General features: G+C 41.5%; 4 protein-coding genes and 4 long non-coding RNA genes across 20 annotated transcripts in view; 4 read left to right on the top strand and 4 right to left on the bottom strand.

The window, feature by feature from the left end:
* Positions 1–34,954: 34,954 nt before the first annotated feature.
* On the bottom strand, positions 34,955–35,531 carry LOC145552452 (uncharacterized). The gene is made up of 2 exons (XR_014088513.1): positions 35,443–35,531; positions 34,955–35,372 (listed from the first exon to the last, which is right to left on the bottom strand). It is a non-coding gene; the product is annotated as an uncharacterized LOC145552452 (long non-coding RNA).
* Positions 35,532–41,021: 5,490 nt separating this feature from the next.
* LOC103468132 (actin-related protein 2/3 complex subunit 1A-A) lies at positions 41,022–56,964 on the top strand. 5 transcript variants are annotated; one of them, XM_008414994.3, is made up of 10 exons: positions 41,022–41,163; positions 41,738–41,856; positions 42,975–43,079; positions 45,984–46,128; positions 47,796–47,903; positions 48,103–48,309; positions 48,401–48,476; positions 48,707–48,897; positions 51,027–51,117; positions 56,782–56,964. In XM_008414994.3, the coding sequence occupies exons 2-10, from the start codon at positions 41,793–41,795 to the stop codon at positions 56,785–56,787; spliced, it is 993 nt and encodes a 330-aa protein (XP_008413216.1). In that variant the 5' UTR covers positions 41,022–41,163; positions 41,738–41,792; the 3' UTR covers positions 56,788–56,964. The 5 variants fall into 5 exon arrangements, with proteins under 5 accessions (XP_008413216.1, XP_008413214.1, XP_081465779.1 ...); XM_008414992.3 differs by having other exon boundaries at positions 45,906–46,128; XM_008414993.3 differs by having other exon boundaries at positions 41,026–41,163; positions 41,741–41,856; positions 45,906–46,128.
* A 22,666-nt stretch (positions 56,965–79,630) lies between these two features.
* On the bottom strand, positions 79,631–125,310 carry cyb561 (cytochrome b561). Its single transcript, XM_008414991.3, has 6 exons — positions 125,151–125,310; positions 118,833–119,040; positions 92,670–92,768; positions 92,470–92,573; positions 82,273–82,430; positions 79,631–80,150 (listed from the first exon to the last, which is right to left on the bottom strand). Exons 2-6 carry the CDS (start codon positions 119,035–119,037, stop codon positions 79,958–79,960), a joined length of 759 nt encoding a protein of 252 aa, XP_008413213.2. The 5' UTR covers positions 119,038–119,040; positions 125,151–125,310; the 3' UTR covers positions 79,631–79,957.
* Positions 107,681–118,826, bottom strand: LOC145552451 (uncharacterized). The gene is made up of 2 exons (XR_014088512.1): positions 114,732–118,826; positions 107,681–113,846 (listed from the first exon to the last, which is right to left on the bottom strand). It is a non-coding gene; the product is annotated as an uncharacterized LOC145552451 (long non-coding RNA).
* Positions 125,311–130,225: 4,915 nt separating the features above from the next.
* Positions 130,226–252,884, top strand: hdac5 (histone deacetylase 5). 6 transcript variants are annotated; one of them, XM_008414989.3, is made up of 30 exons: positions 130,226–130,523; positions 131,357–131,447; positions 155,071–155,215; positions 180,557–180,646; positions 182,767–183,014; positions 183,118–183,262; positions 183,366–183,468; positions 189,792–189,925; positions 201,559–201,690; positions 201,789–201,898; positions 206,891–207,007; positions 207,283–207,394; positions 208,504–208,614; positions 208,701–208,894; positions 208,966–209,081; positions 209,181–209,376; positions 214,099–214,213; positions 219,509–219,642; positions 219,805–219,925; positions 220,768–220,817; positions 220,894–221,001; positions 221,082–221,137; positions 221,238–221,325; positions 235,020–235,139; positions 235,373–235,470; positions 237,747–237,865; positions 237,964–238,097; positions 238,213–238,294; positions 238,383–238,563; positions 245,744–252,884. In XM_008414989.3, the coding sequence occupies exons 3-30, from the start codon at positions 155,164–155,166 to the stop codon at positions 245,781–245,783; spliced, it is 3,306 nt and encodes a 1,101-aa protein (XP_008413211.2). In that variant the 5' UTR covers positions 130,226–130,523; positions 131,357–131,447; positions 155,071–155,163; the 3' UTR covers positions 245,784–252,884. The 6 variants fall into 6 exon arrangements, with proteins under 6 accessions (XP_008413211.2, XP_008413212.2, XP_081465778.1 ...); XM_008414990.3 differs by lacking the exon at positions 131,357–131,447; XM_081609652.1 differs by lacking the exons at positions 130,226–130,523; positions 131,357–131,447; positions 155,071–155,215 and adding an exon at positions 159,854–160,703.
* A 1,272-nt stretch (positions 252,885–254,156) lies between these two features.
* Positions 254,157–273,624, top strand: LOC145552450 (uncharacterized). Its single transcript, XR_014088511.1, has 3 exons — positions 254,157–254,385; positions 271,032–271,172; positions 271,445–273,624. It is a non-coding gene; the product is annotated as an uncharacterized LOC145552450 (long non-coding RNA).
* Positions 263,421–264,313, bottom strand: LOC108166491 (uncharacterized). Its single transcript, XR_014088510.1, has 2 exons — positions 264,041–264,313; positions 263,421–263,957 (listed from the first exon to the last, which is right to left on the bottom strand). It is a non-coding gene; the product is annotated as an uncharacterized LOC108166491 (long non-coding RNA).
* Positions 273,625–280,627: 7,003 nt separating the features above from the next.
* Positions 280,628–287,084, top strand: part of LOC103468128 (oxysterol-binding protein-related protein 6-like) — a 19,695-nt gene continuing 13,238 nt past the window's right edge. The window contains exons 1-11 of one of the 4 annotated variants that reach the window (XM_017306193.2): positions 280,628–280,774; positions 280,896–280,975; positions 281,118–281,200; positions 281,846–282,043; positions 282,898–283,026; positions 283,893–283,946; positions 284,063–284,176; positions 284,304–284,471; positions 284,966–285,104; positions 285,217–285,335; positions 286,300–286,386. In XM_017306193.2, the coding sequence (XP_017161682.1) occupies positions 281,915–282,043; positions 282,898–283,026; positions 283,893–283,946; positions 284,063–284,176; positions 284,304–284,471; positions 284,966–285,104; positions 285,217–285,335; positions 286,300–286,386 (939 nt within the window). In that variant the 5' untranslated portion in view covers positions 280,628–280,774; positions 280,896–280,975; positions 281,118–281,200; positions 281,846–281,914. The other 3 variants (XM_017306195.2, XM_008414980.2, XM_017306194.2) reach the window with 3 other exon arrangements.

The raw sequence follows: 287,084 nt of genomic DNA, 5'->3' as shown, positions 1-287,084 counted from the left end.
GAAACTAGCGATCAGGCTAAAATCTGACCTGAACCTTTTTTCCCTTTGATGTGGAGCATAGCACTAAATTAATATTACCTACATTTCCAAGTTTCACCGAGTTAACGGAATTGTTCTGCCACGGCCGCGCGGCTATGGATGACATGTAAAAGAATAATCTGTTTGCCTCCATTTGCAAAATTTCCGTTTGTAAACAATAACATGCAGGGGGGCTATATTTGTAAATCTGATTATGATTAAGTCAGTGCCTCACCAGCTACAGTATTGACCACACAGCATGTCACCGCATTTTATATTGAACTTTTCAAATAATCATTTGATATGATTGTTCCTAATCCAGCCTCCAATAGGAAGCATGACCTAATTCTTCAAGACTACTTGTTGCAAATTGGTGTTATATAAATACATTGAATTGAATGGAAAAAGGCTAGCAGGATACTGCACCCTGACAACAAGCTCAAATCATATTAAACTAGTTACTTTAACAAGTTCACTGGCCTCCACAGTACAGTTGTTATCATGACTAATCTTATCAACATCTCTGAGGAATTTTTATGCAATCATGTTCAAGCTATGCTCTGAAGAATTTAATTCAAATACAGTTCAAAAATATTGTTGATCCCAAAGGACATCTGCCAAAGTCTAACTGATACAGTGGCTGGAGAGTAAATGTTGCCCATTTGTATAGTTACAAAAAGAAAGGCTTGTCTCTGTGGCAATATTGTGAAGACTCCTTGTAAAAGGTTATCTTTGTGCTGATTTGTGCTGAAACTATGAATCCACCATGTCCAAACTTCTCTGATTTGTAGAATACCAAAAAAATCATTATGTTATAGATGGCATAAATCTGATAGCTATATTGATTCCCTTTGGGATCAGCATAGCTATCAATGTATGCCTTTAACTTGATAACTAGAGGCATACATAGCCAGTTTTTTTAGTGGCAGGAAAGGGAGGTGGCTCAGGAATTGTTTTTCTTGTTGTTGAGGTTAAACTTGCACTTTAGAACTGCAAATCCAACATGCAATAATTCCAATCTCCAGGGGTGGATCTAGAAAAATATCAATGCGGTGGCAAGAGGGGGGCAATAATTTTTTCAGGTGTGGCAGCATATAAAAATAAAAAAAATTCCCTTCTCTCCCACCGCGAGTGGTTTCTTACATCCTCTGAGCTCGGGTCCTCTACCAGAGGCCTGGGAGCTTGTCGGTTCTCCTCCAGTATCTTGGCTGTGCCTAGAACTGCACATTTCTGGACTGAGATGTCTGATGTTGTTCCTGGGATCTGTTTGAGCCACTGCTCCAGTTTGGGGGTGACTGCCCCGAGGGCCCCGATGACCACAGGCACCACTGTGGTCTTCACCTTCCAGGTCTTTTCCAGTTCCTCCCTGAGGTCCTGGTATTTCTCCAGTTTCTCCTGCTCCTTTTTCCTGATGTTGTAGTCACTTGGTATTGCTACATCCACCACAACGGCTTTCCTCTGTTCTTTATCCACCACCGCAATGTCCGGTTGGTTCTCCATTACCATCTTGTCTGTCTGGATCTGGAATCCCACAGGATCTTAGCTCGGTCATTCTCCACCACTTTTGGGGGTTTTTCCCCATTTTGATCTCGGGGCTTCCAGTCCATATTCTGCACAGATGTTCCTGTACACTATGCCCGCCACTTGGTTATGTCGTTCCATGTACGCTTTCCCTGCCAGCATCTTGCACCCTGCTGTTACGTGCTGGACTGTCTCAGGGGCCTCCTTGCACAACCTACACCTTGGGTCTTGTCTGGTGTGGTATATCTGAGCCTCTATTGCTCTGGTGTTTAGGGCCTGTTCCTGGGCAGCCAGGAGGAGAGCCTCTGTGCTGTCCTTGAGTCCAGCTTTCTCCAGCCATTGGTAGGATTTCCTGATAGCCACTTCAGTTATTTGTCGGTGGTACATCCCATGTAGGGGCTTGTCCTCCCATGATGGTACCTCCAGCACCTTGTCCTCTGTTCCCCATTATCTGAGAAATTCGCTGAGCACATCGTCCGTTGAGGCTTTGTCCTTGATGTATTTATGGATCTTGGATGTTTCATCCTGGACAGTGGCTATCACACTCACTAGTCCTCTGCCTCCTTCCTTACGGCTCGTGTACAGTCTCAGGGTGCTGGATTTGGGGTGGAACCCTCCATGCATGGTTAGTAGCTTCCTAGTCTTAACATCCGTGGCCTTCATCTCTTCCATTGGCCAGCTAATTATTCCTGCAGGGTATCTGATTACTGGTAAGGCATAGCTGTTTATTGCACGGATCTTGTTCTTGCCATTGAGTTCGCTTCACAGGACTTGCCTTATTCGTTGGAGGTATTTGGCTGTGGCTCCTTTCCTTGTGACCTCATCGAGGTTGCCATTTGCTTGTGGTATTCCCAGGTACTTGTAGCTGTGCTCTATGTCTGCTATTGTTCCTTCTGGGAGTGAGACCCCTTCTGTGTGGACGACCTTCCCTCTCTTTGTAACCATCCGACCACACTTCTCTAGTCCGAATGACATCCCAATGTCAGTGCTGTAGATTCTGGTGGTGTGGATCAGTGAGTCGATGTCTCGCTCGCTCTTGGCGTACAGCTTGACGTCATCCATGTAGAGGAGGTGACTGATCGTGGCCCCATTCTTGAGTCGGTATCCGTAGCCAGTCTTGTTGATGATTTGGCTGAGAGGGTTCAGGCCTATGCAGAACAGCAGTGGGGACAGAGCATCTCCTTGGTATATGCCACATTTGATGGACACTTGTGCAAGTGGTTTGCAGTTGGCTTCAAGGGTGGTTTTCCACAGCCCCATCGAGTTTGCAATGAAGGCTCTTAGAGTCCTGTTGATGTTGTACATCTCTAAGCATTCAATGATCCAAGTGTGTGGCATTGAGTCATAGGCTTTCTTGTAATCAATCCAAGCCATGCACAGGTTGGTGTGTCGGGTTTTGCAGTCTCGGGCGACTGTGTGGTCTACAAGGAGTTGGTGTTTGGCTCCTCTGCTATTTATGCCTATGCCCTTCTGTGCCTTGCTCATGTATTTATCCATGTGCCCGCTTATCTTAGCCGCTATGATGCCTGACATGAGCTTCCATGTTGTAGAGAGACAGGTTATTGGCCGATAGTTGGATGGGACTGAACCCTTTGAGGGATCCTTCTGGATCAGGATTGTACGCCCTTCAGTTAACCATTCAGGGTGAGTCCCATTTTGTAGCAGCTGGTTCAGTTGAGCTGCCAGTCGCTCATGGAGGGCAGTGAGTTTCTTAAGCCAGTAGGCATGGATCATGTCAGGTCCTGGTGCTGTCCAGTTTTTCATACCCGAGACTCTGTCTTGGACATCTGCCACAGTGATGGTTACCGGGGCTTGTTCAGGGAGGTTGCTGTGGTCCTCTCGTAGAGAGGTTAGCCACTGTGCATTGCTGTTGTGGGACGCCTCCCTTTCCCATATGCCTTTCCAGTATTGTTCAGTCTCCAGCCTGGGTGGGTCTGCTCTGTTGTTATTACCCTGCCATTGAGAGTACACTTTAGCTGGTTGGGTGGCAAAGAGCCGGTTAATCCTCCTGGCTTCATTCTCTCTCGTTCTCTTTAGGCGGCTGGCCAAGGCTTGGAGCCTTTGTTTGGCAGTTTTGAGTGCTTCAGGTATGGGCATCTGGCTGTACTTCTTGGGTACTGATCTTTTCATTGCACCCCTTTGGAGCTCTGACAGTTGACTCACTTCCCTCCTTGTTATCTTGATCTTAGCCTCTAACCGTCTTTTCCATGGTGGGTATTGGGTCTCATGGTTGCTCTTATAACCAAGCATCTCAAGGATCACTGATGCTGAGTTGTATATCAGCTCATTGGTTTCTGTTATGGTGTTGGTAGGGATCGTTCTCAAAGCTGCATTCACATCTTCAATGATACTTTCTGATGGTACTTCACTCAGCCGTTGTAGTTGGTGTCGGGGTCGTCTGGTGTTCATTCGGACCATGATTCTGTCTCTCAGGTCACTTGCTGCCTCATTCAGCTTTGACGGTACGTTCATTACTGGGGCTACATACCCAGTCTCTGGGAGGGTAGTTGTAGTTAAGTCCCCTCTGACCTGGCGTCCTGGCTCCTCCCCCTTGTTGCAACATTTGTGTCGTACCTCCTCAATCTCCAGTTGTGACAGCAGTTGCCGTTTGCAGATGTTGGAACACTGAGCTACTAGTTGTTTGGCAGTTAGTGTTGACTGGGGATGTCGAGCTAACCATTCCTCCCACAGTCTTTGCATATAACCCGTCTGACTAGGGTTACTTGAGTAGTAGGATTCCAACAGATCCATGTTTTCATCTCTCATCAGCATATATATATATATATATATATATATATATATATATATATATATATAGTCTCATTCTCACATTTAGCGTACATAGACCCAACATTGAACTTAATTTACTTGATGATTTACTTGTTGCAAAAATATTTTAAACTTGCATTGTTTCAAAATGAGCTTCATGTAGCACTGAGGATTAAATACCATTTCTTAATATAGTATAGTTAATTATTTTTATGTCTTTCATACTCCTGCTAATTGATATGTATTACTGGATTGGACAGCACCTATTAGTCACTATGTGATTCTTTGAGTTATGTCCAGAAAATCATTCAATTCCAATGCAGGACGAGCAGAAATCTTTCACAAAAATATTAGTAGCGCCATCATTTATTAAAATAAAGCTGAGAAAATTGATGTTTGCTGCATAAATTCTCTCTGAAACAAAAATATAAACACGTTGGTTTCTGTTAGTTCTGTCAAGATGCAAGAAATGGCAAATTTCTCTTATATTGGTAATTTGTTTTATTTTAAATATGTTATAGGAGCTGTAGTGTTGTAAATATCACCACGTTTTATGAACAGAGGGAATTAGTTAAGTTTTTGTCGCTAGTTTAACTTTTAGGAATTGCAGCGGCTGCAGTGTGCCACAATAAAGGTACAATAAAGCTGATAAACAGGTGAAGAACAAAGCTAGATAAAACCACTTCTACTGTATTCTGCTTTTTCTTGCTCTGGGCTTTACCCTACACGCGGACCCGTTGCCATGGAAACGGACAGACAACAGCTCAACGAGCAGATGGAGCAGAGATTACTGATCAGGGGAATCAACACCAAAAAACAAACATTTCCCACACAAAAAAGTAGCAAAAACACTAAAACAGAACATCCAGTCTGTTCCATTATGCTGTCAGGCTTAATGTCTATATTGTGATTATTAATAAGTTTTCATCTGAGCACAGCGGCGGTTGATTAGCTGATTTATACAGCTGCTCTGCTGATGATGTGGTGGCGGGTTGACCTGTTTTAATGCCAACGGAACCAAAACACACCGAACTGCGCAGCACATGCTAAGGTTATCAAAGTGGTATCAGGTCTACTTATGTTATAGGAAAGTATTGCAATATTCAAACCTGCAATTTAGCAGGATATGTAAATCAGAGCTAGACCAGACATATTTTGTCTGGTGGTCAAATGACAATATTACACAGAATTACACTATTAAAATATAAACAAGGGCTCAATGCAACCTTTTAGTGACTGTAATCTATAAAACAAAGAGCTTCCTGTTTGCTACACTTGCAGTGGAGATGAAGACGGTCCATTCAGGAAAGCAGAGCTGCAGCAAACTTTAACGTGGAACTGCAGAAAAAAGACAAAAGCAAAAATTGAATTATTAATGAATGTCACCATGAGAAAAGACTACTGAGTTTAGCTTAAAAAAACTTTTAAAAAAAATTTAAATCACACATGAAGTTAACTTTCTTTTTTGCAAAACAAACTTATTTGCGCTTGTCATAAATCTTTTCTTGCTATTCTAAGTTTTTGTTTGTGACTCAAAGTTTTGCTTGTGATTCTCACATGACGTTTTGAACAGGGTCTAAAATCACAACAAAATATTTCTGATGTGTGCAAATAAATGTTTATGTTTGGTAAAAATGAGTTAATAAAAACAAAAGTATTTTAAGCAAAGCTTTTTTTTAAGGAATCATTACAATTCTAAAAGTTTTGATTACAATTTTATTTTACTTAACTGAGGTTCGTTTTTTTTTCTCCATTGAATAATTGGGAAACAAATTGAACTTCATACTCTGTGAACCAGAAACTAAACTTAAAGTCTGGGTTGAGTTTTTCCCTTCATTAATGTCACTTTTATTACATTCATTATATCTATCATGGTAATGGTAATTTTAATTACATCATATAATTGCTTCTTTTGGGCATTATAAAACTGGTTTAACAAAACCCACTGTTGCGCATGGCATTAGTGTTGACATTTCAAATGACACTATACAATTTCAAAATCAAAGCCTCAATAATCCTCTCAGGTAACTGCACAGCGGTAGACTGTGCAATTATATTAACTTTTATTATCTTATTCTCTTGAGTTAGTGCACCACCATAGGCGGTGAAATAATATTAGCATTTATTAGCAGCTAATCTACCACAGCAATTATTTATTAATAAAACATTAAGCCTAAAATGTACTACAACAGCAGACTAAATGTTCTGTTCTGTGTGCAAAATTATTGAATGTTTTTCTGTTTTGAGTATTATATAACTGATTTAACCCAATTACTATTACACATGGGATTAGTGTGGCCATTTCAAATGAAGCTTAATGAAATATCAAAATAAAAGCCTCAATAATCCTTTCAGGTAAGTGATAATATTAGCTTTTATTATCTTTTCCCCTCGAGTTAGTTATAATATTAGATTAGAAGATAATATAAGCTATAATATTAAAATGTTTTCAAAATGTTGCTAGGGCTTATGGTTTTTTGTCAGGGTCCTTCAGACCGACGCCGAGTGTCTCAAACCAAACTGTCTGACCGAGAGAGCCAGCCCAGGTCCAGATAATTAATTACCATAGCAACGGGTCCCAGAGAGGCAGTGAGTAGTCTCACAAACGGGCTCAGAGAGAGGTCTCACAATGCATTGTGGGAAGAATAAATATTTCCTGTGATTATTCATATTTTGCTTACATAAATTTAGTATTTCTCTGAATTTTTGAATGTGAATTAAAATCCTTAGTATGAAGCTTGGAAATTTTCGAGAAATTAAGAATTACAGACTGTCTTTATTTTTTTTTTATTTCAGACCGTGAGTGAGAACATTGGGTTCAGCTGTTGTACTGTTGCAGTGAATCAGATCAGTCATAGAAATATGGTGATGAATCTGGCAAGAGCTTCAGTCATTGGACATGGTGATGAACAGTGTAAAACCCATCAGTATTTACTTGCAATAGACAGTTAATGTGAGTGAGTTACTGCACTGCCATAGGTGGGGAGATAATATTAGCATTTTATCACAGAGTTTAGAACTGACTTGTAGAATCCAGATCATTAGCATTTTTGGACTACAATTTAGCTCAGCTTAGCATTGATGCTAATATTTAACATCTGAACACTTTTCTTACTTTTAGCAACATTTTGTATAGTGAATGGAGTAAGTAATGACAGACAACATGCTAGTGATGCTACAAATTCTACTGATAGCATTCATGCTATTATTAGCATTTTGGCTCATTTTAGCTTATGCAACATACTAAATGGTACAAGTACAGCTTAGTGAACATGCTTCTGACTCCCCACAGGTTATTGACTACATTGCAGCTTTCTTTAGCAGTACTGCTCATTTTTGGCATCAGAACGCTATATTAAAAATCTGTCGGGCACACTTTGGCAGGCCCCTTTAAAATTTCTGCAGGAATTTTCTAGTTCTAAATTAATATCGTAGTTGGACAATTATTTAAGTGTTATTCTCCTTCAAGATACATTTACCTAATGCCGGAATAAATTAAATGTACATTATGCAGCAAAAGAAATGAGAAGATCTGACATATATCCATTATGGAGATGATCGGTTTTGGACGGGCGATGTTCCCTTATTGCATAAGCGATACTAAAGAATGACTGAAATCATTAAAGATACAGGGGAGAAGCTTTTTAGTTCCAGTACAGGAAACAGAAGCAAGATTAACTGAGGAAACGTGCTACCTGCTATGCTTCTTGATATAACCAAGGCGGTTAGGACATGAATTTAGACAACTGTTTGGGAGGGGAAAGCTACTCTCAGTTTGACTAATTAAGAATAATTATTGCACTGTCAATAATGACTTCTAATAGATGTTCTTAGTTGCCAAAGGAACACAGTAACACCTTCATGAGCTCAGAGGTTCAAACTGATAAATAACAAAGATGGATGATCTCTGCTAAAATATTTCTTGCCGTCTTTCATGTTCTTTCAGCAAACAGTTGAGATAGAGTTGGTTTTGGTTTCGCAACTTTTTACCTGCTCTTATACAGGAGGTAAAAGATAGATTGTCTTTTAAAAAGACAGAAATCTTTTTAAAAGATTGATTGAATTGAATTGAGTTAAAACTCAAGTTAGAATGTTAAGTTTTAACATTTTAACTCAACAACCTCTACCTAACTAGACACTGGATGAAAAGTGGAATTTTCGACAGCTATTGACACCTAGTTCTGCCGTGCGCATGGAGGTTGAGGGCTATCGGCAAGAGGTTTTTGTCAGAGTGGAAAATTGTAGGGTACTGCCAAGAATGGTCAAAAACGCTGTGTGTCCATGTTCCCCTATCACCCCCCTCCCCTTGTGCCTAGCAGAGGTTTTCGTATGTAAATGAAGTTGCTGGGAGCCAAGCAAATGCAAATCAACTGTTGAGCACCGCCTTTTGACTCTCATTCCTGTTGTAGCTAACCCATTTTACCTTTTGTTCACCTGTTTACTAGACCCAGGACCTGGACAAAACCCCTCTGTGTTATTAATTGAGAAATAATGAGATTTAAGTATGAAACAGGCTTTAATGCTGAAAATGTTCTAATGTTACAAAGTCACACAAATGGAACAAATTTAGTGTGATATTCACCATCCAGCACTGAACACACTTAGCTCAACTTAGGGATGTAACCTTAACGCTTAAGTCTGCATATCAAAGTACAATTTTCAGGCTAAATCTGATGCTACATTGTCAACATTGCATGTCTGTCAAGCTCATCCAAGATTGTGTGATGGAAAGCAGACAGAGCCACCGCTGTACACAATTCCAGAAGTGTTTCTGCAACGTGAAAACACTGAGCTTTACATAAAGCATCAGTTGTGTCATCATGACAAAATCATTTGCACATGTAAAGTTTTGGTCATTATAGTATCACAGGCAGATATTCATGGCATACTAAGTTGATGTTGACTCTTCTGAAATTGTCTCCTAATCTGGATTTAGTGATTAAACATTCTCAGTATTTAATCACAAATACTGAAATACTGTCTCAAAAAAGCCTGTATTCCAACATGAACTCCTTCAAATGGAAATGTTGGTGTTGCAGTGCAATGGGCCAAACAGTTTAACACATTTTGAGACGTCTGAAGGTATTGCTCAGTTATCGAAGCTCAAAGACAGACAGCTCAAAGTAGAATTGAGTAAATAAACATCTATACATTTAAAAATATTTGAGCAATTAATTATAATAAAAAAATAACATATATTGTCACATAACTTTTGAAAAAATAACTTTTTAGAATGTATTTTTTCTGTCAACTTTCATTTAACACTCCAGTCCAGTTGATGGCAGTAATGCGCTTTCATAGTTGGTCAAGCAGCGATATATTTGCTACAATATTTTTTTAATTTTACATTTATTTCCACAGACTCCACAGAATGAGAGTCACATTTGTGTCAATCAGACTCTTCAGGAACGTTCTGATGTCCGTGATGAGGACAGAGATGCAACTGAGTGTGAGTATCTACTATTTTAGGATGTTGATATTTTATGCTTCAATATTGTTTATGTACATAATGTAATTATGCTATGTATTGACAATGCACAAAAATGTTTTCCAGCTTCATCAAGGACCTACTGCCAGTCATCCAGATGTTGGTCAAGAAAGAAGCAGGTAAGATTTATTACTAGTCTAGAGATGTCACAATTCCTTGAATGATTGAAGTACTGTGATTTATTAAAATCCATCCATCCATCCATCCATTTTCTTCCGCTTATCCGGGGTTGGGTCGCGGGGGCAGCAGCTTCAGAACGGAGGCCCAGACTTCCTTCTCCCCAACCACATCCTCCAGCTCCTCCGGGGGAACCCCAAGGCGTTCCCAGGCCAGCTGAGAGACATAGTCCCTCCAGCGTGTCCTGGGTCTTCCCCGAGGCCTCCTCCCGGTGGGACGTTCCCGGAACACCTCACCAGGGAGGCGTCCAGGAGGCATCCTGACCAGATGCCCGAGCCTCAACTGGCTCCTCTCGACGTGGAGGAGCAGCGGCTCTACTCTGAGTCCCTCCCGGATGACCAAGCTTCTCACCCTATCTCTAAGGGAGAGCCCAGCCACCCTGCGGAGGAAACCCATTTCGGCCGCTTGTACCCGTGATCTCGTTCTTTCGGTCATGACCCAAAGCTCATGACCATAGATGAGGGTGGGAACGTAGATCGACCGGTAAATCGAGAGCTTCGCTTTTTGGCTCAGCTCTCTCTTCACCACGATGGACCGGTACAGCGCCCGCTTCACAGTAGACGCTGCCCCAATCCGCCTGTTGGATCTCCCGCTCCCCTCTTCCCTCATTCCTGAATAAGATCCCCAGATCTTGAAGCAGCCCGAACTTGAGGCAGCAACTCCTCCACTTGAGGCAGGACGACCCCCCTGACCCGGAGAAGGCACTCTACCCTTTTCCGGCTCAAGACCATGGCCTCGGATTTGGAGGCACTGAGCCTCACTCCCGGCCGCTTCACACTCGGCCGCGAACTGCCCCAGCGAGAGCTGCAGATCATGACCTGATGAAGCCAACAGGACCACATCATCCGCAAAAGGCAGAGATGTGATCCTAAGGCCACCAAAATGGATCCCCTCAACACCTCGGCTGCGCCTAGAAATTCTGTCCATAAAAGTAATGAACAGAATGACAAAGGGCAGCCTTGGCGGAGTCCAACTCTCACCAGATATGAGCCCGACTTACTGCCGGCCACCAGACTCTGACACAGGGACCTGACAACCCGTATCAAAGGGCCTGGTACCCCATACTCCCGGAGAACCCCCCACAAAGCCCCCCTGGGGACACGGTCGAACGCCTTCTCCAAGTCCACAAAACACATGTAGACTGGTTGGGCGAACTCCCATTCACCCTCCAGGACCCTGCTGAGGGTGTAGAGCTGGTCCAGTGTTCCATGACCAGGACGAAAACCGCACTGCTCTTCCTGAATCCGAGGTTCGACTATCCGACAGACCCTCCTCTCCAGGACCCCCGAATAGACCTTACCAGGGAGGCTTAAGAGTGTGACCCCTGTGTAATTGGAGCACACCCTCCGGTCCCCCTTTGTGAACAGGGGGATCACCACCCCAGTCTGCCAATCCAGGGGAACTGCCCCCAATGTCCATGCGATATTGCAGAGTTGCGTGAGCCAGCACAACCCTGCAACATCCAGAGCCTTAAGGAACTCCGGGCGGATCTCATCCACCCCCGGGGCCCTGCCACCGAGGAGCTTTTTGACCACCTCGGCAACCTCATCCCCAGAGATTGGAGAGCCCAACCCAGAGTCCCCAGGCTCAGCTTCCTCAACAGAAGGCATGTTTGTGGGATTGAGGAGGTCTTCGAAGTATTCCGCCCACCGGCCCACAATGTCCCGAGTTGAGGTCAGTAGCACACCATCCCCACTATAAACAGTTTTGGTGCTGTACTGCTTCCCCCTCCTGAGACGCCGGATGGTGGACCAGAATCGCCTCAAAGTCGTACAGAAGTCTTTCTCCATGGCCTCTCCAAACTCCTCCCACGCCCGAGTTTTTGCCTCAGTGACCACCCGAGCCGCATGCCGTTTCGCCCGCCAGTACCTATCAGCTGCGTCTGGAGTCCCACAGGCCAAAAAGGCCCGATAAGACTCCTTCTTCAGCTTGACAGCATCCCTCACCGAAGGTGTCCACCAACGGGTTCAAGGGTTGCCGCCGCGACAGGCACCAACAACCTTGCGGCCGCAGCTCCAATAAGCCACCTCGGCAATGGAGGTACGGAACATGGTCCACTCAGACTCAATGTCCCCCACTTCCCCCGGAATGTGTTCGAAGTTCTGCCGGAGATGGGAGTTAAAGCTCCGTCTCACAGCGGATTCTGCCAGACGTTCCTAGCAGACCCTCACTACACGTTTGGGCCTGCCAGGTCTGACCGGCTTCCTCCCCCACCACCAGAGCCAACTCACCACCAGGTAGTGGTCAGTGGACAGCTCCGCACCTCTCTTCACCCGAGTGTCCAAGACATACGGCCGCATATCAGATGAAACAATGACAAAATCGATCATCGAACTGCGGCCTAGGGTGTCCTGGTGCCAAGTGCACATATGGACACCCTTATGCTTGAACATGGTGTTCATGATGGACAATCCATGATGAGCACAGAAGTCCAACAACAGAACACTACTCGAGTTCAGATCGGAGGGGCCGTTCCTCCCAACCACTCCCCTCCAGATCTCACTGTGCCCACGTGAGCGTTGAAGTCCCCCAGTAGAACAAGGGAGTCCCCAGGAGGGGCACTCTCCAGTACCCCCTCTAAGGACTCCAGGATGTGTGGGTAATCTGAACTGCTGTTCGGCCCGTAGGCGGAGGGAGGCTACCCTCTCGTTCACCGGGGTAAACCCCAAAGTACAGGCGCCAAGACGGGGGGCAACAAGTATGCCCACTCCAGCCTGGCGCCTCTCACCATGGGCAACTCCAGAGTGGAAGTACGTCCAGCCACTCTCAAGGAGACTAGTTCCAGAACCAGAGCCATGCGTCGAGGTGAGACCGACTATTTCTAGCCGGAACCTCTCAGCCTCGCACACTAGCTCCGGTTCCTTCCCCACCAGAGAGGTGACATTCCATGTCCCAAGAGCCAGCTTCTGCAGCCGAGGATCAGACCGCCAGGGTCCCCTCCCTCGGCTTCCACCCGTAACACAATGCACTCGACCCCTTTGGCCCCTCCGACAGGTGGTGAGCCCATTGGAAGGGGGACCCATGTCTCCTCTTTGGGCTGAGCCCGGCCAGGCTCCGTGGGTAAAAGCCCGGCCACCTCCAGGCCTGGCTCCAGAGTGGGGCCCCGGTGACCCGCGTCCGGGCGAGGGAGCGAAAGATCCAAAGTTTGTCTCCATCATAAGAGGTCTTCGGGCTGCGCTTTGTCTGGTTCCTCACCTAGGACCTGTCTGCCTTGGGTGACCCAACCAGGGGCATAAAGCCCCAGACAACATAGCTCCTAGGATCATTGAGACACTCAAACCCCTCCACCACGATAAGGTGGCAGCCCAAGGAGGAGTTCATTAAAATCCATCAAAGCAAATTATTTGCCTCAAAGTTTGTTGAATTATGTTTTACTATTTATTACTAACTTCTTTTAATTATTTTTTCTTCCAATTGTTTCCAAGTGTTTTTTCTTTTCCATTAAAGTTTTTATTTTCTGTAAGAATGTACAGTATTAATATAATGTGTTTTGTTTTTTAGTTTTAATGTCTTATGTGTGCATAATAAGCTGGAAGTTGCCAAACAATTTCACTATAGTTTCATAATGACTAAAAGATGCCTGTAGCTCATAATGATTGTCTGTTCTGTGTTAACAGCTGATGGAGGAAGGCAGAGAGTACTGGCAGTATTGAAGAATTGAAAGGTGGCTTACCCTTAAATGCATAAGTAAGGAAAATAATACACAGAGACGTAGTTCTTGCTGCTAGGCCATAGACGAGCTGGAGATTTATTACACTCCACGGAACTATAGTTTCGTCAGTTCAATACACAAAATCTCCCATAGTCTCGACAAAAAAAATCTCCTCTCGAAGTCTCACAACAGCTACCTAAGTACTCCCAAGTCTCCAGCAGTGTGTATTGGAAAGTTTCAACCAATGGAGAAAAGGCGCTGTTTTTGCCAACAGATCCCTAGCTTGCTTTTCACTCAGTGTATGTTCGGTGACCTTTAATACACTTTTTTGGAAATCCAAACAAGGACATAAGACCTCATGATTTCAACAGACCTAATCATCTGCTCCTTCTCAGAACTACCAAACACACCAATTTGTTCATGCCATCTGTCGAGACCGCATTCCTTCCGAGTCCGTTTGTGAACTTTGTACGCAAATGGGGGGAAGGGAGTCAGGTCAGTTTGAACCAGAGAACTGCCGAGAATCCTTTCGCAAAAAACAACTCCTTAGATGGTATTTCGGCTCCGACAGCAGCAGAGGAGGTGGCATTCTGGGAGAATGGCAGCTATGAGGGGGTGTCAGAATGTTCCCCCAACCAGGAGCTCAGTGACTTCGGGCCTACACGAGAGACGTCGGGTCTACACGACAGGAAAGACGTTGGGCCTGTCCTGAACACAACATAATGTTGGATCATGTTTGGACAAAAAAACACTGCCAGATGGTCCATCATTTATGTCTTATTTTGTGTGCATACCGTAAAAGAAATACAATGAAATAAATAACAAAAAAAACTTCTGTGCCTCTTTTATGTCCCACACATGTTGGATATAAACAATATCAAATGAATATATTTTAATACAGCATTTATTTTTTATATAGATTTTTTAAAAATACAGCATTAAAAATATTAATGATTGGGGCTGAGTTTATTTATAAAGACAAGTGCTATCTAATAGGCACACATCAACCAACCAATCACATGTCAATGAACTGTGATGTCATTGTTTTTCATCCAATGACTGAGAATCCACGTGGGTCTGCTGAAGCGCCTTTGCATATGCTAGGCTATTCGTATGCTAAGTAGAGTCGTTAACACCTTCTGCCCGCCCGCTCCCGCACACCTCCACTCCCCACTCCTGGGATTCCGCAATTGACAGATTTCGACTCCGGTGAGTCGTGAGACACTGAAAATGCAGACTGTCAATTGCTGTCGATATCTGTCGCTCATGAGCTGCGTTAGTGTCAGAATACAGGGTCAAAAATCCCACTGTACACAACCTCAAGCTGGATAACCTCAATGTCTTCTTAAAAGAAAAAGTTTCTGAGAACAATTCTAAAAGATATAGCCAGTGTTTTCAGCAAAGTTGAGCTGACTGTCCAGGAATGACACAAGGAATTTAAAATTTGCCACAATTTCAACAAGTTGGCCATTAAGTAAAACTGGAATCACTTTCAGTTCTTGTTTATCTTCCTTAATTAGCTCTACTTCCTTAAGAAAATGAAAAGGCATGTTCTTTTGTGAGGGAATTTATCTTTTACTGTTCCATTAATGCCAAATTAATAATAACTAATAAAGACTTTGTGGTATTCTGGTTTAGTAATGTAATTAGATTAGTTGTGTTACCACCTGTCGTGAAACCTGGTGTGAGCATGTGAGATCTGTCCAGGTACACGCAGAAAACGGAATAAAGGCCTGAGAAATAACAGTAAACCTTGTATAATGATTTAATGATGATTATGGTTTGTAACAGTTTTAAAATAATAATACACATGCCAATGAAGGAATGTCTGTAATGTATAATCAAAAATATATGTTCTGTACTTTTAATCAGCTGAATGTTATAATGTTATAATGGAAATTGAGGTTTGAACAACTTGATTGTTGTATAATAATCATTGATTATTAAAGATTAAAGATAATGAGTGAGGAAGAAACATACTGAAGTAAAATGTCGACAAAGTAAAACATTGATTATGTTTTGTAAGACAAAAATGACTTAGAAGGAGAAACAGTGAGGAATGAGTCATTCCTGAGCGTGGGGGGTGCGGCAGAATCAGAAACAGATGGTCAACGGAAAACAAGGAAAGTACCGGCGATGTTGTAATGAGGTATGAATGAGTCATAAGAGAGTTGGGGAAAGTTGGGACTTTCCACAGACAGAGAGACGCAGTGGGAAGGTTCTAAAGTAACGCAGCCCTGCCCCGTAGACCGCCCTGAGTTGAAAGGGCTTAAAAACTGGAGCACAGGGGAGGAAAGGGGTTCTTCGTCCGCGGCGCAGAAGAGGAGCCAACAAGAGGAAGCAGGCTAAAGACCAGCAGAGGACTAAACCCCGGGACCAAGGGAAGCTCAAAGACTTCACGCCGCCAAGAAGGGACTAGTTCCACCAGCCACCGACCCTGGTTCCAGATCCGACCAACTCCTCTGCCTCTACCCAACGCTCTCAACTCTGTTGCAGCCGACTTGGAGAAGAGACGGAGGTTATTAAATGACAAAGATTCTGCACGTTAGAAGGACAACGCACAGTTTTGCTCCGCATCTCTTCAGAAAAGAGGACTTTGCTCCGGCTGGACAGAGACTCTGACCAAGGACATCTAAAGATTACAGCTGCTGAGACCAAGAACCATTGGGTATGAGTTGACCTGCTTCCCCCAAAGCCTCGCTCAGTGAACTTAGTGACACAGGTTAGGGATAAGAATAAGGATAGAATGTGATTGATTTTAAATTGATTTTATTATATTCTTACCCATTTCATAACCTTTGGAAAATTAACCTGCTTGTCATATGCCCCTGCTAAAGCTTGCTTAATAAAATTATATTCTAAAATTTCAATGAGAATTGTGAACAGTGAGTTTAATTGTGTCAGTCTTAATTATTGTTGGTTCTCCTAAATATGCTAAAGTTAACATACATGATTGTAGAGATAGGGTGGCTTTGTGGTTTTCTCTGGTGAGTGTTAAAATAATGACCCTGGGACTTAAATCTAAGTCACTGAACTTATTCTAGCCGTTAACAAGTGCCGTTATGTTAGGAGAGGAGCTACCGTTAACAGGAGTGGTTGTAGGGGTTATGCAGCTGTGAGGGCTACTCAGCTGATTGTTCCTCAACTGTGAAGGGTCATAACTTCTGGATTGAAGGTAGTCAGGGCTAGACGAGTCCTTTCCGACCCCAGTTTAAACAGATAATTCTCCACAAACTATCTCTAGGGTAAGACCCAAGTTTTGGGGATTTTCCGGACCTGTTAGACAGAGAACTGGGCAGTAGTGAGTCCAAAGAGTTGTGAGGCGTAGGCGGGACTTACTATTGGGTAGTAACAAACATGGCGTCCCTGGGTGGGCCCCACCCTAATGAGTATTAGGGCCCTACTTTGACCAAGTCAGTAAAAACAGACGGGAGGGTCTGAATAGCTCACTTGGGAGACTAACTCTTAGGGAATAGAGTTAGCGCGACTGATGAGGCCATCAGTCGCAACCCTTGCAGTAACTGTACAGAGTGCAGGCGAGGGAAAGCTTCCACTGAGGATGAACAGCTGTATCCAGAAGGGAAGCCTACTGTCTAGGCTAGGTTGGCTACTGCCAACCTAGCCTAGACCCATCCCTGCTCTGCGGGACCCTGAGAGGCTTTGGGGGATAGGCGACTCGGAGACAAAGACAATCATGGATAATGAGGACAAAGCATCAGGGCTCCGGCCAGCGTCGGAGACGGAGCAGGAGACCAGCGCCGCCAGGCTTGAGAGGGAGGCACAGCCCCTCCACTCCCAAACTATGTTACAGCGACTTCCAGTAAAGCTAATGCCGTTAGGCGACAGGATCGACTCCTGGACGACACCATCCAAGCAGATGCTCTACCAGGCCCGTCGTAGTAAGGACCCAAAGGTGTCGCGGGACCTGATGGAAACAACGGTGAGGCTTCAACAGAGCTACAACTGCCCCCAGCTCAAGGACGGTCACCGGCTGGTGATCGGCGGGTGCCCGGTGAAGGTCACCAAAAGGACAGAAGTCAAAGAATGGTTGGAGTGGTTCGCCAACCTCCTGGAAACATGGCCTGACGGCCAATTACGGATAATCTACAGCCCGTCCGAAAAGTATGACAGCATAGTGAAGACGGCGTCGGAGGCTGCCGGAGTAGACGGGATCCTGGTGGACCCTCAAGCCCGAAGAGCGCCCCACTACACCGAGTGCAGCAAAGTGTTGCAGAAACTCAAACTGTACAAGGAACTCAAAGAGAAAGGCCAGGCGTCGGATCCTGCGGACTCGAAGGTGTCGGAAGCTCCGTCCCGGCACGCCAGCCGAGGCCCATCGCCCCAATCGAGACGAGACCTGATAGACCTGGAGGAGGATGACAACGAGGAGGTCCTGGATGGACCCATTGGGCCACCAGGTCAGGGAGTCCAGAGCGGAGTGCCGGCTGGGGGTCTTGATGAAGAGCAGTGGAAGGCGGCGTCAAAGGAATGGTCCCCTCGGAGTGACCTGAAAGGCGAGCTCCGGCCATGGGCCCACAGCACGGAGAGAAAGGCACCAGCTTCTCCGCAGCGGTCATCGGGGGACAGCTCGGACAATGAGGCGAGCGACACGGACGTGGACAGGAGGGGGACTTATAGTCCCAAGAAAAGAATTCAGAAATCGAGCACCCGGAAAATGCCCCGAGAGCTACCCCCGCTGCCTACTGAAACTATCGGTATCGGACTGCAGTACGGGCTCAAAGTGCATCGGCTCTTCGGAGAACCTTGGGACATCGAAGGCGATGGGTTGATCGTATTCACCAATAAGAGATATAAAGTCCACAACCGAAAGTTCAGGTCAGAGCTTAAACTCCAGGCTGGGGAAAAATACCAGAAAGAAAGACCTGCACCTACTGAAAGCCACGGGCAGTAAAGTAACTAAGGGGGAGGTAGTCACAGTGAATGGCTACAACCTGACCTATGGGGTGATCCTAGTTCCGATTGATGCTTACAAGAAAAAAGATAACCTCGAAGATTACCGGAGGAAGATGTGGCACGGGCTGGAGCGAGGACTTGTAGCCGCCCACAACCAACACATGAGAAGGGTTGTGGTGAGCGTGCAAGGGCTGAGGTCACCGGATCTACGAGGGGACACCGCTCAGTCGGTTGCGGAAAGAGGGGTAGTGTCCATAGCCAAAACTAATAGCCACCTCTTCACACTTCGCGAGGTGGTGTTAGTAGTTGACCCCCACCTGCACCAACTCCAGACCGAGCAAGGTGTGCGGAAAGCGGCGGAAACAGAGAGACAGTACCGCGCCGAACGCCAACCTCCAGAAGCCAACGACTACCCCCTGGTGACCCAGGGGGGTGACCTCCCAGACAACACTCCGATTGACCCAGCCAAAGTCACAAAGCCGGCAAAAGTAAGATTGAGAACGTGTTCAGTCGAGCTGGGGAGCCGGGTAGCAGAGTACATCAAGAAGCTCACGATTGAGTCGGAAGATGAAGAACAGCAAAACCATGATGTGGACAGACCGAAGAAGGAACCGCAGGTGAACGTTGGAGAGGGATCTTTGAGACCAGCCAAGATTCAGCCGTTGAACGCCCCCTGGGGTACACCCCTTCGACAGCCACAGTACAGCGACGTCAGCGACTCGGGAGAAGAGCAAGAACAACAGGGGGACAAAGACAGTGCAGAGGAGGGGGAAGAAAGCGATCATGAGAGCGCCTTCTCTGACCCAAAACTCCCCCTGACTAACTACAAACCACTCTGAACGGGTCAACACCGGGGAAAGAAAAAGGAAGCGGAGGCTTATGACATCGAAAGAACCTCTGAAAGACTGGCGAGAGACGTAACCTGGGGCCCGGTTCAAGCCAAAGATGGGAGACAGGCGTATGTACCGGAGGTCGGCCAAACCAACTACCAGATACCATCGGAATGGTCCAGCCGACTAGAAGACCGAGTTACACTTGGGGTCGAGGCAACCGTCGGTGAGTGGGCCAATATCCTGATGGCGCCCTCCCGTTCTACGCTGACGGCGTATCAACCCCTAACTTCCAATTTTAGGACGAACTACATTGGAATCATGCACGACGTAATGTTGAGACGTCTAAAGAAGGCCGCCTTTAAGCACTCCCGAGAGACTCAGCAGAAGCTGGATGAGGTGTCTGCCCATGAGGAAGAGCCACCAGAAGCACCAGCAGGGTCAACACAACGAAGCCCTATGGCTCCTCGGAGAGGGCCGGCTCCACAGATTGTCCCTGGTGCCGGCCAGGACGCTTATGCTGAGCTCAAGAACCTCAGATTGGTGATTAGGAGTAAGAACGGGGACGAGAGCAACGAAGAATATTTGAAGGATGTCTGGCTGACGGTATTATCTACCACAACCCACGAGGGAGCTAAGAAGCTGTGGTTGACTAGTGTGACTGCGGATCCGATGGTTGGATCAGAATCCGCCCAGAGTAACTATGAGCGGTTGGTGCTGGAGGATGCGGATGACGAAGACTCTCAAGTTAAGAGAGCCAAGGGACGGCTCGACAAAGGGAGTCGGTTGGAGCCCCTCTGGCACACACTCAAGCAAACCGTCCCTCCGGCAAGGTACGTGAAAGTGCTGCGTGAGGTGACGAAAGGACGGAGGGGAGAGATAGCGTTTGTAAAAATGCCAGTTAAGGGCACCACGATCGCCCAGATGGATGTGGCAGTGAAAGGATTTGACCTAGAGCAGCAGGACTATGAGGAGAGGCGGAAAAAGGAGTCGAGTCAGCCAGTAAAACCGACTAACAAAGCCAATGTGAGACCACCATCCAACTTCCAGGGCAGGCCGCCATCCAACTTCCAGGGCAGACCACCACCCAATTTCCAGAGCGGACCGCCACCCAATTACCAGGGCAGGCCACCACCCAACTTCCAGAACAGGGCGTTTCAACCGAGGGCACCAGGACCGCAGGGGAGATGAAGCAGCCAGCCAGCACCCCCGCATCAGCCGAGAGGAGACCCCTACCTCACAGATGAAGAATACAGAAAATTGAGCCCTGAGCAGAAAACGGCTCTCCGTGTGTCCCATGGGAAAGGGACCGGAGGGCCGCCACAGTAATGAGGTCCAGGTCGCAGGTCACGCTAGAGAATGCCTACTGGGAGGGAGATGAGATCTACGTGAAGGTGGAAGGAGTACCCTACCTAGTAGACACCGGAGCTGAGGTGTCGATGACCCGCAAAGACCTAGAGACAACAGGACACCTAAAAGTTCAATTTCCCAACGGAAAGATAGAGAAAATGCCATATGGGACCTGGAAAGGAGTGGTATGGATCAAAGGTCCATACAACCTCCTCACCGTCAAAGACTTGGAAGAATTAAGTAAGAAGAAGTGCAATCATCGTGCTCTTGAACGACGGTTGAGAAGTCTAAAAGCCAGATTGGTGAGGGTTGGTCCGACGCACACGGGACCAGAGACACAAGGCTGGTACAAACCAGTGGATATACCGGCAGTGACAGAGCAGAAAGTCGAAGAGAGTGACTTCTCCCCGGCTGGGAAAGAGAAGTTGCGTGAAATCATCGCCTCGGCGGAGGTGGCCAGATTCAAGCACGATTGTGGAGATTTGGGCCAAAGGTTCGTGCACCAGATTGAAGGTGGGGTGCACCCTCCAGTTCGACAGTACCCCTTGAACCTGGGAGCAGTTGGAGAAATGGACAAAATAGTGAAGGAGCTGAGTTCCCTGGGGATCATCAGAGAGGAACTCAACCCAATCACAAACAGCCCCATCCAAGCGGTAAAGAAACCCGAATCGTCAGGAGGGGGTTGGAGGCCAGTTATTAACTTTAAGGCTCTGAATCGGAGAACGGTAGCAAATAGAGCCAGCCTGATCAACCCACAAGGCACACTAAAGACACTGCGTGTCAAAAAGTTCAAGTCCTGCATCGATCTGGCTAATGGATTTTTCTCTCTCCGCCTCGCAAGGCAGTCCCAGGGTAAGACAGCATTTACTCACAAAGGCAAGAGTTACGTCTGGCAGAGATTACCCCAAGGCTATAAAAATTCACCGAACGTTTTTCAGTCAGCCGTGATGGAAGTACTGGGAGACGTGGGGGCAACTGTGTACATAGATGATGTTTTTATTGCCGATGACACAGAAGAAGAACACTTGGTGAGGTTACGAACAGTGGTCGAAAACCTCACCAAGGCAGGCCTAAAACTGAATCTCAAGAAGTGCCAGTTCGGACAATTCCAAGTGAATTACTTGGGGTTCCAAGTCACGTCAGACTTGGGACTCTCGGACGGGTATAAGGACAAATTGATGGACATTCAGCCCCCTCAGTCAGAGAATGATCTGCAGAAGATATTGGGACTGTGTAACTATGTCAGAGACCACGTACCCAACTACCAGAAGTATGCCAGACCATTGTATAACTGCCTGAGGAAAAAGGTGGAGAACGAAGAAACAGGGCAGAAACAATGGGTTTGGACAGCGGCTAACCAACAAGATCTGGAGGAATTAATAAAAGCAATCCAAGCCGCCGTGAGGCTGGAACCGAGGAGTTTGTCAGAACGAATGGTGGCAGAAATCAGCTGTGAAAACGACGATGCTATGATCAAAGTGAGTAATGAAAACGGAGGCCTGGTTACTCTGTGGAGTTATACCCTGACTTCTGTTGAGAAAAAGTACCCACAGGAAGAGAAGGAACTAGCGGTACTAGCTCGATACTGGAGTGTGCTAAAAGACCTAGCACAGGGGCAACCGATCGAAGTCATCACACAGAGCCAAGTCCACAAATACCTACGGAAAGGCACCGTCGAAAGTACTAAAGCAACAAACACACGATGGGGAAGATGGGAAGACATCTTGCTGGACCCAGAGCTTGAAATCGGGCCAGCACAGCCCCCGAACAAAACACGACTGCAAGAGGCGCCTGAGACGTTGGGGCAGCCAGAGTGGACACTCTACACCGATGGATCGAGGAAAGGATCTGATCACATGGCCTACTGGGGGTTCATCCTGAAACAAGATGGTACAGAGAGATACAGACAGAAAGGGAAAGCCCCCGGCAGCGCCCAAGTCGGAGAAGTGACCGCGGTGTTGGAAGGATTACTGGAGTTGGCCAAAAGAAAAATCAAGAGTGCCAGGTTAGTGACGGACAGTTACTACTGTGCTCAGGCCCTGAGAAAGGACCTAGCCATTTGGGAAGAATTGGTTTTGAGACAGCTAAGGGCAAGCCGGTGGCGCATAAAGACTTGTGGAAGAAGATTGCTGAGTTAAAGATGCAACTGGAGCTCCAAGTGGAGCACCCTCTGAGCACGCCCTCTGACCCTGACACCACCCGCCTGGTTCAGCTGTCAGTGCGGATGCTCACAATCCCATATAAAGGAGTCTATTCGGTGGGAGCGACAGTTACGGTGGTGCCCGATGATAAAGTGTACCCCACCGTGTCCTACACTGAACCGGAAAAGCCAAAGAGGAGGTCCAGAACCGGCGCCTGGCGGTCGCTCTCCTCCACGTTCGCACGGAAGAAGAAAAGTCAGAATTAATGGATACACCGGAAGAGGGGGGTCAGGTCGTCAAGTTTAAAGATCAGCGAAAAGATAGATATCGGAATGGGAAGAGATATTTTATGAGCAAATTATTTAAAGTGGGCACAGAAGTCTGGTTCGGGCTCTCTGAAAAAGGGCCCTTTTTGAAGCTCCCGAACAGTTCCATCTTGCTGGACACATCTCGAGAGGACTTTACCGTGTCCTACCCACTCTCAGAGGCCTATTTCCTCAACCACTTCATCTATATTCGACCCGCGGACTTACAGGAGGCGAAGGAAGTACGAGGAAGCGAGGAGGCAACGCCACGGCCGTGGCGTGATCCGTTTTATTTTCTCCCCTTGGAATTCCCGATTTGGAAAGGGAAGATGTCGCCAGAGGCAATCAGTCATACTGGGGGTACGCCGACCTGCCAACAACGACTCCCATGGATCTTTAATACAGTGTACCTGGCCCTGGGAGGGAAGGAGCTACGGATTCGATGGGGGCCCCATTATCTGGAACCTCTACAAGGTCAGTATTGTGAGATATCAGTAAGAGACATAGTCATTTGGACTACATCACCGGGTATGACCAGAACAGTAGTAAAAATGGAGGCAAACCCCGATGCTTACATTTTCAATAACGCCAGACTCCCACTGAAATTGGAATTGGACCGAGTCTATCCCAACCCACCACACCAGAGGATCTTTGTTCCACCACCCTGGGGATATCGCACACGACTGACACTACATGGACAGTCGTTGTGTACGTACATTACAGTACCAGCGCCTATAGGCTACACGCATGAAGCCTGGCGAGATCAATCGCTGAGAGAGGGTTCGGCCCAAGGCCCATTTCCTCGACCGGATTACTGGAGGGTATTCCTCTGGAAGTGGGTGTGGAGGAGGTTGGAACCTAAGTTGCCCTACCCTTCTCCAGTATATAGTTCGCTACTACGAGGGCGAGCCATCAGACGGGCTGCTACAACCACGGTTCCTCAGCGGCACCCCAAAGTCTTGGCAAAGATCGGCGCCAGACCAAATGCAGCAGATCCCAGAGTACCATTGACCTACGCTTTAACCTGTTAAGCCCGACGGACCCTCCGAGGGTTCCAGCTGCCATGTGACCTCGACTCGCTCTGTAAACAAAGGCTCCGTGTGCCTTTAAATTTTTTTTTTTATTATTATCCGCTAAAAGAGGCTTTAATCTTTCAAAACTATTCCATTTTGCCCAAATGTTAAGATTTAGAGCTATTTAAAAACAGCTGATGAGATTTAAAGGTCCTCGGGCGATGACGCAACTGCCTGGAAACACCCGATCAGCTGATCATCACGGCCATTTATGCTCACGGAGAGTGGAAGACCTCAGAGTATGGCACAGATGTCGGCTACGCAAAATCATAACGTATTTCCGGAACCCCATCTAAATGAATGCGTAATTCTTGCGCTCTCCAAGCGTTCTCCGTGCGTAAGCATGTGTGGTATACGGGAGTCTGAGCACGTGGAGTTATCTCGGTTCCGTGAGTTCAGTTTTGATTTATTTATGATAAATCGATCATAGCAGCAGAAACTTGACGATTTAGAGGCTTTTGAAGGCTTTTGAACAACAACGGTTTTTCGATTTGCTAGGAGTGGAGCTAAATCTTGGAAAAATTCTCTCAATGGCGCGGAGGAAAATGTCCGATGTGGAGGCGCTGGAAGAACTATTTCGGAGCGATTTTGAGCTGGAAGATTCTTCTGATAGCTGGTGGGATTCGGACGAGGAGGAAGAGGAAGAGCAGGACACAGCAGACAGACTTGATCTCGGTGTTGTGTAAGTTTTCCGCCGCAATTTCACACAATATATTTGATGTTTTGGTTCTATTTATTTATTTATTTCAGTGATTATATGCTTGTAATAACGGCAGGAAGTAAAACCATGTGGTTATTTGTTTATTTATGTTTTACTAAAATATGTTTTATTTTACTAGTAAGGATTTCATGTTTACTTTGGTTCATTACTTTGTAATAAACCTCTAATTCTTCAAATACTTTATTTTTATTTATAGTCGAGTGGAAGCCGAACCATCAAGCTCAGGTGACGCTGAACCTCCCCCCACCTCTCATGATTCTTCACCTTCTTTGAGGTAAGATGTCCATTTTTTGGTGGTGATGGTGGTGGTGGATTTTCAAAATTGTTTATTTGCTCTTTTAAATTATTCAAAAAGTATTTTTGACTGTTTTATCTTGTTTCAATAAAAGTTTTCTATTTGGAGTCAAAGAAAGAGCTTTCAGGTCATCATTATTATACATATTACACTGTGCACAATGGTACATTTTGCATATAAATGGGGTAAATGTCATGACCAATGGTTATATTATATGTAGAAAGTGTCATTAGGTGGTAATAAGCTATTTAATTTTAACAAACCCCCAGTATTGATGTAAAAAACACATTTGGCACAGTTTGGTGACATTTTGGATAAATGTGCCAAAATGGCCTCTCCGCCTAAGAAATTTCTCACTAATACCATTCTAAAATAAATATGATTCATCTGATTGAGTCCAAATTTGGTATACTTTTACACAACATTTAGATTTAAAAGTCTGTACTACTTTTTTGTGTTACAAATACTATTTTGGTAGTGTTTTCAATGTTTATTTCAAAGAAAATTTTGGCGAGGTTCAAAAAATGCAAAATATTTTGTATTTTGTCCCTAATATTTCAGGCAGGGTCAAAGCTACAATGGTGCTGACACCAGAAAACCATTCTATGACATCTTACCTTTACAGAGGTACCAAAAGTTTCTTATTAAATCTAATAGCTGTGAGGCTATAAGTGATTTACTTTTGTGTGTTTTTGTCAGGCGGAAATTTATTTATACCCCCTTAGGGGGTAAGAGGTTAAGAAACCCAAAATGGAAGAAACCCGCCTAAGGCGTGTGGTAACAAGAGCGGACTCGCTGGATGATTCTACAGATTCGGACGACACCACAGACGACGAACCGGACACCCCTGAATGACCCTTGCTACGGAAAACGACTACGAGAAAGGATATGTCGCTTTGCACCAAAGCCCTGCTTACGCTTTTCGCTCTGCTATCTGCTACTACTATTCTCATCACCATCCTATACTTCGTAGGAGTAGGGCCATGGCATCTCACGCATTCAAGAGTTACCTATGGTCGCTCCAAGTACTTTACCTTCAATTGTTGGAATACCACTACCACCTCTATTTTTGTGCCATGGGACGACGAGTCTTCTGTTCAGAACCAAAGTCGATTATTCGAGAAAGAGAATGGAAAGAAGTATGTGGAAAGCAGAGCCTACAAGTTGAATGATTCCACGGTTGATGACATCCTAAACCGCACCTGGGAAATCTACAGTTACAGTCCCCTCAAAGATGGAGTAATCTGCTGGATACGGATCATGCATCAGAAAGAGCGACAGACGGCCCGATGCAACTGGATCCATCCAGACCACGGCATGCCAGAGTGGCATTGTAACAAGGCCTGCCGACCCCTAGCGCTGTCACCATCCCAAGGATACTGGGACACCGAGGTGATTTATTCAGCCCCACATAGGTCCTCAGGCTGCAGGACTTGGCTCCCATGAGGAGAGTTCTGGGGAGATTATCACCTAAATTGCGAAGAAGAGGAAATTGACCCTGCGACCCTGTATCAGAACCGAACTGCTGATAACAGCACTCGGATACAACCGACAGGGCGACCCGGACAACCCGTCTGGCAAAACATTACAGCCTTCTTGATTAAACAAGGACCCAGACAGTTCATGTATCAGAACGAGCAACAAGAATGTTATAGAAATCAGTTTACTATCCTAAATGTGTGCCTGTGGAACAAATATGTCAGTTGCACTGGACAAAATCACATAGTTTTGGCTCTGAAAGAAGATTGGTCATTTTCATGGGTCCGTGCAAGTGCGGTGCAAACTTGACCCCAGTTTAAACAGATAATTCTCCACAAACTATCTCTAGGGTAAGACCCACGTTTTGGGGATTTTCCGGACCTGTTAGGCAGAGAACTGGGCAGTAGTGAGTCCGAAGAGTTGTGAGGCGTAGGCGGGACTTACTATTGGGTAGTAACAGACACACCCAACGCTACTACAGTAGATGTGACTAAGGAGCAGATTTAGAAGTACACTGAAAGCTACAGAATTTGTTAAAAACTGTGAGCTGCGCCTAAGTATATAAAAGAGAGAAGTTCAAATACATTCTGAGAGAGACACTCCTTCCTAAAGGTGAAAATATATCACAGATTTCAAAAGAAAATAAAAACGGAATTATAGGAAATAGCGCCCACTTCACTTCCGGAGTGCAGTGGTCCCATTTCCAAATAAGGTAAGAGACTGACAGTGGTCCGTCCCGCCCCTTTCTGTTTGCTGTAGCGAGGTCGTTCTCTTCTAGTTAGGTAGAGGTTGAGTTAAACTGTTAAAACTTAACATTTTAACTTGAGTTTTAACTCAACTCACGTTAAAACAACATTTTAACTCAAGTTTTAATTTTTCATTTTCTCAGCTGGTTTGGTCACATGAGCTGCAGACTAACAGACAATCTTCTAAGAATACTTTGAATGGCAGATATAACAGCAGGTAAATGGTGGTGAAACCAAAAACATCTCTGTCTCAACTGTTTGCTGAAAGAACATGGAAGATGGCAAGAAATACTTTAGCAGAGATCATCCATCCTAATTTTTTGTCAGTTTGACCCTTTGAGCTCCTGAAGGCGTTACTGTTTCCTCTGATAACTAAGAACATCTATTACAAGTCATTTATTGACAGTGCAATAATTATTCTTAACCAAATTAAATAATATTTACCTATAGCGTCCAAAGTGTTTTGCTCTATTCACAAATTGTAGATAATCAATCATATCTTTATTCCAGACACAAAAAGGTCCATAGAAAAAAGGTAAAAACAAGCAAAATAAAATAAAAATAAAAATAAACATGACATATTATTCACTGAGTCACAAATAAATGATGACCCCAATGATTCCATAATCTTGAAGAGAGTCTCACAGTACTAAAAGCAAGATTTACTAAAATGAAATTATATTATTGCATGACACATATAATCTACACATGCATTTATACACATGATCCTGAGCCCAGCTGCACATGTGGGAACAGCATTATGTACAAACACATGGCCAGCACTGCTCCATCTAGGTACTTTGAGTAGGAGCCTCATGCCATCATTGTAGGACACATAAAGTTTCTGCAGGATACTTTTTTTTTGTATCGCCGCCACAGATGGGCCGTGTAATAATGTGATTCATGAATACGATTTATCGTTTTAGAGTCATAGAAAAATGTCCTCGTTGATAGATTAAATAGTTTCATCTTATTTTTTTTATATATAAGATTCTACAACAAAAAGTCTCAACAATGTACATGGCACTGTAAAAACAAAAAAAATGAATTTTTGCTTATATCTGTTTAACAACCTGGGTTGTTATTCTTCTGTACTTAATTCATTTGTTTGTTATTGACTTTTGCTAAATTAAATTTCATACATATACATTGCAAATTGTATTTTTATTATAGTTGATCATGTTGTTTTTCATGGGCTGCACAGTGGCACAGTTGGTAGAGCTGTTGCCTTGCAGCACGAAGGTTCTGGGTTCAATTCCCGGCCCTGGTCTTTCTGCATGGAGTCTCCATGTTCTACCTGTGCATGGTGGGTTTTCTCCAGGTACTCTGGTTTCCTCCCACAGTCCAAAAACATGACTGTCAGGTTAATTGGTCTCTCCAAATTGCCCCTAGGTGTGTGTGTGTGTGTGTGTGTGTGTGTGTGTGTGTGCATGGTTGTTTGTCCTGTGTGTCTCTGTGTTGCCCTGCGACAGACTGGCGACCTGTCCAGGGTGACCCGGCCTCTCGCCCGGAACGTTAGCTGGAGATGGGCACCAGCACCTCCTGACCCCACTGAGGGACAAGGGTGAAAGAAAATGGATGGATGTTGTTTTTCATGTCTCCTTATTTCTTTTGTTCCTCCTATAATTGATGGAGATATATAGATATTATTTATAATGTATGAAAGTATTGTTTGTCATTTAATTAGCTCTACATCCTAAAGAAAATGAAAAAATATGTTGTTTTATAATGCCAGAATTAATAGTAAATAATAAAGACGTTGAGGTATTCTGATTTAGTAATGCAATTAGATTAGTTGTGTTACCACCCCACGCCAGTAGAGGCAGTCGAAGGCCCGAAAAGGTGCCACTAGGAGTAGATTTAGAAGTACACCGAAAGCTACAGAATTTGCTAAAACTGTGAGCTGCGCTTAAGTAAATAAAAGAGAGAAGTTCTGAGAGTGAAAATCCTTCCTAAAGGTGAAAATATATCACAGATTTAAAAAGAAAATAAAAACGAAAGTATAGGAAATAGCGCCCCTTCACTTCCGGATCGCAATGGTCCCATTTCCAAATAAGGTAAGACATAGACATAATATAATTATGTCTTATTATTATATTATTCCATATTATTACATAATATAACATAATTATATTATGTCTATGAGGTAAGAGACTGACAGTGGTCCGTCCCCGCCCCATTCTGTTTGCTGCAGCGAGGTGTACTTGGACAAAAATCCCTGCACTACTGTGTCCCCGGTAGGACAAACATGTCAGAATTGCCATGATACCAACAGCACCCTCTTTTGGAACACTTATGTACTGCTTTACATGTTTAATCCAGGTCATGCTAGTTCTGCTATTGTATCGTTTTTGTCGTGTTTTAGGAGTGTTTAGTGCGTGAGAAAGTGTGGTGGGAATTTCCCACGCGGTAACATTATGGCTCCTTCTTGCAGGAGCTTGTTTTATGCTAGAGACTGACCTTATCTCGATGCCCATTGTGTGAAATGCAGGGATGTTTTACCAAATCTCATGTAGCAGATGGTTAACATAAGGCTGAGTTTTATATAAACAGCTTTATATAAAGATATGGTTCATTTTTGTTTCTGCATTGTTTCAAGATGCAAGTTTATATAAACTAAAATATAAAAATGGCTTCCAGTAAATAAAATGTCAGTATTTTATTTTATTTTTCAGAGCATTTTAATTAATTGCTTTCCTTTCTTTGAAAAAGACACTCACTGGTCGTTCCTTTATTGTAAACAAAATCCACTATGCTATCACTGTAATTTTAAATGATTTCATTGTGGTTACTGTATTATGGGTAATCCTCAGAGCCATGAGGATCACTGATGAGGAGTTTGTTTTATGCCTGAGCCTGACCTTACCTCGATGCCCCTTGTTTGAAATGCAGATGGAGAATTAAAGAAAAACAACTGATGCCAACTTGAGCTGCTCCTTGTCGTTCATTACCACACCAAGAGAAGCCACCAGAACCACATAGGCCACACTTGCCACAGGTGATTGGTATCAGCGTCTGTTAGCTCCCATCTTTAACGGTTCCCACATTTTCTGCTACCGTGGCTAAGCATGGAGTGGAACATTGTAAAACTACGTCGGTCCACCGGTTTTTGCGCAAGCGCACCTTAGACACCGCTAAGTTAGCGATAGCGAAAGAGGAGTTTGCAAACATGGAGCGTCTTGGCATTGTACGGCACTCCAAAAGTCCATGGGCGTCTCCGTTGCACATGGTTCCCAAAGCAGAGGTGGGTTGGCGATCCTGTGGGGATTTTCAGTGCCTTAACAACGCAACCAGTAATGACAGGTACCCAATTCCTCACAATCAGGGCTTTTCTGCGAGCCTGGCTGGAGCAACCGTGTTCTCTCAGGTGGACTTGGTGCGAGGCTACCATCAGATTCCAGTCCGTCCCTTAGATGTACCCAGGGTTGAAAGTAGACGGGTACGGCAGGGTACTGTGTACCCCTAAAAGATTTAGCAGGGGTACACAGTACCTGCAAGAGAGAGAGGCTGTCTGTTGTAAAAAAAATTAGTGGGTTCACTGTGCAGCTGTGAGTTCACCCACTAATCAGCCGTGACTCATTAGTTTTTCAAGAACAATTTAAAACACGACTTAATCAGTTAATAAGTAACTTTTTTCCCCATTTCATATTGTTTCTGAATTGTTCTTTACTAGAGCAGGGGGGCCATATGTCAATCGTGGAAGGTTTTGAGTCGATCTCAGCATTAGGTGACAAACTGAACGTCGCCAGGACGATGAGATCAGCACTTCCTCCTCTGACTCCTTATCAAAACGTTCGTAACTTTATTAAAGAACAACAACAAAAAAATCAACAAAACATGTTCAAATTAATGACCCAACAACAATAATAATCTCGGTGATTATTGTTTCAACAAGGTGTTGCGCAATCCTGTGCGTTTCGGTTCCATTACCAAAATAACGAGCAGAGCAGGAGTTTAAAATGAACTAATCAACCACCTCTGTTCATGAGAGGCTTATTAATGATCGCAAAATAAATATCAAGACTGCAAACCTGATTTCTTAACGGACTGAATGTTATGTTTTTAACGTAATCTCTGCTCGGCTTGTGGAGCGGAGGAGGTTGCAATGGGGGGTGCTTAAATGTCAGGGAGACGGAGAGTAAAAAGGTGCGAGTGCTTTAGAGTTGATCACCTGTTCAAGTTGTTTTACCTTTGCTGTGGCTCATCACAGCCGCTGTAGTTTCTGAACATTCAATAAACGACAAACTTGGACTAATTACCTCGTTCTTTGTGACTATACGTCATTTACAACAAACATCAAACACGGTAAAAATGTTTCATTAAGTATTTAACAAACAAATGGTGTCTACTGCGATAATTATGTGAAATTAAATTAATTGTCTAATTTTTTTTAAAAATTGTTTGGTGCTTTGAGTTCAGAGTCTGAGAGGCTTTTCCTTTATCAAACAAATTTTTTTGCCTCTTATTTCGTGGAAATATTGATGTTGATGAGATTTTCTCCAAAATAATAACCTTTTTCAACCTTTATAGCTCCACTGTTGAAAATGAGGTTCTAACATTCACAAATGATAGTGAAATAAAATCCAGTCCAAAATCTGGTTTGAGGCGATGTCTCGACTGGCAAACCTCGGCCTTTGGTCCCTACTAGTTGGCGTCGGCGGGTTTTTGACGCAGTTCATTCCTTTTCAAGCGTTAAAGTTTGTGTGGCCGGGACTCCATAAAGATGTACGGACATGGGTGGCTTCCTGTCTGGCTTCCTGTCTGGCTTGCCAGCGTCCCAAGGGCACCTTCCAAAGGTTTTACCTATCAAAAGATAGGTCAGACAGAAGTACTCAGTGACCGGAGGCAGTTCCGCTGTCATCAACCACTTCGGTTGATGTGGCTCGAGCATTTATCTCCTCCTGGGTGTCTCGGTTTGGTGTGCTATTGGTCCAACAGAGGTCCCCAGTTCACTTCAGAGTTGTGGACTGCAGTTGCAGAGAGCCATGGAGTTAAACTCCACCATACTGCTGCCTACCATCCACGGCCAATGGTCTTTGTGAGAGGTTCCACCGCACAATGAAGGCTGCATTGCGGGCCTCATTGGTGGATAATAGTTGGATAGATCGCCTGTCTTGGGTTTTGTTGGGCTCCAAAAGAGGACCTGCTGTTTTCTTCAGCTGAGTTGGTCCTGGGTCAGCCCTTGAGGGTGCCAGGGGAATTTCTTCCGGGTCCAGTGGGTTTGGTTGATTCCCAGGGGAGTAGGAACGATTCTAAATGGGGAATCTAGATCTTTTGCCCCGTTGGCAGCACATCACTGCCTTCCACAGGTGTTTGTGCCAAAGGACCTAATGTCTGGCTAGTATGTATTTATCTGCTCACCACTTCACCTGCCTTACGATGGTCCATTCTGAGTTTTGGAGAGGGGACCTAAGGATTTTTTGGTGGAGTTGGGGGGTAATCAGGAGAGTATTTTGGTGGACTGTTTGAAGCCAGCTCGTGTTTCCAGGGGACCCAGTTGAGTTGGCTCATCCACCTCGCTGTGGTCATCCCCCAGTTTCTTTACCCACTCTTCCGGGTCCATCAGACGGCACTTATGAGTCTGATTTGGACCTGAAATTCAAGAACCTGGTGCTGAGATGTTATTGCTGCTGACATTGTTGACGTTTGAAGGTAGTGTAAGTAGACACACTCTAACAACAAAAAATACATCAAGACAAAATACAGTTATTAGTCATTCTTAAACTGAAGTCTTTTAAGTTTCACAACTGAGAAAAGAGAAAGATAGAATATGGCTCTGAAAAATCTGTGGACACCATCATCGTCTAAAAAATGACCAGGAAATTAAAGGAGTTGATCTGAAGTCATATACTTAGAAAAAAACTATGCTTCAAGAAAACTACCACTGTAGACAGAATGTAACTTAAATTAATTAAATATACATGAACTGATGATGGATTGGGGCTGCACAGTAAGTAGAGCTGTTTGTTGCCTTGCAGCAAGAAGGTTCTGGGTTCAATTGCCGGCCTGGGGTCTTTCTGCATGGAGTTTGCATGTTCTCCCTGTGCATGGTGGGTTTTCTCCGGGTACTCTGGTTTCCTCCCACAGTCCAAAAACATGACTGTCAGGTTAATTGGCCTGTCCAAATTGCCCCTAGGTGTGAGTATGTGTGTCTCTGTGTTGCCCTGCGACAGACTGGCGACCCGCCTCTCGCCCGGAACGCTAGCTGGAGATAGGGACCAGCACCCTCCCGACCCCACTAAGGGACAAGGGTGTGAAGAAAATGGATGGATTGTGTATTGGAATTACTTCATTTAGTAGGAGGCTGTCCTGTGACAACAAAATTCATGTTTCTTTTACAATATGATCAATATTTAGCTTTATAATTTTATCTCTGCTCTATAACATTAAATTAGGCAGTAAGCATGATGTGGGACATTTTTGAGCTCACCATGTGTCGTCATGACTGACCATGGCACAGTATGCAGAAAACAGGGTTGTGTTCTCAGGACACCAGAATGGAGACTTTGCTGTGGTTGAAAAATTTAAATGAAATCAAGACTGAGTAATGACAGCAGCAGATTCTGCTGTCGTGTTTAGTGTTTGTTGAGTGGATCCAAAAGCAGCAGGTATGTAGAGTTGCATTCCTCTTGTGAATTTTAATGAAAAGATTAACAAACTTACAATAGGACCATCTGAACCCAGGCTTCGAGGGGTGTGCCGGGTGAAAAGGGGGCGTGTCAGATGCCTCGAAGCGTGCCCCGCTTCGAGTCCTGTGTCGTCTTGCTGAAAACCACGTGGCCGGCAACAAATGATGCCTCACATCATAGACATAATATAAGAGTAGACCCCGCATTGGCTGCTCCGGCGCAGGAAATATGGCGGCCATCTTGGAGAGGTCGTCCCTCCTACTTTGCTCAACCAAACAGCAGAAGATGCCTCAGCACTGAGGGTTATTGTTGTTCTGATCGATGGACTATTGATGTGAGGCTCCATAGACAACATTTCACAAGTAAGAAATGTGTATATATTGTGATTAGAATATTACTTTACTGTATTTATGTCCACCGGCGAGATACCAGCTAATATTAGCCACAGTGCTTGGTGTAATACGGGTTCAGCCGCTATGAAGGATAACTGAGATTCTGTAAATCTAAAAAATTTATTATTCTCTAACATTGACTTAGATTATCTGATACAAGAACCTATATTAGAAATGAAACAATATAACACATATTATAAAACTTATATTATGTGTTATAACATTCACCAGCAAAGTTTACACAGGTGGTAAAGACTATTATTTATGTGTAATTCTCTCACTCTGTCAAAAGTAAGATACATCCCAAATCTTCCGTTTTTGTTTTGAAGGTTACCTAAAGACACGATGTGAGGAAGAAGAGGGAGAATCTATAAAGAGAGACGGATTCACTGCAGCACGTGTAACCAGCAGGTGGAGATCTTTTTAAAAGTGATAAGATGCACCCGAACACAGATTTAACAGTGCATAATATTTTATTAAACAATTCTTCTTTGAAACAGTTTTAAAAACGAGGCTTCAGGCCTACTACTCGGTCCCTGGAACAAAAGGATCACAAAAGGAAAAAGGACAGACAAGTTCAATTATTCCAAAAGAAATAAAACATGCAATGCAAAAGAAATTAGTAAAGCAAACAAAAAGAAAACAAATTAGTAACTTCAATCACAAAACCATAAAAGAAAACAATTCAAACAATGGAACAAATTGTTGTCATCTGCTTCCAAATGCCCTTCTATGGGGCCAGAGAAGTCACGCCCCGCCCACACTGCCGGCCCAATCCACAGCAGGTTTAGTTGAGAGCGGCCCAAACAAACAACGGCAAGACAAGACAGCAGAGCGTCCAAAGCGCTGTAGCTCCAAACACAATCAGTTGCCTGAAACAGAAAACCCATTAACAGTGGATCCAGATAAAAGAAATCAAAAGTTAAATAGCAGGTAGCTTACCCAGGGGTGGAAATACAGCCTAACCCGGGAGGAAGCGGGTCAGCAGGTGAGGACCAGACGGAAGCTGTATGCCACAGCAACACCCAGCTGCAGCCGGCAACGCCATCGGAGCAACACTGCAGAAACGCACGATAGGTGTAGCACCCAAAAACCAACCATGATCTCAGCTACGGATAGCAAAACTGGGACTTACGATTGCAGACGAGTCAACCAAACCCACAAGCCGACATGTAGCCGCCGACCAGTGGTGGAGAAAGTACTCAAAATATTTACTTAAGTAAAATTACAAATACACAGACAAAAATGTACTCAAGTAAAAGTAAAACTACCACATTAACATTTGTACTTAAGTAAAAGTAAAAAAAGTACTGGCTTTTAAAAATACTTAAGTATTGAAAGTAAAAGTACTTGCTGAATGGATTACCTAATCGCTAATATCAAGTGAACCGATTGTATTTCATTTTAATACATTAGAAATGTGCCATTTTAATGAACAATGCCACAGATAAAACATGTTTTTATTGTGTTTACTCTGTAACATAGTTTAGACTTAGATATATGATTCTATGCATCATAATTTCAGGGATGGAAACATTTTGTCTCCTGTCCTAACATAACATGAACTTCACTTTTTTTGCCACTAGTGGCATTTATTTTGAAAGAAATCCAACAGAAAGGGGATGGAAAGAAGGTGGGTGGGAGAGGACAGGCAGCCAAGGAGCCAGTAGCTGAGTTGTAGTCAAGACCACCTACCCAAGACCAAGTCAAGACCAGCACCCCGCGCTACGTGACACAAAAAAAATTTACTTTTACCTATCAAAATTGCTTCTCAAATTGATCTGAAAGATCCACATTCCCATAAAAAAAATGGTAAACTGACAATGACTGACAAAGGCTAACACTTAAATGCTGTTTTATTAAAGTTGATACCGAAAGTGAACCTCTAAACGTCACACCACTGACAATCAGCGGCGTATACATGTTCCCAAATGTGGTTAAAGCTGCTGCTAGCTGGTTTACTCTCCGATCAGAGGCTGTTTATTTTATACACAGTCAGAGAATGGTGGATTGACAATGAGTAATGATGGTTATCTCACACTTTAATGCTGTTATTATTAACTTTATGTCAGGGTCTGTTTGTCCTCCCCTTTTCCTAGTTTCTTAGTTTGTTTTCCTTTAGTTAGTTTTATTTCCACCTGTCCCTGGAACCACCACTTCTCAAGACATCCAGCAGATGTCACCCATGCTCCACCCCTGAGAAGTGTCCTGGTTCAACCCGGACACACACCTGCAGCTGGTTTAGAGGGCGTGGACCTGCGATATAAGCAGCAGCTACACTCCGTCTCACCGCCTGAGTGTTTGCCTACCACGGTAACCAGCGTTCCAGAAAGAGGCCTTCTGTGACTACTCTCGTCTAACCCTTGTTGTCTCCCTCGCCAGATTATCCCGCCGTCTTCTAGTTGTTTCCCGGAAACCAGCTGCCCCCGCATTCGTGTAAGTCTGTCTCCCCGCTGTGGATCACCTCCCTCCTGTGTGATTTCCCGACGCTGCCGGTGTTGCCGGTCAGACGCCACTCCCTGTGTGTGTGTGCGTGGTCTCCCCTCGTCGATCCCTCCCCGGGATTTCCCCTTCGGGACGCTACGGGCCAGGAGGCCCACGCCCGAACTTCCCGGAGGACCGCCTGGACGGATCAGGCTCCAGGCCGTGCCCGACATCAGAGCTAAGCATCGCTCGTCAACGGACACTTGGCTCGCGCTCCGCTTCGCCCCTAATACCTCCACCCCAAGTAAGCTCACCTCAGTCATTTCCTGGAGAAACTCCGCTGAGTTCTCGCTAACCCTGCTTTTTCCCGTTGGCAGTAGAAGAACCGGTCTGCCGATTCGGCTTCGCCACCAGCTCCCTGATCCTTCAATAAACATTATTGTTTCTGACTCGCTCTGTCTGACTGTGTTCTTGCATGTGGGTTCGCAACCTTAAAACCAACATGACACTTTACCTTTTATTATATCCTTAAGATAATGAGTAAGATTGTTTCCCGAGGCAAAATCACACCGGAAGTAAAGATACACCGTTTCGAGTTATGGCGGCCATTGTCTGACGTCACTGTGAAAAGGGTCTATTGCTTGGATTTTACGGCGCCATCTTAAGTCCCTGAACTTCACATTTTAACGGAAAAAAAGCAACGTGACTTGGATGTAACGAGTAACGTGACAGCTTTGTAGAAATGTAGTGAAGTAGAAAGTACAGATACTTACTGTAAAATGTAGTGGAGTAAAAGTAGAAAGTATCCATTATTAAATCTACTTAAGTAAAGTACAGATACACGAAAATTGTATTTAAGTACAGTAACGAAGTACAAGTACTTCGTTACTTCCCACCACTGCCGCCGACCATAGCAACAGTGGGAGAAACAAAGATGCACGCACCCTGCAGCAGCCCGCACAACTATAAAGGAATTCGCCCGGCCCACCAATCAACGCCGGGCACAGCTGTGCACTGGGCACTCTGTGCCACACACGGATGAATCCCACATCAGATTTTGGACTCAAACTCAGCTGCGGAATCACTCTGAAGCTAGAACTCGTCGGCTGGAAAACGTATATCTATATATATGTATGTATATACATACATAGTTCCGGGCGAGAGGCGGGGTCACCCTGGACAGGTCGCCAATCTGTCGCAGGGCAACACAGAAACAGGACAAACAACCGTGCACACACACACACACACACACACGTAATGGCAATTTAGACGGACCAATTAACCTGAAAGTCATGTTTTTGGACTGTGGGAAGAAACCAGAGTACCCGGAGAAAACCCACCATGCACATGGAGAACATGGAGACTCCATGCAGAAAGACCGGGGCCGGGAATCGAACCCAGAACCATATTATTCAGTATTAATCATTATTTATTTGTGTTTGTTTGTATATTTATATAAATATGTATTGATATTTCTAAATAATTTATTAAATAAATTCTGAATGACTGTGTGCTTTATAATATGCTCATCATTCCTCAATATCAGAATATTCCATTCCTATTCTATTGTCATAGCCACTAAGCATATTTAAATATGCTGAACTATGTATTAAAAACATACTTAAAAATACCATTGTTTATAAATGTAGCTTTGATAGATGTTTGAATATGGTTTCCAGTAACAAAAAAGTGTGTTATGATCGATTAAATGCATTGATACTTCATTGTGCTGCTAAACACATTAGGCTGAGCGGAGTGGTGGGCCACTCCAAGATGGCCGCCCTAAATCTCTTCAACGACAATAGGCGAGAGCGGCCATGAGGGTCTATCCTTATATTATGTCAATGCCTCACATTGCATGGGTCACGCGACTGCTTCATTTTGCGTGCCGGTTTTCAAAATAAAAGTGCGATGAGCCGTGCTGCATCATGGGTTGTTGTCCTTTTGGTCTCGCATCAGAGGAGAATATTTGTCTTCAGTGGCCAAAATAAAATTAACAATAACTAACATATTTGATGTGTATTGATGATGGCACTCATCAAAATTTTATGTTTGTTATTGGTTTTCTCAATTGTGGATTATGTTGGGGTTTTTTATGACTTTATATTTTTGTGATTTTATGATGTAAATGTCTTCGAACTGCATTGTTGCTGAAATGTGCTACACAAGTAAACTTGATTGATTGTCTGAAATGAAGCCAGCAAGAGGAAGATCTCTTGACATCTGGAAAAACTTTGAGATTATTGCTCACAATAAAATTCTTCTTAAATAACAATAATTAACCCTCCACCTCCCAATTTGTCACCTTCTGGAATGTTCCACTATTATTTGTAGTCTGATTGGCAAAGATATATCAGTCTTTCACAGCAGAAATAGATTTAATGGTGTTGAAAGAAGGGAGCGGGAGATCGACAGGCGGATTGGGGCAGCGTCTACTGTGAAGCGGGCGCTGTACCAGTCCGTCGTGGTGAAGAGAGAGCTGAGCCAAAAAGCGAAGCTCTCGATTTACCGGTCGATCTACGTTCCCACCCTCATCTATGGTCATGAGCTTTGGGTCATGACCGAAAGAACGAGATCATGGATACAAGCGGCCGAAATGGGTTTCCTCCGCAGGGTGGCTGGGCTCTCCCTTAGAGATAGGGTGAGAAGCTCGGTCATCCGGGAGGGACTCAGAGTAGAGCCGCTGCTCCTCCACGTCGAGAGGAGCCAGTTGAGGTGGCTCAGGCATCTGGTCAGGATGCCTCCTGGACGCCTCCCTGGTGAGGTGTTCCGGGCACGTCCCACCGGGAGGAGGCCTCGGGGAAGACCCAGGACACGCTGGAGGGATTACGTCTCTCGGCTGGCCTGGGAACGCCTTGGGATTCCCCCGGAGGAACTGGAAGAAGTGGCTGGAGAGGGAAGTCTGGGCCTCCCTTCTGAAGCTGCTGCCCCCGCGACCCGACCCCGGATAAGCGGAAGAAAATGGATGGATGGATGGATGGATGGATGGATGGATGGATGGATGGATGGATGGATGGATGGTGTTGAAAGACTACAATTCTGCATGGAGCCAAATATAAGGGATCAGAGCCAATTAGAAATCCAAGAAAATGTGAATGTCCCAACATGCACTGAACTCCCAAGACACTAAAACATCAAATGTCTTTATTGTCAAATCAGTCTGACATAAAAGAAAACCCAACACAACCACTGACGTTCAACATAAACCAGGATTAGACTAATCATTTTAATAATTAAAACAGTTAAATATGGTTTCATTGATTCTCTTGTTACTAAACATAAGTTTGATAAAAAAAAACTTTGTGACAATATTGCATTTTCTAATTTTTGGAAGAATGATCCACCTGAGTGACAAGGCTGTTACAGTTTCACCAGCAGGTGTCACTAGTGAGCAATGAATGAAGCATCTAGTAATGAACCTTTTTGCAAAGCAAAGGGCTGGAAAGCTTCATTGCTTCATGAGGCTGCATTTGCCCATCACTAACTTACAGCACAATCCAAAAGGGTAACAAGGAACAGAACCATGAAACCTGGTGGCGAGGGGGACGATAACAGGAACTGACGAAAAAGGTGACGAGAGGATCAAGCGAGTAGTGGGTGAGAAAGAAAAGCTTATTTACTGAGAGGTAGACCACTGAGACAAAGGACCTAGGATGATGAGAGTGATGGAAGCAGGAGGCTGACTGACAATAGGAAAAGAGAAAGTGGCACACGGAGTGAGGAAGAGTACAAAAGAGAAGAAAAAAATGTAATAGCTACACTAACAACAAAAAAATCAGAGCAACAAAGAATAACTATAACTAATAAACAAAACAAGAAACACCCAGAAGAATGAACTAAAGGAAAAGAGGAACAAGACAGACGTCACTAAAATAGGAAAGTCACACAAAATGCTAAAACAACTCAACAACCTGTAATCCCGACAGAGACAAGAACATTTAAAAATAACAAACGCATGTATTAGGAAAAAGAAAAACAAAATGTTTTTCTGCTTTTATTTTTAATAATGACAGTTTTGGCCCTCCATAACAAAGCTGTATCCTTCACAGATGAGGTGCTTGCTCAACTGCTATTAGCAAACACACCCACCCTTATTCCACTCCTTCCAGTTACATCACAGCTATTTCCTTCACTGCAGCCAGACTGCTTCGTTCGTGTAGACTGTCCAGAGTCCACGAATACCGCTCAGCTTTTCTTCACTCTCACCACTAATTCAAGTGACAACCTTACGCACTAAAGGTAAACAAAGTATTACTTTTCATTGTTTTAAGCAGGAATACCAGGAGACCTTTTGTTTTATGCTTTCCATTTACTGAATATTGCTAAATTAAAGTATAATTCCATCTGAAACCTATTAGGAGTATTCTGACACAATAACATTGTTGGCTTAGGTTATGAAAAACCTAGCAAAAGGGTTCTTGGACTAGATATTTAGTATCTTCCAAAACATAGAACATTTCAGGCTGTCAGATAACATCGTAAACATTATTGCAAACATGTAGAATTTATCTCTGTGATTTAACAGTTTTTACCACTTGAACTACAGTATTGAGCAACAGACGCATTTACATCACATTTCTCTTTGTATGAACACTATGTGATAAAGATAAGCTTATCTTAAGGCCATAGGTGAAGAAGTCTGCCAGTGAAATCAACAAAATAAAGAGCACTTGGATGTTGGACTAAAAGATGGGATATATCTTTTGTGCAATAAAGTGTTTTGCGTCTTGAGTCATGTTCTTCCACATAAAGAGGCTTTTTGTTTGTTTTAAAAATATTTTTCTTAAACTGAACAGTATTTTTTTTTCTTCAGCAGCACATCTGCAAAACAGCCACATTCCAACAGCCCCTCCTGGTCCTGCTCAGACATGTCGCTCCATAGCTTTGGGCTTGAGCCACTCTCCTGCCACGCCTGGAACAAAGATAGGACTCGTACGTGAAACTGCATTCATACCAACATTTAACCATTTCTTTTTTGATCAAATGTCGCCACCCTTGATATTTTTTTCACTACACATTGTTGGTTTATTTAAAAGAAAAAAGGCCAGTTCATTTCCTGTTCCAGGATGGTTGCTACCATTCTTCCTGTCCTTATTGTGGTAATGTTACCAGGACAACCACATAGAATCCAATTATCAATACAGGAAATGAAGTGAAAGAGCTTTAATGCAGACATGTAGCTGCAATTAAGCTGCGGGATATTATTACAAATGGTTCCAGTATATAATGCATACAGCTCACCCCTGTTAGTTGGAATAACATAAAATTGCTATTTCTGATTGCTGTTACATTTATTGATATTGACAAAAACTGTAAGTATGTAAATTTGTTTGAAATTCATGTTCTAGTCTTTCTAGGTTTTAAAAGTATATTTCAGCAATGGACTATTTGTAACTGCATGCTTAATAGCAGAATGCTCACAGAGAACATATTTTTCATGTTTGCTATCTATATTCAGTTTAACATTTTAATAATGGGCAATTGGACTTTATCACATACAACAGGTTATAAATAATGTATTCATAAAGAACAGCCATTATTTAAGCATTAGCTGTAAGGTATTGTGTCAGCTCACTTTTTAGGCTCTGTTTATGATAACTGGGTAATTTTTTAAACAATACTTTATATGTTTACTGCCTCATCAATGCAATGAGAAACAGTGAGGATCTACAGTAAAAAAAGAGATTCATTACAGGCCTGGTTACTCTGGTTGTGGAACAAGCTATTAATAGTTTCAAGAAGAACAAACTAAATTATAACATAAAATATTTAATAATTTTCCTTTGGTTTAAATAGAAGTATTTTTGAATAGAATTTAACATAAAGTAATGCAGTACAAACTCCAAAAGCACACATCTGCCAACCAGAAATAGTAAAATAAATGAAATAAAATAAAAATCTAAACAATGTCACCAGTAAGCAGAATGAGGTGAAGTGAAGAATACTGTGGTTTCACCACAGCTGACTATGGTTTCCTCTGCAATACATTTCACAGTGGATTTCTTGTGTCATTATATTAATATTACATGTTTGAACATACATTCTTGCAGAAATTGCTGTGAGTCCTAACAACAATGTGGTGAACATTTATGAGAAGAAAGGCAAAGATTGGCATAAGATTCACGAGCTGACTGAGCACAGTGGACGCATCACAGGTAGTTACCAACAGGGCTGAAAGTAGTTTTAAATTCTTGGGGTACTATGACAAAAGTATAAAGTAGGGTTAGGGTTAGGGTACCTAAATTCTGAACATCATGGCATGGAGAGCATCCCAGTTTTCCATGTCTGGCATGTAACCATTCATTGTATCTTTTAAACTGGTTCTATTGGTCCTGTGTCCAGACAGAGGGATAATCAGTAGCCCAGCATCATGACCTGTTTGTTCTGAAGATCCTGCAGCTTCCACTTCTCTTCCTAACATGGCGCCTCCTCACCCTGACTCTCATACTGACAGGAGGAACCACAGAGCTCTGTTAGGTTAAAGCTCATCTTCTGAAGTTGGGATATTTTTCCTCCAACAGATTCCAGAGGAATCACCTCAAACCAGATGTTGGACTGGATTTTATTTCAATGTCATTTGTGAATGTTAGAACCTCATTTTCAACATCCATCCATCCATCCATCCATCCATCCATCCATCCATCCATCCATCCATCCATCCATCCATCCATCCATCCATCCATCCATCCATCCATCCATCCATCCATCCATCCATCCATCCATCCATCCATCCATCCATCCATCCATCCATCCATTTTCTTCCGCTTATCCGGGGTCGGGTCGCGGGGGCAGCAGCTTCAGAAGGGAGGCCCAGACTTCCCTCTCCCCAGCCACTTCTTCCAGCTCCTCTGGAGGAATCCCAAGGCGTTCCCAGGCCAGCCGAGAGACGTAATCCCTCCAGCGTGTCCTGGGTCTTCCCCGAGGCCTCCTCCCGGTGGGACGTGCCCGGAACACCTCACCAGGGAGGCGTCCAGGAGGCATCCTGACCAGATGCCCGAGCCTCAACTGGCTCCTCTCGACATGGAGGAGCAGCGGCTCTACTCTGAGTCCCTCCTGGATGACCGAGCTTCTCACCCTATCTCTAAGGGAGAGCCCAGCCACCCTGCGGAGGAAACCCATTTCGACCGCTTGTACCCGTGATCTCGTTCTTTCGGTCATGACCCAAAGCTCATGACCATAGATGAGGGTGGGAACGTAGATCGACCAGTAAATCGAGAGCTTCGCTTTTTGGCTCAGCTCTCTCTTCACCACGACGGACCGGTACAGCGCCCGCTTCACGGCAGACGCTGCCCCAATCCACCTGTCGATCTCCAGCTCCCTTCTTTCCTCATTCGTGAACAAGATCCCCAGATACTTAAACTCCTCCACTTGAGGCAGGACGACCCCCCTGACCCGGAGAAGGCACTCTACCCTTTTCCGGCTCAAGACCATGGCCTCGGATTTGGAGGCACTGAGCCTCATCCCGGCCGCTTCACACTCGGCCGCGAACCGCTCCAGTGAGAGCTGCAGATCACGTTCCGATGAAGCCAACAGGACCACGTCATCCGCAAAAAGCAGAGATGCGATCCCAAGGCCACCAAAACGGATCCCCTCAACACCTCGGCTGCGCCTAGAAATTCTGTCCATAAAAGTAATGAGCAGAATCGGTGACAAAGGGCAGCCTTGGCCCTATTATTTTTAAATTAATTAAGCTGTTGCCTTGCAGCAAGAAGGTTCTGGGTTCGATTCCCGGTCTTTCTGCATGGAGTTTGCATGTTCTCCCTGTGCATGCATGGGTTTTCTCCAGGTACTCCGGTTTCCTCCCACAGTCCAAAAACATGACTGTCAGGGTAATTGGCCTCTTCAAACTGCCCCTAGGTGTGAGTGTGTGTGTGTGTGTGCATGGTTGTGTGTCCTGCCTGTCTCTCTGTGTTGCCCTGCGACAGACTGGCGACCTGTCCAGGGTGACCCCGCCTCTCGCCCGAAACATTAGCTGGAGATGGGCACCAGCAACCCTCCCGACCCCACTGAGGGACAAGGGTGTAAAGAAAATGGATGGATGGATGAATTTCACATAATTATTGCGGTAGAAGCCATTTGTTTGTTAAATACTTAATGAAACACATTTGTTTGTTGTGAATGACGTATAGTGACAAAGAATGAGGTAATTAGTCCAAGTTTGTCGTTTATTGAACGTTCAGAAATTACAGCAGCTGTGATGAGCCAAGACAGACATCTGGTTTGAGGTGATTCCTCTGAACCTGTTGGAGGAAAAATATCCCAACTTCAGAAGACGAGCTTTGTGGTTCCTCCTATCAGTATGAGAGTCAGGGTGAGGAGGCGCCATGTTAGGAAGAGAAGTGGAAGCTGCAGGATCTTCAGAACAAACAGGTCATGATGCTGGGCTACTGATTATCCCTCTGTCTGGACACAGGACCAATAGAACCAGTTTAAAAGATAAAATGAATGGTTACATGCCAGACATGGAAAACTGGGATGCACTTCATGCCATGATGTTCAGGATTTAGGTCTCATGGCATCTCAAGGTGTCAACATTGCAGCCAGTGGGCTGAAGGAAATACAGGTCAATTCTGTAGCAATTCAAGAGCTACCAGCTTTTATCGCTTCGCGAAATAATCAGCACAGAAACTCCAAAGCACACAAAGAAGCAACTGTGTGTATATATATATATATATATATATATACACACACATATACACACACACATTTTTGTCATAGTACCCCCAAGAATTTAAAACTAATTTCAAATTTCCCCCCTGGTTATCACTCCTGAGGAGGACTGCATTTCACTGGTTTACACATGTTGTACTATAAGATGTGGACCCTATTGTGTATGTATATACAACAATGAATACCTTATTAGAACTTCTATTCAAGGAAAAGTTTGATGAAGGACATTACATAGTTTTTCCTCCAGATAACTGGCAATTTAAGACTTAAAGTGAAGTGTTTTTGCTAACAGGAGGATCTGCTGTCCACAGGTGTTGATTGGGCACCTGTGTCCAACCGTATTGTGACCTGTGCCTCTGATCGTAATGCCTATGTGTGGACTCTGAAAGATGGTGTGTGGAAGCCCACTCTTGTCCTGGTACGCATCAACCGTGCTGCCACCTGTGTGAAATGGTCCCCGCTGGAGAACAAGTTTGCTTTGGGCAGTGGAGCTCGGCTCATCTCTGTCTGCTACTTTGAAAAGGAGAATGACTGGTGAGCATGGTTAGGATGATTATGATGACCCCAAGCAGAGGTTACGCTAGACTTTTTGTTGTCTAACGTTTTTGACGCCGTCAGTCAAAATGACTGACAGTGTCAAAAATAATTCCATCATATTCTATTTATACATACCAATTTAAAAAAAATAGTAAATGGCGCTGTATCAAGTTCATACGACACCAAAGTGCTTTGCACTACATTCAGATAAGCCAAAAATCATAGACCATGGAGGTTTGAAACTTGGGACCTGGGCACATCCAAGAAAAAGAAAAAGAGTTTCTTGGAGGTATGTCTTAAAATGCACAGAGAAGCAACTATTTTGGGGAACAGGGCACATTTTTGCCAATTTTCACGTTTACAAACCTTAAACTTTATCAAACTCCTCCTTGGGATGTTGAGGTATTGGTTTAATTCTTGTTCAGTATGCAATTAAGGAGGGGGAGTAAAAGTCAGCAAAATCTTTAGTTTTTGAGAATGTTTAAGGGGCATGGCCAAGAGGAAAATGTATGGTGTGGATTTAGGTTTATGTGTTTTTTGTTAATTTAGTCCTTGTGTTGTGTCTACTCATTAATTGTTCCCAGCTGTTCCTCGTTACCCTGATTAGTCCCCTGTGTATGTTACCCCATCTGTGTCACCTGTTCTCTGTTGGGTCCTCAATGGACTATTAAAGAATATTATGATACATTGACTCAACCCTGCTCTCTCCAGAGACTACTCGAGGTAGCCTCAAAATGTATCGTCAGTCTGCAGGACTGGTCACCTCTAATTCCTACAATGGACTTGACGTTGCTAATGGAGGAGGTTGAATGGCAATGCCAGGCAATGTTTGCAGTGATGATCAGCGAGCCACTTATGCCAGACATTCTGGCCTTCTGCTCTCCATCCTCCTCCACAGCTCCAGTCCTTTCTCTGTCATGAACCAGTTTGCAGCATCAGCCCTAGTAAGTGGGCCTCCCAGTGCTCTGTGCAGAGCTAAGCTAGCCTTCCCAAACCTGAACCAGCTAGACTCCCCAGGCCGCCCTCCACAGCCTCTTTATGGCAGCCTTTTCTTTCTCTCCTCAATAAAAAACTGCCTACTCCTCTATTTAGCCCATGTATTAATATAACATAGAATTCTTGTTTAGTTTCCTCTGTTCTGCATGTCAACCCTAAGCTTGTTTAACATGCCAAAGAAGTCTAAATTTTGGATCAGGGTTGGGCTATTGATTTCAACATTAATCTGCACTCTGCTGCCACACTGGAGATTGGAATTAAAAGAACTGTTTTAGCCAAACTTTAAATGTGCTTTGGAACCAGACATGCTCCAAAGCGTACTGCCCATAAGTCTTCCATATGTTATCAGCAAGATGCATTTAATTCACAGTGTGAAAAGTTGAAAAGTAAACTAATTAAATACGTACAGTGGAAAATGGAAAAACTTTATGTTACAGTATTACTATTGGAAACACTAAGCACTAATTTGTGCCACAAAGTGTAATCAAATACTTTGGGAAAGACCTTTTTCATGCAATATTTGCACATTGAACTTATAAAATTATTTCTATGTTTTTGCCAGTCTTGGCAGGATTTGTACTCCATAATAATATAAATGTGGAGCATTATTTGATAAGCAGATTGTTAGGATTTTCAGCAGATCAGACACAGAGTTTTGTCTATCTCAGGTGGCTGAGCAAGCACATTAAGAAGTCCATCCGTTCAACAGTTCTCAGTCTGGACTGGCATCCCAACAACATTCTACTGGCAGCTGGGTCTGCAGATCTTCACTGCAGGTAAGACCAGAGTCCTGCCTTTATACATCAGCTAAGAAACAAAAACATTCACATTTTTTGTGACAGTTTTAAACCCTTTCTGACTTATTTTTAAAAGTTAATGTTGCTATCTGAAAATGTTCTTTCAGCTTAGATCAGTGTAGCTGTTAAAGCTGCTGCGAAACCAGCAGATGCTATAGCAGCTCTCTGTACTTCTCAGGATTTTCTCAACCTACATCAAGGACATCGAGGACAAACCAGGTCCCACAGCTTGGGGGACCAAGATGCCTTTCGGGGAGTTGCTGCTGGAGCATAAAGACTGTGGTGGGTGGGTGCACAGTGTCTCCTTCTCCGCTAGTGGAGACCAATTGGCCTGGGTGGCTCACAACAGCAGCCTCACTGTGGCTGATGCAGCACAGGGGAAGGAGTGAGTATAGATATTCTTCATCTGAAAAACCAATGAGTGCTAAATAATGCAGTCCATATCGTATTACAGCCTTTCTCATCCTTGTACTCAGGGTAACCCAGCTAGCCACAGACCTTCTGCCACTTCTGAGTGTCCTTTATGTCAACCCTACAGATATTGTTGCTGCGGTAAATTATACCTGCTCACTGCTTGTATGTATTGTGTGATACAGAAACATTTCAGTGTTTGACATATTCAAACACTGGAGAAAACCAAAAAACCTTAAGAACCTGGGATTCTGATAACTCCCAGTAATTTTCCCCTGACTTTAAAATTTTTAAAATGCATTATGAAGACAAACATATTTTCATTGGTGGCTTTGACTTTGACTTGATTTATTCTCCTCTGTCTATTTCAGGGCCACGATTGTTGCCCTTACCTGTTTACCTACACAGGTCCACATGCCCTGGAGTGTGTGAAGAAGCTGGATATCCCAAAGCAGACATCAAAAGGCAGTTTGTCAGCCATGCAGCACTTCCGTAACCTGGACAAGAAGGCCACTGAGGAGGATAACAATGAGCTGGAAACTCTTCATCAGAACAGCATCATGTAGGAGACACTGCCTCTCTCTCTCTCTCTCTCTCTCTCTCTCTCTCTCTCTCTCTCTCTCTCCCTCCTCATCCTACTATCATCATCAAATTTTAGTTAAACCCCTTTTATTTATATAGATTAAATTCCATTTATCTACCTAGCCTATATTCAAAATATATATCCTCTAAAGGCACTTTGCAAAAAAGGTTAATTCAATCCAATCATACAGACAGATTCAGAGTTAATTTAGATGGCAAAACATGAGTGAATCAATGTTGAAATGTTAAACAGAAACAGTGAATCCACATTGAAGCCTGACATTGAAACAATATTGAAAGTGGTTGGTGACATGACTGACACCATATCAATGTTGATTCAACCATCATCTGAATGTGGATCTATATGCACATTTTAGTTTTACATTAAAACAATGTTAGGACTCAATGCTGATTCAGCCTTCACCTATTCCATCTGCATGCATATTTGTATTGATTTTATACTGAATCAAGAATATGGGATCAATATTGATTCATGTATATTTTTGGTATGATAAGCCTACATCATAACATACCATTAAAAGTTTCTGCCCTGATGTTAAATGCACAATTTTATTGGCAAATGTTGGGCATTATGTCATTCAAAATTCTTTACCATATTTCCAAAAATGTGTGTATACAAACTAAAAACAACATGGCATTAATATTACATTTTATTTAAGATAACAGGCACAGATCTGAAAATATATTTCATTCCTTTTTGACTGTCAAAACAACAATCTATTGACCATAGAATAACAGAATCCATGAGGTGAAGCTTTGTACTGTATGAACCAAGGAAACAGTATGAGTTGGGGTAACTCGGCTCTGGGTGAGTACAACCAGAGCTGGTTGGCATCACTTTGGATGATGCCAACCAAATTGGATTGTTGCACGGCAAACCTCCTGCTCTGGTGCATAGTGAAGCCACTTCTTGACAGTTTTCCTGTAGTCCTGGTCAGTCAGCTTTGGGTCAAACGGCCGAGCAGCAGCTGAAAAATACAAAAATAAGAGTGAGGAAGACAAAAATGTGAAAAATTTTGAAACATGGTTATTGGTCTGAGAACAAACATAGAGACTGTACAGTTCCACTTGAACACTAACTGTTAAATGAATAAGAACACACTAATGAATATTCATGAATATGTATCTTAGACTTAGGTTACTTGATATATATGATCACATTTACCTATTGGACTGCAGCATAGGCACAAAACAATGTAGTTTTTGTTTTCAGTAAACACAGTTAAGATGAGAGTAAAATTCCAAACTTGCAATATTGCAAAAGTGCTCAGAGTAGAATTCAATTCAGAACCAGTTTGCAAACAAGCCAGCAGCAAAAGGGCTGTATGTTTAGGACATAACACTAGTATAAAAAAGGGGGAGGCAGACTGCTCCACTGCTTGTAGTGACTTGTAGACATTTTTATGTCAACACATTGTGCACAGCCAGTAATAATATTTAAAGACAAGAAAATGTACAAAAAAGGAATCACAACTGACTGTTGTCAACGTAGAGTGCTTAATTTAAGACGTGATGAATCCCCGCCTCATAATAATAAAGTTCTCCCACCCAGAGCACAAGGAGGAGGAGGGAAGGGGAAGCATTGCGACAAACATCATACATTAATTCAACACTGATTACCAGTTCTTCCCAACCATGGTCATCAAGGTGCACTGACTACATATTTTTTATGTTCCCCTCTTTCAACACACGCCATTCAGATGATTGCAATTCAGCAAAATCAATTGAAGCAGGGGAATGCCTAAAACCTGCAAATAAAGTGTGCCCTGAGGACGAAGATGAAAAACGCTGGATTAGACGCTGGCTTTTTAATTAGAATTAAAATAGAATTAATAATTAGAATTAAAATGCCAACAACATTGAGCCAATGACATCTTTTCAACGTTGGTTAATTAGATAGAATTTGACGATTGATTGTTGATCCACCGTCAATCGTCGACCTCAACCAAAAAGCAACCTTTTTGTCCATAATTTAACATTGAGTTATTGCTTGCTATCAGCTTTCAACATTTGGTCACTGTTTGGGAGGTACAACTAGTTTGACTTTTGAAAGCATTTCTCACAACTGTAATATGTTTTGACCTGCAGGCAGCTGTGCGTTGTATCAGGGGAGAAATCCAAAGTGGAAAAGTACAGCAGTGTAGGTCTGGATGGAGCCATGGTGATCTGGAATTTTAAGGTACAATGTCAAGTTAAAGCTGTAAGCAGCAATGGGCAGCCCTCAGTGCTCAGCGCCATTCCAGTCTCGTGGCAACTGCCGGAGCTCTAGCACCACCATCCTGCAATCTTTGTGAACACTCGCATCATTCTCAATGTTCTTCGATAGGTAGCGCATTTGGCGAACCTTGCAATTCACCTTCTGTCCAGTTTAATACAAGTCTAGCGGCAACTCTTTATAGTGGGGTTGAAAACCACCCTTCTAGTAAGTGCTGATAACTTTCTGTTTTATGGCGAATGATTGGCAAGGACTTCCCCCAGGCAACCACGTGTGGTTAACAGTTAGTGGATAGAGTTTCAATCATATGTCATGCACAGGGAAAAGCTGGAGGAATAATACTCATAAGAGAATAAAAGAAGCACTAATTTGGAGGCCTAAAATGTGGGACCTGAGTGGTATGATCTAAATAAAACCAAGGTAGCAAATGTGAGCAGGTTTTAAAAACGAGCTGATTAAGATTGACAATTTATTACAAAATACGTCTCTAAAAAAATGCAGGGCAATATCACGCAACCTCTGTGGAAAGAAGCTTGAGATAAAGTCTTAGAGAAGGGAGGTGGCGCATCCTCTCCAGAATTTCTCCATCACTTGGCCAGCGCTCATCATCCAGGGCCTGGTCCTCCCTTGCCAGCATTCCTTTTCGGCCACCTCCAGCGATCACCAACGCTGGGTCTAAGGCATTCTGCCCACACCGCCAGATCTGGGCAACTACACACCTGCCAGCTGTGTGCGATCCGCGTTTACTGGTGCCACGTCTCCCGGATCGGTGCACTTTGCCCCACCGCTTTGCTAGTCCTGCCAACCAACTTCTCCCCGGCTATTGCCGGCTATTGCCGGATGCAACCCTCTGGCCAGCACTCTGTGTCCTTCTCTCCGTCCGCCTCTCTCAACCACTCCACTACCCTTTTTATCCCGCCAATTTCCTGTTTGTATGCTGCTCCGGCGGGCCGTGGGTGGTAATGCCACCCTCAAAGATATACACAAAAAGTGAGGAAACACAGCAAACCAAAAAATAATCTCAAAATAATGTAACAGCAAATGTAAGTAACTTCAAAATATCACAGAAAATCCAAAAAATATAAAAAACACGAAAATAAATAAAAAAAGAGGCCAGATTACCATAGTAAACATATACAAAAACTCAAATATTACTCAAATTGTTCTAGAATTTTTGTATTTTAAAGGAATTCTAAATGGGCGTGGTCAGATGACGTAGAGTTCAAATTTGGTACGCAAGTAGAATCCCTTAAGACGAGAAAAAATGTCTGTTAGAAGTATGTCCTAACCCAACAGAAAGTTAAAAGGGCTGAGGAGCAATTCCAGTTGCTCCTCAGTACTTCTAATTAAATTTTTTTTTACCTTTGTTTTAACTACATATGTGTACAGCAGAACTGTGCACAAGAGTCAGCTCTCACGTTTAGTCAAGAGAGGAGTTGCTGGCCCTCAGGAAGAGCACGGTGGATGCAGGCATAACTGGGGCTAAGCTAAAGACCAGGCTTGCCGATAACCAGAGGCATCGAAAACCAGAGGTTGACCCTAACCTTCGATATGGAAGGTCAACTCACTACCCAATAAGATGGACAAGCTGTCTGTGTTGGAGAAACAGCAGATTTATTGTGAGTGCAGCCTGTACACCCTGACAGAGACATGTCTAATTGGTATCATACTGGATGCTACCATTGCTCTGTGCAGATTTACAATGGTCAGAGTCCATAGGGATGCAAAGACATGTGGAAAAATCAGAGGAAGCAGTTTGATCATCTGACAAGTATAGAGCCAGCTGCTGTCTGTGAAAGAATTCAATGGGTCACAGCACAATTTCAGATGCAATATCTTGAACCTCTCGTAATAATATCTGGAGATTTTAATCATGTCACCATGGATTTCACTCTGACTGGTTTATGCCATGTTGTCAACTGAACAGGATAATCAATTTACTGTACACTAATGTCTTACACCCACGAGTCTTACACTGGTGCCACTAGTGTAAGACTCGTGGGTGTCCAGATACTGTGATTCTCCTTTGTAGAATAATCCACAGAAATAATTGAGCTCTTTCTCAGTGTCGGACATTTAAGGTAAGGTAAGGTAATTTTATTTATATAGCACATTTTCAGCAACATGGCAATTCAAAGTGCTTTACATGAGTTAAAAGGAAATACAAACAAAATAACAAACCAAAGGAAAGAAAAAAAGAGGATAGAAAACTAATCTAATGTTGTTCTAAAGTATGTAAACTAAGTGCTCCTGTTCAGGGTTGCTAAGTATCTAATTCCGTTTCTAAATGGTGAGTACTCTACAGTTTCTGATAAAATAAGCTAAACCTGATCTAATTCCTTTTCTGGGTTAAAAGTAATATAAACTAAGCAGTGACTGTTCCTGTTAAATATTTCTGGATTCCAAGTTCGTAGTTATTCTAATTCTAATTCTGATTCCATTGCTGGGTTGTATAATATTGATCTAAATAGTGCGTATTCCACAATTTCTGATATTACTAATAAATTAAAATAATCCTTTCCTGGGTTAAATAGGGAGAACTCCACTTTTTCTAAAACAAAAAAGAGGAAAGGACACATTAGGGCAGATGACAACATCCAGACAAAACAAAGGGGCAAAACAAAGACATGAGTGAAGGCGGTGACGTCAAAGGGCCACAAAGAAACGTTACTGAGCCTCCTGGCAAAGACCGATAAAGGTGTTGTTTATGTAGGAATGTCCTTAGGAGCGTTCAGCTTCGCAACTCCATGGATACAGGAGGGGGTGAGGAGGAAAGAGCGTTGTGTTTACATATCTTTGAAGACATTAGAGATGTGCAGCCCTTCCAAGGCCACACGGGGAAAGCCAATTCATAAACAGAATGTCTTAGGTTGGGAAGATTATGAATTTCAATCTTCCCTAAAGTCTCTCTGATACATCTCAGTTCCCAATCATCCAGATTAGTTTGGTCGTTCCACTGAGCTGAAATGAGCAACTTCTCCAAAATTGATTTCATCTGGTTAGTGAGTTTTAGAGTCCTCGTCTCTGTCCACACCAACAGTCCGAGTGTTTGCTGGTTCGGCCAAGTCTGTCACAAATTTGTCTAAGCCAGGAATCCACAAGCTCCAAACAGCATATATTCAGGATGAATCCTGCCGGGTGTGTCCCCACAGGACAAGAGGCTCTCCTGTGGCCAGACTTCTTGTCGAAGATTTGATCAATTGCATTGAGAGATCGGTTGACCAGATCCATAATTTGTAGATTTGGATGATGTGCAAAGAAAGGCTCCAAAAATATAGAAAAAGACAGGACAAAAACAAAGCAAGCAGGACAGGCATGGGCAGGGAGGGCGTCCGCCTTCATCGAGAGCAAGAGAGAAGATTTAATTTATTTTCCGCTACTCAATCAAATGTCATCGAACTCAGCTGACCCGCACTCAGCTGTTCCCGAACATTCGCTCCTCTCCCCCATCCGGGGAGCCTTTCAAAATAAAACATTTTACATTCTCATAACTCCAATTTTCACGCTTACACATACAAGGCGATTCCCCTGCCCCCACTGGTCACTCATGGGAGCTCACTGCCTCAGATTATCTTAATTTCTGTGTAGACGTGGTGCCGGCCTCAAACCCCTATGACTGTTCGATGTTACCCAAATAACAAACCATAGGTAACACAGGGAGTCATGACTGTCCTCAACCCAAAGAAGGCCTACAGGACTAAAGATGAGAAGATAAAGGCAGCATATAGGGAGGTAAAGCATTGCCTGAAGAAGGCAAAAAACTGCTACAGGAGGAAAGTGGAGCAGAAGCTGAGGGAGAACTGCTTGAGGGATGTCTGGGATGGTTTTAAAACATTACAGTTTCACAAGTACAAAGTGTTTGAAAACTACTAGTTATAACTAGTCCAATATGTTCTACTATTGTTAGTTTTAGCTCAAGGCTTGAGGTAAAATGAAAAATCTTAATGACATTTGACAGCATAATAACACTTGATGATAAAATTTATAACTGGTGATACATGTTACAGTCTACTTGAGGAAAGGAAACATATTAATGACAAATATGGTCTCAACAGTCACAGTTGAGACTAACAACAAATGACAGAGTAATCTAATAATACACAGAGATACATGACATACTTTAAACAATATCAACTTTGTATTAAAAGTGTCCTCATTTACTTAATGACACCTACTGACAACAGTCAAACATTCATGAAGACGCCGTTATGTTCATGACGGGTGTTATATCATGTTTATGACAATGTCATGTCAGTCTTATGCACACCCCTTCAAAAGTGTTACCGCGTCTTGTCGTATGATGTGGTGTGTTGGGCCGGAAACATCTCCAAAGCTGACGTTTCAGGCTGGAGAAACAAATCGGTCAGACTGGTTCAGTCGGCACAAGGCTGGACTCTGGCAACAGTAGCAGGGAGGAGAACGTTGCAGAAACTCTTGATTATTATGGATAATGCTTGCCAACCTCTGCACACTGTTATTAGCGGCCAGCAAAGCGGGTTCTGTGGGAGTTTGCTGCTTCCCAAGTGCAAACTAACAGATTGAGGGACTCCTTTGTCTCTGACACAATTGATCTGTTCAACTCCTCACTAGGAGAGACGAGGGCCGACAGGAGCACAACAGAAACAAACTGACTATAAGATTGGGATGTTAATATTATTATTTTTTTGTTGTTTTATTTAATCCTTTAAGTGTCTGATGCATATCTAGAGTACTGTGTGGGATACAGAAATGACCCAAAGGGATTAATAAAGTTTATGTCTGTCTTTCTATATATTCCTTCCAATGATCAGCACTCATCACATTTATACTGTCAGTTGGTAACGTCGCCTTAGTCCCACTGCTTTTGAACAGGAACTCATCTGTTTTACTGAGTAGTTGTCTTCCTTTTACTCTTTGATTCATACTAATTTAAGCCTGTGTCTGATGACATAGAACAACATGAGGCTGAATGCTTCTCTCAACACTGACATGTGGGTGTGGCAAAATGGCAAAGTCCAATCTTTTGTTATTAGATGATGAGTTTGGTGCATCATCTACTTTGCACCAAACTGGACATGAATGACCTTCATTAACCTCTAAAGAGGCAAATAGAATTATACTGGAATTTGACTCCAGTGTGCCCCATGGAACACTCCAACAGCCATATTTCCCTGATATGTCATCTGTACCAGATTGTTTGAGCATTAAAGGAGCACCGGTACACACATTGGTTCCTTCCACTCAGAGTAGAAACTGAGGATTATTAGGTGACTCCTTCAGCTTCTCCCTGTGTATGATAACCACACATGATGCATTCAGAAGCCTACAGGAAGACCTCACCAATTATTATTAACAATTAACAGGAAGTGAGAATTACTCTTCTGCACAAGATGAGTTTTTAGTCAAACCTTAGAGACTTTTTGCTGGATTCATACTGAACTGGATTCATTGCCATTTTCAAGATTCACCAAATGTTCTGCCAAGGGGACAAGTGAGAGCATTTCCGACAGCGATGGATGGCGAGGCAGGAAAACCTGTAGCCACCAGTCACAGCGGCTGTTTGCTGCTATACTTATCATTATTATTGCTGACTGATGATCAAAACACTATTTTAGGATCATTTAATATGTTTTCTTCCTTGTTTTGCAGGACTGAATCAAGACCAGCCTACTTTTTTTTCTAAAACATCTGCAGAACCATTGTGTTTCATAAACAGACAGTTTTCTGTTCTTTGTTTTTGCTTTGAAGAACTGGAAAATACTATCATCGCTAGGGGAGCTGCATTTTTATGTGGATCAAAAGAATAATAAATAAAGCTTTCTTATTATTTTATATTGTAGCATCATTCTGTGGAGACAGTCCTTCAGAACTGCATACATCAATTACATAACATTCAGTTCCTCATTAGAGACAAGACAATGTACACAGTGTCATTTATAATGACACGTTTACGTTTCTAACCATGTGATCGTCTTGGCTGCAGGGTCGTCCTCCTTTAATGTCATCATTTGCTTCAAATATACTGGACTGACAGGAACAAAAAATATTAGGGCAGAGCTTCTATATTTTGTGACTTGTAGAATGGAATCTTAAGGGATAACTTGTGTCTGAGTGAAAAAAAATCAAAAAAGTTTTCTGACACAGGTATGCAGATTTATTTGGTAATATTTGTTTCAGATCATTTGGGACAAAACTGTAAGTGTAAGATTTTTTAAAGTGTGATTCAAAGAATACAATTTATATCTTGTACTTTAGATTTTGAAGTGGTGTAGCTGCTGTTTGTGAAAGATCGAAAAACATCCACCATTGCAAAAACTTTGGAAGTTTTTGTTTTTCCTGAAAATTCAATTCCTCAGTTACAAACTTTTGCACTGAGAATGCCTCCGTACTACTTCCTGTCCTTGCTGATCACCCCCACCGACGCGCTCATTTTTTCTGGGTGCAGGTGTCCCTTTGACCACTAGATGTCCTTATTCAATCAATTTTCGCTTGACAGATGCCTCCGGGGGGAGTGAGGGAAAGAAAGGAGGTTCTACTGTTGTCCGTGGCTCGGACGTGTTAACCACGCCCCTCTCATGAATAATAAATACCACAACAGGAGAAGGAGGCTCGTGCCAGAAGGAAATGTCCAGACGTCAGCGCTTGTTCACTCGTGGACAGAGATGAACGGTCATAATGTTACCATCCTTGAAGGATAATAATACTCTTATTTCCGGTGATGAAATGGGCGTAGGAATACACTGGAATCCGCCTTATGTACTTCGACCCGCTGGTTTCCGCCGCGTATTTACGGAGGAGGACGGTGACCAACCAACCGGTCATCTACCAGCCACACGTCGTTTTTATCGCACGTGTATTGAGGACAAAACATTAGTTGAGGTGGGTTTACTGCATCTTCAAGGCTTATTTCAGTGTGTGCGTTGTGTGAAACCGAAGGAAGGATGTTATTGTAAAGAGTTTTGTTTCATGTTCGTGTGAACAAATCCTACATGACATCTTTCAAATTCATCAAAACAAAACGCACCCAAGCCTTTGTAATTATTATATTCAAGTAAAAAATGATAAGTGACCTGAGGTTGATACACTGAACAGATTGATCTGGATGTTTAACTTGAGATCAGTAATATTACTTGTGCTGATGGATGTTATAGTCACTTTGTGCTGATCTCAGCAGGTCAGTGCTGAATGACCACAGGGAGTTCATCCATATACTGTCCGTGATGCTACAGTCTCTTTTCTGTGACATGGTGCCTGTAGTGTGTGACTGTTTCACCTGTAGTTGTAAAACAACAACAACAACAACAACAACAACACTGTAGTTCTTCTGGGAAGACTGAAAATAGACTAATTGGGCTGGATGTTTGTTAGGCAGCTGGAGATTTATAATTGTTTTGACAGGAAACATCAAACCTTTGTTTGGATACTGCAAGAATAAAGTTCACATTTCTGGCACTGTTGAATTTCACAGTGTAAGTAATATGAACCTGAATTCATATTAAGTTCTTCTTATATACCATGTTCATGGAGAATCTAATACCACATGAACAAATTGTTTATTGAGGTCCTTTGTGTTCCCTGCCTTGTCTTGCTATACAGTAGTAATGCAAATGGATGTAATCCCATAATAATCTCCTTTATCCTGTACTTCATAGTTGGGGTTTAAACCTGCTTCAGTTAACTTCCCCCCAAATATCCGTATGTCTAGTATTAGTTTAATTAGATGACTCACAATAATATAAGACAATCCCCTTGAGTTCATGGTTCCCCCTGGTCAGAATTTCAGAAGTTATCTTTGTTAGGAAGCACACCAACTGCTGCAGCATGCCATAGATCTTGCAGCAACCTCTCTTTCTGGCTGTGAAAGTGCAAACTAGTCCCTCTTAAGAGGACGTGAGTGGCCATACATCCATAGGGTCAGCTGTTGCTGATTGGGACTGAACTTTACCCCAGGCACAGCTGGGGTAAAGTTGATGCTCCTTAGAACAAGTGTGGGAATTTATTTCCAAGATTTAAGTTAACTTTATGGTTATTGATTCCAACACCAAACCATTCGAACAACATGTTCCATACAATTTCAGTCCAATTCGGTTTATTTTTGTAGCGCCAATTTACCACTGATGTAATCTCAATGCACTTTACAAAAATGGGTTACTAATCCTGTAAACACACCCAAAACATTATAGAGATTCTGGTACTGGTACCATGTTTTATACTTCTCTGTATATTCCGACTGTTTTTTTTTCTAACAAAAGTAGTTTGCATTTGATTGTAAAATAAAACATGTGTTTTGAACTTTTCACTCACTTTTTAACTGTTGTTTAAAACAAATCTATATTATTTATTTATAACACATTTACTACCCAGTACAGATAATCTGGTGATGATAGTTATAAGAAATGTCCAAATAAACCACATATGTATGTATTAGTATTCTTCCAAGAAAAAGAGAGATTTGGAGGAAGTATTTGTGAAACAATTTCTGTGTGTTGATGCAGTATTTATGTAAATTGATGTAAGTTAAGGATGAGGCCAAAAAAACATGTAGTTTCAGGGTGACACACAGGCCAGCAATAGAACATGCTCCCCATATGGGAGGCCTAGTCTGGGGTTGCAGTCCTGACCTCAGGGCATTTGATGAACATTCGTTTCCCCATTCTCTCTCTGCCACTTTCACATCTAAATAGGGGGGCACTGATCACTCAGCCAGCTGATAAATTGGAAACGATTTCCTCAGTTTTGGGAGATGGGTCATCGACTGATACTTGTGAAAGCGATTTTATCCACCGATCTTATTTACCAAAGGTTTAAATATCAACCACTGCACTCTTTTGCTCTGGCATAGGAGAGGTTTGATTGACAGACCCAGCCACCAGGTCATGTCTGCACATTTGTAGTTAACAATAGTGAAACCACTGTTGCCATCTCAGTGACTTCTTTGCTATATTTAGCAACATTTCAGAAACACAAAAAGTTAGTATCGGCCAAAATTAGAATTGGCAGTTCAGGCTTTTTACAGATTGCTGATCTCTCTCTCTCTGTCTCTCATATTGTGGTGGAAGATCATGTTTGTGTTGTGAGGCAAGGACACCTACAACCTTATACAAATAAAGTTCATATTTCTCACATCTGGTGGACATGGTGGCAATGTTTGCATCTCAAGTTTTATTTGCTTTGTAAATTAGATCCTGAACTAACATGGCGATCTGTAGTGGGCACTTCTGAGAGAAGGCTTACAACGAAATGAATACTACATGGGATCCAGAAGAAAAGACTAAATCAGACTGAAATCCACTGCAGTACCACTATAACACAGCAGTGGCACCGAGGGGAAGAACAGCACTAGTTGGGAGCAGAGACAAAACACTGGCTGATCCTTCCAGCAGCAGCAGAAGCTCTGGAGCTACTCCTCAGTCAGCAGCTCCTAAACTGGAAGAACCCAATGGTAGGTGGTACATAATGTTGAATGATTCAGTACTTTCAATGATTAAAATGTACTGGCGCAAAGTTTAATATTTTGCCATGTCTAATTAGAATGTGTGCAGCTAAGTACAGATTGCACTTTTCTCATTTGTAAAAATGAAGCGTTGTTAAAGAAGAAATTTATCTCTGATCGCCGTGAACTGATTACTAATTTATGCGGTAATTCAAAAACCAATCATTCTGGTGCATTTTGGTTGCCTCAGGATCAATTTATTACTTTCAACTATTTGTTCTGAAACTTTTTATCTATTTGTGCCCATTCCAGTGACTGGTCTTGAAATTAAATTGGAACCAGTCACCCGTTCCAATTTATTTTGGTGATTTGTCTCTTTTGTAATCACTTTTCCAGCAAGAATAGCTAATAATATCTCTGGGCTTGTGCTTTACCAGAATCACAGACATCTTCAGGTTACTGCAGGTTGTCCTGGTGCTCTGCTTGCACAGACTTTAGTTGATCCAGGAATTTGTATTTAATTAAACCATAACGCTCATTTCTAGCTGTTTGTGGGCACATTAAGTTCTATTGGAACATTGTCATTAATGAATATATTTTTATATTTTTATAATTTTTATATCATAGTTTCCCAAAATCAGACATAATATATGAAATGCAAATATGTGAATCTCCCCTAACTTATCAAATTAAGTATACAATCTGTAAAATGGTAGTAAACAGTTTTAGAAAGTTTTGTCATTCAAATCAAATGTATACACCTAAACTATTTATATATAAAGTCTAATTAATGTTTTTGGATGCATGTTTTTGCAGATGACAGATGCAATATTGCAGTCGGAAACCCCAGCATTAACTCCTGGCACAACTGATGAATAATTTGAACCTTACATGACGGATGACTTCACATCTGACCAGTGCCAGTAGCCCCCTCTTTCCCCCCACAACGATTTCATTCATGTGGTCCTGGAGAACGTAGCCATGCTCCACAAAAACTGGGGTTTATGGTGACAAGTTGCACCGAGACAAAGCTGCTACAAAATCAGAAACTAAGCTGTATTTAATTCAACTGAATGAATGACTTTAGCTGATCTCCATGGGCATTGGATGGTGCAGTGTTTAGAGTGAGCTCTGTGTGTATCAAACACCCGGATAAGATGAGCCATTTTTCATAGTTAGAATCAAGATCATCAAAACAACCTTAGTTTGGTCTCCAGTTGATATATTTAAACAAAACTGCAGTATTTCCAAAAAATGTTTTCTCATATAGGTAAAGCATAGGTGCGAGGTTCCTTGAGCCACAAGAAGCAGCAAAACTGAATCCTTGTTTGAGAATCATAGCTGAGTCAGTGGCTCAACTTACCCCTAAACTATTTCAACTTTTTTTTGGGTCTACACCTAAAATGTTACACGTTTCTTTGGTTTATGACCTTTTGTTGTAGCTCATACAATTGATATATAAAACCAATTTAAAAAATACCTATTGTGGTCTAAACACATTTCTTATGAAACTTATGTTAGACTAAATTCACTTTCAAGACTGGAAAATTGTTTAAGAAATAAAAGTCTAACCGCTTTAGCCACGTGTTTCTTACATTCACAAGCTTCATTAAATAATACTTTTCTCCTATCTACTTGGTGTCATGATCAACACTTTTTTTTTCTTTGCCGCTTCCTAGAAACAAAAGGTGGCTCAACTTACCCCAGTCTCCCTACGGAGGCTGCAGACTTTGACTCAGCCATTCTTGCTACGAGTCCCATCCTCTGTTTTTTTGCAGCATGTCTTTCCTCCTTCCTCCTTGCACCTTCCTGTCAGATTACTGTCAAATAAAGGCCACTAGAACCAAAACAATTCTAGTACTTTTTGAGTGGAATTTCAAATCTTTATGTATTATTTGTGTGTTTTTTGTGTGTTTGTGTGATAGGACTTCAACCTTGCTGAGGAATTTGCTACAAAGGCTCTAGAGCTGAAGTCCGACTCCTACGAGGCCTTCTATGCCCGAGCCGGGGCTAAACGAAGCCACATGCATCTATTTATTCCATCACAAAAGTTAATCAGTTTGACTCAGAAATTGCTGGTTACATGAAATTAAATTGGCAAAGCAGGTTAAAGGCTATTTGTCAAGTTAGTGGAATAGAGAGCATGAAAATATTCGGTGTATTTTCTTTCATTTGTTTGTGATCTTAACCTCTGAATAAAACTATCATGCTTAGTTTTGTAATGGATTCAGATATGACTGATTTTCAGTTAATGCTGGTTGATCTTTGAAGTTTCAGTGATGTCTTCTAAACAGCACAAATGGACATTTCATCAGCACAAACATGCTGACACCAATTTGTTTGACTTGAAGAATGTGTGGGGTTCACTATCATGACTTCAGGAAACTTTTACTAAATTCTTTAACATGATAGTAGCACAAACAAAAACACTTGTAGCGCAAACATTTGGCACCAATTATTAGACAGTTGAGGGGATATGGTTATGCACAAATGTTGGGATGATCACAATGCCTCCTGGATGCCTCCCTTTAAAGGTTTTCCGAGAAAGTCCGGTACAACTGTTTAAACTTTACCTTTAATAACATAAAGTTATCTAATTTTTAAAGTGCATTCAGTAATACTTTTAGAACAAATTTATATCAGTAATGATTTCTTGGTTAATGTCAAGTTGTCATAACAAAGACATTTTGAATAATGTCAACTTTGTATTAAAAGTGTCATAATTTATCGAATGACACTTTATGACAACAGTCATAAATATTCATGAAGGCTTATTGATGTTCATGACAGGAGTTATGACAGTCTTATTCACCCCCCTTCAAATAAAGTGCTACCAGAAGTCCCACTGGGAGGAAGGAGACCACGTCTGGCCAGGAAATGCCAGAATGAGCTGAAAATGTTCAAATACTCAGTGTCACCGTGTCAGTGATTCTGACCCGATCTTGGATACGAAGAAGATGGTAAATGGGTGGATGGATTGATTAATGACTTTAATTCATATTTTACTTCTTTACTTTACATTTCTTTACAAAGAAATGAACCATTGCTTCAGTCTTGTAATTGATAACTGTCCCGTTTCTCCCTCCCCTCAGGTAAAGAGTCTGGGTGTCATCCTTGACAGCACCCTGTCTTTCCAGTCTCATATTAATAACATTACCCGCTCGGCTTATTTTCACCTACGCAACATCAACCGCCTCCGCCCCTCCCTTACTCTCCATTCCACTGCCATCCTTGTTCACTGTCTTGTGACATCACGCCTGGACTACTGCAACTCCCTTCTGTTTGGTCTCACCCAGAAATCTCTTCATAAGCTCCAACTGGTCCAGAATTCAGCTGCCCGTATCATTACCAAAACCCCATCCATGCACCACATCACTCCTGTCCTGCAAAGACTCCACTGGCTGCCCACCAAGTTCCGCATAGAATACAAAATTCTTCTGTACACTTTCAAGGCCCTTTACAATCTCTCCCCACCATATCTTTCAAATCTTATTCATATTGCCATTCCCTCTCGCTCCCTCAGATCATCCTCCTCAATCCATTTCACTGTCCCCTCTGCCCGTCTCACCACCATGGGGAGCAGAGCTTTCAGTCGCTCTGCTCCCCAACTCTGGAACTCATTACCACCATACCTTAGAAACATAAAGTCATTATCAAATTTTAAAACCGAACTCAAAACACACCTTTTTAGATCTGCCTTTTCCACATGACACAATTGGTTTGCCTGATTTTACATAGTTTTTATATAGATACATTGTTTTGTTTTATTTATTTTTATCTACTTTTACTTGTTACATTTTATTTGTTTCTGTCACAGTTTTTTACTATTGTACGGTGTCCTTGAGTGCCAGAAAGGCGCCTTTGAAATAAAATGTATTATTATTATTATTATTGTAAGACATTTTGACAGAGGTCTCTAATAGTGGTGTGTGATTGATCAGCCACTGATCATAAATCAGCCAATTTTCATGAAAATGTATATATGATGGGAATTCCCCGATGACTAGCTGTAGTTGCCGATCACAAAAACTGATCACCCATGTCTCACACTTTGCAGGACGCAGAGATTCCATGTGCAACATATCTCCCTCTTTCCTTCACTTTGCACAAGTGTGCAGCAGCAAATCCTAAGCAATGTCATGTGTAACTTTTATGCTCTGAGTGAATGGGGAAGTTTGTGTCTTGTGATGGAAAATGACTTTGAGGGTGAAGCACATCATCAAGCTAACTGACCAGAGGTGGAACATGCCGAGTTCCATCCGTTCCAGTAGCGGAGGTTCTGATAAACCTCCGCTACTGGAACGTAAGCACAGATGTAGAGCCATTCAAGCTCCACCAGACAGTGGACTCTCACATAGAAGGTCTGGTTAAAGCTGCAACATGTAACTTAAAAACAGACGTTTTTATGTATTACAACTTGCACTACGTCCTAACATGAAGCAGAATCTGTGAAAAAAATCTAGTTGATTTGCCTCCTCCTTGTATTCTGAGGAATACTCCATTTGGTTAGGAACAACCAATCAAAGCCAGGAGGCGGGTCTTAGCGCTCAGTCACTTTTGACATTGCGCAACAGTTTGCACTGACTGCAAAACTGACCGAGAGGATTCTCAGTCACTTTTGATTTAGTAACTTAGGATTGTTTATTTGAATGCAACCTGTATTTGACTTTGAACATTTCATTTTTTACTTGCAACACAGAGACACACAACCATCCACACACACACACACTCACACCTAGGGGCAATTTGGAGAGGCCAGTTAACCTGACAGTCATGTTTTTGGACTGTGGGAGGAAACCGGAGTACCAGGAGAAAACCCACCATGCACAGGGAGAACATGGAGACTCCATGCAGAAAGACCGGGAATCAAACCCAGAACCTTCTTGCTGCAAGGCAACAGCTATGCATGTATACCTATATGAAAAAACAAAACAGCCACTCCATGTGATCATTATTGGTGATTGGCACTGACTGGTGATCGTTATTGGAATCGGCAGCAAAAAACCTGATTGGAGCACCTCTAGTCTCTAGCACATCTGAAACAACTTTCTTTGGAGATTTATAATCAGGTCAATTGTCGCCCCTCCATAGAGAGGCAAGACAAAAGAGGATAACAGCTAAAAAGATTAGAAAACACAGGGTGAAGTTACTTATTTGTAGAAGAAATTGTATGAACGAGTTCAGTATGGGCTGCACAGTGGTGCAGCTGGTAGAGCTGTTGCCTTGCAGCAAGAAGGTTCTGGGTTCAATTCCCGGCCTGGGGTCTTTCTGCATGGAGTCTCCATGTTCTCCCTGTGCATGGTGGGTTTTCTCCAGGTACTCCGGTTTCCTCCCACAGTCCAAAAACATGACTGTCAGGTTAATTGGCCTCTCTAAATTCTCCCTAGGTGTGAGTGTGTGTGTGCATGATTGTGTGTCTCTGTGATGTCCTGCAACAGACTGGTGACCTGTCCAGGTGACCCCGCCTCTCGCCTGGAACGTTAGCTGGAGAGGCACCAGCACCTCCTGACCCCACTGAGGGACAAGGGTGAAAGAAAATGGATGGATGGAGTTCAGTTCCATTTTCTATGTTTCTTTGATCTTCTTTAAAATGCTCTGTTTTGTTGTTGGTGTCCCTTCAGACAGTTTCATGCTGCGTTGGAGGACCTGATTGAGGCCAGCCGTCTATGTCCATCCAACAGGGAAATCCAACGTCTTCTGTCTCAAGTGAAAGAAGAGTGTCAGCGAGTTTCACAGCAACAAAGCCCTCCCTCTGCTTATCAACACCAGATGGTGATGTCCACCAGTGAAGCCAGGTGTAGGGATTCCAACCGTCTTCATGTGCAGAACATGGAAAGCTTTAACAGGGAAGATGAGGAAGTGGAGAAAGAAAAAGATGGGTATTTCAGAGAAGATGAAGACTTTTCGTCCTTTCTTCCTCCTCACACAGTTCAAAGTCTCGACACCCATTACTAACCCGGACTGAAATCACCATCTTCTCTCTCTCCAACTCATATGCATCAGTGCCCCTCTAGTCCCACTCATTTAGCAGACCTCTCTTCCCCCATCCATCATCATGTTAGTGTTCCTTCATCATCCCTGCAGCATCCACAAAGAGCTGTCTCAATGTTTAAAAGTGGAGGACAACACCACCTTCAAACTTTCTCAGTGCTTAGCCCAACAGATCATAATCAGGGCAGGCATCAGAACAACCTTGGTTCTGATCAGAAATCCCTGCTAAAACGCAGCCCTCCCAAAAGCCAGTGGCTCCAGCCAGCCAAGCTCCTCAGTCCACTCTGATTTGGTTTTAGGGAGTTCTGCCTCCTCCCAGTTTATCAATCTTCCTGGAGAGTTAGCAGAGTTATGGGAAGGCTTTTACCCTAGACCATTTCATGTCAGACATGGCCCACTTGTCCGTGGCAGTGTCGGTTCCAGAGCATCTTATGTTTTGGAAAATGTGGGTCTTTCACTTGTTTGCCAGACACAAGCAACACCTGTGCATGGCAGAGGAACAGCAGCGGACAGATTGGTAGTAAATGTTTTTAGCCAGCCTCAACAGTTCAGCCGCAACCAGTCTAAAGCAGCTTACTACCCAATGGAAGTTACAGAGGCAGCTATGGGCAATCAGTCACTGCAAGACTTTAACTATCAACATCAGGGTGGACTTCATCTCCCTCTTAATGCCCACCCGACCTCCACCTTCACTCCTCCTCCCAGGTCTCTTTTACACTCCCAGAGTGTGAATGTGCGCTTTTCTTCCAACACTGCAAGTGGGCTGCTAACTAATGAAGGTCAAGGTTTCAGGACGTCAGTCTCTGCCCAGCACATGGATCTACCTTTAGAATCTATGGGAGATGCTTATGGTTGTCATGATTATCCTTTTCTTAATTCCTCTCTGGAGTCAGAGATCAGAATGACTGGAGGAGGGACATATCCTGGAGAGGCAGGACGTTCTTCCAGGAACACACCTTTTATGGGCATTACAGACAAGTCGGTACGGGTGCAGCAGCAGTTTCCTTCTAGTTCAGCGTCCTCCCTCAGCCTCTCTCGCTCCTGGGCTGTTTCTTCAGTCGACACAATTGTCACGTCACCTAGCAAAAGCCCTACCAACCAGAGAGGCTTGGCTCCAGAAGCGCCATTATCTAATGCCTACTATAATTGTAGCAACAACAACGCTCACAACAGCCACCTCCACCTTGCACAGGTCAAAATGGATCTGTGCAAGGTGGTCCCTAGTAACCCCCAATGGAATGAAGATTCGGGGCAAGTTTCAAGTCAGAACCCTTCCTATCTTGATGTGAAGGTTGCCCAAACACTGCCGGTTAGGCAAAACTGCTCTGACAGGTCAGTAGAAAGGATTGTACCTACCTCTCCTGTCAAACCAAGAAGACCCTTTGTTGAGTCAAATGTGTAAAGAAGAACAAAAAATAAAAATGGTTCAAAGGATCTCATCGGAAAGTGTTTTTTAAGTTGGGGTTTGGAATTAACTACTTAAAATAAACTTCCCTCAGAAGTTAAAAAGTCAAATGCACAACTAAAATCCCAAATAGCACTCACTTCCAGGTTTTGGTTAGACAAGATTGCACTTAACTGGACATTGTCGCCAGAATCCAGCAGAATTCTAAGAGAGTCTAAAGTATATTCTAAAATTTTGAAGAAAATCATAACTCAAAAGAACACTTTCCCAATTGCTGCACTGAAGTTCTACATTCAATATCAGTTTTTAAATGACCAGCACACACTGTAAGCATTTAATCTTGCATTGAAGTTTAACAACCAATAACATTTTACCTGGTTTGGTATCTTCAGGCAGAGCAAAGAATGATTATTGGGGGAAAAGAAAAACAAATTCTCAATCATCAAAGCCACACAATGGTAGAGGAGTATTATGTGAAATATATTCCTACTTGTTTATTTTATTTTTATTTATTTATTTCTTTTGCTGAAGACAATTTTTACATTCTGTTCTTTCTATTGGTTCTAAATTCTGCAGACCCTCCTGACTTACAATAATAACTTATTTTTATATAGATTGGAAGAAACAATATACCATCACCCAGGCATGTGCAGAGGGGGGAGCTGGGGGGGCTTGAGCACCTGCCCTTTTTGCTCCTTGCCCCAAGTGCCCTTTTGGTCAATTTTAATTTTATTTATTTTTTTGGTATTATTTCCTAAGCCCTCTTCTGACACATAAAAACATGTGCTAAAATTCTTAGCTTTTTTGTTTCTTTTTTGTATAACATAATAAGCCGGTCACCTTGTTACCTTTGACCTTTTGCCCGTGACGCATGACACAGCTGCCTCTCCTCTCGCGCAGTGAGATAAGGCGGCTAACTGGAGCTCAACGTAGCGAAGTTCCAGATTACAGAACAGTTTTTGGTGAATTAAAAAAAATTTTTTTGGTGAATAAAGTGAAGTAGTTATTATTATGTGATCGGTATCGGTGATCGGCCCTCATGGCTGATCGATATCGGTATCGGCAGAAAAAAACCTGATCGGCACATCTCTAATTTCAACACTTTTAAAGTGTCTATATGGGTCCACACCAGAAAGTGTTAATTTAACTCTTTTTGGAGAGTTAGTACCTTAACTCTTATAAAGTGTCAGATATCAAATCTGGTGAAGTTAATAATTTAACACTTACTAACACTAATTCAGTGTTAGATCTTAATATTAACTTTCAGAGTATTTTTTTACTCAATAAGTTATTTGTAATTAATATTAAATAGGTATTTTATTGTTTTGAACTTTTAAAAATTCTTTGGAAAATAAACATTTAATAAAGAGGCAATAATTTTCTCATGCATTTATTTCAAAATATGCACCATAATTACAAAACATATTACAACATGGAATAATGTGCATATTTCACATGTCACTTTCATTCACATATTGCTTATTAAAAGGTCTGACATATCAGCTGTGTAATACAAACTGCAGTATGATTAATACATTTTTCCTCAATACCATATGGATGAAATTGTTCAAAGTACAAGGTGGATAAAGTAAAACAAGCAGTTCATGTGATATGATAGAGTACATTTTCTTTTAACGATCATACACTTTTTCACGGAAATCGGCCGATTATGATCGGTGGCCGATCGATCGGCACGCCTCTAGTTGAAATCAAATCTGACAGAGTTAATTTGGGCCTCCTGGATTTGCTGTGTTTGCTCCATAACTATTGTCTTTTTCATTAAAGATATATTTTTTATTGCGTTCATTATTTGCGTTCTATTATGGGTGGGAATTGGAATCTGATAAGAATCAGCAGCAGACGGTGCATCTCTAACTTTTTGTTGCTGGTTTACTTGGACATTTAAATGCTAAGAAACCACAAATATCTGACCATTTAAAATCCAGCCACAATACTCCTCTGATGTCATTCGTATGCACATCTGACCCTCTGCCTTCTGAAACCAGGATGGGTACTTTCTGTTTCACGTTAACAGCTTGGCATCCATAGAGAAACTTAGAAAGACTTGGCACACAGGACACAATATCTTCACTTTTTGTTTTATTTATTTTTGATTGTCCCCTTACATTTTGCCTCAAATTCAATTTGGATTTTGGGGAACATAATCATTATGTGTAAATAACAACCAACAAATAAATGAAAACAAAGTATTTTGCACTCTCATTGTTGTACAAAGTGTGTTTCTTCCTCTATGGCCACAGAGGTGCTTCATATGTGTCAAACTTCTACCTCAGTTTGAACTCTTCTATATTATATATCTATCAGTAATATTGTTATAAGAGGAAGTGTTTATCATGTTGTCAATTCTGGGAAAAGATGGGACTGAATTTTACACACCCAACATTAAGTGGACACAAACTGCACAGACCTGTCTTTGTTTTAGGCGACTTTGTGACGTTGCAGAGTAATAGTTGCTGATGTTTCTCTCATTGTAAAGGATTGTTGATCACCAGTTCATACTGCTCAGGAGCTCCCAGTTGGAAAAGTCGTGCTTCAACACACAGTACAGCTAAACCCAAAACTGTCCAGTCAGAACATTTTCACTCATTATTAGTGAGGGACTAAATGCAACAACTCACTTGAACAGTGATATATATATATATATATATATATATATATATATATATATATATATATATATATATATATATATATATATATATATATGTGTGTGTGTGTGTGTGTGTGTGTGTGTGTGTGCGTGTGTGTGTGTGTGTGTGTGTCTGCGCTGTCTATTGAAACCCCTGGTCAGTTGGAGCAGAGGGTCTTTCAAACTGATATTCTGCTAGGGTTTCTTTCTCCCCGTCTCTGTATGACCACTAAGTGTGAGGGTCAAAGACATCATGCAGGTTATGGTCTTGATTCTTTAAAAATCTGTTCTATTCTCATGTTTTCACTAGAGCTCAAACTTTAAAAAGTACAGTTTAACTTTTGGAGCAGTCTCAGATTCATTAAGACAGCAGGGTGGCCACAAAATTCTGTAAATGCTAATTTTTATAATTTACAAAGAAAGAATGCCATCTCATTGTATTGTGAAGTCCCTTTAATGGTATGTCTCAGATAAGCCAATAATGCATTATATATGTGAACAAACATGTTTTTTCAAACTCCACATGGACATTCTTCAAAACAACAAATACAAAAAAATGCATTTGAATAAATGTACTATATCCTAAATTGCATCTAAAAAGTCAAGTCATTTCACACACATTTTATTTTACATAGTGAGATTAGGATTTCTTTTAGAACAATTACAATGTTAAGTGGAACATCAAGATTAACAACATTCAGCAGTGGAAATTTGGCAAGACTGTTAGGCAGAGAGAGAGCAACTGGTTATTCTAAACACAAATGAGCTTTATCTACTAATTGTGTTTCATCAGAATACACATGTAACATTTACAAAGCAGTGACCACAGAGCCAAAACATAATTACAGGGAACCTTCAGTACAACATTCAAGTTTAGAGCTTTAAGAGAGGAATGACTGTTTCAGTTAAATCTGACTCTAAAAGTCACATGAAGCAAGAAGTTTCAGGTTTCCGTTTATGCTATTAATGGTTGTTAATTGGCACACACTAATTTCCATGAACTGTGTTTGAATTTCTGTGACATATATAACATTCAGGCTGCACAGTGGCGCAGTTGGTAGAGCTGTTGCCTTGCAGCAAGAAGGTTCTGGGTTTGATTCCCGGTCTTTCTGCATGGAGTCTCCATGTTCTCCCTGTGCATGGTGGGTTTTCTCCTGGTACTCCGGTTTCCTCCCACAGTCCAAAAACATGACTGTCAGGTTAATTGGCCTCTCCAAATTGCCCCTAGGTGTGAGTGTGTGTGTGTGTGCATGGTTGTGTGTCCTGTGTGTCTCTGTGATGTCCTGCAACAGACTGGTGACCTGTCCAGGGTGACCCCGCCTCTCGGCCGGAACGTTGGCTGGAGAGGCAGCAGCACCTCCTGACCCCACTGAGGGACAAGGGTGTAAAGAAAATGGATGGATGGATGAATATAACATTCAGTATGTAGTACTGAAAAGACAACCCTAAGTTTAAAGATGTCAACATAGGATTACAATAATACAACTATTACAAAGTTTTAAAAAGATGTTGAAAGTGATTCCATAATGCCTTTCCTACAAAGTAGTCATGATAAGTGAAACATGTTCAATGGTAGCCATCTTTAAAATACACAGATCTTGAAGTTAGATTTTATAAGACATGTTGCATATTGTGCAAATGCACATAATAAATATTAGAGCATGAAACACAGAGCTTTTTTCTTCTGTTCAAACATTTATAATCATAAGGTCGGTTTCAATAAATTGTGTTGACTCTCAGTGAGATCAGCTAAAATTATTGGAATAAAGGCCAGTGTCTAATAGCCAAACTAGTTAGATTTTTGTTACATGCAGTGGTGGATCATGTAGGATCCTCCCCCCATTCCATGTTGCTGCCGACTCCCACAGGTTAAGCAGACCCAGCTGGTTTCACTCTGCCTCTCGATTAGCAGAGTATACTTGCAATATTTCTTATATTATGATTAAAAAACTTAGTAATTAATCTAAAAGATATTATTGGATTTCTTTAATAAGATATGTTAAGGGGGTTATTTACCTGTGGCAGGAAGGAAGCAATTATAGTTCCAATTTTAAAGCCAGGAAAAGAGAAGTCAAATTCTGCAAGTTATAGGCCTATTGCGTTAACTTCACACACATGCAAAATAATGGAAAGAATGATAAATGAAAGATTGAGTTATTTTGTAGAGAAGGGGTATTTGTCAAAATTTCAAAGTGGATTCAGGAGAGGTAGAAGTGCTATGGATCCTGTTTTGTGTTTAGAACATGAAATCAGAAAAGGGTAAGTTAGTAAGGAGAGTGGTGGCTGTTTTCTTTGACATAGAGAAAACCTATGATATGATGTGGAAAGAATGTTTATTAATTAAATGAAGGAAAATGGGGGTTAGAGGTTCAATGTTTAATCGGATAAAAGAGTTTTTACATAATAGATCTATACAAGTAAGAATAGGTCAATTGTCAGAAAAATGTTTTGTTGAAAATGGAAGACCTCAGGGAAGTATTGTGAGTCCTTTGTTTTTCTCTATTATGATTAATATATTTGACAATTTGGAGAATGGAATGGGTTGTTCATTATTTGCTGATGATGGAGCGATTTGGAAGAGAGGTAAGAACTTTAATTTTTAATTTTCTTAACTAAGAAATTACAAGAAGCAATCTATAGTATAGAAGAGTGGTCTTATAATTGGGGATTTAAAATGTCAATAGATAAAACAGACTTTATTTTTCACTAGGAAGAAAGTGTCTAATGATTTCAAATTGTATTTGTATAAGCATGATTTAGAAAGGGTAAAGGAATTTAAACTTTGGGTTTGTTGATGGATGAAAAACTTACTTGGAATATTCATATTCAAAAAGTAGTGGATAAGTGTAAGAGAGTATTAAATGTTATGAGGTGTTTGGTGGGGAGAGAGTGGGGTGCTGAGAGGAAAGCGTTGAAAACAATATATACGGGTTTAATAAGGTCTGTATTAAATTATGGCAGTCTTGCCTTTGGATCAGCATCAGAAACACTTCTTGAAAAATTAGATATTATTCAGTATCAAGCCTTGAGGTTGTGTACAGGAGCTGTTAGAACAACTCCAATTTCAGCTTTGTTAGTTGAAATGGGGGAATTACCACTTTATCTTAGAAGATTACAGCTAAGGTTATCTTATTGGTGTTATTTAAAGGGTCATTATGAAAACCATCCATGTCAAGAAATTTTAAAACCTAGTTGGGAAAAGAGGAAAAAAACTTTAAAATCCTTTGGTTGGGAGATAGAAAACAATGTTAAAGATTTTGATTTATCATCTATAAATATGAGTCAAACAGTTCCTCTTTCACTGGTCCATCCATTTCTTTTTCATGAAATCATTGTGGATCATTGTTGGAGAAGAGGAAAAAGGACATTTTTCAGAATCATACTCAGTGCAATCATATATAGATAATAAATACAATGGTTATGTTCAAATGTATACAGACGCTTCTTAGAGTTCAAGTAGCAATAATGGGGTGTCGTTTATCGTCCCAGAATTTAGTATTAAAAAATATAAGAGGATTTCTGATGGCGTCTCAGTGTTTACAGGGGAGATGATGGGAATCATTTTGGCTTTAGGTTGGATTGAAGAGGTTCGTCCTTTGAGAAGTTTAATTTGCTCTGATTCAAGTTCATCATTATATTCAATTAAAAATAATCAGTCTAATAGTAGATGTGGAGGTTCCTCCATCTTTTCCTCAGTCTTTGTATTTATTTAAATGTTTTCATATAATATATTTAGAATTTCACTTTTTCTTTGGTGGTGGTTATTGCATTAGGTTGTTTACTAATTTGGGTGCACACATTTAGTAAACACCTTATGTTTATTTAAGATCATTAATAATTTGTTTTGCTGAGTTTAAGGCCTGGCTGGCAGAAGGTGGTTGGTCGACAGAAAAACCAGGAAGTGGAACCATCAGGCTGCTGGAAGCAGGGGACAGGATGTGAAACAATCTGCCTCTCTGTACTAATAGCATAATTGCTAAAACCTTTTTGGTATTAGGTTATTTTGGTTTTTATAGTTGTGTTAAAGTCAAAATGTTTTAGTTTAAATTAGTCATTTATGTTTATACATGGGCTGCACAGTGGCGCAGTTGGTAGAGCTGTTGCCTTGCAGCAAGAAGGTTCTGGGTTTGATTCCTGGTCTTTCTGCATGGAGTCTCCATGTTCTCCCTGTGCATGGTGGGTTTTCTCCAGGTACTCCAGTTTCCTCCCACAGTCCAAAAACATGACTGTCAGGTTAATTGGTCTCTCCAAATTCTCCCTAGGTGTGAGTGTGTGTGTGCATGGTTGTGTGTCCTGTGTGTCTCTGTGTTGCCCTGCGACAGACTGGTGACCTGTCCAGGGTGACCCCGCCTCTCGCCCGAAACGTTGGCTGGAGAGGCACCAGCACCTCCTGACCCCACTGGGGGAGAAAGGGTGCAAGAAAATGGATGGATGTTTATACATTATTTGTCTTTGTCTCCTTCCCCACCCCTCCTCTTTGTGTAGGTTAGCCTGTTTGTATAAATTCCCCTGTTAGGTCAGTTTTTGGTTTGTTATCTTAATATTATGTTGCCTTAGTTGATTTCTTTGGGCCCATTTTGTTATATTTTTTAGATTTGTTGTTGAACCATTTGGTTAAGATTTTCTTTGGATAAAATAAATAGAAAATATTTTTTTATATATACATACCTTTGTCGGACCGTCATAGTAGACCAGACCTTTTATTGGAGATTCAGTTATTACTTTATAGAATTCAGGCCATGAAATTAATAGTCATATTTTCATGGGTTCCGTCTCATGTTGGAATAAAAGGAAATGAGTTGGCAGATAAATATGCAAAACAAGCTTCAAAAAACAGTTACATTGAGATACTGATTCCATTTAGTAAAGAGGAAATAAAATCTATTATAAAACAAAAGATTAGGGAAAGATGGCAGATGCAGTGGGAAGAACAGAGAATTGGTAGATGCTTTATAGTATTTAAAGGAAAGTTGGTGCAATGAGGGGAATAGGAAGAAGTAGAAAAGAAGAAAACATTATATCCAGGTTATGTTTTGGTCATACAGGTTTAAACAGTACACTATTTAAAATGGGGAAACATCCAATAGGTAATTGCGATTTTTGTTTTCAAGAAGAGACGGTAGAACATGTTTTGTTGTTATGTCCAGAATATAGACTTCTAAAGAATAAATTAAAAATACAAGATGTTTTGGGGAATTCTAATTCTTCTTCTTCTTAAGAAAACTAAACTGATAGAAAGGATGTAAGATTTTTTTTCTTTTTGGGGGGGCGTTATATAAGTTACATTCTGATCCACACTCCAGGTGGCGGTAATGCACACCTTTAAGTTGCTTGCCAAACGCCATTAAACAAGAAGAAGAAGATTTCAGTGCCTCTTGGCTGCAGCTTTGTGGTGCTGTGATGGTGGATGTGTTGTTTGCCAGAAACCCTGGTTTTTCTTTAGGTTCTCATCTTCACCTTTAAGATTTCTTTAGATTATTCTTGAATAATACAACTCCACGCTACAGGAGAGACGTTGGGCCTGTCCTGAACGCAACATAATGTTGGATCATGTTTGGACAAAAAAACACTGCAGATGGTCCAGAAATGGACAAACATTTATGTCTTATTTTGTGTGCAAACAGTAAAAAAACTTCTGTGCCTCATTTATGTTCCTCATATATGAACATGTTGCATATAAACAATATCAAATGAACATATTGTAATACAGCATTTATTTTTATATAGATTTTTTTTAAATACAGCATTAAAAATATTAATGATTGGGGCGGAGTTTATTTAGAAAGACATAAGTGCTATCCAATGGGCACACATCAACCAACCAATCACATGTCAATGATGAACTGTGATGTCATTGTTTGTCATCCAATGACTGAGATCCACGTGGGTCTGCTGAAGCGCCTGTTCATATGCTAGGCTATTCGTATGCTAACGCCTCTCGGCCGCCCGCTGCCCCTCACCGCCCCTCCCCCCTCCAAGGATTCCGCAATCGACAGATTTCGACTCCCGTGAATGAAAATGCAAACTGTCGGTATCTGTCGCTGACCAGCTGAATACAGGCTGAAAAAGCTGAATACAGGCTCAAAAAGCTGAATACAGGCTCAAAAAGCTGAATACAGGCTCAAAAAGCTGAATACAGGCTCAAAAATATGAGGGGCCGTTTAGGACAAAATCTATGTTTTGTCTCTCACACACTACAAGAAACTCACGCACACTCAAAAAAACATCACGCACACTCAAAAAAACATCACGCACACTCAGAAAAACATCACGCACACTCCAAAAAAACATCACGCACACTCTAAAAAACATCACGCACACTCCAAAAAACATCACGCACACTCCAAAAAAGCATCACGCACACTCTAAAAATACTCAAATTGCGTATACATACTACTAAAATGTCTCACGCACACACATTTTATCTTTCTTGCACACATACACTGTATTAACAACTCGCACACACACACAAATGCTATCTTTCTCGCTCACATACACACTACTAACATGTCGCACACACACACAAAAGCTATCTTTCTCGCTCACATACACACTACTAACATGTCGCACACACACACAAAAGCTATCTTTCTCGCTCACATACACTACTAACATGTCGCACACACACACAAAAGCTATCTTTCTCGCTCACATACACACTACTAACATGTCGCACACACACACAAAAGCTATCTTTCTCGCACACATACACACTACTAACATGTCGCGCACACACACAAATGCTATCTTTCTCGCACACACACAAACGCTCTTTCTCGCACACATACACAAACGCTATCTTTCTCGCACACATACATAAATGCTACCTTTCTCGCACACATACACTGTACTAACAACTCGCACACAAATGTTTCTCACATACACAAGACTAAAGTTGCGCGCACACACTCACACACTCGTTTTATGTATGTGTGAGAGCGAGACTCTTTTTTTGAATGTGAGAGCGAGACTCTTTTTTTGAATGTGAGAGCGAGACTTTTTTTGAATGTGAGAGCGAGACTCTTTTTGAATGTGTGAGAATTGTCACGGAAGAGGCGGGGCATAATTTTTTGATCAACTGCGCATGCGTTGATCCTAAACTATAAGCTTCGATTGTTGACTCACTGTATGTTCTATTACTTGGTATATTTGTGCTTTTAAATATATATAGAACTTTAAACTTTCTTGTAACTTAAATGTACTATAGAAATAAATAAATCTGATTGATTGATTAGAAATAGCAAAATTGCTGTAGTACAATCTGTCCACTGGGTGCCAGCATTACAGGAATTATTAACCGGCGCCAACTAGTGCCGAAGAAGAAAGAGTAAACCTTGGTGCGCTGCGGCCGACATTAGCGTTCATAAATCGGATCAACCTTGTGCTAAACGCCCCTACTCCCCGGAGCTCGAATATCGAATATCCAACTTAAAACTAACTTCACTGCGGTCCAATACCGCCTCGGTTTGAACTAGAGTTAGCCATGTTCGGTATAGCAGACTCTTTCTTCTTCGGCACTAGTTGGCTGTAATGCTGGCACCCAGTGGACAGATTGTACTACAGCAATTTTGCTATTTCTAATCAATCAATCAGATTTATTTATTTCTATAGTACATTTAAGTTACAAGAAAGTTTAAAGTTCTATATATATTTAAAAGCACAAATATACTAAGTAATAGAACATACAGTGAGTCAACAATCGAAGCTTATAGTTTAGGATCAACGCATGCGCAGTTGATCAAAAAATTATGCCCCGCCTCTTCCGTGACAATTCTCACACATTCAAAAAAAGTCTCGCTCTCACATTCAAAAAAAGTCTCGCTCTCACATTCGAAAAACGAGTCTCGCTCTCACACATTCAAAAAAAGTGTCTCGCTCTCACACATACATAAAACGAGTGTGTGAGTGTGTGCGCGCAACTTTAGTCTTGTGTATGTGAGAGAAACATTTGTGTGCGAGTTGTTAGTACAGTGTATGTGTGCGAGAAAGATAGCATTTATGTACGTGTGCGAGAAAGATAGCGTTTGTGTGTGTGTGCGAGTTAGTACCGTGTATGTGTGCGAGAAAGATAGCGTTTGTGTGTGTGTGCGACATGTTAGTAGTGTATGTGAGCGAGAAATATAGCTTTTGTGTGTGTGTGTGTGCGACATGTTAGTAGTGTATGTGAGCGAGAAAGATAGCTTTTGTGTGTGTGTGCGACATGTTAGTAGTGTGTATGTGAGCGAGAAATATAGCTTTTGTGTGTGTGTGCGAGTTGTTAGTACAGTGTATGTGTGCAAGAAAGATAAAATGTGTGCGTGAGACATTTTAGTAGTATGTATACGCAATTTGAGTATTTTTAGAGTGTGCGTGATGTTTTTTTGGAGTGTGCGTGATGTTTTTCTGAGTGTGCGTGATGTTTTTTTGAGTGTGCGTGATGTTTTTTAGAGTGTGCGTGATGTTTTTTGGAGTGTGCGTGAGTTTCTTGTAGTGTGTGAGAGACAAAACATAGATTTTGTCCTAAACGGCCCCTCATGTATCTGTCGCTGACCAGCTGAATACAGGCTGAAAAAGCTGAATACAGGCTCAAAAAGCTGAATACAGGCTCAAAAAGCTGAATACAGGCTCAAAAAGCTGAATACAGGCTCAAAAAGCTGAATACAGGCTCAAAAAGCTGAATACAGGCTCAAAAACGCCACCTTTCGTGTTCCACCACATATCCTCTCACAATGCTAATGAGGTGGCTGCTCCCCATTGACGGGGCATGTGGAGTAGAAATTTTATTTCCAGTTTAACTGATTGATTTTCTTATTCTTAATATTGTTATTACTGTGTTTTCTGCTGCTGTTGTCATTACTGAGCAATTTATTTAATCTGTTTATAATATAACAGCTTTGATAAAGACAGAATTATGTCATACTTCATGAGTTTAATATAATAAGGAAAATATTTCAAATTAAACTATCTTGAATAAAACATTGATTTGGGGATCTGTCCTAAAACTTTGGATTAGCTGATTTTTATGAAAAAGGGAAATAGCTTTTTGGAAATTCACCTTTAATGCTCCTTTTTTTCTTTTTTAAGCACCAACGACTGTTGCTATTTTCACAAACGTAGTTTATGATACATGCGTATTTCAGTCATTCATGTGATGCATTAATAGATTAACATGTATATTCTGTAGCACAAATACACAATTTTAGGTAAAGCTTGGTAGCTGGGAGGAAAGTGAAAATAAATTAGTTTTGTTTTCAGGGTAGAGAAAATCATAACTGCTCCCTGTTATTTTATACTTTGTAAAAATCACAGCTTACACAAACATTGTTTTTATGAGAAAGGCCCAGATGTGACAGTGTCAGTTGGAGCTTCAGGGTGTTGTTGGCACCCCACCCTCAGTCAGGTTCTTGAAGTGGACAGACAGAGACTCTTCCTCGGGGTTTGGGGGACGTCTGTACTCCTCCCTGGTGATCAGGTAAACTAGCAGCACCCCATAAAACAGCAGCAGGATCCCCAACAAGTTGGCCAGCACCCCTTCTGGGGCAAACAGAGAGTATGTATCCCTGTGAACAGAAATAAAAACTATAATACAGTGAAGATGGCATGCAGTAAGTCAGCAACATTATATCCTTGCATAAGTTTTCATGCCCTTTTAACTTTTTCACATATCGCATTAAAACAAAGTTTTACTTATTTTATGTCATAGACCAACACACCATCATACATTAGTGTGACATGGAAGGTCAGTGATACATTGTTTCAGGCTGAAATGAACTCCTGCCGGTGGGATGTGCCTGGAACACCTGGCCAGGGAGGCGTCCAGGAGGCATCCTGACCAGATGCCCGAGCCTCAACTGGCTCCTCTCGACGTGGAGGAGCAGCGGCTCTACTCTGAGTCCCTCCCGGATGACCGAGCTACTCACCCTATGTCTCAGGGAGAGCCCAGACACTCCAGGGACAAACCTCATTTTGGCCGCTTGTATCCGTGATCCTCGTTCTTTCAGTCATGACCCAAAGCTCATGACCATAGATGAGAGTAGGAACTTAGATTGACCGGTAAATCGAGAGCTGCGTCTTTTAACTCAGCGCTCTCTTCACCACGACGGACCGGTACAGCGCCAGCTTCACTTCAGACCCTGCTCCAATCCGCCTGTCAATCTGCCGCTCCATTTTTCCCTCATTCGTAAACAAGAACCTGAAATACTTAAAACTATTCCACTTGGGGCGGGACATCCTATCTGACCCGGAGAAGACACTCTACCCTTTTCCATTTCAAGACCATGGTCTCGGATCTGGAGGCACTGATCCTCATCCCGGCCGCTTCACACTCGGCTGTGAAGACCACACTCTCCAGTGAAAGTTGTAGATCATGACTTGATGAAACCAGTAGACCACATCATCCACAAAAAGCAGAGATGTGATCCTTGGCACAAAGTACTTGTTTCCTGTGCACTTTATCAACAAGTACATAAAATGAAAAGCCACTCTGCCAGGAAAAAGCCATTACTTTAAAAAATAAATAAATAAAAGGTAGATTAATTTTTGCAATGCAAACAGGAACAAGACTTTCGTTTTTGGAGACACGTCCTGTGGTGTGATGAAACTAAAATTGAACTGATTGGCCATAATGACCATCGTTATGTTTGAGGGGGCTTGACAGCCTCAGAACGCCATCCTGATAGTGAAACATGAGGGTAGCAGCGTTATGCTGTGGGGCTGTTTTGCTGCACAAGGGACTGGTGCACTTCACAACTTAGACGGCATCATGAGGAAAGAATGTGGAAATACTCGAGCAAGTTAAAGCTAATGTTTTTAGCCCTAACTCTGTGGCTAAAGGAAGTTAAAGCAGGTCTTCTCGACTAATGGCTAATTTGAGGTCTTCCATTTGGAAAGGGCTCAAACCTTTCCTAATCCTAAGCCTTGGAAAAAAAAATAAAGACCCATTTGAGGTCTTCCAAATGGACAATGACTAAAGTATACAGCCAAACTGGTTTCAAAGTGGCCATCACAAAGCCCTGATCTATCAAAACTTCATGGGCAAAGCTAAAAGGTGTGGGAGAATAAGGTGGTCTACAAACTACCAGTTTTGTCAGGAGGAATGACCATTGTTAGGAATGGCCATAATTACTGATAAAGCTTCTCAATTATTGTGAGAAGCTTATCCAAAACATGTACCCAAAGGCAATGGTACTAAATACTCGTTAAGTTTAAATAAACTTTTGACTTTTAAGAAATTAATAAACATTGCCGTAACAAATCTCTCTCACACATTACTCTGGTATTTAGCAAATAGAAAAAAAATTGATAATCCTAATTGACCTAAAATGAAAAAAATGCATATGTGTGATTTTATTTAGTGTATGTAAGCTTCTGGTTTCAACTGTCAAAACATATCATTTTTGGTTGCTTAACGCATATTTTTGAGCAGTTTGTTGTAATTTGGTATTTGGGTCTCTATAATTACTACATTACCCGCATTGGATCTTTAAAGAATATTTTATCTTATTCAAATATTTTCAAAAATCTCTGCAGGTTTTACCCGGAGGCACTCTGGGGTTGTCATGCAAACAAAGCATCTTGTTTATTTTGAAGAAAAAAAAACAACAAAAAAACAAAAAAAAACAACCACCTTCTATTATCAAAGACAGTGCTTACTATAATTGGCACATACCGACAGAGACTTACGTAATGCTGAACAGGAGTTTCTCTGTGATGCCCAGCAGGCTCGTCCCTATGGCCATGACCAACAGAGTGAGGCCACAGAACACATGGATAGGGAGGTATGTGGCTCGTAACCATGACGATGCAACAGGAAAAAGGAAAAACAGCAAACCTAACACCCACTGGGATAAATAGACACATAAATAATAAGTCGACTTTTCTTTTAAGCTGTATTGTATGTAGGCCAGTGCGTGGCAAAAACATTTCTGAATATTTTCACATTTTGTGATGATACAACCAAGAAACATAATTTTTTTTATTGTGAAGTGGAAGGAAAAAAAATCTCAAAAATGTTTTGGATTCAAGCATTTTAATAATTTTGGCCAATAACAGCCAGTAACTATGTAGTAGTGTTTTTATTCTAGTTATGAACATAAATACTGTCTCTAAATAAATAATATAGAAACATTATATGTAATGTAAATAGTTATTTATTTACATTACATATAAATAAATAATTATATAACTGTATATATAATTATTATATTTTGGTGTATCCCCACTTTCTACCACATGGTGATGGTGTATTCAAGGTGAGATGACAAATTAGATTTTGGAAAATTGCATTTTGCCATAAGATCAGAAAGTTTACTTTTTGTGACGACATACACCATGTTGCAGTCATTGTTCCTACACGGCTTGCAGCAAATTGAAAACAGAACTCTGCCTGCTGTGTTTCTTTGTTTTCAAGATTCTAATGGCACTGATCACAAATGATGTCACTGTAACCCTGTCCGTGTGAGATGACGCCTCGCTGTTCCTTAGACTCTGCGTTGCATTTAAGGAAATGCAACGCAGAGTCTAAGGAACAGCGAGGCGTCAATGGGTTTTATCGGAAGGAAACTTGAGGCAGAAATCAGACGCACATTGCGGTTGAGATCATGGTTCAGACAGTTTATTCGGACCAGCCTACAGCGCAGCGGCTTCGCCTTCAGAATTCACAGCAAATACTGCGTGTCAACAAAAGTCTCATTAACGCAGTTATTTTTTTGTTTTCAGATACAGCATATATTAAAAAAGAAGAAAAAGACAAAATGATACAAAACTAACTACGTGGCCATTAAAAGTAACATTTGGCTACAGTGAGGAGCTCATGGTCAGTATTGCTTACCTTCAGAGTTCACAGCAAATACTGACCGTTGTACTGCCATCGCACAGTAACAGACACCAAGTACAGCGTTCTTCAATGGACACACTTTACCAACTTCATCAACCCAAAGAACAAATCTAACATTTTGGTGACATGTGCTGACATATGTAAAGCACTGAACTACATCACTATTGCTGGATGTTCGGACAAACAAAGTGCAAACAGAATAGCAACGTTGGAAGATGACCCGGGAGTTTTGTTTCAATATTCTTTCCTGAAAACTTGCTAAGCCTGGTGGTCAGGGCACCAAGGCGGTCCACCAGAGCTCCACTGTGTTTTTTTAATTAAAATATGTTAAGCAGAGAGGAAAAGTAGAAATATTACTGGTTAATTATATGTTACAGGAATACATTGTCAGTGAAATGCTATGAATATCAATTATTTGCACTTCTGTTTAATCCAAATTAGGTCAGCAGCTCCATCAGACACCTCAGGGTAGCGGTTCTCAACGTGGGCGGTACCGCCCCCCCAGGGGGCGTTCAGAGGATGGCAGGGGGCGCTGGCGGACATTTTTGCAAAAGGGGGGCGCTGGGATGCCTTTGGGGGGCGTTTGGTCGAAGGTAAACTTTACACCTTAAATCCACAACAATACCAGTTTAGACTGAGCAACTTGGTAAAACTGTATTGTGTAACATAAAATCATGCTTGGCTGCAACTGTATCGATGGCAGCTCTTCTTCTATTCAGTGTTAGTAGCTTCTGTTAGCTTCTTGGCGCAGCTCCATTCTCCTGCTACTGGTAGCTAAAATCACGATACCCTCACTGAGTATCCCTCTGAAAAATGAACCCATTTAAATCAAGAAATCCCTCCATGGTGATACCTCGATACAGAGCGTTCATTTTATAGCGTTAACACGGTGCTGTAAGTAGTTCGGTATGAAACGGGGTGATAGAACAACACAGCACTTTTAAATTTCAATAATCAGAATGCAGAAATTGTTTCCGTTGTTTGAAAAGGTTTATGTCAGTCTGCCTTTTCCCCATCGATATGTTTTCTGACCGCCCTGCACCTTAGGGAGTTGAAACAAAACAAAAAAAAAAAAACGCCGCGCACCTTGCGCAAAATTCTGAAACATGAGAAGCGGGCAAAATGTAGCGACAAACTAGATGTGAATTATGGCATAAAAACAGATAATCTGACGCTGAACAGTGAAAAATCAACACATGATGTGAAACACATGACGATTAGGAGGCTCGGCAGGTGATGAGTGAAGATTACTGATGGTCAATAAACGATAAAATAAATCTAGCAACAGGTGGACATACAGCAAAGTGGACATAGCAATAAACCAAGAGAGGATAAAACTAATCAAAGGAAACTAAATGGAAATGAATGAAGAACAAAATGCAAGAATAAACTAAGAAATTAAAGTAAATACAGAGGAATAAACTGGTATGGCAAGACCTTCCGTGCAATAATTAATACAGAGAACTGTATGGTAAGAATAAACAGACACTATTTCCAGATAAAAGGTAAAATAATATTGTTGAAGTGTCATGGGCAGGGGCGCAACTACACATTACTCAGGTGGATGTGAAAACATAAATCGCCCCCCCCCCCCACGAAGGAGCGTAGAAACATACGCTCGCCTCCCCCCCTAACCCGCCTCCTCCAGACGCCGATACGTTTAGGCCAAAACTCGCTACATTTACCCCGTTATGTGCGCGAGGTGAAGGAGCGTAAGGCGCTGAAGTGTCCGGAAAACATAATCGGTGCGCCGATTCAAAACATCTACAATAATGATAGTAACATTAATAATAAAATAATTGTCAGTGCAAAGTAGCCTACAAATTTTTTGGTGGGGGGCGGTGAGGGACCTGGATAAAGGCTAGGGGGGCGCTGGCCCAAAAAAGGTTGAGAAACACTGCCTCAGGGCTTCAGGGACCCCATAAATTCTAATATTTTAACATAGACTAACTGATATATAAATGTAACATTTGTTTATTGAGATGGTCAATGCTGCTAAATTTGATTTAATGGTTTCAGCATACATTAATTAAAACATTTTAAATTGTTTAACATTTAAATGTAAGATTTTAAGGAGCTGGCAAGTTTACTTTGTAAGAGTTCAAACAAGATTCATAGTTAATTGTTTTGTTACCATAGCAACAATCTGATGCTGGGAGTTTAATCTTTGACATTGAGGTCTGTTTGTTCCCAAATACAAATTAGTAAACTGCAATTATAACTGATTGTTTTTAGGTTAAACTACTCCCCTCTCCCATGTTTCACTAAATCTAATACAGAAGCTGTTAGAGGTGCTGATATTTTTAGCAACAAAAGGGGCCCCTAAGTCAACTTCTGCTCATGGCCTCATACAGCCTTGGACCGGCCCTGCATGGTGAATTAAATTTGCTCCACTACGCAGAGATGGACAACAAATGGGAGATTTAATTCATTGCTGCTAATGTGGCTTTAGTAGCTCTAACATTTCATGTCTGTTGAGTTTTTTTTTTTTTTTAAACTTTATTTTTCATCATTTTTAAGGTTTTTTAATACACATACATGCTTGGAACATTCAGATCCCCCTTTAACAGAAAACACAGAGCATTCAATTTGACAGATGCAGTCATGTAATCAACAAAAAGCAGTAATTACATCTATTAACAATTGCTGTCGGTCGTTATAGAGGTTTCAGTTTTTTCCAATATTTGTTGTATTTGTGAGTAGCAAGTCTTACTGAGAAAGTCAGTCTCTCCATTGTGTGGATTTCCCCGACTATTTCCCTCCATTCCGATTTTGTTGGCGGTTCCGGGTCCAACCACCTGCGGGTTATCGCTTTCCTTGCTCCTGCTAACAGTACCATGAGTACCATTTCCCCCATCACCTCCAACAAAAGGGTGTAATCTTTGTACATTCCCAGAAGATATGAAAATGTCCCGCAGACTCTTTCCCACAGTTCCTCCAACATTTTGCCCTTTCAGTATTGTTACAATGTTTACTTTTAATGTTCGGTGTAATAAAAAAACGTACCATACATTTCCAGGTAAATTCCTTCCATAGGCCTGAACTTGATGTGTGAATCACAGAGTTACATATATTTAACCGAGCATCATCACTTATTTTTATTTTAGCATCTTTTTCCCATTTTTCCTTAATATATGTTGCATCACCTTTCCGTCCCATTTGTAGGCACCAGTATAGTTTGGATATTGTTTTTTTCAGGGGGTCTTCCATTACTCGAATCCAATAGGATTTTAACTATACCTGTCTCTTCCTCCTCCAAAAGCTTTATACTCTTATTGTAGTGGTGTCTCAGTTGGAGGTGCCTATAAAAGTCAGATTTTTCCAGGTTGTAGTTATTTTGAAGTTGTATAAAACTTTTTAATTCGTTATTATTTGTAATCTTCCAGTAACTTGTTATGCCCTTTTGTGCCCACTGAATAAATCTTCTATCCATTCTTGACGGGAGAAAATCTCTATCATAGGCAGGCCATCTCAAAATACGAGCATTTCCCTTAATTTTTACTTGTTTTGATATTTTATACCAAACGTCCAACGGTACTTTTATCCACACGGGTATTAGGTCAGAATCTATGTGTTTTTTAATGAGGTAACGATCTCCAAGTAAGGATTGTAATGGTATGTCAGTGTTAGACATGTCTATCTCTTTCCATTTAGTTTCACATGTTGGATCACACCAACCAACTATCGCTCTCATCTGTGCTGCTCTATAATAATCCTCTATGTGTCGTAACGCCCAACCACCCTTTTCTTTTGACAGTTGTAATGTTCGGCATTTTACTCTGGGTTTTTGTTTAGCCCAGATAAAATGTGAGATGATTCTATCCCAGTTGTGGAATTGTTTGTCGGGTATTTTTATAGGCAGAGCCTGAAAAAGATAGAGAAGCCTTGGTAAAAGGTTTGTTTTTATTATATCTATACGATTATATAGATTCATGGTTAACAACGACCAACGCTGTAGATCCGCCTTCATTTCTTCTGTCAGTGGGGTATAATTGTATTCAAAAAGGTCGGATAACTCTGCAGGGATATTAACTCCCAGATATTTTATACATTTATTGTCCCAGCAAAATCCGGACATTTTCTGAATTCTTAGTGATGGTTGATAATTAAATGAAAGAATTTGTGTTTTCTGCAGATTTAACTTATACCCAGAGTACATGCCAAATATTTTCAGTAAGGAAAAAAGGTTAGGTAGGCTGGCCTCCGGATCAGTTAGCGTCATGAGGATATCATCAGCGTAAAGGCATATCTTGTGCTCTGTGCCTTTAATATTTACACCCATAATACTCTTGCGTTCTCTGATGGCCTGCGCTAAAGGCTCAATAAAAACTGCAAACAATGTGGGGCTGAGAGGGCAGCCTTGGCGGCAGCCCCTTTCTGATTGTATTCTATCTGTTAAGTCCCCATTAATCTTGATCCTGGCAGAAGGGGATTCATACAGAGACTGAAAACAGCCTATAATTTGATTATTAAAGCCAAATCTTTCCAATGCTAGATAAAGGTAATTCCAATACACTGAGTCAAAAGCCTTTTCTGCATCCAAAGTGATGGCTATTGATTCTACGTTTTTCATTCTGTCTATGAGGTGGAGAGCTCGTCTCACGTTGTCATGGGTTTGTCTGTTATGGACTAAACCAGTCTGATCTGTGTCTATAATTTCTGGGATTATAAATTCCAGCCTTTTAGCCATTATTGTTGCAAATATCCTGTAATCAATGTTTAAAACAGATATTGGTCTATATGAATTGCACTCCATTTTATCTTTTCCCGGCTTAGGGATCACTGAGATTACTGCCCTTTTCCAAGATGGCGGTGTTTCCCCTCCAGAGAGTCCATGGTTAAAGCATTCCCCAAGCAGTGGGGTGAATAGTTTTCGGAAGTGTTTCTGCCGGATAGCCGTCCTCACCTGCCATCTTATTCCCTTTCATTTTTGAGATTGCTTTATTAATCTCCTCCTCAGTTATTTGTTGTGTAAGTCTATTATTTTGATCTATTCCTATTGATGGTAGATCCAGTGAGGTAAGGAATGCCCTCACTGATGATGGGTCTACTTTATGAGATTGGGTATATAGTTGAGTATAGTATAGTTCAAAAGATTTTTTTTTATGTCTTTTGGAGAATTGTATATCTTTTTATCTGTCGGATTTTTAATTTTCTGTATGAATCTATCAGTTTGTTGTTTACGTATTCTCCAGGCAAGTAATTTCTTTGATTTGGGTCCATTTTCATAGTAATTCTGTTTAATGAGTCGAGCTTTTTCCTCTATCTGGTCCTCATATAAACGGTTTAGTGTTTGTCTTGTTTCCATTATTTTAAGTCGGGTGTGATCATTGTTATTTTCCATATGCTGTGCTTCTAGAGATTTTAATTTTATACTAAGGTCTTTTAAACATTTTTCTTTTTCTTTTTTTTTAATGGGAGGACCACATAATTAGTTTCCCTCTCAAAACAGTTTTTGCAGCGTCCCACAGAATACAGGGAGAAATATCCTCTGTGTTGTTGTGATCCATATAGTTTTTGAATTCTTTTTCTACAAAACTGTCAAATTTAGTGTCGTTTAATGAATTAATGTTGAACCTCCACAAGGTTTCCTTGCGATCATTATCCAGATGGAGTGTTAAATATACCCCTGCATGATCAGATATATCTCTCACCCCTATGTCACAGCTTATTATTCTATGCTTATCAACTTTTTGCATAAAGAAATAGTCTAATCTTGAATGCATCTTATGAGAGTGTGAGAAAAAGGTGTATTTTTTATCTTGAGGGTGTAAGTTCCTCCATACATCCAGTAACCCTGTTTCTTTAAGCTTTCTTTTTATGTATATTGTTTCTGTCTGAGACTTTGTAGCTCTGCTGGACGAATCCAGATAGGGATTTAAGTGAGCATTCCAATCTCCCCCGCATATCAGTATCCCAGACACTTCTGTGTAATCATATCAAAGATTTGCCTAATAAGCCTTTTATTATTTCCGGGTGGTCTATACACATTCAATAAGGTAACTTCTTTATGATCTATGTATCCCTTGACTAGTATATATTGTCCTTCTTTATCTTTGATTTGTGAGGAGAACTGAAAATTCAACCCATTAGATAATAAAATTGCTACTCCTCTAGAGCTATTTTTTGTACATGGTGAAAAGTATACATTTTTAAACCCCAGTTTAGCTAATTTTTCATGTTCAACAGTAGAAAGATGTGTTTCTTGCCAGAAAATTATATCTTGCTTTTCTCTTTTCATCTTTGCAAGGGCTTTACTTCTTTTAATGGGGTTATGTAAGCCGTTAACATTAAGAGTAATTACCTTATATTGTCGTTTCACTTCTGTCATTAATATTCTAACAAAAAAACACTATTATTTTCCATATGCTCTGGCAAACAAGAAGGGGGATCTGGAGAACTACAAAACAACACGTAACATAACATACGTGACTTCCAAAGGTGAAGTATCCGTCCACCTACAGTATAGTGAGGAGAGTCCCTAGGGTCTAAGGGGGCTCCTCACGGTGCTGTCCCACGGCTCTCGTCCATCAAGGCAGCGCCCTTGGAGAAAACATGCCGGTTCCCAGGTATGCGGCCGTCCGTTCTATTCGTGCTTTATAGAGGAATCCACCAGGCGGCTATGGTGCGCTGTCATTGCGTCTAAACGCCCCAAGTTTTTCCTGGATGTGTTTTTTTCTCTCTTCCCGGTTCCACCGTCGGACCCCATCCGCCCCTCTCCGGAAGGAAGTTCCCGGTTTGGGCCGGGCGGCATCTCCGGCCGGTACACCCGCCGCTTCAAACATATTCTTCTGCATGTCATCTGACGCTTCCTGTGCACTATTGTAAATCACAGTGCCATTCTCATAATACACACGGAGTCTTGATGGGTACATGGTCTGGAAGCGAATTCCCCTTTCTTTTAAGATCCTCCTCAGGGGGGTGTAAGCTTTACGTTTGGCAAGGATATCACTGGGAAAATCTTGGTCGAAGAACACCCTCTTTTCTCTCAGCTGTATCACTTTCTTACCCCACGCTGAACGAAGTACACTTTCCTTCGTGGTATATTCCAGAAAGTGTACCACTATGGATCTGGGGTTGGAGCCAGCCGGCGGTTTGGGCCCGAGTGACCGGTGGCAGCGCTGTATGCCCAGCGTAATGTCCGTGAGGGAGAGTTCGGTTTTTATAAAATTCTCTATGAATTTTTGCAAATTGTCACCTTCTTCTCCCTCTATGATCCCGTGGATACGGATGTTATTTCTGCGTGAGCGGGCTTCCAGGTCTGTAAGGCGTGTTTGGAGGTCTTCTTGTAGCTGGAGCGTGTGGCTCAATACATCTTTGACGTCCATGTTGAATTCCTCCACCTCGGTTATTCGTTGCTCGGCCTCTTCAACTCTGTTCTTTACACCTTTCAGGTCTGAGACGTCGTCAAGCCGTTTCCCCATCTCTTTTCTGAATTCAGACATTTCCTTTTTTATAAGTCCTGACTGGTCGGTAATTTGTTCTTTGAGGTTTGTCTGAACTTCTTTCAGCTCGGCCAGGATGTTAGCTCCCATAGCTTCCATAGCTTTGTCTGCTGTTAGCTTACTGTCGTAAGACGACTCCTTCGATAAAACTGCGATTTCTTTCGTTTTTTCTTGCTGAATTCCTCTTGTCTTCCTTTTATTATTCCCCAACATGACATATGAGTGCCAATACTGATGTTTAATAAGTTATTTGTCGGGGAGTAACTCGACCGTCTGGGAGCACGGAATTTAAGCTGTTGCTCGTTTCTCCGCCACCTGGAAGTCCGTCTGTTGAGTTTTTAATAAGAGTCACATAAACTATTCTGGTTGGTCGAGTTTATGAGTTTCTCAAATCTCCGTGGGCCGTGCGCATTAACTCTGTCTGACTACGTGGACAAAGCATTTGGTACGGTTTGGTGCACTGTGTAACTGGAAAAATAATAATAAAAATATATATAACATAAAACCAGTCGTGACTAGGCGTGACTACTAGGAGAGCGCAAAAGCTCCTCACTGGGCTGAATCTGCATGATGAGGTTAGTGCTGGTTCATTAACCACTAACACACCGGCCAACCACAGACATAAACTTTACAGGGAATATGAAGCCATATGCTGGGCAGAGTGTTGAGCTGTAAACGCCGCATATAATTATTTGCTCACAAAGATAAATAATTCTCTCTGCTGACTCAACGCACACCTCTACAAGTTATTCCTGCGGTTCACTAGAGCTGCGCAACCAGAGCTAACACAGAGGGTTTTAAACTTTTGCCTTGATGTGGAAAAATAATTTCACACGGGGGGTTGATGTAAATATCCATACAGGTCAGCCTGTGTCCAGTTTGAGTGAAAGGAGGCGCGCAGAGATCAAGCAGCGGCAGCGCGGGAGGCAACGTGCAGAGGCGTCAGCTGTGTGATTGGTTTGTTCTCCCAGCTTTAAATGCATAAACTATGAATGTACCTTTTTTAGCAATAAATTTGCTCTGGCAGTGAAATGCTCAGAGCAAAAGAGATGCTTGCTTCCAGATTAAAAAAACAAACAAAAAAGAACAATTTTTTTGTATTATACATTTTTCTAAAAGGGCCAGCTTCAGGGGGTTAGTAAAGCATGGTGGGCCACCAGGCTTGTAATTCACTGGAGGAAACCCTGCTTTCATACAGAAGCTCAGTGTGGAGCCATTTAAGCAATGGTTGAAACGCAGAGGACTCAGAGTGGAAAGAAGGCACTGGTTGCCAAGTTCCTGCTTGGAAATCAGTGTTCTAAATGTTTGATGTCATTTGCGATCAGTGCCATTGCACAACTATGAAAAGAAATCAGTTGTACACTATTTTAATTGGTGGTTAAGACTACAGGGAGTTTGATAGAATTACTTTTTGTGAAAAACTTTTCACTTTATTAGTACATCTAATACCATGGTATTAATATTAAATGGTATTAAATGAAATGAATCATTTTCATTTGTGCACTACTTTGTTCGTGGCTGTACACATTTTCAAAGAGTCAAAAGCATTAAAATAGTTTTTGCAAGGCACTGCAAGCATGTGAGTGTGTGCGTTTATACCTGTAAGCAGAAGAAGATTAGGGTGGCCACGCCACACCAGCTGTGAAGAGAGTACATGTCTGGGATCTTGGCTGCTCTGTGAAAGTCAAACACAGCTACAACCCCTGCACACACACAATATTTTACAGGACAGTTTCATGACAGGAAGTAATGATTTTTTCAGTTCAATGTTAAAGTTTATTGAATCAACTGTCTCTTACCTATGATACTGATGATGAGGGCGAGCAGGTGAATAATGCCATGAAGCAGCTTCACATGTTTTTTTGCTTCATTACAAAAAACTCTGTAAACTAAAATGGCTAAAAAGAGAGAAACAGGTCTTCATCAAGTGTGAATAACATTAATGGTTAAAATGTATTACACATGCTAATGGATACAAATGCTTGTATTTCTTTACTGGTTTTATAAGTGACACATGCACTGTGTTTTGCAGGTCCAATGTTTTAATCTACGTTTTTAAGAATGAATGTTTTTAATTGCTGCATGATTTTCATTCATCTTTGAGTTTCTGTAATTTTCCCAAAGAAGTTTAAAATCATGACCCAGACCAAACCTTGAATGATCCTGACCCATTCCATCACCCCCATTAAAGTGAAGGTTGTGTCTGGTAGAAATAAGTCTCCATGGAGAAATGCTCAAACAGATCAACAAGACAACTTTGCTGTAGGGCCGAACGTAAATGGCGTAAAACTCAACTTCATGTTTATTATGAAATCTATAAACTGCGTAGCTATCACTCAGCACTAAAACATGCAAGGGAAACATTCTTTGCAGAAATCATAAACAAAAACTAACAGCTCACAAACCCTCCAGTGACTGACCTGAAATTAAACAAAGCCTGCAATGAATTTGCCAACTGTATTTTGCAGAAAAAATAAGAAAAAGACAAGATTAATCTGACAATCAACACTAAATCCAGTACAAATGCTATGCCCAGACACAACAAATGCAAAAAAAAAGACTTGATTTTAACTACTTAGCTGGAAAAGCCTAGAAGAAATTATAAATCAATTAAGTTCAAGTTCCTGCTGTCTTGATATCCTATCTACAACTTTTCTTAAGAAAGTCCTGCCTGTCGTTGCTAATGATCTGATCCAAATAGTAACTCATCGCTCAATGTCCCAGCAAGAACTAGAGAAACTCATCCATGCATTTATCTGCAATGTTGTCACAGGTCTGCCTAAACAGCTGAAACACTGAGTTCCTCTAAATCTAGACTAAGAACCCATCTGTTTAGAGTTGCATTTGAAACATTATAAATGAAACATTAACTGATATTTTGATGTGTAACGATGACACTTGACAAAATGTAATTCTTCAATTGTTGATGACTTTGAGTTTTTGTGTTTTTATGATGTAAAGCCCCTTGTACTGCCTGTCTGTATGGAAATGCCAAACATGATCCAATTCAAGAAATCAAAATGTCCCAACGTTCCTATCTATAAGTGTGAAAGTTTTAATCAAACTTGAGGTGCATACATGTATTTATATTAATCCTGATAAAATAATTTAGTTTTTTTATTTTACTCATGTTGAATTTCAATATTTTTTTGACTTCATGGCTGTATGTGGAAGATATCAACTTATTTTTATCTCCACCTTCCCAATTTAAATCTTTCAGAGCTGCTAGCACTGAACATAGAAAAGCCTAGTTAGCCCCTCTGAGCTACTTTGATTTTTGAATTGCAGACTACAATTCAGCTGCAGAGGAGGTTCACAAGTCAGACATTAGGGCTTATTTAGTGATACAAGGCAACAACTTAGATGATATAATGTACTTCACAACACTTACTTTAATCAGCAACCATCTCTCCGTAATAATTACAGTCTCAAATCAACCAGCAACCACTCAAAGAGCAACACTGAACCCATCAGGTAAAACACTGGCAACTTTTGCCACCTAATGACGGACCTGCTGCCAAGTACACAAATCAAACACCTCTCAGAATACTAAAGTCGTAATATTTTCTGTTTTGTAGGAGAGACTTGGGTAAAATGAACCATTTTTCATATTTAGAATCAAGGCAAACTTAGTTTGGTTGCTAACTTACATATATTTAAGGATGTTGTGCATCTCTTCAAACAATCAGAATATGTGTAAGCATCACTGTCTACACATATAACTGAAGTTATTGTCTTTGGAGTTAAAGAGGAGCGATCTAGACCAGTGTTTTTCAACCTTTTTTGAGCCAAGGTTCATTGTTTTAATTGAAAAAATCACAAGGCACACCACCAACCAAAAATGGAAACAAAGATACTCTGTAGCCGCCTATATTACATATATAGTTATTCTTATCAAAGTGTCTTGAATAGGAATCAAACACAAAAATGTATTTTTATCACATTTTACATTTCTTATTTCAAATTGCACTTAACATGTCCACTTCAAAAATACACCTGAACAGTGACACAACACTGTCGTGTGCGATCACTAATTCTCTTGTTTTAATGTAAAATGCTCTGTACCTACTGCCATCTAGTGGTAATAAAATTACCTGATTACACCGCTAGTCACTACAGCAAAGACACTCAAAGATTGCTTTATTTGCAGATAATTAATTTGGTTTCAAAAAATCTTTCAAGACTAATTACCGTATTTTCCGGTCTATGAGCGCACCATACTATAAATCGTACCTTCAAATTTAAACCGTACCCCCCAGCCCCCCACCGCCCCACCCCCCGCTTCCCGGAAACGTCCATATATCAGCCGCACCGGGCTGCAGGCCGCTGGTATCTCTGCTGCTATAGGTTTCCCATAAGGACCCAGCAGAGGGCAGCAGAGAGCTGTGTCCTAATAACTGCTGGATATATTAAGGACGCCGTTCTCCGTCTCCAAATCCGGTTTTGTTCACGCCGAGTTTACGTGCAGTGGCTCTATTTCCCTCCTGCACTGCCAGATCGATACTCCTCAACTTAGAAGCTGCATCATATGAGTTTGAAAACATTTCTCCGTCGTGCCTGCTGCTAGCATGTACTTGTTCTAAATGAAAATTAGCGGCATTCTTCTTTGATTTCTAATTTTGACTTCCAATGATTCACTTCCTGCTAAAGAGCCCCCTGGTGGTTGAAGAAAAATACACAGAAAAGCCGCATGTTCAAAGTGTAGGAAAAAAGTAGCAGCTTATAGTCCGGAAAATACGGTAGGTGAAATTGGATAATTTCCACGGCACAACTGACGATCACTCACGGTACACTAGTGTGCCGCGGCACAGTGGTTGAAAAACACTGATCTAGAGAATCTAGATCTAAAGGTTAAAGAGGAGTTGGAGCGAATGCATTATAGCATTCAGTCATAGTTTCCTTCTTAATGTTTGAAAAGTGGCATTTGAAAAAATCCTTTTAGCCTCTGCTACTCCATCATAGCATTTCTCTTTCAAAAATGTCTTTTTAACAATGAGTCCTTTTGTATATTTTTTGCATTCTTTGCTTCTCTAACTTCATTGGTGTCTGTTTCCAGGGCATCTGTGGTGGCTCTCCTACCTGTTTGGTCCATGTATACATGACGCATGATTAGGTCATAATAATGTATACTTTGTCATAATAACACATTTTGCTGAGCGATTAATTGTCTCAAAAATTATTGTGATAAACAATAATATTGTTTGAAGACCATTTAAAACTGATAAAATTCTAATGACATAATAATGCAAGCAACATCCTGCCAAAAATAGATGCACTTTATTTACAAAAGAACATTTAACACTGGAAGCTGGTAAACACAATAAACAAAATAACCAAAAACAAAATAAAATGGACTCTGTCTCCATTAACAAAAAACGCACTTGAATAAAAACTAAACACAACATAAAACCAAAGTGGAAATAACTACATTTAACCAAAAGAGTACAGATTATGAAGTCTGTATACTATACTGCCCTTCAATAATCATTAGATTTAGATAGAGAAGATGGGCACATCCGACTACCTGATCCAATAGTTCACCCCTTCCTTAAGCCCAGTTCACACTACATAATTGTTTTGCCCCGAGTTTTCCCCTCAGGACAATTTTAGAACTTCCTATTATCATCCTGTAGTGTGTTCCGACTGATCGGGTCCAGTGGGTAGAACCGCTTCGATCTAAATCAGGCATATTTTACATGCAGAATTGTCTTGGCCAGTTTTTCGCTGCAGCTCTACATTCAATTTTCAGCCGTATTAGATGTTGGACAGCTCCGAAATGCTGGGAAGCAATAGATCTGGCTGTTTCAAACTTTAGGGGTTTCCCCGACTGGGAGCGAGAGCGCAGCCTGTTGAATGTGACAGGTAGCCAATCAGAAAGCGCGGATTCCCCTTCTGCTTTCTGAAGGAAAAACACGGAGGGGAATCCCAAACAGCTGACATGGGTGAGCGGACATCGGAGATAATATGTGGAAACAACATTAATGTTTATTCAACATTTCGTGAGGAATATCCACAGAAATGACAAGGAGAGGAGTTGGAGCGAAATTGCTACAGCAGTTAATAAACCCGGTAACTTTTCAGCTGTTCATCGTTAACGTAACATAAATAGGTTATAATCAGGGGTGAAAGTAGACGGGTACGGTCGGGTACTGAGTACCCCCAAAAGATTTAGGGGGGTACGCAGTACCTGCAAGAGAGTTCTTTACTAGAGCAGGGCTGCAACACGTCGATCGTGGAAAGTTTTGAGTCGATCTCAGCATTAGGTGACAAACTAAACGCCGTCAGGACGATGAGATCAGCACTTCCTCCTCTGACTCCTTATCAAAACGTTTGTAACTTTATTAAAGAACAAAAACAACAACAAAAATCCACAAAACGTGCACAAATTAATGACCCAACAAACAATCTCAGTAATTATTGTTTCAACAAGGTGTTGCGCAATTCTGTGCGTCGGGCCGTGCAGAGGCCACTAAAGGGGCAGGTGCTCAACAACAAAAAAGGCCCATCTAACCTCATTCTAGGACAGAATATTAACAGCCACTCAGCTTTCAGAGTTTAATAAACAATGATAAATTACAAAAATGTGACATATACAATTAAACATCTCCATATAGAGCATAACACTATGCCCAACAACAAACAAACACTATGCCAAAACAAAGAGCTTCCTGTTTGCTACACTTGCAGTGGAGATGAAGACGGTCCATTCAGGAAAGCAGAGCTGCAGCAAACTTTAACGTGGAACTGCAGAAAAACGAAAAAAACAAAAGCAAAAATTGAATTGTTAATGAATGTCACCATGAGAAAAGACTACTGAGTTTTGCTTAAAAAAACTTTAAAAAAAATTTAAATCACACATTTTTGACTCATGAAGTTAACTTTCTTTTTTGCAAAACAAACTTATTTGCGCTTGTCATAAATCTTTTCTTGCTATTCTAAGTTTTTGTTTGTGACTCAAAGTTTTGCTTGTGATTCTCACATGACGTTTTGAACAGGGTCTAAAATCACAACAAAAGATTTCTGATGTGTGCAAATAAATGTTTATGTTTGGTAAAAATGATTTAATAAAAACAAAAGTATTTTAAACAAAACTTTTTTTTTAAGGAATCATTACAATTCTAAAAGTTTTGATTACAATTTTATTTTACTTAACTGAGGTTCGTTTTTTTTTCTCCATTGAATAATTGGGAAACAAATTTAACTTCATACTCTGTGAACCAGAAACTAAACTTAAAGTCTGGGTTGAGTTTTTCCCTTCATTAATGTCACTTTTATTACATTCATTATATCTATCATGGTAATTCAGGGTGAGTTATTTTTAATTCTAAATGAATATCCTAGTTGGACTTTTATTTAAGTGTTATTCTCCTTCAAGATACATTTACCTAATTCTGGAATAAATGAAATGTACATTATGCAGCAAAGGAAATTAGAAGATCTGACATATATCCATTATGGAGATGATCAGTTTTGGACGGGCGATGTTCCCTTATTGCATAAGCAATACTAAAGAATGACTGATATCATTAAAGATACAGAGAAGAAGCTTTTTAGTTATCTAGCTTTGTTAGCAAAGTTGTTAGCTAGCAGCTAGCTAATAGCACAACAACAACAGCCTAATGTCTGTATGATAAAAATACTGAATCGATGGATAAGAACAGTTTCTCCTCACCTGGTTGTCTCCTCCCGCTCAGTAGTTCTTCAGAGAAAGGCAGATGCAGAGGCCTGTCAGTGTCTGTTGTATTTCATTACCTCTCTGCTTAAACCGCTTAAATAATCAGTCTAATTCTAGACCAGACCTTTTATTGGAGATTCAGACATTACTTTATAAAATTCAGGCCATGGGATTAATAGTCATTTTTACATGGGTTCCATCTCATCTAGGAATAAAAGGAAAGGAGTTGGCAGACAAATATGCAAAACAAGCTTCAAAAAACGGTTGCATTGAGATACTGATTCCATTTATCCATCCATCCATCCATTTTCTTTACACCTTTGTCCCTTGGTGGGGTTGCTGGTGCCTCTCCAGCAAACGTTCCGGGCTAGAGGCGGGGTCACCCTGGACAGGTCGCCAGTCTGTCGCAGGGCAACACAGAGACACACAGGACAAACAACCATGCACACACACACTCACACCTACGGGCAATTTGGAGAGACTAATTAACCTGACAGTCATATTTTTGTACTGTGGGAGGAAACCCACCATGCACAGTGAGAACATGCAAACTCCATGCAGAAAGACCGAGGCCGGGAATCGAACCCAGAACCTTCTTGCTCCAAGGCAACAGTTCTACCAACTGCGCCACTGTGCAGCCCCTGATTCCATTTAGTAAAGAGGAAATAAAATCTATTATAAAACAAAAGATTAGGGAAAGATGGCAGATGCAGTGGGAAGAACAGAGAATTGGTAGATGCTTTATAGCATTTAAAGGAAAGTTGGTGCAATGAGGGGAATAGGAAGAAGTAGAAAAGAAGAAAACATTATATCCAGGTTATGTTTTGGTCATACAGGTTTAAACAGTACACTATTTAAAATGGGGAAACATCCAATAGGTAATTGCGATTTTTGTTTTCAAGAAGAGACGGTAGAACATGTTTTGTTGTTATGTCCTAAGTAGAGAAGGAACTTAGAATATAGACTTCTAAAGAATAAGTTGCAGTTAAACATACAAGATGTTTTGGGATATTCCTCTTCTTCTGAATATTTACATTATTTAATCAACTATCTTAAGAAAACTAAACTGATAGGATATACTTTTTTTGGGGGGGGGTTGATTATATAAGTTGCATCCTGATCTACACTCCATACCAGTAGGTGGCGGTAATGCACACCATTAAGTTGCTTGCCAACCGCCATTAAAACAAAAAGAAGAAACAAGAAGAAGGTCTGTTCAGAGCTGATCCTGGTCTGTTGGAGTAAAGATGCATCAAACAGTTGCAGGACGGTAGCTCTCAAGGACTGGACGTGAGCACCCTTGGTTTAGCAGCTAAAGCTAGCCAAGCAGGTGTAGCACGGGGTGTCGGTGGTTAAACGAACATTAAAACTGTCAGAAAGGTTGTTTGAGTTAACATTATTTAGCTGAGGAGTCGTTTTCTTGAAATTTTCGGCTATTGACGGCATTATGGGGAGACTGGCTGTGCTGGACCGGTGGTTTGATCTATGCGATCAAAGCTAAGCCAAAATGTTTTTGTCTCTAGAAATAATAATGATAATAAATAATGACATATTGGCTGCCGCTTTTTTTCTTCATTAGTATGTCATGTTGGTGATTGAAGCCTGTTATGATGACTTCAACACATTTCTTCTGACAGGTTGGTAGAAGAAATGCTGTCCAGAATGTTTCTATAAGCTGACTAATTTTTATTATGCCTAATGTCTGAGTTGTGTTCATGGTAATAATTTCTGACATTTTTATGCTTTATGTTGTAGGTGGTGAAAAATGCTCCCCAGGTTAAACCGGATAGACAAAGTATTTTGAATGACTGTGATGGTGACACACACACACACAGGTGGGTCTGGTTAGTTTTGCTCACTTCTCTTTAAAATGTTTATTTATTATCCTAATGTTTCTGCTATTTATCCTGTTGTTCCTCCAGGCTGGGAAAACCAGGCATTCTTCTGTTGGTTCATGTACTTCGTTCTACATCCAAAGGCCACAAGAAGAATCCACTCTTTATTATAATGATCCTTTAAATGCTTACTGTGTCAATAAGAGGATTTGTTTTATGTTCTTCCAATTAAGGACTTGGTTTATTACAGTCCCTGTGGCAAGCAGTTTTTTGCATGGTCAGCATTGAAGGCCATGTTGTCTTTGAGAGGGTCCAGCCAACATTCCAGACAGGACAGTGTTGTCCATCTTCTACCTTCTAACATTTGACAAATGTTGTAATGTTTTCTCTTTACGTAATTAAAAACAGCTTTATTTGTATATTGTACCAGCTGTATTCAGAATGCCACACTATTTATATTCTCAGGAATTTTCCCTTTTATAATTTTGTTTTTTAGTTGCTTCATTGGGATTAACCCAGAAAGGGGCACAATAGCCGGTCATGGGAAGATGGTATCCAAAAAGACAGGAAAGACCATTCAAAAGAAAAAGTAACAGTCAATGTTCAGGTTTCCACCCTCATCAAAAACCTGATGGACTTTGAGCGGCATCTCATTCAGGTTAGTTGTTGTTCTTTTCTTTGAAATATTTCTGTTTTCATATCATTTAGGATCTAAATTATATTGTCTTTTCTTTTTCCATGTTGGACGATGCCTTCATCTGCATCTAATAAAGTAAGTGCCACTTGGACTCTTGAAAACCATTAATAGTTCACATTTTAAAACCCTATTAATACTGGAATTCCACATTATTTCAGCCATGTTGAATTTTAAATTTTGGAAGTCCTTTTCCATTGATTTGCTTAGTGATACCCAAAACATGGATATTTCTTTAAGAACAGTGTTTTTATGTTCATAAGATTGTAGAAATTAATGAGTTAAACAGTTTATGTTGCTGTAAACTGAAAGTCTTCAATTTTTATTCCAGTGTTAGTGAAACTATATATTGACTTTGAAGACCTATTTTACCAGTTATATGAGGAATGGTTTTGTGTTATTCGTTTTGAATGTTTGAATATACTGAAAATATATGTGGTTTGAGGCATAGTGGTGCCTTTAAATAAAAAATTCTGTTCTGAAGGTTACTTATCGCATCCTCTTTTGTGTTATGTGAAGTTCTGATTATGCAGATTATGCATTTTAGAACCGCACCAATTTTAACACTTGTAAGAAGCTTACACTGGGTCAGGTATTAATGTTCTATCGTAAAACTAAGACTGTACTTTAAAAAGTAGCATTACAGTTTTCTTTGCAGTAGCTTACTCATAAAGTGAATGCAGTAGTAAAACTAAATTTACAGTAAAAATACTGGAACGCCAGTATTTGAAGGTATATTTACTTTCACCACTGTATTTTACGGTGGCCAATGGGTACAAACACCCAGCAAAGATGAGAAAAACACATGCAACAAAAGAGATGCAAACAAAAAATGCTGAAAACAGAAGTGATCCAGACCACTAGGGGGAGTCGAACAAAGAACAGCTGTGTCCGAAGTCAGGTTTTGCATCTTTGGGTTCTCAACGACCGGAAGAGAAGCTGTAGCTTTCAGCTAGCTGCTTAGCCTATACCTTGGCGTTATGTTGCTTAGCAACCGTGACAATGTGAATCACAGAGCGGCGAAGAAAGAAACTGACTCGAAGTATGTTTTTTTTTCCTGATTTCTCCATTACTCTTCTCCTATTGTAATAAAGGCTGTTGCATATTTAAAACATCTGTTAGTCTGATTCTAAAATGTTCAAACACGTATAGCACATTTACACAAGGAATGTAAGTATCCCTTTTCAAATACTCTCCAAATTTCAGGTAAGACAATACAGTTTAATCAAACTATTGTGTTTTTAGGCTTAACTTTAATCAGTCAAACCGATTTGCTCAGGAATAAATTAAATATTTGAGTGAACCAAAATATTACAACCAAATGCTACCTAACAATAACAAACTGCTTTGACTCCTTCCAGTCTGGTTTTCAGGCTCACCACAGCACGGAGACGGTCCTTGTAAAAGTGTTCAATGACATCCATATAAATACAGACTGTGGGAGAAACACAGTGCTGGTTCTGTTGGACCTCAGTGCAGCTTTCGACACTATTGACCATGAAATTCTACTGAATCGACTGGAGAGTTGGGTCGGACTCTCCGGTCCAGTGCTCCACTGGTTTGAATCTTACATAAGAAACAGGGATTTCTTTGTTTCAATCGGAAACTTCTCATCAGAGAGGTCAAAGGTTACATGTGGGGTACCCCAAGGTTCAATCCTAAGACCCCTTCTCTTTAATATTTATATGCTCCCACTGGCTAAGGTTTTAACAGGACATAGGATTAGCTACCACAATTATGCGGATGATACACAGCTCTACATCACGATGTCACCAGGTGACTCTGAACCCATCCAATCACTGAACAGATGCTTAGAACAGATCAATGTGTGGATGTGCCAAAACTTTCTCCAGCTGAACAGAAACAAAACTGAAGTTATTATCTTTGGACCTAAAGAGGAGCGAACCAGAATCAATGCACAGCTTCAGTTATTACAACTAAAAACCAGCGATCAGAACGAAACTTGGGAGTAGTGATGGACTCTGACCTGAACCTTCAGAGCCACATTAAGACAGTCACAAAGTCGGCCTTCTATCACCTGAAGAACATCTCCAGGATTAGAGGACTGATGTCTCAGCAGGATCTAGAGAAACTCATCCATGCGTTTATCTTTAGCCGCATTGATTATTGCAACAGCGTCTTCACAGGTCTGACTAATAAATCAATCAAACAGCTGATCCAGATGCTGCTGCTCATGTTCTCACTAAAAAAAGGAAGATAGAGACATAACACCAGTTTTAAAGTCCCTACACTGGCTCCCTGTAGCTCAGAGAATAGACTTTAAAATACTGATGTTAGTTTATAAATCACTGAACGGTTTAGCACCACAAAACCTTAAAGATCTGTTATTGCTGTACCAACCGTCTAGACTAGCGGTTCTCAATGTGGGAGGTACCACCCCCAGGGGGCGTTCAGAGGACGGCAGGGGGCGCTGGCGGACAGTTTTGCAAAAGGGGGGGCTGGGATGCCTTTGGGGGGCGTTTGGTCGAAGGTAAACTTTACACCTTAAATCCACAACAATACCAGTTTAGACTTTGAGCAACTTGGTAAAACTGTATTGTGTAACATTAAATCATGCTTGGCTGCAACTGTATCGATGGCAGCTCTTCTTCTATTCAGTGTTTGTAGCTTCATGGCTCCGCATCAGTTCAACGTTACACCGGCTGATGACGCTGCTGTGATTCACTTTCTCTGGTATTTATGTAGGCTACATGTTTTGGCAGTTCTGTAATCATGTCAAAGCAGCAATTTATATTAAAAAGTGTTTTATTTCCATTTGAAAGCTGCCCGCTTCCATGGAAGGACAACAGAAAATCGCTCCTATAAACATGTAATTACTAAAATCACGACTTTGTATCCCTCTGAAAAATGAACCCATTTAAATAAAGAAATCCCTCAATGGGTGATACCACGATAGAGAGCGTTCATTTTATAGCGTTAACACCGGTGCTGTAAGTGGTCCGACATGAAACGGGTGTGATAGAACAACACAGCACTTTTAAATTTCAATAATCAGAATACCGAAATTGTTTTCGTTGTTTGAAAAGGTTTATGTCAGTCTGCCTTTTCTCCATCGATATGTTTTCCGACCGCCCTGCACCTTAGGGAGTTGAAACAAAAACAACAACAAAAATGCCGCGCACCTTGCGCAAAATTCTGAAACATGAGAAGCGGGCAAAACGTAGCGACAAACTAGATGTGAATTATGGCATAAAAACAGAGAATCTGACGCTGAACAGTGAAAAATCAACACATGATGTGAAACACATGACGATTAGGTGGCGCAGCAGGTGATGAGTGAAGATTACTGATGGTCAATAAATGATAAAATAAATCTAGCAACAGGTGGACATACAACAAAGTGGACATAGCAATAAACCAAGAGGATAAAACTAATCAAAGGAAACTAAATGGAAATGAATGAAGAACAAAATGCAAGAATAAACTAAGAAACTAAAGTAAATACAGAGGAATAAACTGGTATGGCAAGACCTTTCGTGCAACAATTAATACAGAGAACTGTATGGTAAGAATAAACAGACACTATTTCCAGATAAAAGGTAAAATAATATTGTTGAAGTGTCATGGGCAGGGGCGCAACTACACATTATTCAGGTGGATGCGAAAACATAAATCGCCCCCCCCCCACGAAGGAGCGTAGAAACATACGCTCGCCTCCCCCCTAACCCGCCTCCTCCAGACGCCGATACGTTTAGGGCAAAACTCGCTACATTTACCCCGTTATGTGCGCGAGGTGAAGGAGCGTAAGGCGCTGAAGTGTCCGGAAAACATAATCGGTGCGCCGATTCAAAACATCTACAATAATGATAGTAACATTAATAATAAAATAATTGTCAGTGCAAAGTAGCCTACAAATTTTTTGGTGGGGGGCGGTGAGGGACCTGGATAAGGGCTAGGGGGGCGCTGGCCCAAAAAAGGTTGAGAAACACTGGGATAGACCCCTCAGACCTTCTGGTTCTGGTTCTGCTTGCATCCCCAGAACCAGAACCAAACGAGGAGAAGCAGCATTCAGCTTCTATGCACCTCAAATCTGGAACAAACTTCCAGATAACTGTAAAACAACTGAAACACTGGGTGCCTTTAAAAATCAACTTAAAACCCTCCTGTTTAGAGTTGCTTATGGCTAAATTAGGATTAGAGTGCCGGTTTTGATGTCTTTGATGTTTTTATCTTTACTTTTTATTTCCTTATTCTCACTATTTATGTTTTAATGTAGATTTTAAGGTGAGTACCCTTGTTAGATGGCGTTCTAACTAAAACTCTGTTTTAATGTTTTTATCTTTTTTTAATTTTTTTAATTTGTTTTAACCTTTTTCAAAATCCTTTTCTCTTTCTCACTGTTTATTCCTTTTTTATTTTAATTATGTAAAGCACTTTGAAATGCCTTGCCGCTGAAATGTGCTATACAAATAAAATTTGATTGATTGATTGATTGATTCTAACTAACTGTTATTTGGGAAAGCCTAAATGAGTCACGTGTTCTCCCGCGGTATGCTAAACCTGGACCAGCTGGCAGCAGGTGAGGGGAGTTGCGTGTTAATACAGCGGGAGCTGACGTCTCTGAAAACGTCGGACCAATATTGCAATTAGGTGATGCACTGATGAACCGAGCAGAAATGTGAGATTTATACATCCACATTCTCGCCTACAAACATTGTTTAAATCATGTTGTCACGGCTGCTAAGCAACATAACGCCGAGGTGGAGGCTAGGCAGCTAGCTGAAGGCTACAGCTTCTCTCTGTCTCCCCTGTCTGACTCTGCTGACTTCCACTCACATGTGATGAACCTGTCATGTGGGCGGGGGATCAGGGGAGCGGGAGGACCAGGACCGATGCTGATCTGAGCGGAGAGTTCAGTGTGTTAGCAGTGAAGCTATTCAGTTGAGTGTAACGGTTTGTTAGCCTCAGGAATAGCAGCTCGCTCTTATTTCTAATAAATCCTGTTGGCGGTGCTGCATCTGCGGTGTGTTGGTGTCATTACAGTATTTACTTACAGTACACCACTTAAAAAGGTAATTACAGGATTGAAAAGGTACATTTCCAGTAAAATACTGCCATCTATAGACGCCAGCTTTATATATATATATATATATATATATATATATATATATATAGCTGACTATATAGCTCACGACACAAGTGCTACGGCAAGGGGAAGGAGCCAGGATGCCAGGTCAGAAGGGAGTCAACTACAACTCCCCGCCCAGAGATTGGGTATGTAGCCCCAGTAATGAACGAACCATCTGAGCTGAACGAGGCAGCAACTGACCTGAGAGAGAGAATCATGGTCCGAATGAACACCAGACGACCCCGACGCCAATTACAACGGCTGAGTGAAGTACCATCAGAAAGTCTCATTGAAGATGTGAATGCAGCATTGAGAACGATCCCTACCAACACCATAGCAGAAACCAACACCATAACAGAAACCAATGAGCTGATATACAACTCAGCATCAGTGATCCTTGAGATGCTTGGTTATAAGAGCAACCATGAGACCCAATACCCACCATGGAAAAGACGGTTAGAGGCTAAGATCAAGATAACAAGGAGGGAAGTGAGTCAACTGTCAGAGCTCCAAAGGGGTGCAATGAAAAGATCAGTACCCAAGAAGTACAGCCAGATGCCCATACCTGAAGCACTCAAAACTGCCAAACAAAGGCTCCAAGCCTTGGCCAGCCGCCTAAAGAGAACGAGAGAGAATGAAGCCAGGAGGATTAACCGGCTCTTCGCCACCCAACCAGCTAAAGTGTACTCTCAATGGCAGGGTAATAACAACAGAGCAGACCCACCCAGGCTGGAGACTGAACAATACTGGAAAGGCATATGGGAAAGGGAGGCGTCCCACAACAGCAATGCACAGTGGCTAACCTCTCTACGAGAGGACCACAGCAACCTCCCTGAACAAGCCCCGGTAACCATCACTGTGGCAGATGTCCAAAACAGAGTCTCGGGTATGAAAAACTGGACAGCACCAGGACCTGACATGATCCATGCCTACTGGCTTAAGAAACTCACTGCCCTCCATGAGCGACTGGCAGCTCAAATGAACCACCTGCTACAAAATGGGACTCACCCTGAATGGTTAACTGAAGGGCGTACAATCCTGATACAGAAGGATCCCTCGAAGGGTTCAGTCCCATCCAACTATCGGCCAGAGATGCTTAGAGATGTACAACATCAGTAGGACTCTAAGAGCCTTCATTGCAAACTCGATGGGGTTGTGGAAAACCACCCTTGAAGCCAACTGCAAACCACTTGCACAAGTGTCCATCAAATGTGGTCTATACCAAGGAGATGCTCTGTCCCCACTGCTGTTCTGCATAGGCCTGAACCCTCTCAGCCAAATCATCAACAAGACTGGCTACGGATACCGACTCAAGAATGGGGCCACGATCAGTCACCTCCTCTACATGGATGACATCAAGCTGTACGCCAAGAGTGAGCGAGACATCGACTCACTGATCCACACCACCAGGATCTACAGCACTGACATTGGGATGTCATTCGGACTAGAGAAGTGTGGTCGGATGGTTACAAAGAGAGGGAAGGTCGTCCACACAGAAGGGGTCTCACTCCCAGAAGGAACAATAGCAGACATAGAGCACAGCTACAAGTACCTGGGAATACCATAAGCAAATGGCAACCTCGATGAGGTCACAAGGAAAGGAGCCACAGCCAAATACCTCCAACGAACAAGGCAAGTCCTGAGAAGCCAGCTCAATGGCAAGAACACGATCCGTGCAATAAACAGCTATGCCTTACCAGTAATCAGATACCCTGCCGGAATAATTAGCTGGCCAATGGAAGAGATGAAGGCCACGGATGTTAAGACTAGGAAGCTACTAACCATGCATGGAGGATTCCACCCCAAATCCAGCACCCTGAGACTGAACACGAGCCGTAAGGAAGGAGGCAGAGGACTAGTGAGTGTGAGAGCCACTGTCCAGGATGAAACATCCAAGATCCATAAATACATCAAGGACAAAGCCTCAACGGACGATGTGCTCAGCGAATTTCTCAGATAATGGGGAACAGAGGACAAGGTGCTGGAAGTACCATCATGGGAGGACAAGCCCCTACATGGGATGTACCACCGACAAATAACTGAAGTGGCTGATGTCAGGAAAACCTACCAATGGCTGGAGAAAGCTGGACTCAAGGACAGCACAGAGGCTCTCCTCCTGGCTGCCCAGGAACAGGCCCTAAACACCAGAGCAATAGAGGCTCAGATCTACCACACCAGACAAGACCCAAGGTGTAGGTTGTGCAAGGAGGCCCCTGAGACAGTCCAGCACGTAACAGCAGGGTGCAAGATGCTGGCAGGGAAAGCATACGTGGAACGACAGAACCAAGTGGCGGGCATAGTGTACAGGAACATCTGTGCAGAATATGGACTGGAAGCCCCGAGATCAAAGTGGGGAAAAAAACCCAAAAGTGGTGGAGAATGACCGAGCTAAGATCCTGTGGGACTTCCAGATCCAGACAGACAAGATGGTAATGGCGAACCAACTGGACATTGCGGTGGTGGATAAAGAACAGAGGAAAGCCGTTGTGGTGGATGTAGCAATACCAAGTGATTACAACATCAGGAAAAAGGAGCATGAGAAATTGGAGAAATACCAGGACCTCAGAGAGGAACTGGAAAAGACCTGGAAGGTGAAGACCACAGTGGTGCCTGTGGTCATCGGGGCCCTCGGGGCAGACAGTCACCCCCAAACTGGAGCAGTGGCTCAAACAGATCCCAGGAACAACATCAGACATCTCAGTCCAGAAATGTGCAGTTCTAGGCACAGCCAAGATACTGGAGGAGAACCGACAAGCTCCCAGGCCTCTGGTAGAGGACCCGAGCTCAGAGGATGAAACAGACCACCCGCGGAGGGTGAGAAGGGAATTTTTTTAATTTTTATATATATATATATACACACCGTTTTTCTGAAAGAACGGTAAAAAAAAAAAAACTGCCATCTGTAGCTACCAGTATTTTATTTTTTTAACCGTTATTTCAAAAAACGGTAAACTACTGGCAGCAATAGACGCCAGAAGTTGACCGTTCTTTTACAGTATCTATACCGTACTTGCATTGACGGTAATCTACTGTCAGGATTTATTATGGTACAGTTACTGTACATTTACAGTAAACTTCTGGCGTTCAAAGCTGCCAGTATTTGACTGTAAATATACAGGATTATTTCATAGAGTGTTTTATTTTGCTCATTATTGTAACAATTAGTCTTGATGTGTGTGTGATAGACCTGTCTATCTGTATTTATAGAAATACAGAACAAATTGCATCCTGTGTTGGTTCAATACGGGACGCAACATTTAACAACCAAATACGGGACGAGTCTGTATTTTAAGGGACGGGTGGCAACCCTAAAAGGCAGGGACAAACGATAAAGCCGATAAATTAAAAAGAGGTCGATAATTTTCATTTGTCGTGCGATTGATTTATTGTTTATCGCGACAGGCCTACAGCCACTCTAATAATGTACATTCACAATATTGATTTAATATTTGAGATATGTATGGTACAGCCGAAATACCGGTAGTAGGTATTGCAACCCATTTGACAAGCGAGATTCAATGACTCAACTTACCTCAAAGCTACCTTTTTGACTTTAATTGTGTCATCAGCTGAAATGATACAACTTTATCTTTTACCTCATGTTTTAACTCATACACATCACCCTAAGACAAATAAAAAAAAACTTATGTAAGCACAATTCTGATGTTGAAACTTATGATAGACTAAATTCACTTTTAAAAGTGAAAAATGATTTTTATTATTAAGAAATAAAGGTCTAATCTCTTTATCCACGAGGTTTGGCTACATGAGCAATGGTTTTTTTTTAACCATTTCCTAGACACAATGGGTAACTCAATGTACCCTATGGCTCAACTTGCCCGTTTTCCCCAAGTCACTCACCTGTTCACTACAGCAGTTCATTAGGTCTACAACTCTTTTAATGATATGTGAATAGATGATTCAGTTATCATCAATACAGTGACATCAATTAATACTTAATGTGTTCATTAGTGAATAATTAGTATTTTAATGTCACTGACATGATAAAACCACTTTAAAAAGATGAACTGCAGTGATTTTATTCTCCGTACACAAAAAGTTTTAATATTTCTCACAGACGACTATAATATAAATTCCAAAGTATTGCAGAGTGTTGCAGTTTTCGTCTGTAGTAACTTTGTCAAATGCTGGTGCCATTTTGTGACATAATGAAGTTAAGTCAAACAATAAACAACTAAGGCTGAGTATAAAAAAAAACAAAGGAAGTAAAGACTTGAGCAAATTATCTGCAGTTTTGGATCCCTCTTCTGATGAAGAAGGGGGATCTGGTTCTACAGAAGGACTGCAACCATATTTATTGAGTCATATAGTTCAGGAAGCAATAATGACTTCAATGTTTCTGGGGCGGAATGTCCGACAGTGAAGGCTCTGTTGCCTCCAAACCACTGAACCGTAATAAACTGCAATTTTGTGGAGAATATATTATTACATGGCATGGAGGAGAACCGAGGAACAGATGGGAGTAGACAAGAGGATCCAGCGAGTAGTGACTGAAAATGAGAACCCTAGATACTGAGGAGGTCAAATGCTAAACAAAAGACCTGGACTGATGATCTAACAGGTTGCAGGTGTGAGTGAAAGGAGCAGGATGCACACTGAGGAGGGAGACGAGAGAGAGTACAGCCGGGATCAGGAAATAATTCTAACACGCAATAATAACTAGACTAAAGAAACCTAATATAACTAAAGTAACAAAGAATAACTAAGAAATAAACAAAACTAGAAACACTAAGACCTGAACTAAAGGAAAACAGGAACAAGGCTGACTTAAGATGAATAAACCCTTAATAAAGTCAAGCAACCCCAGACATGGGAACTAAATTCAAAGTGTTAAATATTGGTGCACCATAATTAACCATATGCAATATAAAATTCATAAAAATATATACATAAGTTGTGATTTAAATATGACTCAATATGCAATAAACATATCAAATAAATACATAAATAAATAATAATGCACAAGTAAATATATTGATCTATAAATAAATTAGTTCAGAAAAGAATTTGATTAAGTCAGAGTTGGGCATTGTATGAACTGATTGCTACAGGCAGAGATGATTTCCTGTGGCACATTTTAGTAAAGCGAGTCTCTGGCTGAAGGTGCTCCAACACGCCATGAAGTGCTTGAAACTTCATCCACTTTTCAAAGAGAAAATTCTTTTGTGTTCACAGATTGAAAGCACGGTAGTTCATCTTTCTGAATCATGTAAGGAGTTTTATTGTGACAGTGACACTTTAATAATTAATAATGCTCTCTTTTCTTTCTTTCAATTAAATGGACTGAAAATGTAATTACTGCTGCAGTCTTGCAGTTCAACGTGTTCTGATGTTGTGTGGTTAATGGTGATGTTAACGTGACTGCACATTAACCTGAAAATTTGAGGAGTCATCACAAAAACAGAAGTTTGCAAAATACATTAGCGTTATAGCTACATAATTTGTTGCATTTCAGAGCAAACAAGAACTGGGTTATCAAAGAAATTAACGATGCATCTGTATGAGTAGATTTGTCTGAGTTTATTTAGTGGCAACTTTTTTTGTAAAAATTGTATGCAACAAAAGACCCCTTTCCAAAAACCTGAATGTTTTCCTTTCCTTACAGTATGTCCACTTAGCTCATATGAGACATTGACTTCTGACAAAAAGGAAGGAGAGATTGTGAGTAGAATAGTATCTGTTGTAATAGAAAATTTCATTTTCAGTCTTATTTCATTTTTGAAGGAACTGATAATACTTTTTCTCATTTATTTACAGATTTGTTTTTGTATTTCTGCAAGATGAGTTTTTCCATTAAATAAGTTTGCAGATAATGTTTAGATGTTTCTACAGCTGTGATAGCAAAAGAGACCTGAAGACGTCTTGGGTAAAATGCTTGATCTGATAATGGGGTATATGCCACGGACTTCTGTTTTAGCACTTCCGCATTTTTATGCCACATAGAATGGTTCCGGTGCACAAACAACATTATGTTAACAGGCAACAGTATGTTAACAGTGGCTCCTCAGTCCTGCAGGACTATTAATGATGCCTATAGAATTATTCAGAGGTCCTGAAACGCTCCAACAACAACAAAGGATTTAAGGTGGATGTGTCAAAACTTCACAATAACTTTGAAGGTAAGTTAATAAATCGTTTGTATTCATCATAATGCCTCATATGTCTGACGTAGCTAACAGGGACAAGCTTACAAAGGTGCTATGTAAATGTTAAGTGTTTTGATTATCTGTGCATTGTGCAATCTACATATCTATGATTTATAAAGATATCTATATAAACATATATAGATCTGTCTATATTGTGCCCAAGCTATCAGTCGAAGCTGAAGTTAGCTTCCGAATGTAGCATCTAATTCGGAAAATAGCTAAAGGGCGATTACACTTAATTTTTCACAATCTTGAGCTTTTTTAATGTGTTGTACTTTAAAATCAACACCTAGACATTTCAAACCTAACTAGATTATTCTGTACTAACAGCAGAATAAATAAAACATTTGTGAAACCTTCTGATTTGTGAAATTTGTAAAATGTCAATAGATTCCAGAACACATTAGATCTCAATTATTAATTTGGCATTATTTATTATTTTAACTTTCCATTTTCTTTCTTTTTTAATCTTTATTATAGTTGGAGTTGGACATGAGTTCAGTTTGATGGCTTCCTGGAGGGAGAGATTGGCTGAGCTAATGTTGCCAACAACTTTTCTCCTGCTGTCAAAGTTTTTGCTTTTCTTTATATAAAGCATTTCATCCTCTTGATTACTGACAAATGTCAGGACTGAGCTGGTTACATCAGATCAATCTGAATCTTTATTTCTCATTAAAACGACTTCTTGTAATTTTAACATTGTTATAAAATTTCATCTTTATTCTGCTGTAACGATGACTGCATTCTTGTATTTAAAATGTCTTGTATCCTGACCGTAATGCTCCCTTATACAACTCACAGAACAGATGATCGAAATAAAGGCATTTTTTGAAAGTATTTTCTGTGATTTTATTATAGAAATTGAGGACAGGAGGAATCGATTAAAATCAAATCTGGTATGAATAAAAATCTTGTATCATCCAGCCTTATTCAGCATATTAAATTATATGACTAACTACATGTTACTTAATATTCACATTTCTTTGCTGGTATAACCTAAATGTGTTGCATTTTAACGTCTCACTTGAATTCATGATCTACATGCAAATACTTGATATAACGTAAACACTGAGAAAAGGGGAAAAAGTTTGTGAAATGTAGAGAATTACAAATGAGATTCAATTTTATTGTAGGTACAAAATGAACAGTGAATATATAATATACTTCCTAGCAGCTAATCAGACATCAGACTTGTTTTGCCTTTACTGGTGATGAAAACTCGTCACTCTGGAGGAGAGGAAGTCCGGCTCAGCCCCATCCAGGATGACTGCAGGGTCAGGGTAGCCAACAAAGTCTGCAGGTAGAGTTTTGCATATCTGGTGCTCTGGGTTCTAGATCATAGTTTAACCAAGTACTGTAAATAAAAAGTTAGTCCACGTTGTGATGAGTCGGCAGACCGTGGACTGATGGACGCTGTACTGGTCAGCTGGTCCAGGTGCTTGGATCCAGAGGAAAGGTAATCGGCACAGAGGCTCAATCAAGGCTCAGAAACATCACAAGGCGTTACGATGCAAACCTGAAAAAGAAAAAAGAAGAAAATCTAATAAGCGTCCATATTTAGCTGCACAACGTAATCAAAACTAATATTTAGCTCTTTTTGGGAGTTTTGCTTGAAAATAAATGGACAATATCTCAGGAAATTAAATGTTTAAGTGAAATAGTTCTGGTATCACAAAGAAACTGAAAAAAATGTTTCAGAGGTGTAACAACAATGAAGTTACCGAGTAAGAGTGAACTAAAATACTTACTACTTAGAAAATGCATGTTAAAATCTGAATACTCTTTTGAAAGTGCAGCTGAAATGAATTAAAGTTACTATCAGGCAAAGCACAGTGTTGGCCTAATATCTGTACCAACAATAATACAAAAAATGATGCATATTAGAGACATTAGTTTATAAAAATCAAGGCAAACCTAAATTTACCTTTTTAAAAACAAAAAGCAGCAGGAGAATGTAACTTCATAACCTCATTTTCTAAGCAGAATCTCAGAGGGAAAAAAAGAGAAATTACGTTGTGTAACGCAAGAACAGATTATAGCAGCCAAGTGGAAAAATACACTCTAACGTGGATTATAATTATGAAATGGCGAAGGTAGATGTCATATTTTCGGGATTCGGGAAATATGTGATTTGTACCATTTGTTCTGAGGGTTTTTATGTGGGTCGGTGCCACTTAAACGGCTGTAAAGCGAAGAAGGTTTTGGACCTTAATCTGACTGACTGGATCGGGCTGAAGCGTTGCTGCTCTCGGTTGTTCTTAAATTACCTGCTCGGTGTCGCTTGGACTGCATGTTAAATGTATTTTATATAATTGTCACATAAAAAAAAAGCTAAGGAGTTGCCTAAAAATAATTTCATACTCCGTATAACACAAACGCATCAACACACGTATTGACTCACCTTGTGCCGAATCGCTGCCTCTGTTCTCAGCCTGTTCCCGTAGCAGTGGATTTCCTCCAGCATTATTTTCCTCCAACAAATTATTCCAGTGAACGAAGCTCGTACAGCTCCCTTTTAACCTCCGTCTTCCCATTTCTGACGCTGCATCTTCAATATCCTCAAGCTTTGAAATAGCAGGCAGCTACAAACCGTGTGTTAGCTGTAGTGGCTAAGTCTTGGCTACAGTCCGCTGTCGCCTTGATATCAGCAGGAAAATGAAAAAAACTAAACATTGGATGGTACCGGCTAATTACTGGACACAACGACACACCACAAAACTTGGTTGTTGTACCAGTAGCTCGCAGATATTTTAAGTTTTGCGTCTTTTTCATGGTACAGATCTTGCAGCTTTGGGTAAAAACAATAGGAGCAAGCAGGACCAGGAACCAATCTATGTGGCATAAATTCAAACGGAAATACGTCACCACCTCTCGTGGCATATACCCCATTGTCTTAAAGCAGTGGTCCCCAACCTTTTTATTACCGCGGACCGGTCAAGACTTGGACATTTTGCTGCGCCCAGAGGGGTGAACCGTCAGATAAGGCTTCTGCATGTTGGTGTTCCTGTTAAAGCCTGAATATGCCCGATTTGGGTTGTCTTGGCCCTTTTATCGCAGCCTGTGGGGTTTTCCCTGACTTGGAACCTGTTGAATGTGACAGGTAGCCAATCAGAAAGCGCTGTGACGTAAGAACAGAGGGGAATCCCAAACAGCTGACATATCACACAACTGAGAGTCAGGTAGATATCGGAGATGATATGTGGAAATGTTTGTTATTAAATCTAAAGATCATTATTATGTTTAGTCAGTTAAAAATGTTAACTATGAAAAAACATATTCACCTCCAAATCATAGTGCAGCAAAGAGAGCGGCTGCTCCTGTCGTCTGTCATCCACCGCCTTTTCTTTTTGTTTCATCTTTTATCTCTTAAAATGATTCCACAAACTATCACTATTGCTTCTACATCGTCATTCGTGTTGGTTATTCTAAATTCCCGCTATGTTGGGGGTTTTACTGGATTATCCTCTGGAATCGGTTCGTGTTGCTCCTGCCTTGGACACACGAACCGATCCAACCTGTTGGACTTTTATCAGCTCTGTGGTCAAAGAGGTTTGGAGAATCGGCCGACAATTCTTAAATCTTTCCGTCTAAACCAGACTTAAGACTCACAAGCTCTACTCATCTCCTCTCGACCACTGCCCAAACGCTCTGACTCTGGTAGCTATGGTAACGTTTACATATCCCTTCAAAATAAGATACAGATGTGCCACAAAAACGAACATTTTACTTTCGTGAACATTTAGCCCTGAGCCCTGAGCTTCTTTCTCTGCAACGAGACGGTCCGATCTGGGAGTGATGGGAGACAATGACACCCGAAGTGTGGTTTATATCCACAGCCTGCTTGGTCTCTACGTGGCGAAGCAGCTTGAAGCTTCATTGCCTCATTAGCAGCCGGTCGCCGCATGTTACGCAGAGCGGCTTGTAATGTGGGACTCACCTACCGGTCCGGGATAAATCCATTCTCCTGACTCTTCTCTGGGCCTTTTCCCCTTTGCAAAGAAACTTTCCAAAGACATCTGATCTGTTTCTTACTCATTTTGCTGCTTGTGGGCTCAGTGTTGGCGCGCAAGTAACCGAGAGAATCTGGTTAAAGGATTTTCAAAATAAAAGATCCTCCAGACTCAAATAATACATAAAGCGGAAATATTTCACTATTTCTTGCGCGGACCGGTACCAATTGGTCCACGGATCGGTACTGGTCCACGGACCGGGGGTTGGGGACCACTGTCTTAAAGGACTGATGTGTGGAATGTAGTTTGTACCTTGTTTGACCTGAACCCATGACTACAAAGAAGAATTAGAAGTTTCTCCTGAAATCCTTAACAGCTCTCTTTCCTGCCATAAAATCATCTCCTCCAAGAGGTGAGAGATAATTCATGAGGTGGGGGTCAGGGTGTCTTTCTGGCAATAAAGATAAGATCAGACTTTGGGAGGGTCTTTGTCTTGCTGTGACTATATAACGATGTGAAGTGTGTTCAGGGCTCTTCTCCTGACTGCGCTCAGTGAGAAGGGTCTTTGAACGCTTTTGCCTTCGAATAAAGAAACTTAAAGACAAAGATTAATCTTTCTCTTATTATTGAAACAGCTCCTCATTCTTTGATAATGAAATTTCCATAACACTGTACTTTCCAATGTAACTACATAAGCTCCAATTTCTGTTTATGCCCGGGTGAGGAAGCCATGGGGGGTTTTACAACACACATCAGCCTCCCCATTACAGTCACCATCTAATGTCTAACTGACCTTTTCCTTTATTGACATAATGCAATTCAGGACTGCACCAGTTGGTCTAATGTGGTTATTCTCATTTGTGAAACTACCCAGGGCTGGACGCCAAACGATTGAGCAGGATAATTCATATTGTTTTGTAGTCTGAGTGAAAAGGCATGATCAGGATCTGCTGCAGTGTGCGCCCTGCAGTGTCGACAATATCTGTTATTCTCAAAAGTGTCAAATCATTTGTGGAGTATGGAGAGAATTCAACTTCTGAAAAAGTTTTGAAAAACAAGTATTAAAAGGAGCTCATAAACTCAGAGAGGGAGAAAAGAGATTTTACCCTAACTGGTTCAAATCTTATTTGCATTGTATGAGGCCAGCCTTCATATTAAACAGATATTACATTTTACTGAAGGATGAGATTAATGACAATTGCCAGTTGAGCTATATTATGCAATATAGTTGCTGATGAACAGTAAATAAAATCTTTGAAATGGGGTAATCATTGGTTCCTTGCTGCTTTTAGGATAAAATGTAAGGTTTTATTTGATTGTTTTTAAGTGTTTAAACTCAATGGGTCCTTCTTACTTAAATGAGTTCTTGGAGACCCACAGCCCACCCAGAACCCTCCGGTCAACTGACCAGCTTTTACTGGCAGTCTCTATAGGCTAAAAAGTAGAGGGGACAGAGCGTTCTCTGTGGAGCAGCCTCCCTCTCTGTTAAGCTGTTTAAGTCAGTCGGTCAGTTAAAGTCCAGACTGAAAGCTCATCTATTCTCCCTGGCCTTTAACACCAGTTAAAGAGAAAAAGGAAAATGAAGGAAGAAAATTGCTGCAGCTAAATTTTAAAATTGTTTGGCTTTCATTCATGCTATTAGCTTTTGATATCTCTGTCAATTTTATATTTGTCTTATTATTTTTACTAAACTTAATTTTATTTTATCATTTATCTACCTGTGATGTTTGTTGTGAAGCACTTTGGTCAGCTAGGCTGTTGTAAATGTGCTACATAAATAAACTTTGACTAATTTTCTGGGTTCCAAATAAGATCATTTAGTCAAGTGGAACAACTAGTGAGGTGAGAAATCTATGTGGGAAATCTTTTCTTAAGTGGTTCTTCACCATCTCTTAGGGTCCAGTATAATTTTACACATAGTCCAAAGAATTTAATGATGTTCTCATCTGACCAGAGCAAATTATTCTACCTATTTGCTCTACCAGGTATGTGGTGTGTGGTAGGCTACAAAAATAACTTCTTTTGATTTTCTTCCTGCCACACTTTCATAGAGATCTGATATATAGAGTGAACAGTTAATAGTTGTCCATTTGACATATTCTACCACCAGTCAGAGCATCACAGAACATGTCAAATTTTTTTTTCAATAAAATACTGACTCACTCAATTAGTTTGGGATTGACAGGCATCTGGTTTTTGTTTTCCTAATTCAACAGGTCAGCAGCCTGAGGCTAAACAGACATTAGCGACTCTAACCACAGACACACAGCAACACACAAAATCATACTTGGAGGAGCTTCTCCCTCATATACTCAGTTACTACCCAAAGTGAGGTGTATCCATGACCATTAATTGACGTAAAGAAAGCAGTCTTTCTTGCTCCTATAGTTGGACTGTTGAATCATGCTGAATTAATAAGATCTAGAAAGACAAATCACTGGCCTTAATCACTTAAGATGTTCTGAGTATTCTTCTAATGCAGTCAAATGAGGGCTTGTTGAAGGAAATGTATTCTGTGTGGACTAAAATAAAACATGTGTGGGTTTTCTTACCATCGCCATGCAGGAAAATCAGGCCCAGCACCATGCAAAGAGGGTGCAGGTTGAACTCATGAGCCGAACCATCCCAGGCAAAACCGCCTCGGTAGTGACCCATCCACACCCCAGTCAGAACCACGGACACAAGGCCGAGCACCTGCGACGCTCCCACCAGCCCCGCAAACACGGAGCCACCGTGGCGGAGGCTTAAATCATCCATAGTCTGAGAGCCAGAAACAGATACACAGAATTTATTTACAACAAGAAGTTGACACAGATATCGATAAATACACAACTTGAACAAAACTATTTAATGAAACCTGACATCAGACACACTACAGTGCAATGTAAAAGTATTCACATCCCTCCAAATTCTCATTACGTCTCAACAACAAACTGGGAAATAATTTTGGGAATTGATATGTAATAAATCAACAAAAAGAAGAATGTGAAGTAAAAGACAAATACATGATGTTTAATTTTTTAAATGAAACTCCTCAAAGAGAGGTGTAGCAAGGGGGTAAATATGTCTTAATATTACTGTATTCAAACAAACACTAATCTCAGTTAAAATGTTGTCAAAACTTTTGGAATTGTAATGAATATTTTTTTGGATTGGAAAATATAAAAAAGTTTTGTCTAAAACAATTCTTTAAAATTCAAATCACTTATTTTTTTGTCTCACAAGGAGAAAAAGTTATGTCAGAAATCTTTGGTTCTCAAAATGTTGGTTTTGATGCTCCCTTTTTTTGATTGAACTCAAAGAGTTTTGATGGCTGGAAACGAGAACATCCTGGGCGGGACCTGAAGACGAACGATGCAAGATGTGTCCCTATTGGTTCGCTCTGACTAAAGCAGATGACTGATCTCCTACCTCAAACTACAGGGCCTGCTGCTTCGCTGTAGTGACGGGACACAGAATAATAATAAAGAATCATAATGTCATTTATAAACAATTTTTTTTTTTTACGCTATTAAGAGTTTGTTCCACTCCGCTGCTCTCGGCTGCTGGGTTAATTTGCCCTTCTCAGTTTGCGACAGGCAGGTCTCCAGTAGAGGTGGGTCAGTTTTCCCTGTGTATGGACTTCCAGGCTAAATTGTGGAACAGATTGGTTTCCCACACACGTCGGATACCAAGGCTATGGAAACCATACCGTTGGATTCCCAAGTGCATGGTGTATGTGAAGCCATCTTATGTGTCTTACTCAGTGTGATAGCTAATTGCCATGGCGGCATGTATAGTTCCAGCGACTTATGGCTTTCTACATCAGTGCTCTTTACGTTTTCTGTAATTTTTTTTTGCTTTTTGCTTCACAGATACTGCGAACATCCAGTGCACCCACCAGATGCTTTTGATTGGGAACAAACACCAGATATCTGTTTTGAGCAACTTTATTCGCAAGCATAACATCCCAGACAACATAGACCGCCAGGCTGTCCGTAGATGGTAGTCGGGTCCAGGAGACGGCGCAGACAGGAGGGAGAGGAAGCAGAAAAGGGGGTGCAGGATCCGGTGTCATGCTCAGGCTGAGAAAACAACCAAACAAGCCACCTTTTCCGTGCCTATATCTCTCCAGTGCCAGATCTCTGGTGCATAAAACAGATAATTTGGAACTACTGCTGATTGGAAATTGTTATGTTCGGAACTGTTGCATTTTAATTATCTCCAAGACTTGCCTCCGAGACTAGTTGATGCCAGCTTGCAACTGGCAGCTCGGACTCTGCTCTGCTGGGACTGGACTCCAGATGCTGGTAAAATTGGAGGGGGTGGACTCTGTATCTGTGTCCGAATTCAGGGACTGCATCCCTCAAAGGCCGGATTTGTAGGCCCCTTACATCATAGCGTGACAAGGATGGCAGAAATCGTAGGCTCCTCCCAATGTGGGCAACAAATGCATCCTTTTTCTTCAAATCTGAAGGAGCCATCCTCCTTCAGATTTGATGATGGGCCATGTATCCTTCATGGCCCATCACATCTCATGAATCATTGCAGGTCCAAACTGAACATTTGGGCAAAGCGGCAATGGTGGTGAAGAGCGGCAAATTATTTTGTTATACTACACTTTAAGTGACACAACTTGATTTTTTTCACAATATTTTAGGCAAGAATGTAGCTGTGTAAATCTAAAATATTTTCTCAGTTCATCAATATGTCACTTACTGTATTTTCCAGATTATAGAGTGCACCTTACTATAAGCCGCACCTACAAAGCTTACAGCTGCACCAGGCTATAAGTCGCTGATATCTCCGCCGCTCTCTGCTGGATTTATTAAGGATGCAGCCCTCCGTCTCCAATGCCGAACCATGGATTCCACGCTGAGCTTATGTGTAGCAACTCTATTTCCCTCCTGTACTGCCAGATCGATAGCCCTCAACTTAAAAGCTGCATTATATGAACTTCTTTCCATGATGAGTTTGAAGAAATTTCTCCATCCTACCTGCTGCTAGCATGTGCTAGTTCTAAATGTAAAACTAGCACTTTCTTCTTTGATTTCCAATTTTGACTTCCAATGATTCACTTCCTGCTCAAGAGCCCTATGGTGGTTGAAGAAAAATCCACAGAAATTCTGCACCGGGCTATAAGCTGCATGTTTCAAAGCGTGGGAAAAAAGTGGTGGCTTATAGTCCCTAAAATACGGTAATTGCAATATTGCTCTGACATTTTCAGAGATGCCTGCTTCTGCTGCAGTATCAACCAGCTGTGAGCTGGCCAGGCGCTCCACTTTCAGTGTACCAGGAGAAACTCCTGGCACATCGTTTTAAAAACTCCCGCTAGCTTTCCCCAATAAGTGGAAAAGTTAAACGTAGTAGTAAAATATTTACTAAAGTATTTAATTTATTCCTGATTAAAGTTTTCAAACATAATTTTATTTAACTACAATATCTTATCTGAGATCTGAAGAGTATTATTTTTGAAAATTTAAATTTGCTCATATTCATTTCTTTTAGAAATATGCTAAATATGTTTGAACATTTTAGAGTCATACTAAAATATTTCTTTTTTACGATATAAGAGTCTTTACTACAAAAGGTGAAGAATAATACAGAAATCAGGAGTATTGCTTGGTTTTGCTGCTCTGTTCTTCACACTGCCACAGTTGCTAGGCAACATAAGTTGCTTCTCTCTTATGAGAATAAGAAGAGAGAGAAGGGAGAGACGGGTCCTAAGAAGGACCCATCCTACGTACAATTACAGATAAACACTGTTCCCCAGACATTGAATACATGTCAGTTGCTGGCCGTGTTTCTCCCGAGAGAGCCAACAGTTGTGACAGCTGCTTATATTCCACCTGACGCCAATGTAAACGCCACAGCGTTCTCTCTCCTGCTAAACACCATTAATGAACAGCAGTGAACCCATCCCTACGGTGTTCACATAATTGCATGCGACTTTACCAAGGCCAATTTGAAGACTGCACTCGCAAAGTTCTACCAAATGTTCTACAAGGGGAGAGAACTTTTTAGATCATGTTTACACCAACACTAAGACCCTCACTCCTCCCATATCTCAGCCAGTCAGACCATGTTTCCCTCCCTCTTTGCCCAATCTACAACTCCCTCAGATGTATGGCTGGGGCCACCAAAAGGACACTTGTAACCTGGCCTGAGAATGCACTCGGCAAACTACAGAACTGTTTCAGCCAGACAGAGTGGGACTTATTCGGACAAAACATCTGTACTTTTCCTAACCAGAAACCCTGGATGACCAGGTCTGCACACTCCTTGGGGCCCACGACGCTGCTTTCAAGTCAGGTGACAGAGCTCTATACGCCATCTGCTTGAGCTAACCTGAAAAGAGAAATTAAAAAAAGCCTAGGAGGACCACAAGATGCGCATAGAGTCCTACCTGTCCAGCACCAACACACCAGAGGCATGGCAGGGCATCATGAACTTTCAAGGCTGTGAGGTTGGGAGGCGACCTAAATGCACTGATGGCAGAGGAGCTAAACTGCTTCTTTGCCCGCCTTGAAACCCATCAACAGCACTCCTCTGCCCCAGCCTTGCCACTGCCCCCTTCCCCACCTGGTACCTTCACCACTCCCCTCACTGTACAGGAGAACAATGTTAGACAGGTGCTTTTGGCAGCGAACCCCAAGAAAGCTGCTGGCCCAGTCCTGGCAAGTTGCTTGGAGCATGCGCCTACCAGCTAACACTCATCTTTACTAGGATCTTTAACCTTTCCTCGGCTCAAGCAGTCATCTCACCCTGCCTAAAATCAACAAGAGGTCTCCCATCATCAGTCTGAACGATTACCATCCAGTGTCCCTGACTCCTGTAATTATGAAGTGCTTTGAGAGACTAGTTCTGCAGCAAAGACCATATGCCCCAAAGACATAGAGCCCCCCAATTTGCATATGCTGCCAACAGACAAACAGAGGAAGCCATTGTTATAGCTCTCTCCACTCAGCACTAAACATGGAGCAGCAGCAGAGCTATGTCCGGATGCTTTTGGTAGACTAAAGTTGAGCCTTCGACACAATAATTCCAGAGACTCCTCTGAAAACTGGTCACTCTCTGCGTTCATCCTTTCACATGTGTGTGGTCAAAGAATTTCCTCACCAACCAACCCCAGACTGTGAGACTTGGCCATCATCTCTCCTCTACCAACATACTGAGCATTGGCTCCCCACAGGGCTGCTTGCTGAGCTCCCTCCTGTATTGTCTCTACCCCCAAGACTACAATCTGGCCCACAACAACAATCGCATCATAAAGTTTGTTGCTGACACCACAGTGGTTGGATTCATCTCACAGAAAGTAGGTCCCAAAGCTGACAGCCTGGTGTTCAGAGAACAACCTCACTCTGAACACCAAGAAAACCAAGGAGGTCATCATGGACTTCAGGAAGCTCAGCACCGACTCAGCTCCTCTCTACATTAATGGAAAGAATGTGGAGAGGGTCCACACCTTCAGGTTTCTTGGCGTCCTCATCTCTGCTGACATCTTCTGGACTGACAACATCACAGCAGTCATCAAGAAGGCTCAGCAGCACCTACACTTCCTGGGAGCCTTAAGGAAGCACAAACTAAATTCCAAGCTGCAATTGACCTTCTACCACTCATCCATGCTGCATCGCAGTATGGTATGGCAGCTGTACTGTTACAAGCAGTGTGAGGCTGCAGAGGGTCACAAAGACAGCTCAGAGGATCGTTGGCTGTCCTCTCTGGTGGAGATTTACACCTCCTGCTGCCTCAGCAAAGCCAAGTCCATCGCCAAGGACCCACTCTGGATTCATCCTGTTTGACCTGTTGCCCTCAGGGAGGCGCTACAGATGCGCCTCCCTGACTCAAAAAAGCAATTGACACCCTGAACGCCCACATGCACTAATTATATGATGGTTATATGTGTATGTGTGTATATCTATTTTACAGTTTCAATATTGTAAATATCATTGTATTTATGTTTATCTTGTATAGGTTTTCCTACATTGGACTGTTTTGGAGCTAGCTTTAAATCTCATTGAACATATGCACAATGACAAACAAATTCTAATTCCAATTCCTCGATGATGCAAATAACATGGCCTTTAGAAAGACAACTTTCAAAACATACTTTTAGAACAAATACAGTCCCATGTTGCACATTAGTTACTTAATATAAAAGAAAACACTAAACCTCTTGTATTAGAAATAACACAAATACTCACCAGTGTAGATATAAAATAAGTGCAAATTGTTGAGAGTACAAAAAGTCTGAATTATTTTTTCAGTGGTTCTAATCCTATTCCATATTTTTAAGTGTCCAGAAAAGTGCTGTGTAAATGATGTCATTTCATTTAATTTCATAATAACTAGAGAGTTCTTCTTCATCAATTAAATAGTGTTTTCGTTATTAGCACCACTGGATTGTCGATTTATTTTTTAAATTGTCAGGGTTATATTTGATATTTAAAAAAATATTTCAAAACAGTATTATTTCGGGTTATGAGTAAAAGTCAATACCCAGAGAATCAGCCTGTTTTCTACCAACTGAAGAGGTCGAAAATACATAACAGGAAGTGTCAGCTGACTGTTACACGAAGCCGTGAAATAAGCAGGAATGAAACAATTATGAGTCTGTTATGGCGATTAAAAATGCTTTAGTAACGACACGTGTTTTTGAGTCTAGTCTAGAGATTCTAGGCTGTTGTAGCCCAGAAACAGGAACAAAATCCGCGTTAGAGGGAAATGGCATCAACACACAGGATACTGTTGAGCTGTCACCTGTTACCTGCCATCAGCAGAGTGTCTTATATTTATATTTAGTATTACGTCAATCACTTCCATTAAAAGCCATAATTAAATGCCAAATAAAGAAGCACTATATAGTTTGACTTAAGAACGACAAGACTTACTCCGCTTTGATACGTTAAGGAAGTCAAATCCCAATCCTGACCGGAGCTCCGTGTTCCTGCTGCTCTGTTCCTCAGTGAGGTGGAGAGTCTGGGACCTGAGGCGTGACGTCACTCAAACACGTCACCATAAGACGAATTTCATGCTAAGGGAGATGAAAGTGACATCCGGTTTCTATACCTCTCAGTTGCAAAATACGTGTCAATTACAGAAATAATAATATTCACAAATTCATAGATAAAATAATAAGTGAAACGCCATCACTACGTTAAGAGGGTGAGTGAAACGTCAGGATGAGTGGGGGGAGGGAAGGAGGGTGTTATTGATGCCTCACATCCTGGGTGCAGAGAGGTTTGTTTCCCTGGCAATAAAGAGAACCGGGGAGAAGGTGGAGAAAGAGAAGAAGAGCAAACTGTGCTCAATCATAATATACTTAAGCACTGGTATTGGTTCCAGCACTTAGCCATTTTTTAACGAATGTAGTCTTAGGTGAGCCTGTCTGTCTGGGTCCCCACAGCCCGACTGTTAAACCAGGCAGATCTAGAATAAATGATTCACATTCAATGAAGAAGCTTATTTCTCTGAAAGAAAATGAAACAGGCATCTCTCAAAGATAACGTAACAATGAATTATAGAAACAGGCTTTTCAACCTTGAAAAAAAACACATTAGCTAAATCATAACCATCTCTTGTATGTTTAATGATTTTTTATTAGTGCAAATTAAGATTTTCATCATCAATTATTAATGTGAATAATACCAATATTGTAATTGAACTAGCATCTTTTACATATACTATACTGTATTGCCAAAAGTTTTCAGCTGTCTTGATTGACACCCCATTCCTAATCCTTAGGGTTCAACATGACGTTGTTTGACCCTTTGCAGCTAGAACAGTTTTAACACTTCTGGGAAGGCTGTCCACAAGGTTAGACAGTGTTTCCCAACCCTGGTCCTCCAGGCTCACTGTCCTACATGTTGTAGAGGTTTCCCTGCTTTAATGTGTCTAATTCAACTGATTGCAGTTCAGCAAACAGCTGTTAATCAGTCATCGATTGAAATCAGCTGGACTGAAGCAAGAAAATACCTGAAACATGCAGGGCAGTGAGCCTTGAGGACCAGGGTTGGGAAACACTGGTTTAGAAGTGTGTTGATGTGGATTTTTGACCATTTTTCCTGAAGCTTATTTGTGAGGTCACATACTGATTGTTGGAAAGAGAAGGCCTGGCTCTCAGTCTCTGCTCTAATTTATCTCAAAGGTGTTCTAGTGGGTTGAGGTCAAGATTCTGTGCAGGCCAGAAAAGTTCATCCACACCAGACTCTGCCATCCATGTCTTTATGGATCTTGCTATGTGCTCTGGTGCAGTCATGTTGGAAGAGGAAGTGGCCAGCTCCAAACTGTTCCCACAAAGTTGGAAGCATGGAATCGTCCAAGATGTCTTGGTATGCTGAAACATTCAGAGTTCCTTTCACTGGCACTAAGGGGCCAAGCCAAGCTCCTGAAAAACAAACCCACAGGAGGAAATTTCACAACTGGATTTGTTCCACAGGTTTCATCCTATCACAGTTCCACGTTGGAATTCACTGAGCTTTTCAGAGCGACCCATTGTTTCACAAATGTTTGTAAAAACAGTTTGCATGCCTACACGCTAAGAAATAATACTGTAAATTTACAGTCAAATACTGGCAGCTTTGGACGCCAGAAGTTTACTGTAAATGTACAGTAACTGTACCGTAATAAATCCCGACCGTCCATGCAAGTACGGTATAGATACTGTAAAAGAACGGTCAACTTCTGGCGTCTTTAGCTGCCAGTAGTTTACCGTTCTTTGGAAAGAACGGTAAACTACAGTTTTTCTGAAAGAACGATAAAAAAAATCCTCTTAGCTACAGACACTATGTTTTTTTTTTCAAAAATTTTTCAAATTTTATTTGTATAGCACATTTCAGCGGCAAGGCATTTCAAAGTGCTTTACATAATTAAAATAAAAAAGGAATAAACAGTGAGAAAGAGAAAAGGATTTTGAAAAAGGTTAAAACAAATAAAAAAAATTAAAAAAAGATAAAAACATTAAAACAGAGTTTTAGTTAGAACGCCATCTAACAAGGGTACTCACCTTAAAACCTTCATTAAAACATAAATAGTGAGAATAAGGAAATAAAAAGTAAAGATAAAAACATCAAAGACATCAAAACCGGCACTCTAATCCTAATTTAGCCATAAGCAACTCTAAACAGGAGGGTTTTAAGTTGATTTTTAAAGGCACCCAGTGTTTCAGTTGTTTTACAGTTATCTGGAAGTTTGTTCCAGATTTGAGGTGCATAGAAGCTGAATGCTGCTTCTCCTCGTTTGGTTCTGGTTCTGGGGATGCAGAGCAGAACCAGAACCAGAAGGTCTGAGGGGTCTATCCCAGTGTTTCTCAACCTTTTTTGGGCCAGCGCCCCCCTAGCCCTTATCCAGGTCCCTCACCGCCCCCCACCAAAAAATTTGTAGGCTACTTTGCACTGACAATTATTTTATTATTAATGTTACTATCATTATTGTAGATGTTTTGAATCGGCGCACCGATTATGTTTTCCGGACACTTCAGCGCCTTACGCTCCTTCACCTCGCGCACATAACGGGGTAAATGTAGCGAGTTTTGCCCTAAACGTATCGGCGTCTGGAGGAGGGGGGTTAGGGGGGGAGGCGAGCGTATGTTTCTACGCTCCTTCGTGGGGGGGGGGCGATTTATGTTTTCGCATCCACCTGAATAATGTGTAGTTGCGCCCCTGCCCATGACACTATACACACACAATATTATTTTACCTTTTATCTGGAAATAGTGTCTGTTTATTCTTGCCATACAGTTCTCTGTATTAATTATTGCACAAAAGGTCTTGCCATACCAGTTTATTCCTCTGTATTTACTTTAGTTTCTTCATTCATTTCCATTTAGTTTCCTTTGATTAGTTTTATCCTCTCTTGGTTTGTTGCTATGTCCACTTTGCTGTATGTCCACCTGTTGCCAGATTTATTTATTTATTTATTTGCTTGTCTCTTTGCATGTGCATGATATCCTCCTCATCTCTGGACCGCAGAAAATGATATAAGTCGTCCTCCATAATCAATGTAGACACACTTCATCACGTTTACCGCATAAAAACAAGCCTTTCCCCCAAAAAAAGTAACTCGCGATTTTTCAAAAATGTCGCGGGATCTCGAGATAATAAGTCGGGATTTTTTTCCTTTTTTTTTCTTTCTCCATGTCCCGTTAGTGGCTCCGAAACTGTAGTTCACAAAACGCACATTTCATTAATAAACTAAGCAAATTAATAAATCTTAAAAAATGATTGCCGTCTTAGCTTATTAATGAAGTCCATGCGCCGCTCAGTACAAAAATATCAGTTCATCCAAAGTCAAGTGTATCTTCGACACAAGTGGAGAAAAGGAGGCAAAGAAAGCAGAAAAGGCCGTTTAGCAGGACATCCACAAATCCTGAGAAGAACGAAGCAAACCTTTCAGTTCTGCTGTTGAAAATTCAGCGATTTTGAAGAAAAAATACTTAAAATTGGTAAAGGTAAATGAAAAATAAATACTTCATAGTACAAATCACAGGGTGAAAATAGCAATACAATTTATCTTATCATTATATATTATTTTTCCATGATGACAGATGAGTCTCTCTCTCTCTCTCTTTATATATATATATATATATATATATATATATATATATATATATATATATATATATATATATATAAAGAGAGAGAGTATATAAGTTTTTTACATTTTATTTATTTGACTTCTGTGTCCATGACCTGTGACATCACTTCCTCCCTTCACTAAGCTAAATTGCTCAACTAAATTATCTTCAGATAATTAAGTTCATTCAACAAGGTCTCAAGTACACTGAGCAGGTATGTGACAAGTAAACAAAATGTAAAACTTATAGTTACTTTGATTTTTTTCAAGGTAAAGGTGAAGGTATTTTTTTTATATAGCTCATTTTCAGCAACAAGGCAATACAAAGTGCTTTGTTGCTGATTCCAAGGCAATCGGTTTCCAATATTTTTTCAAGTGAGCTCAACTTGTCAAATTTTAGAGTGCATACATATTAAAACTGTCACTGTGTCATGACATAGAGATATAGTGTGGTATGATACAATAATCTGTAAATAAATAAATAAAAGTCAAGCTCCTCAAACTCCTCCCTGAGATACTACTGCAATCTGTAGAAATAAATCCCTCCCAGTCAGAAACAACTAATCAGTCTGAGCTCTTTCAATCAAGCTTATAGCCGTAGTCATGGTGCTACTGGTGACAGCTTATCATTACAGGAAAACTTTATCCACCGTCATCAGTGGGTGGCCATGTTAACCACCCTGAGCATTCAGAGCAGGTTCTACTGTTGAGAAGATGCAGAGAGCAAGATGGATGATGTGAAAGCAAACACAAGCTACATTTACTGCACTTAGAGTCTCCTGGCTCTGATTTCAACAGTTAATACTGGGACCACTGGGAGAAGGTTACTGTTACAATCACGACAGTAACAGTTTAAAAAAATGTCAATGTGAAAAAGTTAGCAGCTATGGACCTCAATGCTGTCTCGCTGGAGATGGGCACCAGCCCCCCTCCGGACCCCGATAGGGACAAGGGTGTAAGAAAATGGATGGATGGATCTCAATGCTTTGAGACAAGAGCAGAAATGGATCTTCAGAAAATAAAATGTAGATGCAAAGCTGTGCTTCCAGCAATAAGCAACAATGAATTGAGTAGATCTGAGACAAAAATGCTGAAAATATTGAATTACTATGGAGTTGGTCAGTCACATGCCTCTGTTGTGATTCGAGCCACTATCTGACTAAATCCGCCTCTGTCTGTCTGTCTGTCTGTCTGTCTGTCTGTCTCTGCCTCGTCTGTCTGTCTGTCTGTCTCTGCCTCGTCTGTCTGTCTGTCTGTCTGTCTGTCTGTCTCTGCCTCGTCTGTCTGTCTGTCTGTCTGTCTGTCTCTGCCTCGTCTGTCTGTCTGTCTGTCTGTCTCTGTCTGTCTGTCTGTCTGTCTCTGTCTGTCTGTCTGTCTTCCTCCACTAGTTTGCACCGAGTCTATTTTTAGCCCCAGCAGGCTGGTCACGTGGCAGGGGGTGGACGTCAATAATGTTGTTGTTGGTGGGGGAGAGCGCGAGGCAGAACGAACGAAGACTGTAAATATGGAGGAGGTGAAATGGTAGGAGGTTAAACGCATCCTGCCAGCTAGCTTTACACCTTTCCGTGGCCACCTTAAGGAACACAGGATTCTGCGGTGGCGAAGGGAGTTGGGGGGCTGGGGGACGCGCACCGAACCTCGGCGGTCACCGCATCCGATAGGAAGCGACCTGAGCTCCGCCGAAACTCACGGTACTGTTCCGTCTCCAAGAGGGAGTGGAAGCGTGAATGCGTGTGGCCGTTCAACGATATGGTTCGCTAGTTAAATGTTTGTTCTGACTACTGTTGGAAGCAATGACATTTTTGGCTGCGACTACAGACTAAATGTGTTGGCGTGCACAGAAATGCTACAGCTAGCTAAAGGACAGAAGCTTTTACTTGGCAGATCTAGTAACTAACCAGCTATTAACCAGGTAACAGTACAGGTGTTTGCTGTTGCAACACGCTCTGGGAACTTACCAGCTAACTATAATACATCTAACAACTGACAGCCAAAGGTTAACCACCAGAATCTACAGTAGAAGCTAAACAGATGGCAGCAATGAACTCTTTTGATGGCTTAGAGCTGATTATAAGCCAACATGTAATCGATCACAGTCTCTAGTCACTAACACATTGTCTCCCAGTAGGATGTGCAGAATGTTCTGGTGGCTCATACATGCAGTGCAGGTTACACATGCATGTATGAATGAGGTGCCTAAGAATCTAACACAGAAGCACAAGGTTTTAATACTATACTTAAAGCCTGTTTCCAGGTTGTTTCACTGACTCTAAAGATTCATCCATCCATCCATTTTCTTTACACCCTTGTCCCTCAGTGGGTCAGGAGGTGCTGGTGCCCATCTCCAGCTAATGTTCTGGGCGAGAGGCGGGTCACCCTGGACAGGTCGCCAGTCTGTCGCAGGGCTCTAAAGATAGAAATCCCAATTTCTGAAACCATTGTTAATAAATTGATAATGTATATTGCAATAGACACGTGATCAATATAACTAGAAAATATGTCCAATAGAATGTTCTAATTTCAGTGAACTGTGATCCAGACCCACACTGCATTCTGGGGGATGTAGGCCAAGGAAGGGCATTCTTCACTCAACCTCTCACAGCCAGCTAAGCAAGGTTGGTGGCATCAGCTGACTCATTACATTACATAGTTAATACTTTATTATTATTTGTTATAATAATGATATAATTATTTAGCATTCATTGGTAAACTAGCAACAACTCACTGACTAACTTTAACAACAGCAATTTTGTGTTTTATCACAGTGCCTCATAACTGCTTAAAAATAAAATTAATGGGTTGGAGTGAATGTAGAAAAAGAGAGGAAATTGTGGATAAAACAGAAAAATAATATCTATTATTCTTTTCATAATGATGTAATATGTACAAATATGCGCATATTGTTTCTGTCTTTTATTTCCTCTAAAGCTTATATAGTTCCATTTAATGTTTGTGTGCTTTGAGTGTGTAATTAGCTTTATTGGCCAATAAAGCTAATTCTGATATATAAAAAAATTGAAATGTCCAAATTCATTTAATTGACTGTGCTTTGTATTAAATCCCTTACAAAAATATCTGCCCCTGATGTACACATGTACACAATATATATATTCACATATCTGTGAATATATATATTCAAAATTGAATATACAGTATTTTAATGGGACAAGTAATAAACCCAGACATAGTAATACATAATGTGATATGGAACCATATGATACATAGTTTTACTTTAATACCCCTATTTAAAATTCAATGCCATCAACAGTATTCAGAGGTCACGTAGTGGATAGCTAGAGTCCACCACTGTGTAAATCAGTCTCAGTGTAAATCCTGAACATCAACCTAAACACTCCATCACCAAGATGAAACATAATAGTAGCAGCAACATGCTAGGCACAGAGGACAATTCTAAAAGAAAATCTATCAGTGACTGCAAAAAGATTTAAAACCTGGTTCACCTTCGTGAAGGACAACAATTCTAAAGTTAAATTAGCTTCAATTGAGCAAAAGACTTCCTAAGCTACCCCTGTAGCATATTTTCTACCTATTGTACTATCACTGTGTTGCAATGGCAAAGAACTATCAAGATAAAATATCTGTTATTGTACTTCAGCTACACAATACATTGAATTGTAATCATATTTGGACACAAATGTGTACAATATTGGAATGGCAAAGGACAGTTTTGATGTAATATTTGGTAAGCCAGGAAATTTGTGGAGAAACTCTGCTGAAGATAACATATTTAGCCCTGTGGACAGACTTTTACTGTCCTTCTGTTATGGCCCACTGGTGTTTGGGCTTTTAGTTTGATTTCATTTCAGTCTTGATTATTTCTTGTTGGTTTTTCCATATTTCTTGGTATGCTAGTTCTTGTATTTTTTTCTACAATCTTTGTTTTTGATTTAATCATACTAATTCTTCTCTCCCCGCAGAGAGCAGGTCCCTAGATAGAAACTTTTGGTAACACTTTATTTGACAGGGTGTACATAAGACTGACATGACACTGTCATAAATATGACATAACATCTGTCAGGAATATGAAGGAGTCTTTATGAATGTTTATGACTGTTGTCATGAAGTGACATTCGGTAAATAATGACACTTTTAATGCAAAGTTGCTCTAAAAGTTGCATTGAAAGTCCATTAAAAGTGCCAACTTTGCATTAAAGTGTCATATAAAAAGTTGGCAGTTCATGACAACAGTCAAAGACATTCATAAAGACTCCTTCATGTTCATGACAAATGTTATGTCATATTTATGACAGTGTCATGTCAGTCGTATGGATATCCCGTCAAATAAAGTGCTACCAAACTTTTTAACCTCCATCGATCCGATCAAGACATGCTTAAACCTAGTGGGGTTGTGAGATGTGCTGGTGCTTATCTCCAGTGGTTCACAGGTTTTTTTTCTCATAATTATTTAACACCACTTTTTATACCATCTAACATAAAACATGACATTTTAAAACAAAATGTTACACATCATCAACATCTATCTGTACATTAAACTTTTATTCCCATCATTAGTAAAAATATCAAACTGAACCTCTTTTTACCTGAAGCATTCAATGGCTTGTTTGGTTTGTTCATCATGACTTGTGCAGTTCTTTGTCTGAAGACAAGGAGAACTTGAACAGAGTGCTGCAGAAAATACACTTTCCAGCTTTTTTTTTTTTTGCATTTCTAAATGCAAAAAAAAAACAAACATTGGCAATGACAGGCAGCAACTTAATCTCAATGATAACTACCTGGTTAAATCAAACTTAAATAAATAAGTAAAAAATATACAATAACTTTAAAGCTATCACACCTTTTCTTCCCAGTGTTGTGACTGGAACTTGTAGTCAGCAGTGTCGCTTGGAATTTCTGGTATTCAAGTCCATACTTTGTTTAAGGTGGTAAAACAAATTGCTTGTTTTTCCTCTCTTCCACATACTTTGCAGATTACATTTTTCTTTTCCTGGTCTGACTGTTTTACCCTCCTTTCATCTTAAAAGACACAAACCTTTAGACCCCACAAGTTTACCCCATGCACGTCCCAGTGGGGCTCACACTGATCCCACATGTGCTTTTACCCTTCCTACTGTGTGACAGCTAGGCTGAATTAGAATATATGTATGTGTGGACTGAAATTATGTTTTTGTAAAATTCCGTGTGATGACATTTGTTGTGAATTGGCACAATGTAAACAAAATTTAATTGAATATTGAGTAATAGTATTGCAAATACATGATTTTATTAGTTTGCTAGGTAGTTAGTGATGTCTGATATATCAGCATCAACATTGGTGACTGCCAATTTTAGTAATTTTTTAACATATCAGTATGTTTCCAGTTAGTAAAACTGGGTCCATATTAACAATCAATGTTGATTTCCATCTTGTTATTGTTTTGTGTTTCTGGAGGAGGAAAGGGTTGGTCATGTGTTAATTTGTTTAATAAAGAGACGACAATAATAATGTACCACAAGATTAAAGCTGGGGAATGTAACTATTATAAAAAATATATGTTTTTCACATATTTGTTAAAACTGTCACTGTCTTGACAGATTTTTTGACAGATAATCTGTAAAGATATTCTGTGAAAGAAAATTGAGCTCTTCTGTCTTTTCCCAGTGCTTCCAGAACTAACTACAGAAATGCACTGCTCCTTGTCAGAAACAACCAATTATGGCTGTGTACGCGCTGCTCACAGCCTCACTCTTGCTCTCTGCTACACAACAGCTGATTTTGTTGTGAATGTTCAAACTAGTTAGCCTGGACACTGATGACAGTGGATAAGCACTGTCATCCACTGTAACAGTAAGTTGTTTCTCCACCATCAGCACATGGAGCAGTACGTACATGAGGTTGATTGACACTGCTAAGACCCTTCTCCTGGTTCTGATTAGCTGTTTCTGACCAGGAGTGGTGCTTTTCTTCAGTTGACAATAGTAGCACTGGGAGGATGCAGAGGACAGTGTCTTATACTGTCTTACAACATATATGTTTTAACAAATGTGTAAAAAAAAAGTTTTTTTACAAAACGTACACACGGCAGCTTTTAGGGTTGTGTTTAACTGTAGCAGAGAAGCAATATGTCAATGGTGTGGTCATTTTATGACGTCATAAATATATATGATTTCATTAAATACCAGGAAGTCGCCATAACAATAATGTTAATATTGGTATCAACCCATATTTTTGTGTCTGCTAAACCCTATTACTGGTATTACTTCAGAATGAACCTGTGTCTCAGTGGGATCATCCGTAAATAAATTTCAGACTTAAAGATAATACTAGTGGAATGAACAATGGCATATGACAAGAGATATTATCAAAAGTTTACTCTTTCATTGGCCATTATCTGCTATATAAATGAACAGATGTATAACTGTTTGTCTTCTTAGCATTTGGTATGATGTACTCAGCAATGACAGCATTTCTTGTGTTTTCGCAAGTAGCGGATAACAAAGGTTAACAAAATTTAACTACTGTACTGACCTTTATTAAATGATGTGACGAAGAAATTTATGTCCCAGCCAAAGCACCTAGTTGTGCACATCAACACTTTAGAGAACAATTTGTCATTGAACTAAGTAAGGCATAAACCCTATATATATATATATATATATATATATATATATATATATATATATATATATATATCTGCATTATTGCAGATTTGTCAGATATTGTCAGATCTTTTGGTACAGTTAGCTGCTAGGCTGCTCATGATTGATGGCTATTTGGTGAATACAAATAAATCTTCAAAGACAACTGTAATTGTCACAATATTTGAATTCTTAAAAATCTGGTAGCATCATCACTGCAACATCTTTGTTACAGGTAGGAATCATTTTTGATGCAATTCTGTACACATGTAACCTTCAACTGGATTAAAGCGTTTTGAAGAGCAGGAAGTTTGATGGCACAATTTATGCATCTTAACCAAAATCTTCTTTGTTCTGAAGCCAGTGTAAGAAGTGCATTTTTCAGTACAAAATACTTCATTTACCCTACCGGGATATAAAATGTCTCATATCATCTAACTACCTCCAAAGACGGTATTTGGGTAATCATCTCTTCACCAAAAGCAGTGCTTTTGCCGCTCCTTTATAAATCTGTATGGCCTTCTGGGTCAGTAACTGAGCAGAGAGGTGGAGTCACGATATGTTCTTTGCCCATTATGATTGATGACCATAATGGCATTGTCCTCTCTCTTTTCTTTTGTCCAGCTATCCATGAAGTCTCCTTTTCAATTCCTCTGAAAATTAGAGTCAAAGTTTAGGTATTATTTGAGCTTTTGATAAGCCTATCAGCTGCTTCTGTTTGCAAAACATCTTTGTTGTCACATTCACACAACATAACTGTCTCAAAGTAAAAGTAGAAACAAAAATTCTTCAAGCTGCACAACATCCAAAACCAGAAGGAATAACTCCCCAAAACAAGCAATGCCACTTCATTAACCAAAGTTACTCCAACATACTGTGACTGGTATAATTATAGAGAATTTTGAAATGCTTTGATATTGGGATAAAAAAAAAAAAAGTCAGCAACACTGTCCCTGTGCTTGCAAACTTTAAATATCAGCGTTTTGGGGTTAGCTTTTTATTTGTTCAGTCAAATACTATTTGGATTTTTAGTTGACATTTAAGAATGTGGAATGCTGTTTATGTCTGGTTCACACAGCAAGATTTTAAAATTGTCTGCCGATTTTCAAAACCTGAGAAACCACACGACGATAAAAAATCGTAGGTATATCAGGTGTGATTGTGTAGTGTGTGTGTGTTCAGCCCACAGCAGGAACACACACAATTCATTCAACATTCAGATGGGCGAAAAAGCTATGTTTGTTTGAAGGTATGAGCGAGGGAATCCAGGAGAGCTTAGGCATGTAACCCAGGTGAGCATAGAAACCACATAGGGCTAACACTCAGGTGTCGAATGTCTGGGATCCAGCTCTTCTTATCCAATCTGCTGATAATCTTGATGGAATGCACATGCCGGAGCACACCTGCTGGACATTAAATGAGCCTAGGTGCTCCATGACATCCTCAAGTGGTTTCTGATAAACCTAACACCACACAAGGACATCACAAATCAAATTCCTTACATCAACCCCATCAACAGTCGCCACCAGGTGGAGTACAGAAGTGACTGAAATTTCTTGCTCATCAGAAGGGAACAGAGGAGACTGGTAACCTACGGAGACTTCAAACTGGGAAAAACCAGTGGTTGATAATCAACCCAGTCATAAGGACTTGTGGCGGTGAGGCAACGCAAGGTGGATTCTAATTCTTGGCTCATGTGTTCAGTTTGACCATTGAGTTGCGGATGGAAACTGGAAGCAAGACTGCCCTTGGTGTTGAAGGCTTTGCAGAGCTGTTTCCAGGCTTGAGAGATGAACTGGGGGCCATGATCGGACAGTATGTCTTAGAGAATGCTGCGGAGATGGAACATGTTTGACCAGGAGTTGAGCAGTTTGAAGGCAGTGGAAGATTTTCAGAAGGGAACAATTTGGCAGGCTTTGGAAAAACAATCTTGGCACCGATATGTGCATTTTTGCTCTTAAGGAAATTTGAGATTTATACAAGAGACATAATACCACAGTTTTTATGTTTTATAGATGCTTCAAAAGCATTTTATCATGTTAATCATGACAAATTGTTTCATAAATTGCATGAGAGAGGAGTTCCAAAATATTTATTAAGAATAATAGTGCATTGGTATGCTCACCAGAATATGTCTGTAAAATGGGGAAATTCTACATCATCTTCTTTTTATGTGGGTAATGGTGTGTGACAAGGCAGCATTTTATCTCCTTGCCTTTTTAACCTGTATATGGATGATTTATCTAAGCTGCTGAATCAATGTAGGACTGGCTGTTGGGTTGGTAATCAACCACCTGATGTACGCTGACGATCTTATGATATTCTGTCCATATAGTGCTGGTCTGCAGCAACTGTTCACCCTCCTGTTGTCCTCGGGTCAAAATGACCGAGATTTGAATGTGTTTTCCCTATACACAGAAAATGAGGACAACAGGAGGTATGCTCTCAGTATGGGTTACAGCATGACATTAAATACAATGCAAAAAAGAGCAACAGCATGATTGTCAAGACAAAGAAGACAGTAAATTATCTTTTCCTGACTTCACCCTGTCTGGCAGCATCCTCCAGGTCACTGATGAGGTCAAATATTAGGGACATTACATCACCGCTGACCTGTCTGATGATAAAGACATTTACGGGCAGCGTTGTACTCAATATGTACAAGCTAATATTCTTCTTTGGAAGTTCTCCATGTGCTCAGCATCTGTCAAAATTGCACTTTTTAAAGCATACTGTACTCCAATGTATACAGCCCACCTGTGGCGGGGTTAAAGGAAAAGCAGTATGAATACATTTCAGGTCGCTTATAATGATGGCATGAGGATGCTGCTTAGGGTGCCGCGATGGAGTAGTGCCAGTCAGATGTTTGTGAGTGCCAATGTACCAACCTTCGAAACATTATGCACAGATATATGTGTAAATTAACAGACTCTGCAAACAGCATCATTCAGACTTTGACCAATCCTATTCAAAGCTCAGTGAGATTCTTCTCCAGTTTGTGGAATCACTGGCGCATTAATTTATATGTCAGTGATTGATTATTTCATTATATATTTTTTATTTTTCTTCTTTTTATTGTTCTTGTTTGGTCTGTTTATGGGCCATAATTGTGTCTAAATAAAGAGGATTGAATGATTGATTGATTGATTGATTGATTGATTGATTGATTGATTGATTGATTGATTGATTGATTGATTGATTGATTGATTGATTGAATCAGTGTTGGTCAGACTGGTGATCATACCTTTGAATGGTGGTAATCCAGTAACAAAGTCAAAATGGTAATATGAGACCAAGGTTGTTTGGGAATGGAGAGAGGTTTAAGGAGTCCAGAAAATGGTTGATTGCCGGTTTTATTGCGGTCGCAGATGTGACAAGCAAGGGACATATTCTTTGTCATCTTTATGTATGGATGACCACCAGAACTTCCAGTTGGTGAGGGCGATGGCTTGGCTGATTTCAGGATGGAAGGAGAATTTTACCGAGTGAACCCGATGAATGACTCGGGCACAGATGCAGGAGGGTAAGTAGATCTTGTTAGGGAGGCCAGTACCAGGATCAGGTTCATTCTGTTGAGCTTCAGTGATGATACCTGTGATTTCCCATGTGACAACTCCAACAGAACAGATGGGTGGAAGGACAAGAGCAGGGTTTTATCCTCGGAGTCTTAAGAGAAGTTAACAATCACTTTGCTTTCTGTGAGAGAAAGACGGTGAGAAAAAAAGCACAAGGATGTACACTGAACAATTTGCAGTCATGCCAGTCTGTTGAAGATAAACTCTTAAATGGCCTATAAGTCCAATAATGGACATTGGGCCATGCAGCTACTGCTCTGGTGGACATCCCTGCATCCAACTTGCCAATGTCACACTCCTGCATTACTTGCAACATCTGAGGCATTATGACTTGTGACAAAATTTGACATTTAGGGGTGGCCTTTTATTGTCCCCAGTCCAAGGATTGTCCAGCTGTTCATTTTGTCTGATCACCCATTGGACATGCCCCACCCATGCACTGAGTAAAAAAACAACTCACTGAGAATGCTCAGTGACACCAAGTTGGATTAAAAATTATACACAAATCAAGAGAAATCTTATTTTTGTACAATAAAATGTCAGTAAATGGTCATTTACAGTTGTTAACGCTACATGGCAATATTTAACATGGGGCATTTATATTTTTGTTCAATATACCATAAGTTATCAGTTATTTAGTTATAAACAGGAGATCTTTGTGACAGCACAGCTTCAACCGCCAAGTCAGAATCATCCACCTCAAAAATAAACCTAAGGTGGGGGTCAGGCTGAACAAGGACTGGCGCTTTGGAGAATCTCTTTTTGAGTTCAAGGAAGGCTTTGTTGGGATCCAGGGTCCAGATGAAGGTGATCTTGGTTGAAGTGAGAGATGTAAGAAAGGGGCACTTCTGTTTGGCTGTAGTTCCTAATTAAACGGTGGTAGAACTTAGCAAATCCTAGAAAACATTGCAATTGTTTATGGTTGTTGGAAATGGGCCAATCCAGCCAGTCCTGAAAAGCTTTTGTTTGTGCATGCCTGTTTGCTCTCACAAATTTAGCCCAAAAAGATAGTTTGTGGAACTCACATTTTTCTGCTTTCAGATAATCTGTTTTTCAAGAGGCATTAAAGGACGAGGTGGGCATGTTTCCTGCGGTATTTCTTGTGGTTTCTAGAAGATCAAAATGTCATCAAGGTAAACAAAAACAAACTGATAGAGAAAGTCACAGAGGACATCGTTAATGAGATTTGGAAAAACTACAGGTGCATTTCACACAGTGGGGTCTGAAAGGCAGTCTTCCACTCAGCTCCCTGACATATGTGCACTAAATGATAGGCGTTGTGTAGATTGACCTTGGAGAAGATGGTGGCATCATGGACCGGTTCAAAAGGAGAGAAGATGAAGTAAGAGGGGTTTATTTTTAATTGTTATCTGGTTGAGCTCCCTGTGATCAACACAGTTCTCAAGGAACCCAATTTTTACCAACAAAAGGAAGCCTGCTCCCAGAAGTGAAGATAAGTAGTAGATAATACCTGTATTCATAGATTAATGGATGTACTTTTTCATGGTCTCATATTTTGTATAGGACAGATTTAAGAGACGACTGGATGGCAACAGGACACCATGGAGAAGATCTATGGCACAGTCATACAATCAATGGGGAAGCAGAGAGAGAGCTTTGGATGTACTGAACACTTGCTTGAAATCCAGATATTCATCAAGGAAATGCTTCTTTTGGGCAGTTGGAAACTGGCTTGGAGGAGTGGCAAACAGGCAGACAGTAGGGGAACCAGGACTCGATGTGAGATTCAGATCAGTCAAAATGTGGATAATGTTTGTTCCTCTGCACACAAAATGCATCACGCACAGTTGGTGACATTATATAAATAAGAAAGACCAGAATATAGCCATCTGCATTTTCTGGGTGAAAAATATTATCAAAACTGAGCTAAAAGGCACTTGTGTTTGCACATAATTCTAGCTGAGAAACAACCGAAATTAGCTTTACCCAACAACGTTATAGAAGCGAGAGTAGCTCAATATAGCGATGTAAAATATATTGTCATCCTTAAACACCAAACTGCAAAACTGCAATACAATCTTTTTTAACAAGTAATTACCCGGTGAAAGTCATTGTTTCACCGGGTAAACAATGACCCATGAATGGCTAGAGGGCCCTCTAGCCCGTGAACATTCACCTCCAGCTGGTAAGCATTCCACAATGCAACTGTACATATAAAATTTACAGATCCAGCGGTCCAATCACATTCCATATACTTTCCATTCACATTTCAGATCACAGTAAATAGCTGTATTTTCAAAACCCAGCCACTTTACTGTATTTTCATAATGTTTTTACAGCGTTTGTTACAGTGTGGACAACTGTCAAATCATTAGACTTACCCATAATTGTCTAAGCAATAATATGACCATAACATAAATTTTTGTATTAAAAAATACCTAATTTCTGAGAGATTGAATTCTGGGTTTTAATTACTTATAAAATAGTCACTTAATTGTGTTCCCAATGAGTAAAATGAATTCTGGGATCACTTATGTAAGAACAGCTAGAACAGCTGTGTGTGTGTGTGTGTGCGCGTGTGTGTGTGTGTGTGCGTGCGTGTGTGTGTGTGTGTGCGTGTGCGTGCGTGCGTGCGTGTGCATGTGTATGTGTGTTTGGAGAGCAGTAGGCCTACGTGTATGTTGCGTATTTTGTTGGCATCTTAAGATGGACATATACAGAGGGGCTGACGTTACATAAGATTTGTGCCTCTCCGAAAACAGGAGGACCAGCAGGCAAATTACCTCTAAATCCTCTGCTCCCTCCCGGTCTCTGTTGCTCACACTTGCTGTTTGTTTAGGGAGGAGGTGTTCAGGTGAACTGTTACCATGGCAGCCAGACCCCCAGTTGCCAGGCAGCACTTCCTGCTCTTCTGCAGAATGGGGGGGCGGGAGCAGGTATTTTGGGAAATGCTGGTGTGAAGAGGAAGAGGAGGTGGTAGAGAAGTAGAAAGAGGACTGATTCCCAGTTCTGGGTACTTTAGCAGTGGTAGGAGAAAAAAAGATGCTTCCTAACATGAGTTTGGGTGTCATGTCATTAGGTCATTAGGCTAATTGAGCAGTTGGGCAGCAGATTATATTCAGAACTATTGCAACACAAAACACAGCATACAGTGACCAGGGATTTGAATGTGTTCTAAAATAAATAAATAATGTGTCCCTTCTGACACAGTGGAACATACTTGGTCAACATTATTGTAAGTTATTGTACTTACAGATACAAAATAAATCATAAAGGTAGCTTGAGAGTAGGGATAATAGGCACAGCTCTTTGATGGACTGACTCTTACTAAACCACTTAGTTGATTTCTCCATAGCTACAATTCCAGTTTCTTTTTGAAGTGCTCCAAGGTTCCATCTTGGATCCAGTGCTGTTTTCACTCAGGGTGATTGTTAATAACCATAGTATAGTTGATGATGGATGTTGTTCATTCAACTTTGCTGGACTGCTTGAGTGAGATTCAAACCTAGATGACATGTAATTCTTAACATATAAATGATAACAAAACACATCATTCTGTTCAGATACAGCCATATTTATGATCACTCTGGTCTCCTAGGTCTGTAATCCACTTTTATCCACTTATCTGTCAAGAGCATCGGCGTGATATTTGACAGAGATATTACGCTGGATAAGCAGGTAAGCTCAGTCATCAAGTCAAGCTTTAACCGACTCAGACTTATTGCCAAGGTCAAAGGTTATCTCCTTCTCAAGGATCTGGAGAGAGTGATTAATGCCCCTATGTGTAATCGCATCTGGTTTTTTGTACTACTATGGGATTGACAAAAAAATATTCTCTGCAACTAGTTCAAAAAGTTGCAACCCAGCATCTCATCTGTAAGCGAGAACATTATCACATATCACCAATACTGGCTTGACTTCACTAGCTTCTTGTACTATAGGGCTGATTTTAAAACATTGTCAGTTTTTAAATGCCACAGTATGTGTCCAAATTGTTGAATTTGTATAATCCAGCCAGAATGCTCAGGCCTGGTAACCAGCTACTGGTCAAAGCACCAAAAACCTAGGTTGAAGACTGAAATGTGACAGAGCTTTTGGGGTTTCTAGACTCTGGGACAGCCTGTCAATGAACATTAGATTGACCTTAACCCTTGAGAGTTTTACATCTATTAAAAAGACTTATTATTTGTCCTTTGTTCTGGAATTTTGATTTTATGTTATATACAGATAACATATCCCAACTTGGTAAATCTTTGTCAAGTGCCCCATATGTTATATAAAAATTGCTCAAACAATTGAAGAAACTCTGATAAAGCCCCAAAACAAACAGTTGTTAGTATTAACCTTTGTTTAGGTAAATGTGACCATCTGTAAATCAGTGTTATGAGATACATTCAGAATTTCTGTTGTAACATTGGAATTAGAATGTAAAAAAACTATTTGTTTATTTGTCGAGTTACTGAGGTGTCTAATCAGCATTATATAATTGAAAGTATAGATCAGGGGTCTGCAACCTTCACGGTCCAAAGAGCCAGGCTGCAGACCCCGCGTTATATAAACTTGTGTGAAAAGGGTGAATGGCTGTCACTTTGCCCATTGTTACAGTTTTTTCTCGGACTGTTCATGATTGACAAAATATAAAATGTGGACTGTTATATGTTTGAAATCTCAAATTTTGTTGTCAATGATGCCAACAATTCTATTTGCAGTTTGTCAAAAATACTTTATGGAAAATAAATTTAAACTAAAAATGTAACTTTATTTAATGAGAAAAATGTTAAAAAGACAGTTTATTGCTATAAAGGCAGCACAGTTAGCATGCAGAGCAGGAGACTGTTAATGTGTACACCAAGTCAGAGTAAGTTAACTACAATAAAATGTCTGCAAATACTGGATCAAGGTGACATGATGATCCCGATAGAAAAACCTTAGGCTCTCTGTGTGTGTTTTAATATACTCAAGGAGGATGTACATTTATTTTCAGGATGTCAATGCTTGTCAATTTTCCATGAATTCTTCCTCTTCACCATATCATTACTTTAGCAGTAGGTGGAGCCAGAGGACCAGGGGGATCTCCAGTAAGCTTCAGGGTACATCTTGTTTTGCAATTTATAATTTTGCAATAAATCACACATAAATCACAAAAAAGTTATGTTCAGGGTTCAGTGCTGAAATCTACCAAGTTAAATTTGTTTGTATACATATCAAACATTTGCATACATATCAGTCCAATTTCTTTGTATATTTTCTGAGATATGCTGTGAGTGAAATCAAGAATGATTTGTATAAAAATAGTTAATTGCAATTTATCTCCAAAATTTGGAACTAGACTTGCATTATTAGATTGTAGATACATGTAAAATATCTAACCATAACTCCTACTTAAAAGTAGATATTTGTTGTAATTCATATTTATTGCAGGAGGCACTGTATGTGTGTCATGGATTACTTGAGTTGTAGTATGTAATAACTAGGGAAACTATTTTTTCAGTAGACCGTTTGTTATGAAGCAATAAGATGGAAAGTGTGTATGTAATTTGTTTGTTTGTTACCTTTTGGGTGTGTCCCTGTAGCGGCCATTTTGACACTTCTTAAGAAGGAGGCCCACCTCAAACCCAGCCTTTTATAGAAAGTTTCATGTTTGCTGGAGTTTGATTGGCTGAGCAGTTAATTGAGAAGGCGGGGACAACCATATATAAGAAGACTGTTTGCTGTGCAGAAGAGAGACGGAGAGAGAGAGAGAGAACAACATTGTGGGTGACTTTTGCTGTGCTGATGGAGGCCGAATAAATCACCTTTGTTCATGGTACAATCTACTATGCTGAGTTTTGAGTTTTTTCTTCCACACCACACTTCTCAGTGTAACAAGTGGTGTCAGAAGTGGGATCATTTGACGCCTGTAAATGAAGGAAGACATCAGGCCAAATGAGAGGAGTTGGACGTGGAAGAACCCGTGGGACAAAGAAAAGCCCCCTTTCTGAGATGGAAGACGGACAAAGTGGAGGAACGACGGAGCCCGATTCACTACCTGAAGGAGCCATGGCTGGTGAAGACATTATGGAACCAGTTGTGCGGCCTAAGCAGACCATATTTGGTGCTGTGAGTAAAGAACTTTCTGAACCTGACATCTTTGATGAAATAAGAGAATTTATGCGACGTTCTAAACGAACAGAAGCAATACTGTTTGACCAGATTAAACAGTTGCGCAGTGACCTGCCAAAACTGCAAAGTGATGTTTATGCTGAACATGAGCTGTCTATTGAGACTGGCTTTTCTAAAGAAGCAGCTTTTCCAAAGCGAGAGACTAGGACACTGTCTAGGCAGTCTGCCTCAGAGCAAGCCCAAGGAGCCTCTGATTACCAAGCTGCACCTCATTCTCAATCACTTGCTGCACAGCCTCAGCAGCCTATAGCACATGGAGGTCCAGCACAAAGAGTGGAACCAAACCGTGGAGGTGATCCTAGGATACCTGACTTTAAAGAAGGTGAGGATCCTGAAAGTTTCTTCATACGTTTTGAACGCATTGCTAAAACATGGGGATGGCCCCCAGCTGAATGGGCTGCCAGGGTGGTCACATTATTGACTGGAAAAGCCCTAGATGCTTATGCTGGAATGGATGAAGACCAGTCTGACTCTTATGACTCTATTAAAGCTGCTGTATTGTCTAAGTTTGATGTAACAGAAGAGACCTACAGATACCGGTTTCGAAGCTCCAAGGTACCAGTGGGAGAGCGTGTACGTGAAACCTATGGTCGGATAAAGGGACTCTACAAGCGATGGATGCGGCCTGACAGTCGGAGTAAAGAAGAGATTGGGGAAACCATCATCTTGGAGCAGTATCTACGTGTGCTTCAATCAGATGTTCGCACGTGGGTGAAGGAGAACAATCCAAAGACTGGAGAGGAAGCGGCAGACCTGGCTGAACGTTACCTGGCTGCTCACAGAGATCCTTTCAAGTCAAGAGTAGCAGAGAGACCAAGGTCTATGGAGGTGACACCCCCAGGTGCAACAAATGTGGACAATTTGGACAAGAGGGGTGGTAAGAAGCCTACACAGTCCAGGCTAAATTATAGTCTTATTTGTTACTATTGTCAGCAGCCTGGTCACAAAGCATCTTTATGTCCTTTAAGAAAACCTAAATCAGAGTTATGTGTGGTACCTTCCAAAGAACATAATTATGAACTTGCTTCTGATGGATTGATTCCACATAAACATGTAGTGGAGGTGGTGATAAATGGCAAAGCTGTAAAAGCTCTTGCAGACACAGGTAGCTCACAAACTCTGGTGAAATCTTCTGTGTTGAGTAATGTACTGCCTAACTTTAACAAACCTGTAAACATTACTTGTGTTCATGGATGTCCGAGAGAATATCCAACTGCTGATGTCACTATTGAAGTTGAAAGCCAAGCTTTTATGTTGACTGTTGGAGTGTTGAATCAGTTAGCATATGATGTGATCCTAGGAGAAGATTTACCAATCTTAGACAGTTTGGTTCAAACAAACTCTGTGGCTTATTCCTGTACTGTCATCACACGTTCCATGGAAAAGGGTTTAGAACCTCTGCCAGATGCAGGTGATGATCTGTATGAAGGAGGAAGTAAGGTCAGGAAATCAAAACGACAGCGCAGACAGGAGAAAAATAAGAACAAAAACAGGTCGAAACTTCCTGAACCTGTATTGTCATTAACTCCATGTAGTGATTTCCAGTGGGAAATGCCTAATAACTTTAAAGAGAGACAGGAAAACGATCCATCTTTGAAACCTCTCTTTAATAAAGCATGCAAAGATGGTGGAAAAGAGAGTACTACAGAGGTTAAAGGTTTAGCAGGAGAACCTTTTATTATAAAGGATAAACTGTTGTATCTAGCAGACATTGATGAACCCAGACTTGTTGTGCCAAAAGAATATCGTTCAGTAATTCTGCATTTGGGTCACACGGTACCATGGTCAGGACACCTAGGACAGGCAAAAACCTATAATCGTGTTGCTCAACGTTTTTATTGGCCAGGATTATATAAAGACGTGGTTGACTACTGCAAAACATGTCATGACTGTCAGTTGGTGGCCCCTACTAAAGTTTCAGACCGAGCCCAGTTGCAGACATTACCTATAATGAGTGTTCCTTATGAGAGAATCGCCATGGATATCATAGGTCCTTTACCTAGGAGCAGTAATGGCCATAAATATGCATTAGTCATCTGTGATTATGCAACCAGATATCCAGATGTTTACCCATTACGTTCTCTGCAGGTCAAGCACATTGTTCGATGTTTAGTTGATCTTTTCTCCAGAGTGGGTATCCCAAAGGAGATTCTGATAGATCAGGGTACCAATTTCATGTCACAAGTGATGAGAACTCTTTATGATCAACTGGGTGTAAAAGGTATTCGTACTACCCCATACCATCCAGAAACCGATGGTTTGGTTGAACGATTCAATGGTACATTAAAGCAGATGTTGAGAAAGTTTATTGATGACACTGGCAAAATCTGGGATAAATGGTTGCCTTTTCTTTTGTTTGCTTACAGAGAAGTACCACAAGCTTCAACTGGTTTTTCTCCTTTTGAGTTGCTTTATGGGAGACAGGTTAGAGGCCCTTTGGACATGCTGAAGGAGAACTGGGTGGCTGGAGCGGTGTCCGGATCCAGAGAAGCGGCTTCACCAACAAACATCATCTCCTACATACTGCAGATGAGAGACAAACTGGAAAAGTACAGAGAACAAGTTAAAGATCATATGGAGAAGGCACAACTTAAGCAAAAGGTATGGTACGACAGACATGCCCGTGAGAGAGAGCTGAAGACTGGCCAGAAAGTCCTATTACTTTTGCCCAGTGGGCCAAGTAAGTTGCTTGCTAAATGGCAAGGACCCTACACTGTGGTCAGAAGAGCAGGACCAGTGACTTATGAAATTGTCTGTCCAGAAAAACAAAAGTCAAAGCAGCTGCTCCATGTAAATCTGTTGAAGGAGTATCATGAAAGAAATGTTCCAGAACGGGATGTGAAGCAGATCCTGATGGTACAAGATGTCCAGCCTGAGGACAGCGCCATTTTGAAAGATGGAGAAGCCGAAATGAGCCCATGCAGAGAAGTGGCCAAATCTGAAGAGGCTCCAAAGCATCTGACTCCTGATCAGTGGCGACAGCTTGGTGAGATTAAACAGTCTTTTCCATCCCTGTTTGCAGATGTACCTGGGCGAACTGAAGTTATAACGCACAAGATAACTTTGAAAGATACAACACCTGTTCGTCTTAGGCCGTACAGGATCCCAGAAAGAATGATGGATTCACTGAAAAAAGAGGTCCAGATGATGCTGGAAATGGGAGTGATAGAGCCATCAAGAAGTGAGTGGTCAAATCCCATTGTGTTGGTTCCTAAAAAAGACTCAAATCAACTTCGTTTTTGTTCTGACTTAAGAAAGTTAAACAGCATTTCCTGTTTTGATTCGTATCCCATGCCACGTATTGACGAGCTCCTGGAAAGACTGGGGAAGGCTAAGTACATCACTACCTTAGATTTATGTAAAGGTTACTGGCAAGTGCCTTTGGAGCCATCCTGTAAAGAATACACAGCCTTTCAGATTCCAGGAATGGGTTTATTCCATTACACTGTTCTACCCTTTGGTCTACATGGAGCACCAGCTACCTTTCAAAGGTTGATGGACATTATCCTTGCTGACTGTTCAGAGTTTGCTGCTGCCTACCTGGATGATGTTGTGATCTACAGTGAGACCTGGGAGAATCACCTACAGCATTTAAAGGCTGTAATGGCAAGGGTCCAGAATGCTGGTCTGACTTTGAATGTGAACAAGTGTGCATGGGCACAAGAGGAAGTAAAGTATTTGGGCTATATTGTTGGCCATGGACAAATAAAGCCACAACTTGAAAAAGTAAAAGCCATTCAAACAATTTCCAGACCTCAAACAAAGAAGCAGGTGAGATCATTTTTGGGCTTAGTTGGGTGGTATAGAAGATTTATACCCCATTTCTCAACTTTAGCAACCCCTTTGACTGAGCTGACAAAAAAGTCTACTTCTAAAATTGTGTGGAAGGAAGACTGTGAACATGCATTTCAATCTTTAAAGAAACTGATTTGTCGAGCTCCTGTTTTACAGAGTCCTAACTTTTCCAAGCCGTTTGTTGTTCAAGTGGATGCTTCAAATGTTGGTCTTGGAGCAGTGCTGGCCCAGGGAGAAGCTGGTAAAGAAAAACCTGTCCTTTTCTTAAGTAAAAAACTGTTTGATCGGGAGAAAAAGTACTCCACAGTAGAAAAGGAAGGACTCGCAATAAAGTGGGCTTTGGACTCTTTAAGATATTATCTCCTAGGACGGGAGTTTACTTTGCAAACTGATCACAGACCTCTGAAGTGGATGCAATCCAAACAGCATCAGAATGCCCGTATATTACGTTGGTGCCTTGCCCTTCAGCCATACCAGTTCACCATACAGCATTGTCCAGGTAAGAAAAATCTTATTGCTGACTACCTTTCTCGTTTGCCTGAGTTGTGTAAACCAGAAGGGGGAGGAAGTGAGTAAATGTTATGAAGCAATAAGATGGAAAGTGTGTATGTAATTTGTTTGTTTGTTACCTTTTGGGTGTGTCCCTGTAGCGGCCATTTTGACACTTCTTAAGAAGGAGGCCCACCTCAAACCCAGCCTTTTATAGAAAGTTTCATGTTTGCTGGAGTTTGATTGGCTGAGCAGTTAATTGAGAAGGTGGGGACAACCATATATAAGAAGACTGTTTGCTGTGCAGAAGAGAGACGGAGAGAGAGAGAGAACAACATTGTGGGTTGTGGGTGACTTTTGCTGTGCTGATGGAGGCCGAATAAATCACCTTTGTTCATGGTACAATCTACTATGCTGAGTTTTGAGTTTTTTCTTCCACACCACACTTCTCAGTGTAACACCGTTATCGCTACGTGCTCATCCAAGAGTGAAAGTCAGTGACTCAAGGCAAACTGCTGGGTTTCCTCAGACAGAAACATTTTAAACTACTTTGAGCATTTTGTAGAGCATTCTGTTTGGTAACTAGAATCAATTGGAACGTATGTATGATTGAAATGTTTTTTTTTTTTGTAAAGTGCTGCGAGATGACATTGTTGTGAATTGGTGGTATATAAATGAACTGAATTGAATTTTAGTTTTTGTAGTATGTAATAACTAGGAAAACATGTTGACTTGCAATTTATCTCCAACGTTTGAAACTAGATTTGCATTATTAGATTGTAGATGCATGTAAAAACAACATGTCTAACAATAAGGGGGTTTTCATCATGCTAGAGGGGTTTGGTGTCCCAGTGATCCTAGAAGCAGTGATATTAGGAGGTGTTTGTGCTTCTGGGGCTTCATGCCCCTTTTAGGGTCACCCAAGGCACCCAAGACTGGTCCTATGTGAGGAACCAGACAAAATGCAGCCCGAAGACTCCTTATGATGAGCAAAATCATTGGAAATAATGTTTCCTCGCTCAGACACAGGTCATCGGGACCCAAATCTGGAGCCAGGCCTGGAGGCTAGGGAACGTTGACGAGGGCCTGGTGACTGGGCTTATACACAGCACAGCCTGAAGAGGAGACGTGGGTCCCCCTTCCCATGGGGCTCACCACCTGTGGGAGGGGTATAAGGGGTCGGGTGCAGTGTGGGATGGGTGGTTGCTGAGTGTGGGGACCTTGGCGATCCTCGGTTTCAGAAGCTTACTCTTGGGACATGGAATATCACCTGTCTGGTGGGGAAGGAGCCTGAGCTGGTGTGTGAGGTTGAGAGGTTCCAGCGAGAAATAGTCTGTTTCACCTCAATGCATGGCTCTGGTTCTGGAACCAGTCTCCGTGAGAGAGGTTGGATGTTCTTCCACTCTGGAGTTGCCCATGGTGAGAGGTGCCGGGCAGGAGTGGGCATACTTATTGCTTCCCGTCTTGCTGCCTGTACACCAAGATGTACAGGCATGTTACCCTGGTGAACAAGAGTGTAACCTCCCTCCGCCTATGAGTGGGGAGAGGGGTTCTAATTGTTCTAATTCTAATTGTTGTTTGGATGCACCAAAAAGCAGTTCAGATTACACATCCTTTTTGGAGTAATTGAAGGGGGTACTCCAGTACCCCCTTCAATTACTCCAATTGAAGGGGAGTAATTGGAGTAATTGGTGTTCCCCCATGTGAGGGGGACTCCCCTCACATGGGGGAGTCCCCCAGCGCTCCCCCATGTGAGCGCTGGGGGACTTCAGCGCTCACATGGGGGATGACAGTGAGACCTGGAGGGATGTGGTTGGGAGGAACAGCCCCCCTGATCTAAACTCGATTTCTGTGCCCATCATGGATTGTCCACAACAAAAACCATGTTGAGACATAAGGGTGTCTATATGTGCACTTGGCGCCAGGACATAATCAGCCACAATTCGATTATCAACTTAGTCATCATCTCATTGGATCTTTGGCTACATGTCTTGGACACTCGGGTGAAGAGAGGTGCCAAGCTGTCCACTGACCATAACCTGATGCTGAGTTGGTTCACATATTGTGAGGGTCTGCTTGGAAGATCTGGTGGAGTCTCCTATGAGACAGAGCTTTAACTCATCTCTGGGAGAACTTAGAACACGTTCCGGGGGATATTGAGTCTGACTGGGCCATGTTCATCTCCATTGTCGAGGCGGCTTATCGGAGCTGTGGCCACAAGGTTATCGGTGCCTGTCGTAGCAGCAACCCTCAAACCCATTGGGGGACATCCTTGGTGAGGGACGCTGTCAGGCTGAAGAAGGAGTGTTATTGGGCATTGTTTATAGTGGTGATGATGTGCTGCTGACCTCAACTCGGGATGTTGTGGACCGATGAGCAGAGTACTTGGAAGACCTCCTCAATCCCACCAACATGCCTTCTATTGAGGAAGCGGAGCCTGGGGACTCTGGGTTGGGCTCTCCAATCTCTGGCGAGGATGTTACCGAGGTTGTCAAAGAGCTCCTCGGTGGCAAGGCAACTGGGGTGGTCTCAATGCTCTGGATGTTGTAGGGATGTGTTGGTTGATGTGACTCTGCAATATTGCATTGACATCAGTTGCTATTCAAAAAGGGACCACAGTGGGGCTTTTCCTTGGCAAGGTCTATTCAGGGCCCTGGAGAAGGAGGGTCTGTCGAATAGTTCAACGTCGGATTCAGGAAGAGCAGTGTGGTTTTTGTCCTGATTGTGGAACACTGGACCAGCTCTACACCCTCATCAGCAGGGTCCTGGAGGGTGTGTAGGAGTTCACCCAACCATTCTACATGTGTTTTGTGGACTTGGAGAAGGTGTTCGACCGTGCACCTTGGGGAACCCTGTGAGGGGTTCTCAGGAAGTATGGGGTACCGGGCTCTTTGATCCGGACTGTTAGGTCTCTGTATGACTTCATCTTGCTCTCGATGAAGGCAGATGCTTTTTTCCTCTGCTCCCTCCCGGCCCATGTCTTCCCTGCTTGCTCTGTTTTTATCCTACCTTTTTCTATATTTTTGGAGCCTTTCTTTGCACATCATCTGGACACAGGAGAGCCCTCTTGTCCTGTGGGGACACACCCGGTAGGATTCACCCTGGATTTATTCATGATGACAGAATTTCTGCTGTTTGGAGCTTGTGGATTCCTGGATTATCGACAAATTTGTGACGGACTTGGCCGAACTAGCAAACACTCGGACTGTTGGTGTGGACAGAGACGAGGACTCTAAAATTCATTAACGGAATGGAATCGATCTTGGAGAAGTTGCTAGTTTCAGCTTAGTGGAACGACCAAACTAATTTGGATAATTGGGAATTGAGATTTATCGGAGAGACTTTAGGGAAGATTGAAATTTATAATCTTCTTGACCTAAGACATCCTGTATCTGAATTGGCTGTCCCCGTGTGGCCTTGGAAAGGCTGCATATTTCCAATCTCCTTGAAGATATGTAAACATAACGCTCTTCCCCACCTCACCCCGTCCTGTATCCATGGAGCTGTGGAGCTGAGCGCTCCTAAGGACATCATGCCTTGATAACACCTCTGTCGGACTTTGCCGGGAGACTGAGCAACCTAGTTTCATGGCCCTTTGATGTCACCGCCTTCACTCATGTCTTTGTTTTGCCCTTTGTTTTGTCTGAATGTTGCCTTTTGCCCTAATCCTTTCCTCTTTGTTGTGCTCTTTCCTTTGGTTTATTATTTTGTTTGGATTTACTTTTAATTCATGTAAAGCACTTTGAATTGCCTGGTTGCTGAAAATATGCTATATAAATAAAATAAAATTACCTTACCTTACCTTACCTTACCTTACCAGAGTCTGGTCCGCATTGCCAGCAGTAAGTCATGCTTGTTCCTGGTAGACTGTGGTGTTAACACGATGCTCAATTGGTACTAATGGGCCTAAACTGTGCCAGGAAAATATCCCCCACACAGTTGCACCACCACCACTAGCCTGGACTGTTGATACAAGGCAGGATGGATCCATGCTTTCATGTTGTTAACAATAAATTCAGATCCTATCATCTGAATGTCACAGCAGGTATTGAGACCCATCTCACCAGGCAATGTTTTTACAATTTTCTAGTGTCCAATTTTGGTGAGCCTGTGCAAATGCAGCCTCAATTTTCTGTTCTTAGCTGACAGGTAATTGTTCAGCTAAGAACAGTTTCTTGTTCTTAGCTAAGAACAGGAGTTTTTAGCTGAAGTGGTGTGGTGTTCTGCTACTGTAGCTCATCCACCTCAAGGTTCGATGTGTTGTGCGTTCAGAGATGCTCTTCTGCATACCTCAGTTGTAACGAAGGGTTGTTTGAGTTCCTGTTGCCGTTCTATCAGCTTGAAGCAGTCTGGCCATTCTCCTCTAACTTCAGGCATTGACAAGGCAATTGTGTCCACAGAACTGCTGCTCACTGAATATTTTCTCTTTTTCGGACCATTCTCTGTAAACCCTAGCGATGGTTGTGCGTGACAATCCCAGTAGAGCAACAGCTTCTGAAATACTCAGACCAGCCCATCTGGCAACAGCAACCATGCCATGTTCAAAGTCACTTAAATCACCTTTCTTTCCCGAACTGATGGTCGGTTTGAACTGCAGCAGATTGTCTAGGCCATGTCTACATTCCAAAATGCATTAAATTGTTGATTTGACATTTGCCTTAATGAGCAGTTGGACAGGTGTACCTAATAAAGTGGCCAGTGAGTGTATAGCTAAATAAAACTTATCTGCATTGCTGAAAATCTACAAAATTATCTTTATATATAAAAAATAAACTTCATAGAATTATGGAAGATTATTGCTCACTAACTTGCAATAATCTTCCTTCTACTTCTTGTTTAACTCAAGAAGTAGAAGGGTGCCATATCACAAGATCGCATGCTTTTTTTCTCCAAGTCACTATTGAATAAACAACATCACCCATAAAATGATTTAAAAGTCCTGATTTACCATTAATCATTGTGTCATTTATTGCAACTATACAGGAGTCTATAGGGCCAGAGGTTATGTTACACTACGTGCATAAGAGAACATTTGACGTTTTATAGCTCTGGAGTTAAGTGGGATTTTAAATGGTACTTGTATAGCACTATATCAAGTCCAGAGAATCCCAAAGCGCTTTAAGCTACATTCAGTCATTCACTGGCTTATCACAGCTGGTGACAAGCTACTGGCTAGCCACAGTTGTCCTTGGGCAGTCTGATAATTTTAGTAACATTTTAAAGATGAAAATGAAAACTGTAAAAAATGATAGTAGAGGCAGCATAACAAAAATCTGTCTTTTGCATCCTATAATAGCAGTTAGCACGTTTAGCGTTGCTAATAACAGTAGTGTTTGTATTCTCAATAGAGGTAGAATCTTATCTTAGCGGACACATTCCCCTGTCCAGGACTTTCCATGACTGATACATATTGATTTCATAAGAGGATTTAACAGACCTTTTGATGTACTGTAAACTTGTGTTCAGCTTCCTGTTATCTGCTCTCTGTTGTAGCAGCTTGAAGGAACAGGCTAATCTACACATTTGCTGATCTTAGTATTGTTAGAGCTTACAAAGGTTTGAACAGTTATTATAACGCTGATTAGGTCCCTGCTGCTTAAATGCGAGACTCAGTAAGTGCTGCAAAATGATTCAGCATGTTTTGTGCATATTTCCACAGGTAAACTCCACATTGAGGCCTTTTAATCTACCTGTTCGTCCTTTTGTTGTCCAACTCATGGATGATTCAGAAGACCCACTTTAACAGAAGCTTATGCAGGGCGGAAGTCCAGGCTCAGCATTCATGAATTCATCCCACGAATCCAGTAAGTATCTTTCAAGTGGTTAAAAATGACACCATATTGAATCTTGCCGAAACTTTTTCCAGCTGTGGTGTTAAATGGGGGAAATAAACTGTGAAATAACCTGGTTAACTATCATCCTTACTTGAGTATGCACATTTAGAGAAACATCTCACTGTTCATTTTCATCATTTAGTTTTTTTGTTGTCACACCTATTATTATAATTAATTTGAAATCACCTTTGCCTGGGTTTACTTTTATTCAGGTTACATACAGAAACACAGAAATATCTAGTTAATTCTGTATCTACTAATCAAATGTAGTGAGAATTTTAAGACGTCTTATTTTATTAGTTTTTTTGTTTATCCAAAATGATTCCAAACCAGTGATGTGACCATTCATGTTTTATCCCCAATTTCCTCTTGAACTGTTGTCCTAATTTTCTAATTTCACTGCACCGTAATTTATATACTCAGGCTTACTGTGTGTATTGTGTGAACTGTGCAGATTCTGCAAGCACTGCCTGCAGACAATTTATAGTCAAGTGTATTGATTGCCCACATTTCTCAGGACAAATTCCTTAATTTCCCACAGTCCGAATAGATATTACCAGGTTTGATGAGCTGGTTGAATGCCTCACCCCATTTCTTTTACACCAGGGTAGCCAGAACACAACTGTCAGCGCTGCTTAGAGAGCAGCAGTCATACTAGCGCAGCATGAGTGATCTGCACCTTAATCTGCCCAGGGCCTTTAGATATCGTTTAGTACCTATGCTAACTAAATGATAGAGCAGCGGAATGGTTATTTTAACCAATCAGCATTCAGATTCGCCACCCAACTCTTTCTTAAAGGCCTAAGTGATCTGATAAGATGGTCACAGTGAATCATTAACCCCAAAGTTTCAGTAACAAAGCGGCAGTTGTCAGCAACCCGCGATGCTCATAGTAATATGTGTGAATTCATTTTTATTTTTTAAAATCAATGTCTAGAAATGGAGAAATTGATTTGATCTCAGAAAAAAATAAACATTCATTTTTCAGACCGACCTTTTCTTAAAGGTCCACTATCATCCTTACTTGAACAAGATATATGATAGGTCTTTGGGCTATGCAAAACATGTTTATTACATGTAATGTTGCCAGAGCTGAACAAAGCTTTGTAATATCAGACCTTGTTATATTGCATTTTTTTCTTTTCTTTTTTTTTGTTTACTGTAGTATTTGTGACTTGTATACTTCTAAGGTTACAGTGGTGCATTAAATTGAAGGCCCAGGTACCAAATGCACGGTCTGCCACTGATAATTCCTAATTTTGACATGTAAGTGATTAGTTCAGTGTAATTTGGTTGTCATGGTTACAGCTATAGTATGCACACTCACAGACAGCATTGTGGCTCTAGGGGTTGATGCGCCTCTAATAGAAACGCAGAGATGAGTCATCCACTGAGCCTCAGCAGTACACACACGTACACACACACACACACACACACACACACACACACACACACACACACACACACACACCTTTGGCTGATGTGTTTGAGATTTCACATGTAAGGCCTACATGTAAAACAGATGTTCAGTCACATCTGTTTTACCATCAAATTTGTTTCAGATCACAACTTATGGTGGGAGCACACGTCTTGAGTAAGCTATGACAGCTCTGGATAATAGAAGCACAACAAAGCAGTTTAGGTAATGATGCAGCAGTGCAGAGCACTTTGAGCTATCCTGTGCTATTTATACTTCTGCCTATTTCTGTGGATTTGGACACTGCTACTGAGTCAACCCTAGAAATGAGCTCTACGACACAGGGGGCTGTCTCTTAAGAAGGTGAGGATGGTGAGAAGAAAAGTTAATGTGGGGGTGGTGAGATGTTAATGTTGATCAATTTTGATGATGATGCAAATATCATCATTTGTGAAAAGATAAGTGACAGCAGCAATGGGTCAGCCAGTGAAGGAAGCTGTCAAATGAAGAGTTACAAACTGAATTAGAGTTGATGGTTCTCTGCTTTTTAAAATGTATTTTCATTCATTACTTAGAGCCACTTAGTTTCCCCCTTTTTTTTCCAAAAGCCTTTGCATGTTGTGTGCCAATAATGAATAAAATGACATGATAATCTGCTTTAACACCTGTACTAAAGCAAAGCCTCATTTGACACTGAACTGCTGAATCGTACAAGCAAACTAAAAATAAGAATGTTCAGTTTCAGTTTGTAATTGTCCAGACTGAACAAAGTGAAAACTACAGCTTTTTGATGGAAGTGACCTTGCATTGAATTATTATATTTCTCAACTGCAAAGCACAAAATCCAAACTGAAACATTTGTTAAACCTGTTCTAATGGAGCAACAGAATATTCACAATGTTAATGGATTTTAGGCACTTTACCTTTTGTGGTAGGATTATCTAAAACACCTTCTCTACAGGCGTGGCTTTAACTGTTCTCCCTCAGACTCATCTCCATTAGCAGAGATGTGCGGTTTCTCCCCTGTTTCTCATAACCACTTCAGGGATAGTACAAGCTGCGGTGAGCTGTTTACTGCGCACAATGATTTGATTGACAGCATACTGCATCCCTTGATGGACCCATAATTTATGTCACTGCATGAGCTTAAGTCAAGACTTTGCAAGCTTCAAACATAACATTTCAAACACCTCAGTGGGCTGGCGGACATGGCGTCTGCTATCAGAGAGCTGCTCAGTGTGGAGGAACATAATTACAAGCAGTGTCAGGAAAACAAGCATCAACTTTTGAAGAGGAATGACCGCGATTTCACAGTCCTGCAAGCAGCACATCTCTCTGAAAAATGAGCATGAAATGAAGAAGCGACTATAATGATGCAATAAACAAAAACCGGTGTAGCTCTGGTCAACATTTTGTCGGAGCTATATTTCGGCACCAGCTCGTGAGAGACACCAGAACTACATAACATTAATTTGGTGTGATATTCTGGAGGCTTTTTCAACAAAGTTTATGTGCGAATATTGACATGCATGACCATCAGTTGTACAGCAGTAATGCAGTGCATAATTTCTACTGCACTACTTACATTCAAAGATTGCACATATTTAAAAAAATAAAGTGCCACATAATAGATTTGCGCGTATAACAAACTAAGCAGCTAATCTGAATTGTTTTCATTATGTTTTAGCAAGCAATTAATTTCTATAGACAAAATAAAATATCTGTATTTATTTCAGTCCATCAAAACCACAACCTCAAGGTTCTCTACTGCCGAGTGCTACTGCAAACGTCATCAGAGCAAAGACCATGTTCCTGCCTGTCTATCTCCACTGTGAGACAGGCCTAACATGGCTAGAACCAGGCCAGACATTAACCAGATAGAGTAAGACTTGACAATGGAAAGGGGGCATTACATGAATAAAGGGAAAAATCACTTTGAATGACTAAACTTCATTTAGTCATTTACAGTTCATTTTCACTGTTACCAGCATCCCTAGAAGATCCACACACGTTAGGCCAGACTATAAGAACAGGCAGACTGATACATTTATAGAGATTTCTGTTGCCCATAGAGGATAGCAGAGTCTAGCAATCAATACTACAATACTTCTTCCTACCCCAAAGAAGCAGCTTCACCTCCTCGACTCAGAAACATGTATTGCACACCATTTTCCACATCCAGTAGCAAGCTTCACAAAGATACAGTCTCTGTGGGATGTGCTGGAGCCTGCAGGTGCCTCAGTCTGCTTACAATATCACCAACGTGCCTGACCAGTCCTGACACCCTCATTCAATGATGCATCAGCTGAAACAGCACACCCCTCTCAGAGTTTTTAGGTGCCAAGATGAACATATTGTCCTACACAACAAATACAATCAGTGAATCGTTAGAATTTGATGAAGTTTAGGCAGAAGGTGGTAGATAACGTTCCCCTTCCAGAGCACTTTAAAAAAAAAATCACCAACTAGCCTACTTTAGCATTACTTTTACCCAAGAGATGCCCCAACTTTGTGTTCTGCTGCGTTATTTGTCAGTATTTCAAATTTCTGCATGCAGTTAGTAATTTCATTGACACTAGTCTGACAAGCTGACTGAAAGTTACTATGCTTAGGCTGAGTAACTTTCACTTGTGCTGTGTTAGTTTTTTCTGCATGTGGATGGAAAAACTCATGTCCATGACTTTCATGGGACAAGCTGTCAGACTCTCCAGTTGGACTGACAAGAAAATGTAGTCACATTCAACAGATTTGTAGTTGCAGTTTTATGTTGGGTTATTGAAATGGATAAAAAGGGTTTTATAACTGGATGACAATCAGGGGGGTCGGGGAGTATCACTATAACACCTGAGTTCTGTCATAAGCTCCTTGGCACAACAGCAAGTTTGAGTTGACATGAACAGTTGTGTATAGCTTTACACTTTGTGTTAGGATGATGAAACCTCAAAATGAGAAGATGACTCAATTTCATGATTAATGGATCGTCTTTGAGAAGTACAGTGGAGAGGAATGACAGAACTGAATGCAACCCACCTCCACCACTGAACTCCAGAGCAGAGCTGGACGTAGAACTCTCAGTCTCTGTCTATTTTTATCTATGGCTCCTCCTCCACTACAGCAGACTATTTTCAGCCCCAATCCCTCCATCAAGCACCATCTCTTGGGTTTCTCCTCTCTTTTCTTCTCTTCATCCTCTGGACGGTCTTCAATCGTCCTTGTCTCGTCCTTGTTTCCTTCATCATCTTCTGGTTGTTGTCCGTATAACTTCCCTACCACCCAGTGATCCACTTTCAGCCATTGCTCTCTCTCTCTCTCATACAGTCTCCTCCCTCCATTTCTCTGTCTCTCACAGTTCATTCACCAGCTCAGAGAGCGTCACAGACACACACCCGCATACACAGCAGGCTGTAAGCGCTAGCCTCCTGATCGGTTTAGATCAACTCTTTCTGCCGAGTTTTAGGGGACGGATCAGGATTCTCCACTGTTCTTCTCTAACGAAGCTGTCCTGTTCTGCTTCCATCCTGTTTCGCTCTCTCTGCCTTTCTCTTGGAGCTTCGTTCTAATTTTGGAAACATGGAACCTCAGGGAGTGCTCTCCCGAAGCTATTTACATCCTTGCTGCTCTTCCTCCCCTTCATACTCCTCCTCTTCTCTTCCTCTCGTCAGCCAGGAGGTGAACAGTGAGACGATCCTTTGATGTCACACAACACAGAAAACCCGGCTTCTCCTTCGTCTGGGAATTTTTTGGTTGTTCAGCTCACAGAATTGCCCAGCAGGATGGGGATTACGCAGCACTAGATGGTTTCCTTCTGTTGGGATTTTGGACTCCAAGCAGCCACTGCAACAGAAGAAACAATTTTCCGTTACTGAGCTGACAGGTACCTGACAAAGTGTTTCTGTTTTCTGGAGCCAGCAGAGGACTTAAGAAGATCTATGCAAGCTTGGTGTGTTCTCATCTACTTGAACTCAAATCCCTCAATCTCATTGAAGAGGAGACTTCCTGGAACTCACACCTACTATGACAGAGAAGAGGATTTTACTAAAGGTGATACTGGCCGGTTAGTACAACTGAAACTGAACAGCCATCAGAGCTCTCAGGAAATTTACAATTTCAACTGAGACTGGATTACACTATGAAAACTTTTTAGAGTATTTATTCACACTTACCAGGCCAATTTACACATAATTGGTATTTTTTACAATCTGTGGCAGACAGTTCTTCCTAAGCTATGCTGGTACCTCTAAAGAAGAGCTGATATTTTTTCTCTTCACAAACTTAAGCGGGAGCTCTTGTCCTGGCATGCTCTTACATCCTACTGTGTCAGGATTGTGCACCATGCTGCAGACCATCTACGAGACTGAGTCGTGTTTTTCCTCTGCCAGCACAGACAGCCACTACCAGCCTCTGGAGCTCCTGAGTGACAGCAGGGGCTCCGGTGCTGACATGACCGCTGCTGGTGAGTCATCTCTGGGAAGGCAGAGGTGGGGCTTACTAGGATGCTGTGGTTGGATGAAATGAATAAGTAATTTGGTCTTTCTGCAAGCAAGCATATTTAATATGTGGGTTTATGAATTGTTTGGATGTTTTGTTTATTGAATAAGCTCGGAGGATGGAGCTGGTTGGTAGTGCTCTAAAAGAGAATGGGAGGTTTGCAGAAGCTGTAAAGCTAACATACTGTGTAAAGTAGACAGGTGCTTGTAAGGATGTACAAGTATTGATGTAGAGTTTGAAATTTGTAGTATGATTTGCATTTCCCTTTTTGCTGGACCAAAGAGGGCTGAACCCCAAAGAGGGGTTTTGCTTTTAAAAATTGAAAGCAAAAAAAAAAAAAAACTTTTTGTGTTTTCTGGATAAAAAATGTTCAATCAATTGTCTTCAGGTGTGACCTATTTTTTTTTAAACAATATCTGTATAAAGTAACCCTTCATATACTCAGAGCACACCATCCACAACAAAACATGGTGGTGGTGGCAGCAGCATGCTCTTTGAGTTGTACTGTAAGAGGGGGTAGCTGGTCTGGGTTGATGGGAAGATTAATGGAGCTAAATGCACAGCAATCCGGCAAAAAACCTGTTAGGCCTTCAAAAGACATATTTCCTAGACCAGGAGTGCCCAAATCTTCTTAGACTAAGATCTACTTTTTCTCTCAACAGCCGACTGAGATCTACCACATGACACAAAGATATAAAAAGTGTAAATGAAACTCTATTGACATATTTTATATGCGAATATACTTCAGTTATAACAGATATTTTAAAGCAATAGAAAATATAATCCCGTTTCTTCCTCAGTGAGATTCTGACACTGGGAGGAGGTTGCTGGTTTTTCAGTCAGGAGCTTGTTGCAAACCTGAGGCCAACAGGTATCAATCAGCTATGGTAGCTCTGAAATTTAGTTTGATGACCTCAATATGAGAAATTGCAAACTGATAGGAGGAGCCAAAGAGAACTGTTAAAAGCACATCTTCTGAAGTTGGGTTATTTTTCCCGGAAGAGGAAGTGCTGGTCTCAGACTCCTGGTGGCATTCAGTTTGTCACCTACTACCGAGATCAACTCAAAACCTTCCCCCAATCGGGGACCGTAGACATACATACAAAGCTGAAATGGCAATATTTGAACCCATGCATATTCATGTGTACATGAATGGTCCAGTTAAAGTTAAGACCTCAATCTAATAGAGAATTTCTGACAACACCCGAAATTAGATGGACTTTATTTACTAGTACTGTGGGATCTGAATGTAATTGGTCGCTTTGGATTATATTAACAACATTACAGATACTGATGAGAAAACAGTGTGTGTGTGTGTGTGTGTGTGTGTGTGTGTGTGTGTGTGCGTGCGTGCTTGCGTGTGTGTGTGTGTAAAACAGGTTTTTATATCCTTGTGGAGACCTATCTCTGTCTATATTATGGGGACTTCTGGGGACAAAGTCTGGCCCCAGGAGAAATGCTGTTTATGGGTTAGGGGCTGGTAGTGTTAGTATAGCGAACACGAGAAAAATAGCTTGTTAGTGGCACACTTATCGTTAATGATGGATAAAAACTTGAGTATGTGCAAAGGAAAATAAATGAATCATGAATAAATCAAAAACACAAATGCATCGTTTAATCGCATACATAAATCACAGTTTAAATATGAAGTTTTTTTCTTTCTTGTGAAAGGATAACTCATGATTGACATTTTGTGATTTCTTATTTTGCAAAGCTCTGACATTAGCAGGTTCACATTTGGTTTTAAACACAACAACAATCACAATCCAAAATCAATTTTTGTCCGTCCTGGATAAATTGTAATTGTAATTGACTCCCCAATATATGTAGAATAAAACCAGGTGATTTTCACCGTCTCAAAAGGCATCACAGAAAATTTACTAATTCAGTAAAAACCTGCAGGTTATTGTTCAGGAATAAATTAACTTGAGGGGGAAAAATGTTACCTAGAAACAGTTATCTCATAATTTTCAGGAAATTCTGGCATATTTTTGCATACCAAAATAAAAATGTGTACTGCTTCACAAAATTATGTGAAATGTGATGATGGAGGTACAATCCTCCTCAGCAAGAAACTCCTGCACTGAGATCAGTGGTTCAAATAAATTAATCAAAATTATTTTTTTCTTACATAAAAGCTTGGGCTTGCATTTTAACTCACAGGGCATGTAACATATTAACAATATGTTTTGTAAGGTCAAGTGTTTCACATTATAGTGTCATAAGATTATATTTCTGGTTTGGGATATTAATTTCATTGAATTATCTGTCCCAGGCTATAAATCAGTTAGTATAGTAAATACAGGTTGATTTCACATTTTTGGATCTTGGTCACATTAGAACTGCTCCAGTTCCAAAACTACAACACAGAGAAACTGCAATCTGGAAAGAACAGGTTTAATCTGGGACACATGGAAAGTCGGGTGGATACGTAAGGACGGGGGGAGTCTAAGTCGCACGGCAGAGGAGCCAACGAGCGCCAGTATCTCGAACGGGCCGATGAACCTGGGGAACAACTTCTTAGACATGGACTTGAGGGGGACGTCACGTGTCGATAGCCATACCTTTTGTCTAACGGAGTAAGTCGGAGCAGGGATTCTTCGTCAGTCAGCCAGTCATTTATTGACAGCAGATGTGTTGTTGAGGGCAGAGATGGTGTCATTCCAGATCTTGTGACTCTTGCGGATGTGATGCTGGACCAACGTGACCGAGATGTTGCTTTCGTCCGACGGGAGGAGTGGAGGTTGATATCCTAGGACTATTTCAAAAGGAGAGAGACCAGTTGCTGCGGAAATGTGACTGTTATGTGCATACTCTACCCACGGAAGGTGTTGGGCCCAGTCATCGGGGTTGGTGGAGGTTAGACATCGCAGGTTGGCCTCTAGCTCCTGGTTCATCTGTTCAGTCTGCCCGTTGGTTTGGGGATGATACCCGGAGCTGAGAGCCACCTTGGGTCCCAGGGCGGAGCAGAACTGACGCCAGACCTGCGAGATGAACTGGGGCCCACGGTCGGAGAGGATCTCCTGGGGTATCCCATGCAGCTTGAAAACATGTTTAATAAGTAGCATGGCTGTCTGAGCAGCGGTGGGTAGTTTGCGCAGGGGAACGAGATGACAGGCCTTGGAAAAATGGTCAGTGAGGATGGTGGTCATACCTTTGGATACAGGAAGTCCGGTAACAAAGTCGACGGCGATGTGGGACCATGGTCGTTTTGGTATGGGTAGTGGCTGTAGAAGGCCCGCGGGGGGTCAGTTGGATGACTTGTGTGCACAGATGGTGCAGGCGGAGACATATTCCTTAACGTCCTTGTGAACAGACTCCCACCAAAACCTGCGATTGACCAGTCCAATGGTGCGACTGATTCCGGAGTGCGCCTAGAACTTCGAGGCATGGATCCACTGAAGGAAGCGGGCACGGACAGCTGAGGTAACATAGAGTTTACCTGTCGGACAGGACTCTGGAGGGGGTTCGGTCTGTTGCGCTTGTCGGATGATGTCCTCTATCTCCCAAGTTACAACTCTGATAGTGCAACTAGGTGAGATAATGGGGGCCAGGTTCTCCTCCGAGTCATCAGGGGAGTAGATTCTGGACAGGGCATTTGGTTTTACATTCTTGGAACCTGGACGATAGGAAATGGAGAGATTAAAGCGTGCGAAGAACAGAGACCAGCGTGACTGGCGTGGGTTGGATCTTTTGGCTGACTGGAGGTAGGACAGGTTTTTGTGATCAGTCCAGACTAGGACAGGCTGTTCCGCTCCCTCCAGCCAGTGACGCCACTCTTCTAAAGCCAACTTAATGGCTAGCAGCTCTCTGTCTCCCACATTATAATTTCTCTCAGCTGGAGAGAGTCTACGGGAAAAGAAAGCACATGGTGTATCTTATGGTCATGCTCAGTGATCTGAGACAGGACAGCCCCAACCCCAGTATCGGAGGCGTCAACCTCCACCACAAACTGCTATTAGGGTCGGGTTGTACAAGGACAAGAGCCCTGGCGAACCGAGACTTGAGTTCCACAAAGGCGGTTTCGGCTTGTGGCGTCCAACTAAACGCCCTTTTGGTAGAGGTGAGAGCTGTGAGGGGAGAGGCTGTCTGACTACAGTTCCGGATGAATCTCCTGTAGAAGTTGGCAAACCCTAGGAAATGTTGGAGTTGTTTGCGTGTTTCAGGCTGGGGCCAGTCCAGAACTGCTTTGATCTTGTCTTCTGCCGCTCTGACCTGTCCGCTCTCAAGGACGTACCCCAGGAAGGTTACTGACGGGCGGTGGAACTCATACTTTTCAACTTTCACATACAATTTGTTCTTCAGCAACCTTTGGAGAACTAGGCGGACGTGTCTTTGGTGCTCAGCGAGGGACCTTGAGTAGATGAGGATGTCATCTAAATAGACAAAGACATTAATGAAATCCCGGAGGACGTTGTTAACAAGAGCTTGGAAAAAAGAGGGGGCATTAGACAAACCAAAAGGCATGACCAGGTACTCATAGTGCCCCATCGGGGTCTTGAATGCGGTCTTCCATTCGTCACCCTCTCTGATACAGAGTAAATGATATGCGTTTCTAAGATCCAGTTTAGAGAAGATGGTAGCACCCTGAACAGGCTCGAAGGCTGAAGAGAGCAGGGGTAAGGGATACTTGTTTTTAATGGTGATTTGGTTGAGACCTCTATAGTCGATGCAGGACCTAAGTGAACCGTCTTTCTTCCCCACGAAGAAGAATCCAGCTCCTAGAGGGGAAGAGGAGGTTCGGATGATGCCTGCCATGAGGGATTTATTGATGTACTCCTCCATAGTCTGGCGTTCGGCCCTGGAGATGTTGTAAAGTCTACTGTTGGGTAGATGGGCCCCAGGCAGGAGGTCGATGGCACAATCGTATGGTCTGTGAGGCGGAAGAGAGAGGGCTTTATCCTTGCTGAACACATTTATGAGGTCATGGTACTCACTGGGCAGAGTGGTGACGTCAGGCGGGTCAACATCAGCTGGCGTATAGCAGGAGGCTTGCCCGGGAACAGCGGAACGGAGACAGGTGGAGTGACATTTGGTTGACCAGGACCCGATCTTACCCTCAACCCAGTCTATTTGGGGGTTGTGTGTAGATAGCCAGTTAAACCCTAGGACAATGTCTGAACTGATTAGATTCTGTTCGCAACCTGAGTCGATGAGGGCTGCCAGGGAAAGTGAATCATGGTGATGAAAAAGAGTGACAGGAATGGAGAGGCGGGGTTTAATAGTAGATGGCTCCGGCAGCCTCCCCGCTTTTACTGCCGGACCTGCGGGTTTAAACGAACGGGACAATTAGCAATCATGTGGTTAGGCTCACCACAGTAGAGACAGAGCCGGGAGCGTAATCTTCATTGGCGCTCTTCTGGTGTGAGCCTAGTGTGTCCCAGTTGCATGGGTTCAGATTCTGGGGCTGAGGGAGAAGGAGGTGAATACTGAGCGGAAGAACGACTACTGGTTAGCGAAGTGCATGGAGAAGAGACTCGACGGGTGCGTTCCCTGGCTCTAGCACGGATTCGGTTGTCCAATTTTAAAGTAAGGTTTATGAATTTGTTCAGGGATTCTGGTTCATCCAGCGTGGCTAGTTCGTCTTTTATCTGCTCGTTTAGACCATGAAAAAAGGCGCTCTTGAGAGCTACAGCGTTCCAGCCAGATGCGGCCGCTTTAATTCTAAAATCTATGGCGAAATCAGAAACGCTTTTCTGACCTTGCTTTAGATTAAAATATTCTGCTATTAGAGCAGAATAGTATAGTGCAGGTTTGAAGAGTCTAGGAGTTGTAATTTAGGAACTGGAGCAGTTCTAGTGTGATACTGATGCATAAAAGTGGTGAAATCAACCTTTATTGAAGTTTCATAAATCAGAAAAAAGTTTCACAAATCACAAACATGGTCACAAACATCTAAATAATGTGCTATTAGTTGAGAATAATCCAGTCCAGGTTTGAAGTGTCTAGGTGTTGTAGTTTTTTAACTAGAGTAAATTAAAGATGCGGAAGGTAGTGAAAAATTAGGGTGAATCGCCCATTAGCCATTTCCCAAATTGGAAGCTGGAGTAAGTAACCAACTTCAGTTTTGTGGTAAGTTTGTACTTTTTTCACAAAAGTTCTAACTGGCAGTGTTGCCTGTTTTCCCTGTCTGAGTCTAATGACCAATATACTGTAAAGAGCAACTTTCAATATATATATATATATTTGACTTCATAATCTTCATAAAATCTTCGTTTTATTTGTTTTTAGTTTATTTGTTTGTATATTATTATATTTGGAAATGTCTTTCAGTTTCAGTGGTAAATGTTCTTTAGAAATTAATTAATTTGTTGATCTTTTAGGTCTTTGAGAGCATGTTTATACCATTATCATTATATTGACTACCAATGGTCTCAAAAGCACAATGCCAAAGGGGTCGGGTGCATTGTGCTATGGGCGTCAGCCGAGGGAGGGGACCCTGGCGGTCTGATCCTCGGCTGCAGAAGCTGGCTCTTGGGACGTGGAACGTCACCTCTCTGGTGGGGAAGGAACCGGAGCTAGTGTCCGAGGCTGAGAGGTTCCGGCTAGAAATAGTCGGCCTCACCTCGACACATGGCTCTGGTTCTGGAACCAGTCTCCTTGAGAGGGGCTGGACATACTTCTACTCTGGAGTTGCCCACGGTGAGAGGCGCCGGGCTGGAGTGGGCATACTTGTTGCCCCCCATTTGGGCGCCTGTACGTTGGGGTTCACCCCGGTGAACGAGAGGGTAGCCTCCCTCCGCCTACGGGTGGGGGGACGGGTTCTGACTGTTGTTTGTGCTTACGGGCCAAACGGCAGTTCAGATTACCCACCCTTCTTGGAGTCCTTAGAGGGGGTACTGGAGAGTGCCCCTCCTGGGGACTCCCTTGTTCTACTGGGGGACTTTAATGCTCACGTGGGCAATGACAGTGAGACCTGGAGAGGCGTGGTTGGGAGGAACGGCCCCCCCGATCTGAACCCAAGTGGTGTTCTGTTGTTGGACTTCTGTGCTCGTCACGGATTGTCCATCACGAACACCATGTTCAGGCATAAGGGCGTCCATATGTTCACTTGGCACCAGGATGCCCTAGGCCACAGTTCGATGATTGACTTTGTCATCGTCTCATCGGATTTGCGGCCGTATGTCTTGGACACTCGGGTGAAGAGAGGTGCGGAGCTGTCCACTGACCACTACCTGGTGACGAGTTGGCTCCGGTGGTGGGGGAGGAAGCCGGTCAGACCTGGCAGGCCCAAACGTGTAGTGAGGGTCTGCTGGGAACGTCTGGCGGAGTCCCCTGTGAGACGGAGCTTCAACTCTCATCTCCGGCAGAACTTCGAACACGTTCCGGGGGAGGTGGGGGACATTGAGTCTGAGTGGACCATGTTCCGTACCTCCATTGCCGAGGCGGCCTATCGGAGCTGCGGCCGCAAGGTTGTTGGTGCCTGTCGTGGCGGCAACCCTCGAACCCGTTGGTGGATACCTTCGGTGAGGGATGCTGTCAAGCTGAAGAAGGAGTCCTACCGGGCCTTTTTGGCCTGTGGGACTCCAGAAGCAGCTGATGGGTACCGGCGGACGAAACGGCAAGCGGCTCAGGTTGTCGCTGAGGCAAAAACTCCGGCATGGGAGGAGTTTTTAGAGGCCATGGAGACAGACTACCGAACGGCTTCGAGGTGATTCTGGTCCACCATCCGGCGTCTCAGGAGGGGGAAGCAGTACAGCACCAACACTGTTTATAGTGGGGATGGTGTGCTGCTGACCTCAACTCGGGACGTTGTGGGCCTGTGGGCAGAATACTTCGAGGACCTCCTCAATCTCACCAACATGCCTTCTGTTGAGGAAGCTGAGCCTGGGGACTCTGGGTTGGGCTCTCCAATCTCTGGGGACGAGGTCGCTGAGGTGGTCAAAAAGCTCCTCGGTGGCAGGGCCACAGGGGTGGATGAGATCTGCCCTGAGTTCCTTAAGGCTCTGGATGTTGCAGGGTTGTGTTGGCTTACACGACTCTGCAATATCGCATGGAAATCGGGGGCAGTTCCTCTGGATTGGCAGACTGGGGTGATGGTCCCCCTGTTTAAAAAGGGGGACCGGAGGGTGAGCTCCAATTACAGGGTCACACTCTTAAGCCTCCCTGGTAAGGTCTATTCAGGGGTCCTGGAGAGGAGGGTCCGTCGGATAGTCGAACCTCGGATTCAGGAAGAGCAGTGTGGTTTTCGCCCTGTTCGTGGACACTGGACCAGCTCTACACCCTCAGCGGGGTCCTGGAGGGTGCATGGGAGTTCGCCCAACCAGTCTACATGTGTTTTGTGGACTTGGAGAAGGCATTTGACCGTGTCCCTCGGGAGGCCCTTTGGGGGGTACTCCGGGAGTATGGGGTACCGGGCCCTTTGATACGGGCTGTCAGGTCCCTATATGACCGGTGTCAGAGTCTGGTTCGCATTGCCGGCAGTAAGTCGGGCTCGTTTCCGGTAAGAGTGGGACTCCGCCAAGGCTGCCCTTTGTCACCGATTCTGTTCATTACTTTTATGGACAGAATTTCTAGGCGCAGCCGAGGTGTTGAGGGGATCCGTTTTGGTAGCCTTAGGATCGCATCTCTGCTTTTTGCGGATGATGTGGTCCTGTTGGCTTCATCGGAACGTGATCTGCAGCTCTCACTGGAGCGGTTCGCAGCCGAGTGTGAAGCGGCCGGGATGAGGCTCAGTGCCTCCAAATCCGAGGCCATGGTCTTGAGCCGGAAAAGGGTAGAGTGCCTTCTCCTGGTCGTGGGGGTGGTCCTGCCTCAAGTGGAGGAGTTTAAGTATCTGGGGATCTTGTTCACGAATGAGGGCAGTAGGGAGCGGGAGATCGACAGACGGATTGGGGCAGCGTCTGCCGTGAAGCGGGCGCTGTACCGGTCCGTCGTGGTGAAGAGAGAGCTGAGCCAAAAAGCGAAGCTCTCGATTTACCGGTCGATCTACGTTCCCACCCTCATCTATGGTCATGAGCTTTGGGTCATGACCGAAAGAACGAGATCACGGATACAAGCGGCTGAAATGTGGCTGGGCTCTCCCTTAGAGATAGGGTGAGTAGCTTGGTCATCCGGGAGGGACTCAGAGTAGAGCCGCTGCTCCTCCACGTCGAGAGGAGCCAGTTGAGGCTCGGGCATCTAGTCAGGACACCTGGTGAGGTGTTCCGGGCACGTCCCACCAGGAGGAGGCCTCGGGGATGACCCAGGACACGCTGGAGGGACTATGTCTCTCGGCTGGCCTGGGAACACCTTGGGATTCCCCCGGAGGAGCTGGAAGAAGTGGCTGGGGAGAGGGAAGTCTGGGCCTCCCTTCTGAAGCTGCTGCCCCTGTGACCCGACCCCGGATAAGCGGAAGAAAATGGATGGATGGATGGATGGATCAATCTGGGGTCCCATGGACTTGATAAAGTTGTATACATACAGGCCAATTACAGCATATCATTTGTATACACATTTTGAGGTATTGTATTAGAAAAGGCTCATGAAAATGAAAAAATTTGAAATAACTTCATCAATTTCTCAAAAATGTTTTTACTCCCGTTTGAGGTGGTTTTTGGCTTTTAGTGCACTAAAAGGGAGATGTAAACATATTTACCAAATAAGTTCTAATGAATAAAAACATTTATCTCACATGACCACCTGATTCCACTGTTATAATCATTAGAATATAATTTCTTTCTCTACATCAGCACATAACTTTGCCAATACTAGTTGATGTAACAGACCAATTAAAAGTTCTAACAATAAGAAGACTAAAGAAGACACATGTTGGTTTGAGCACGTCTTAATTTGTGTGGATGATGGTTCTGATTTCTGTACCACATAGAATAGAATAGAATATACTTTATACTTAATTGATCCCCAACGGGAAATTGCTTATTTGTTGAAAGCTACTCCATCTTAGGTAATAAATACAAAGTTTGTAAAATAGGAAGGAATCACCACGACAACATGGGAATATTCACGGGGCAGGTAAAACGGACAAAGACCAACCGCCAACAGTTCAACGTCCGGGCAGCAGATTCTCTCCTTCACCGTTATATGAGCAGGACTGCACCAACAGTTGTTTACTAGAACGGCAAGCCTGCCTCCTTTCCGCTTATCGCTCTCGGTGCAATCTCTATCAGCCCGAACAGTCCGGTATCCCTCGATGGTAACATTGGCATCGGCCATGTCCCCGTAAAACACATTAAACTACATTGCCAGTATTCCTTCTGGCTCCTGGACAGCGATGTTAATGCATCCATCTTGTTAACCAGCGACCTAACGTTTCCCATGGTAACAGAGGGGAGAAACGGCTTATAACTTCTCTTCTCAATAAGCCTCTGCAGTTTCTTCCTTTTTGCTCTCCTCCACTGTTTGTTTCCTCCTCTGTAACCCCGATGTGTCCTTCTCCAGATCTCCTCAGGGATTTCAGTGGATCTGGACTCCATGCCGGCCGGTTTCAGCACAATCAGCTGATCCCTGGTGTAAACAATGCGGCCAAGTTGTTGCGCTTGGCAGAGTATAAAAAATATTTCAACAACGAATAAAAAAATAATGACTTTCTTAGTCAACATTGTTGGAGATACTCTTCTGGTAAAGTAAAATAATTAAAGTAGTAAAATAAAATAATTGAAAAAATATTTAAAAAGTAAAACAACGGGAGGAGTAACCGCAACAGGCTGCACGTTAGTGCATGCGCATTACACAGATAAGATACACATACAAGGCCTTCCAAAAATGTTTTTTGTTTTAACTCTTCAGCTTTTCTATAATTCATAAACAGATTCAGGTTGAGAGATTGGCTTGGACTTTCTAATACATAACTATGCTTTGATCTAGAACTTTCTGGTCTGGACTTTCTTCTGGAAAGTGAGTCTTTCTTCTAGTCTTTTGGAGCTTATCAGCTCCTATCAACTTTGTACAGCTTCCCTGTCAATTCTGAAGAAAAATATTGCAACAAGCCCTCACCATCATGTTTCAACATAGAGATATTTTTTCAGGGCAATGTTCAGTTGTGTTTTTCCCCATAGCACAATGAAGTCTGAGGTTTTACTGTGCCAATGGAGTTGAGAAGACCAGTTATACTCATCTAACAAATGAAAACTGTTGTTTCCTAAGACACCATGAGAGCTCTAACACTACAGATGTTATCCAGAATAGATGACCCACAGTTTATCAACCTACCCTTAAGTCACTATAGCAACATTACTCAAGAGTCCTCTTGTCTCTGTGTCTCAGCTTCTAATTTGACTAAAGTACACACAGCCATTATACTATTTTTACCCCCCTCTCTTACTTGCTTGCTCTGTTCTTCCTCTCTTCCCCTTAGCTGAGTGTTTTGCAGGACTGACGTCATGGAGCCTATTTTCTTTTAGCATTGCAAAATGAACAAGACAGGAAAAGAGAGAGGGAAAATAAGGAATGAACACTGGTGTCCAGAAATACCTCCCAGCAGCAGATGTAGTGTGAAACTGGGGCATCAAATACCAACAGAAAAAAAGACATTCATACCTTTCAATTAACCTGAGAATATCTGAAAAGTGTTTTTTTATGCAGTCTTGGGCCAAATTAAGGGGAAAACATTACTCTGTCTTATTCTGGCTAAATTTGTGATCTTTTATTTTTAAAGGCATTTAATATATTCCTTGAAATTAATAAACGGCTGTTATTGCTTATTGTAGTTTGCTCCACAATAAATAGAAAGTCCACTTGTAAGTAGAACAAACTCAACTTGGGTGTGACATACAGAAAGCAACCTGAATCATAGAAGCAGCTAAGAAAAATCTGAAGAGAATTCAAATTCAAAAATACTTTATTAATCCCAAAGGGAAATTAAATAAGAATTTTGATTCTTCAAAGAATTATTGAAGATGGTGATGACTGTTGGCAGGAAAGATCTCATGTAGTGGTCTGCATTGCACTGAATCTGAAGAAGCTCTGACTGAAGATGCTTTGCCTTCCCAACAGAGTCTTGTGAAGAGGATGGTCAGGGTTGTCCATAATTTTCTCGATCCTATGAAGAATGGATCTTTGCATAATCATTTCCAGAGGTTCCACAGTCGTCTCCAGAACAGAACCACCCTTCTTTATCAGGTTGAGCCTTTTTAGATCCCTGGTTCTGATGCTGCTACCCCAACAGATGATGGCAGCAGACATGATGCTCTCAACAACAGACTTATAGAAGATCTTTAGCATCTTGCTGACAGAGAGTAGTCCAATCAGTTGTTTCAAAACAAGCCTGGAGGGCGTGTTATGCTTCCTCTGACCACTTCCTAACAGGTAGCCTCTTCACCAGAGGTTTGTATTCAGAGCAGAGAAAAACCAGTATGGTCCTACTTCTCCAGAGGAGGTCTTGGTTTTAGAGACATATGCATCCTTGACATTAGCATAAAACAAATCCAAAATTTTGTTTTCTCGGGTGAAGCAGCTGACAAACTGGTGAAATGTTGGTAGTGTTGAAAAGAGTGAGGTATGATTAAAATCATGATACATTGCCACAAATGTATTGTGGTTTATCTTAACAACAACATGCATTATCGGCAGCAGCTGAGGGTGGAATGTAAACAGCTGCCAAAATAACACTGGTGAACTCTTTTATTAAATAATATGGTCAGAAACTTGCTACCAAGAGTTCAATCTCTGGACTGCAGAGACGACACTTCACAGTAACATGTCCTGATGACACCATCTGTTGTTCACAAACACTGCTAATCCACCTCCCTTGCTTTTCCTGCTGCTCTTTAAATCTCTGTCTGCTCATATAATCACGAAGCCTGGCAGAGAGACATTGGAGTCGGGGATATAATCCTGCAGCCAACACATTATGCTTCATTCCTTATATTCTTGCTGAGTCCTTGTCAGGGCTTGAAGTTCATCGATCTTGTTAGCTAACGATCTTATGTTGCCCACTATGATGGATGGAAGAGATGCGTTGGATTTCCTCCTTCTTCCTCTCCTTTTTGCTCCTGCAAAAGATGCAACGTTCTGGAGGCGTTGCATCCAGAACGCCTCCTTTTCAGCTCCTCTGGCATTTCTGACTTCAGTTCATGAGCTGTTCCGTGTTGTAAACCACCCTGTTGCTTTGGTCATGAATCATAACAAAATAGCAAAAATACAAGAAATATTGCCAGAAGAATTGTCCAACCACACAGAATCCAAAACAAGAAAGAATAGCTGTCCAAAAAAGGTATTTTCTTCAGAAAAAGCAGGAATGAATGATTGAAAAAAAAGAAAAAATCTGAAAGAAAGCACAGAACTACTTCAACATGTCGCCACCCTCAGCGGCACAATTCTAGAATTGTGAGATCTGACAGAACTGCAGAGATCAGCAAGTCAGGTGGTAACATCTGCCAACACATTTGCTGGCCTTAGTTGGGAAGACGTCCCATTAAAGTCAGAAAGACATGTAAAAAGCCGCTTGGATGACCAGAACTGAGCTTTGTGGTCTAGATATGGTGGTGGCAGTATCGTGATGTGTGGATGCTTTACCTTCAGCAAGAACTTGGATGCTCAGTGTTAATGGGGAGATGGATGGAGCTATACATGGCAGTCATGGCTGCAAAAGACTTAACCTCTCTGTCGCTAGAGGACCCAATGTTGGGTCCTCGGCGCTTGCCGCAACAAGATCAATTAAAAACACATGCTATACATTTATCAATATAGGCATATTGCATATCCACGTAAAGGGAAAAAGCTCTTCTAAATGATAGGATCGATATTTTCTTCCTCAACAACACCCAGAATGAACACTAAGCAGATTGATAAAAAGAAACGCAATTAGACCAAACGAGGCTAACGAGGCATACCCGGTAAAAAACGCAATAGTAAAAGAGCAAGGAGGCCCGATGTACAAAAACTATTAATCAGAGTAAAGCCGAAGCTCTGAGGTTTTTAACAATACCAGAGTCACCACGCTACGTGCAAAACTCAATGAACCAGCAGCTAAAGAAGAAAAACAGAAATGGCTCATTTCACGAAGCTAAAATCAAAAATCCAGTCCTACTTTTGCCGTTTCGTGGTGATAATCCATATTAGAGTAAATATTTCCACCTGGTCCGATAATCCCTTTTTCCCTGAGTACATCTCAAATGGTTTTTGGTTCGGCGCAAAGGCATTTCCGTGTTTTATGTGGATTCGCAAAATGCCGGGTGAAAATTGGTCAATTTACATCACATGCCTTTTTTTCGCTGTAATTGGTGAATAACTTTAGTTTCCGTATTAATGTCAACGCCCTCAGATTCTATTGGCTCTGACGGTTCGGACGACATGTCAGTCGTCAAAATTGACCAATGGGTTCCCGAGAAACTGCCCCGCGTAGTTTTGAAAAATTGAATAGGGAATTGGGAGGTTTTACGCTCAGAGCGCAGTTATTGTAATGTAATTATGAGATATATTAGTTTTTCCTTTGATCATATCATTTTGACAACTTAGTTTTCATTGCTATTTGCATTTTCATTGTTGTATAATTCTATTTGAAGTGTTATTGTGAGTTAATCTGGTCCATTTTCAGTCTATTACAAATTGTCTATTTTTTTCTCTTTTTATGAATGAATGCAATGTGGATTTTTCAAAAGAACCCCCAAAAACAATTATTAGATGTAATTACTTATTTATGATAAATAATAATTTATTATATGAAAAGAATAAATGATTAAAACAGACCCTACAGAAATAAAAACTAAGAAAGTTCAAATGGCACAAATTGTGCCAAAATGGCTCATTTGGAAGGTCCGCCTAGATTTTTATCTAGTAGTACCTCTCTAAAACTCATATGATTGACTTTTTTTTCATGAAACTTGGCACAGTTAAAGGTCAGATTGTGTACTGTTGTTACTACTTTTTTTGGCTTTCACTGCATGTTTTGAAAGGAGCATTCATAGATTTAAGTGGTTTTTTTTAGGCGGAAATTGATTTTTTTCTTAATTTCTGCTGTTTATCATATTAATACACTTTCCTCAGTAACAGGCAGGGTGGTTTTTAGAGCTGTAACATGTTCTCTAGGGTCTTACCTTTGTTTTGATACCAAAACAATTAAAATAAACTCTGTAGTTCTTGAGATACATTCAATTCATTTTGGGCATGTTATTTTCAGCCATATTGCTCAAAAGGAGGCCTAGAGTCGAAGAGGTTTTAAGGTTGGGACACAGATTCACTTTCTTGCAGAACAACAGACTCCCGAACTTTTCATGGCCTACAAGACACTCCTGTGAAGTCTTTCCTGCTGCAATGTACGTCATGTTGTTTTGCCGTGCCAAGTTCTCTTCCTATAAGGCCAGTAGATGAAGTGTGCCGAGTTAAATTTTATATATAAACTGGAACAAGCATTTTCTAAAGTACCTTAGAGGCAGTAACAGGGTGGATTACAAAGCCAAGGATATGGTCTGTGTGGATAAATGTTACAGGTTCATGCATGCAACTTTATGTTGGCTAAATAAGTAGAAGAAGGAAAGATCAAGGAGCTTCTTAGGGCCTGTTTGCATGGAGCCACTGTTCAGCTAATGTAATGGTTTTGCTGTGGTTAGGTTCTAAACCCAGATAGTAAGCTTTTCCATTATTCTGTTCATCGCTATTGTGGGCGGGACGTAAGCAGCAGCAGCGATTAACTCTCTGCTGAAGTTTGCAGCTACAGAACCTTCAGGTTCTAGTTCTGATGGGCTAAAATAAACACAGATATTTCTTCTTGTCCTTTAGAAATGTATTGCTGGACAAACATAATGATAAAGGTTGAGATCAGCTGATTATTTTGCTATACATATAAATACAATTGCATTCTGGCACTTTATTTTTGATCTTTTCCAACTTTTTTGATTTTGGTAATGAATAAAAACAAATTAAACCAATAGCCAAGCATAAAGTTCATTATTATTTTTTAATCCAAATGAAAAATAAAATTTGCATCATAAGTTAATATTATGTAGTTCCAGTGTTTCACACTGTCATACCAAACTGCAACCCCGTCAGAACGTTGACCACAGCTGCAGTGTTTCTACTTTATTATTGTCCATATTTAAGAGCGGTCAGCTGCTAGCTGCGCTGCTAATTTACAATAATTCCACTGCAAAACTTACCGCATGTGTTCCTGGCGCTGCTCCTTGTTAAATTCATAATTAAACTCCTCCTTACTGAGCAGCTCTCTGATAGCAGACAGCATGTCCGCCGCAGTCCACAGCTAAACTTTAATATTGTTTTGGAGTTGTCAGTGATGTAAATCACGAGCCAATCAATGAATGCAGTCAGCTGTTAATTAAATGGTTTTGGTGCCGTACCCTGCTACGGGCCGCATGAGGACACCAGTGTCATCATGACAGTTAAGGGGTTAATATCTGATTAAAGGTTATTTTAAAAAAGTGCTTTTAACCGAACCTCATTAGAACATGTCTTCTACTTTACTGAATATGACTGTAGATGTGCAAAGGCGGTAGTAACACCGCAAAATAGCTACTGCCAAAGCCTGCTAAAACTGCTGCGGCACTGGTTTTACACACCACACTTTTCAGATAATTTGTGGAATAATGTTTGAAAACTTCATGTTGGTTTACCTCATAAAATCCCATTACAGTCCATGAAAGTTTGTATAACAGCAATGAAACTGCTCCTCAGTTAAGTGAAGCTAATTGAGAATAAGACATGGCCACGTTGCTAGTTTCTTGCCTCAACATGACTGCTATATAAAACTTCTCTTGTGTCATTTTAGCTCTGCTATATAGCAAATATTTTTGTGTTGGAGCTAAGCGTTAATAAGAAGTTATTTGTGTCCATACACACAGTCTGTGTACTGGTACATAAAATAATGAACAACTACAATGAGAGTTGGTCAGAAGTCAGTTAGAAAACTTCTTCCATTGACTGAAACGGTTCCTCAGTTTCACCTCTTTGTCTGCCTGCATGTGAGTGTGTGTTTACCAGACTATAAATGTCCCCGCTTTGACGTCAGACGCTTGCTGCTGTGGAATGCTGCCCTCTTGCCAAGCAGACTGTTATACACACACTCACAGAGCAGTCTCTCATGTACACACACACATGCGAAGGCGGTGTGTGGTAGTAGAAGGGAGACACGTGCGTCACAGTGAAGAGCCAGGATATTTGTTTAGGTAATTTAGACGCAAGCAGCTGCACACATGTGCACATATAAAGAGAAAAACATGCAAATGTTTTTTTTATCTGCAGTTCTCAGTTTCAGAATGTTTTCTTTGAGCAGCAACATCTACTGTGCCAAGGAAATCGTTACAAAGCAGCACCTGTAGGATGAGCTTCTACCAGTTAGCTTGCATCTTATGTTATTATACCTTTTTCACACCTGGCTCTTACCATCCATACCTTCTCATATCTGTTTTATACCCCTAAAAAAAACCCTGTTGCACCAAATGTGCTCTATCTGGTTGAACACTTTATATTGCATTCCATTTCAATTGACTATGGTTCTGATCTCCTTTTGGGTCAGTCAGCTCTGATGGAATAAAACAGGTTTGTTCACTCTGCAGGTGTTGATGGTCTTGACTTTTTGCTGAAATCTGATTTTATTGCATGGTTGTTCCTACTGTTAAATACATTAAAAATCAGACCTCTATGTGAACAGTTTATGACCCGAAATCGACCCGCATGAACGTTGACAAGTAATAAATGATGTCACTGTCTATGGTTGGATTTTATAGTTGGTCAGAGCCAACAGCATTGTCACAAGATCAAGCAGACAATATAAAAAAAAGAATAACAATTATCAACAACCTTTAGTTGTTGATATAGTCTTTTCCATTATAGACAGCTATTGTTTGCCTATAGTTGCCTATACAGATGCTGCATTGACTATACAGTAGCCACACTCAGCACATGATCAGGACTCCTTTTGCATGAATCACTGCATCATTATGGAGTGGCTTGGAGGTAATCAGCCTGAGTCTCTGCTGAGGTTCTCAGGAAGCCCAAGGTTCCTCTAGTAGCAGAGTTCAGCTCATCTTGCTCTGTTGTCTTTCATCTTCATCTTGAGATTTAGGTAATTCCAGTTTTTGTTCATGTGTCATCTGCTGGTGGACCAACACTAGCAGAGGACATGGATCCCAAAGTCGTCGCTGATGGGAAGAACCTCACACTGGACTTAAAGCAGAAAGTGTTGTGCTCCTGATACAGTGAAGTCAACAGATGTGGCTCATGTCCTGGATATGTCTTTGTGTGGAAGCAGAACATGTTCCTGGAGGCTCACTCCTCACTACCTGTATAGTCTCTGGCTCAACTAGTCTGAATCCTCTTGGATAGAGCTAACCAGCTTTGCATTGCTTTTGATGTTACAGTTTAATTAGATTAGACGGTATCTAGGATGCAGAACTGGGAGGAGTTGCAGCTGACTAATCAGAGCACCTTTCATAGGTCAAACTTCCCTGTGAGTAAGAGTCCTAATTGAATCCACCCCTGGCTAGTATGGAGGAAATCTTGACGTCTCAGTCTGTGGAAGCCTGCTCCATTTTCCAAGAAGTGGCCTAATCCTACAGGCAACTGTACAAGCTGATCACAGCAGAAATGTTTCATCAAGCTGCATAATGGTAACACTTTATTTGAAGGGGTGTGCATAAGACTGACATGACACTGTCATAAACATGACATAACATCTGTCATAAACACAAAGGAGTATTTATGAATGTTTATGACAGTTGTCATAAAGTGTCATTCTGTAAATAATTACACTTTTAGTGCAAAGTTGCATTAAAAGTCCATTAAAAATGCCAACTTTGCATTAAATTGTCATTTACAAAATCATGCAAAGTTGGCATTTTTAATGGACTTTTAATGCAACTTTTACAGCAACTTTGCATTAAAAGTGTCATTATTTACCAAATGACACATTCATAAAGACTTCTTTATGTCCATGACAGATGTTATGTCATGTTTATGACAGTGTCATGTCAGTCTTATGCACACCCCTTCAAATAAAGTGTTACCATCAGAAGTCTTTAAGACCAGGTGATGAGTTCCTACAAATATCATCTGACAAGGTAAAAGGCCAACTACAAAAACTTCATTACCTGCTGAAGGAAATCGATATGAATCTGTGACATTGAAGACATTTTTATTTCTTCTATTTCTTGTAACTCAGAGTTCTGCAAATAAAGTTGTTTGTTGTTTTCTTCAGCCATTCAACATCCACTGTGATTATTCAGGTTTATTTCCAGCTCTTGTAATCATATTCCTCTGTGTCCTTCAGCTGAACCGTGCCGAATATACATAGACCGATGCCAAGGTAACACTACAAGTCTGTTACCTTGCTAAGGCTAATGTGGCTTGTGGCTATTTTAGGGGGGTAGGACACTGTGTCCCTAACTTTCACTACCACTGAGTGTGTGAATGAAGTGGAAGCTGATTGGATGCACTTTGTGTGTATGTCCCTAAGTGATGTAACACTCTGTGGTGATCAGGACTAATCAATTATTTGGTCTTTCTTTTTTCTGCAGTCTTGGAGGTGAAGAGCAGCCTCCCATCAGGCATGCAGAGTCCAGTTGAAGCAACGTGTGAGCAGAGAGGAGGTGGTGGTGAAGGGGTTGGTGAGTCTTCTTTACAAAAATAACAAATTTAGTCAAAGTAGTCAAGACTACATCCTAACAAATCTCAGCACATTATAAATATTAGCTGATTGTAACCTGGTTCAAGATTATTTAAATCTAATGCCTCATAACATTGTGGATGAGAGAGTGTAATTATTTATCAAATTGAAATGAAGCCAAGAAACTATATTTAAAAATTATTTTACCCTGCCTGCATCAGGTCACCTTGTCTCAGTTAGCATGGTTAATGTTATAGTTCAAAACTCATTAATTATAAAATGAATGGTTGTTTGAAAGTATTGCCTGGAAAAAGCTTCTTCCTTTAAAATAAACAAGGAGGCATGATTTAAGTTTCCAAATTTGCAAATACCAACACATACTTGAATACATGGTTTCAGATCTTTTTACTACAAAAAATCTGAAAAGTATGATGTGCATTGGTATTCAGCCCTCCATGAGTCAAAGCTGTTTGAATAATCAAAGCTATGTAGCTTTGATTATAAATCTGGTAGAGATTTATATGGAAAAATATGTATTTTTCCATATAAATCTCTACCAGCTTTGCACATTTACAGTATAAACATATATCTTTGCCCATTCTTCATTGCTAAGTGGCACATCCTTGGTCAGATTGGATGGAAAGCATCTGAATATCAATTTTCAAGGCTTGTCACATATTCAAAAATCTAGCGCTAGGTTGTGACTATGCCAGTCACAACCTAGCGCTAGATTATGACAGTCACAATCTAGGGCTAGATTGTGGATCAAAACTAGATTAAGCCAGTTTTAATGTACAGGCTTTGATCAAAATCATTCTGTCGTAGGTCTGACTGTCCTAGTGGACAGTAAATCTCCACCTCAGCTGAAAGTCTTGTGAAGCCTCTAATGGGTTTTCTTCCAGGATTGTCCTCTCTTTATCATCATCCATTTTCCCAACAATTGTTTCTAGCTTCACTAGCAGTGCTTACATTAACCATAGAATTGCACAAATTGAAATTATGAAATAAATGTACTTAATGAAAACATGCCAATTTTGAAAAAACTCAAGAAAAAGTTGTTGCGCTGGTATGATGTGGTTTTCCAACTTTCAAACTGCAATGGAAACACTTTTTGGCATCATACTTGATGAACAGCTGGATGTTACTACTGGCAAAAACCACAGCGAAGATGACAGTAAGTGGTCTTCTTCGTGGTTTGCTTGTTTTTTTCGGACAGTGTCCAGCTGGCTCCACCAGAGCCCTCACAGTCACACAGTTCAAAAGTTGTGTGTCCTTCCAATGTGTTGAATCCATAGCTCTTATGCAAAATCACTAACTACAATTTCTCCAAAACGCTGCATACGTAGCCGCTCCCAAGGCTTGTCGCTCTAACGCCTGAATAAAACACAGACGTCTCCTCTGATGGCTGATAAATGATAAGCACTAGCACCATGACTGAATTATGAATAATGTAACTCTTTACAACCATCGTTACCATGATTTTATTGACTTAACATATGAACAAGCTTATTCATGCGTGGTTTTATTGGGAACATCACAAATCCAGAAGTTAGTTATTTCAATATTAGCAGAATAGAGACAAATGTTTGCACACATCTGTGATGGAAATACAGCTAATGTCACTGCTAGTAAAAATCACCCACAAAGCATGATGCTTCCACTACAGTGTTCTACTTTTTATGTGGTGTTTTCAGTGTGAAATAATGCTAGTCTTCATCCAAACATTGTTTAGCATGTAACCTGATAAATTGATTTTTTTCCCTTCAACTGGCTTTAGCAGACATCCAAACATTTTTTTCAGTCTTGTGTGAAAATAAGTTGACTGATGCTGTTGACTCAGTCTGAGTGAGCTTGAGGTGTTAGGCTAATAGGAAACCAGGCATAGGCATACGGCACCTGTAATTGCAGAGAACAATGGTTTTACAGAAGCTTGACGTCAAGGGCCTTTTCCTGTTTTTTATGTGTAAAAATCTTGAAAGTATTTATGTTTTTACTTTTACTTTCTAATAAAGGTATTTTCTGTTCTTCTGTTACATAAAATCCCAAATTAGTTGTGCCGTAGAAAACTGTATAAAGCTAACGAGGGAGGAAAGTTGACCGTGTGTCTCGTATTTTGTCCAGGCGGTGGTCCTGGAGAAGGCCCAGGTGGAGGTGGAGGCCCAGTGGACTTGAGGATAGAGCCCAGGTTGGGCTCTGTGTCTGGTGAGGGAGCAGTGGATACAGCCCTGAGAGAGCAGCAGCTTCAGCAGGAACTCATGCTTCTCAAACAGCAACAGGAACTCCAGAAGCAGCTGCTATTCGCGGAGTTTCAGAAAAAACATGAAGTGTTAACAAGGCAGCACGAAGTCCAGCTGCAAGAGCACTTAAAGGTAGCTCACATTCTCTTTATAGTCACTGATTTAATGGTTTATCACTCATCTCCAGACTCAGTCTCTAACCTAAGTTAAACTTGTTTGTATATGTGTGTGTAAGCAACAACAGGAGCTGCTGGCAGCAAAGCGGCAGCAGGAGTTGGAGCACAAGAGAAAACTGGAGCAACAAAGACACGAAGAACAGGAGAAACAGAGACTGGAGCAACAACTTCTGCTGCTGAGAAATAAAGAGAAAGGGAAAGAGAGTAAGTTCTAGTGCTGCCATCAGTGACTACACTGAAATGTACATATTGATGTTCAGAGAGTGTAGCATCCTGATGCTGTCTGCATGTGTTTGTGTTATGGAAGGTGCCATTGCCAGCACAGAGGTGAAGCTGAAGCTTCAGGAGTTTCTTCTCAGCAAGAAAGAACCTGGTCCAGGACTCAACCATTCCTTCTCCCCAAAGTGCTGGTCAGAGTTTCCTATTTTCTTTACAGGGTAAACGGGGTAAACGTTTTTTGGTAGTTTGACCCATATGCATGTTCAACATGCTAAAAAACAATTACACCAACAGACTAGGCCTTTAATTTTGACCATGTCACTGCAGCTTTTTTTCGATTTCCTACTTTTATTTATTTCCATCAAATGTTGCATTCAATTTTCACCAAGATCTTGTATTGAGGATGGTTTAGGCCGACTACTGTGAAAAGCCTTCTGCAGAACATCACTGTTACGGCTGGCTTAAGGTCATAACAGAAACGAGAGACCATGCAGAGGCTAAAGTGCAGAAAAATGAATAACAAAAACTATAGTGGATTCTGAAAGTCAGTATCAGTGGTGTAAGGCAAATGTGATGTATGAGTGCATATGGAAGTTTGGAAGTGCAAAAACAAAGACAAACTCAAATGTGCAAAAGGAGGGAAGCTGAGGCCTGGCAACAGAACACCACAAGCGGCAGAGTGGACACCGAAGGAGACCTGGAAGATGGAGACAGCCAGGTTCAAATACTCTGCGCTCCAAATCAACGGATCCAAATCAACCTCCCCTGCAAAGGGGAGGAGCACAAAGGCAGACAAAAAAAGCACCCACAACTCAGCTCACAAGACCCAGGGCCGTAACAATCACAAAGATTGTCCATGGGTTTAAGGTCTGGACTTTGTGGTGGCCAATCTTTATGTGAAAATGATGCCTCATGCTCCCAGAGCCAGTCGTTCACAATTTCAGTCCAGTGAATCCTGGCATTGTCATCTGGGAATATGACTGTGCCATCACGGAAGAACAATCCGCTGATGAAAGAACCCGACCATTCAGTATATTCGGCCAGTCAGATGACCTCCTCAGGGTGCTGAACCTGGACCTGACCAACCGCAGCAATCCCAGATCCTAGCACTTCTCCTACAGACCTGTAGGCATTAGGCATGATGGGTAACTATTTCATCTGCCTCTCTTTTTACCCTGATGCGCCCATCACTCTTGAAGAGGGTCAGTCTGTTCTAATCAGACCACATGACCTTGTTCCATAGCACCAGAGTCTGATATTTATGCTCCCTAGCAAATTGTGACACTTTTCTCCAGTAAACCTCACTGATTATTGGTTTTCTTTTGGCTACACAGATGTATCTCAATCCCTTGAGTTCCCTTCACATTGTGCATGTGAAAATGCTCTTACTTTCACTATTAAACATAGCTTTGAGTTGTTGATTTTTATTTTTATTTTACATAATTTCATCAAACACCGATCATCGTAAGTCAGGATTTCTTCCACAAAGACGATGACTCCCCACTTTCCTCAAGTTCATAATAGTGCATTGGGCAGATCCCAACCATTTTAGTTTCAGAAATCTCCTTAGATGTTTTCTCTAGCTAATAATATAATCCTTCTTAATGAGACCAACATCATTTTCAAGACCACGGGACGTGTTGTCTGAAATAGTTCTTTAACCCTTGTGTGTGCGAGGACTCAGGCAAACGTAGAGGACGATGGCAAATGATGCAAGTTTTATGTGTGTGGGGTCAGTTGGACCCCATTTCTACATACAAGGGTTAAGAAATGAGAAGCTACTCATTGCATCAGTTGAGGTTAGATAACTTACATGTGCTTGTCAAAAAATTAAAATATAACAAAAAAGTTTATTTAAATCAGTAATCCCATTCAAAAAGTAAAATTTGTATATTATATTCATTCATTGCATACACTGATATATTTTGAATGTTTATTTCTTTTAGTGTTGATGATTATTACTGACGCCTGATGAAAACTCCAAATTCAGTACCTTAGAAAATTAGAATATTGTGAAAAGGTTCAATATTGAAGTTCCCTGGTGCCCCACACTAATCAGATAATAAACTCAAAACACCTGCAAACGCTTTTAAATTGTCTCAGTCCAGTTCTGTAAATTACACAATCATAGGGCTGACTGCTGACCTGACAGTTGTCCAAAAGATGACCTTTGACACCTTGCACCAGAGGGCATAGCACAAAGGTCATTGCTAAAGAAGCTGGCTGTGCACAGAGCTCTGTGTCCAAGCACATTCATACAGAGGTAAAGAGAAAGAAAAGATGTGATAGAAAAAAAATGGACAAGCAATTAATATCCTGGAGACGATCGTGAAACAAGACCTATTCAAAAATGTGGGGGAGATTTACAAAGAGTGGACTGCAGCTGGAATCAGTGCTTCAAGAACCACCACACACAGATGTATGCAAAGCATGGGTTTCAGCTGTCCCATTCCTTGTGTCAAGCCACTCTTGAACAAGAGACGGCATCAGAAGCATCTCACCTGGACCAAAGACAAGCAACACTGGACAACACTGGACTGCTGCTGAGTGGTCCAAAGTTATGCTCTCTGATGAAAGCATAACTTTCATCAGAGTTATGCTTTCATGCAATATCCTTTGGAAATGCAATTTCCAAAGGATATTGCATTTCCTTTGGAAATCAAGGTCCCAGAATCTGAAGGAAGAGAGGAGAGGCACATAAACCATGTTGCTTGAGGTCCAGTCAAAATTTCCACAGTAAATGATGGTTTAGGTTCCATGTCATCTGCTGGTGATGGTCCACTGTGTTTTCTGAGGTCCGAGGTCAAAGCAGCCATCTACCAGGAAGCTTCATGCTTCCTGCTGCTGAAAACTTTGTGGAGATGAAGATTTAATTTTCCAACAGGACTTGGCACCTGCACACAGTGCCAAAGCACAAGTACCTGGTTTAAGGACAGGGAAACCCAAAGTCGGTCCTCGAGGGCCGGCATCCTGCATGTTTTAGTTCTAACCCAAGTGATAGTAACAACCTTTACTATTGTTGTAAAGGTCGGGGCTCATTTTGCAATCCAGTCTTTTCTGCCTTTTGTACAGGTAAGATCCTTCTGACATTGTCTCTAGTCCAGGAGTGACTTGACATAAGAAATGAAAGTAGTCCATCTCCTGGATACATTTGTGTGTAGTGGCTATTAGAGAACTGACTCCATTGATTATTTCAAGAATGTGTTTATCCATGGTTGTGCATATTTTGATGTTCTTCTTAGGCTTCTAATGAGCCATCATTGGATCCAGGTGCATTAAACCAGGGAGAGAACTAAAAACATGCAGGATGCCGGCCGTCGAAGACCGACTTTGGGCACCCCTGTATAAGGACCATGGCATCTCTGCTCTTAATTAGCCAGCAAACTCGCCTGACCTCAACTCCATAGAAATTCTATGGGCTATTGTGAAGAGGAAGATGTGATACACCAGACCCAATAAGTCAGAATAGCTGAAGGTCATCATCAGGACAACCTGGGCTCTCATAACACCTGAACAGTGCCACAGACTGATCAACTCCATGTCACACCACATTGCTGCAGTAATCTGGGCAAAAGGAGCACCAACTAAGTACTGAGTGCTGAACATTCTCATACTTTTATGTTCACACTTTTCAGTTGGCCAAGATTTCTAAAAATCCTTTTTTGGTCTTACGTAACATTCCAATTTTCTGAGATACTGAATTTGGGGTTTTCATTAGTTGCGAGTTATAATCATCAACATAATAAAAAAAACAAACATTTGAAATATATTAGTCTGTAATGAATGAATATACAAGTTTCACTTTTTCACTGATTAAAATAATTTTTTTCATTATATTTACATTTTTTGATAATTCAACATTGAATTAACATATTTTGCAAACAAGCCAACAGAGAAGTGGCTGTGTGTTTGGGACATCCCACTCATGTACATAGTGGGTGTGGACCGCTTCACTCCTAAGTTATAGATGTTTTTGTGTCAACAAAATATGCACGGTCAGTAATAATATTAACAGACAAGTAAGAAAAGTACAGGAAGGAATCAACCCACTGTTCTCAATATAGTTTTTAATTTAATTGATTATCCCCCGCTCAATAATAAAATACTCTCACCCAGAGCTCAGAAGAGGTGAATAAGATGGGAGGGGTGCAACAAACAACATACATTGATGCAACATTGATCCCGTTTTGATCAGACATCAGCATTTCATTCATTAGATTTCAACCACAAAACATTGATTCAATGACACATTTTCAACATTGGTTACTTGGCTACAGTTTGTTTGATGGTTGATCCACTGTCAGTTGTCGACCTCAACAAAAATTAAACAATTCTGACTATAATTCAACATTGAATTGCCATCGTGTGCTATCCGAGTAATAACTGAAGTTGTACATTGACTCTAGTTAGCGGTTCTCAACGTGGGCGGTACCGCCCCCCAGGGGGCGTTCAGAGGACGGCAGGGGGCGCTGGCGGACATTTTTGCAAAAGGGGGGGCTGGGATGCCTTTGGGGGGCGTTTGGTCGAAGGTAAACTTTACACCTTAAATCCACAACAATACCAGTTTAGACTTTGAGCAACCTGGTAAAACTGTATTGTGTAACATTAAACCATGCTTGGCTGCAACTGTATCGATGGCAGCTCTTCTTCTATTCAGTGTTTGTAGCTTCATGGCGCAGCTCCGCTCCGCATCAGTTCAGCGTTACACCGGCTGATGACGCTGCTGTGATTCACTTTGTCTGGTATTTATGTAGGCTACATGTTTTGGCAGTTCTGTGATCATGTCAAAGCAGCAATTTATATTAAAAAGTGTTTTATTTCCATTTGAAAGCTGCCCGCTTTCATGGAAGGACAACAGAAAATCGCTCTTATAAACATGTAATTACTAAAATCACGACTTTGTATCCCTCTGAAAAATGAACCCATTTAAATAAAGAAATCCCTCCATGGGTGATACCACGACAGAGAGCGTTCATTTTATAGCGTTAACACCGGTGCTGTAAGTGGTCCGACATGAAACGGGTGTGATAGAACAACGGTACCACAGCACTTTTAAATTTCAATAATCAGAATACCGAAATTGTTTCCGTTGCTTTAAAAGGTTTATGTCAGTCTGCCTTTTCCCCATCGATATATTTTCCGACCGCCCTGCACCTTAGGGAGTTAAAAAAAAAAAAAAACGCCGCGCACATTGCGCAAAATTCTGAAACATGTCGGATGACTGCGGGCAAAACGTAGCCACAAACTAGATGTGAATTATGGCATAAAAACAGATAATCTGACGCTGAACAGTGAAAAATCAACACATGATGTGAAACACATGACGATTAGGAGGCACAGCAGGTGATGAGTGAAGATTAATGATGGTCAATAAACGATAAAATAAATCTAGCAACAGGTGGACATACAGCAAAGTGGACATAGCAATAAACCAAGAGGATAAAACTAATCAAAGGAAACTAAATGGAAATGAATGAAGAACAAAATGCAAGAATAAACTAAGAAATTAAAGTAAATACAGAGGAATAAACTGGTATGGCAAGACCTTCCGTGCAATAATTAATACAGAGAACTGTATGGTAAGAATAAACAGACACTATTTCCAGATAAAAGGTAAAATAATATTGTTGAAGTGTCATGGGCAGGGGCGCAACTACACATTACTCAGGTGGATGCGAAAACATAAATCGGCGCCCCCCCCCCACGAAGGAGCGTAGAAACATACGCTCGCCTCCCCCCTAACTCCCCTCCTCCAGACGCCGATACGTTTAGGGCAAAACTCGCTACATTTACCCCGTTATGTGCGCGAGGTGAAGGAGCGTAAGGGGCGCTGAAGTGTCCGGAAAACATAATCGGTGCACCGATTCAAAACATCCACAATAATGATAGTAACATTAATAATAAAATAATTGTCAGTGCAAAGTAGCCTACAAATTTTTTGGTGGGGGGCGGTGAGGGACCTGGATAAAGGCTGGGGGGGCGCTGGCCCAAAAAAGGTTGAGAAACACTGGTATAGATAGTTCTTTAGGTTCAAAGATAATGACTTGTTATTTATTATGTTTATTATTTAGATCCTGTATTTGGTTAGTCTTTGTTAGTTAGATTTATTTTTCTAGTTTTCTTGTTTGTTCTCAGCTGCAGCCCGTTACCAATCAGCTGTTTTTCAGCCACTAGCCACTGGATTTTACTGTTGTCTTCCTCATGTGGCCAGTGTTCAGTTATTTGTAAGTTTACTTGTCATCACACCATTAAACCTGCTGACATTTGACTTTCTTCTTCATGTCGATGACTGTTCCAAAACGTGTCACTGCTTCAAGTTTGTAAAAGTACACAGTTGTAGTAAAGCCTCATTGTTGCCTCAAAGGAGCAGAATTAATTTCATGCTTACTGTAACAGTAAATGTTTCTAGGAAATAATGAACTCAAAGAAACATATACAAAGAATGTTAATAGAAAATCAGCTTTAGCAGTGGTGTCTGGTGTCAGTTATCTAATGTGTGTGTTTGTAACTGCAGGGGAGGCCAGCACACGTCTCTAGAGCAAAGCTCCCCCCCTCAGAGCAACACCCCCGGAACCCCTCCCTCCTACAATCTCCCGTCTCTTCTCGGAAACTACGAGGGCAAAGACGACTTCCCACTTCGGAAGACAGGTGAAACAGTGTGCTGCAGAGACTGAGACCATAACAAGCAGTGTTTATACAAAGTTGCTCACGTCAGTTTTATTTTCATAGTGTCAATTAACAACAAATGTTGTGTCATGGCACTTTACAAAAGAAGCTAGTTCAGTTCAGTCATACAGACATTCCAGTTGATTTAAGTTATTGAACAGTGCATCAAGTCGTTAATTACTCAAATTAGTTTGAAGGGGCAATATTATATGTTTTCCAGGCACATAGTGCCATTTTATAGAACAATCAAGTAACTATGTTAACTTCAGTTGTTATAAAAATGCTGTATTAAGTATGGCTTAAAAAGAAATGTGACTTCATAATTTAACCCCTTGAAATTGGGTCTTTGACTCTTTAAGAAACTCTTGCTCTTTCCAACACTCCACCTTCAACATAACATTGCTTGTCTATTAACCTAACAACATTTTTACCAGATTGCACTGAGAAGTAGCTTCTATAATATTTCATTTATTCCTGAGCAAATCGGTTTGACTGATTAAAGTTAAGCCTAAAAACATAATAGTTTTATCTCTTACCTGAGATTTGGAGAGTATTTGAAAAGGGATTCTTTGCTTACATTCCTTGTGTAAATGTGCTATACGTGTTTGAACATTTTAGAATCAGACTAAGTTTTTTAAATATGCAACAACCTTTATTACAAAAGGTGAAGAGTAATAGAGAAATCAAGAAAAAAAAAAACATACACCGAGCCTGTTTTTTTTTCCTTCGCCGGTGTGTGATACACTAAGCAACATAACGCCATGGTAGAGGCTAAGCAGCTAGCTGAAAGCTACAGCTAAAAAATTTTTTTTTAAGTAAGCTACAGCTTCTCTTCCGGTCGTTGAAGACCCAAAGATGCAAAACCTGACTTCGGACACAGCTGTTCTTTGTTCGACTCCCCCTAGTGGTCTGAATCACTTCTGTTTTCAGCATTTTTTGTTTGCATCTCTTTTTTGTTGCATGTGTTTTTCTCGTCTTTGCTGGGCGTTTGTACCCGTTGGCCACCGTAAAATACAGTGGTGAAAGTAAATATACCTTCAAATACTGGCGTTCTAGTATTTTTACTGTGAATTTAGTTTTACTACAGCATTCACTTTATGAGTAAGCTACTGCAAAGAAAACTGTAATGCTACTTTTTAAAGTACAGTCTTAGTTTTACGATAGAAAATTAATACCTGACCCAGTGTAAGCTTCTTACAAGTGTTAAAATTGGTGCAGTTCTAAAATGCATAATCTGCATAATCAGAACTTCACATAACACAAAAGAGGATGCGATAAGTAACCTTCAGAACAGAATTTTTTATTTAAAGGCACCACTATGCCTCAAACCACATATATTTCCAGTATATTCAAACATTCAAAACGAATAACACAAAACCATTCCTCATATAACTGGTAAAATAGGTCTTCAAAGTCAATATATAGTTTCACTAACACTGGAATAAAAATTGAAGACTTTCAGTTTACAGCAACATAAACTGGGTTTAACTCATTAATTTCTACAATCTTATGAACATGAAAACACTGTTCTTAAAGAAATATCCATGTTTTGGTTATCATTAAGCAAATCAATGAAAAAGGACTTCCAAAATCTAAAATTCAACATGGCTGAAATAATGTGGAATTCTAGTATTAACAGGGTTTTAAAATGTGAACTATTAACGGTTTTCAAGAGTCCAAGTGGCACTTACTTTATTAGATGCAGATGAAGGCATCGTCCAACATGGAAAAAGAAAAGACAATATAATTTAGATCCTGAATAATATGGAAACAGAAATATTTCAAAGAAAAGAAAAGGACAACAACTAACCTGAATGAGATGCCACTCAAAGTCCATCAGGTTTTTGATGAGGGTGGAAACCTGAACATTGACTGTTACTTTTTTTTTTTAATGGTCTTTCCAGTCTTTTTGGATACCATCTTCCCATGACCGGCTTTTGTGCCCCTTTCTGGGTTAATCCCAATGAAGCAACTAAAATACAAAATCAAAAATGGGAAAATTCCTGAGAATATAAATAGTGTGATATTCTGAATACAGCTGGTACAATATACAAATAAAGCTGTTTTTAATTACCTAAAGAGAAAACATTACAACATTTGTCAAATGTCAATCATAACTTGCTTTAAAACTTTTAAACCATGTCATTGTATTTTGCTCATTGTAAAAAAATCATCGGAGTGGTTTTACCGTTGAATGAACTCCAACGTCTTGGCTGCCTCATGTTGATATTGGAGGTTGAAGATGTAGAAGATGGACAACGCTGTCCTGATTGGAATGTCAGCTGGACCCTCTCAAAGACAATATGGCCTTCAATGCTGACCATGCAGAAAACTGCTTGCCACAGGGACTGTAATAAACCAAGTCCTTAATTGGAACAACATAAAACAAATCCTCTCATTGATACAGTATGCATTTAAATGATCATCATAATAAAGAGTGTCCACTCTGCCAGGTAAAGTAAAAGCAAGGATCTTAAACTCCTCAATTGTTGTGCAAGTCACATCAATGTTGAAAACTGTAGGCTGGATTAATTTACAGAAGTTTGCACTGAAGGTGAAGTGTGCTTTGAAAGTTCATTAAAAGCTACCTTGGATGATCTTGTGATCACTGATGATGAAGTGTCTTTGGTGCTGCTCTTGTTTTCACCAACATGCAGGAGGAAGGGCTGTCCTGGTTGCACGGCAATGAGGAAGGCTTCAACACTGGCTTGCATCTTTGACATAATGATAAGAAGGGTTATAATAATAATAATAATAATAATAATAATAATAATATCCATCCATCCATCCATTTTCTTCCGCTTATCCGGGGTCGGGTCGCGGGGGCAGCAGCTTCAGAAGGGAGGCCCAGACTTCCCTCTCCCCAGCCACTTCTTCCAGCTCCTCCGGGGGAATCCCAAGGCGTTCCCAGGCCAGCCGAGAGACGTAATCCCTCCAGCGTGTCCTGGGTCTTCCCCGAGGCCTCCTCCCGGTGGGACGTGCCCGGAACACCTCACCAGGGAGGCGTCCAGGAGGCATCCTTACCAGATGCCCGAGCCACCTCAACTGGCTCCTCTCGACGTGGAGGAGCAGCGGCTCTACTCTGAGTCCCTCCCGGATGACCGAGCTTCTCACCCTATCTCTAAGGGAGAGCCCAGCCACCCTGCGGAGGAAACCCATTTCGGCCGCTTGTACCCGTGATCTCGTTCTTTCGGTCATGACCCAAAGCTCATGACCATAGATGAGGGTGGGAACGTAGATCGACCAGTAAATCGAGAGCTTCGCTTTTTGGCTCAGCTCTCTCTTCACCACGACGGACCGGTACAGCGCCCGCTTCACAGTAGACGCTGCCCCAATCCGCCTGTCGATCTCCCGTTCCCTTCTTCCCTCATTCATGAACAAGATCCCCAGATACTTAAACTCCTCCACTTGAGGCAGGACGACCCCCCTGACCCGGAGAAGGCACTCTACCCTTTTCCGGCTCAAGACCATGGCCTCGGATTTGGAGGCACTGAGCCTCATCCCGGCCGCTTCACACTCGGCTGCGAACCGCTCCAGTGAGAGCTGCAGATCACGTTCCGATGAAGCCAACAGGACCACATCATCCGCAAAAAGCAGAGATGCGATCCTAAGGCCACCAAAACGGATCCCCTCAACACCTCGGCTACGCCTAGAAATTCTGTCCATAAAAGTAATGAACAGAATCGGTGACAAAGGGCAGCCTTGGCGGAGTCCAACTCTCACCGGAAACGAGCCCGACTTACTGCCGGCAATGCGGACCAGACTCTGACACCGGTCATACAGGGACCTGACAGCCCGTATCAAAGGGCCCGGTACCCCATACTCCCGGAGTACCCCCCCCACAGGGCTCCCCGAGGGACACGGTCGAACGCCTTCTCCAAGTCCACAAAACACATGTAGACTGGTTGGGCGAACTCCCATGCACCCTCCAGGACCCCGCTGAGGGTGTAGAGCTGGTCCAGTGTTCCACGACCAGGACGAAAACCACACTGCTCTTCCTGAATCCGAGGTTCGACTATCCGACGGACCCTCCTCTCCAGGACCCCTGAATAGACCTTACCAGGGAGGCTTAAGAGTGTGATCCCCCTGTAATTGGAGCACACCCTCCGGTCCCCCTTTTTAAACAGGGGGACCACCACCCCAGTCTGCCAGTCCAGGGGAACTGCCCCCGATGTCCATGCGATATTGCAGAGTCGCGTTAGCCAACACAACCCCGCAACATCCAGAGCCTTAAGGAACTACGGGCGGATCTCATCCACCCCCGGGGCCCTGCCACCGAGGAGCTTTTTGACCACCTCGGCGACCTCGTCCCCAGAGATTGGAGAGCCCAACCTTGAGTCCCCAGGCTCAGCTTCCTCAACAGAAGGCATGTTGGTGGGATTGAGGAGGTCTTCGAAGTATTCCGCCTACCGGCCCACAACGTCCCGAGTTGAGGTCAGCAGCGAACCATCCCCACTATAAACAGTGTTGGTGCTGCACTGCTTCCCCCTCCTGAGATGCCGGATGGTGGACCAGAATCGCCTCGAAGCCGTACGAAAGTCTGTCTCCATGGCCTCTCCAAACTCCTCCCACGCCCGAGTTTTTGCCTCAGCGACAACCCGAGCCGCATGCCGTTTCGCCCGCCGGTACCTATCAGCTGCTTCTGGAGTCCCACAGGCCAAAAAGGCCCGGTAGGACTCCTTCTTCAGCTTGACAGCATCCCTCACCGAAGGTGTCCACCAATGGGTTCGAGGGTTGCCGCCGCGACAGGCACCAACAACCTTGCGGCCGCAGCTCCGATAGGCCGCCTCGACAATGGAGGTACGGAACATGGTCCACTCAGACTCAATGTCCCCCACCTCCCCCGGAACGTGTTCGAAGTTCTGCCGGAGATGAGAGTTGAAGCTCCGTCTCACAGGGGACTCCTCCAGACGTTCCCAGCAGACCCTCACTACACGTTTGGGCCTGCCAGGTCTGACCGGCTTCCTCCCCCACCACCGGAGCCAACTCGTCACCAGGTAGTGGTCAGTGGACAGCTCCGCACCTCTCTTCACCCGAGTGTCCAAGACATACGGCCGCAAATCCGATGAGACGATGACAAAGTCAATCATCAAAATGCGGCCAAGTGCACATATGGACGCCCTTATGCCTGAACATGGTGTTCGTGATGGACAATTCGTGACGAGCACAGAAGTCCAACAACAGAACACCGCTTGGGTTCAGATCGGGGGGGCCGTTCCTCCCAACCACGCCTCTCCAGGTCTCACTGTCATTGCCCACGTGAGCGTTGAAGTCTCCCAGTAGAACAAGGGAGTCCCCAGGAGGGGCACTCTCCAGTACCCCCTCTAAGGACTCCAAGAAGGGTGGGTAATCTGAACTGCCGTTCGGCCCATAAGCACAAACAACAGTCAGAACCCGTCCCCCCACCCGTAGGCGGAGGGAGGCTACCCTCTCGTTCACCGGGGTAAACCCCAACGTACAGGCGCCCAAATGTGGGGCAACAAGTATGCCCACTCCAGCCCGGCGCCTCTCACCGTGGGCAACTCCAGAGTGGAAGTACGTCCAGCCCCTCTCAAGGAGACTGGTTCCAGAACCAGAGCCATGCGTCGAGGTGAGGCCGACTATTTCTAGCCGGTACCTCTCAGCCTCGCACACTAGCTCCGGCTCCTTCCCCACCAGAGAGGTGACGTTCCACGTCCCAAGAGCCAGCTTCTGCAGCCGAGGATCAGACCGCCAGGGTCCCCTCCCTTGGCTGCCGCCCATAGCACAATGCACCCGACCCCTTTGGCCCCTCGGACAGGTGGTGAGCCCATCGGAAGGGCGACCCACATCTCCTCTTCGGGCTGAGCCCGGCCGGGCTCCGTGGGTAAAAGCCCGGCCACCAGGCGCTCGCCATCGTGCCCCACCTCCAGGCCTGGCTCCAGAGTGGGGCCCCGGTGACCCGCGTCCGGGCGATGGAAAACGCAGTCCAAAGTTCGTATTCATCATAGGGGTCTTCGGGCTGCACTTTGTCTGGTTCCTCACCTAGGACCTGTCTGCCTTGGGTGACCCTACCAGGGGCATAAAGCCCCAGACAGCATAGCTCCTAGGATCATTGGGACACTCAAACCCCTCCACCACGATAAGGTGGCAGCCCAAGGAGAGGTAATAATAATAATAATAAAAATTATTAAATATATTTAGCAGCACAACTACATTCAGATAGCAAACAAAGCCAATGAGAAAGTGCTTCTACAAAGAAGTAGGATCATTAGAATAACCACATACCTGCACATATCTGAAAACATGGTCCACAGTTTGACATGAGCTGTTTTGAATTCTTCTTGTGGCCTTTGGATGTAGGACGAAGCACATGAACCAACAGAAGAATGCCTGGTTTTCCCAGCCTGGAGGGACAACAGGATAAATAGCAGAAACATTAGGAATATAAACATTTTAAAGAGAAGCGAGCAAAACTAACCAGACCCACCAAAATACTTTGTCCACCCGGTTTACCCTGTAAAGCATTTTTCATCACCTACAACATAAAGCATAAAAATGTCAGAAATTATTACCATGAACACAACTCAGACATTGTCATGATCCATGTTCCTGTGTGTTTATTTTTGAGATTTTCTGTTTAGTCCTGTTTCCCTGAGTCTCTGTCCTGTCTTCCCCGTTGATTGATCCCAGCTGTGTCTCGTTCCTGTGATTACCCTCCCAGTGTATTTAGTCTCACCTGTTGTCTGTGTTTCTGGTCGGATCCTTGTCGTTGTCTATGATAGTTCGTCTGCTGACACAGTTGAACTGGTAAGTCCTGTGTCGGCATTTGCTCATCATGTCAGTCTTTGAATTCAGTTGCTACCGGTGTTGAGCCTCTGTGTTTTCGCCCTGCCGTGCTGCCTGAAGATCTGGACTGTTTGAGTCACTTTCATTAAATTCATCATCATTTTCATCAAAACCTGGGTCTCAGCGTTTCTCTCCTCACCACCAACCACTCCAGCACATGACAGAAGGATCCGACCACAAACGGTGAGGAAACGCTACCTTTCAACATGGACCCATTTACCACCCCCACAGCTCCATACCCATTCCTCAAATCAAAGGACATTTACAACATTGAGTTCGAGGAAGATTTTTTTTGCTTGTTCAGCATGTTTTCGGAGGATCCGTTCATGCTGGACCTGGTGGGGGAGCTCCACGAGGAATTCCTCGAAAGAAGACTCGCCTCAACGGTTCCAGCTCCTCCACTGTTCCGTTCCACCCAGTACACTCCAACCCCCACTACTTACCCATCACCACCGACAATTCCAGTTTCCGCTCCAGCCGCCACCCACTACCCGACTCCAGTCGCCACAGTTCCCCTTGCCGTGGGGTTCCAGGTAGCCAGGCTGGCGCCTGGTCGGCAAGCGGCACGCCTAGTGGCGTGGCCCGAGCCTCCAGAGTTTCCTGCGGTCGCTGCTGACGAGCAGCCGCCCGAGCCTCCAGAGTTTCCTGCGGTCGCTGCTGACGAGCAGCCGCCCGAGCCTCCAGAGTTTCCTGCGGTCGCTGCTGACGAGCAGCCGCCCGAGCCTCCAGGTGTCCCTCCGGAGTCCCCTGGTGTCCCTCCAGAGCTCCCAGCGCCTGCAGCAGCCGGCGCTCCGCCCGAGCCCCAGTCTCCAGCGCCTGCAGCAGCCGGCGCTCCGACCGGCCCGCCGCGGCTCAAGCTCCGCCTCCTGCGTCGCCGCCCACCGCGGCTCAAGCTCCGCCTCCTGCGTCGCCGCCCACCGCGGCTCAGGCTCCGCTTCCTGCGTCGCCGCCCACCGCGGCTCAGGCTCCGCTTCCTGCGTCGCCGCCCACCGCGGCTCAGGCTCCGCTTCCTGCGTCGCCGCCCACCGCGGCTCAGGCTCCGCCTCCTGCGTCGCCGCTCACCGTGGCTCAAGCTCCGCCTCCTGCGTCGCCGCCCACCGCGGCTCAAGCTCCGCCTCCTGCGTCGCCGCCCACCGCGGCTCAAGCTCCGCCTCCTGCGTCGCCGCCCGCCGGACCTCCCACGAGAGGTTCACCTCCTGTGCCGTGGTCGGCCCCCAGAAGGTTTTGCTGTGTTGGAGTTCCTGTTTGGATCTAGTTTTTGTTTTCTGGACTCGAGCCCTCCTGCCGTCACCCCTCCGCCCACCCTGTTGGGTCGTTTTGTTTTTGAACTTTTCTGTTGGGCGTCTGGTAGCCGCCCCTTGAGGAGGGGGTACTGTCATGATCCATGTTCCTGTGTGTTTATTTTTGAGATTTTCTGTTTAGTCCTGTTTCCCTGAGTCTCTGTCCTGTCTTCCCCGTTGATTGATCCCAGCTGTGTCTCGTTCCTGTGATTACCCTCCCAGTGTATTTAGTCTCACCTGTTGTCTGTGTTTCTGGTCGGATCCTTGTCGTTGTCTATGATAGTTCGTCTGCTGACACAGTTGAACTGGTAAGTCCTGTGTCGGCATTTGCTCATCATGTCAGTCTTTGAATTCAGTTGCTACCGGTGTTGAGCCTCTGTGTTTTCGCCCTGCCGTGCTGCCTGAAGATCTGGACTGTTTGAGTCACTTTCATTAAATTCATCATCATTTTCATCAAAACCTGGGTCTCAGCGTTTCTCTCCTCACCACCAACCACTCCAGCACATGACAGACATTAGGCATAATAAAAATTAGTCAGCTTATAGAAACATTCTGGACAGCATTTCTTCTACCAACCTGTCAGAAGAAATGTGTTGAAGTCATCATAACAGGCTTCAATCACCAACATGACATACTAATGAAGAAAAAAAGAGTCAACCAATATGTCATTATTTATTATCATTATTATTTATAAAGACAAAAACATTTTGGCTTAGCTTTGATAGCATAGATCAAACCACCGGTCCAGCACAGCCAGTCTCCCCATTATGCCGTCTATAGCCGAAAACTTCAAGAAAACGACTCCTCAGCTAAATAATGTTAACTCAAACAACCTTTCTGACAGTTTTAATGTTCGTTTAACCACCGACACCCCGTGCTACACCTGCTTGGCTAGCTTTAGCTGCTAAACCAAGGGTGCTCACGTCCAGTCCTCGAGAGCTACCGTCCTGCAACTTTTCGATGAATCTTTACTCCAACAGACCAGGATCAGCTCTGAACAGACCTGCTAACCAGCCATTCATTTGATTCAGGTGTGTTATTTGGCGCAGGGAAGCATCTGAAAGTTGCAGGATAGCAGCTCTCAGGGTCTGGACTTGAGCATCTCTGTACTGAACAGTCGTACCGCGATATCCAAACAAATAAACTTACGTTAAGCATAAGTTGATACTCTTGCGCAAACAGAAAGTTAATGCATTCATAAAAAATAATCAAAATCAAAAACATGACGATCTTAACATAAAACTTACTTTTTTTAATAGATCTTTATTGAGATACAGAATACATAACAGTATAAACGCAGCATACATTGTGGTATAATGTCCGCCAGGGAGTTACAAACATTGAGACAATACATCACCATTACATTACATAAATACATTAAAGAAAGAACAAAAAGAGCATGTTTTAATAGATTCGGGGAACTTACCTTCTTATGATAAGATCCAGACAAGACGCCATACTGCCGTCTCCAGGGCAACACGTGACGTCACAGATACGCTGCGGTTGTGGGAGCAACTCTTTATCAAACACCATCTCTTTAGGGAAACTGACAAACCTTTCAATTTGACTAAACAAGTGTTTAATTAACATTGTATTTTTAACATACAACACCAACACTGGTAATCTAACACTTTTGATTATGTTCTGTAGATTTTGATTCATTCCCTAAAAGATTTATTATGGAAAGTATTTTTTTTCTTCCAGTTTAATATAGTCTTTAAATGCTGATTCTCTAAGATGCAAATACAAGTAAAATGTCTTGCCTAGGAAAAAAACTGTATTGTACAATTATTTTGCGGTAGTTTACTGCCAGTCGTCAGTCTTGATTGTGACAAGAGAAGAAGACATCAAATTGACAATATCCTACCATATTTTGGAATAACAGTATGTTACTGCTGGAATTCCGCCGTAAATTTACAACCATTTCTAAGAGTGTACAGAGAGAAAAAATTCCTGCACTCTTGATGTTCCTGTTTGAACTAAGACAGTATTTTCAGTCGGATCTGCAGTAAAACACATTCAAACACAGTGTCAACATTAAACAGCTCTATTGTTAATCTGCATTATTGATATATTAATGGTAATTATGTATCAGCATTATTTCTCAATAACACATAATGCTGTATACTCCCTGTTGTATTTTAACTATCTAGGGATTATTATAAAACAGCAGTATAATAACACGAGTTCTGATGGCATAGCCATAGCCTTCTCAGCACAGATCTGTTCCTTTGTGTTGCATAATTTCCCGTGAACATAAGTTAACAAGTTGGAAAAGTAATTAAAAATGAATTAACATCACCATTGTCTTTTTGCCCATGTGTTTGTACACCCTGTTCTGACCTGGTGCCCAGTAAGCACAACCCCACTGTACGAGTTCCAAACATTTTCAAACATAATGATCTGACCAACACTATTATGAAAACAACATTAGAAAAATATAGTTCAAACAACAAAAGTAACCACCCTGAATTGCTGCCAGTTTCAGAGGTTGATCACACATGATCAGTTAGAATTGATCACTTTCATGTTTTTCTAATTTTTATTAGATAACATTTTTCCACCATATTGATGAACAGTTATTTTTTAACAGACCATTATAGTTTTGCTTACTGGTGATGGGTCAATGTGATGGGGACCAGGGGGTTCCATCCCTTATAAATGATTATTGATATGATTATTCAGTCACGAATGTTTCTGCTGTAAGAGCCCTCTATGAAGTGAATGATGGGAGTCGGTTCCTCATTGAGAGCTCTGAAAAGAGCAGAGATTTCCATCACTATTGCTTACATTTAAGTGTGTGTAGGATATTTACTTACTTACCACCCCTTGCAAACATATATAGACATGTAGTTACCAGAAGACACTGCTGAATAAGTTATTTTGTGTCAGTTTGACTGGTTGCTGATTTCATTGTGACTCATCACTGCAGAGGTAGCCCAGATCGCATCTATTATGGAGGGAAAGGAGAGACTCTGAAGACACAAGGTTCAATGTCTGAAACTCATTCAGTGTTTTTGATCGGTACATCAAAATAGTGCCTTGAAAAATAAATACATGCCTCTTGAACTTATAACCACAAACTTCAATGTATTTTACTGGGACTTTCAGACATTCATAAAATAGTGAACAATTGTGAAAAATGAATCATGTTTTCAAACTCTGAAAAATTCAGCATGCCCCTCAGAATACATTGCAGGATCACCTTTTGTTGCAGTTTCAGCAGCAGGTCTCTTGGAGTACATCTCTATCATCTTTGCACATCCAGCGACTGAAACTTTTGACATTCTGTGTTAGTTTTTTCATATACATTTGTGTTTATGTGTTTGTAAAATGACCGAATGTAGAAGAGTTCAGCACATCTGAATACTTATGCAAGACACTGCAACTCCAATCATTGTAATCTTTGTGACAAGCAACTGTGGCCTTAAGTTAATAGGAGGTATTGCTTTAAATGGCTGAAATATGTAGACCACTGCATGAAATTAAGGCCCCCCATGTGTCTCTTTCTGTGTCTGACTCATTCAGTTTCAGAGCCGAACCTGAAGGTTCGATCTAGACTCAAGCAGAAAGTGGCAGAGAGGCGCAGCTCTCCATTGTTGCGCAGGAAGGATGGAACTGTCATTAGCACCTTCAAGAAAAGGGCTGTTGAGATATCAGGTGAACAAAGATTTTATCATTTCTACAGGAGAGTAAATGGAAAAATCAGACAAGCATGATCAGCAACATTTAAGCTTTTCTTTGTGTTTCTGTCCCAGTCTCCTCCGTCTGTAACAGTGCTCCAGGCTCAGGTCCTAGTAGCCCCAACAGTTCCAATACGGCCATCGCCAACGGCAACACGGGATCAGTCCCCAACATACAGACCGAGGTGCAGAATCACAGCTTAACATGCACAAGCTTCATTTAAAGAAGTACTTTTTCATGACTTTTTTTTGTCCGCCTGTCTTATCATGAACTGTTTTCACACAGCTCAAAGCTTCATTACAGCTTTAGACCCTCAGAGTGTTTCATTAAAAATTAAAGCTCTGGACCAGTTTTAATAAATAATGTTTTTTCAATTAATTTGAATTATTTGGTTACTGTATTTACTAATGACATTAATTAAGAAGAACAATTTATGTTCCACTTAATTATAAAATATAATTAATAATATTTTGTGTCACACTATTCATAATATGTCATAATATTATCTGAAAATGTTAATAAAAATGTAACATTTTTATTAACATTTTTAGTGTGTAAAATTCAATTTTCTTTTTATAAAACACAGTAGTTAAAAAACATAAATTAAATGATCACATTCATACTTGATTCAACATATGAATGAGTTCGATGGCCAGACAGTTGCTGGTTACAGATGAGTTAAGCACGACGGGACAGATTGACTTCACTCTTAGTTCCTGACTCAGCATGTGTGATGGCAACAAAGACACAATTAATCAAATGATTTCAGTGCTTTTTTTGTCATTTTGAGTGTTTCTCATGGACATCTTTGAATTTTGGAATTAATTTTAGCTGTCAGTGTTTGCTTCTTGAACCAGGTGGGCTGACTTAGAATATCTTTATTGGAGATATTGATACTAAGTGTTAGTATCAATATTAGACAACTGTGAAATGCCTAATTTCAGTTTTGAGGATGAAAGTACAAAGTGAGTCTGATATGACCATCTGTTAAAAATATCTTGTATGAAACATTTCCAGAGATATGGTTACATAGAGTCAGTTTCCTAAGTACCTTTTAGGTAAAACAAAACATACCATTTGGAATGTAAAATTATAGCTAACAATTGAGATGGCTCAGGGTTAGAAACTACAACTTATGTGATGATGCAAACAATGCTTGCATAAGATTCCCCTTGTATAAATACTTCAGTAAAATGGCCTGCTGGTGGATTATGTAGTGTTAAAGTAGAAATTGGTTTGATAGATCTTCTCAACAATGACTGAGATTATCTCCTTAGCGCTAACATAGCATCTAAGCCACCTGCCTCTGACCTCCCTGAGGATCCAGAGGTCTGAGACCAGGGTCCAGATACTATCTTTACACCCGTCTTCCACCAGAATGTGTCTGGCCCCCCAACATTTCATAGCAGGACAATACCTGTCCGGATCACTGCAAGAAAAGTTACAAAAAACAGAAATACAAAAAGCAGTGGTCTTAATTCACACCTCAGACTGAAGAGCTTTCAGCCTCCAAGTCACTTAAATTGGCTCTTTTAAATACCAGATCTCTCTGTGCTAAAGCTGTATTAATTAATGATTTCATCACCGAGCATAATATTGATGTTTTATTTCTGACAGAAACATGGCTGAATGACAATAATGAAGCAATCGTACTAATTGAATCAACGCCTCCTACGTACAATTTTTTAAGTGAAAATAGAAAACACAAAAAAGGAGGAGGCGTGGCTTCAATATTTAGGAATACCATGAACTGTAGTAAATTCTCTTTTGAATATCTTGGAATCGAGGTAAAAGGCCACAAACGAACTTTGACACTAACTCTATACAAAACACCAACATATGTGGAAAATTTCTTTGCGGACTTGAATGAGCTTCTATCTCTCATATGTATTGATTACGATTGTTTGATAATTGTTGGTGATTTCAACATTCATGTTGACAACCCCCAAGACCGAGGGGCTAAAAAGCTCTTTAATATATTAGAGAGTTTTTTTCTAACACAACATGTCAAACAAGCAACACACACTCAGGGACACACACTGGACCTGGTTATCAGTAAGGCTGTGAATATTTCCAATGTCTCTGTAACTGATGTTGCCCTGTCGGATCACTTTGCTGTTATCTTTGACAGTTCTTTATTCATTAACCCACTTGGACAAAATGCTACTATCACAAAACGTACCTTCACAGAAAACACAGCAGAATCATTTAATCAAATCTACTCTTCTTCCTCACTCTTAAGTTATAGTAACGTAGATAAGTTGGTGGATGATTTTCAGTGAAAACTTTCAGATATCATTGATTACATTGCCTCCATTAAAGTAAAGGTTGAGACTGGTAGGAAGAAATCTCCATGGAGAAATGCACAAATTGTTCAATCTGCAAAACAACTCTGCGGCGCCGAACAGAAATGGCGTAAAGGTCAACTTCACGTTTATTATGACATCTACAAAGAAAGACTACGTAACTATCACACAACACTAAAACATGCAAGAGAGGCTTTCTTTGCAGATGTCATAAACAAAAACACTAACAACGCTCGAGCTTTATTTGCTACTGTTGACAGGCTCACAAACCCTCCTATGACGTTACCACCTGAACTTCAATCTAATGCCGCCTGCAACAAGTTTTCAAGTTTCTTTTTAGAGAAAATTCAAAAGATTAGAGGATTAATCTGCACATCAACTCCAAAGACAGTACTAATGCTGTGCCCAAACAAAACAAATGCAGGAAAAATGACCCAATTTCAACTACTAAATTATAAAACCCTAGAAGAAATTATAAGTCAATTAAGCTCCAGTTCCTGCTGTCTGGATGTCCTACACACATTTCTTTAAGAAAGTCTTGCCTGTTGTTGCTAATGATCTGATCCAAATAGTAACTCATCACTGTTTTCAGGTGTTTTCCCCCAGGCTTTGAAAACAGCAGTTATCAAACCTCTGATAAAAAAGAACAATCTGGATAAATCACTACTGCAGAATTACAAGCTGATCTCCAACCTCCCATTCATCAGCAAAATTATTGAAAAAGCTGCTTTTAAGCAATTAAATAACTTCCTAACAATAATGAATCGCTTTGACTCCTTCCAGTCTGGTTTTCGTGCTCACCACAGCACGGAGACGGCCCTTGTAAAAGTGTTCAATGACATCCATATAAATACAGACTGTGGGAGAACCACAGTGCTGGTTCTGTTGGACCTCAGTGCAGCTTTCGACACTGTTGACCATGACATTCTACTGAATCGACTGGAGAGTTGGGTCGGACTCTCCGGTCCAGTTCTCCACTGGTTTGAATCTTACATAAAGAAACTTCTCATCAGAGAGATCAAAGGTTACATGTGGGGTACCCCAAGGTTCAATCCTAAGACCCCTTCTTTTCAACATTTATATGCTCCCACTGGCTCAGGTTATAACAGGACATAGGATTAGCTACCACAATTATGCGGATGATACACAGCTCTACATCACGATGTCACCAGGTGACTCAGAACCCATCCAATCACTGAACAGATGCTTAGAACAGATCAATGTGTGGATGTGCCAAAACTTTCTCCAGCTGAACAGAAACAAAACTGAAGTTATTATCTTTGGACCTAAAGAGGAGCGAACCTAAATCAATGAGCAGCTTCAGTTATCACATCTAAAAACCAGCGATCAGCCCGAAACCTGGGAGTAGTGATGACCTCTGACCTGAACCTTCAGAGCCACATTAAGACAGTCACAAAGTCGGCCTTCTATCACCTGAAGAACATCTCCAGGATTAGAGGACTGATGTCTCAGCAGGATCTAGAGAAACTCATCCATGCGTTTATCTTTAGCCGCATTGATTATTGCAACAGCGTCTTCACAGGTCTGACTAATAAATCAATCAAACAGCTGATCCAGATGCTGCTGCTCGCGTTCTCACTAAAACCAGGAAGATAGAGACATAACACCAGTTTTAAAGTCCCTACACTGGCTCCCTGTAGCTCAGAGGATAGACTTTAAAATACTGATGTTAGTTTATAAATCACTGAACGGTTTAGCACCACAAAACCTTAAAGATCTGTTACTGCTGTACCAACCGTCTAGACCCCTCAGACCTTCTGGTTCTGGTTCTGCTCTGCATCCCCAGAACCAGAACCAAACGAGGAGAAGCAGGATTCAGTTTCTAAGCACCACAAATCTGGAACAAACTTCCAGAAAACTGTAAAACAGCTGAAACACTGGGTGCCTTTAAATCTCATCTTAAAACCCTCCTGTTTAGAGTTGCTTATGGCTAAATTAGGGTTAGAGTGTGGGTTTTGATGTCTTTGATATTTTTATGTCTTTAATGGTTTTGAAGTTTTAAAGGTTTGAGTCCTTGTCAAATGGCGGTTTGACTAAAGAAGTTTTAAATGTTAAAGTTTTTATTTTTACTTTTTAATTTGTTTTTATTTCTTTTTCTCACTGTTTCTTTTTTTTAATTTCTTTGTCTTTCTGTTTATTCACTGTCACATGCTGTTTTTATTTTAATTATGTAAAGCACTTTGAAATGCCTTGCTGCTGAAATGTGCTATACAAATAAAATTTGATTGATTGATTGATTGACTTAGACACAAGAAAACTGAACATCGTGACAGAGGTAGGATGTAGATCCTCAGTCAGTGAGTTGTTGGCTCAATTTCTGTCCTTGGGCAAGACACTTCACCCTCCTTGCCTGCTGATGGTGGTCAGAGGGTCCGGTGGCACCAGTGCATGGCAGCCCTGCTTCTGTCAGTCTGGCCCAGGGCAACTGTGGCTACTATCCATAGCTTGTTGTCATGAGTGTATGAGTGTGTGTGTGAATAGGTGAATGACTGACTGTAGTGTGAAATGCTTTGGGGTCCTCTGGACTTGATAAAGTGTTACATAAGTACTGGACTTTTGCCAATGTCTGAACTTTTTTACATTGTTAATTTCAATTCTACATTGATGCAGAAGTCCCAAAGCACAACATATACAATTTTATTTTTTGCCAAGCTCTATGATGTCAAGTGCTATTTTTTGAGGATAAAAACAATAAATTGTATATCTTTAAAGACTAATGTATATTTTGTATATTCCAATGTATCAGTGACTGTATATTTTGTCACTGACACATTATAAAAGAGGAAACAATGAGATTTTCATTTAGCATTGAATTTTCTAACCAGCTGGCTTCTGTGTTTATCGTACAGCTGAGATCTCTCCATCAGACACTGGGGGCTGATGGGACATTGAGTCCTCTTAGCCTCTACACCTCACCCTCCCTGCCCAATATCTCCCTAGGCCTCCCTGCCAACACACACATCACAGTAAGTCCATGGTAGACATGTTCATCTTTGCAATTTATGTTTGTGGATTGTCCTGCAGAGAACAAACCAGATTTTTTTCACTGAGTGAACAGATTAGTGTTAGTTTTACCTGTGAGGCTCATGATCTGGCTATCTGACAGCAACTTTTCTCACTTGATTTATTTTCCTAATCTTTGGAATAATTTGTCATTTTTCCCTTAACTGCTCCTCAATGTGACATCACAAATAATGTACACTGATTACAAAAACTACATAAAAATGTCTCTTCTTTCCAGCCACCCCAGAAACTGTCCACCCAGCAGGAAGCAGAGCGTCAGGCCATCCAGTCCCTACGAGGGGGAGGAGCTCTAACTGGGAAGTTTCTCTCCACTTCCTCCCTACCAGCAGGTAACATTCACACACAATTTAACCAGGTGATCAGCATCTACAGTGCCTTGAAAAACTATTCATACCATTGAACCTTTTCTATTTTCCCCTTTTTATGAAAAATCTTTGTCTATTTCTTCTGCTTTCTACAAATATATGAAAAGGACACATGGATATTTTTTTTAACTTAAAACAATCTGAAAAGTGTGATCAAACTTTTTATTCAACCACTGATAACATCCACAACAACCAATGGCATTCAAAAGTTATTCAAGTAGTGACTGGAGTCCAGTCCAGTTCTTTAAAGCAGGGTTAGGTTCTAAAACAATATTCCAAGTTGAATTGAATTCTGTTTAATTTGTCATCTGCACATAGAGTGAGTATGGCACAGAGAAGGCACCAAACCTGCCATGGCATGACTATTACCTCATGTGAAACTATCGAGTCATATGAGGTGAACATCATTCAAAGGTGGAGGTAAAAAACTTATTGTAATTTTATAGGTGCTGCATAACTCCAGAGAGAAAATAACTGACCAAAAACAATTTCAGCCTGTAGATTTGGAGACATGCAGTACCCCTAATGGCTTACTGCTGTAATTGCAGCAACATATTGTTGAGAAAGGGCAGCTGAATACACATGCACACATAGCTATTGAGATTTTTATTTGTAAACAACCCCTAAAAACCATTTATCATTTTCATGTTTCAGTTGGCCGCAGAAAGTCCTGTTTTGAAATCTGGGCCTGGAGTCTTTCTGTAGGAGTTTGCAGGTCCTCCCATGCAGACCTCCATGGTAGGAATACCATGGTTGAGAAACACGGATGTTAGGTTAATTGGTATCTCTAAATTGTAATTATGAGTTTGGTGCGCATCACTATTTGTGTGATGAAATGCTGACATGTCTAGGGTGTAGTTCTTCCACCCCCCCACTTGCGCCAATAAATGGCTATGCACAATGGATAGATGAATGTATCGTTTTCCTTCTACGTTTAGCCTATAACACACAGTCTGAGTAAACTAAGTTGGTAGTTGTAATGTGACAAAATGTGAAAAGGTCTCAGGGGTATAAAGTGTTTTGAAAACCACTTCATGTAAAGTGTCAGAAGAATTGATGTGGTTCCTGTGCAGGTGCGGCACATGATGTGGAGACTCCGCCCCCCGGCTCTCATTCAGCCCACTCCTCGTTGTTACAACACGTCCTGTTACTTGAGCAGGCCCGACAACAGACCGCTATGTTAGGTAATGCAAACACCAAACTAGTCAGACATTTGCCAAGCAGAATACAATTCTTACTATGTTTGTCCTGTGACTATCCACCCACTCAGTGCCCATGTACAATCAGTCACCGCTGGTTACTGCAGAGAGAGGTGTAGCCACTGGAATGCGGCCCGTCAACAAGTTACCCCGCCACCGACCGTTGGCTCGCACACAGAGCGCCCCTTTACCCCAGTCACCCCAGGCGCTGCAGCAGCTGGTGGTCCAACAGCAGCACCAGCACTTCCTGGAGAAACACTATAAGGTAGACCACTTCACACACCTCGAGCATGACCTGTTATAGGTCTGCACAGTAACACAACATGTGGTTGGTAGATACTATCGAAGGGGGGAGACCTCCCTAGACCACCACCCACTCACCCAGAGGAGACAGAGGAGGAGCTAACAGAGACCAGTGACATGCAGGAGGATGAATGCTCGGCTCCTAACAGGTGCAGTGAAAGCTTTTAGAAACCCAAGCTTAAATTTCTTAAGTCCCTAATTGTTGCTTTTTAAGTGTAATAATTTTCCATGTTTTCTTTGGCATGTAGCCTGCAGAAAGAGGGATCAGATGACAGTAGCCACTCATCTGAGCGACTGGCCAGCCACCTGAAGGGGGAGGAGGAACCCAGGGTCAGCCAGGTCAAAGGCGAGAGCACGGAGAGTGAGCTAGATGAAGATGAAGAGGATGATGATGTCATTCAGCTAAGGGAGAGCGAAGAAGAGGAAAGGGGCAGCTACATACAGGTTGGTGTGAAAATGTAATTGAACACACACATTCATTCCAAAGTCCTTGACATAATCCTATGGCAGTCTGGAATATTCTGGAGAAGTCTGAGATTGGCTTAGAATTTTTACAGGTGAAGCTAAAAATGAAATAACACAAAACATATTTGGATTAGTGTGGACTGAACTTTCCATCCATCCATATTCCTTTTTTCCTTCCTTCTTACTTTCTCTTTCTTATTGGCTTGGGCTTGTCTGTAAGTGATGAAGTGAGACTAAACCCTCACCTTCCAAACGTTTCTGTGTCTCGCTGTGATTTATAAGCAAAGAGACACAACCAGTAATGTTTGCTGAAAGATATCCAGGCATGGGTGCATGTCAGTTTTCTCCATAGAGTTAATTCTTTTCCTTCTTTAAACTGCAATTCATTCCCATGATGAGAATGAATGGGAATGAATTGTGACAGAACCACAAAGAATGCTTCTGTCATTGTGTCCTTGGGCAAGACACTTCAAAGGGCCCAACAGGGGGCTTCTGTCAGACAGTGGCTCCTCCACATTTTCTTTCCTGTAGGTGCTAAGGGGGAGCTAAGCATTTTACTGAAGGTGCTATGACGGATATTCTTTTCCTCTATAGTTATCAACACACACGCATTAGTATTGTTATTTTAATCAGACTGATTTGCATGTATTTGATTCTTAGACGTCAGCATGAAGTTGTGAGCCATTAGCCATACATCAAGATAATATAACATTGTTTAGGTTAAAACAGCATTTATGACAAAGGAGAAACCCAAGTATTGACCCTTTGCAACTACATCACTTAATCATTCAAAGCGCTATGATGTACATCGGAAGTGAGAATCTGGAGTATTGAACTGAGCAGCTGAAGTTGCTTTCCCAAGTTATTTTTGTGTTTATTCACGGCTCTTATTTGTTCAAGTCAAGCTAATTTGTCTGTGAACGTAACACACCTGGTTGGAGCTCATAGACGGCAGTATTTACAGAAGCCTGACAAAGCTAGCTGAGAAACCGACCCAGACCTCGTCCCTCCTGCTGGGTTGATCAAATTACCGACTTTGCCTGAATTCACACCACGATTGATGTCACTATGTCATAAATAGCGTTTCCCCTTAAACCGGAGCAGCATTAAAAACGTACAGAAGACGCTAATCATTTTTTCCAAACATGCTAGGCTACATGATGGCATGGCATTGTTTCCATGGTTACTGATGGTTAGATGCTACCTTCTCCATTATGCAATATTTGATATGTTTCTAATCATACTTACTTGTAAAGTATATGAACGTTAATTTTCTTACCTTGTATAAAGTGTTCGCTGTAAATCCGTGCTAACAAGAGCTGCCAGTCATTATGATTGACTGCTGCTAATCATCGCAGCATCTTTCCTCATTAAAATAAAATGACAACAACTACATATAAGTAATGTTAAATGGGGGTGCTATGACATTTCCAGGGGGAGCTATAGCACTCCCTAGCCCCCACTTGGCGCCGTCACTGCTGTCAGACTGCCACAGGGTAGCTGTGGTTACTATCCAGTAGCTTGGGATCATCAGCATGTGAAAGTGTGTCAATGGGTGAATGTGTGAAGCACTTTGGGATCCTCTGGACTTGATAAAGAGCTATACAGATCATTTACAATTTCTTGAAATTTTATGAGATGGTCAAAGCAGTGGAAACAAGAAAATCTGAGTATTTAAAACCTGTTTTCATTTCAGTGTTATCATCCCGGTTTGGGGATGCTTTTTCCAGAAAAGCACATTGGATTGATTTACCTCACTATATGCTGAATTACTAAATTGTGTCCACTGTTACAACCCCTCCCCAAGACCACTAAGGGTAAATTCTGGCACTGGGTGTAGCACAAAATCAGTAATCTAAACAGTTGATGTTTAGATCAACTAAAGATAGTTTATTTTACAGTTCAGGTAAAACCTCAATCACAGGAAGCAGAAAACACAGGGAAAGTTTAAACTTCAGGGCCTCCAAGGCCAAAACAATAAACAAAACACCCTCTTTTAACTATAAAATAAAAAACACGTTCTAGAGGAGAACTGAAAAAAGTACACAACCTGAACTCCCTGTCTAAACACAAAACAGGAGAAAACAGGCAAAGAACCCCTACCAGCTAGTGATGGACCATCTGAATCCAGGCTGAGGTTTGTACAGAGTAAAAAGGGGGCGTGTCCGATGAAGCCCCGCTTCGAGGCTTGTGTCGTCTTGCTGAAAACCACGTGACTGGCAACAAACGAGGCCTGGCATTGCTTGGGTGACTGCTTCATTTTGCATGTCGGTTTTCAAAGTAAAAGCGCGGTGAGCCACACTGCATCATGGGTTGTTGTATTTGATCGCACATCAGAGTATTTGTCTTCAGCAGTGGCTGAAATAAAAGGAACATTGACCAACTTAGTTCATGTGTATTAATGATTTTGATGACGCCACTCATCAAAATGCAATGTTTGTTAACGGTTTTCCCAATTATTGATTATGGCATATTTTATGATTTTGTATTTGTGAGTTTTTATTATGTAAAGCACTTTGAAACTGCATTTTTGCTGAAATATGCTACACAAATAAACTTGATTGAAATGGAGCCAGCAAGAAGAAAAAATCTGACATCTGGGAATACTTTTCTTAAATAAAAATAATTAACCCCTTCACCTCCAAAATTCTCACCTTCTTGAAATTTCCACTATTTGTTCTGCAAAGATATATCAGTCTTGCACAGCAGAAACAGACTTAAAGTTGTTGGAAGAGTCAAATTCTGATGAGTAAAAATATAAGAGCTTGGATCAGAGAGTCAAAAGAAATCCAAGAACAAGAACATTTTTGAAGAATTTTAGTTTTTCAGGAGGCAAATCAAAACTCAAAGAATACTGTGTGCCCCAACAAGCACTGCACTCTGAATACATTAAAACAAATGTCTATTGTCAAATCAGTCAATGGCAAAAGAAAACAGCCACTGACAGTCACCATATACCAGGATTGGCTACAAATGATTTTAAAAACTAAAAAATATTAGTTAAATAGGATTTAATTGACTCTCCTGTTACTAAACATGAGTTTGACAAAAACTTTGTGACAATATTGCATTTACTATTCTTTTTAAGTATATCTATTAGAGTAACAAGGCTGCCACAGTTTCACCAGCAGATGTCACTAGTAAGAAATGAATGAACCACCGAGTGATGAACCTCTGGGAAGCTTCATTGCTTCACGAAGCTTCATTTGGTCATCACTATTACCAGCTTCCACTGTGAATAGAAACACACCACTTTAATTAAACACTTGATTCTTCACAATATGCTCACAGCAAGATCATTCAAGTCCCCACAAACAGTCAGCAGACAGACAAGGTCACTTCAGATCAAGGCCCAGGGAAAAAGGGATCTGACATCTCTATCATGAAGCTCTTTATGGGGTGGCTGACGAGCTCCAACACATTTCACCTGTGGCTGCCAGGTAGAACTGAAACACAAAGAGAGAGAGTTCTCTCATGAAGACAGCCCCTAGAGGTCAGTGACCTTAACATCCACTTCTATGTAATTCCATCTGAATATACAGATAGAATTCCATCACACCATCTCCACGAAGAACTACGGTGGAGTCAGCATCATGCTGTGGGGATTCTCTGCCTTTAGCACGAACAGGGGACCTGATCAGAATTATTACAGAGCAATCGTCTAAGAAAAACAGTTACAAGTTGCAAAAGTTTTAAGACGGTGGGTGGATGTTCAGTTTCTAGCAGAACAAGAAAATGTAACAGTGGAATGGTTTTGGTCAAATGATATTCATGCTCTAGAATGGTCATTGGTTCATTGCACAGATCTAAGTGGCAACACTTGAAAAGTGTTGATGAAATTGAAATCCATCCAATCTGATGAAGATTGAACTATTTTACAAAGAACAATGAGCAAGAAATGTTAGGTCGTTAGATATGAAAACATTGTAGAGAGGCACACACAAAAAGGTGATTTTACGGGAGTTTTCTGAACTTGCTTCAGTAAAATCTGAGACTTCTGTAAGGCTCTGTAGAAAACATATCCGTGGTAAAGAACTCTTTAAAAAATCTTTAGGGTAACACTGACATTGATGAAAGACCATACATTTTCAAACTTGAACCAAGACATTCATTCACGCACACACGCACATAACACGCATACACACACATGTATTGACGCTGCAGTTACATCACTATGGGGTGACTCAACCACTGGACTCACTGCTGTGTGTGTGTCTGTATGTCTTGAAGTGTGTGTGTGTTGAGTGTCCACCCACACATGATGAGTCACCCAATGCGCAGCAGGGAGTGCAGCAACACCTCCCTATATATAGCCACTTCACAATATATGCCACTTCACACACACATGCACACATCTGTGTGCATGTGTGTGTGTGGATGACTGCACTGTTCACCAAATCCTTGAAAACTCACACGCACAGGGGAGTGAAGGGGTTGGTGATGGGTTAAATGGGCTGTAGTGGCAGCAATTTTTCTCAATCAGTTTCAGCGTGTTATACAGCATAGCTTTATGAATGAAGCCAGCTTTGAATCATACTCTTTTCTCTTGGTGTGTGTGTGTATTTGTGTGTCTTGTTAAGCATTGTGTCTCTTTTTAAGCTCCTATACAACTATGCACACACTCCTCCTCCTCTGCAATGAATGGGCTGATTTGTGAATCATCCTGCAGTGAATCAGAACATCTCTCCCTCTCTTTCCCAGCAGTCCTTGCAGCATCTGAGCGTGTTTTCATCCTCGCTGCCCCACAGACCTCTGGGAAGAGCCAAGTCATCCCCTGCAACCGCTGTCAACCCCATCAAACACCTCTTCACCACCGGTCAGATTCCTACTTATTTAATGATGTATTTTTAGGAATGCACATCTGGTTTCTGACTGGATAAGTGTGGGTTGGTGTCAGTCCAGATTCTGTAAGCCTTTGGGCTTGTTGCCTAGTAACAAGGCCATAGTGTGTTATAGTCTGTGACAAATGTCCTTGTTTGTAATATTTAATCATGTTCTGATTTGTTTCACTTTCATGTACGAAATAGTCTTCAAACTGACGTGTATACCTTTTAGGTTCTCATTGATTTGATGCCAGCATTTGGCTGTTTTTGCTAGATTAGCCATCGGAAGGTGCAGCTGTCCTTCACCTTCCGATATGCAGAAAACGTGGAGAACTTCTTTGTTTTGGAAGGATTTTATCAGAGAGAATATATACTGAATCTAATCTACCACCTGATCAAATTACCTTAAAAATCAAGTTTCTGGTACAAAGAAATAATTTCTTTAGCAGAGTACACAGCATGGTATTTGTCTTGAAGGAGCTGCTGTCTTAAGTATATCTTAAGACAGCAGCTCTTAAGATATTGATCTAAACCAACATGGATGGTTTAGATCAAAGCATGTGCTAGAATGGTCTAGTCCAACTCCACGGCTAAATGAAATTGACAAGCTATATCTAAGGAAGACTTCCTACAGACTTGCCATTAGTGGTAGGAGTTCATCCTGTAATTGGTGGATTGTTGGTTTGATTTATCTGCCTCTGTCATTGTGTCCTTGAGCAAGTCACTTCACTCGCCTTGCTTACTGCCAAAGGCCAAGATGCACGGCAGCCATGCTGCTGTCAGAGCAGCAGTGGCTACGATGTAGCTCACCACCATCAGCATCTGAATGTGTGTGTGAATGGGTGAATGTAGTGTGTAGTGCTTTGGGATCTCAATAGGGTCTCAATGCATTTCACAAACAAAAAATAAATCATTTCAATTCAATCACACACACATTCCATCCATCCATTTTCTTTCACCCTTGTCCCTCAGTGGGGTCAGGAGGTGCTGGTGCCTCTCCAGCCAACGTTCCGGGCGAGAGGCGGGGTCACCCTGGACAGGTCACCAGTCTGTTGCAGGACATCACAGAGACAAACAGGACACACAACCATGCACACACACACACACTCACACCTAGGGGCAATTTGGAGAGGCCAATTAACCTGACAGTCATGTTTTGGGACTGTGGGAGGAAACCGGAGTACCCAGAGAAAACCCACCATGCACAGGGAGAACATGGAGACTCCATGCAGAAAGACCCCAGGCCGGGAATCAAACCCAGAACCTTCTTGCTGTAAGGCAACAGCTCTACCAACTGTGGTAGAGCTGTTGCACCACTGTGCAGCCCACACACATTCCAATTTATCCCAATTATCAAACAGTATAGTATGTTCAATTAATTATTCAAAGTAGTTTAAAGTTTCTATCTAAGGAAATCCAGCAGATTGTGTGGAGTCATTGACTTTCATCGTTCTCTCCTCCTGGATGGAAACGTAGTGACAATCGTTTGCATTGTGTCTTTGACTTTACATCAATCCCTCATTCTGAATGCATGTAGTGACAGTGGGGAAAAAAATCACCTTTAACAGGAAGAAACCTCCAGCAGAACCGGAACCTGACTCAGTAAAAGCGGCCATCTGCTATAAGTATACTTATATTAATACTTGCTTGTAGTAGTATAAGTAGTTCTAATAAGAATTTTCTATCTATCTATCTATCTATCTATCTATCTATCTATCTATCTATCTATCTATCTATCTATCTATCTATCTATCTATCTATCTATCTATCTATCTATCTATCTATCTATCTATTTTTTTTTTATTTTTTTTTTTAAAGGACCTCTCAGGCTTCACATGGTCACCTCACAAAAAATAAAAACAATAAATTTCACAGGAAAAAAAAAATCCAAATAAAAATAAAGAATGCTGAGTCATTCAAGTGCAAATGCTCGTTGGAACATCAGGGCGTTGAGCTGGGACTTAAAGGCAGACAGCATGCCAGAGAGTCCTTTACGGTGAGTGGGGAATGTGGACGTTTATGCTAAATAGAAGAATTATAATAACTTAGAATAAATTTAGTGGCCAACCTGCCACTAAATTTATTAGGCACTGTTGTGCATATACATTGTACGTTTTCAGAATAGAGCTGCTTTCTACTCATGAAGGCACATTCACAAAGCAGGCATGACTCGACTAAATAACTGTCTCAACCTGTCAGCAGCTCCAGCTGCACGTCACCAGTAACACACATGTGCCAAGTCTTTAAGTGACAAAAACTGAGAAAATGTAGTATTTGCATTCCAGTGAGATTTTCCCAATTTGGTGGAAATAGAGCACAGTGTGTGTTATGTTATTGTCTAAATACAGTTCAGTTTCATAAAAGATTAAAATGAAAACAATAAAATATTAAAATCATAAAAAAATATTGGGTTCGATAACACTGAATGGAGTCAGGTTTCAGTGTTTCTAGGTGAGTTTTAGCACTTTTTAATTCGTTATTGTCGACAAAGAAAGTTTACGTGGCTGCTGCACATTTTCACAGCAGGTAAAATGTTTGCATATATTTACGCAAACTCAAAAGTGAGAAAAGTGAGCAGAGTGAGAAAAAGTGGTCAGTTTGTCCTCCAGTAGCCTAAGTCCACTGCAGGGTAGCTACAGCAATATTTCAGGTTAACCTAAAGCATTCAAATAAGAGCTTTATCAAAAAGAAAGTTTTAATCACAGTTTTAAAGTAGACAGGGTGTCTGCCTTACGGACTAAAACTGGGAGCTGGTTCCACGGGAGAGGAGCCTGATATCTAAAGGATCTGCTATTCTATTTTTAAAACCTGTGTGAACCAGTAGTAAAGCTGCAGAGAGAGAAGTGCTCTGTTAGGAACATATGGAACAATCAGATCTCTGATGTGTGATGGAACTTGGTTATTAAAGGGCTTTATATGTTCTTGTTGCGCAACACCCCATCACCCCCTTCTCTCTCTACTTCCCCTTCTCAGAGGAGGGGGATGTGCTACCAGCTCTCCATCTAAAGGGTGAATTTAGTTTCCTAAATCTGCCAGGATTTACCCTGTCCAGAACTGAAGTAAACTCTGTTTAAGCTGGAGTCGAGAAAGACTAGCCTGGTTTCTAACGACCTCCCCCTCCAGATGTCCCACCGTCTTCACCCTGTGAATTAGCCAGATTGAGCAGCCTGCAACCAACTAGCTTCACAGAGGTCACCTGTTAACGGTCGCTCTTTCTCTTTATTACAACGTGCACTTGTTACTGAACCAGGTTGGTTTTAGTGACTCGGGCGAGTCCCAAGGGTGTTTTAGTTTTGGCTAAAAGCAACCTATAAAACATTTCTACTTTTTCCTCCCTGAATCAAACTTCATAGCTATTTTACAACCATCAAAGAACTTTAAGGTGATTCATTAATTGAATGTCCACAACATCTTTTAGATTTTCTTAATATTAATTATTTTATTAGTGAGGCAATTTTGCAAGGGTCAGTACAGCTTAATTCAGTAGCAGAAATAATCAAATAAGTAAAATCAATAATCTAGCCTATCTTTCCCTAATGCTGACACTGAGAACTAAAAAAGGGAAACTTTGAGAGAGACGGACAGAGTTTGGCATTTTGAACCCCAGAACTGGCCTGATGATGAAGAAGGTGTTGCAGCAGCAGGAGGTTCCCAGTACAGGAAGAGTACTGACTTAGAGTGGCAGGTCTCGGGCCTCAGGGTGACTTCCTCATGCTTGTAGAGGTCCTCAGCTTCTTGTCTTGCAGCTCTGTAGCTCCTTTCTCCTCGTCTCATGATCTTCCTGGTCCCACGGAAGGAACACAGCAGTTCTTCCTCTTTGCCTTTGTTCTTTGCCTTTGTCTTTATCTTTGTCTTTATCTTCATCTTTGCCTTGGTCTTTGTCTTTGGGGGTCTGAACCCAGCTGTTGAGAGAAGTGCGATTTGAAGCCACATGTTGCGGGGCTAACAGGTTGGTCCCCATGTGCAGAACAGTCTCTGGCTCTGTGGCCCCGGCTCTTCTTCAGCTGCAGAGTCCTTTGTCCATCTCCATCTTGGCTCCAAGCTGCCTGAAGGATCCAACCAAAGATTCCTCTTTTGCACCCACCTTATAAAGGGTTTATCCACCTTTTTGGTGTGTTTGCATTGGCTAGCTTTGTTGTTGTGCCTCTCATTGGCTGACTGCTTGGACAGATGATCTCATATCCATCACCTTGGAGAAGTTATGTCCTGATGTCTGTTCTAATGACCCAGAGTTGCTCAACAGTCCTCTTATGTCTGTTGCCTGTCCAACCTTATCTTAGGAAAGTTAAAGTTTAGCAATAAGGCCTTGGTCATCTCTGCTCTCCTATCAGTTCCTCTTTCCCCCTGACCTTTCACCTTTCACCTACCATCTACCTCCAACACAACATCAGTGACCTTTAATTACAGTTACAACATTTTACGCCATTTCAAGTTCAATGTCAAAATAACATTTATCACCTTTTAGTTTCTCTGGTTTAGCATTCATTTATAATATTATAATAACCATAACTTATTATATAAGTTACTCTTATTATAATCATAATGTGAGTTATTACAGACATTTCTGAAAAGAAACCAGGAATAATCCATTATTCTAATTATTTGATACCATGTTACAGTTACTTGTTTGTTATAGGACTTGTTATAAGTTATTATTATTAATTTAAGTATTTTACTCTGGGTTTTATCCAATTACTCAAAATGTTAAAATTTTATTCTATAAACCTTTAATGCTTTGAAATAAGGATCAGTCTGAACTATTTTTATACTTTAAACTTCCTTCTTCTTTCTTCAGGAAACCAGCTCTTCCTGTTCCATGACTCTCTTTCTGTCTGACTATGATTTTTGATGATGAAATAGAAAAAAGTAGAATTAAAGCAAAGTTTGCAGGACACAATAACAACCAGATTAATTTTATTACTGTCTGACTCTACTGTTGGGTCTTGATGTCACCTGTGTAATCAATTTTAAAGGTAACTTTATTTATTGTTACTATTAAACTAAAATGTCCAGCATGGGGAAGTGGGATGAGCTCGACTTTTCTCGACATTGTGAGAAGGTGAATCTTTAGATAATTATTAATTCATTTATTCTCATTTGTTGCAATTATGCCATACTTCATGTTGGTCTCTAACCTAAAATCTCAGTAAATGCAATGAAACTTTTCTTTTTGTACAAGCTGTGAAAAATGTTAAAATGGTGTGAATACTTATGCAGGGCACCATAACAATGCTTGAGTTTACCATGCATGATATTGACAGTGGAGCCTTCTCTTTGCCTCTCTGCAGGGTTGGTGTATGACAGCCTGATGCTGAAACATCAATGTGTGTGTGGCAATGCTCACATTCACCCAGAGCATGCTGGGAGAGTCCAAAGCATCTGGTCCAGACTGCAGGAAACAGGCTTACTGAGCCGCTGTGAGGTACACTCAGTCACACGCCAACAAGTTTGGAAGCGTAACCTTTATACTCACAAAGGTTTCTGATTAGTGCATATAGAAGGCTGTTCACTGGCTTGCTTTTACCTACATAAGTAAGGATGTTACCAAGCTTCTCTGTCTATCTGTCCACCTGTGTGTGAGCAGAGGATTCGTGGAAGAAAAGCATCTCTAGATGAAATCCAGTCGGTCCATTCAGAGTTCCACACTCTGCTGTATGGAACCAGCCCGCTCAATCGGCACAAACTGGACCACAAGAAGCTTCTGGGTATTGGTCTACCTCAGTCTATGTTCACAGTTTCATACTTATCCTAGTTTGGTGTCTTATCTGCTTTTAATTGTAATATTCTTCATCTCTAATGACTTTTGTGCTTCCATATTTGTGTCTGGTGATTACTGCTGCAACTAACAATTAGTTAGTTATTAGTAAATTAACATAATTGATTGATCATTCTGACCAATAATCAATTAATTGGATAAAAAAATTAGCACATTCTGCTTATTTTTTATTGAACCATTTAGCCTTTTTAAAGAAAATATTAGAAAATTATTAAGATATGCAAAAAAACAACAACAAATAATTCAATTCCTTTCTAAAATGATAAAATAAACATTTTGCTACCTAAAATGCAACAGCAGCTTATTCAGTGAACATTTGGTCATCTGTAGCAAAGGATGCATCTGCAGCTAAAAATTCCTTCTAACATCAACATGTGAAATCTCAGGCCTGTCTGTTGGACTTAATATCAATATAAGCAGGGCTAATAATGTAGATTTTTTTGTTATCCAATTTATAACAGCAAAAGTACTTCATAGCAGATTATTTTTTTAGAATTTGAACCAAGTGGAGCTAAAACTCATTTCTGGATATCAAGGTTTTTTTATGTTAAACTCAAAACTTTTACATTTTTTGAATATAATTGTTTTAATTACTGTTCTGAGGGTGTTATTCTTTCAGAAAATGGCATGTTTCAGAGTCTGTGTACTCCAGTTAACAAACAATTATTCAACTGATAAATTTGTTGAATGTTTCAATTATCGATTCATTACAATTAATCTGATGAACTGCTGCTGTCGTGAGGTTTTAGTGGATTGTTTGTGATTTTTCAGGTCCTATCAGTCAGAAGATGTATGCTGTTCTGCCCTGTGGAGGAATAGGGGTGAGGCTCTCTATGCTCTGTGTTTATCTAACCTCTATCAGAGGTTCTAACCTATGCTCCATGCTGCCCTCTGCAGGTGGACAGTGACACTGTGTGGAACGAAATGCACTCATCAGCAGCAGTTCGCATGGCAGTGGGCTCAGTTATTGAGCTGGCCTTTAAGGTGGCTGCAGGGGAGCTGAAGGTAGCACGCACAAAAATTCTCGTCAATATCATGTACCATCCACACTGACCTTTACTCTTAAGTGTATATTTTTCTACCAGAACGGCTTTGCAGTTGTGCGTCCACCTGGTCACCATGCAGAGGAATCCACAGCCATGTCAGTATCTCCACCTCTTTATTTTTTAAATAATCTACATGTTTTATCAGATCTGCAAACCTAGGTTCTGACAGAGCTGTGCCGGTTTGTGTGGACACAGGGGCTTTTGCTTCTTCAACTCAGTAGCCATCACTGCAAAGCTGCTGCAACAGAAGCTTGGAGTGGGGAAGATCCTCATTGTGGACTGGGTGAGAAGCACAAAAACACAAGCATCACATACACAGGATGTTCTACTAATTTACATTAATTTTAAAACAGTGGAGGGATTGCAGGATCTGTAAATAATTAATCAAATGTATTTGAAAACAATATACAGACAAAATAAGCAGTATTTTCAATTCATAAAGCCCTTTTTAAATCAGGAGCTTTGGGGACATCTGTGCTGCTGCAACATGGGCAGCATTGAGATTGATTTTTATGCCTGAGTAGCTTTGTATAGAGGACCAAAACTTACATAATAAGAAATAAAAGCATAAATATATATTTACTTTTTCCTTGTCCTTACACATACGTTTCCATCAAGAAATATATATATTTTCTTTTTCATTTCCCCTAAACATGTATTTTTGTCAAAAAAAAGTATATATGTAGTTTTTTTCTTTTCCTTATACAAGCCCTCCTTCTTTTGTCATTGCCTCCTCTCCGTTTCCTACTTGTCCTTTTTCTACTTCTCCCTGTGCATCTTTATGTTAATAAGGAGATCTACCTTCTATGTCCAGCTCCTCTACTATTGGCCAACAGAACTTTGGAACCTGCGTCAGACGTTGTGGGGCGTTTAGGTCTCACGCAGCCGCTTGGTGCCATCTTTACAGGCCACACATCAAAACAAACTTTATCCCAGTGGTTTTGTTGTGTTACCGACTGCAGTGAAATTTGTTTCAAGTGACCCCAGAGCAAGCGGCGTTTAGCTCTAGGTTGATCCGATTTATGAACACTAATTTCGGCCAGCCGTTCTCCAGCTCCCTCCTCAATCGCTCAGAGGTTCACTAAGGGACTATCAATAAATCTATGAACCAAACACTCCTGTCAAACAAATGTTAATAAATGCCTTGCCTTGTGACCAACTGATACAAAAAAGTGGTAATTCATGCTTTTACATGAGACGTAAAAAATAAAAACATCTAAAAAGGGGAAAAATTAGTTTACATCAACTCTCCAGTCTAGTAGTACAATTCACACAAATTTTGACTCAATAGGTCACATGACCCAGAAGCTATTGAAGAGAAATACTAAATTTAAACTAAAAATATAGGTAACAAAAATAAAAATGTAGTTAAAATGGAATAAAAATGCATGTGCCTCATATATAGAGCTTAGTATAACAATTACACTCTGATTTCTAGTCAAAGTGGCACACATTATGGAAGCTATTGAAGAAAACTTATTATTTAACATTAAAATTATTAAAAAATATTGAATATGACTTGACATTTTAATAGAGGGTAGTGTGTCTCATGTAAAAGCATGAGTTACCACTTTTTTGTATCAGTTGGTCACAAGGCGAGGCATTTATTAACATTTGTTTGACAGGAGTGTTTGGTTCAGAGATTTATTGATAGTCCCTAAGTCAGGGGTCACCAACTCCAGTCCTCGAGGGCTACCATCCTGCAACTTTTAGATGTGTCTACTCAAACACACCTGGGTCAAATAAACTGCTCGTTTTCAGCCTATTGCAGAGAGGAATGAATACTGGTGAGGGAATTCAGACATTTTGGAGCAGAGGTGAATCTAAAAGTTGCAGGATGGTAGATCTTGAGGACTGGAGTTGGTGACCCCTGCCCTAAGTGAACCTCCAAGCAATTGAGGAGGGAGCTGGAGAACGGCTCGCCGAAATTAGTGTTCATAAATCGGATCAACCTAGAGCTAAACGCCGCTTGCTCGGTGGATATTGGAATATCCAATATCCAACTCGAAACTAACTTCACTGCAGCTGCAGGATGATCTCCTCATTAACATAAAGATGCCCATGAAAAAGGACAAATAGAAAAAGGAGAGGAGGCAATAACAAAAGAATGAGAGTGTATAAGGAAAAGACAAAACAAAATATCTACTTTTCTTGACAAAAACTTGTGTTTAGGGGAAATGAAAGAGAAAATATATACATTTCTTGACGGAAATGTAAGAACAAGGAAAAACTAAATATATATTTAATAGAGATGTGCCGATCAGGTTTTTTACTTCCGATTCCGATCACCCATGAGGGCCGATCACCGATACCGATCACATAATTATTATTTTTTTAATCATAAACACTACCGGCTACATTATGTGGAAAAAGGAACCATGAATTCACCTTAATTTAGACAAAAACTTGTTTTTAATAACTTTTTCCAAGAAGAAAACTAAACAAAACAGGCATTGTGCAAATTGTACTGCTATTGATAATACTATCTTCAACAGACTGATAACATATGGAGGCTCTGAAGAGGCTAAATAATGCAAAGAGTCCAAATAAAACCTCTCAACATTGCCAAAAATATTCAAGTATAAAACTTAACATTCAAAGGCAAATACAGGATCCATTACAATAAACAATCCAGAGTTACTGAATGAAAACTTCCTGATAGCATGGCGGCTAACTGATTACTGCTAGTTCTTAGTGGCTGTTTCTGACTGAGTGGAGTAATTATGCAGAACAGGGAGGAGATCCATTATTTTTTCAGAGATTATCTGTCTCATGTTAGGACAGCGAAAGTTTTAATACGTATGTAAAATGTATTTTTAGGTTAGACGCTGCAGCTTTAAACAGAGGTTCGGTGTGAGAGTCACTACCAGGTGAAGCAGAAGCGGCGCTCCGTCTGTGAAATATTACTACCTGTAGCGTAGCAGCGGTTCAACAGCGAGAGCAGAACCAGCGTCTTACTTTGCAGCTCCAAGACTTAAATAATTTTGCGGGTTGTTTGTTTAGCTTTCTGACCGTCATGCTAATCCAGGTGAGTGTTTGTAGCTGTGCTGCTTTACCTGCTATCTGATCCTCCATATGTCTTTTTTACTGCAGTGAGCCTCGATGTAGCCATTGTTTTTATGCCATATTAGATTCGTCGTGTCGTGCATTTTGACCTGCTTCAATTTTCCGCCACAACACGCAAACTTCCCCATTCACTCAGTGCGTTATAGTTCCACATCACTTAGGATTTGTTGCTGCGCGTTTGCGCAGTGAAGGAAAGAGGAGACCAGCTGCACAGGCAGGCTGAGAAATGAGATGCAGGTGATCGGTATCTGCAGGTGATCGGTATTGGCAACAAGAGACCGTGATCGGCGATCACCGATCATACACTTTTTCACGGAAATCGGCCGATTATGATTGGTGGCCGATCGATCGGCACACCTCTAATATAAATGCTTTTATTTCTTATTATGTCAGTTTTGGTCCTCCATAGATTTGATGAATGACCAGCTACTTTTAGCACAACTTTCACACAATAGTTTTTACCAATGTCCCATCAAATCAGTTTTTGATGCAGAAATGAATTTGATGCACATATAGTCAGCCATTGTGCATCATATTTATGAACATGCTAAAAACACAATACAACGGTTCCAGTTCGGGACTTTGTGTGTAAATAAAAGAAAATGGGATTGATTGCATTGAAACTTTAACACAGTAGTCCCCAAACTACGGCCCGCGGGCCGGATCCGTCCCGCCTCCACATTTGGTCCGGCCCCCTGAACAATACCAGAGAGAATTCAGAGTTTTTTTTTTCATTTACCGTATTTTCCGGACTATAAACCGCTTATATGTGGATTTTTCTTCAACCACCAGGGGGCTCTTTAGCAGGAAGTGAATCATTGGAAGTCTGGTTATTTGTGCGCCAACATTGAGCCCACAAGCAGCAAAATGAGTAAGAAACAGATCAGATGTCTTTGGAAAGTTTCTTTGCAAAGGGGAAAAGGCCCAGAGAAGAGACAGGAGAATGGATTTATCCCGGACCGGTAGGTGAGTCCCACATTACAAGCCGCTCTGCGTAACATGCGGCGACCGGCTGCTAATGAGGCAATGAAGCTTCAAGCTGCTTCGCCACATAGAGACCAAGCAGGCTGTTCTCAAGCAACACTTCGAGTGTCATTGTCTCTCATCACTCCCAGATCGGACCGTCTCGTTGCAGAGAAACAAGCTCAGGGCTCCTGTTAGTCAGTACCGTGAGTTAAAATTTTCACGAAAGTAAAATGTTCGTTTTTGTGGCGCTTCTGTATATTATTTTGAAGGGATATATAAACGTTACCATAGCGACCAGAATCAGAGCGTTTGGGCAATGGTCGAGAGGAGATGAGTAGAGCTTTTGAGTCTTAAGTCTGGTTTAGACGGCAAGATTTAAGAATTGTCGGCCGATTCTCCAAACCTCTGTGACCACAGAGCTGATAAGGTCCAACAGGTTCGATAGGTTCATGTTCAGCCACACGGCACAAACCAATTCCAGTCACGAACATCGCTATTCCAGAGGATAATCCAGTAAAACCCCCAACATAGCGGGAATTTAGAATAACCAAACACGGATGACGATGTAGAAGCAACAGTGATATTTTGTGGAATCATTTTAAGAGATAAAGGATGTAACAAAAAGAAAAGATGGTGGATGACAGACGACGGGAGCAGCCGCTCTATTTGCTGCACTATGATTTGGAGGTGAATATGTTTTTTCATAATTAACATTTTTAACTGACTAAACATAATAATGATCTTTAGATTTAATAACAAACATTTCCACATATCATCTCCGATATCTACCAGACTCTCAGTTGTGTGATATGTCAGCTGTTTGAGATTTCTCTCTGTTCTTACGTCACCGCGCTTTCTGATTGGCTACCTGTCACATTCAGCTGGTTGTATTGTCGTTCAGGGAAAACCCCACAGGCTGCGATAAAAGGGCCAAGACGACCCAAATTGGGCAATTTCAGTATTTAGTGGGAACACCAACATGCAGAAGCCTTATCTGACTGTTCAACCCCCCCGGGCCGCAACAAAATGTCCAAGTCTTGACCGGTCCACGGTAATAAAAAGGTTGGGGACCACTGATTTAGCACATACTAGTAGCAACACGAAGGATCAGCGTTTTACTGTTACAGTTACTGTTCGGAAACAACCGTAATCAGTTCAGTTAAATCTAATCTTGGCAACTTTTTCTTTTTCAACCTAATAAATGTGATATTCAATTGACCTGTTATGACTCAAATTTTGGGTGTCCTCCCCCCTCTGCTGCTGCATCGTTGTGTAAAACCTGGAGCAGCAGAGATATTTGCAGCTTATATGTGTATGTTTACTAGTTTAAAAAAAAAACTTTGGGGGTGTGGCTTATAGTCTGGTTCGGCTCATAGTTGGGAAAATACGGACTATAATCCTTCCTGGACTTTTTCTGTGAAGAACCCAGAGAGGGTTATTTGATTGTGCTTTCTGGAAAGCAATACATTTTTACACTTAGGTATTCCTACAATCTGTCATGTTTTGTTCCAGTTGACGAACCCACATGAAAGAACACAATCAGGAGAACACGTTTCAAAACAATAATTAGTTTATTGTACAGGGGAGGGGAAATGGAGTGAATGTGGGACAGGACTCGGGAAGGGAACCACCAGATCAGCCACTGTTGGTGAGAGGGAGAGGTGAGGCGAGATCAAAACGAGGTGCGGTGGAAAATGGCGGGAGCTTACTTTGAGCAGAGGGAATGACTCGTAGGAGCAGACCGCGATCTGGAAGCGGACGGGAGATCCTGGGGTCCGCGGGAGGACGGCCAGGTAGGTGGCTGTGTGGAAGGCGAGCTGACGGTCGACAATAGCCCAGTGGTGAGCGCTCCGTGGAGTCACAGCTTCATCCGGCGTGAGCCGTGCGACACCGGGGAATCTAAGGAGGACGAAGGACCAGGAGGGGAGTGTTCGGGGGCTGGCTCCACTTAGTAATTCCAAGGGCGTCGTGGAGATGTCCGCGGAAAACTTGCAGGCGTTCGCTTTAACTCCACACAGGGAAACGCTGGAAAACCTCGGGACACAAACCTGACAAGGAGAACAAACATAAGTAGAGTAACTTCAGGAGCTAACTCGAGGACCTCTCGCTGGAACGTAACGTTACCATGTAACACAAACACTCAGGCGCCGAAGTGTCAGCTCGCCGCTGTTAAGTAGCCACAGAATCAGTCTGCTAATGCACCGCAGGTGTGTCTCCAGTCTGCTCCAGGGGCTCTGCTCACCGGTGGCATCTGGTGGAGAATTGAGGAAGCGGCAAAACTTCCCCAAAACAAAGAAAAACAACCAAAACAAAAACAAAACAGAATCCAGCCTGACAGTACCCCCCCCTCAACGGACGCCACCTGGCGGCCGAGAGGAGGTGGATGGCTGAGAGGCGACATAATCCCTAATAACGGAAGGGTCAAGGATGAAGGAACGGGGAACCCAAGAGCGTTCCTCCGGACCGTAACCCTCCCAGTCGACGAGGTACTGAACTCCACGACCTCGCCGACGGGAGTCAACAATCCGGCGCACGGTGTATGCCGGGTGGCCATCAATGATACGGGCGGGAGGAGGGGGTTCGGCCGGAGGGCTCAAGGGACTGAATCGGACAGGCTTGATTTGAGAGACATGGAAGGTGGGATGGATGCGCAGGGAAGCGGGTAGACGGAGACGGACAGCGGTGGGACTGATGACGGTCAGGATCTCAAACGGACCGATAAACCTGGGAGAGAGCTTTTTAGAGAGGGACTTCAGAGGTATGTCCCTCGTGGACAGCCATACCTTCTGGCCCACAGCATAAGCAGGTGCAGGGGTCCTTCTGCGGTCGGCCAGACGTTTATTTTGTGCGGCTGTATTGTTGAGTGCAGTGATAGTGTCTTTCCAGATCTTATTGCAACGGCGAATGTGGTGTTGAACAGAAGTTACCGCAGTCTTGTCTTCGTCCGCGGCTAGCAGAGGCGGCTGGTAGCCCAGGGAAACCTCAAACGGGGATAAACCAGTAGCCGCGGACACATGACTGTTGTGGGCGTACTCCACCCAAGGGAGGTACTGGGCCCAATCTTCGGGGTTGGCAGAGGAGATACAACGAAGGGTAGCCTCCATTTCTTGATTCATCCTCTCCGTTTGTCCATTGGTCTGTGGGTGATAACCAGAGGAGAGAACAGGTCTTGCCCCTAGGGCGGCACAGAACTGTTTCCAAACCTGAGAGATGAATTGTGGGCCACGGTCCGAAAGGATTTCCTGGGGTACGCCGTGCAGCTTGAACACATGCTTAAAAAGTATGAGGGCTGTTTGAGCGGAGGTGGGTAGCTTGCGGAGAGGGATGAGGTGGCAGGCTTTAGAAAAACGGTCTATGATGGTGCAAATGGTGGTCATACCCTTAGAGGGTGGTAGTCCTGTGACAAAGTCGATAGCGACATGTGACCATGGTCGTCTAGGGACAGGCAGGGGTTGTAGTAAGCCGGAGGGTGGTTGATGGGAAGATTTATTTCGAGAACAGATGGGGCAGGCCAGAACGAACTCTTTGACGTCCTTATGAACGGACCCCCACCAAAATCTTCGGTTGACCAACCCAATAGTGCGGCTTACCCCTGGGTGTCCAGAAAATCTGGACGCGTGGATCCATTGTAGGAAGCGGGCTCTAACGGACGTGGGAACATATATCCTACCGGGGGGACAGGTCTCTGGGGGTGGCTCGTGCCGTTGGGCTTGACAAATGACATCCTCAATCTCCCAAGTGAGGACCCCGACCGTGCAGCTAGGGGGTAGCAGAGGTGCCGGTTCCTCCTCAGAGTCGTCAGGGGTGTAGAGTCTGGAGAGAGCGTCTGGCTTAACATTCTTAGAACCTGGGCGGTAGGAGATGGAAAGGTTAAACCGGGAGAAAAACACTGACCAGCGGGACTGACGAGGGTTATTTTGTTTGGCTGACTGAAGATAAGCGAGGTTTTTGTGGTCGGTCCAGACCACAACGGGGTGTTCTGCTCCCTCCAGCCAGTGGCGCCATTCCTCCAGAGCTAGCTTTATAGCTAGCAGCTCTCGATCTCCCACGTCATAATTTCGTTCTGCGGGTGACAATCTGCGAGAGAAGAAGGCACATGGGTGAGACTTATCATCGCTGGGGGAGACCTGGGACAGGACGGCCCCCACTCCGGAGTCAGAGGCGTCGACTTCTAATATGAATTGTCTGGTGGGATCAGGCTGGATGAGGATAGGTGCGTTGGCAAACAGTGATTTTAACAGAGTGAAAGCCCCTTCGGCTTCAGGCGTCCAAGAAAATGTTGTCTTGGAGGAGGTTAGTGCTGTTAATGGGGCGGCCGTCTGACTGTAGTTACGTATAAAACGGCGGTAAAAATTGGCAAACCCTAGGAACCGCTGTAACTGCTTCCGAGTCTCCGGCCTGGGCCACTCCAACACCGCTTTTATTTTGTCCTCCGACGGCCTTATCTGTCCACCCTCGAGGACATATCCGAGGAAGGTCACTGATGGCTGATGGAACTCGCATTTCTCTGCCTTGACGTAGAGTCGGTTCTCCAGAAGACGCTGGAGGACCTGGCGGACGTGCAGTTTATGTTCTCTTAGGGAGCTGGAATAAATCAAAATGTCATCCAAGTAGACAAAAACAAAGTCATTTATGAAATCTCTTAGAACATCGTTTACCAGGGCTTGGAAAAAGGCAGGTGCGTTCGAGAGGCCAAAGGGCATGACCAAATACTCAAAATGCCCCATGGGCGTCTTAAAGGCGGTTTTCCATTCATCTCCTTTTCTAATGCGAAGAAGGTGGTAGGCATTCCTAAGGTCTAGTTTGGAAAACACAGTAGTACCCTGAACCGGTTCGAAGGCTGATGAGAGAAGTGGAAGAGGATATTTATTTTTTATGGTGATTTGATTCAAACCTCTGTAATCTATGCATGGTCGTAAGGAACCGTCTTTCTTTCCAACAAAGAAAAATCCAGCACCAAGGGGCGAGGTAGATGAACGAATTATGCCTGCCGCTAGTGAATCGTTAATGTACTTTTCCATGACTTGTCGTTCGGGACGCGAGATATTATAAAGACGGCTGTTGGGCAAAGGTGCCCCGGGCAGGAGGTCGATAGCACAGTCATAGGGACGGTGAGGTGGCAGCGATAAGGCCTTATCCTTACTGAACACTGGGGCAAGATCATGGTACTCGACGGGGACAGCGGAGAGATCAGGGGGTTCACTTTCAGGGTTCTCGCGAGATGTGGAGCTTGAGGGAACTGCTGAATACAGACATTTAGCATGGCAGTTGGGAGACCAAGATTCGACATGTGCCTTGACCCAATTTATGTGTGGGTTGTGGGCAACTAACCAGTTATGGCCCAGCACAATGGGTGAACTGGTAGCACAAAAGACAAAGAGTGAGATGTCTTCTGAGTGGTTACCGGAGATGATGAGGCGGACAGGCTCGGTCTTGTGTGTGATCGGTGGTAAGGATTCCCCATTGAGAGCGGCGACTCGGAGAGGAACCGGAAGAGGATCTGTCTGAATGTTCATCTGTTTAACAAGGGAAGCGTCGATTAGATTTTGCTCACAACCAGAATCTATGAGAGCGGATAGGGGAAGGGAGAGATGATCCTTTATTATGGTAGCTGGGAGAAGTAGACGAGCTTGAGTGGTGTTTGTCGGGTCCGGCAGTCTCCTCGTCATTACTGACGGACCTGGGGGTTTAAACGGACAGGGCAATTAGCAATGAAGTGTCCTGACTCACCACAATAGAGGCACAGGCGCGAGTTCAACCGCTTTCGTCTCTCCTCCGGGGTCAGGCGAGTGTGTCCCAGCTGCATGGGTTCCGGTTCAGGAACTGATGGTAATGCTGAGGCAGTTGACGGACCCTGAGGGTGAAAGCTGCGGCGAGTTCTTTCCCTCACTCTTGATCTTATACGGTTGTCTAATTTTATGGTTAAACCGATAAAATCCTCTAAAGACTCGGGTTCGTCGAGAGTAGCCAATTCGTCTTTTATTTGGTCGTTTAACGCGTGAAAAAATGCGCTCTTAAGCGCGGCTGCGTCCCAACCGGAAGCGGCAGCCTTTATTCTGAAATCAATAGCAAATTCAGAAACAGTTCTTTGACCCTGTTTGAGGGTCCATAACTCACGGGAAACTGAGGTCTTGTCGGTGTCTCTGCAAAAAACCTGCTTGAAATCTTTCAAAAATTCAGGAAACGTACATCCAAAGTTAGTGGGGGAAGGAAAATTGGCTTCTGCCCACTCCAGGGCTCGTCCGGTCAACAAGGACAGCATGTACGCTATCTTGGCGTCGTCATGGCGGAAACTTTGAGGTGAATGATTAAATATAATTCCGCATTGTAAAATGAACCCTTTACATTTCTTCACCTCCCCGGAGAATTTATCGGGTGCTGGGGGACGTACCTCGGAAAATGCGGAGGCGGTGGATGAACTCTGAACCTCCAGAGACGGGGGCGGCATACTTGGACCCTGTGGAGCTGGAGCTTGGAGAAAGTTTGAAAGATCAGTTAAGCGGCGATTTGTTTCAGCTTGTTGGGAGCCCAGCTCACGCAGAGCGGTGTGATGCGATTGTATGAGTTCTTGTTGTTCTGACAACGCTCTCCTGATAGCGTCTACTGGGGTTAACTGTTGGCCTGAGTGTTCTGTCATGTTTTGTTCCAGTTGACGAACCCACATGAAAGAACACAATCAGGAGAACACGTTTCAAAACAATAATTAGTTTATTGTACAGGGGAGGGGAAATGGAGTGAATGTGGGACAGGACTCGGGAAGGGAACCACCAGATCAGCCACTGTTGGTGAGAGGGAGAGGTGAGGCGAGATCAAAACGAGGTGCGGTGGAAAATGGCGGGAGCTTACTTTGAGCAGAGGGAATGACTCGTAGGAGCAGACCGCGATCTGGAAGCGGACGGGAGATCCTGGGGTCCGCGGGAGGACGGCCAGGTAGGTGGCTGTGTGGAAGGCGAGCTGACGGTCGACAATAGCCCAGTGGTGAGCGCTCCGTGGAGTCACAGCTTCATCCGGCGTGAGCCGTGCGACACCGGGGAATCTAAGGAGGACGAAGGACCAGGAGGGGAGTGTTCGGGGGCTGGCTCCACTTAGTAATTCCAAGGGCGTCGTGGAGATGTCCGCGGAAAACTTGCAGGCGTTCGCTTTAACTCCACACAGGGAAACGCTGGAAAACCTCGGGACACAAACCTGACAAGGAGAACAAACATAAGTAGAGTAACTTCAGGAGCTAACTTGAGGACCTCTCGCTGGAACGTAACGTTACCATGTAACACAAACACTCAGGCGCCGAAGTGTCAGCTCGCCGCTGTTAAGTAGCCACAGAATCAGTCTGCTAATGCACCGCAGGTGTGTCTCCAGTCTGCTCCAGGGGCTCTGCTCACCGGTGGCATCTGGTGGAGAATTGAGGAAGCGGCAAAACTTCCCCAAAACAAAGAAAAACAACCAAAACAAAAACAAAACAGAATCCAGCCTGACACAATCGTCACACTTTTTCTGTTACAAACTGACTCCGGACCCCAGCAGAGAAGGGAAAAGTTATGTGGCCCTCACAGGAAAAAGTTTGGGGACCCCTGCTTTAACACATTAAAATCTATGTACTTAATTAATTGAAATTAATGCGTTAAAGTCTTGGCCCTGATTTAAAAAAAATTGACATTCAGTATCTGACATGCTTTCCATGTTAAAATTAGGACTAATTAGGGTCAAAAGAAACACCTTTAGTAGTGCTGAAATATGTCTAATTCACTTTTATATGCTATTGACTAAAGTTTTCTGTAGCAAACACATAAAAGCAATAGCAATTGTTTTTTAATTCCAACCACCTCAAACAAAAGTTTAAGATAAGGTCATGGATGCTGTGTTCATGTGCATGAATGACTCATGCACATGAGTCATTCTCATGTGCAGCTGGTATAGCCACTTCCTCAGTCTGAGCACATGTGGCTATATGGCAATGTTGGTGCAACAAAAATGATTTACATTGTTACATTTCTTTGTTTTTAAAGAATGTAAATGTTCTGATTGTTCAGAAGGGATTTTAGTGCCATATGTGAATAATCAGGCTTTGCTTTCAGTTCAGCATCATTAAATGTTTTTACAGAACAAAAATGCCCTCTCCTCCATGCTGGATGCTTTGCATTTGCAAGACCAAAATTGTCTGCTCTCACAAGGTTCAGATTATCCCTGCATATCATTGAGATCAATAAACCACTTTGTTTTGTACAATCTAAATATTCGAAATATTCTTTTTCATGCTGTCTGTGGTCTACATCACTCCTTTTGTTTAGTTTATTTTAAATCAGTTCTTTACTGAGGTTAAAGCTTTGCAAGGCACTATATCTGCAAAGATATAGAGCCTTGCAAAATGTAATGCAAGGCACTACTTTACAACTGACCACTATGTTGGGGCCACATTCAACGTGGTGCTCTGGTTTGAGGAGACAATGTGAAACTTTTGATGCAGCCAAACTCTTGGCTTTGACATTGAGTCATGTTGCCTATCACATTATAACTGTCTCATGTTATAATGTGTCAAAAATAGCAGGGGATAAAACATTGACCTATTCAACTGTGTTTATAGTATCCAAGCATCTCACTGTCATGATCCGTGTTTCTGTGTATTTATTTTAGGGTTTTCTGTGTTCAGTTCTTTCCTGTGAGTCTCTGTCTCTGTGTCTTCCCCGTTGATTGTTCCCAGATGTGTCTCATTCCCTTGATTACCCCCATGTGTATTTAAGTCCACCTGTTGTCTCTTGTCGGGTCCTTGTCTAACGTAAGTCCTTGTCTGAGGGTTTGTCTGGCGGCACAGTAGTACTGTGAAGTCCTGTGTCGGCATTCGCTCGTTTTTGTCAGTCTTGTTAATTCAGTTGCTACCGGTGCTGAGCCTCTGTGTTTCTGCTCTGCCTTGCAACCTGTGATTTGGACTGTTGAGCATCATCATTAAATTCTTCATTTTCATCTACATCCTGGGTCTACTTGCGTCTCTCCTAACTACCAACCACCAAACATTACAACAGAAGGACCCGACCAGACCAAGGTGAGGAATGCAGCTTTCCACCCACATGGATCCAGCAGATTGGCCAGCGATGATGAGGAACATCAGGCGCTATGCTGACGAGGTGTCAAAACCATACGCCCCGAACAGCCACCTCAACACCGCCACCCGGATGCTGATCTGGCTCGATGAGTGGATTCCCCGTTGCCACCTCCCGGCTTTGGAGGTTCTGCGCCAGGATGTGGATTGGGAGTTCCGCATGGCGAGAGCGGTGCTGAAAGGAGAACCTCTGCCCGCAAGGCCGGTAAACTTTGTTTCCTGCGTCCAACCCAGCTCCGTCAGTTCTGTGCCAGCTCCGGCTCCGCTTCCAGTTGTCTCCGCACCCTCTCAGCCTCTTGTTGCCGCAGCAATGCTCACCTCCAGCCACTGCTGTCTCCCCTCAGCCAGTTACCATCCCCATGGCTATTGGTTTTCAGACCCCCTGACCTTCAAGCAGGACAGCTGAGGGCGTGGCCCACTCCAGCGGGAGTCCCAGTTCCAGCTCTGGAGCTTCCTGTGCCGGCGACGACCGCCGGACCCCCCACGAGGTGTTCGCCTCCTGGTTCTCCGCCCACTCTGTTGGGTAGATTTTTTTTTTTTTGTTCTGGACTCTGGCCCTCCTTCCGTCGCACCTCCGCCCACCCTGTTGGGTTGTTTCTTTTTTTGTTTCTTGGACTGTTCATTTTCGTGGGCGTCTGGTAGCCGCCCTTGAGGGGGGGTACTGTCATGATCCGTGTTTCTGTGTATTTATTTTAGGGTTTTCTGTGTTCAGTTCTTTCCTGTGAGTCTCTGCCTCTTCCCGGTTGATTGTTCCCAGGTGTGTCTCGTTCCCTTGATTCCACCCACATGGATCCACCACACATTACGATACTCACTGACCTTGCCTCTGACGTTACTGTGAACTCTCATTGCAGGACATTCACCATGGCAACGGTACCCAGCAGGCCTTCTACAACGATCCCAATGTGCTCTACATATCTCTGCATCGGTACGATGATGGAAACTTCTTTCCTGGCAGTGGAGCACCAGAGGAGGTATGTGTTCATTCAATTGTTTAGTCTTTGTAACCAAGCCAAGACTTTGGTTACATTTTGTTTGAATTTTGTTTAATACCCATGGATCATCCATTTACCATTTATCAAATGTACCACTGCTTTCAATTACCCAGTGTAACAAAAGCAGCAATTTTTATTCAAAACTGTAACTATCAAAAATAATCGACATAAATCGACTGTCTTTTAAATGTATCTCTGCTTGCTCTGTGTAGGTGGGCTCAGGTGCAGGAATTGGCTTTAATGTAAATATAGCATGGACTGGAGGAGTAGAGCCTCCTATGGGTGATGTGGAATACCTCACTGCTTTCAGGTAAACATTTCCTTACTGGAAGTAGCCAATTATCTCTGAGTAAAATCTGTTTGTACACATTTACTATACAGCGTTCCAAACTGTTAAATCTGAAGCATTTAGGAAATACCTGGATAACTCTGAAAACCAACACCAACTCATACTACGCTGCAGTGATACATTAGAAAAATTATGCTGTCTAACATTGTTTTGGCAAACTTACACACCAAAACTACATTAACCTTCAACCTTCCATTGACGTAACTGGGTGTCATTACTGCCAACGTAAATAACAAACTTACTGTATTTACACTTATTCTTAGCCAGCAGATTCATGTAGGATATGTAAAAGAAGCCAGCAGGGAGACGCAAGGATAACACTGTGGAGAATGGGGATGGGAGTAGACGACAGGAACTGGCAAGGAGTGCCTGAAGATAAGGTGCTTAAATGTTGGAGAGGTTGAATTCTGAACAAAAGACATAGGCTGATGAGCTAACAGGTTGCAAGTATGAGGGGACGAGCATGAGGCAGACTGAGGAGAGAGAGAGAGAGAGAGAAAGTTGCACAAGGGGTGATGGAGAGTACACAGGGATTGGGGAATAAATCTAGCACTAAAAAATAACTAGAAACCAGAAATAAACATAGAATCACTAACAAGAACTTAACTGAAGTAAGACAGATGAAGACTGATCTAATCAAAGGAACACAGAATAATAAAACTAAACCAAACTCTAAAACAAGTAAACAACCCAGGATTCCATCATTATGAAACACGAGGGGTTCCCAAAACAGAAAGTGAAGCAATAGAAAAGGAACTTTAACTTGCTTATACAGCGATCCCTGGTTTTTCGCGTGGGTTGAGTTCCGAAAATAACCCGCGATAAGTGAAATCCGCAAAGTAGTTACCTTTATTTTTTTACAAAAATATTTTTATTTTATACAGCATAAATAAATACTCTACATTGAAACCAAAGAACAAAACCTGTTTTCAGGTCAGCGGATGTGCGTGTGCATCAATTCGGCATTATGTGATCCGCAGTCATGTCATTAAGGCGTTTCCTCCAACCTGCTCCACGAGATTCACAGCTGTATCTACGGCAGAGCCATGGATCTCGTCAAGCGAGCCTCCGGTCGGGTTTTGCGCTGATTCTGGCCATAGTTTTTTCCAGCAGGCATTCAAAGTTTTCAGTTTTCATTTCCTGAATGGCCAATCTGTATTACTTATATTTAAAAACCGTAACATTATTGGCACACAGGCAGAGAAGAACCGCAGAGACTGTTTAGTCAATCAGGACGCAGAACACGATGCACTGTGAAAAAAAACTGAACAAAAAAAAAATCCGCGAAGCAACGAGACCTGAAAGGTGAACACGTTGTAGCGAGGGATCACTGTACATTTGAATAACTCAGAAAAGTCTCAGTACAGAGAAATTCAATCAAAAGAGTAAAAGAAACCAGCATTGCTTCTTTTTAGTAATTAAGAGACTTTATAGCAGTTTTATTTATTAACCATCCAGATTTACTTATTTTAAATAAGGTCTCAGTGTGAACCTATATTTTTAGAAACATGTTTGTAAATAATACTGTTCTTGTGGTTGCAAACAAATCTATATCTCAGATATTACTAGCACAGTGTTTTACAAAAGTTAAAGTTACATTTTATTGGGTTTTTTTGTTACAGGACATTAATCAATATTGTTATTTAGTTGACCTATACAGCAGTCATTGTCTCAAGGCACTTCACAAAAATAGTCAATTCAATTTAATCATGCAGACAGTCAAGAGGCCTGTTAACTTTGGAGGAGGAACAGAGATCCACAGCTCAGGTGGAAGTATATTCCACTTCTGTTTGTCAAACAACCATTGTCTATACTATACCTGCTTGTTTTAACAGGGTCATAGGTAGGGAATGACACTAAGCAGTGCGCATCATATAGCCCAGTAATAGTCATGCACTCTACAAATCTGAACTTTATAGAAGAATGGCACAATTGTTGAGAGAAAGTTATAAGAAGTCCTGTTGCAGTTTGCCACAAGTTATATAGGCGACAGCTTACAGATCTGTGGAAGAAGGTCCTCTGTCAGATAACATCACAACTTAGCCTTTTTAGCCTAGATGCAACATCCTCCTGGAGAACTATGGTGTCTGGAGTTTGGGATCTTAAGGAGATAATTTAAGAATACTTTTGCAAATCATAATCTCCATGCAGTGTAAATATTTTCATAATTAATTGTGGGAAAGCTAAACTGTGAGACAAAAGCATAATCTAAGACCTTGCCTGTTTTGTGTGTTTAGGAGTGTGGTAATGCCCATTGCTCAGCAGTTCAGTCCAGATGTGGTCCTGGTGTCTGCAGGCTTTGATGCAGTGGAAGGTCATCAGTCTCCTTTGGGTGGCTACAATGTTTCTGCACAATGTGAGGCTTTAGTAGCAATCCCACAAACCATTTTTTTCTACCCATATTTTTGTATTTACTTTTTCCCAACATGACTCCTGATGAATCTGTGTTTGCAGGTTTTGGTAAGCTAACACAGCTGCTGATGGGACTGGCAGGTGGGCGGATTGTAATGGCGCTCGAGGGTGGCCATGACCTAACCGCTATCTGTGACGCGTCAGAGGCCTGCGTCTCTGCCCTCCTGGGAGATCCGGTAAGAGACAGACTCAAGCCTGATTTGCATGAGAAAATGTGGAATAAGCTACATTGCTAATGCAGTGAAATTAATCACAACTAATATACTGATTAGATTTTTGTCTATCATTCAGTGTGACTCTGGGTTTCAGTGGCCTCAGGAAAAGCCATGTCCAAAAGCCTGCGCCTCCCTGGAAAGAGTCATAGACATCCAGAGTAAGAACAATCACAATATGGTTCAGATTAAACACCACAGCATGTAGTCTATCTCTGTCTCTGACTGTGTCTTTGTGACTGTCTCCAGGTAAGCACTGGCCTTGTCTCCAGAGTCCGTCTCAAACCAGTAGCCCCTCGCTCCTGGCAGGGTCCCCTGTGGCCCCAGGCCAGTCTGAGAGGGACGAGGCTGAAACACTCAGCGCCATGGCCTCGCTAAGTGTTGATGTGGACCAGCCAGACTCTGTTCCTGAAAACAGAGAATTTAACAGGTCAGTTAAGGTGTACATTTTGACCATAATACTGTCACCACCATTTGCTTCTTGATGCTTACTGTTAAGCATAACAAAAATTATATAAAAATAATGATGCACAATAATATATGTGATGCTTATTGTTAATTTTCTATCTCGCATAACTTCAGAGGACCTGCCAAAAACTCTTGAATGTGATTTTATGGACAGAAATATTTACTCGTCTTTTTGTAGTTCACCATTAACCAATACCGGTTTCCTGTCTGGGTGCTTCCCAGATGATTAGATCTATTTTGTGAAACATCCTAAATTACATCTTAAGTTACATCTACCTTTATCTATCTGAAAAAACTACAAAGCAGAACAGTTCCCTGAGCAAGTTCATGTTATTGAAAATGTTGCATAAAAAGTAGAATTTGATGGAGAATAAAATAAAACTGTATGGGTTTATTGACCCTTGAATTTTTTCAGTTCTCATTATTAGGCCCGAGCAGCTAAGCGCTGCGAAGGCCTATTGTAATCGCAGGATTTCTTATTCTTGTTGTTGTTGTTTTTCTTATTATTATTTTTCCGTCACTTCGCGGGGCTGTTTGGGGGCTTTATCATATTCAAAAACTCACCAAACTTCACCCAAAATTGTCCCCCGACGAAAATGTTCGGATTCTGGTGGAATCTGAAGTGGGGGTGGCTCTACAGCCCCCCACCTCCAAAGTGAGTTGGGGGAAACCGTAGGTCGTAGAGATCTGAAATTTGGTATGTAGGTAGATCTCCCCAAATCAAGAAAAAAAAGTCTCTGGGAGGTACCCCCTAAAATGCTCAGGGAGGTGGCCATTTTGGGTCAAAGGTCAAATTTTGGCCATTTTTCCATTTTACTCACATCAAACTTTAACAAACTCCTCCTAGGCACTTTGACCTATCGGCTTCATTTTTGGTCAGGATGCAGTTAAGGGGTGTGGCATTAAAGGTTATCAAAATGGTGAGTTTTCGTACATGTTTAGGGGGCGTTCCGGGGCACCGAAGTTGCCGCACTTGCCACAGAAAACCAACCGCTTCAACTTTCACATAGAAAGGTCAATTGGCACCAAACTTGGTATGAGGGATCCTGGTTGGATGCCTGACGATCCTGTGTCGTCATAGTCTGACCTCACCTAAGCCCTGCCCCTTCAGTACAAAAAGTGACCTTTTTGTACTGGGAAAGATCCAATTCTGGCTCTCTTGACCTAATCAACATGAGCTTGTGTGCGATGACTGATAAATTGCTCTCACTTGCTTTAAAGCACCAAGAGGGTGTGTGGAGGGCGTGGCCAAGCCTCAAATCTGGCCATTCGCCATAAAACATAAATGCTGGGGAACTGCGCCAGAGCGTCAGCGGTGACGAGAGAGTGGTGGTGCAGGAACCCCCGCGGTGGCAAATAGGCCGTGCGGCGCTTGGCTGCGAGGGCCTCCAACACCGCTTGCGGCTTTAATGTTTGTTTGTTTTTTCACCACAACTGTACACTGTGGCTCCTTCACCCCAGTGTAGGAGCCACAGTGTGGGCTCCTACACTGGGGTTTATATCCAAAAGTTGGATATAAACCCCAGATGCACTCTGTGTTGTACAATATATATATAATAATAATTCCCTTCTCATCCTCCGCGGTTCTCTCTCTCTCTCTCTCTCTCTCTCTCTCCCTCTCATATCCTCTGAGCTCGGGTCCTCTACCAGAGGCCTGGGAGCTTGTCGGTTCTCCTCCAGTATCTTGGCTGTGCCTAGAACTGCACATTTCTGGACTGAGATGTCTGATGTTGTTCCTGGGATCTGTTTTAGTCACTGCTCCAGTTTGGGGGTGACTGCCCCGAGGGCCCCGATGACCACAGGCAACACTGTGGTCTTCACCTTCCAGGTCTTTTCCAGTTCCTCTCTGAGGTCCTGGTACTTCTCCAATTTCTCATGCTCCTTTTTCCTGATGTTGTAATCACTTGGTATTGCTACATCGTCCACAACGGCTTTCCTCTGTTCTTTATCCACCACAATGTCCGGTTGGTTCGCCATTACCATCTTGTCTGTCTGGATCTGGAAGTCCCACAGGATCTTAGCTCGGTCATTCTCCACCACTTTTGGGGTTTTTTCCCCACTTTGATCTCGGGGCTTCCAGTCCATATTCTGCACAGATGTTCCTGTACACTATGCCCGCCACTTGGTTATGTCGTTCCATGTACGCTTTCCCTGCCAGCATCTTGCACCCTGCTATTATGTGCTGGACTGTCTCAGGGGCCTCCTTGCACAACCTACACCTTGGGTCTTGTCTGGTGTGGTAGATCTGAGCCTCTATTGCTCTGGTGTTTAGGGCCTGTTCCTGTGCAGCCAGGAGGAGAGTCCATCTTTTTGTTAAAGCTGGACGTACTTTTTGAGGCTTTCTCCTTGATGTGTACTGTATTTTCCACACTATAAGGCGCACCGGATTATAAGGCGCACCTTCAATTAATTTCCTATTTTAAAACTCTTTTCATATATAAGGCGCACCACACTATAAGGCGCATAGAATGGACGCTACAGTAGAGGCTGGAGTTACGTTATGCATCCACTATATGGAGCTGTACTAAAGGGAATGTCAACAAAACAGTCCGATTCCGGTCGGCGAGGAGAGCCTTCCGCGACTGGGCCAGGGCGTGGCCGGACGATGGTCACCCTTCTCCGTTCGTGCACAGCATGTTGGTGGAGAACGTGGTGCTAAATGACCTGCAGACGACCTGATAATCAGGTCCGTAGGTAGATAGGTCAGTCAAACTTTATTAACAAACCAGCGTTCTGGCAACTATTCCAGCATGCACCGCGCGATTCTTGTTCTACGGGCGAAAATAAAGTCGGCAGCTGCTTACCGTAGTTGCTAGACCTGTTGTGGCTCAATATTGGTCCATATATAAGGCGCACCGGATTATAAGGCGCACTGTCGGCTTTTGAGGAAATTGGAAGTTTTTAGGTGCGCCTTATAGTGCGGAAAATATGGTGTATATATATATATATATATAGAGAGAGAGGGAGAGATCTATCTATCTGTCTGTCTGTTTGTCTATCTATCATGGTTGGAGGCAGCCACCACCAACCAGGACGTCAACCTCACCGAATACACAGACTCGGTAACTGGATACATAACAAAATGCATGGAAGATGTAATGGTCACCAAGGACATTACAGTGAGAGCAGACAAAAAGGAAGGTATGTGAGCTCCTCAGAGCACGCAACGTTGCTTTCAGGTCTGGGGACAAGGAGTCAGCCAGGGCCAACTTGCACCGGGGCGTGAGAGCAGCCAAGCGTGATTATAGACAAAAAATGAACTCACACTTCACAGACACGAAAGACCCAAGACGTCTGTGGCAAGGCATCCAGTCAGTCACAGACTACAAGCCAACCCCCCCACTGTGTGAGGACAACACAGACTTCCTCAACTCACTGAACACTTTCTTCAGCCGGTTTGAAGAAACTAACACTTACAACACCTACAAAAGCCCCAGTCAACCCAGACAGCACAACACTTCAACTGGACCCAACGGATGTGAGGAGGACCCTACTCAAGGTGAACCCCAGGAAAGCTACAGGTCCAGACAACATACCAGGGCGCGTGCTCAGACTGTGCTGACTCACTCACTGTCGAGCTCACAGACATCTACAACATCTCTCTGAACCAAGCCATCATACCACTACCCAAGAAGTCACAAGCATCATCACTCAACGACTACAGACCCATAGCACTCACTGCGATCTTGATGAAGTGCTTTGAAAGGCTGGTAAAGGCCCACTTAACATCCACACTCCCCACTACTCTGGATCCATATCAATTTGCCTACCGCCCCAAGCGCTCCACTGACGCCATAGCAGCAGCACTTCACCTCTGCCTGGCTCATCTGGAGAACAAAAACAGTCTTCAGCTCTGTGTTCAACACTGTCATCCCCCAACATCTGATGAACAAGCCGAGTTCAATAGGCATCAGCACTTCACTATGCAACTGGCTACTGGACTTTCTAACAAACAGACCACAGACAGAGTTGGAAACAACTCCTCAGTGACCAGCAACATAAACACTGGGGTGCAGCAAGGATGTGTGCTATCTCCCCTGCTGTTCACGCTGATGACCCATGACTGCAGTGCCAGATTTGAAATTAATCACATCATCAAATTCGCAGATGACATGACAGTGGTGGGTTCGTCAGAGACAACGATGACTCAGCGTACAGAAAGGAGGTACATTAACTCATCAACTGGTGTGAGAGAAACGAACGGCTACTCAGTGGCAACAAAACAAAAGAAATAACTGGACTTCAGGAAAGAAAAACCAACTCGCATCCCACCATCATCAATGGCAGTCCTGTGGAGTCTGTGAAAAGCACAAAGTTTCTTGGAGTGCACATCACAGATAAACATGGACTACAAACACCACCTCCCTGGTCAAAAAGGTTCAGACGCGACTCCACTTCCTACAGAGGCTGAGAAGATCCAACCTCCCCACATCTGCTCTCACCACCCTCCCTGTAGAAACAGGGAGCCATTGAGAGCATCCTGACCAGCAGCCTCTCTCTCTGGCACAGCAGCTGTCTAGCTGCAGACAAGAAGGCACTCCAGAGGGTGGTGAGGACACAGAAAAGATCATCAGATCACCTCTACCAGCCATTCAGGACCTATACACTTCAGACTGTTCCAAGAGAGCAATGAACATGATGAGAGACCCCACTATGAACATGATAAAACTATGAACATGATGAGAGACCCCACTATGAACATGATGAGAGACCCCACTATGAACATGATGAGAGACCCCACTATGAACATGATGAGAGACCCAACTATGAACGTGATGAGAGACCCCACTATGAACATGATGAGAGACCCCACTATGAACATGGTGAGAGACCCCACTATGAACATGTTGAGAGACCCACTATGAAATGAAGACCCACTATGAACATGATGAGAGACCCACTATGAACATGATGAGAGACCCCACTATGAACATGATGAGAGACCCCACTATGAACATGATGAGAGACCCCACTATGAACATGATGAGAGACCCACTATGAACATGATGAGAGACCCACTATGAACATGATGAGAGACCCCACTATGAACATGATGAGAGACCCCACTATGAACATGATGAGAGACCCACTATGAACATGATGAGAGACCCACTATGAACATGATGAGAGACCCACTATGAACATGATGAGAGACCCACTATGAACATGATGAGAGACCCCACTATGAACATGATGAGAGACCCACTATGAACATGATGAGAGACCCACTATGAACATGATGAGAGACCCACTATGAACATGATGAGAGACCCCACTATGAACATGATGAGAGACCCCACTATGAACATGATGAGAGACCCCACTATGAACATGATGAGAGACCCCACTATGAACATGATGAGAGACCCCACTATGAACATGATGAGAGACCCACTATGAACATGATGAGAGACCCACTATGAACATGATGAGAGACCCACTATGAACATGATGAGAGACCCCACTATGAACATGATGAGAGACCCACTATGAACATGATGAGAGACCCCACTATGAACATGATGAGAGACCCCACTATGAACATGATGAGAGACCCCACTATGAACATGATGAGAGACCCACTATGAACATGATGAGAGACCCACTATGAACATGATGAGAGACCCACTATGAACATGATGAGAGACCCCACTATGAACATGATGAGAGACCCACTATGAACATGATGAGAGACCCCACTATGAACATGATGAGAGACCCACTATGAACATGATGAGAGACCCCACTCACCCAGCACACAAACTGTTCTCCCTACTACCATCAGGGAAGCTACTGCAGCTTATGGTGTCGCACAAGCAGACTGGGAAACTTCTTTCCACAAGCCATCAGACTCATCAACACATTGTAGTAAACTAAATGAACATTTCATAAACATTTCTTTCACACACAACTTGCACTTTACTCTTTGCACCTTGCATACAGCATCTGCATTACCTGTATGTCCACCAATAGCATTTCTGCTGCTCTGTGTGTGTGTGTGTGTGTGTGTGTGTGTGTGTGTGTGTGTGTGTGTGTGTGTGTGTGTGTGTGTGTGTGTGTGTATATTCTTCTTATTGCCTGTTGTTGCGCAACACCCCATCACCCCCTTCTCTCTCTACTTCCCCTTCTCAGAGGAGGGGGATGTGCTACCAGCTCTCCATCTAATGGGTGAATTGAGTTTCCTAAATCTGCCAGGATTTACCCTGTCCAGAACTGAAGTAAACTCTGTTTAAGCTGGAGTCGAGAAAGACTAGCCTGGTTTCTAACGACCTCCCCCTCCAGATGTCCCACCTTCTTCACCCTGTGAATTAGCCAGATTGTGCAGCCTGCAACCAACTAGCTTCACAGAGGTCACCTGTTAACGGTCGCTCTTTCTCTTTATTACAACGTGCACTTGTTACTGAACCAGGTTGGTTTTAGTGACTCGGGCGAGTCCCAAGGGTGTTTTAGTTTTGGCCAAAAGCAACCTATAAAACATTTCTACTTTTTCCTCCCTGAATCAAACTTCATAGCTATTTTACAACCATCAAAGAACTTTAAGGTGATTCATTAATTGAATGTCCACAACATCTTTTAGATTTTCTTAATATTAATTATTTTATTAGTGAGGCAATTTTGCAAGGGTCAGTACAGCTTAATTCAGTAGCAGAAATAATCAAATAAGTAAAATCAATGATCTAGCCTATCTTTCCCTAATGCTGACACTGAGAACTAAAAAAGGGAAACTTTGAGAGAGACGGACAGAGTTTGGCATTTTGAACCCCAGAACTGGCCTGATGATGAAGAAGGTGTTGCAGCAGCAGGAGGTTCCCAGTACAGGAAGAGTACTGACTTGGAGTGGCAGGTCTCGGGCCTCAGGGTGACTTCCTCATGCTTGTAGAGGTCCTCAGCTTCTTGTCTTGCAGCTCTGTAGCTCCTTTCTCCTCGTCTTGCTGGATTATACAGTTGGACTATATTTACAAGTAGTCAGTAGGTAATTTTCAAAAGACATTGGTTGGATTAATTTTCATTTAGGGGTGTCACAGTAAAGGGAGCAGAAACAGTACAAAATCTAAAACAATGTCTCCTGTGTGTTCTTCTGTCACAGAATATCTCCATAAGATGTGATGTCATTATGTGATTGACTACTTAACTTTCTACAGGTCTACAGAGGAGCCAATGGAGGAAGAGCCTGTGTTGTAGAGAGGAGCTGGCCTAAAGCACCCAAAAACACCTTCACCTTCTTCTAGCACCTTCTTGTCCTCCTGTTCCTGCTCCTCCACAGAGTGTGTATGTACACCAACACACACATATATGCATACGCAGTGTGGAACTGAATTGTTGTGGATTTCTCAGATTGGCTGAGAACATTCAAGTAAGGCAGGAAAAGGCAAGTCCTGTACAAAACAGGGGCGCCTCTCTTTTCTTCTGGTTCATCCATCCAAGGATTCGCAGACGACTTGTTCGCATCTTCATGGAAACCAAAGACGAGGAGCGTCGGCAAGGTTGCAATTTCTGTACACTGTATACCTGAATACAGCATCGCTGAACCTTGTCCAGTCGTTCTTCTTTTATATTTCCTACCTACTCCTCTGATTCCACTGAGGGACTTTTACTGTGGAAATAAAAAACTTATCTGGTCAAAATGCCCAACAACAAGCTGACGACTTGTCTTCTTGTGTCTGTCAGAGGAAACGAGTAGTCGCTTGTTGAAGGGGTAACCCGTTTTACAAGGAGCGGGAGAGCAAGAACTCTAGGTGCCTTTTTTCTGTCTAACACAAACTATTCAATCAGAATCCACACATCACTGCCAGTGCACCTCAGCCAACCAAGCAGCCCACAGAGGACTGAAGAACCGGCCAGATGGCGCACATACACTGCTGTTGTTTCAGTTGCTCGGTGTATATTTGTTTCATCATCTGAATGCCTTAGTTTTTCTTTTTTTTTGTGACAAAGATGGGTAGAGGGGATCAGAAGAGCTCATAAGCTGTAATCTTTCCAGGTATTCCCAAAATACTTATTTGGTGTTTCCTAAGAGTTGTACCAGTGGAAATGTTTGTCAAAAAGCTCATCTGAGTGTTATTATTGAAGTTAATGTAATATAATGATACTGAGGAAACAATCTCAGGATCAGTTCATCTTCTACAAAACTAGACATTATACTGCAGCCCTTAAAGCTCACTTTGTCGTTTCTGTTGAAAGTCATGTGACCTGAGTCCCACCCCTTTCTATCCTCCAAAAATAATTTTATATTGTGGCACTTCTTAAAATACCACAATTACCACCCTTTCTTTACTTTTCATTTTGAGTGTAATAAATTCCTCTTGCTGTAAATATTGTCCACCATTCAGTTGCGCATAGCAACATCACAGCATCTGTAGTTTGGTTTGTTTTTACTATATCTGTACATACATGTATGTATAAATTACAGAATACTTTCTCTTTTTGTATGACAAGCAAAAATAATGTGTAAACTGTTTTATTCAATCAGATAAGATTTACGAATATACTCTATTTGAGAATCTGGTGTTTTAAAAGTTTGGCTATTTGACAGAAAGTTGGTGCACGGCTTGATGGCACCCGCCGTCACCGCAGCCTGCTGGTTTGTTTGTTTACAGATGCCAAAGGATGATAGGATGTTGAATCTTTTTGGAGGAGAATGTTGCGCTCAGGTTCCTCTGGCAGGACCACTACTACTCTGTACTGCCCTCCTCAGGCAAGCAGTAGCATCTACACACAGGAGGTGTTCAAATCAAACATGACTGGCTTAGTAGGTGGGTCCAGTGACTGTGGCTTTGTATTCCAACAGATCTTCACAGAATGTTCCTAAGTCCCAGACATGTTACATATATGAGGGAACGGATGGATGATAGCAATGTTCAGACTTCCTCTCCACGATAGACAGAAAACTAATGTGTCCTTCGAAGTAGGTTTGTGTCAATAAACGTCTTACAAGCAATTAGTCCTTTTAAAGTAGAACACACATGCTCATTGACGTCTTCATTCGTTAGTGCATGTATAGAACGTCACGCAAGCTTTACAAGTATAGTGAAACGGCTTTTGTGAAAAGGGTCACCAATAGTCAAAAGATAAAGAATGCAGAGTTTGATAGCGACCATTTTAACTTATGTGAAGGCAGAAGTAGGTGAAAAAACAGGACCCCAATCCATAGACAGCAGGTCACTTTGGTTTTTAACATTCTTGTTTGTAAAGATTTCTGAAGACATTGTTTATTAATTAAATACTTTAAATAATAAAATTGTTCCAAATAATGTATTGATTTGGACCCCAGACTGGTAATATGTAGAGGTGTGCCGATCGATCGGCCACCAATCATAATCGGCCGATTTCCATGAAAAAGTGTATGATCGGTGATCGCCGATGACGGTCTCTTGTTGCCGATACCGATCACCTGCATCTCATTTCGCAGCCTGCCTGTGCAGCTGGTCTCCTCTTTCCTTCACACTGCGCAAACGCGCAGCAACAAATCCTAAGCGATGTGGAACTATAACGCACTGAGTGAATGGGGACGTTTGCGTGTTGTGGCGGAAAATTGAAGCAGGTCACAATGCATCAACACAACGAAGCTAATACGACATAAAAACAATGTTATACTTGACGGAGTTTGGCTACATCGAGGCTCACTGCAGTAAAAAAGACATATGGAGGATCAGATAGCAGGTAAAGCAGCACAGCTACAAACACTCACCTGGATTAGCATGACGGTCAGAAAGCTAAACAAATAACCCGCAAAATTATTTAAGTCTTCGAGCTGCAAAGTAAGACGCTGGTTCTGCTCTCGCTGTTGAACCGCTGCTACGCTACAGGTAGTAATATTTCACAGACGGAGCGCCGCTTCTGCTCCACCTGGTAGTGACTCTCACACCGAACCTCTGTTTAAAGCTGCAGCGTCTAACCTAAAAATACATTTTACATACGTATTAAAACTTTCGCTGTCCTAACATGAGACAGATAATCTCTGAAAAAATAATGGATCTCCTCCTTGCTCTGCATAATTACTCCACTCAGTCAGAAACAGCCAATCAGAACTAGCAGTAATCAGTTAGCCGCCATGCTATCAGGAAGTTTTCATTCAGTAACTCTGGATTGTTTATTGTAATGGATCCTGTATTTGCCTTTAATGTTAAGTTTTATACTTGAATTTTTTTGGCAATGTTGAGAGGTTTTATTTTGACTCTGCATTATTTAGCCTCTTCAGAGCCTTCAGATGTTATCAGTCTGTTAAAGATAGTATTATCAATAGCAGTACAATTTGCACAATGCCTGTTTTGTTGAGTTTTCTTCTTGGAAAAAGTTATTAAAAACTAGTTTTTGTCTAAATTAAGGTGAATTCAGGGTTCCTTTTTCCACATAATGTAGCCGGTAGTGTTTATGATTTTAAAAAAAAACAAAAAACAATTATGTGATCGGTATCGCTGATTGGTATTGGTGATCGGCCCTCATGGGTGATCGGTATCGGGAGGAACAAACCTTATCTGTACATCTCTAGTCATATGGCTTCAGTTGTAACACTCTTCTACGTCCATTCTGCTCCATTCTACATGAGCTATCATGTAACCAGTTTGAGTAAAAATACCACAGTATCACTGTTATGATAACTACACAAAACAATTGAACAAAAATGTTTAACTTGATCTCATCCCCTTTTTAACGGGGAATGAGATCAAGTTAAACAGCTTTTGTTGTTTGATTGTAGAATAACACAAGCATAACAAGTTGATATTATCTGGTTAATCAGCTCATTGCAGACTGCAATGGGCTGCTTCAGTAATATTCTTCAGGAATAGGTGCAGTTTCAAGACAGCAATGGCTTGAATGCTCTTGACATGCCTTGCCAGCCTGCTAGCTGCTAGGACATTTTGGACGAATTTTTGTTCATCTTTGTGCAGAATCTCTGCTCAGAGGTCCAGTTTTCACCGCAGCCTCACAGCTTGACTGTACACATTCAGAAAAGAGCAGTGGTGGTGGTGCTAGTTTTTACACAACTTCCTCAGGAGAGCAGAAATAATTTTAAACAGCTGAATATGTCTTTGTTGTAAGCAGGGGGAACAGTGTAGTTGTCTTCTTACAACAAATTCCTGTAAGTTTGCTGTACCACAGCCTCTAAAGATGGATTAGAGACTGTGGTACACTGTACCACAAACAGATTTCTGTGCCACTTTCACTGGCCTCTCATTAAAAGGACTTTAAACTATCAGAATAGTTTGGAAACATGTTAACTTTCTAAAAACCTTAATGTGAGTTTGTGCCTCATTCAGTGTGTTTTGCATATGTACGAGTGGCTCAGCTGCCAGATGATGTTAAAATAATCATGACAAATCGTTATTGCTTATTTCAGGTCAAAAATAAGGTCAACGTTGTGTTCAACGTTGACCTTCAACATGCTAACTTTAGTAGTTAGCATGTTGGTTACTTGCTAACTGCTAAACATATCCTTCCTTGAATCAAACTATTATTTAGTAGTATTTAGTTTAGTTTATTATTTAGTTCTTGTTTGTAACTTGAAATTAGTAACTTCATAAACTGACAAACCCCATCATCTCCTGAAATTGCAAAACCTTAGTGCTGGACCTGTCAATCAGTGCTGTAAAAACATTATATAGAGACATAGAGAAGCTCACATTAAGTCACTTAACTAGGCATGTTGCAAAAGACACTTATACCTTTGGGTAACATCCATTTAGCAATATCAGACCAACAGAATGCAAAAGATCAATGTATCCCACTTCAGTGTTGATGTGCACAACAGATAGCATCACTGCCTACGTAAGTTGTGGGGCTCTCTGCTTTTATACCTGGTTCAGTGCTGTTTGTATTTTTTTATCAGGTTGGACTGATGGATCAGATTAAAGGCTTTCATACTATATTTTTTTGTCTTTCTGCATTAGTGTAAACACTAAGGCAACCTCATCTCTCAAACTGTCAGTCACTAATATGAAGCCTGATTTTTGGGTGTGGGTGATGTCATGGCCCTGGGAACTGAAAGCTAAAATTCACCAACAAGTGTGATGGTTTAGGATTCTGACCATATTAATAGACAACTGAAGTTTAAATGAGCACAAATCAATTGAAGGGGCATTTTTTATTTTTAAAGTGAAGGTAGTGTGAGTTATAGTTTGATAAACTGTGATTGACAGACAACATGTTTCTGTGGTATTCATAGAAAAGTGAAGAAAACCTCATTATGGCGGATGGCTAACAGTTAATCAGAGGGTTAATTCTAGCGAGCCACAAGTCAAACATAAAAATGCTCATATCTGTCAGATAACATGCTATATTAGATATTTAATATCTACTCTTTTGTAGATATGCAGATATTTAGATATTGAAGACTTTAGTTGAGTTTGTTGCTTTGACAAATGAACAACAGTCTCTGAGGTTGCATGTAGCACATCTGCCTAGAAAATTCCCAAACAACTGAAAGATTTTGATAATCATTCTTAATCCCATTGGCAGCTCAAAAGCAAAGTTAACTTTACGTTTGTGAACTTTACAGTTGATTGATGAGAGACAGCAGATTGAGACCTCAAACACAATTGAGAGCGTAGAAGGCTAACGGTCAGATGGGGCATTGTTGCAGCAAATTATTGCAATTCAACAACTTAAACTGCATGATCAAATACCAATAATCATCCATTTGTGAAAACCTGACATGTGATGGGGAAAGAAGATTAACAACTTCCCTATTGCAAGGCGACTGCTTTTCCCACTGAGAAATCACCCCATACAGTTAAACTGTTAGCTCAGTCAACAAAACAGCCATTTGATGGTGCAAAGTGCTATTGGCCGAGGCAGCCAGCTGTTTGAGCAGAATCATTTCTGTATAAGACCTGGAAAAGGACTGGAACATATTTGATGTCTCTGCACAAATGACACAAAATCCAGAGCTTAATATAATTCTTAGCAGACTTTGACTGACTGGCAGCCGCAGCTATGACAACTAGAAGACAGGATCAAGCTTACTGATCTCTAGTAAAAGAGCACATCCACAGCAATGTGTCCAACAGATGGAAACATTTTCAGTTTGAGTGGTTTTGAAGTGTCTGTCTGGGTAAAGATTTCCTTCACCGTGACCTCTGGCCAGCCCAGGTAAGAGAAGTGTCACTGATAACTTCACTTCAAACGTTACAAGCTATTCCCTTCACAGTGATGTGGCTGAGCCCTGTTGAGCCCTGCCATGTCTCCTGAAGTCAAAAACTTTGATATGTCAAATGTGACATTTCCTGAGAATTTGCTTACACTTTATGGCCATTTAGGAAACTGCAGCGTAAACGTTTTAAAATACATCATTTCCAGGTATGCTGTCACCACAACCTGAGATTTCTATGAAGCGTTGCAAGTGGAAACCAACACTTTTCACATGTGTTTATTGTTTTACCCTAATATTATATTATGATATTAGTTCACTGAGACCAAAACTCCACTAAACCTAAATGTGGTGATGGTTGCCACACATTGTCTACACATGTCGTCTCTCAACTCACATTTCTTTCTGACAAACAGAATGCAGAGAAAAAGCGGATTGACTGAAAGTGTTTAATGTTGTGAAGGTGTTTCACAGCTTTAATGTTGCTATACACACTGACTCTTTTGCTACTTAAATTGATCCTGTATATTTCTTCACGTTTGAGCCCGTGGTGTAGCTGTTGTGTCCTGTAAAGCCCGTGTTGGGGGGGTTACATTGGATGCCCATACTTTGGGTAGGGAGCTTCATTCTCTGCCTCTTTTCTCCCTGTTTCTGGGGAGGAAGGCATTCTCTCTGTTTGCTTTCTTTCTTCAGGGTTATCACTGAAGAATTTTCAGAAAACAGCATTTATTTTTGTTGTTGCTGTTGTTGGAACTTACCACAAACACATTCCTGAATTATCTCCATCCATGGTGTCATTTTTCTTTTGCGGATTGCTGTTGGCAACAGTCCTGTCTAGTTCTCTCTGACTCACATGTAAATAAAGTTCATATTTGTGTACACATGTGCAATACACGCTACTCAAGCAATCTGTTACTGTGACAAATATTGATAAATGCTACTTTTTGAAGTTTCAACCTATTTTTGCTCCTTGTCCTGACGAAGGATTATGTTGCAAGATCTTTAAAAAAGGGAAAGTAACTATTGTGATTCTTCACACTCAGTTTAAATTCAGGGGTTTGCTGACATTTTAATGAAGCCCTTTTGTTTTTAAAACACTCACTGTACCGTTGTGATGATCTTTTTTTTTTATTAATATTTTAAAGTGGGCTTGTTAAGTTTGTCTGGAAACTCAATAAAGCGATTCACGGACCGTTGCTGCTGTTTGTGTGTTTACATCTGCTTTAGTTAAAATTGTTTTTTCTCAGCAAAAGTTACAGTCATTATTTGGTCCTCCACCATATTTTTAAATGTGTCCCTGCATGTAATTGTCTAGAATTTTATGTATTTATTTTTGAAGTTCATTTGAAAATGTTGAATAAGGATGATAATAAATTTGATTTGAATTTGACTGGGTACAAATTTAAAACATTACCCCCATCATCTCACAATAAATCAGACTAAATATTCTGTTGCACATAGCTAGGATGATTTTTGTTAGCTAAATTAGGGAAAGTTTATTTTTTAAATCAGATTTTTTTCTTGCTTTCTTCAAATTCAGAAGTGACCATACCCTGAGATTACTGACTTTCAGGATCGGAGATGAAGCCAGGCTTGACATAGTATCATCAGTTCATCTCCGCAAAGACGGAGAAAATCTTTGTGAAACTTTCTCCTTTTCACATCCAGGATCAGGAGGTGCAGCTATGTTGAGCCCCAAGGGTTAAACCTGGGGATTCTTAAAATTGACTATACACTGCCCCAAAATGGTACACTTTATAAAATTATTGCAATTTTTTTTTATTTGTTCAGATCTATCCACAGATATAGAGTTTTTCATAGTCAAAATATTTTCTGCCTGTTTTGTTAGAAAAATTATTTTTGATACACAAAATGCTTCAAAAATAAATGGCAAAATGGAAAGATTTTGATGCAGGTGTTTCAGCTTTGACCAGGTCAAAACATAATATTGATTTCTATGCGTTATTTTTGGAGTAATGAGAGTTAAACAAAAACTGAACTCTTTTTACAATTGTGACCTAAAATAGCGCATCTTATAAGTGCAATAAAAATATTTATTTTCGTTTCCATCACTGCATTAAATCTTTTCAAAAACTTCAGATCAACCCAGAGGTATGAAGTTCTCATTTTTAAAATCTTTTCTATGGTTCTTTGCCTATTTTGTTACGTAAAGCTCCTTGAACTGCATTGTTGCTGCTAAACAGATAAACTTGACTTTTTATCCAAAACAAACAAAAAAAAACAAAAAAACTTTTTGAAGGGGAAAACACAAAATATGCAATATTTCCAACCATGCAGACACCAAAACTGGTCCTCACTCAAATCATTCCATTTATCTACTGATAACCTTTACTATTTGCCTGAGAAATGCAGGATTAGCTGCAAGAAGTCTTCATGGAAAAAGGTGAATACAGCTGATTCTGATGTCGTCTTTCATGATGTGCATCACGATGTGTAGAGGTCCATGATGGAGGGAAGGCTGCTCCCTACAGTCCACAGACCCTCTGCAGAGCCGTCCTCTCAGCAGCAGTGCAGCTGCCGGGCCACATGGTGTCGCTGTGGTGCAGAGAACGATCTGCACCACAGCGACAGAAGCTCCTCAGAACTCAGTTGCCAAGTCCAGCTCTTTGCTGCTTTCTGAGGAAGTAGAGACGCCTCTGGGTCTTCCTGACCAGATGTGACGTGTTGGCACTCCAGGTGAGGTTGCTGGAAATATTCTTCCCCTTTGTACCTGTAGCTGGAGACCATCTCTACAGCTGTCATGATTTGGTGGTTTGCGGTGGTGAGAATGAACGCAGAGGACCCAGGTTGAAAGATGAAGATGAATTTAATGATGGAGGCAAATCAAACAGTCCTAGAAAACAGGCAGCACAGTGAGCGGAGATAAAGCCAACACTGGTAGCGACTGATCAGGAGAAGACTGCACACGAGAGCTGACGCCGACACAGGACTTAACAGAAAACCTCAAAAATAACGACACAGAACACAACAGCAGCAGCAGCTGCTCCTCTGATGTACAGGGACTGAACAGTCGGGTAACTGTGGGAAGTAACGAAGTACAAGTACTTCATTACTGTACTTAAGTACAGTTTTCGTGTATCTGTACTTTACTTAAGTAGATTTAATAATGGATACTTTCTACTTTTACTCCACTACATTTTACAGTAAGTATCTGTACTTTCTACTTCACTACATTTCTACAAAACTGTCGCGTTACTCGTTACATCCAAGTCGCGTTGCTCTTTTCTTCCGTTAAAATGTGAAGTTCAGGGACTTAAGGTGGCGCCGTAAAATCCGAGCAATAACGTGACTTAGTGTCTGTTGTCACCCATCGGCTCCACCTTTACTCGCACGCGGAGCTCCAGACATGCGCAGTGGTTTCCTCTGAGCGGGAGGAGATGTTTGTCTATAATATAATAGCTGCATAAATTGATATGGCGACATGTAAAATCAGCAGCGCTTCGCTTTCACAGACGGTGGGACTTCGTCCAACTTTTAGCGTCACTTGGAAGGAAAGCTTAAAGAAAGGTAAGATCTGTGCTAGCAAAGCTAGCTGTACAGAGACACATGTTGCATCTGATGAAAAAAAGTTGTCACTTATGCTCTGAATTATTGTGTGGAGGTTTTGACTGAGGTGTCGCATTTATGGGACAACGCTGTGACCAAAGTCTGCAATATAGTGATATGACATTAAGGAACGATCCGATTCTTCTGGACGGATCTTTACTAAGTCCTAAGGACTGAAGCCTCACTGAGAGCCGTTCTTTGTTCTTGTGTACACTGCGGTACACAGTGTGCGGTAGACATTCATTTAATCGCTGAATAAGTAAAAGTTGAACGTTGGACAGTGTTCATAGTTGAACGTTATTTACCGTTAATTGCGATGTTTCAGTTGTGGTTTCTGACATGGGCAATATGGGCAACCGCCCAGGGCGTTATTTTTCTAGGAATAACAGGAGACCTCTGCGGATTGTAGCACAGCGATGAAAGCAAAACAGAATGAAGTGAGTTTTAATTGATACTGGTTAAATATATTTCAGCTCTAAGTATTTAATATCTAAGTGTTTTTATGGGAATGTGGATCTTTCAGATCAATCTGAAAACCAATTTTGATAGGTAAACTTAATGTTATTGTGTCATTTAGCGCGGGGCGCTGGTCTTGGTCTTGGGTTCGGTGGTCTTGACTACAACTCTGCTACATGGCTCCTTGGTTGCATGTCCTCCACCCCGCCCGCACCTTCTTTACATCCCCTTTCAGTTGGATTTCTTTCTAAATAAATGTGACTAATGAAGTTCATGCTATGTTAGGACAGGAGACAAAATGTTTCCATCCCTGAAATTATGATCCATAGAATCACATATCTAAGTCTAAACTGTTACAGAGAATAAACACAATAAGAACATGTTTAATCTGTGGTAGTGTTCATTAAAATGGCACATTTCTGATGTATTAAAATTAAATATGATCGGTCCACTTAATGATATTAGCGATTAGGTAATGCATTCAGCAAGTACTTTTACTTTTAATACTTAAGTATTTTTAAAAACCAGGACTTTTTTACTTTTACTTAAGTAAAATGTTAATGTGGTACTTTGACTTTTACTTAAGTAAATTTTTTGAGTACTTTCTCCACCACTGCTTACATGTCAGTGGTGTTGGGGTCCTTGCATAGAGTCTAATAGATGGAGAATTTTATAGTTAGCTATTAGACCACATGAAGACATAAACCACACATATTCAGCTGGCTAGACAGATAGACAGAGAACGTTATTGTCATTGTATGCTGAAGGCAATATAGTGAAATTGTATTGCTTTAATTTTTATAAAATTGATAAAAAGCCAATTCCCAATTTCTCAAAAGAACGAGATCACGGGTACAAGCGGCCGAAATGGGTTTCCTCCGCAGGGTGGCTGGGCTCTCCCTTAGAGATAGGGTGAGAAGCTTGGTCATCCGGGAGGGACTCAGAGTAGAGCCGCTGCTCCTCCACGTCGAGAGGAGCCAGTTGAGGCTCGGGCATCTGGTCAGGATGTCCGGGCACCTCACCAGGTGCCCGGAACACCTGGTGAGGTGTTCCGGGCACGTCCCACCGGGAGGAGGCCTCGGGGAAGACCCAGGACACGCTGGAGGGATTACGTCTCTCGGCTGGCCTGGGAACGCCTTGGGATTCCTGGAGGAGCTGGAAGAAGTGGCTGGGGAGAGGGAAGTCTGGGCCTCCCTTCTGAAGCTGCTGCCCCCGCGACCCGACCCCGGATAAGAGAGAGGAGATGGATGGATGGAAATTGTCAGAAAAAAGTGCAAAATCAATCAAACGTTTACAGTTAAATGAAAAGAAATAGTTAAAAGCAAATATATTAATTCACAATTTTAAAAGGCAATGAATATGTGAGTACAGTCAGTTCTGTCTTAAATTTTTAATAGTCCTTCAGGATCTTCAGCATGACTGTCTCCTGCACTCTACTTAAAGCTGCAGAATGCAATGGAAATAAAAAATGACCTATTTGTTGAAGTATCATTATGTCCTCACAGTGTAAGGCAGATAATCTGTGAAAAAAAATTGAGCTCCTCTGCGTCTCCCTGCAGACTCTACTCTGTCAGAAACAACCAATCAAAGCCAGAAGGAGGGTCTTAGATCTGTCAATCACCTCATATAGTTGCTGCTCACACCCCCTCTCTTCACCCCTCATCCCTTTCTCTCATGAATGCTCAGACTAGTTAGGATGTCCACCAATGACAGCAGGTCAACAGTTTTCCTGGAACATTAAGTTGTTTCTCTGCCATTAGCATTAAGAAAAGGTTGATTGACAGCAATAAGACCCTCCTCCTGACTCTGGTTATTTTTGACTGGGAGCAGTGCAGTTTTTCAGATGGTAATAGTAGCTCAGGGAAGAGGTGGAATTTTTATAGATTGTCTCATATTACACTGTCATGACATGGTGGCAATTTTGACAAATATGTGGTGATGATGATGATGATGATGATGATGATACTTTATTTCAGACAAACATTTCACCTACAAGTGTAAAATAAAACACAATACCTTTCTATGAAGTACATAACCAATTACATAGAAACACACCACTTATTCAGTGATTATGAGTCTGAAAAGGAGTATGATGAAGTATAACGTATATAAACATTTTCCATTCCTAATTCATTACATTGTTTTCCAGTTCTGACAGTAAAAATATTTTTGTAAAAGTTACTGTAGCAAGGAGAAAAGGCCCACAGGTGAGTAGATGTATTTAAAATGGGATTTGATGATCTACTGTGTTGTTTTTTGGCAACTGCTCTTCCTGTACAGCAGAATACCAGAACCTGTACTGTACAGCAGAATACCAGAACCTGTACTGTACAGCAGTATACCAGAACCTGTACTGTACAGCAGTCTACCAGAACCTGTACTGTACAGCAGAATACCAGAACCTGTACTGTACAGCAGAATACCAGAACCTGTACTGTACAGCAGTATACCAGAACCTGTACTGTACAGCAGTCTACCAGAACCTGTACTGTACAGCAGAATACCAGAACCTGTACTGTACAGCAGAATACCAGAACCTGTACTGTACAGCAGTCTACCAGAACCTGTACTGTACAGCAGAATACCAGAACCTGTACTGTACAGCAGAATACCAGAACCTGTACTGTACAGCAGAATACCAGAACCTGTACTGTACAGCAGAATACCAGAACCTGTACTGTACAGCAGAATACCAGAACCTGTACTGTACAGCAGTCTACCAGAACCTGTACTGTACAGCAGAATACCAGAACCTGTACTGTACAGCAGAATACCAGAACCTGTACTGTACAGCATTAAGCCAGTGACAATCTGGTTATCAGGTCCTTAGACAGACCACACTGCCTGAACGTTCTCAGAAAATCTGAGTCTTTATTGAATTTTTTAAAGTAAGTTATTTGGTGTTGAAGCTCCAGGTGAGATCCTCTCATCTGTGGACTCGCAAAAATCTGAAGTTGCTGACTGACCCTCTCCACTTGCTCAGCCCGGGATGGATTGTCCTCTTCATCCTGAAGTCAAGATTATCTGCTTTGTCTTCTTGGTGTTCAGGGTGAGGTCATTCTGGCTTCACTATTAGTTGACCATATTATTAGCTTTTGAACCTTTTCTTTATAGGCTCCCTCTTTGCTGTCGCAGATAACAGTTTTGTCATCCACATATTTGAACAAGTCAGTACTGTTTCTGGGTAGCTTTGAAGTCATAGGTAAACAGGAAGTAAAGGATGGGGCTGAGGAGACAGCCTGAGTCTTGTACTCAGCACAGCATACCTGTGCTGAGTGTGACTGTAGATAAGGTAAGAGAGTCGTTTTGGACATGCTGGGGTCTGTTGGTTAAAAAGTCCCGATCACAGTCCTGCTCCTAGTACCAGGGATTCTAGCCGCTCTGCCAACTTGTCAGGAGTTGATGGAGTTAAAAGCTGAGCAATAATCCACAACCTCCAGCATCCCTATGTGCAGGTATTAAGTAATACTAGCAGATCTGGGGCAAAGTCAGTGCTTTGCAAGTCTGAATAAGTCTCAAGTCTTTATCCTCAAGTCCCGAGTCAAGTGTCAAGTAAAGACAGTCAAGTCACGTCTGAAATCAAGACAGGCAAAAGTCGAGTCAAGCCCAAGTCTGAAACTTGGAATTTCAAGACCTTTCAAGTCTTTTTTTAACAATGTTGCAATTCTTATTTTAAAATTGCACCTTTATATTGCACAGTTCAGTTAAACTTACCTGCAGGAATAGTCACACGTTAAACTATAATTTTCCAGGTTAAACATTCAGTGATATATGATATATAATGCTCTTTTTCAAACCAGGATATGCAGTCATAGTGTCAAGCATGAATGGAATGCTATGACTTCACTCAAATTTCTTTTCTTCTGCTGTAGCTTCTTAGAAAACAATAGGCAGAGGAAACACCTTATAAGAACTACAGTAACTGGTTTTCTCACTGTTTAGCCACTGGAGACCAACTCAAGTAAAACATAATAGGACTGTGAAGTCATCTTGTCTTGAGGTGTGGATGTGAAAACATCCAAAGGTAAAATACTTAATTTTATGTGCTGAGAAAAAACTTAAAGTCCATTTATGCAGTATGCAAAACTTTATAAACTTTGATGAAGGAATTTTTCCTTTTAAATCTAGAGCAAAGTCTATATAATTGAGACAATATTTGAAATTAATTTAACTTAATTATGTCACTGTATAACCAATGATTATGTAAATGTGCTAAAAAAATACAATAGAACTACTTCAGATGACACATAACATAATATCTCACAAATATTTTTATTTTTTTTTTTATTGAAAGTTCCGGTTGTTATGGATACCAGGGTAAGTATATCATCTCACAGGACATTTAAATAACTGCTTACAATTAAAATAAGGAAGATTTATTTAGTCAGACATTTGAAACTAAAGAGCGTAAAGAGCTCCGTCTGGGGGCCAGACTTTAAAGCAAAGCGATCATTGGACCAAACGGCCGCCTCAACTAAACTGTAGATAATAGACAAAGATGTCTGCCAATCAGATTCTAGCTCCCGTGTTCTTGACCAATGACTGTAAAACGGTTTGTAGAAAAGCAGCGCATGCGTTCGGTTCGGCGGTTAAATCAAATGCGATATGAAAGAAGATGGAGTTTGTCTAACCATGTAGAGAAACACGTTTAGTTGAGAAAGGAATTAAAAACAAGTGGCGCTGGGCATGGCTAGAGGAAAGAGGACAAGGCGGGAAGCTGGTGGAAAGTTTTACTAAAGGGGGGCGCTGGGATGCCTTTGGGGGGCGTTTGGATTGTTGTGATTGTTGTTACAATCACAACAATACCAGTCTACACTTTGAGCAACTTCCTAAAACTGTATTTTGTAACATTAAATCATGCTTGGCTGCAACTGTATCGATGGCAGCTCTTCTTCTATTCAGTGTTAGTAGCTTCTGGAGCAGCTTTGCTCCTGCTAGTAGCTTCACCGCATCAGGTCAGCGTTACACCGGCTGATGACGTTGCTGTGATTCACTTTGTCTGGTGTCTGATTTTTTTTATTTAATGTTTTATTGAGGATTTTTGTACACATGTTTTGGCAGTTCTGTGATCATGTCAAAGCAGCAATTTATATTAAAAAGTGTTTTATTTCCATTTGAAAGCTGCCCGCTTCCATGGAAGGACAACAGAAAATCGCTCTTATAAACATGTAATTACTAAAATCACGACTTTGTATCCCTCTGAAAAATGAACCCATTTAAATAAAGAAATCCCTCCATGGGTGATACCACGATAGAGAGCGTTCATTTTATAGCGTTAACACGGTGCTGTAAGTGGTCCGACATGAAACGGGTGTGATAGAACAACGGTACCACAGCACTTTTAAATTTCAATAATCAGAATACCGAAATTGTTTCTGTTGTTTTAAAAGGTTTATGTCAGTCTGCCTTTTCCCCATCAATACGCTTCCCAACTTAGGCGGCGCAGCAGGTGATGAGTGAAGATTACTGATGGTCAATAAACGATCAAATAAATCTAGCAACAGGAAAGAAACTAAAGTGGACATAGAAATAAACCAAGAGAGGATAAAACTAATCAAAGGAAACTAAATGGAAATGAATGAAGAACAAAATGCAAGAATAAACTAAGAAACTAAAGTAAATACAGAGGAATAAACTGGTATGGCAAGACCTTTCGAGCAATAATTAATACAGAGGACTGTATTTCAAGAATTAACAGACACTATTTCCAGATAAAAGGTTAAATAATATTGTTGAAGTGTCATGGGTTTGTTGAGACCACATCTAGTACTGAGAATAAATATATCTTACAGACCATAACAGTAAATAACTTATCACTTATTTATGTTTTTAATTTGATATATTTATTTCTTCAATATTATTTTTCATGTCAGTGTTAATGTCATGAGGCTGATGACTCCATGACACTTTCAGTTTGACTCATTAGGATTTGATTAAGAACCAGATTTGTTCTTTGTAATTTCTGTCCAGTAAAACTATTAATCTATAATCAATAGACATGTCTATATAAAGATATAATCCATGTTTCTGTCTGAAGAGAAGAAGAGTTATGATTAATGTAGTTACAGTTCTATCCATGTTTTAATGCTGCAGCTCAGTCGGTTGCTAATAGTTCAAAGTTTAAACTGGCATGTTGAACATCTTTTATCTGGTCATTTTGTGGAATATTTAACAACTAGAAAATGGCACAAAATAAGAATATTGTTTCCACTCTGACTGGCTGCTGTTAGACCTACAGATTTTAACTTTAATGTTCATTGCATTTTTCATAGACGCCTGTGAAAATAATTTCTATTCCCATGACCTTTTTGTTCTCTGGGAAATTATTTTTGATGATAAATACAGAAACAAGCATAAAAGTCAAAACATCTACAATAGTGACAGTAATATTAATAATAAAATAATAGTCAGTGCAAAGTAGCCTGCAAATTCTTTGGTGGGGGTGGTGAGGGGCCTGGATAAAGACTAGGGGGGGCTGGGCTGAAAAAGGTTGAGAAACTGATTTAGTTGGTAATGTTGCATGTTCTAAATTACTTGCAAAAACATTGACTGAAAGGACTCTGATTTAATGTTGAGGGATTTTTGCCTGCAAGTCAAACCTTTAGGGTACAGACATTTTACATTTTGGTTTGAGTTGAAATGTACTGAAGTCTTATTTAAGTTTGAGTGTTTAGCTTGTTAATTGTGTAGTTAGAAGCAATTGTTTGCACTAGTCATCCATCCATCCATTTTCTTACACCCTTGTCCCTCAGTGGGTCAGGAGGGTTGCTGGTGCCTCTCCAGCTAATGTTCTGGGCGAGAGGCGGGGTCACCCTGGACAGGTCACCTGGACGGGTCACTCTGGACAGGTCACCAGTCTGTCGCAGGGCAACACAGAGACACACAGGACACACAACCATGCACACACACACACACACCTAGGGACAATTTGGAGAGACCAATTAACCTTTGCACTATTCAAAGACACTTTTTATTCAACTGTGGCAATAGCAACGGTATAGTAAATTTCAATCATCACAAAGTTTCAGTCTCAGGATTTTTTTTACTTTAAGCCCTGGAGACGTTAGATGTGGATCTGACGAGACAGAGACAACAGGTGGACTAAAATATACACGGGGTCATCAAGGGCTGACAGGACAACAGACTCGGGGAAACAGGACTAAACACAGAAAATCCCAAAATAACTACAGAAAACACAGATCGTAACAGTATAGGGTTTACAAATCCTCCTATTTAACTGGCAAGGAAGAAATTCTGAGAAATCAAGTATAATGGGACAAATCCTGGACAGAGCACTGCAGGGAGATGAGAATCGAGGGAAACTGCATTAGAAGGCAAAAACCTGGCAGTGCAGTTTTGGGTTGTTAAACATGTCACACAGTACCTGAACTAATACATTTGTTCATGTTAGAGATTCTTATGCTCATAAAATATTTAAATACTTTTTATATTAAAACAAATGTTTGTATATAAACAACTATATTTGCCTAACCAAATTATGGTAATTTAATTGCACCCGCATGGGCTTCTTGTTAGAACACTATGCATCTCATAATATGCAATTACTGGAAAAAAAAGATTAGCAGTGTGTAACCTGTGTTACATTCTAGGATTTATTAGGATTTGAGATAATCCAAATTATTTCTTAAAAAACTAACTAGGTTCGTCTGCTGGAGGTGGCGGCAAATTGTAAAACACAGAGACAAGTAGATGGTGCAAAATCAGCGAAGTGTATTTATATTTACAATATGTACAAAGTGTTTCACAACTGTGAAGTCCAGTTCCTTAAAACAAGGAAGTCTCTTTCGGTGATGAAAGGGAAAAAACAAAATAGTCATTTAGTTCCAGCTGTGAATGGTTGGTTGAATTTCCAACCAGTCTGGAGACGGTTCCTCAGATTTTGGGTGGATTTCCGGTTCCGCTATGGTTAGTCCGGTCAGTGTACATAAACCAGACAGTTCTTAATGTGTCCCAGATCCTCCAGTTTACTCCGAGCGGCGGTGGGATCTGGAACACCTGGCCTGCGCAAACAGGCCAGACAATCAATATACATGTACATGCATTTCTTAATAATCGAATCTGTGCTTACATAATTACATGCAATTCCAATCCAATGTGTTTTTACGTAGGTGCGTAATCACGGGCTGAGAGGCTAGCGCTAGCATTCTAGCTCCCGAGCAACACTTACCAGTTCCTCATCGACAGACAGACAGAGATCGTTTCAGCGTACAGATGAGTGACCATGTCTGTAATTTAACAGAGGTATACGATTGATGTATGATCGACATTCAAAAGCAAAACCGCTTTGGGAACAGAAACCCAAGCCTACCTGCACGTCAGAGTCCGACAGCGTCTCCAACCTAAAGGTGCGATTCAGCACCAATATAAGCCGTAGCTGTCAATTTAGGACGCTGACGTGCAGCTGTCACATGACATTGAACCATCGCGAGACCAATAATGATCTCGCCTGCTTGGTATTGAATAAATTAAGGAACGGGGGATTTTAATTAAATCTTTAAATAAAAATAAATAAAATTAGATCTAATCAAAATAGAAAAATAAAAAAAACCAAATCCAACAGAAAAATGATCCTGGTTACAAGTGCAACTAATAATAATACTCACACTGTTCAAGAAATGACATGCCAGCAGATTTATTTTATTATCCAAGGCAAAATTATGAAGAATCATAATTTAATGACTTCTTTTACATGGACAAGACATTAATGACATTTATTTCTAAAATATTCAATCAAAAACATTGTGGGGCTTCAGATAAAACTTCACAGGAGTTGACAATCTTTCTAAAGATTTAGCCTAGTGATATGTGATATTATCGGCACAGTATCAGCATCAGCCCATATTAGCTGTAAAAATTAGCTGCCATTCTGTCAAAATAATTCTGATGAATTATTTTGACAGAATGGCTTATATTGTATACAATATAAAATGTATTGTTTTTATATGACAAACCAGTGACAATGATGTCAACAGCACAGTATCATAAAAAACTGTTAATGGACGACTGATGTTCTTTTCATTTGTTGCTTGTGAGCAGGTTGAGTTTAGTTCTGTGGAAATTTACAAATTTGCACTGTTTGAGTGTTGTCATTGTCTTAGCGGTAGCCAATGTCATGAATAAATTTGACATAAAACATAATGCAAGTTGAAAGTGTTACATTATTTTCAGCCTTGTTTTTAGCATTTGCATTTGGTAGCTGGCTAAATTGTCAAAGCTAATGTAGTATTTTAATTCCACAGTAGAAAAAACCATATAATTTCAGTAAGGTTAGGTAATTTTATGTATATAGCACATTTTACCAACAAGGCAACAAAAAGCAGAAAAAAAGTAGGCATAGGAAAAAATATTGGTATTGGTATCAGTTATTGGCCAAATGAGTTTTAGTATATCGGATATCATCTAAACATTCAATATCGCGCATCCCTAACATAGCCCTCCAAATCTTTAAATAGATTGTATTCTTATATGCTCTGTCAGTAGGTCTGATTTCAAAGTGAGTCAATTAAACATCAATTCATTTCTGTGATTTCCAGTCTATAAATTTCATTTATGTTAAGACTAATCAAAACTGCTCTATTTAAATTTGATTGAAGTTTAGAATTAAACATTTGAAAGGTCCAGCTTTGTTTAATTTAGTATGTTAACGTAACTTAAACATTTAGTTTTGATGTTGAGGTAATTATATCAATATGCAGAAAATAGATTCTGCATTTGGTATTTACTGATAGGCAATTTTTAATTAAACCTGTCTTTTTCTAGTTTGTATTTTTAGCATTATATATATATAAGGTACGGTATGTATATGTATACGGTTGTATACAACCGTAGTCAGAGAGAAAGGGGGAAGAAACATGCGGCAAGGGAACTGAGGATGGGAGTTGGTCTCGGGACGCCGTGTGGACGGATGTCTGACGCCTCTGTGTGCTGGTCGCCCCTTCAGGCAACAGTGACTTTAAAACAAGAAACTGGCACAAGACAAGCACTGTCAGCAAAACCCTTTCTGGGTATCATCAGAGACTAAGTTGAATTATTTTTCTCAAGAAAAATGTCAGATGAAGAGCAAGAATTGCAGCCATCGCTGCCATACAGACCAAAGTGACAACATTTCTTTGAAATACAGAGAAGACTGCCTTGACATTTCCCTTTACGGACGGCCGGAGCTCCGGCGATCCGAGTTCCATGTAAATATTTTTCAAATGCCGGTAGAATTCGAACCACATAAGGTAGAGCAATAATTTTTTTGCATATAAAACCGTTAGAATTTTACTTACTTTTCCAACAATCCACATGTTCCAGAAGCGCTGCATGGCTGCACTTACGACTTCACAGATTTATAGTAAACAGAGGAACCAAACATGCACGGCAAATCCATACGCGGTATCCATCTATATGGTTTTTAGCATAGACATAATATAAGAGTAGACCCCGCATTGGCTGCTCCGGCGCAGGAAATACGGCGGCCATCTTGGAGAGGTCGTCCCTCCTACTTTGTTCAATCAAAACAGCAGAAGATGCCTCAGCACTGAGGGATATTGTTGTTCTGATCGATGGACTATTGATGTGAGGCTCCACAGACAACATTTCACAAGTAAGAAATGTGTATATATTGTGATTAGAATATTACTTTACTGTATTTATGTCCACCGTCGAGATACCAGCTAATATTAGCCACAGTGCTTGGTGTAATACGGGTTCAGCCGCTATGAAGGATAACTGAGATTCTGTAAATCTAAAAAATTTATTATTCTCTAACATTGACTTAGATTATCTGACACAAGAGCCTATATTAGAAATGAAACAATATAACACATATTATAAAACTTATATTATGTGTTATAACATTCAATAGCAAAGTTTACACAGGTGGTAAAAACTATTATTTATATGTAATTCTTTAACTAGTAAGATACATCCCAAATCTTCCGTTTTTGTTTTGAAAGTTTCATACAAACACGATGTGAGGAAGAAGAGGGAGAATCTATAAAGAGAGACGGATTCACTGCAGCACGGATGAATCTCAGCAGCTGAATCTCTGAAGCTAGAACTTGTCGGCTGAATAACACACACACACACACACACGCACACACACACACACACACACATATATATATATATATATATATATATATATATATATATATATATATATATATATATATATAAATAAAAATTCCCTTCTCACCCTCCGCGGGTGGTCTGTTTCATTTCATTGTTTCATCCTCTGAGCTCGGGTCCTCTACCAGAGGCCTGGGAGCTTGTCGGTTCTCCTCCAGTATCTTGGCTGTGCCTAGAACTGCACATTTCTGGACTGAGATGTCTGATGTTGTTCCTGGGATCTGTTTGAGCCACTGCTCCAGTTTGGGGGTGTCTGCCCCGAGGGCCCCAATGACCACAGGCACCACTGTGGTCTTCACCTTCCAGGTCTTTTCCAGTTCCTCCCTGAGGTCCTGGTATTTCTCCAGTTTCTCATGCTCCTTTTTCCTGATGTTGTAATCACTTGGTATTGCTACATCCACCACAACGGCTTTCCTCTGTTCTTTATCCACCACCACAATGTCCGGTTGGTTCGCCATTACCATCTTGTCTGTCTGGATCTGGAAGTCCCACAGGATCTTAGCTCGGTCATTCTCCACCACTTTTGGGGGTTTTTCCCCACTTTGATCTCGGGGCTTCCAGTCCATATTCTGCACAGATGTTCCTGTACACTATGCCCGCCACTTGGTTATGTCGTTCCATGTACGCTTTCCCTGCCAGCATCTTGCACCCTGCTGTTACGTGCTGGACTGTCTCAGGGGCCTCCTTGCACAACCTACACCTTGGGTCTTGTCTGGTGTGGTAGATCTGAGCCTCTATTGCTCTGGTGTTTAGGGCCTGTTCCTGGGCAGCCAGGAGGAGAGCCTCTGTGCTGTCCTTGAGTCCAGCTTTCTCCAGCCATTGGTAGGTTTTCCTGACATCAGCCACTTCAGTTATTTGTCGGTGGTACATCCCATGTAGGGGCTTGTCCTCCCATGATGGTACCTCCAGCACCTTGTCCTCTGTTCCCCATTATCTGAGAAATTCGCTGAGCACATCGTCCGTTGAGGCTTTGTCCTTGATGTATTTATGGATCTTGGATGTTTCATCCTGGACAGTGGCTCTCACACTCACTAGTCCTCTGCCTCCTTCCTTACGGCTCGTGTTCAGTCTCAGGGTGCTGGATTTGGGGTGGAACCCTCCATGCATGGTTAGTAGCTTCCGAGTCTTGACTTCTGTGGTCTTTATCTCTTCCATTGGCCAGCTAATTATTCCGGCAGGGTATCTGATTACTGGTAAGGCATAGCTGTTTATTGCACGGATCTTGTTCTTGCCATTGAGCTGGCTTCTCAGGACTTGCCTTATTCGTTGGAGGTATTTGGCTGTGGCTCCTTTCCTTGTGACCTCATCGAGGTTGCCATTTGCTTGTGGTATTCCCAGGTACTTGTAGCTGTGCTCTATGTCTGCTATTGTTCCTTCTGGGAGTGAGACCCCTTCTGTGTGGGCGACCTTCCCTCTCTTTGTAACCATCCGACCACACTTCTCTAGTCCGAATGACATCCCAATGTCAGTGCTGTAGATCCTGGTGGTGTGGATCAGTGAGTCGATGTCTCGCTCGCTCTTGGCGTACAGCTTGATGTCATCCATGTAGAGGAGGTGACTGATCGTGGCCCCATTCTTGAGTCGGTATCCGTAGCCAGTCTTGTTGATGATTTGGCTGAGAGGGTTCAGGCCTATGCAGAACAGCAGTGGGGACAGAGCATCTCCTTGGTATAGACCACATTTGATGGACACTTGTGCAAGTGGTTTGCAGTTGGCTTCAAGGGTGGTTTTCCACAGCCCCATCGAGTTTGCAATGAAGGCTCTTAGAGTCCTACTGATGTTGTACATCTCTAAGCATTCAATGATCCAAGTGTGTGGCATTGAGTCATAGGCTTTCTTGTAATCAATCCAAGCCATGCACAGGTTGGTGTGTCGGGTTTTGCAGTCTCGGGCGACTGTGTGGTCTACAAGGAGTTGGTGTTTGGCTCCTCTGCTATTTATGCCTATGCCCTTCTGTGCCTTGCTCATGTATTTATCCATGTGCCCGCTTATCTTAGCCGCTATGATGCCTGACATGAGCTTCCATGTTGTAGAGAGACCGGTTATTGGCCGATAGTTGGATGGGACTGAACCCTTCGAGGGTTCCTTCTGTATCAGGAACCATTCAGGGTGAGTCCCATTTTAGCAGGTGGTTCATTTGAGCTGCCAGTCGCTCATGGAGGGCAGTGAGTTTCTTAAGCCAGTAGGCATGGATCATGTCAGGTCCTGGTGCTGTCCAGTTTTTCATACCCGAGACTCTGTCTTGGACATCTGCCACAGTGATGGTTACCGGGGCTTGTTCCGGGAGGTTGCTGTGGTCCTCTCGTAGAGAGGTTAGCCACTGTGCATTGCTGTTGTGGGACGCCTCCCTTTCCCATATGCCTTTCCAGTATTGTTCAGTCTCCAGCCTGGGTGGGTCTGCTCTGTTGTTATTACCCTGCCATTGAGAGTACACTTTAGCTGGTTGGGTGGCGAAGAGCCGGTTAATCCTCCTGGCTTCATTCTCTCTCGTGTATCTCTTTAGGCGGCTGGCCAAGGCTTGGAGCCTTTGTTTGGCAGTTTCGAGTGCTTCAGGTATGGGCATCTGGCTGTACTTCTTGGGTACTGATCTTTTCATTGCACCCCTTTGGAGCTCTGACAGTTGACTCACTTCCCTCCTTGTTATCTTGATCTTAGCCTCTAACCGTCTTTTCCATGGTGGGTATTGGGTCTCATGGTTGCTCTTATAACCAAGCATCTCAAGGATCACTGATGCTGAGTTGTATATCAGCTCATTGGTTTCTGTTATGGTGTTGGTAGGGATCGTTCTCAAAGCTGCATTCACATCTTCAATTAGACTTTCTGATGGTACTTCACTCAGTTGTAATTGGCGTCGGGGTCGTCTGGTGTTCATTCGGTGTTCAATGATTGTCTCGTTCAGCTCAGATGGTTCGTTCGTTACTGGGGCTACATACCCAGTCTCTGGGCGGGGAGTTGTAGTTGACTCCCTTCTGACCTGGCATCCTGGCTCCTTCCCGTAGTACTTGTGTCGTACCTCGTCAATCTCCAGTTGTGACAGCAGTTGCTGTTTGCGGATGTTGGAACACTGAGCTACTAGTTGTTTGGCAGTTAGTGTTGACTGGGGATGTCGAGCTAACCATTCCTCCCACAGTCTTTGCATGTAGCCCCTCTGACTAGGAGGGGCTACTTGTTCCAGTAGCCCATTTTTCATCAGGGTGCTCTGGTTCCCCAGCACCTGACGCAGACCTTGTTTGGCCGGGCGACGTCTGAGCCTGCATGTCGTGCTTATTTGTGTCTCTCATGGTATGAGGTAGGCTATATAGCTCCAAGGGTCTTGCCTAAGGACCCACACTGACAGCTCAATGTCACCGTTGTAACTTTTTGCCCCAGCCTGGCCTCGAACCCGGGTCTCCCGGGTGGAAGACTGGTGACTTACCTATTGAGCTATACAGTGAGCCATATATATATATATATATATATATATATATATATATATATATATATATATAATGTGTGTGTGTGTGTGTACATACATACATACATACATTATGCAGTATTAATAATTATTTATTTGTGTCTGTATATTTATATAAATATGTATTGATATTCCTAAATAATTTATTAAATAAATTCTGAATGACTGTGTGCTTTGTAATATGCTTATTTTATTGTCATAGCCACTAAGCATATTTAAATATGCTGAACTATGTATTAAAAACATACTTAAATAATACAATTGTTTATAAATGTAGCTTTGATAGATGTTTGAATATGGTTTCCAGTAACAAAAAAGCGTGTTATGATCGATTAAATGCATTGATACTTCATTGTGCGGCTAAACACATAAGGCTGAGCGGAGTGGTGGGCCACTCCAAGATGGCCGCACTAGATCTCGTCAAAGACAAAAGGCGAGAGCGGCCATGAGGCGTCTATCCTTATATCATGTCTATATATAAGGATAGACGCCTTATATATATGGGAGCGTGACGTCACTGCTCTAGTCGGAGGGTATCGGCGCCATCTTTGGTGTCTATAAACAAGTCTCCCACTATAAAAACAACAGTCTCGCAGATTTTTTTAATCCAAGTAACTTAAAAATAATTTAGCTATGGTACGAACTTGCTGCGTTATTGTCTGTAATGTCCGATCACACGACTGAAACGGTAAAAAGATGGAAAACGGACTTTAGTTTCACTGTTTTCCAGCTTGGAAACAACGCGAGGAGGCTAAGCTAACGGAGCTAACGAGAAGAAGACGAATGTCCTGGTATCAGCGGTTGAAACTCTGATATTACCTTCTCCAAAATCCCCAGATACCTACAAGTTTGCTCCAGACATTTCATTCTGGTGAGTGTCTGAATTTGCTTTGTTGGTTTTGTGTCATAATTTTTTGCTAATTTTGTCCGAGTGTTCTCACGATCAGTTTCTGTTGAATTCATTTAAGTGGGTCAACCTTGTTTAGGTCGGGCTAATATTGTTTATGTAGCATAGTCCGAGTTTTGTCAGTGGACATCGAGGTTATTACATTATTGTGAAGTAAACTATTTTACTAGTGTTATCAAATTTACAGTATTAATACTGATGTGTTCTGTTATGTCCTCTGTTATGTGTTCTGTTAGAACCATGGCTGAATGACACAACTCGTGCTGCTCGCCGTGAATGCCGAAAAGTTGAACGAAAGTGGAAAAAAGACAAGTTGCAGGTGTCGTTCCAGCTGCTGAAGGATTCCTGGCATCGCTACCAGTTAATAGTGAAAGATGCCAAACGGGAGCACTTGTCAAATATAATTTTGCTTAATCGTCATAAGCCTCGCTTATTATTTAATATTGTTGATAGTGTTTTGAATGCCCCTCAGTACACGGGCTTTGAGCCATCACTGGAGATATGTGAGAAATTTTGCACTTTTTTCGTGAACAAAGTTGACAGTGTTAGGGCACAAATAACGTGCTCAGCCTCTGACCCTTCAGTCTCTGTCAATTGCTCTACTGCTTTGTACCAGTTTGAGCCTGTTACTCTGTCTTCATTATATGAGACTATTGGTCATCTTAAGTCCTCAGGTTCTGAAACTGACATTTTCCCACCGCGGCTTTTTAAAGAGGTTCTTCCTGTCTTAGGCTCTTTTGTTCTGGCTGTTATAAATAGTAGCCTGTCTACTGGTGTGGTTCCAAGACTATTTAAACAGGCATTAGTTCAACCACTGATCAAAAAACCTGGCCTAGACCCTTCTTTGTTATCCAACTTCAGGCCTATTTCTAAACTTCCTTTCATGTCTAAAATCTTAGAGAAAGTTGTTTATAACCAATTAAAAGCCTACCTCGACGAAAACAATATTCTTTGAGGCCTTTCAGTCTGGTTTTAAAACTTTTCACAGTACTGAATCTGCATTGTTGAGGGTTTTTAATGATATTCTTCTGGCTACAGATGCTGGGGACCCTGTGATTTTAGTTCTCTTAGATTTGACTGCGGCCTTTGACACGGTGGACCATGATGTTTTAATTTCTCGTTTAGAGCATTATGTAGGTCTCAAAGTCACTGTCCTAGCGTGGCTTCGGTCTTACCTGGCTGATAGGTCTTTCTGTGTTAACCTAGATGATTTTAGATCATCCCCTGCTCCTTTATTGTGTGGGGTGCCGCAGGGCTCAATACTTGGACCTCTTTTGTTTTCTTTATATTTACTTCCTCTTGGGTCAATATTTAGGAAACACAATATTGATTTTCATTGCTATGCGGATGACACACAGATCTATGTGCCCCTAAATCGAGTCATTTCTGTGCGGATTTTAATGAAGTGCATTGATGAAATTAAAACTTGGATGGCTCTGAACTTCTTGAATTTTAATGAAAGAAAGACGGAAGTGATTGTTTTTGGCCCTGGTACCACTGGTAGGTCTCCTCCAGTGGACGTGGGTCCGCTATCACAATATGTAAAGCCTTCTGTCACAAACCTGGGATTCGTAATGGATGAAAATTTTAAATTGGACAGGCAAATCAGTGCCGTAGTGAAATCGAGCTTCTTTCATTTGAGGCGGCTTGCAAAGATTAAGAACATTTTATCAGCTGAGCACTTTCAAGTAGTAATCCATGCCTTTATCACAACTCGGTTGGATTATTGCAATTCCTTATACGTTGGTGTAAGCCAGTCCTCTCTGTCTCGTCTTCAGCTGGTCCAGAATGCTGCTGCACGGCTTTTAACTGGATCGCGGATGAGAGAACATGTTACCCCTATTTTATCCTCTCTGCACTGGTTACCTGTCCATTTTAGAGTCCATTTTAAAATTCTTTTATTTGTTTTAAATCTTTAAATGGCCTTGCCCCCTCCTATCTTTCTGAGCTGCTACATGTACACTGCCCTTCCCGAGCTCTCAGATCAGCGAGTCAACTGTACCTGGAGGTGCCGAGGACTTTGAGGAAGCTCAGAGGGGACAGGGCGTTTGCTGTGGCAGCTCCTAAACTTTGGAACTCTTTGCCAATGTCGGTAAAACAGGCCACTTCTCTGGCAACTTTTAAATCTGCTCTTAAGACTCACCTTTTTCGGCTGGCCTTTGATTCAGTTTGAGCTGCTGTTACTTTTAGTTACTTTTATTGCTTTTTTTTAGATTACTTATTGTGATATTTATTATGACTGCATATTTGGGTATGTTCTTGTATTGCATTGTGTGTCTTCATTTTAAGTGATTGTATTTTTGGTGTTAGTGTGCTTTTAATTTTTATTTCACTTGTTTTAATTTTGTGGCTGTACAGCACTTTGGTCAGTGGAACTGTTTTAAAGTGCTATATAAATAAACTTGACTTGACTTGACTTGACTTGACTTGACTCTTAAAGGCAAACCGACGTATGAAATGGATGAGCTCAATCCAGACTGGGTTTCAGTGCTGAATATGGGTCACTGAGGTAAACGCCACAACGTCGGACCGACATGGGCGTCAATTAAAGAGGCGATACAGCAAAACCATGATGGATCAACAAATTACTGAGTAAATAATGAAAACACAGTAGAGGCAACAGAAGAGGAGCAAGTTGGAGAGGCTGAGGAGGAAGAAACCCAGGAGAGAAGATCAGCCAGGCTGCAGACTCTGAACAGGAACCATTTGTGTTGAAATACAGTTGGAAGTGGCTGTTTTCTCTCATTTAATAATTTAATGTATTAAACATTCATGAAACATTTGATTCAAGCACTTCAAGTTGCATGTAAACAAGTGAAGAAATGAATCACATTTTAAGTAAAAATTTGATATTTAAATATTTCAGGTAATAAACATGCATGTAATGAAAGATTATATTTTTAAATAAATATTCTATGTGATTAAAGTAAACAATTATATAATCAGACATCTGTCAGGACACTGGGTTTTTGGGTTTGTTTTGCTTTTCATTTTATTTAGCTTCATGTTTTAGTTCACTTTAGTTTAGCCATTTGTAACGCTTCAGGTTGTGTTTAAGGGAGGAGAGGAGGCGGTAGACCTGACTGGACGGTTAGAACTCACAACTACACTGGTACTGAGAATTCCACAGTGTTGTCCTTTAATAAAACGCTCTTCACCAACCTTACAAGCCCGGTTGAACGGCTGCTACACATTCACACATGAAATAAGCAGAGTTCAAAGCAACCCGTAACGTCACCAACGTAAGAGAGTTATATGTCCGTCTCAGTCCAGGTATTGTAACAATTTGTAACGACTGTTACTGTATCCAACTAGCAGGTTTCTCAGATGTTCTCTAAAAAGAAACAGCGACGCATACATGACGTCATCTGAGATACTAGAATGTCTTAAAGAGATACTACACAATTATGACTGTTACACCTTCATGGACCTTTTGATATTAGAGGTATTTAGTGAAGTTAGAATTATATTATTGCTTTTCCTTGTTTGTCTGAGTCCATGTCAACCCTCTTTAATGACTATAGTTTAATTCCATTGTATCCTTCTAGTTCTTATTTCAGCCTCCCTGCAGGGTTTCTAGTAATGTTTATTTCTTAATTTGATCACCAAAGGTTCAGTTATTCTTCCATGTCTGAGTCTGTATCTTTCTTTAGTAATTCTAGTTGGGTTATTTCTTTAGATCTTCTAGTTTCTCCAGCTCTGCGTTCCTTAGTTCTTATTGTTAGATCATTCTTGTTTCTATTTAGTTCTGGTTTCCCTCATATCTTTCTCTCCTAGTTCATCAGGTTTTCTTTACTCTTAGTGTCTTTTGTATTGAAGTATTTTTCAGTTTCCTGTTTCCTCCCGTTTGTGTCCCAGCAGATCTCCTTAGTTTCCCTGTTCCACCTTCTCCCCAGCCCTCAGCAGCTCCTGAACCAAATGACTCTCACCTGCTGTCACTTTTCTCATTTAGGCCATTAAGCTGCTGAAGCTCCTCTTTCAGTCACAACTCACCAGTCCAGCTTGTTATCCTGCTCACCACGTTGCTACCTTGTTATCCCTCATGTCTCCTGTTTCATTGTTTTGGATTTCCTTGTTTTCCCTGGATTTTGAATTTAGTTTGTTTATTTTGTTCATTAAAATAACATCCACATAAAGTAAGTCTACTGCCTGCTGCATTCGTGTCCACCGCCACATCATGACACAAACCAGATGAAAGAGCCCATCTTTAAACATTTAATGTGTAATTAAACAATAAAGGTGACACATTTTATGAAATAGATCACACTTTAATAAATATTTGTTGTATTTAACATATTTCAGGTAAGTGAACATGTAATGAAATAGATCCTGTCCTAGAATTTTATGCAATTGAACATTATGGGTAACAAGTGATGATCATCTGAGGTAATACATTTTATGAATATATATTTTTATATTTTTTGAAATATAGTTTTGGTAAAAAAATTAAAAAGGGTCAAAATTGAATAAAAATATGCCTAATCTATATAGTTTAGTAGAATAATTTCACACAGATTTTGAGTTAATAGGTCACATGGCCTACAAGCTATTTAAGAAAAATACCAAATTTTGACTACAGAAATAGCTAAAAAATATATAATGTAATAAAGGTGAGTGTGCCTCATCTATACAGTCTAGTAGGACAATTTCACACATATTGAGTTAATGGCACACGATTTGGAACCTACTGAAGAAAACATTTAATGTTAAAATTATTTAAATTATTGAATATGACTTAAAATTTTAATACAGGATAGTGTGCCTCATGTAATAGCATGAATGACCACTTTTTTGTATCAGTTGGTCACAAGACAAAGCATTTATTTACAGTAGTGTTCAGAAATTGACGGTCCCGATGTGAAACTCCGAGCGCTTGAGGAGGGACCAGTAAAGAACAGCTGGCCGAAATTAGCGTTCATAAATCGGATCAACCTTGAGCTGAACGTCCCTTACTCCGCGGAGCGCGAATATCCAGTATCCAACTTGAAAACAACTTCACTGCAGTCTGTAACACAATGAAAACACCGGAGTTCTGAATAGTTTGTTTTGGTCTGTGGACACCAAAAATGGCGCCGAGCGACGTAAACGTCATACGCTGTGACGTCAGCTCCAAAGCTCTATTCTCACGTCGACAGCATAAGATATCGTGAGATATTTTCACAGGACTTCATTTCCTAGTACAAAATGCTGTACCATACACATTGTGCCACGTATACAGCGTACGTGCACCACGTATAAGGAAGTGGTGTACAAAACGAAGCCACGTGTGCTGACACGTTTTTTTTGTTAGATTTTTTTATAGATCTTTATTGAGAAACTAACAGTACAAACAGGACAAAAATAGCATTGTCGGAAAATGTCCTCCACAATATACAAAGTCTACATGACAGACGCACAACATTTCTATTTTAGCTTTAGATAGATGTTATAAACTTTGCTGTATGTGATAAACTAACTTTTGCAAAAACTCAAAATACAAGTTCTATGGTTCAGAAGGCCTCTGTGCAGCTTTTTTGTATTGACAAGTTTGGTAAATAAAATTAGGAAATTGTTATATTTGCAATATACTGGAAAACAATTATGAACCAAATTACGTTTTTGTGATTTTTCATTGCAGTTTTTAGCATTTTATTTAGTTGTTATGGATTAATAACATATACATTGTGAAAGACCTGGATATAAGGATTGTATTGATGTATTGGTTATTGAAATGCTCCAAATAATGGCTGTGAAGCATCCAAAACTAAAAATAAGCTCATGCGAACCTTTATAATTGTAGTCCTAAAAGGGATTTATCCGGTCTGTGCACTTCCACCTCTGTAATATTAACTGACTTTGTCCATCACTTTCCCTGCACTCTCCATCCAGTCTGGTCATGTCTTGAATTGATTACTGTAATTCTCTCCTTATCCTTATATATATATATATATATATATATATATATATATATATATATATATATATATATATATATATATATATATATATATATATATATATATATATGAAGTAGTTTTAAATTCTTGGGGGTACTATGAAAGTAAAGAAAGTATATATATAGTGTCATAGTACCCCCAAGAATTTAAAACTACTTTCACCCCTGGTCTCGCCTGGTCTTAATGTCCGATTAAATGAAATGACTAAATAATAATGATAGATATCTGATTTACATTTTTTAAAGCCAAAAATGTAATGGCTGAAAGTTGCTTGACTCCATCTTGTGCTGATTGCTTTGCATGTGAAATTTTTGCTGACCAACATGAAGTAAAAAAAATAAAAATAAGAATCATATACATAATTGCAGTATATATAAAAGATGCTATACATGCCATGTCTAAAATAGTCTGATTCTAATATGTTCCTTCTATGGGTTGTATTTACAGTAAGCCAGTAATCAGCTATATTAGACAAGGATTGTGTCTAACTCTTAATCTTCACCACATACAGTACAGACCAAAAGTTTGGACACACCTTTTCATTCAAAGAGTTTTCTTCATTTTCATGACTATGAAAATTGTAGATTCACACTGAAGGCATCAAAACTATGAATTAACACATGTGGAATTATATACTTAACAAAAATGTGTGAAACAACTGAAAACATGTTTTATATTCTAGGTTTTTCAAAGTAACCACCTTTTGCTTTGATTACTGCTTCGCTCACTCTTGGCATTCTCTTGATGAGCTTCAAGAGGTCATCACCTGAAATGGTCTTCCAATGGAGTTCCCAGAGATGCTTAGCCCTTTTGCCTTCACTCTGCGGTCCAGCTCACCCCAAACCATCTCGATTGGGTTCAGGTCCGGTGACTGTGGATTGCCAGGTCATCTGGCGCAGCACCCCATCACTCTCCTTCTTGGTCAAATAGCCCTTACACAGCCTGGAGGCATGTTTGGGGTCATTGTCCTGTTGAAAAATAAATGATGGTCCAACTAAACACACTTGTGACTGCACTTGGGGACACTTTCAAAGACTGACTGACCTTCATTTCTTAAAGTAATGATGGCCACTCGTTTTTCTTTACTGAGCTGCTTTTGTCAGTAAAGAACAAAGAACACAGTAAAGAGTGTTAGAATTTGTATTTGCCATAATACAAATTCTAACACTCTATTCAGTAGGACTATCAGCTGTGTGTCCACCTGACTTCTGCACAACACAGCTGATGATCCCAACCCCATTTATAAGGCAAGAAATCCCACTTATTAACCTGACAGGGCACAACCTGTGATGTGAAAACTATTTCAAGTGACAACCTCTTGAAACTCATCAAGAGAATGCAGAGTGTGTGCAAAACAGTAATCACAGCAAAAGGTGGCTACTTTGAAGAAACTAGAATATAAGGCGTATTTTTAGTTGTTTTACACTTTTTTGTTTAGTACATATTTCCACATGTGTTACCGTATTTTCCGCACTATAAGGCGCACCTAAAAACCTTCAATTTCTTCAAAAGCCGACAGTGCGCCTTATAATCCGGTGCGCCTTATAATCCGGTGCGCCTTATATATGGACCAATATTGAGCCACAACAGGTCTAGCAACTACGGTCAGCAGCCGCCGACTTCATTTTCCCCCATAGAAGAAGAAGTGCGCGGTGCATGCTGGGATAATTGTCAGAACGCTGGTTTGTTAATAAAGTTTGATAATACATTTACCCAGAAAGCAGTTGGGCACAATATCGCAACACCAACACCGTGAGTGAAACAATGACTGGGGCAGACTACTATATAAAGTACTCGAGGACCATTATAATGCGGTGCGCCTTATATATGAAAAAAGTTTTAAAATAGGCCATTCATTGAAGGTGCGCCTTATAGTGCAAAAAATATGGTAATTCATAGTTTTGATGCCTTCAGTGTGAATCTACAATGTCAATAGTCATGAAAATAAAGGAAACTCATTGAATGTGTAGGTGTGTCCAAACTTTTGGCCACACCTACACACACACTTTTGTCATAGTACCCCAAGAATTTAAAACTACTTTGACCCCTGCTCTCTTCTGACCTTCAAATGACAACTCAAAACTCATCTGTTCAAGTTTGACTTCTCCGTTAAATTTTTTAGCTATTTTGTGGTTTTGTGTCTTTGTAGACACTTTCTTTACTGTTTAATTTGTGTTTTTAATGTTGTAAAGTATCCTTGGGTGTTTTGAAAGGTGCTGACTAATAAAATGCATTATTACTATTATTATATAATGTCTGAAGATGAAGACTGAAGATTAAATAGTTTTTTGTTTTTATTTTTAATGACATTATTGCAACTATAATAAGATCGGGTTTAAAGCAAAAGCTTTTTGTCTAAGAGTCGTGTAAAAGTGTGATAAGTCTGCAACAATCAAAAAATTTAATTTGTATGAAACCAAACCTCAATGACAACTTCAGTTATTATTGTATTCCAACATAATTTAATCCTTTCATATTGCAGGATTGATATCAATGTGCAGGAAATATTCCACCCCTCCACAGTGAACATCAGTCTGTCCCCCATTGTGGTTCCACAATATGATTTCATCCATCCATCCATTTTCTTTCACCCTTGTCCCTCAGTGGGGTCAGGAGGTGCTGGTGCCTCTCCAGCCAACGTTCCGGGCGAGAGGCGGGGTCACCCTGGACAGGTCACCAGTCTGTCGCAGGGCAACACAGAGACACACAGGACACACAACCATGCACACACACACACACACACACACACACACACACACACACACACACTCACACCTAGAGACAATTTAGACAGACCAGTTAACCTGACAGTCATGTTTTTGGACTGTGGGAGGAAACCGGAGTACCTGGAGAAAACCCACCATGCACAGTGAGAACATGGAGACTCCATGCAGAAAGACCGGGAATCAAACCCAGAACCTTCTTGCTGCAAGGCAACAGCTCTACCAACTGCGCCACTGTGCAGCCGTCAATATGATTTAATGGAATCATATGATTGAATCGAAATGATCTTTAATATAAGGTGCATGTCACAACATTTGTTGTGAAATGGTGCTACAGAAATAAACTGAATTGAATTTAATTGTTTTCTCTGAGCAGGAGTTTGTCATAATCTTTCCAGTCAAAACAAAGATGCTTTATTGAGCACAATAGTCAACAATATTCAGTTTAAAGTGACTTCAAGTTTAGCTGAAAACATTGTTTTTCTTTGGTAATTATTTATTTTTAGGTCAGTTCAAACATGCTATTGTCTCTATTTCTGGACTTCACATTATATGCCTTGAAAAACAATTCTCTAAGTTAAACAGTCATGATTTTGGGTCATAAGGCTGCAGTTGTTTTTTTTTTTTTTTTTTACAAATTTAACCTGTGTATCCTATTTTCATTGTTTAGACATATTTTCAACTAAGAAATGTTGAAAACGTTTTAGTTTGTGTTTTGCTTGATTATTAAACTTTGAGCCTGTTGTGTCATCTGATTAAAATCTGTTCCACAGCTCGTCATTCTTGTGCCGGCAGAGTGGATGAGCCAGTCTGGGGAGCTGGATTTTTGGTAGGTTTTTTTCCATTAGCTCCACCCAGATACTTGCTAGCTGCTAGGAAGGACTCTGACAAACAAGTTTTCACTCAGGTGAGTTAGTGTTTTGTCTAACAAACAAGAAAATTGTAGGTTTTCTCTCTGCTAAGTTCCTGATTCTTTAAAGGTCTTGCTGAATTCTGATGATTTTATTGTTTGTTGTTTTTGTTCTCAGGAAAACTTGGACAGTTTCTATGAGAGGCGTTGACTCTCAGCTAGAGTGGAGGAGCTTGTTAGTTATTTAGATCAGCACAGGTGAGTTTCATTTGTAATTGAAACTTTTGATGGCTAAACTGTCTGCATGTCTGTTGATACAACTATGAAGATTATTTTATAGACATCAAGGTAAAGAAGACCTCTTGTTCTGTGTCTTTAACAAATTCTTTTTTTCCCTCAGGGCTACTGGGGCAGTGGGGACTATCTTAAATATCCTTGTTTCTTAATTGGTGAACCAAAGTGGCTCACTAATCACTTAACTTGGTGAGTAGATCCATTAAATTAACTCCTGTTGATTCCAAAAACGGTGAAACTTTTATTGTGTTGTGAAACACCTAAGTTCAGGTGAGACTGAGAGTATTGACCTAGGAACAGGGAAAATAAAATGCTGTTCTGTAAAACAGCATTTTGCAATTACTTTTACAAGAACAGGAAAAATATTGGTACTTTCAAACTACAGTTACAAAAAGTGAAGGGAGAGGGGTTCTTTTTGAGCAGTTTCAAAGTAAATCAAGTAATATCCAAGGATCATGTTTATAAAATCTAAAAACATTATACATTGAATGTCACTAGAAATGGCTGTTTTTACCAAACCCGCATTTCCAAAGAAAGGCACCTTATATTAAAGTTCATTTCCAACAGTAATAAAGTTGACATTTAAAGAATTTGCTATATCATAATCTAAGTATCATCAGGTTTTATCATAAAATTGGCACAAAGTTGATTTTTAAAGTTAGATTTCAAGTACTTTAAATTAATTTGAAACCTTTTTCTGCTGTTCCAATGATTTTGTGTGCCTTTAATTTGTGGTATTCTAACCTCATATTTCAGAGCAGATTTATAGAGATTTTAGTTTAAATAAATGTTTTTATTTTCTGTAGATTTATTTATCTTATTTTTGGTTTTCAGTTTTTCAGAACTCTCCATAAAACAAGACGAGGTCCAAAAATAGTTTCTCTACTTATTTATCTTCATCAAATGAAACCGATGGACCATCAGGTGGGCAGTTCCCAGTCTGTCATCAGCTTTGATAAATCCCCTGTCAGCACATTCAAACCATCCCATTCACGGAATAACAGCACAGGTTCATCTAAACATTCAAAACAGGTAAGAAAAATAAATGTTTCCTTTGATTTGAACATATTCGATGAAAGACCTGGGACCCAGAAATGTATCTTCTATTTTTTATTATTTTTTTTACAAAACAAAATCTCACTCTATGACTAATACACGTCTAGTCCACTGTCATCTGTCCAAGTGACATTTATTTCAGAAAGCTTTATGAAGAGGCCTTTGCCATTTATTCAGAGTACATGTTCTGTTTTAGAGAACATCGTTATTCTTCTGGCAAATCTTGCAAACAAGTTGTTGGTGTTTTCTAAGTGTGCAGCCAAAGCTGTAGTATCCCAACGTGTATCGTTTAGCTTTTTTGCAGTTTTACTGAGCTTTGCACAGTGGGAGGTTAGGGTAATTTTCCTATTATTCCCCATTATGTACACCTCTGGGAATACTGGTTGCAGTCCATGTTTAATCTGGAGCGTAGTCAATGTAACTTGGGAAAAGATTGGACTTTTCCCAAGCCATTACCAAACAGCTGGGTAATGGCCTCCATAAGCATGGGCAGGGATTTATTTCCACCATGCTTACTGTTATACTTTGCTTTATTCCCCATGACTGCAAATAGATGGAGTATAACCAGACTTGCATGTTTACTTTGCATCTGCTGAGATTTAGTCACGTGAGCTGTTCACAACAGAAGCTCTGTAAGATATGATTTAAAAGTCTCCAGAGCTATAAAGTTTCCAAAGTCAGAAGTGACACACAATCAACTTGTACTATTGATGGTACTGGTAGCAAAAAGCCTCAAAGTACATAATATAAAATATTGACCCAAAATCAATGCCAATGTTCCACTTTTGTGATGTACATCATTTCTTCACTCTCTAAATGTTTTCTGTTAGTCTCGTAACTGGGAGGTAATGGAAGAAGCTTGCTCTGTTCCTGGTTCCTCTCTGGACCTCAGTATCCCTGGGATCTGTGAGGGTTACCTGATGAAGAGACGGAAGTACCCATTGAAAGGCTGGCACAAGGTAATCGCTTGATTGGTTGCAATGTGTGTATATAGCTCCGTTTAGTGTCATCTAAGAATATATTGCAATTAAGAAAGATGGGCCAAATGCATTCAAAAGGGATCTTATTGTCCATTCCATCCATTTTCTTTACACCCTTGTCCCTTTGTGGGGTCGGGGGGCTGATGCCCATCTCCAGCTAATGTTAGCTAAGATCTTACTGTAATTTAGGGAAAATAGTAAAAAAAAACAGGCTTTCTCAGCTTACAGTAGATATCTAAAGTGTCTATCACAAGTATATTTTGTTTTATGGGGGTAAAAGTTCAATGACCTGGTTGCATATTTATGCACAGTCATAAAGTAATACTTTGTTCAGTTTCTGCCATTTAGCACATTTGTGTTCAGTTGCCAAAAATGCTAAATCTGACTAACCTAAAGTCAAGTTTGACCCAATTTTTCTGACATTTCATGCATTTGCATCCTTTATGACGTAGCAGAGAAGTTAGAGGATTAAGTCAAACAGATGCTTTATTTCTTCTGTGAGAAAAAATAAAAATGTCCTGCAGCTTCTTGGATCTTAGTTTGTAACTTTAGTGCTGCTCCAGAACCAAGGTGTGAAAAAGTGCTTTCTAAAAATGTTATTGGTAATTTTATGACTCTAATACAGGTTGGTTTAAATTGGGTAAAAATTTGCACATGCACATTTAGTATTTTATGGTAAAATACTTTGTCTGACTAGATTCACAAAACTTAAAGAAAATCATGTTGCACTGACACACAAAAAAAACATGCAAGAGGCTGAGCTGCACATTTTTTTCTTAGAACACTGAAATTGCTAATCTCAATATTGTTCAGCCATTTTCTGTTGATTCTTTTCTGTCTTTCAGAGGTACTTCCTGCTGGAGCGGGGAGTTCTCAAATACTCAAAAACTCAACAAGATGTGAGTCAAAGCTCCTTGCACCACACTGAATCACATCCATGAAATGCATTATTGTTTGATTTTCAATATACCGTAGTCTAGTGGAAAAGATGAGCAAATTTGTTGTTTTGTTTAAGATTCAAAAAGGAAAGCTCCATGGTTCTCTTGACATCAGCATGGCTGTTATGTCTGTGAATAAGAAGTCCAAACGAATAGACCTTGATGCTGGAGACAACCTTTATCATCTTAAGGTACCGAAACATTTGTAACTGAGATATCTAAACTACTAACAACATGCCCCTTTTAAAATGTTTCAAAAAAATCTGGCATTAGTCACTTGCCTCAGGTTCTCTATATTTCTCTCCTTTTCCATGTTAGACAAAGAGCAGTGATATCTTCTACATCTGGCTGACGAAGCTGGGTGCCCATCGTCTTTTTAGAAAAAATGAAGCAATGAGTGTCCATCGTGGAGTTCTTCATGCTCTCTCCTTGAACCAGAGTACCCTGCCAGTTGTGGGCACCATGACCCAACAAAGCCTATCAACTGTGAGTATAAATTATTGCAAAAGGTGATTGTCCCAAAAATAATTTACCTTACGTCACATATTTAAATCAGTTGCTAAAATTGCTTGGGTATTTTAAATTAAACCAGGACTCAACCCTATATTTATAATCCATTTAGGTTTTATTCAGTTTTGCTGAATAAAACCCATCTGGCTTTGGGTGGTGAATAATTTCTTAAAAGATTCTTGTGTCTAATTGTAGAGTTATTTTTATAAACCTATTACATTTTGTATTCAGCTTTTCTTGATGGATTTTTATTATAATTTTTTGGTCTGGAAATGAATGTACATTGGAAAAAAGTTTTTGTTTGCAATGTTTTTAGTTTAGTGGTCACAGCAATTAACTTCCAGTGTTTGTTGTTTTTCAATAAATTTTTTATTCTCTCTATTTTGAGTTTAAAATTTCTAATACGGTCTTAAATATTTAAAAACATGACAAAGATTTTCTTCTTGGTGTTTAATGTGTGTGTTGTCTAGCCTCATCACTACCCCAGCTCAACATCAGGGGAAGGTCCTGAGATCCGAATCTCTGCTCCTCCTGCCCCGTATCCAGGGGTGACCAACAAAGTGTCTGCTTGGCTGCAGCAGACCCACAGCATTGATGCAACTTCCAATGGTAAAAAGCTCTGCTTTTTACTATCTTTACACCTTCATTAAGATGAATTTACCTTTATTCTGTGCTGGTTACTATAATCTTTTACCTTTCATTCTTCACTCGCTGTAACCAGACCTGGCTCGGAGTCAAGCAGAGCTGGCAGAACTGGTTCAACTCATACAGCGACTACACTGGCTGGAAGGAAGCGTCCCCATCACCAATACTGACCTGGAGATGCGCATCAGTATGCAGGTAAGTACCCTGATCCCAACTTGTTAAATTTCTTGTAGTGGTGTTTTTTTTTTTTTTACTGGACAAAGGCTATGTACCAAACCAATGCATCTCGACAAATTTGAATATTGCAATATTTACAATATTTCTTGCCAGTCATCTCTGAAAATTAGTCATTTTATAGAGATTCATGACACAGAATAAAATATTTCAAACTTATTTTTTGCTAATTTTGGTGTATAGGTGAAGATAACGTAACATTTGGTGTCTCAGAAAATGAAAATACCACATTAGATGGAAACACAAACATCAGGTTTCTGAAAGGTTCTGTACATTTCTATTCACCCAACACTCAGTGGGCCTCCTCTTGCATAAATTACTGCATCACAGCACTGTGGCATGGAGGCCAGCAGCCTGGGGTTGTGTGTAGCTGTAATGGAGGCCCAGATTTCTGCCTTGCTGGGGCTGGTATCTCTCATCTTCCTCTTAACAACCCCAGGATTATGTATCTGAGTGCATCCCAATGTCTACATACATACAATATTGTATTTTAGAGCAGAGACTGAGATAAGACTGATGCACAGCCTTTTAATTGTACAGAAACCATATTAGTTGCAATTGATACTCAAACTGAATAGAAAAGCTTCTTGGAAGTATGATATATGAGTTATACATCTGTTTAAAATCATTTCCTTAATTGGTAAAGCTTTTGGCCAAATTAAACAGATGACGCAAAAATATTTTTCAAGATTGCTTGTCTTTTACTTCAACACTTGGGTACTACAATTTAAAATGGACAATAAAATCTGTTTATTTCACACTACACAAGTCTGTATGGTTTTGTGCAATGTGAAGTTAAAACTGAATCCATCTTCAAATTGACTTGGGTGAATTTCCCTAAATCTACTTTTAAGTAATAAAAAATGTCTGTAGATTCAATATTTTTGAGTAAAATAAATGATTTGTAGTTTTTGTTTGTTTCAAGAATCTCTTTCTAGAGAAACCCAAGAAGAAGTCAGGGAAGGTGGGTCACTCAAGAACTTTATCCCGTGTTGAAGCCATGGGTGGAACGGTAAGACTTTAGACATGCATGCTATCTGCAAGGAGGAATCATGCTACAGGAGACCTTTCCAGAACCAATGTATTAATTTTATTTTTTCTCCCATTTTAATAAATTCATTCTTTGTCCCTTCCCCCCCTCCATACTTTTTTTCTAGAGACGTATTGTGCAAGATTTCGTATTGGCAGGTTTTTTTCTTTTCTTTTCTTTTTTACTTCTATTTAGGTTTCTACTGCTTCTAAAACGGTTCATGTTCTTAAGGAAAATAAAACAAATGCCCAACTATTTTCTGGGAAGAAGTTAATGTTTTTTAGAAAGTCATCAACTTTCAGAGCCATTTTTAGAAAAGGCTCTGAAAAATGAGCCATTTCTAAAACCTCACAATTATTAAGCTATTTGGGTGGTGCTGTTCTTTTAGCTATAGCAGCCGAGCCCAGCTCCGCACTGAGCAACCCAAGAGGAGCTCGGGCAGTTTTAGTCAGTTGGTTTTACTTCTTTATGTGCTGCACAATGGCTGCTGGAAAGACAAGTGTTTTGTTGTTGACTTGCCATCCAGAAGCCACCTGCTTGATGGTTGTGCAGGAGGCTCCACTACTTCTGCTTCCGCGTTTGTCTCGAGGTCTAGAATGTATGATTGTAAAAATGCACATCTGTCTGCAGCCATTTTCATGTGTATAAAGTGAAGGTTGAGTTGGGGGCGTGGTCAGCAG

The sequence above is a fragment of the Poecilia reticulata genome, chromosome 8 (genome assembly GCF_904066995.2).
Source record: "Poecilia reticulata chromosome 8, P_reticulata-male-v2, whole genome shotgun sequence".
NCBI classification, from domain to species: domain Eukaryota; kingdom Metazoa; phylum Chordata; class Actinopteri; order Cyprinodontiformes; family Poeciliidae; genus Poecilia; species Poecilia reticulata.
Note: the sequence above shows the minus strand (reverse complement) of the source record. Positions and strands in the feature narration are given on the sequence as shown.

Excerpts from the sequence above, each read along its gene's own strand:
- LOC103468132 (XM_008414992.3), top strand. The coding sequence starts at position 41,793 with ATGTCGCTCCATAGCTTTGGGCTTGAGCCACTCTCCTGCCACGCCTGG. Across the intron at positions 46,129-47,795 it reads TTTGAAAAGGAGAATGACTG|GTGGCTGAGCAAGCACATTA; the intron begins GTGAGCATGGTT and ends TGTCTATCTCAG. Across the intron at positions 48,477-48,706 it reads CTACAGATATTGTTGCTGCG|GGCCACGATTGTTGCCCTTA; the intron begins GTAAATTATACC and ends TGTCTATTTCAG.
- cyb561 (XM_008414991.3), bottom strand. The coding sequence starts at position 119,037 with ATGGATGATTTAAGCCTCCGCCACGGTGGCTCCGTGTTTGCGGGGCTG. Across the intron at positions 92,769-118,832 it reads GATTTTCCTGCATGGCGATG|CCATTTTAGTTTACAGAGTT; the intron begins GTAAGAAAACCC and ends CTCTCTTTTTAG. Across the intron at positions 82,431-92,469 it reads TAATCTTCTTCTGCTTACAG|TGGGTGTTAGGTTTGCTGTT; the intron begins GTATAAACGCAC and ends TATTTATCCCAG.
- hdac5 (XM_008414985.3), top strand. The coding sequence starts at position 160,959 with ATGCTCTTACATCCTACTGTGTCAGGATTGTGCACCATGCTGCAGACC. Across the intron at positions 183,263-183,365 it reads TAAAGAGAAAGGGAAAGAGA|GTGCCATTGCCAGCACAGAG; the intron begins GTAAGTTCTAGT and ends GTGTTATGGAAG. Across the intron at positions 220,818-220,893 it reads TGCCCTGTGGAGGAATAGGG|GTGGACAGTGACACTGTGTG; the intron begins GTGAGGCTCTCT and ends TGCCCTCTGCAG.